The following is a 278,899-nucleotide window of genomic DNA, read 5'->3' as shown; positions in this document are numbered from 1 at the left end:
AGTAGCTGCCTTAGGGCTGGGTTGAAAATGATGTTCAGGTTTGGGGCAAGTGCATTTCAGGGAGCTCTTCAGCTAATGATCTCTGCTAAATGCATGGGATGGGAACTGTGCTGTATAGCTGCTACCCTAATATTAATGTCATATCAGAAATAAACGAGTAGCATTTCTCCTAAAAATAAGCATATCTATAACACAACGAAATTTAGAATAGGAAAAAAGCACGTATGGTTATATTTTGTTTGTTAGTAGCCATCGAGTCAATTCTGACTCATGGCGACCCCATGTGTACAGAGTAAAACTGCTCCATAGGGTTTTCAAGGCTCTGACCTTTCAGAAACAGATTGCTAGGCCTGTATCCTGAAGTGCCTCTGGGTGGGTTCGAACCTCCAACCTTTGAGCTAGTATTTGAGAACTGTTTGTGCCACAGATGCATAATTCTCTGATCCACTTAGATACTGCTATTGAGTAAGTAGTGAGAAGCATGTGAAGTGAGAAAAACATACCTCCACCCCTCCCTCCTACCACCACTCCTGGGTTTTACTTTAACATAAGGACATTAGGACCTTATTCTACTCCTTTCCCAAGTACAGAGGTTATTGTATAACTTCCAATAGCATGGCAAGAGCCAAAATTTGACCTGACCTCAAATGTAAAGGCAAACGTCTTTGTAGCTAAGGAAGGATGGGTAATTGGTGGCTATGGAATGGGCCCTAACATTTATGTACAATTAGCTCTGTGGCAAGAAAAAATGGAAAATGACACTGTCCTGTTTAAGAAATAAGCAGGAATATTGAGATAGGGAGTGGCAAAAGTGAAACTACAGGACAGAGTAAAGAGAGAGGCCAGACACTATACCAGGGACTTGAAGTCCTAAGATTAAAAAAACTGACAATACTAAGCATTGGCGAGGATGTGCATCAACAGGAATTCTCGTATCCAGCTGGAGTGGATGTAAAATGGTATGACCACTTTAGAACAGTTTGGTACTTTCTTAAATGAACATACATATACTATATGACCTGGCTTTTTAATTCCTAAGAGTATATCTGATAGAAAAAAAAAATACATGCCCACGCAAAGATTTGTACCTGAGTATTTGTAGCAACTTATTTGTAAAAACCTCAAAGTGGGACCAACCCAAAGGTTCATCAAAGGAGAGCGAATGGACAGATTGTTGTAGAGTCATGCAATGGTGTATTACTGAACTCAGCAATAATAAGAATAAAAAAAAAATTAGTAGACACAACCACGTGGGTGAATCTCAAAATCACCATGCTGATGAAAAAGAGCTGGGCAAAACAGAGTACACACTGTATGATTCCATTTAAATAAAATTCTAGAAATGAAAACTAATCTATAAGGACAGAGAGCAGGTTGCCTGGAGACATGGGTGGAAAGAAGGATGGATTACAAAGCACACACGGAAACTTTTGGAGGTGATGGAATGTTTTTCTTGTTTTTTTTAATGGTTTCACAGGCATATACAGTCAAAACTGATCAATTGTGATTTTAAGTAAGTGCAGTTTGTTGTTGTTGTTAGTTACTGTCGAGTCAGCTCCAACTCACGGCAACCTTATGTACAACAGAATGAAACGTTGCCTGGTCCTGAGCCATCTTCAAGATCTTCAGCATGCTCAAGACCATTATTGCAGCCACTGTGTATCTGAGTGCCTTCCAACCGAGGGGGCTCATCTTCCAGCACCGTATTGGACCATATTCTATCGTGATTTGTAGGGTTTTCATTGGCTAATTTTTGGAAGTAGATTGCCAGACCTTTCCTTCTGGCCTTTCTTAGAAAGCTCTGATGGACCCTGTCCACCATGACTGTCCCTGCTGGTATTTCAAACACCAGTGGCTTAGCTTCCAGCATCACAGCAACACATAAGCCACCACAGTGTGATGAGCTGACTGATAGGTGTTGGACTTGCAATTTATTGACCTTAATTATACCTAAATATAGCTATAAAATAAAAGAATATGAACGGGCATTTCCCTATAGTTCTACACCAAGCGTAAAGTAAATCCTATTTTCTCCTTCAAAATAGAACTTGATCCTAAAATATTAATTTGGCCTTTTTCCCCCTCATACAGGTATAGTAATGAGGTCTTAATGCTTATCTTATGAAAACATCTTTTATTGGAGTATGATAAAGGTGAGGGCAGATTATCCCACCTTTCCCCTTCAGGCTGTGCTAAAAATTGTTTAAGAGTGAAAATGCATAAAACATACATTAAAATGAAGAAAGAATAAAGAACTACTCATACCTATCAATAAAACAAAAACATATCTCTGCTGAGACCATTAAAATACTCTCAGAACATGAACTTATAAAAATCTTGCAGCTGAAACACACACACACATAAAAAAAACACATACACACCCCATTTTTATCTTTGCAATAAACGAAAAGGAGAATCATGAATTGGCGAGCCTTCACACTGTATTTAAAAGTAACCTACAATTAACTTTAGAATGAGTTACTTGATTGAGACTAACTGAGGAGTAAAAGCTTTGAAAGAACCCAGCTGTTCCAGTCAGTATTTCATGCATTTAAGTAATGCGACATGCTTAGAAATGTTCTATTTCCTGTCCTACCCCAAGAAAGCATGTGGTGTCCCGCTACCTGATGCTCCACTGCCAGCATATCTATTTACTAAATAAGAATTCCAGTTTAGGATCCCTTGGTCACTTGGAAATGTCTCTAAACTTTTTCACTGTTCTCCTTTGGCTGATTGTCTCTGAATATAGACTCCCGAATGAGCACTGTAACAGAGCAGTTTCCTCCTAATACTGATTCACAGTAGCTGACTCTATGGAGAATTTTTCCCTTTTGTTGGTTGATCTTTAACTCCTCTGTGTGGCAGTGGAGAGGTGGAAGCTATGAATTTATCTCAAAACAGAGGGTATTTGTATACAGTTTTATGGTACACAGTACATCAGTCATTTCAAATTCCAAAGTGTTGTTATCATTTTTAAATAATACATCACTGAAATTTAGTCTTAGTGTAAAACATTCCAGTCCTCCACAAACATTTATGGGCTCCATTTTTTTCCGCTTATTAAACAGCAATCTTCCTGGCACACATAGAGTACTGTGCGTCCTAGCCAAATAAAGCACTGTCAGAAGCAAATTAGTTAAATTTAATGGATATCTCATGCAATGCTGCAAACAAGTTTAATATGTACCTTCTATAAACAAGATCATTTGATGTTAGCATATAAAACTTTGGTCATCTTGAATTTTTCAGTCTCAGTAATTTAATCCGATGTAGATTTGTTAAGGTATTGTGCATCATGACTCCTGTTAGACCTAGTGATGTGATACACAGAGGCTATTTTGCAGCTGTGGAAAGGATTACCAATAGTTTTGCCTTGCCAGCAGTTAACTCTGAAAGAGCATGAAATAGTACAGTTCATTACTCTGTGTGAACACAATCATGTTATACTGAACAGCACTGTAAAGAACTATGATCTTTGAACTTTGTGAGCTGCTCAGGCTCTGCAGAAATGAAAGAGCAGTTAAGTGGGAAAGTTTTAAAATCAATATTATAAAATAATTTTGCTAAAATAATTATATTGAAAGAAAAAAAAAGGAAAGAGGGGCACCCTTCCCATTCCGTTCTCAGTCTCCTGAGACTCAATGAGATTACAAAATTAAAAACTTAATTTTTTCATCCAACTGTAAGCATCCATTTTGGAGTTATTAACAGAGCTCTTGCTGATATTTTCTATTTTTTCAGCATCCCTCATTCACATAGATAGTGTGGAAAAAGGCAAGTAACATGCTTGATTCTTGTGAATCTGCTGCCAAGCAGCTTCTGTGAAACTGAGCAGAGAACACTTCCCTCTGTAGAAATGGCTCCTAGGAGTCCATATCATCTCCCCAAAACACACCTTTATAAGTCAGTGGAGTCCCAACCCCACTGCTAAAATTCAGCCTAGTTATCAGACGAGATTCTGATCTGCCCATGTTCCCTCACTTGGAACACTCATAGACCACAAACATGGCAGGAATTTGTCAGTTAAATTGATCTCAGTTGGTCATAAAGAAATAGCTGTACTTATTCAATCAAGCAGTTTGGAACTATTTCATCTCACTCTTTACCCCACCCTTCTTCATATTCCTCTTTTTTCTATTCATTTATTTCATTTAAACACTACTGTGATTTTTTCTTCAAAATTGTTTTCATGATGAGCCACAAAGTAAAGGATGTTAGAGTTGAACAATCTTCTAATCCAATATTCTTACTTTACAGATTAAGAAGGGAGGATCTGAGACATAAGATAACTCAACTCTCACTGCTTCATAGTGTCATAGCCTAGGACTAGCTCTCTGAGTCTCCAACCTTCAGTTTAACGCTCTTTCTGTCACACCCCACTTGCTTTCAAGACACGCAACCTCTCTCTGTCTTTTGTTATTTGAGCTAGATCTTTACATAGGCAGCCTTACGTGGTATGATTTCAAGACATCAGTAATCCTGCTTGCAATGACATTTCTTAACTGCTAGTCAGGGTGCAGGGAATTTTCACTATTAGATCATGGAGAGAGAAGGTCTACTGTTACTTATGAATAGACGCTGGGTACAACACAAAGATCTGTCCTATTAAAATTCCTACAAGACTTTGGCACATGGATATTCTATCCCTTGATCCTAATCCTTTGGCATTCCTTAACCATCTCATCCAATATAAGTAAAATTGAGTCAGACTTTCTGAGGATATTGGCTATCAGTTAAGAATGTACAAATGAATTTATTATTTTATACTCCCTCAGTGTATAGATTGTACAGCAGTGTAAACAAAGAAATATTTATGGGGCACTGTATTAATGGTTTGGGGCAGTTCTGGTCTGTCCTATAGGGTCACTATGAGTAGGAATCAACTCGATGGCAATGGGTTTTTTTTTTTTTTGTATTAATGGTTTAGAAACAATTGTGAGGAAGGAAAGAAGGAAGAAAGGAAGGTGTCTTAGGCTGAGTTCTCTAGAGAAGCAAAACCAGTAAAGTGTATAAATACACATAGAGAGAGATTTATATCAAGGAAATCGTTCACATGGTTGTAAAGCCTGGAAAATCTCAAGTCCATGGGTCAGGATAAAGACTTCTCCTGATTTACATAGCCCCAGGGGCTGGCGAGCCCAAGATGGACAGGTTAGAGAGTGGGCTCTTGCTCATAGGCTATGAAGATGAAGGAATCCCAAGATCAGCAGGCAAGGCCACAGGTAAGCTGCTAGCTCAAGTCCCAAGAAATGGAGGTCAGACGAACAGAAGCCAGTTGTAGGATCCAGATTGAGGAAGAGACCGCGAGCTTTGCCAGAATGTCTGCCACACACTCAAGGAAAGTCACTTTCAACTGATTGGCTACTCACAGCAGGTCCCATCATGGAAGTGATCACAACATCATATGACTGCCAAACTACATCATAACTGCCAAACCACTGAGAACTATGGTCCAGCCAAGTTGACACACAACCTTAACCATCACAGAAGGAATGAAGAGTGGGAAAAAGAAAGGAAAGAAGGAAAAATAGGAAGGACGAAAAGACTGAAAGGAAAGAAGACAGAATATATAAACAAAAAGGAAGAGGGAGAAACCAAACCAGTAAAAGTCTAATTATCATAAATTTGTACAGGCTTACATTGTTCTTAAACTGGATATAAACAAAGTGACAAGATAGAGTCACCTGAGATTTGTCCAGACTAATAAAGGAGCTCAGAGCTGGAAGTTTCATTAAATCATTAAATGAGACTTTCTGCTGGGTCCACAGGGAGGATAGAGAAACTGGAATAAGACTTTTGCTAAAATAAGACTAACCTTAGAGAATGGATAGGCATGAGCTTTAAGAATTATGGGAAGGTGCCCACATCTGGTCCAGGAGGGTCTTTTGGTCAACAATAGGCTTATGATTCCTTATTGCTTCACCTCTTTAAGACAGGTGGAACAACAGGCATAGATTTCTTTTGGAGAAATGTTTATGTAGGATGAGGTCAGAGTAGGGATGGCTTTGCTAATGCAAATATTTTAAGACTGACTTCTACTCTCCCAAACTATACTGGGAGAGACTGCCTATTTGCTTTTGGGACTTTCATTTTTAAAATAATCTTCGTGGTTGATCAATCTTCCTTCAGTTTGGTGCATTATGCATAGGAAGGATAGAGAAAACAAATGATATCTTGCTGCATTATTGCTTGAGATAATTTAATATAGTATTTCTCCAAATTTAATATGCATTTGAATCACCTAGGGATCTTCTTAAGTCTGGGACGGAACCCCTGATTTTGCATTCCTAACGAGTGCGCAGTTCTGTCAGTGCAGCTGGTCCACAGACTACACTTAGAGTGCCAATAAGTTAACACATTTAATCAGGCTATCCTCACTTCTTATGGGCCTGGGATCTGGTTGGTATCTTTAGGGTAGGTGAAAATCTCACTTTATTTTGGGACTAAACGTAAAGTGAGGCTGATGTAGTTTCTCCCACGTAATTTCCCCCTGACACTCCTCATCACCACCAAAGATAAGGGCCAAGATGGTTAAAAAAAAAAATGTCATCAGTTATGACTGGAAACAGGCTCAATATCTACGGTGGATTTGCACCTGTCTGTTGTGGCAAAGTGGTTAAGCATTTGGCTATTAACCAAAAGGTTGGCAGTTCAAATCCACCAGTCACTCCTTGGAAACATTATGGGCCAGTTTTACTCTGGGTCACTGAGTTGGGATCGACTCGATGACAACGGGTTTTTTTTCTTGTGGACAACACCACCCATTTATCAGTTTGTTGTACTGTAGTAGCTTGGTTGTTGCTATGATGCTTGAAGCTATGCCACCTGCATTTCAAATACAAGTAGGGTCACCCATGGTGGACAGGTTTCACCAAAGCTTCCAGACTAAGTCAGACAATGAAGAAAGGCCTGTGATCTACTTCTGCAAATTAGTCAATGAAAACTCTATAGATCACAACAGAATATTGTTCAATATAGTGCTGAAAGATGAGCCCCCTAGGTTGGAAGGCACTCAAAATACACATTGGCTTCAAAAAATGGACTTGAGCATACCTATGATTGTAAAGATGGCACAGGACTGGGCAACATTTCATTCACTTCAGCACAACAGCAACCAGCAACAACAGCAGTGGGCAACAAAGGTTTTGTAAAATTGGAGAATTGAAAACTCTGTATCAGTGCTAATACGAGAAACATACCATGTACATTTAAAGTGTTGAAGAAGTAGATGACATGCAAAGAGACCATTCTGACAATGTAGAAAGTTCAATAGACAGAGAACCAAATCTGAGGACATTAATCACCTTTTTCTGTTTTCTCAAGACTATATGCTAATAGTAGGTCTAGAATTATATTGAATGTAGATAAATCTGATTTTAGACTTTAAAAAAGGAAATAAGCCTAAACCTTCTCATCTGTCCAGCACTCTTTATTCCCTTGGACTCTAGTATTCTTTTCTTGGCCTGAGAAGCTAGGAAAAGCTGAAAATCCATGGACCAAAGAACACTGATAGAACACATCTCTGGCTTAGAGTAAACAGAGCAGAAATATTTACTTTCGATCAGACCAATGTGATTTTATGACACAGCAAGTATCTTACCAAAAATCTGGACTCATGGGTATTAAAGTTAGCTAAACAAATGATATCTAAGATGATGAAACCCATATCAGATATATTGATTAAGTACACTGTATTTGATGAATTAGGTGATCAAGCAATTAAATATTTATTGAAAGTCCACTGTGAGTCTATATCCAATATAACTCTAGCATTATTCAAGCAGCCGTCCAGTCAGATGGACAGCTTTGAGCTCTAGATAGGACAAGGAATTAGAAGAACCAGAACTGATGAGACTAGGAGTGGTAAGGGAGGATGAGAAATTCAGGATCTCCACTTTTGGCCATAATAATTGGATAGATGGTGATGCTACTCACTGGTTGGAGTCACTGAAGGAAATGCACGTTAGGGGGGTGGTTTATTCAGATTTGGAGTTGTGAAATTGGACATGCGTGGAGATTTAGCAGGCAGTTGCATGTGTGGGTCTGGAGCTCAAGGGAAATCAGTATGCTATTAAATTAGTGCTAATGATTGTATTCAATAAACACCCTATAGGTTCATGCAGCATCATTATGAGCAACAACAAAAATAAAAGTTTTAAGGGCTAGACAGGGTGGGCCCAAGTTGTTTCCCACCTCAGACTGGTGACATGTGGCTGTTATCTTGACAGCCTTCACAACTTTTCTACAGCAGGTGCCAAAAAAGCACTCAGTCAAGATGAATATGGACCTCTGCATACCTGGCATTCTCCACCCTCTCTTCATATATTCCCCCGTGGTGCTTCTGTGTCTTCAAAAACTTAACAAATATATTTCAAGGACATATAGCACTTGTAAGGTCATGTTATTAGCCCGTATTTACTGACCAATGGTAGCAATCTAAAGTTAAAAGTAGTGATGGGACTTGACAGTGAAAATGAATTGTGTCATTTTTAGGCAGTGTTAACTGAGTGAGTTTTAGATCCATGTGGGGAGTTTATTTTGAATAATTCAAAGAAGATAATGGAAAATGTGGGAGAAGATACTGTAAGTAAATTAAAAGGGATAGGAATAAATGAAGATGGACTATGTTAGCCACAAACTATTGTTTGGTTGTATTCTGAGGGTTGGAACACATTTTATCTTTCTCATATTTTAGAAATCTTTTAAATATTATGTTTATGTTGCAGATTTAATGCAGTAGTAGATGGCAGGTCTTTACTACTGTGAAAGCATGCCAGCAAAACAGGATATTATTTTAAGATTAGAAAGAATTTTGTTAACTTAAATTTTACTTCTTCAATTGGGGAAGAATATGCTGTAGACCCTTACTTACTCCCATATATCGAGGATCATTGCCATGCCCAGAATTGTAGCCATTAACATCAGTTTGGAAGATCTTAGGACAGTTTCTAAGGTGCATTTAAAACTAGAGCAAGACGCATTCTCTCAAAGTGGAAGCAAAAGTTAGTAGCGTTCATGGAGAAACTCCAAGCTCCATATTTAATTAATCTAAAAAACAAGGCTCATTGCAGCTCTGTTTACAATAGCAAAAAGCTGGAAGCAACCAAGTTGTCCATCAACAGATCAATGGTTAAATAAATTGTGGTATATTCACACAATGGAATACTACACATCGAAAAAGAACAGTGACGAATCTGTGAAACATTTCATAACATGGAGGAACCTGGAAGGCATTATGCTGAGTGAAATTAGTCAGAGGCAAAAGGACAAATATTGTATAAGACCACTATTATAAGATCTTGAGAAATAGCATAAACTGAGAAGAACACATACTTTTGTGGTTACGGGGGGGCGGGGAGGGTGGGAGAGGGTTTTTTACTGATTAGTTAGTAGATAAGAACTGCTTTAGGTGAAGGGAAGGACAATACTCAATACATGGAAGGTTAGCTTAACTGGACTGGACCAAAAGCAAAGAAGTTTCTGGGATAAACTGAATGCTTCAAAGGTCAGCGGAGCAAGGGCGGGGTTTGGGGACCATGGTTTAAGGGGACTTCTAAGTCAATTGGCAAAATAATTCTATTATGAAAACGTTCTGCATCCCACTTTGAAATGTGGTGTCTGGGGTCTTAAATGCTAACAAGCGGCCATCTAAGATGCATCAATTGGTCTTAACCCACCTGGATCAAAGGAGAATGAAGAACACCAAGGTCACATGATAACTAAGAGCCCAAGAGACAGAAAGGGCCACATGAACCAGAGACCTACATCATCCTGAGACCAGAAGAACTAGTTGGTGCCCGGCCACAATCGATGACTGCCCTGACAAGGAGCACAACAGAGAACCCCTGAGGGAGCAGGAGATCAGTAGGATGCAGACCCCAAATTCTCACAAAAAGACCAGACTTAATGGTCTGACTGAGACTAGAGGAATCCCGGTGGTCATGGTCCCCAAACCTTCTGTTGGCCCAGGACAGGAACCATTCCTGAAGACAACTCATCAGACATGAAAGGGACTGGACAGTGGGTAGGAGAGAGATGCTGATGAAGAGTGAGCTATTTGTATCAGGTGAACACTTGAGACTGAGTTGGCATCTCCTGTCTGGAGAGGGGATGGGAGGATAGAGAGAGTTGGAAGCTGGCAAAATTGTCACGAGAGACTGGAAGGGCTGACTCAGTAGGGGGAGAGCAAGTGGGAGTACAGAGTAAGGTGTATATAAACTTATATGTGACAGTTTGACCTGATTTGTAAACGTTCACTTGAAGCTCAATAAAAATTAATAAAAAACAAAAACAAAAAACAAGGCTCAGATTAATTCTGGGGCAAAGATACCATAGTCAATTCACAAAATTTCTGTTAGTGCACAGCCCTTCACATTCTTTAGTAGTAGCATAAAACAAACAAGCAAACAACAAACCCATTGCCTTCGAGTTGGTTCCCACTCATAGAGACCCTATTGGACAGAGTAGAACTGTCCCACAGGGTTTCCAAGATTGTAAATCTTTACGGAAGCAGACTGCCACATCTCTCCCCCATGGAGTGGCCGGTGGGTTTGAACCGATGACCTTTTGGTTAGCTAAGCACTTTAACCACTGTGCCACCAGTGCTCCTTCAGGATTTGCATAGCCTGAAACTAAATGGAATTATTCATTCCATTTTCTCCTGTCCACACTTTGTCTGTGCCAGGGCAGTAAGCTCTGAGTACATGTACCTCAAGCAAAGACAAAAGACTGAGTGAAAAGAGAGGACACTTGTGCACAAGCGTCCTGTTTTAAAGTTTAGGGGTGTTATAACAGACACTGTTGCAGAAAACCTGTCACGGGACCCATGTGGACAGTGGACTCTGGACAACGTGGTGCTTTTTGTCAGCCCTGTCTTCCTTATAACATAGTCAGTGTGACACTTCTGACTGTCACATGTTTTAAGAAGCCAGAATAAGTTTTCATTTCATATCTCAGTGTACCTAGCATGACCAAAAGCTTTCATTTTAAATAAAATTTTCTTTTATTCTCAGAGTATTTGTCACCAAATAATTGTTATTAAAACTACTTGGTAGTTTCCTCAGTGCATGGTGGATCATTTTTACTGTTTCCATCAGATTTCATCAGAATGGATATTGTGTTGACATTACTATTTTCGGCACAATAATCGGTCTTACCTAAAATGGTTTAAATGGGTATATTTCCGTATTCAGAAAGAGCAAGTTTAGATCCAAAATAAGTAGTGGTTGTATTTTCAGTTTTTACCTTCAGGTACTTCAGTTTTGACTTTCAAAACTTTCTCACAGTAGTTTTGAAAATTAGGTGTATTTTTCTGCAGTTATATTGTTATAGGCTCTTTGGCTGAGGTCAGCTGACTCCTCCCTCTCCTGATGCAGCATCCAGAGCCCCTCTGTTAAACAGACAGCAGCTGTCCTGCAGTAAACTGGTGTGATTAGACTTCTGGGGATCCAGCCATTCCATGTTTCTGGGGAGGCACAATCTGGTGTATTAAAAAAAGTGTTTTAAATTTCAGGCAATAGTCTTGTAAAGGGAAGATCTCCTCTCTACGGTCCTGGGATAATGAGATGTGTCTAACATTATTTTCCAAAGCCCCTATATGTATCGATGAAGTGGACATCCTCAGTCACCCACAGCTTGAACTACTTTTCTATTATTTTATAATTCTGTTCCATTTTGCATAGTACAATTTGAAGTATCTTATAGACGTTTGGAAGATACAGAATTCACTGAGCAAATCTGTGAACAGAAGAACGACTTTAGGAATTGCTTGACTTTATAATCTAAAACATAGTCCTGATTTTTATTTAAAAAAATGAAAATCACTCTATAGTGACATGATGCATGCTTTCAAAATTCCTCCTAACAACATCCTTTTTGACTGTTATTGCAGGTGCAGATTGTTTTGATGGTGAATATACCTTTGTAAACTTTGTATGCACTTGGCAGCAAACAGTATCTCATATTTAGGGAGGTTTTAAATTTGTCATTATGTCTTCTCTGTGAAATAGAAAGGGACAGATAGATTTGTCATTTAATGAAAGAAAAAAATTGAAAGATAGCTGTTCATAGTCCAGGGGAAATCACATAGGAAAATCTGGGATTCACAATCTTTATGATTCTATCTTTGCATTGCCCTTCTACTCGTGGCAAACACAGTTAAACCTGTGAAAGCCAGAACCTGTGTAAGGCAGAAACCTCTTAGAGAAAGAAAACTCAAATATTTCCCACTAAAACGAGTGACAGAAAGGTGGTAAGACTCCACCATGTCAAAGGTAGAAAACTTGTGTGATCTACAAAAACAAGGCAGCCCCATCGAGTTCCAGCTTTCACAGGTTTCATAGTATCATCCACCTTCTGATCCATCATCCACCATGGTGTCTGAAGAAGGAACAAGCAAATGACTCTCTTCTTATCTCTTCCTAGCTCAAATGTCTTTTCACTTCCATATTAATATTCTGTCTATGTGCTCCATATTATGTTGTTGTTGTTGTTAGTGCCATCAGTTTAGTTCTGACTCATAGTGACCCTATGTACCACAGAACGAAACACTGCCCGGTCCTGCACCATCCTCACAATCGTTGCTATGCTTGAGCCCATTGTTGCAGCCACTGTGTCAATCTATCTCGTTGAGGGTCTTCCTCTTTTCCACTGATCCTGTACTTTACCAAGCATGATGTCCTCCAGGGATTGATCCTTCCTGACAACATGTCCAAAGTATGTAAGACTCAGTCTCTCCATCTTTGCTTCTAAGGAGTGTTCTGGTTGTACTTCTTCCAAGATAGATTTGCTCATTCTTTTGGCAGTCCATGGTATATTCAATATTCTTTGCCGACACTACAATTCAAAGGCATCAAATCTTCTTCCGTCTTGCTTACTCATTGTCCAGCTTTCACATGCATATGATGCAATTGAAAATACCACGGCTTGGGTCAGGCACACCTTAGCCTTCAAGGTGACATCTTTGCTTCTTAACACTTTGAAGAGGTTCTTTGCAGCAGATTTGCCCAACTCAATGCATCTTTTGATTTCTTGACTGCTGCTTCCACGGCCGTTGATTGTGGATCCAAGTAAAATGAAATCCTTGACAACTTCAATCTTTTCTCCATGTATCATGATGTTGCTCATTGGTCCATTTGTGAGGATTTTGTTTTCATTATGTTGAGGTGTAATCCATACTGAAGGCTGTGGTCTTTGATCTTCATCAGTAAATGCTTCAAGTCCTCTTCACTTTCAGCAAGCAAGGTTGTGTCATCTGCATAACGCAGGTTGTTAATGAGTCTTCCTCCAATTCTGATGCCCCATTCTTCTTCATATAGTCAAGCTTCTTGGATTATTTGCTCAGCATACAGGCTGAATAGGTATAGTGAAAGGATACAACCCTGACTCACACCTTTCCTGACTTTAAACCAATCAGTATCCCCTTGTTTTTGATCTATGTAAAGGTTTCTCGTGAGCACAATTAAGTGTTCCGGAATTCCCATTCTTCACAATGTTATCCATAATTTGTTATGATCTGCACAGTCAAATGCCTTTGCATAGTCAATAAAACACATGTAAACATCCTTCTGGTATTCTCTGCTTTCAGCCGGGATCCATCTGACATCAGCAATGATATCCCTAGTTCCATGTCCTTTTCTGAACCTGGCCTGAATTTCCAGCAGTTCCTGTCAATATATTTCTGCAGCCACTTTTGAATGATCTTCAGCAAAATTTTGCTTGCGTGTGATATTAATGATATTGTTCGATAATTTCCACATTCGGTTGGATCACCTTTCCTGGGAATAGGCATAAATATGGATTACTTCCAGTCAGTTTGCCAGATAGCTGTCTTCCAATTTTCTTGGCATAGATGAGTGAGCACTTCCAGTGCTGCATTCATTTGTTGAAATACCTCAACTGGTATTCCCTCAATTCCTGAAGCCTTGTTTTCTTCCAATGCCTTCAGTGGGCTTGGACTTCTTCCTTCAGTACCTGATCATATGCTACCTCTCCAAATTGTTGAATGTTGACAAATTCTTTTTGGTATAATGACTCTGTGTATTCCTTCCATCTTCTTTTGATGCCTCCTGTGTCATTTAATATTTTCCCCATAGTATCCTTCAGTATTGCAATTTGAGGTTTGAATTTTTTATTCAGTTCTTTCAGCTTGAGAAATGCTGAGAGTGTTCTCCCCTTTTGGTTTTCTATCTTCAGCTCTTTGCACATGTCATTATAATACTTTACTTTGTCATCTCGAGCCACCCTTTGAAACCTTCTGTTCAGTTCTTTTACTTCATCATTTCTTCCTTTTGTTCCATATTATATTTTAAAATGGATTTTGCCAAAATTGTGCTGCTTAATCTATAAAAAATAAGGAACAATAAAGCAATATATCAAATGTCTATAAGCATCTTGTTTTTTGCTACTTGTACCAAAAGCTAATTTAATAGCAAGAATCATTACCCATACATTTATGTTTATTGCAGTGTTATTCAGAACAGCAAAAAAAAAAAAAAAAAAAAAAAATGGAAACATCCATTCAGCAGATGAATGGATAAACAAATTATGGTACATAGACACAATGGAATACTGAACAATGATAAAGAACAATGATGAATCTGTGAAACATCTCACAACATGGATGAATCTGGAGGATATTATGCTGAATGAAATATGCCAATCACAAAAGGACAAATATTGTATGAGACCACAATTATAAACACCCAAGAAAAGGCTTACACACAAAAAGAAACAATCTTTGATGGTTGCTAGAGTGGAGAGAGGTGGGCAGAGAAAATCACTATGTAGTAGACAAGTTAACTTTGGTGAAGGCAAAGACAACACACAATACAGGGGAAGTCAGTACAACTTGACCAAGGCAAAGTCATAGGGGGTTCCTAGACACATACAAACACCTTGAGGAGCTGAGTTACTGGGGCTGAGGGCTGGGGACATGGTCTTGGCGGACATCTAGGTCAATTGCATTACATAGCTCATAAAGAAAATGTTCTACATCCTACTTTGGTAAGCAGCGTCTGGGGACTTAAAAGCTTGCAAGCAGCCATCTAAGATACATCTATTGGTCCCATCTTAACTGGAGCAAAGGAGAATGAAGAAAACAAAAGACACAAGGAAAATATTAGTTTAAAGGACTAATGGACCACATGAACCACAGCCTCCACCAGCCTGAGCTCAGGAAAACTAGATGGTGCCCAGCTACCACCACCAACCACTCTGACAGGGATCATAACAGAGGGTGCTGGACAGAGTGAGAGAAAAATATCAAACAAAATTTGAATTCACAAAAAGACCAAACTTACTAGTCTGACGGAGACTGAGGGAACCCCAAGAGTATGGCCCACAGACACTGCTAACACAGAACTAAAGCTATTCTCGAAGTCTACCTTTCACCCAAATATTAGACAGGCCTAGAAAAGGAACATTAACACGCTTGAGGGATGTGCCTCTTAGTTCAATCAAGTTTACAAGACCAAATGTGCAACACCTGGCCAAAAACAAAGGTAAGAAGGCAGGAAGGGACAGGAAAATTGAATGAATGGACACAGAGAACCCAGCATGGACAGAAAAGGGGGGGAGAGTGCTGACACATTGAGGGGATTGCAACCAATGTCACAAAACAATTTGTGCATAAATTCTTGAATTAAAAACCAATTGCACTCTAAATTTTCACCTAAAACACAATGAGATTAAAAAAATAAAAGAAACATTACCCAAATATGAAGCACTAAGAGGTCCAGTACGTTCTACAGTGTACATCAATTTGTACTCTCGTAGCAACACCAAATCCCTGCTCCTCACCAGATAGTATTAGTCACATTACCAGCATTTATAACTATTGAAAATTATCTCATGTACTTCTTGGTTTATTGTTTGTCTCCCATGATGAATATGTACTGTCCAGGAAAGCAAAGACCTTTGATGGTCTTGTCCACTGCAGTATCCCCAGGGGCTAGCATGCACCTGACATAGATAAGATACTCAGTAAATATTTGTCGAATGGATAAATAAATGAGTGAATGGAGGAATGGATGGGTGAAGGCTACTTCTCAGGACCTCAGCATCTGGGATCTTGAAGACAGTTATATTATACTAGCAACCATTTCATTTTACAGTTGAGAAGATGGAATTAAGCCAGGTAATAGAGTTTGCAGCAAGCTATGTGGGTTGTTAATGATACAGCTCAGGATAAAACGTGGTCTTTTAATTCCCAGTCCAATATGCTTTCAGATACAATTCAACTTGACTACGAATGGTAGAAATTTTTGAATTAGAGTTGGTAGAGATTCCTTCTTACCTAGATCATTGGGCCAACTAGAGAATACACTATAAAAAAAAAGTGACTAGAAATGACTGTGCATGAATATATGTATATGCAAAAATAGCAAATAAAAATACAAAACTGAATATATAGCCTAGTAACTATGTAAAACATACCCATGTCAATGAATAGTAGTCAATGGATATAAATGGTTATAAGTGGGAATATATTTGATTTTTTTCCCTAAAGTTAAAGTTAATAAAAGATAGTAATTCTTACTTTAACTCTTGGGAATTCTGACATTGAAGTTTTAAAAATTTGTTATTCCGCCTTCATTTCCTCTCTGATTTGGTGATATTCTGGAAAACCAATCTATTTCATGTTTGCATTCCCTCCAACAATGTTCTTCCTCTGTTTACAGAGTGTTCACTCCTGGGATTGTTTTAAATATTGCTTGGAATTATTTGTTATTTATTCAAAGACTGCATCACAATACAAACCTTCCCATACAAATCTGCTCTTACTAAAAACTTAAATCAGCCCCAGGATTTTTTTTGAAATCCCAAGTCTGTGACTTCATCCTTCTTACTCAGATGTTCGCTCCAAATAAATATATTGTTCTTATATATTCTTAAGTATTCATTTGTGTTTTTATAGGAATGGATCATTAAAACATTGTTTTGCTGATATTTTAGTGATTACCAATAGGTAATGACTCCCTGGGTGGTGTAAATGGTTAGTGCATTCGGCTGCTAATCTAGAGACTGGGGTTTCAAGTCCATCCAGAGGCTCCTCTGAAGAAAAGTCTTATGATCTATTTCTAAAAATCAGCCACTGAGGAGCCTTTGGAGCACAGTTCTACTCTGACACAAGTGGGGTCACCGTGAGTCAGAACTGGCAATTGTCATTTTGGACTGATAGGTAAGTAAGCTAGAAGGAAAAGAAACCTCAACTTTTATGTCCTCCACTAAATCTTTCCACAGTGTAATGACAGAGAAAACTTTAAAATGAAAACTAAAGGCTGTATTCTCTTCTGAGCTTACGCCTAGACTTGCATCAGTTAACTGCATTTCTTTACTTTGAACCTGTTATATCATCCGTTAGCAGACCTTTTTTTAAATATTCCAAATTGCTTGGAAACCTAGTAAAAACAATGTGATGCCCAGATTAAAATTCAAAGGGAAAATATTGCTCCTATATCGTTTTATTTGATCTTCACTTTTTGAATATTTAAACTAAATTGATATTTTAAAATAAATTCACGAGGGGACCAGTATTTACAGGACAAAATCCAGATTCTTCCATATGTCATACAAAGCCCTCTGTGCCCTGGTCCCTGGCTACCTTTCCAAATTTACTTGCTGTGTTTCTTGTTCCTCTGCGCCTCACAGTTTGGCCCTGCAGTACCACTTGGTCTTCCCAGGATGAACTATGGCCTTTCAGCTCTCCTTGCCATTTGTCATGCTTCTTTCTCTACTTAAAATCCTCTTCTACTATTTCTACCTGAACCACTACTTTTTATCTGTTGCTACCTAATTCAAATATCACCTCCTACCAGATTTTCTAACTTCCCTCTGCCACCCACAGAATATTCCTTCCATTCTTACCAGATAGCATTTTGTCTTTACCTCCTCTCTCATACTATAGTGATTAATAAAATGTATGTCTACCCCCGTGGTTGCGGTTGTTGTTGTGTGCCGTTGAGTCGATTCTTACTCATAGCAACCCTACAGGGCAGAGTGGATTTAATAAATCTATTAAAGTTAGAAACTGAGACTTATTTCTCATTCTTCAGGGCTTGGAACAACCCCTGTCATAAATAGGAGCTCAGTAGTTACTCTGTAAGTAGTGGGCACATGAGAGAATTCATTAGCAACATAAGTCAAATGATTTATTATTTGTCTTACTTTGCTAAATGAGAAAAGCATGATAAGTGCAATTGTTCCTTCCATTTGCTTCAAACAGCGTTACTACAGGGTCGCTATGAGTTGGAATCGACTTGAAGGCAACGGGTTTTGTTTTGTTTTTTTCTTGGGGAAACGATAACAAAAACTTGAGGGCTACGAAATACCAGGGAAAAAAATTAACATTGTTCCAAATTTGCACATTTAAGGACAATAAAAAAATTACACATGCTATGATTTAGCAGCTTAAAATAAGGTGAAAAATGAGACTGCATACAACCATCTGTTCTTAGGAGAAACCCCATAAAATTGTCAGAACTTGCTGTCCTCAAAAGTTTTAGGATTGTTTCATAGGTAGTAAGAATAAGTCAAGGTGGTTGATTCCTGAAGACTTGACATCATATAGACTATTCAAGTATACACAGTGGTAGGTTCAAATTGGAAAATAAGTGAAATTTTGCTATAGTTAATTTCACCGAATTGTTTCATTTCATTGAACTTTTCCTCACTCAATATTTCCCTCTTTCACTCCATTTCCCACTCCATATACAGATGGGTTTCTTTCTCTTTGACATCTGTGCACAATATGGAAACAGTAATTATTTTTTCCTGATATAAGTATCACAATATAAAGAATATGTATTAACACATGGAAACCCTGCTGGCGTAGTGGTTAAGTGCTATGGCTGCTAACCAAAAGGTTGGCAGTTTGAATCCACCAGGCTCTCCTTGGAAACCCTTTGGGGCAGTTCTACTCTGTCCTGTAGGGTCTCTGTGAGTCAGAATTGACTCAACAGCAATGGGTTTGGTTTAATTTTTGTGTTAATACACACATACATGTATAGATTTGTATACATACATGTCTGTAAAGTGAATATTATGGGCGACACATAATGATAACAGCTTCCATCTGTTGTTAGGTGCCCTCAAGTTGATTCTGACTCATAGCTACCCTACGTACAACAGACCCTATGACAGACGCATGGTAGAACTTCTATCTACTGAGTGCTTAATATATGCCAACTTTGTGCTAAGACAATATTATACCAAATCTCACTGATTTCTTATACAGTAAAAGCTATTAAAGCTGAAACTTTGTGTAAGGCAGAAACCTGTCAGAGAAGGAAAACATACAATTCTCACAAATAGAAAGCAACAGAGATAGTAAGCTGCACCCTGTCAAAGGCGGAAAACTTGTGAAAACCTGGAAGACCTGGAAAAACATGGCAGTTCTATGAAGTTCTGGCTCTCAAACAGGTTTCATTGTAATATCCTTCAAGGAAGGCATTATCCCTCTTTTACAAACTGAGACTCAGAGAAGTTAAATAACCTGTATGGGGGTTATTGAATGCCTGATGGAATATTTAACTTTTTTTTTTTTTAACCAGAGAAGAGTCCTTTAAAAGTTGCTGAGAGTTTTCTGGAGCCCTGGTGGCGCAGTGTTTAAGAGCTCAGGCTGCTAATCAAAAGGTTGGCAGTTTGAATCCACCAGCCACTCCTTGGAGACCCTATGGGGCAGTTCTACCCTGTTCTATAGGGTCACTATGAGTCAGGATCAACTTGATGGCAATGGGTTTGGTTTTTGTTTTTTGGGGAAGTTTTCTGTCTCTAAAGGTGGAGCAGACTTTGATCTGGTGGTGGAGGCTGTGGAAATCACCAAAAGCAGCCCTTCAGCTACACAGCGTAAGACAAATATCGACCTATTATTCTTGGTGGAAACCATGAAGCAGCCATGAACTTGAAAGCAAATACTTCTGAGACTATAGAGCTTCTACTTAGTAATAAATACATGATATAGTTTTAGCAGGGTCACTCCAAATTGGAGACAGAATTCCCTTCCCTCTCCCACTAAGTCTGGTTTTAAGCTGCCAAATACCTAAAAGCTTTGATTACTCTTGATACACGGGTGTGTGTGAGAGGGAGAAAGAGAGGCGGAGTGACAGAGACAGAGGTTTGCTTTTGCCCAAGTGTTGCTGTTAAGTGGTCATGATGCTAGACTACAGCGGGAAAAAAGCACAGACGAGGTTTCTTCATCTTACTATAGGGAAGACTAACAAAGGAACCAGTTTGCACTTAGCACAACACTGACTGACTTCACTTTGACATCCCACAAAGGGTGTTACTCACCACTAACTTAGGAGGCTTGGCTTTGGGAAATGTACTGGGTAGCCCACTGTTATTTCTTTCTCTGGCTATGGGGGCTGTGGGGGGAGTCAAACCATACTTGACAAAACAGGAGGGGGTTTTCTCCCTTGAAGGCATGTATATTCCCACTGTCAAATCCCATGGGGGTAAGGAGGTAGGCTTTGAGGGAGGGAGAGGCAAAGGCAGAGGCAGATATGAAAGCTGGGGTATGGAGACAGGAATTTGACATCTTCGTCCTTTCTTTGGAACAACTGGTGATGGAGCTAAGAACTGAAGGTGGGATTGAGCTTCCTATTGGTTGGGACAGGGAGTAAGTAAAAGGAGACCTGCTGGCAGTGACCACTTCTAGTGCTGTCATGCTTCTACTACTCCAGTGTATCAATCACTTCAGCTGAGTCTTAGCTGTGCCTATCCTTGAGTTAAAACAGGATGATGTGACATCCTGGCAAGCTAATTGGGAAGGCAAAGAAAAGTGCTTTGCAAAGCTCTGGACCATGGATAATCCTGAGTGAGCTGCAAACACAAACAAGTATTATTTAGCATGGTGGCTTTATACTGTGTCAATTCAGTGGATCTGAAATGATATTTCCCAGAATTCCCTTTTTCGTAGGGTTCCAGGTTAGGATTTACCACAGTGAAATGTATATGATATTTGGAAGGCATATGTGAAGTAGCAGTGATTATGCTCCAAAGTTTGGTGAAGGGTGCCAGGTGCTGCTGAAGATTGTTTACATTGTTACTGATCTGTTGGCTCAAATTTTTGGTGTAGGGCTGCAGCTCCCCCAATCTCTTCTTTCAGCTTGTCCAAGTCCTGGGCCAGGCAGGTGTGTAGTTTCATGGAGAAGTGCACCAGCTCCTTCTGCAGATAACCTGCATCTCAGGATTCAAGAAGGTGAGAGGCAGGTGTGGGTAGTAGTTGGTACTCATAGGTTCCAATTTGTCCTTGCTCATCCCAGTTCATGCCTAGCTTTTCTGACTGGCAATCCTGCTGACCTACGGTGCCTACAGACTCATCAGAGGCAGGGACTGTAATCTTCCACAAACTTCTTTATCAGCTCCCACAATTACATAAAGCCTAATCCTGAAGACTAGAGAGAGGCATCTGGGCTACATATGTATCCAGTAAAAATGCCTGGGAATATTGTGACAACCTGCTATTAGAAAGGATGATTAATAAATTTATGAATCATGATTCTATTTATTGTTCCCTTTGAAGGGTAATTGTTTATCATCTTAAGTAGGGCTATATATCATATGAGTCAATAACACACAAAAATAAACCAGGGGCATTCTGTGAGATGCAAATTCAAATGACGTTATAGCATAATTATCAAGTTCAAATTCACACATGTTATAATTGAACCCATCACTTCAACAAAAGATTTTAGTTCAAACTCATGGATGGTTAGTGTTCTGTTTTATTTAATCTTTTAAACACATTCTCTCTGCCAGGCACTGTCAGGGGCTAGGGACATAAAGGTAAATAAGACATAGCCTCTGCCCCTAGGATATTCACTACCTGGAGTTATCTGACTCCTCCCAACCTTTTAAAGTAGCCAGCATGGCCATTTGTTGCCATGATTGACAGCTAAACGTAAGACCCAGAGAGGGACATCTGTTGAGATCATTTTTACAGGCCTCTGCTCTCACTCTTGACTCCTAAGATTTCAAATCCTTGGCTCCACACTTTTGGATTCCAAACTTATTTCTACTCTTCCCTTCTTATCTAGGGACTTTTGATTTTCAGCGTATTGGATTTCAGCTTTTCATTGAGCTTTCTTCCTCCTTGCCTCTAGCATCTCCCGACAGTTTTCTAGTTCTAGCCTAAGGAATGAGTTAGCCCCGACTTTTTTTCTCTCCTGAGGTTTACCCTCCAACCAAAGATTAGAAAGGCGCATAAAACTAGACTACGGAACTATAATATAATGTGAAATACAGAACTGTAATATAATAAAACAAATGCTATACTGTTCATGTATGAGTGCTACACATTCATAGTGATGTAATTAAACATTGTAAAGTGTGCCCTCTATCAATTTCTTCCCCTTACAGCTATATATCTATACCCATACCCTGTTATTCTTCCATTCATCCTAAAAATATTTGTTGTGCAACCACTCTGTGCCACCCACTCATTGTTTGCCCTCCATCCCACAGATGTCTCTTCTGCTGTTTAAGGCTAACCACTCAGGCTTTTTTTTTTTTAGTTTTTTTAATTGTACTTTAGATGAAGGTTTACAGAACAAACTAGCTTCTCATTAAAAAATCAATATACATATTCTTTTGTAACATTGGTTGCAATCCCACAACATGTCAACACTCTCTTCTTCTCGACATTAGGTTGTGCGTTTCCAGTTTTTCTGGCCCTTCCTGCCTTCTAGTCCTTGCCCCTGAGGTGGTATGTCCATTTAGTCTTGTTTTATGGGCCTTTCTAATCTTTGGCTGAAGGGCAAACCTCAGAAGTGACTTCATTACTGAGCTAAAAGAGTGTACGGGGGCCATACTGTTGGGTTTTCTCCATTTTATACATTTTTTTCCAGCCCTGTCCAGGACCCTCTGCTATGGTCCCTATCAGAGCAGTTGGTGGTGGTAGCTGGGCACCGTCTGGTTGTGATGGACTCAGTCTGGTAGAGGCTCTGGTGGTTGTGGTCCATTAGTCTTTTGGACTAATCTTTCCATTGTGTCTTTGGTTTTCTTCGTCCTCCCTTGCTCCAGATGGGGTGAGACCAGTGGAGTATCTTAGATGGCTGCTCACAAGCTTTTAAGACCCCAGACGCTACTCACCAAAGTCAAATGTAGAACATTTTCTTTATAAACTATGTTATACCAATTGAGATAGATATTCCCTGCGACCATGGTCCCCACAGCCCTCAGCCCAGTGCCTTGGTCCTTAAGGGAGTTTGGATGTGTCTGTGGAGCTTCCATGACCTTGCCTTTAACCACCTAGACTTTCGAGGAAGCAATATAGACCAGTGATTGGGCATGTGGAGATAATCTGCTGGGTTCAAATCTTGACTCATATTGCTGCATGCCTTAGTTTCTTTATCCATAAAACAGGGATAATCATAGCACTTACCTACAAGATTGTTATTAATATTAATTCAAATAATGCATGTGAGGACTTAACCCCATACCTGGAACAGGATAAATTCTCAGTGTGTGTAACTATTATTATTACTAATATCCCTATCTTTTCATCTGCTTTAAGACCAGGTTTTCATTTTGCCATATATTACTAATCATTCTTTACTGGTTCCTTCTACCTCATAAAGTCTACAAATATATGTTCATGTCTCATATATCATTAAAAATCATCAATTCTATATATCCTTCTAGCTACTAGTCTACTCATTATCTTTTCCTTTACAATCAAAATGCTCAGAAGTATTGACACTCACTATTTTCATTTCCCTACACCTAATGTACCTTCCAGCCCTTTACAGTTATGTTGTTTCCCCTGACTAATAATCCTATTAATTTCCAAGTCCAAAGGTCATTTTGGTCCTTATTTGACTCACTTTAGCACTCCTGAGACTTTTTCTTCCATTGGCTTTGTTCTTCTCTCACATTTTCAACCATTTCTTTTCAGTCTCTTTTGTAGATTTCACCCATTCATATATAATTAATTGGTTACAGCGTTCTGCTATTTGTAAATTCTTAACATATCTTTTATCTTTCTACTCTGTTCACGCCACAGTCCCCTCTGCCCAGATTCTCATTATGTCTTACTTGAGTCATTGCAAGAGTCTTCAAATTGGTCACCCTGCTTAGTTTCTTGCCCCAACTCCATATTTCCTCTACAGTAGTGATCTTTCCAAAATACAAATGTAATATACACCATATATTTCCCAGCTCAAAGCAGTGTGGAGGTGAAAACTGGGCACAACCTCCACATCAAAATAGTATTTCTCCTCCACAAAATTATTAACCCCAGTCTAATCATGACAAAAACATCAAACAAATTCCAAAGAAGGGATTTTACAATATACCTGACCAGTACTCCAAATCATCAGGATCATCAAAAACAAGGAAAGTCTGAGAAAATATCACAGCCAAGAGGAGCCTAAACAGACATGACAGCTAGTTGTAACATGGTATCCTGGAATAGAAAAAGTATATTAGGTAAAAAACAAACAAACAAAAATCCAAAAAACTAACGAAACTTTAATAAACTATGAATTTTAGCTAATAATGTATCAATATTGGTCCATTAATTGTAACAAATGAGTCATGCTAATGTAAGAAGTTCAACAGGGCAAACCGTGTATGGGGTGTGGTGGTGTATAAGGGAGCTGTCCAACCTATCTGTTCAGTTTTTCTATAAATCTAAAACTGTTCTAAAAAAATAAAGGCTATTAATAAAAAACAGTATTTCTCTTTTTTACTCCTACCCTCTAGAGCTCTCAAATTCTTCTCCAAATATGAGAGCCTGGGGGCTAGTGATGTTTCATAAGTGCTCTGAAACAGTCTTTTTGTCGTCCCCTATTTTTCTTCTCTTTCTATCTCTCTGTGTCTCCCACAGACAGAAGAGAATAATGACTTCTGTTGAAAGATCTGGAGCCCTTGCCAGCGTACTGATGCCAATGGTTGTGTCCAAAGTTTAAGGTGCCAATGTTCTTGCAAAGCAGCCAGTACCTTGCTTCCTGCCAAAGCTACTGACTTTCCTAGTGCTGATTTGATGATATTGTCTTGGGATCTGAAATTCTCATGGGAATCTTGTGAAATAATCCTTTTAGTTTCCTTGCTTGTTATTGCAGTTCTTTCTTCTTGAAACACAGTCATCAATCCATAGGGACTTGGAAAAAGGATAATCAAAAGGCAGACACTGCGTTGCTGAACTTAGAACCACTATTCTTCTCTGTCACTGACTTATTGTCTTTGGAACTCTGGCTTTTTATAGACTGAGTTATTTCCCAAGAAGTTTCTTGACTACTCATGCGAATAGACTACTGAAGGTCTGGGCTACTAGCCTTCAAATCCTGTCCAGACATGTCTGAATCTGAGGGAGAAAACAGCTCACGCTCAAGTTACGCAAACACAATCATGTTATTATGCTGTTAAGAATTCTTCAATAACTCCTTACTGCCATTTAATGTGGCCTTATAAGGCACTCTCATATCCTGCATCAGTGTATCTCTGCAAGCTCAACACTCCTTGGACTCCATAGTCCAGCCATGTTGAATTATTTTAAGCACCTACATTTAATGAATTCACCAGGATTCTCATGTCTCCCTGCTTTACTCATGTTGTCCAAACTGGTTGGCCACCCATCCTCACCACCACCCCAAAACACTGTAATATCTTTGCATATTTTCATCATTTCAATATTCCATTGTATTAGTTACCTATTGCTGTAAAATGAATTACCCTAAAACTTAGTGGCTTAAAAAAATGAATATTTATTATATCACAGTTTCTGTGGGTCAAGAATCCAATCACAACTTAACTGGGTCCTTTGCCTCAGGGTCTCTTACAAGGCTACAACCAAGGTGTCAGCTGGTGCACTGGTCTCATATGAAGGTTCAACCAAGGAAGAATCTATTTCCAAGGTCACTCATATTGGCATGTAGTTGCTGTGATACGGAGATGAGCTAGAGTAAGGGTTTCTACTGGCAAAGGGTAGGAACTTTTCCACTCCCTGGGCTTTCTTATTGCCTTGCCTAATACAGGGCAAAAAGAAAAGGAGGTTAGGTTAGGCATGAAAGTTATCAGAGGTCAAACATAAAAAATGGAGTCAGACTATTTGTTACATACGGCCATTTTAGAGGCTATCTGCTTTACTCATTGTAATGTAATTGTTTATATACGTGTTTGTCTCTTTTACAGGGTAAATGTACTTTATTTATTTTTATGTCCTAGTGCAGTGCCTGGAATATCATGGTCACAAAATAAATGATTGTTAAACGAAAAACCAAATGACTGAATAATCTCTCCCTTCCGTCTTGATTATTCATCCATCTGTTGTATATTTATTGATCAAGATTCAGCTCAAGTATTATCTCCTCTGTGCTGCCTCTCTTGATCCATGCCCCCTGTTCCCTGGTAGAACTGGCCACCTCTTTCTTTGTGCCCAACTGCAGTAGGTACAGGCTTCTGTCAGGGAACTGAAATAACTCAGTAACATTTACTTTGTGACATCACTGTCTCCTATACTAGTCTGGAAGCTTTTGTTGGGCAAGACCTGAGTCTTATTCTCTTCGTAACCTCAGTATCTAATATATCACACATAGTAGATGTTTAGCTAATGTTGCATGCATGGGTCAGTTAATTCTACTATGGGGAAGGGAGCTAAGAAAATACACATATTTAATCTGGATCTTAAAGAATAAGCAAAAGTTTGTCAAGAAGACGTGGGGAGTCTTTGGAGAAAGAATAATTTAGACACAATAGGTAGCAGAAACAAATGCAAAGAATAGCAAAACTTGATGGTATATTCAAGTAATAGTAAGACTCAGCTGTTTGGAGATGGTTCTTAGTCAGGCTGTGAAGTCTTTGTAGTCTATGTTAAGCGGGGTGGACGTTCACTTTTAGGTAATGGGGAGTCATCAAAGATTCTTTTTTTTTTTTAACTTGGGAGCAGTTGTTGATCTGAGTATATCTGTTTTAGGAAAATAACTGATGGCAGAGTAGTATGGATTTGAATGGGGAGTGACCTGGAATCATTCAGGGATGGGAAGTGGGTGGTTTCACTGGGACAACATGGTCTTGGCTGGAAGAGATTAGAGTGTAGATGGAAGGAGAGCATCAGTATTCTGAAAGCTGCTAAGAAGGACCTGGGAGCTCTGAGATTTGGAGGCTGTGAGAAAATGAGCAGCCTCCACTGAAAGGATCGTGAGGATGTACGGACAATAAAGATAAAGACAACTGTATTATCCAAAGAAAGAAAGATTAGCTCTAATTATTTTGATAATTGGTCAATTGATCTCCCCAATAAAGAACTTTAGTCCACTTTAGGTTTTAAACACATACATTTGAGCATAAGACTAATAACAATAACAAATGTATTATGCCCAAAACATCAAAATAGATAAAGAAGATAGTTTTTTCCTAGACTCCCTGGGACTACCTCCATAGAATTATATTGTTTCCTTAGAACTTTTTTTTTTTTAATTCTTAAAGAATTATAACAAATTTCTCCTATAAAGTCTCAAGGCTACTTCCTAATATGGAATTTCATAGCGTAAACGTTGTGTTCAAAGGTCAATGTTACAGATCTTATAAGCTAGACTATCTTCAGTGGGTAACTTTGAGAAAGAGAAATAGTCAGTTTTGGAGATCTTTGATATTCCTAGTTTAAGCTTAAGTCTGAAGATATTACTTTTACTTGTTTATAAATCTGTCCCACTTAGCGACAGAGCAAATGGTTTAATTCTCAACTACCAGCTGAAAGGTTGGCAGTTTGAACCCATACAGAGGTGCCTCAGAAGACAGGCCTAGTGATCTGCTTCTGAAAGGTCACAGCCTTGAAAACACTATGGAGTAGTTCTACTTTCCCCATGCAGGGTTGCCATGAGTTGGAATCAACTGGATGGCAACTAATGACAACTTACACAGTAAAGGTCACCCTTAGCTAGTGGGGTAGAACACAGGTCTCAGGATAAAGAGATGTCATTAGCTACAGAGCAGCCTTAAAGTCTTGCATGGATTTTGTTTTCTAAGGGTTTTTGGAATTTTCCAAGGATTTTTGGAATTTTCCAAGGATATTTAACCTGGCAGTAACCTTGTATTTCACCAGACATTTTAGTGAGGCTCCCTTTTTAATGCCAAATTTTTCTCAGACCTCTCACATAATACCTGCTGTAATTTTAATATTGAATGATTAATGGAAATGCAAAGTAACAAAATGCTATTCTAAATTAAGTAAGCCTTTTAAATGAACTTATATTTTACAAATGACAATAGCATCTGCACACATTTGAAGATATTAGTATTACATGTACCTGTGTGATAATGGTGTTTGTTCATTTGTGCATCTGATTTATCTGACACTTTTCAATAACTCCATGGCCCTGAATGGCTTTTTCACCCACTGTTTAGGAACTGAACTGGTCCAACTTCCTTACATTACAGATAAGAAAACAAGTCACTTGGAACAGGTCATTTAAGGGCTCAAGACTACACAGAGCTCTAAAGCAATGAAGCTCCTAGAACCCTGATCTCTTGACCTTTAGACCAATTAATAGAATCCTGAAATTGCTAGAAGTATTAGTATCTACTAACACAAAGGGAAAATTAAACTATAATGCTTATGCTAAATGGTGTGTTGTTTCAATTCTATTCTTCAGAAGAAGGATTATGAACTATCTGGAATATTTGGGTTATCATATTAGGTCCTATAGTACTCTTGGAAGTTAAAAGTAGCTGCTTATCTATATTCCTAAGCACTTGGTGCCATGGTTCAGTTTCTTTTACATTAGTAGAAAAGACTGAATAAGGAAAGTAAAATGGCTTGGCATACAAGAAGAGGAACTAAGAAAGATCAGGAGCACAGATGTTTGGGATGCTGAACCTACGCGTGGATGGCTCTGTTTCATCGATCCAGCTGAAGGAGTGTATTTGAAATGGCATACTAATTAGGCTAAAATACTTGCCCTCAGTGTGCCCCTCAAAGAAAAAACTTGGGTTGAACCTTGGGGAAATTCATTTCAATGGTTTTTAGGTCTCTGTAGTATATAGCTGCAGATGAGAAACCTCAAGAGAACTGTTTTCCCACTTTGAGAGCTAATACTGCATATTTTCCAATTAATCAGAATGCTGGCAAAAGCAACTTCCCCTTACATTTCATATCAGTTATTTATTCTTTATGATTAAGCCACTATACTCAAGACTTCAGAATAGAATTATAACAAAGCCTATTTTTCTAAACTTACATATTTTTTAAAACCTTATTATAAGACATACATGTCTGTAGACTCAGGTACCAGAAATTTAAAGTTACATATAAACTTTAAGCTCTGTGAATTGTTTGTTTCATAGAGTGAGACCCAGGAAAATAATAATCATGTGGAAGAATTAAAATGAAGATAGTTATTGTTACTTCTTTCACTAAATACATCAATTTTTTCTCTTTTCTTGATTTGTGGACAAGTTCTGCTATTAACATAAATTTGATTTAAATAAAGGTATGGATGTTATTCTTTTAGAACAAAGTTAACATGTAATCTTATATATAACAGACACTCTGTATTGTCAATCAAAAAGACCTTAAATATTTTTTAAGGGAGATGGATTCAAACAAACAGCCACTTGCTGACACTTAAGATAAGCACTTTAGAAGTGTATGAGAGTGTAATGTTATGTTCTGGCACAGCGCCAGAATGTTTTATTTTCTTACCAGCGTTTTATTTCCCTGAACTCTAAAAGAAGTGACAGGTTATTTTGTCTGTAATGGTGGTTATTTTCAACTTCAAAAACTTTTCTGTGATCTTAAAACCTTATAATTTGTTCACAGTTACAAGTTAATACAAGCACTGGGCAGCATCTGTATGTAATTTTATCTAAGAGATGTAGTGGGAACTTTTAGTCCTTCTAAACTTACTTCATTAGACGTGCATTGTCTAGAACAAGTTTGCCATGAGTATAGTACTAAATCAGCTTATGTCCATCTATTGTTGGGAATGTGGAAATTTATGCCTTCTTTGGGATCCTAAAGGAGCTCTGGTGGTGCAGTGGATAAAGTGATCAACTACTAACCGAAAGGTGAGTGGTTCAAAACCACCAGCGGCTCCGCAGGAGAAAGATGTGGCAGTCTGCTCCTGTAAAGATTTACAGCCTTGGAAACCCTATGGGGTTGCTATGAGTCACAATTGACTTGATGGCAGTGAGTTTGGTTTTTGACTGATGTCTTAGAGATGTCCTTCATCGGTCTTGTTTTCTGTTATATGGGGAACTGTAAAGGAGGGAAGAATGGAAGGAAATATTCACACAAAGACTTGCTATGCTAGACCCTATGGTAGTGCCTTCCCATATGCCACATCTCTTAAGTCGGAAGAAAAACTCACCTCTCCTTTGACATAACAGCTCTGCGATGGTCCCTCTGCTGGGTGCTACCAGGACACTCCTGCTTTATGCCTGCCCTACTTGGGCAGTGACTGGCCCATTCAACTTCTCCTTTTCTTCTCACTTTTTTCAGGTATTTCTCGGTGGCTCCCTGGAGATGCAAGACTTAGTACAAAGTAGTCTAGGGAAAGAAACAAGAAGTATTATGAGCAGGGCTCCTCCTTTCCAAAATCCATTGATATTGAGTCAACAGAGAGTTGCCCCATAGGGTTTGCAAGGCGCAGCTGGTGGATTCAAACTGCTGACCTTTTTGGTTAGCAGCTGAGCTCTTAATCACTATACCACCAGGGTTTCTCCTTGATATAGACCAGACTCATTGTTGTTGATTTGATTCTGGCTCATAGTGACCCTATAGGACAGAGTAGAGCTGCCCCATAAGGTTTCCAAGGAGTGGCTGTTGGATTCGAACTGCCAACCTTTTTGGTTAGCAGCCATAGCATGCTGCAGCTCTCAACCACTGTGCTACCAGGGCTCCATCTTTGTTATATCAGTCTTTATACCTGCAATTGTACCTACCTGTAAAGAATAAGAGTAAAGCAAATCTCACCTGATACATTACTAGACAAATTATTAGGGGAAGATTTGGATGGAATAACTTTTTTTGTAGATATCTAAAGGTGCTGCTTTATCACTTAAAAATAAAACCAGGGACTCTGCTCATTATTTTTTATGCAAGGATCTTGCCAACCAGCAATAGGGATAGAGACTGGGGTGTTTTGTGGTGGCCGCAAAAGGCTGGCAGTGAAAAATATATAACAATGCCTCTGTTATCTGTTTCCAATTCTTGCAGCACAGAACTGGAATCCAGAAAATTTGCCGCCTTGAATAATTCAACTTTCAAATCAGTTGGTGGTTCAAGACAACTTTGATTTTCTTTTCCTCAGCATTATATTCTTTGCCTAGTTTTCATCCTGAGTTTTATTTCCCCCCCTCTGCCTTAAGTCTTTGGTTTTAAGAACCAGTGTGGTGATCTGCTTTTGAAATATTAAGCAAGACTATTTAGTCAGAAACAGGATATGCAAAGGGAGATATGTGAGGCAAATAAAAAACAACTTCTAAAATAAGGAAAAGCCGGCCTGATTTTTACAATTTTATGGTTTTATAATGACTCTCTTACCTCACTCAAATGTTCTAGGAGAGCCTTAAACCTCACATCTTGCCTGGAATCTCCTTTGTTGATAACAAATTTGACATGTTTTAAATATTTATAGTGGTACTCAGAGTGTTACAGAAAACAATGCAGCTTCTAGCATATGGACTATGAAGCTAGAATCTTCACTAGTGTCACACACGATGATAGAGTGGAAATAAACAGTCTAAAGCAGGCAAACACAGCAAGGCTGGATCAGCTAAAGGATGATAAACACTCACATGTGTTGTCCCAATATGTGTTCTATTGCACGTTTGTGTTTTCTTTTGATTTAAGAAAATAAGCTTTGTTTAAACCATATGAAAATGTCCATAAAGAAAATATAAACAGAATAACATTCACGTTACTACCTTCCAAATACAAACTTTATTTTCTTTCTCTCTGTCTCTCTTACACATGTACACACACATCTAAGCTTGTTTTTGCTTGTCTTCCTTCTCTCCTCCTTCAAACAGGTGCTCTCTACATGACAGAGAAGATGGCTGGTAGCTGCTTCAAGGTCGTAAGCACGATGGCTTCATGACTTTGAAAAAAGTCATGCTTCCATATGTGACAATTCTGTTGAACGATTCCGGTTAACCCAATTTGAGTCTTGTGCCCACATTTTCCACCAATCCCTGTTGCTAAAACAATCGGGCACTTTGAATGGGGAGGTTGGTTCATGTGCCCATTACTGGCAGCCTCACTAGTGTCCAATAGAGCAGGTGTTATGGGTTGAATTGTGTTCCCTAAAAATGTGTGTAAATTTGACTAAGCCATGATTCCCAGTATTCTGTGGTTGTCCACCATTTTGGGATCTGATGTGATTTTCCTGTGTGTTATAAATCCTAACCTCTATGATATTAATGAAACAAGATTGGAGGCAGTTATGTTAATAACAAAGGATTCAATCTACAAGATAAGGTTGTATCTTGAGTCAATCTCTTTTGAGGTATAAGAGGGAATCACACATACTACCAAGAAAGAAAGAAGCACTGGGAGTGGAGTGTCTTTCGGACTCAGGGTAGCTGTGCTAAGAAGCTCCTAGACCAGGAGAAGATTGATGACAAAGACTTTCCACTAGAACCAGCAGAGAGAGAAAGCATTCCCCGAGAGCAGGCACCCTGAATTCAGACTTCTGGCCAACTACACTGTGAGAGAATGAATTTCTGTTAAAGCCATCCACTTATGGTATTTCTGTTATAGCAGTACTAGATAACTAAAACAGAATTTGGTACCAGGAGAGTGGGGTTCTGCTCTAACAGATACCTTAAGTGTGGAAGCATTTTTGAAACTGTGAATGGATAGAGAGGCTGGAAGAGGTTTAAGATGCTTAAAAGTAAAAGCCTAGATTGCCTTGAAGAGACTGTTGGTGGAATTATAGATGTCAAAGACAATTCTGATGAGGACTCAGAAGAAAGTGAGAAGAGCTGTAACACCAAAGATAGCACAGATGGTGAGAAGCCTCAGCAGAGAAAGGGCAGCAGCAGAACCAGGAGACCAGTGTGAGATGGTGTGGGAGCCTACCAATGGAGCAAAAGAGCTGAAAGCCTTCAGGCAGGAGGCTTCCTGGCGGAGTGGGGTGCCTCTAAGCACTTATTAGTGAAGCTATGCTTGCCAACCCACACAGTGAGAGCTGAACACCTTCGGCTGAGGCTTATAGGCAGAATGGGGTGCCTCAGGGCATGTATTGGTAAAGCTAAAGAACCTTGTGTCTTCGGCTGGGTTCTCCAGAGGAAAAAAACAGTAAAGCATACACACACATACACATATAGAGAGAGACAGAGAGGGAGAAAGAGAGAGAGAGATTGAGATTTATATTAAGGAAATGGCTCACATGGCTGTAGAGGCTGGAACATCCCAAGTCTGTGGTCCAGGATAGAGGCTTCTCTTGATTCTGCAGGGGCTGGTGAACCCAAGATCAGCAGGTCAGAGAGAAGAGCTCTTGCTCACAGGCTGCGAAGATCAACAAATCCCAAAATCAGCAGACAAGGCCACAGGTAAGCTGCTAGATCAAGTCCCAAGAACCAGAGGTCAGACCACCAGGAGCCAGCTGCAGGATCCAGAGCGACCAAGATACCACGAGCCTTGCCAGTATGTCCACTTATATTTGATGCAGGCCACATGCTCAAGGAGACTCCCTTTCAACTGATTGGCTACTCACAGCAGATCCCTCATGGGGGTGATCACATACCAAATCTCAACAGGGAAGTGATCACATTATACTACTGCCAAAACACTGAGAATCATGGCCCAGCCAAGTTGACACACAATCTTAACCATCACATCTTGTAATACTTGCCCAAGTAGGGCAGAGGCCAGCCAGGCCTAAGAGGCCTGAGGGGCTGAAGGGCCTAAAGGCTGAGAGGCCAAGGAATCAGGAAGCAGAAGCTGAAGAGACAAGGAGCACAGGAAGCAGAGCTACCTCAGTCTCAAAGGGCCACAGCCTCTGGAGACTCAAAGGGCAGGGCCACGGCCTTATGGATTTCAAAAAGTCAGATCTTCACCTACTTGGTTCCAGAGTGTAAGGCTGTCTTTCACAAGTGCCAGCAGGATGGGGCCAGATCTGCTGCCCAAAACGGAGGTGACAGGGTTGCCATACCCAAGGGCAGATGAATGGGGCCTTCTGGTACCAAGGGGGTAGAGTCACCACTCAGATGGACTAGGAGAATGGGGCTGCCCAAATGTGAAGGAGCAGAGTGGCCATTCTAGTGGGCCTGGAAGTGGCAGCTGAAGCTGAGGGCCAAGGGCCTCAACCCAGAATCCAGACAGAGTGGCCAATTCCTAGAGTCTGGAGGGCAGGGCCGTTGCCTAAATGGTCTCAGAGAACACAGGATTATTTTAAGGTTTGAAAGCTAACGTAATGTGTTCTGCTGACTTGTTTGGTGTCTGTTATCCCTTCTTTCCCTCCAGTTTCTCCCATTTGTAATGGAAATGTCTATCTTGTACCTGTTCTTCCACTGGACTTTGGAAGCAGATAGCTTGTATTCTAGATTTCACAGATGAAGAGGAATTTTGCCTCAGGAGATTTTGGACTTACTGTTGATTTGAGACTTGCTATGAGATGATGGGGTGAATATGTTTTACATGTGGCAAGGACATGGATTTTGGGGGGCCAAAGGGTGGAATGTCATGGATTCAATTGTGTTCCCTAAAAATGTGTGTCAACCATGATTCCCAGTATTGTATGGTTGTCCACCATTTTGGGATCTGATGTGATTATTCTATGTGTTATAAATCATAACTTCTATGACGCTAATGAAGCAGGATTAGAGGCAGTTATATTAATGAGGCAGGACTCAATTTACAGGTTTAGGTTGTATGTTGAGTCAAATCTCTTTTGAAATATAAAAAAAAGAAGAGAGGAGGGGGACCTCTTACCACTAGGAAAGTAACACCAAGAGTGGAGTGCATCATTTGGGCCTGAGGTCCCTGTGCTGAGAAGCTCCTAGACCAGGGGAAGATTGATGACAGACCCTCCTTCAGAACGGACAGAGACAGAAAGCATTCCCTGGGAGCTGCACGCTGAATTCAGACTTCTAGCCTCCAAGGCTGAGAGAATAAATTTCTGTTTGTTAAAGCCATTCACTTGTGGCATTTCTGTTATAGGAACACTAAATAACCAAGACAGCAGGGAAGGACTATTTTCCCAAAAGATGGGAGCTGCACTTCCCAGAGGATGGGAGAAAGGGGCATGTTCAGCAGACAAAGATATAGATGTGTACTTGTGAAAAATTAAGGCTATAATAAGAATTGCCAGATATGCTGTTTTGGATAAAAACAGTGAGCACTAATGAGTTAATATATTTAAAGAGCTTAGATATTTCCTTGGCACATAGTAATATTTAGAGATTCAGCTGGTATTGTTTTACTGTTTTTAGTATTCTCCCAAATTCTTCCTATGATGGTCTTTGCTTCTTGCTCTTCTCATATTAAGATATTAAAGAATAGTGAAGAGTATTAAGAAAGAGAGAACCCATTTCTCCCAGGTATCTGAGTTAAAAATATATCCTCTACTTAAGTGATGAAGTAGAATCAATCCATTTTAGTTTGGTCAAGGTCACTTAAGCAGGAATGAATTTTGTTCATAAGTCAGCAAATCAGGCTTGGAATAGATTGCTGGGGAGGTTGAAGAGACCTGAGTTCAATTTATGGCCCTACGATTAACAGGGTGTGTGAATACAGACAAGTCATTTTATTCCTGAGGTCTCCGTTCCCACATTTGACAAATTAAGGGGTTGCACTGAATAGGAAGGTAGTGTAGTGGAGAGTGTAGACTCTGGTGACAGAGGGAACTGGGTTTGTATTAGCTCTGCGACTTACGAGGTCTGTGATCTTGAGTAAGTTATTTACTCTGAGTACCAGTTCCCTTACGTGCAAAAAAGAAGGTGATAGTAGTACCCATCTCACAGGGCTGTTGTGGAGATTAGAGAGTTCATCTAAGCACTGTGCCCAGAACATGACACATAATAAGCACCCCAAAATGTTATTTCTTATTATTACTACTACTATTTCTGGTTTTATGACTAAGTCCATAGACCATCAGTTAAGGCGGTGAAATTTGCATTTATACTGACTACACTTCCTTGGGTCAGCGCTCCCTCATTTTGCTATTACCTCCTTCTACTGCTCACTTGATACTTAAATGCAATGATCTCCTTCTAGTAAGTATACTTGGGTCTCTTTTAAACACATATTCTTGTGAAAAAATAACAAATTGAAAGTACATTTATATCTTTCTACATGCAATTTGTCAGTAAGTAGTCTCCTCTTACTTCAAACTAATTTCTTTTCGTCCTGGAGACAAGGGATCAGTGCTTTATTTTCACAGTGGATTGAAGAAATGCATCCATTTAGCACTGATTCAATAAGTGTTTACTAAAGTCCACTACGTGCTTGATCATGTTAGGTCCTTGGGCTAGAATGTCAAAAAGACATGATCTCTGGCCCCAATAAACTTACCATGATGTTATCTAGAAATATGAGAAATCTTGTGTGCTTTTGGGACGCTTCAGTATTCATGTATTTAAATTGGCCATAAAGGCTGGCAAAAGCTGTGCTGTTCTCATTAAGTGGTGTAATCTTAGGAATCCTCAGAAGAAAATACCTTTTATACTAAGATATTGGGCCCTACTGGAGAAAATGGCCTAAGCATGCATCTGGTAGCAATAAAAACCCACGTTCTCCAACCTTAGGTGACTTCTCAGTACCGCCTGGCAACCTTTTTCTTTCTCCAATAGCCTCCGTATTTCAAACCTTCTCGACTAGTCTGAAACTTCTTGCTCCACAGCCCTACTTTTCTTCTCAAATGGTTAACTTAGGGACTTACATCACAGAGAAAATAGAAGTCTGATCTTATTTTCTCTCTGCCACTTCCTGCCACTACGCTGACATCTTTATTTGAATTGAAACTCATCTTTTTACTGAGTGGATATCCATCTACCACTTTCCAGGATCCTGTCCTTGCTCTTTCCTCCCCCCTAAATCTTCAACTGCTCTCTCTCTCTCTTCCGGCTCCTTTACATCAACTTTTAAATAGGCTTGAGGCACTTTTGTCTTTAAAAATTTAGATAATTGTCATAGTCATCTAGTGTTGCTGTAACAGAAATACCACAAGTGGATAGCTTTAACAAAGAGAAATTTATTTCTTCACAGTAAAGTAAGCTAAAAGCCCAAATTCGGGGCATCAGATCCAGGGGAAGGCTTTCTATCTCTGTCATCCTTCCCATCAATCTTCCTCCAGACTAGGAGATTTTCCACACAGGGACCCTGGGTCCAAAGAACATGCTCTGCTTTCTTGGTGGTATGAGGTCCCCCAACTCTTTGTTTCTCTTTCCTTTTATCTTTTGTAGGATAAAAGGTGGTGCAGGCAACACCCCAAGGAAACTCCCTTTACATTGGATTAGGGACGTGTCCTGAGCAAGGGTGTTATGTCCCACCCTAATCTTCTTTAACCACAGGCAGAGATTATGATTTATAACACATAGGAAAATCACAAAATGGAGGACAACCACACAGCACTGGGGATCATGGTCTAACCAAGTTGACACATACTTTTGGGGGACACAATTCAATCCATTACAGTAACATGTACTTTCTTCAACCATATGTCTTCCAGAGACCACTTTCTCTTCATAACTAAGTTACTTGAGTCGTCTATGCTCCCTGTCTCCATTTCCTCATGTTCTGGTCCACTTTCATTGTAATCCTGTTTGGGTTCCATACCAATGGCTCCACCAAAGTCATCAATGATTTCCTTTTGTGAAATCCAGTAGATATTTTTCACTCCTCATTTTACCTCTCCTCCCTTATTCAATGACTACTCCTTTCTGTCTGGAAATATTCTAGCTCTTAAGTAATCTAATTTTGACTCAATTCGACATTCTGTCCTGATTGTTTAAGATTGAAATGAACCATTCTAACTGCTCTAACTAAACAACAAGCCGGAAAAAATGCCCCCCCCACCCCCGTTTTGACCAACCAATCCAAAGAGGTGGGCACAATCCCTATGAGATAGAGACCCTAGATAATAAAAGAAAAAAAATTTTTTTTTCTTTTATTATAGACATCCCCAATATGCTTCTAGAAATACGGGAACAAGTTTTGAGAGAGGTGGCTGGTACGGATCTGTATCTGTTGTTACAAAGCATGCAGGGCCTACTCAGGAAAAAACAAAATTTTGAGTAATGTATCAAATAATAATGGAGTCACAGCAAGAGGTAGGGCATGTAAAGAAGTTCACATGTGGGGCTTTGTAACAAAATAATTGCAGAATCATGCCTGACAGGTCTCACTGATTAGCCATGGATGTGGTCTCCTTGGTGATCACATACAGAGCTCGAGCTCCCTACCCTGCTTCTCCTATCTTCATCAGAGTTAACATTAAATGAAAAGACACACAAATAAGAATAATTAATAAATATTTCAGTGAACTGAGGTCTGATCCAGGCTTCTGGAGAATCATTGTAAAAAATAGATAATTCAGTCTACCACTCCTTATTTTGTATTTGTTCAAGAAAATGGGGATCTAGGCATTTTTCAAGGTTTCCAAGTCCATATGGTACAAGCTCAATGTGCATGTCAGAAAGTCTTTTTCTTCCAGAACAATGGAGAAAGAATGATGTTGAAAGACTGATAATTTCTGGTCTGCATTTCAGCAACATTTCAATTTTGGATACCTGTAGCCTTAGTATGTTCTCGGCATCATTTTAAAGAGCAGGGATAGTTGGAATAGTAATTTTTTTTTACTATATAAATCCATGCAAGTGAAGAAACACTATGTAAGACATTCCTTAGGCTGATGTATTATATTTTCAAACTAATTCATGAGAGGTCATTTAATTTAGCTATGTCAGACTGAGGATGGTTTTATCTTTTAATTATACCTTGAATACTTTTAAGTAAGGAGAATATATCATATATATAGAGTATGCTCATAGGTCCAATATGAGAATGTTTTCATATGTAATATTAATTCAACAAAATGACACATTTTATTTTTGCCGTATTATGTAATGGAGATCATGCTCTGGTCCCTGCCTCATAAACAGATAGTTACAATCTAAAATGCTAAGCTAAACCTGGATATAAATAGTACTACTGCCTTTAGCTGGGGAAGTACTGAGAGAATTCTAATGAAGAAATTTTACAAGACATAAATTGATACTTTGACAAACAGACCAAATGAATCCAAATGAACATCCTCCCCTTAAAGCAGTCATTCCAAAGACATTGCTTTTGCTTAAAACAAATTGAATATTTCTTTTAGAATTATTCTCAGAGTCACTAGCAAAAAAATTTAAATGTCCTTAATGGAGGCATTGAGGGTGTATTTGAATTCTGGATACATTTACTAGTCTACTGCAAGCAAGTCCAGTTAGTAAGTAGCAAGCTGGAAAAAAAAAAAAGCATATGTTAATAAAGGTATATGGCTCATAATTGGGCTCTGAAACGTATACTTTTCCTGCACTCACAAAATTAGGCAAAAATCATGCAATTAGAAAATAATACTGCATTACACTTATTTCATAAAATACCTCTCATTTAAATTTTTTATAAAAGGTATATACCTTTACGTAAAATACATTTTCAGTTATAGTTTGCATGTGTATGCATGTGTGAGAATACGCAGCAATGGAGACTCTATTAAAAGTCTCAAATGAAAAAACCAAACCCACTGCCATCGAGTCGATTCCGACCCATAGCAATACTGTACGGTTTTCAAGGCTGTAAATCTTTATGGAAGTAGATTGCCACATCTTTCTCCCATCCAGTGACTGGTGGGTTCAAGCTACCAACATCTGGGCTCTTTAACCACTGTGCCAGCAGGGTTCATTAAGAGTCCATTAAAATTCTTTTTTTTAACCACCCTCATAGTTAAGGAATTCTTCCTATGATTGTGTGTAGTATAAAAAGATGGAACTAAAGAAATCAGTGTGCATAAATTCTATTTCTAAAGAGCATCTCAAAATAAACCATATAATGCACACTTTTCTCTCTGATCTGTTCATTAAACTTGGTGGACTACATATAATTTATTTGAGCTCCACTGACCTCCTTTGGATGCCAAAGTATTGATTTCAGTTTCCACCCTATTTTGGTTCATTCAAGGAACAAGAAAGTTCTTCAAGCTCCTGTATTATATTCGAAAATCCAATACCTGTTTTTTGTTAACCTCCCTTATAATGAAGAGCCATTATTCATATCATCGTTCTTCAGACCCAGACACCTTCCATTCCCTGGTGATTTTGTGTATTTTATAATTTATTACAAATGATTATAGTGAAATAAAATGATAGGTTTTAAATGGTCCCAGAAGTTATCTAGTCCAATCTTCTCATTTAATAGGTAAGAAAACAAATTGAGACTCCAAATGGCTAAGGGACTTGACATAGCCATCCTTTGGGTGTGACAATGTCCTTGAGCAACATACTAACTACCCATAGTTTTATAAAATAAATGGTTGCCAGTTTTGAAAAGTGTGGTAATGTATAGTGGAATGAAAAGGCTTGTATGAATTTTTGCTTGGTGTCATGTTCTCCTGAGTGCAGACATTTACTTGGCTTTTTTCATACATACCACAAGAGTCTTATATTTAAACCATTCAATCATCATCATGTTAGCCTGATGGATTTCCAGGCACCTCCTCAGCTAGAAGAGTTGTATTATTAGCTCCTCCCATTGCTTCCAGAGTTCTGTAATTCAAGCTGGACAAGAGGAGAGAGCAGCTCCTTTCTTCTTACAGCCTTGGAATGATGCCATTCTTTCCTTCATTGGCTTGCTAAAGGCTTCTTGCCTTATTTTCACCCTGTCCTGGTGGTATTCCACCTTATTTGGCATTCAATCATGCCACTGGGGTAAAACTTCAAGACTTGCTTCTATGTTCTCTGATCTCCTGCCATTTTTTTTTTTCTGGCAAAAAACTCTACTGGTTAAATGCCACATAGTGTCCATTTTCGATTTAATACCTCCTGAGAAGAAAGCTGTTTTGCTTTTTCTAAATATAGTATATCTTTATCTTAGTGTAGAATTTAAAAAAATCTTAGTGGTAATAATTCCTTCGACTTTATCTCTAATGCTTTTCCTTCAGGGATTCCAAATGTGTGTATATGAATCTCCAGTGCACATCTCCTCTATTTATAATTGTCTAATTCTTTCTTTCTCTTTACTTCCATTTCAGTGCAGCTACCTTTCTCATCTTGCCCCTATTCCTTATTGTGTTTTTCATATTCTCTATTCTCCCTGTGCTGTTTTCAATTTCGCTGTTATTTTGTCAAGGTATTCCTTACTCCCCTCACATAACTTCTTTTCTGAGATCTACCAAATCATACTATATTTCTTCATGTGGCCCTTCTATGTCTTCTCTGAGTTCTTATATTTCTGTTTTGAGGTCTTCCTTTAAAAGTAATTACTTTGTTAATTTTTTTGAACCCATAACAAAATGTTTGGTCATAACTTCTATCTGCTCCATGGTAACATTTTTCTGGTGTCTTTTTAAAAAATCTATATGTAAGTTTTGATGTTCTTTCCCACATTTGTTTCTCATAGTGTATTTATATTGATTGTACACAATCCTTTAAAAACACTAAAGTCATCCTTGAATGCATTTGGGTTTCTTGGATCAGATATTTGTTGTGGCTGAGCGGTGCAGAGTAGCCTTCCAGCCTCTTGCCTTCTCTGCTGCCACAGAAACATACTGCTTCCTCAGGTTTTTCTCCTCTTTGTTATTATTTGCACAGCCATTTCCTCTTCTTCTTTGATCACGAGGGCTTCTGCTGGCATTCATGGTTACTTACTCAATCTCTGATGTTGCAAATAAAGAATACAGCTTTTGCAAAATCGGTGAGCACTCACTTTCAGAAAGTGTATTTTTTTGGTGTTATTTGATATCTTCCCCTGCTGAGTCTTTTTACTCCTCTATGAATATTTTATTTTTTTCCTCCACACAGCTACTACCTTTTCTCATTTGTTTTTGCTAACTCTTAAATGATCTTGGCATTATTATTTGATTCTGATAGCTTCACTTAAAATGGCTTTTGCTTTCCTCTCTTTCATTCCACTTGTTTTTAAAGCAATTTCCAGAAGAAGGTGGACTATCCTGATATAAAGGTGAACTATCCTGAGGTATGCAGCAATCTTCATCTTTTAAATGAATCAAACTATTACAGTCTTTAAAAATATTGCACACACATGTGATGAAACAATTGGAGCCTAGGGAAAGAACTACTCAAAAGGATTAGAAGTAATAGTGCCTAGCTCTTTCACAGGGCCAGGAATAGTGTGTGTTTCTATTAGCTAGACTGAAATACCTACTAATTCATGGGGCATTGAGTAAAGTATGCAGAAGGGTCTTGACTTAGTGCTGCAGAATAATTAACCCTAGACTGAGTAACACTTCACTCCTGCCTAACAAATCTTAAAAGAAAGACCAGAAAGGATCAAATTATTTCCAAGTGACCTATCTGCATCCCAGAACAAAGCTTAAGAAGATTTATAGGAATACAAAAAAGCCAGCACCAAAAGAGGTAAAATTCACAATCAGGCATTCAAAGAAGCAGGAAAGTATGACTGACAATAAGGAGAAAAATCAATTAATCAAAACTAACCCAGAACTGATCCAGATGTTAGAAGTGACATTAAAAGAGTTATTATAGCTGTATTTCATGTGTTTATAAGTGAATAGTGATATATAATATATAAAAAGATCCAAATCAAAGTTCTAGAAATAAAAACTACAATGTGTGACATGAAAGATACATTAGATAGGATTAATGGTAGATTAGACATTGCAGAAGAAAGGATTAGTAACTTGAAGACATAGCAATAGTAATTATCCAAAAAAAAAAACCAGAAAGAAAAGAGATTTTAAACAAACGAACAGAGCATCAGAGAGTTATTGGACAACTCATGTAGCCTAATATATGTATAACTGGTGTCCTTGAAGGAGAAGAGAGAGAGGGATAACAAAAACATATATTTGAAAAAATAATGCTAAAAAAGTTTCCAAACTTGCTGAAAACAATAAACCCATAGTCCCAAAAAGGTCATTGAACTTCATGCACAAGAAACATGAAGAAAATTACTTCAAGGCACACCATAATCAAATTGTACAAAACCAGTGATGAAGAGAAAACCTTAAGAGCAACCACTACAAAAAGATATTTTATGTACAGAAGAACAAAGATAAGGATGATGGCAGATTTCCCATTGAAAAAACTGTAAGCAAGAAAACAGTAGAGCAATATCTTTAACATACTGAGGAAAAAAAAAAATACAACTTTCAACCTAGAGTTATAAAAAAAAAAAAAATTATACCCCCCAAAATATGCTTCAAAAATGATGATGAAATAAAGACTTCTTAAGACATACAACGGCTGAAATAATTCATCACCAAGAGATCTGCAGTATAAAAAATGTTAAAGGAAGCTTTTCAGGCAAAAGGAAATGATACTAGATGGAAATATAGATTTATATAAAAGAATGAAAAGCAGCAGAAACAGTAACTATGTGGGCAAGTATATAAGGTCTTTTTCTTTGAAACAAAAATATTGTCAAGGTGCTGTGGGATTTATAACATATGCAAAAGTATGACAACAACAGTTAGGATGGAGGAAACTGAGTATGAATAATACACTTGAAAGCTGACAGTGATAAGTTAAAGATGTATACTATAAACCTTAAAGCAATCATTTAAATAACAAAAGAGAGCTAATAAGCCAACAAAGGAGATAAAATGGAATCCTGAAAATATTGTTATTCCAAAAGAAGGCAGAAAAAGAAGAAAAGGGGAACAAAGAATAGATAGGACAAACAGAAAACAAAGAGTAAGTTGACATACTTGAAAGCAACCATATACATTGAATAAAAATCTTTTAAATATCCCAACTAAAAGGCAGAGCTGATCAGATCGGCAGGTAATTCCCCTAATTATCTCTAGACTATATGTATTTCAATGTTAGTATTTATTCATTCCAACAACTATTTAATTTATTTCTATTCCACAGGGTGTGGGGACACAGCATTTGGTGCTGAGATACTGCTTCAAATGGTCTAGTTGTGGTCCCTGCTTACATGACCCTTACAATCTACTGTTGAATGCAGACTATTAATTAGTCTATTACAACAGAGTGTAATAAGTCCCTGGAGAGAGGAATTTGATTCTTCTCTGAATACCTGGGAACAACAAATGCTTAAGAACTGTTAACACAATGACTTTAAGTTGCATTGTTTTAATTACAATGATGGATAACATTTCACATCTGCTATCATACATAAAGAATTTCTACTAAGAAGTTGGCTATTTATAATTGAAGAATGTAGTATTATTTGCGGGGCCTGCTGCCAAACCCATTGCTGGGCAATGACCAGTGGTTCTAGCTGCAGGCAATTTTGCCTCCAGTGGACATTTGGTAATATCTAGAGACATTTTTGGTTGTCACAACAGGGGTGAGGTACTACTGGTATCTAAACGAGGCCAAGGATACTGCTAAACATCCTACAATGCTAAAGGGAAGCCTCCCATAACACAGAATTACCCAGCCGAAAAAGTCTAGGCTGAGAAGCCCTGTACTTGAGTGACCAACTCATTCTGGTTTGTCTAGGAATTCTTGTTTCAGCACTGAAAGTCCTGTATCCCCAGAAAATCCTAAGTCCCAGTAAAATCTGAAGGTTGATCAGTTTACTTCCTAACTACTAACATTAGAAAAATGACTGTCTTCAACTAGTTGTTCCTTTCAGTATGAACATCCTGTACCCCTATTATAATGTAATACAAATCACTATCAGAGTGAACATGCTTTAAGCACATATTTTTATTCAGCATTATGCCCAGTATGCTACCTACATTATCTCTTTTATTCATTGTAACAACTGTATGAGATTACTATTATTAATTCTACTTTACAGTTGAGGAAAAGTAGGTTTATAGGTTTCAACCTCACACAGCTAATAACAGTGGAATTAGGATTCTAAAATAAGGTCTCTATAACCCCTGAGTATCGCAATGGTTAAGGTGCTCTGCTGCTAATCAAAAGGTCAGCAGTTTGAATCTACCAGCCACTTCTTGGAAACCCTCTGGGGCATTTCTACTCTGTCCTATAGGGTCACTATGAGTAGAAACCATCTTGATGGTAATGGGAACCCCTGAGTATAGTGAGTATATTCCTGCTTTGCAGGATTGCAATTTTTTTTTCTCTACATTGTGCCAATTTCATAGCATGGCTTATATTTTTAATGGTGATTGTCTGAATTACAAATCAAATAAAAATGGTATTTGACACAACTATAGCTTTCATTTTCTGAGGTGTTGTTGGTTACAACTGTGTATCAAATTTGAGCTGGTCTGAAGAATATGTTTTTCTTTGAAAAAGTATAGAATTTGAAACCAAATTCTGGGTGGATCACTTAATTTCTCTGAGCCCCATGTGGGTAATATATAAATTAAATGAAGTAACCTTTCTAAAGTTCCTTGTAAGTGGCTGGTATGTCATAGCAATTCCATAAATGGGAGCTATAATGATCAAGATGAGAATATAGTTTGATTAAAATGGCATGTATATTTTCTACTACTGATATTTTCACTAGTAGGAAACGAGGAAGAGGGACAGATAAACAATCTGAATATTATAACATTTATAGCCGAGCATAATGAAAAGGCATTTGGAGTCAGGATTGGTAGAAATCCGGTTTACTTAGATGCCGTTTGAAAATGTAACATTTATTTCTTATAAAATGAGGAAAATAATACTCTTTAGCATACGTTATAAAGATTAAAATGACATAGAATATACATCCCACACACCTCATCTCTTTAAAAAAAGAATAAAATAGCCCATTCTTAACACTATATTTCCAAAAAAATCAGAGCAGGATGAAAACCAACTGCTCCATTGCAGGGTGCTTTGAGGACAAACATTCACTGAGGTATATGAAATAGCTGTTTCGCCTGCAGTCAGCAGTCAGATAGCTAATTAAACAGGTGCAGTTCTATTTTCTGTTATTTGTATGAGGGAAGGCATGGCTCCTGGTATAAAGACACATTCAGAACTGCAATGCAATTAAAATGACTCTTAACTATCATGTACTGAAGGTAACCACTAAACTCAAAGGTGTGGGTAGAGTCCATTTTTGTTTCTGTTTAGAGTAAGTAATAATATGCCTAACTTAGGGGAAAAACAAAAACAATAACAATAACCCAGGAGTCAAATTATCTGATGAATGAAATGACAATTGTGAGGAAGGGGTACAAAAGAAAGAGTGTGATTGTGGAAGAATTATCATCACCAAGCTGGGTAATTTCCTCGGGACATATAAGATTAAACTCTCCCTTGTTGAACAAGGTTGTTCCTCATAGCGAACAACAGATGGGCCAAGTGTATGATGTAAAAGTGAAGAAGCACGCCATTAGGAGTCAATTCAAAGAAAACAGAATATCCATTGTTGAAGGCTCACAGGAGGAAAGCCACCCAAGAGCTAAATTTAAAATGTATTCCTTCGTGTTTGTGAAGATTTACCCATACAATCCTTTACTTTTTCTCTCATATATATCCTCTTTGTTGGTTGCATTTCAAAGCAATCTGACCACTCCCTCTCCTTCTGTTTTCTTACTGGTTATTGAGAGAAGTAATTATGGACCCACCAAATCACACAGGTGGATTTGAGAAATGAGAAAACAGTATTGAAAAGTTAATTTCTGATGCTGCCAAAGTTTATCCAATTTAAAAGACACCAGGTGACACAACTGGCTCTCAGCTGCAATAATTATTGAGTAGGATAACTGTGGATACAGGGGTCATTTGGATTTTATGAAGGGAGAACATATGAATACTGTGAAACTATGAACAAAAAGTCTCATAAAAGTAATGTCCCACAGGCTGAGAAAGATTCAAGTTTTGTGGCTCTTGATGTTTATATAATTTTGGGGACCTTTTATACAAAATTAGGGAGTTCCTTGGTGGTGTGAAGGGTTAAGTGAGGCTACTAACTGAAAAGTTGGTGCTTAGAGCCTACCCGGAGGTGCCTCAGAAGGCCTGCTTTTGAAAGGTCACAGCTATGAAAATCCTATAGACACACAGGAGGCCGCCATGAATCGAAACCAACTCCAAGGCAACTGGTTTGGTTTCTGGTGTTCAAAATAAGTACAAAAACGTATATTTAGAAGGAGAAAATAAAACACAAAAAGTTACTGAAGCTTTTGGAGATTCAGGTCCTAGAAATCTTGAATTTGTTTAGGCATTGCCAGAAATGCTAATCCAGAAGTGCTTGCTTATTCCACCCTCAGCTCCCACTCCCCACTTAAAACACTAGTCCACTCCCAGCAACTCCCAGTACACACAGAGGCTCTTCCTCGCAACTGAGAGGCGTGGTGATTAGGCTTCATTAGCATCACGGTAAATATTCCTTTGCCACGAGAACCTCCCCTTGTCACTAATTTTATCTGCTCTGAAAAAAAAACCTTAAATTACCATGAAACTTAAATAACAACCTTTGGATCTGATGATTGTCATTGCATTGTAACCTCAAGCACCTCTCACCTACCTAGACCTCGGCATCGCAGCTGAATCAACCTTGGGTTTTATACGTACTGGGCTGGTGTTAAGACCAGCCTTAGGGATACACACAACTTGGCGCGCCCAGAGTAGCAACCCGCGGGGACCTCATTTCGCGTGCGGCGGGGGAGACTGCGCGCGGGGGGGCGAGTCCAGACCGCGTCTCCACCTGATTGGCCGGGCCGGCCCCTAGGGGCGGGCTCTCCCCAGCGCTCGCCCTGCCGGGGGTGGCTATATTGGCACTGTTCCTGCTGGGTCGGGTGGCTTTCTCGCGCTGAGCTGGACCAAGGAGAGGTTCTTGAGGGCGGTGCGGGCGCAGGAAGGGGAGCGAGGCTGCCGAGAACGAGCAAGGGGCTGCGGGGCTGCAGTGCGATGAAGCAGCGGCTCAGGGAGCAGAGACTGGTGGTGTGGCGAGACGGGCCGGCCCGGGGCCGGGGCTGCTGCTCCGGAGGCTGCTGAGGCGCCGCGGCGGCCGGCGCGGAGACCCGCGGGCGAGAAGGAGGAGAGGCTGCGGAGCGGGGGGGAAGCCGGCTGGGCGGCAGGCGGCTCCGGTTGGCCTCCCTGGTCGGGTGGAACCATGCGTGTGGCCAAGTGGCTGACGGGGCTGCTCTACCAGCTCTCGCTCTTCATCACCAGATCTTGGGAGGTTCACTTTCACCCAAGGCAAGGTAAGGTCATCACGGGGCGCCTTGAGCGGCGAGGTAGAGGCGCGGGGCGGGAGTGGAGATACGGAAGGAGGGTGTGAGCCGCTCAGTTCGTTGGGGGAACCTTATCGCTGCTTTCGAGACACCAGGATCAGCCAGCCCAAAGCATCTCGAGAGGTCACGGCTGCGCTGGGTTTCGAGGAATCCCGCGTGCGGAGGACGCATCTCACTGCCCCGGCCACGCGACGGGGACGCGTAGGGCAGGGTGGCGCGTGCGCCCGACGGCACGAATTGGCGGAGGCTGGGACTCGAAGAGGGACTAGGGAAAGTGGTGGGCTTCTCAAGACGGTGAGTGGCAGGGTCTTTGCAAGGGGGAAGCAAGATCGGGGTGTGGGAAAGCAGAACATGCACAGTCCGCGTGTGAGTGTGTGCGTGTGTATACGGACGCGCGCGTGCCAATCAGCATGTGTGCTTTCGTCGTGCCCTTGGGTACCGAAACCCAGGATGGCAAAGACGTTTGGTTGATGAAGTATGGCACTGGGGAGGTGGGAACGGTTGGGGGCTAAATGGCCCTATCACTGTGATTGCAGAAGCCTTGGTGAGGTCACTGGCCTCCTACGAAGTGGTGACCCCTGCTCGGGTCAATGAGTTCGGAGAAGTGTTCCCTCAGAGCCACCACTTCAGCCGGAGAAAGCGCAGCTCGGAGGCGCTAGAGCTCACGCCCTACAGGACCCACTACCGCATCAGCGCCTATGGGCAACTCTTCCAGCTGAACCTGAGCGCCGACGCGGCCTTCCTGGCCGGGGGCTACACGGTGGTGCACTTGGGAACCCCCGCGCGCGGGGCAGAGGAGCGCAGCGCGGCGCCCCCAGACCTGCGCCACTGCTTTTACCGCGGCCAGGTCAACTCGCAGCAGGATCACACGGCAGTCTTCAGCCTCTGTGGAGGCCTGGTAAGCTGCTTGGCTCCCTTGGCGACCCAGTCGGGCTGCGTGGATAGCGGGTTCCTTTGGTTTGTTGGTGACACAGGGATTCATGGTGGGCCACCAGAGGGACTTAAACCCAGGCATATCCAATCCAGAGGTCACTCTTTCCTGCAGCCAGGAGAGTGTTTAAAGTGAGGCTCATCAGCATGCCTTTGCCTGCTTGGCACTATCTACCCCTCAGTGCAAAGCTGAAAGAGAAATCTTTCTTGAAAGTCTCAGATGCTGGCCTGGTGAGTCAGGGAGGGCCTTTGGGGCCTCTGCTACAAGTGGAATGTGATTTCCACCAGGAAGGCAAAGTACTTCACTCTGACAGACCCATTCGTGACCTCCTATTGAAGGCAGACCCCTCTCAGCTCTGCACCATAATTCACTTAAATTTGTTCTTTGAATTTAGAGTGAGAGAAGAAAAATAGAACAAATACAAATAAAGTGCAAAAGTGAAAAGGGCCCTCCGCTGGAAGAAAAGGTTTGATAAACAAAAGAAATGTTTCTTTTGTTATAGTATGGGGATGGCCATTAATCTCTGAATTAGGGAAGAGGTTGAACCTGCCTGTTTAAAATGCCTTGCACTTAAAAATGTAAAGTCTATCTACAGAGACCTGGATTCCAGGAAATGAAAAATAATCATTAGAGTAACAAGAGTAAGAGATTTTGTGGAAAGTTCACTGAGGAGAGAGAGGAAAGGAAATAAAATTTTGAGCTCTCTGTGTGTGTTTCAAGGAAACCCTGGTGGCGCAGTGGTTAAGTGCTATGGCTGCTAACCAAGAGGTCCACAGTTCGAATCCGCCAGGCGCTTCTTGGAAACTGTGGGGGCAGTTCTACTCTGTCCTATAAGGTCGCTATGAGTCAGAACCTACTCAAGGGCAGTGGGTTTGGGTGTTTTTTTCTTGGTATGTGTTTCATTTGTTTCTCTAAAGCAGTCTTAACCATTTCTTTGCCATGAACTTCTTCAGTATTTTGGTGAAACCCAGGACCTCTTCTAAGCATAATAATTTTAAATGTGTAAAGTAACTATAAAGGAAACCAATTAAATAAAACCAGTAATCGAAATATTATAAAACCCAACTTGTGATATAATACTCTCACAAATTAATTCATTAAATAATAAACGCATTAAATAATAAGATCTACTGACCAGTCCATCTATGACCATACTTTTGTAGGGGTGATTATGGGGACGATGAGTATAAACAGTCCAGATAGCTACATCAACTCTGGTGTGTTATGAAAATATTCTCTTATGGATAACAAAGTCACAATGTCTGCGGTTTCGCTTGCGTTCACAATTGAAAGCAATGATAAATATCAGTTGGAGGTTAGTGAAACTGAAGATGTAACTCTTCCCCATCCACATTCCTGGAACCCCAGATTAGGAACATTGGTTTTAAACAACCAGATATTAGCTTGCTTAATCAGAAACTCCTGATAAATGTATCTTCAATAAGAAACAAGGACTAGAAGTTTGGTTACAGGTTTCCCGCATTCTTCCCAAGTGTTGTAAATTTTGTTGTGCAAATAATAATAATAATAAAGTACCTTTAAGAATGTTCAGAGATATTTTCAAAACATTATCACTATTCTTTTATTAAGTAAAAAGTTGATTAACAGTTCTCTCCTGGCCAAATGTAATACATCCTCTTAGGTTATTTGATTTAAGAAGTCTTCCTGGGTGTGAGTAGTGGAAACTCTCTTTGCTCTTTTTCATGCTGTTATCTTTAGCTGTATTTACATGAAATGCCTGAACAATTTCCTTCCTTTCTGCTGTGGATAAATGAAAATGCAACGTCAGAATGGCAGAAGCACACTCTAATATTTACACAGTCACCTATGCATCAAAGGAAAAAAAATTCTAGACCCTTTTAAAATAGTGTTTAGTTTGTCTAGCAAATCCCAGATTTACTACCACAAATTTGTCATGGTCAGTATGTATTCTTGATTTAGTATTTAGTATTTTATGGCATGAAAAAACATTCCAGATGGGAAGCATTATTAGAGTGACGTTTCTGCTTATGTCGATTTATAATGTCGTCGTTCAAATTCAGTACTTTTAGAATTCAGAAAACCGTTGAAGGTGTTTTTGAATCATAATGGAAGTTCATCTTTTTCTGTCACAATCAACTTCAGTACAGTTGCATAAGTTATCACCATGTATTATCATTTATTTATGTACTTTGCTTTTGATAGACTTACTAATATTATCAGAATTTATTCATTTGATTTAAGAATTAAAAATTAATTTTCATACCTATGTAACTCAGTTTTATCTTACTTGTTCTCATGGTTGAGGACATCAATCATTGTAGAAATGGAAATTTTCTGGCAATATAGCAAATAACTAAAAGAGCTAAATTTTTTTTTCTGTAGTGCCGTCGTGACCTATTGTAAATCAAAATTACTAATGAGGTTAGTGACACTTCCTTGATTTTTAAATTTGATGTTAGCTCAAAAACAAACATATGAGCTGCATATTTATTATGGCATATTTTATTTCTATCCCTGACTCTAACATTAGCTTTCTTTAGATCAATTGTTTTATCAAATAGCAAAACCTCTGGTAGGTTTTAGAATCCATTTGTCATTAGCTCAGATTCTTCTTTTTATTCTCAGATCAGCCTATAGTCTTTAAATCTAGATAAAATTGTGGTAGCCAGAGCCTGGGCCATCTGAGTTATTCGCAGATCAACACTGACTCAAAGTCAATGATGCCAGTCTTCTAGCTCGGCTCCTACCTGCCTGCAGACTTATCTTTGTAACCTTGTGTATGTGACTGTGGTGATCTGACTTTGACATCTGTCAGTACATTAAACACCAAGGTTGATGTTTACGGAAGGTTATTTGGAGTCAGCGTTGAGAGAAGTTTCCTTCTATTTCTAGTAGTTTTTTTTTTTTCTCCTTTTTTAAGACTTTTTTTTTTCATTTTCCCAGCTTAGTTCTTCTAGTAGATTTTTGTTTTGCTTTAGTTTTGCTGTTAATCATGAATTAATGTTATATTTTATCAAATGCTTTTCCTGAATATATTGAAAGACTCTTATGATTTCCTGCTGTTCTCCTCCATGTATGGTCTCAGACATTTCTGAATTCAGGCACACATTGACCATTGATAAAAGTTGACCATGTAAAGGGTCATAAATTGTTCTGAGTTTTTTGTATTATTGGAAGAGGGTAAGGAAATTGTACTTTCCCCCATCTTTTCTAGGCTCTGGTGATGTTCTTTGTGCCAGAGTCTGTTTACACCTTTACCAAACCAGCAACTGAATTCTGGGCTTGATAACTTTTGGTCTTCCTTCTCCTTGCTCAGTCAGGGCTTATTGGTCCTACGTGTTGACTCATCCCCTCTTGGGATCTCACTGGTACTGCATATCCTTGAATTCTTGCTGTAACACCATTTGGTTTCTTATCTAGCTGATGCACTGTATAGACCTTGGATACAGGGTCACTTTGCTTCTGCGGCAACACCCCCGCCCCCCCCATAAATGGTGTGGTGGTACTATTGGGAATCTTCCGGACACCTCTAAGGACTTGAAACTTGCCATGACATTTGGGAGACAAGGAGGATTCGGTTCCTCTTTGCCAAACCCTGCCACACCTCTAATTTTGGAGTATGGGGGGAAACCTTTTAGTGAATCCTGTCTGAGAGTCCCATATAGGCAGCAGGCTAAGGCACTTCTCTTGACAGTCCCCATACACAATGTAATATGCTTTCTCTTCCCAGGATTTTAATCCCAGTAGAGAAGTTAGTGCATACACGTCTTACCATCTGCTTGCCTTGCCTCCATCTCCCTTTTCTCTCCGGGGTCCACTGAGTTTCCCTTTCACATCTCATTTAGTTGGTCTGTTCCTCTCCCATCTTCCCACTTCAGGTAGCATTTACCCTTTCACTCTTTGGTGGATAGTGGGGAATGTGACTTTTAAAGGAAAGGAATGAAAAACAAATCAGATTAATATATATTTTTTTAATTCTGTATTATCACTGTGCAACCATTTGTTAAAACTGACACCCCAGCGTATTTATGAGTTTCATTTAGATTAACCCAAAGCATGTGAACCAATATTTTCTTTTCATTTCTAATGTTAGTTTTTTCTACTTTTAGAAGTCTTGGTCTTTACATGTTTTTCGCCTCCACTAAATCACTGAACCATGACTAGTATTGTTTAGTTTTCTTCCAAATTGTTTTGAGCTGAAGAACCAGAAGGGTCTAAGAGTGCTGCCAGAAATTTTCTTTGTTTAACATGTTTATGAATCTTGCTTTTCTAATTTTTTTCCCCATAGGTATAAGTATTTATGTATCACACGATTCAAACATTTGTCAGTATTTACTTATACGTTTCCAAAATCTATAGTAGATGTGAAAATGGAGCTGAATCATGAAATTAACTATAAATAATGGCTAATCAAACTCTTTTTTTAATCCATTGATGAGCTGCCACAGAATTTATATTTATCAGCCATAATATCTCTATGTTCAAGTCTAAACTTCTTTTTTTGCATTCATATTATCTTCTCATAATGTTGATAACCCCCACGAGTCTGTCAGTTTGTTGTACTGCGGGTCTTGCATGTTGCTGTGATGCTGGAAGCTCTGCCACTGGTATTCAAATATCAGCAGGATCATCATGGTAGACAGGTTTCACCTGAGCTTCTAGACTAAGACATAGGAGGAAGAAGGCACCTAACAACGATGTTGATAAATACTCTTGTCAAAGGAGAGATCAGTATATAGTAAGTTGGAAAATCATTGGCGTATAGTTGTCAGGATGGTGTGTATAAATTTTAAATAGGCTGTTCTTTACAACCCACTGTACCTCTCGGAACCCTCTTCTCAGGTTACCGGGTGGGTTCCCTTCTTCCAAAGACCCTCAGGGACTAATCCAACCTCCCAGATAGTTGCCTTAACTATTTTTTGGTGGGATTTGAGGCAATGCATTCTTTTTGGTTGAAGGAAACAGTTTCCAGTTGTCATAAAACCAGACGTTGCATCTGGCTTATCTAGTATTCTCAAGCAGTAGCATGCAGTAGCCATGAAGTTTCTCGTATGAACCATTCTGCAGCATGTCAGGCACTAATGCTCTCTGGCGACTGATTATTAGGTTGCTGTAGTAACTTCTTGTTCAGACAGGAAATAAAAGTATGGAAAATGTCGTTAGTGTCTTTACTGGTTTTTCTTTATCCTAATAAATTTTTAGTTTTACTATTTTCTAAATTGCCCGTGTTCCCAGAACTAATATATATCCCAGATCATTACATATGATATTCTGTATTAGCTTCCTGAGGCTGCTGTAACAAAGTACCACAAACTGGGCAACATCTAAGAACAGAAATTTAGTGTCTCGCAGTTCTGACGACCAGGAGTCCAAAATCAGAGTGTTGGCTATGTATATTCCTTCTGAGGCTTGAGGGAAAATCTGGACATGGCTGGTGATCCTTGCCTTGCAGCTCTAGTATCTGCCTCCATGGTCACATGACTGTCTTTCCTCTGTGTATCTCTTGTGTTTCTTTTATAAGGACACCACTTATATTGGATTAGGATCCACCCTCTTCTATCATGACCTTTTGTTAACTGCCAATATCCTCAAAGACCTATATCCAAACAAGGTTACATTCTAAATAGGTTCCAGGGGTTAGGACTTCAAAATATTTATGGTGGACACAATTCAATCAATAACACATTTCTGTAGGCATTTTTTTTGTTGAAAAGCTCATAAGATCCTCTTTTAGTTATCCATGTACTCATTCAAGTTCTCAATCAAACAACATTATGTTGAATTTCCTATGCTTCTATTTTTAACATTCTAATGTATGTAGTGTTAAAGATGGGATTAAATATGCAAGGATTTCATTAGGGGAATTGCCTGTGTTAGAGAAAATAGAGAGCTGGGAGAGTGATATAAGTCTAAAACAGGTGAAGGAGAGAGGAAGAGAATGTTGAGTGGAAACATCCTAGGCTGCTGGGCAGTCTAAGCAAGGTTCAGCCAAATCCTCCCAGCTAACTTGGCTGGGAGAAGAGCCCTGTGCCTCCTAAAAATGGGCCTGTCCTCATATTCTACCACACCCAGTTACTGACTTTAGGGTATGGCATAAACACTGTGATGGATTTCAAAGTGCAGCAGCTGGGATTCTCGGCCAGTTATGCTCTCATTCTCCAGGCCACCACATAACAACGCCAGGCACACAAACATTTAATAAAGATACAATTTGATGAGTGCTGTCAAGAGAGGTGTATACAAAGTGATGTGTGAACTTTAAGGTTATGAGACCTGTGCTGGTCCCAGCTGGACTTTGAGGGATGAATAAACATATATGGGTATTAAAGAGTTTCTTTTGGGTCTGTGCAGCTGCAAAGTAGGGTAAATTGGGAGATAAGCCTTTGAAACGCCTGAGGTCACGGCCATACGTTTTGATACTGAGGCAGCTTGGCTTCTTGTGTACCTTGTCTCTTTAGCTTCTGCTTCCTGGTTTCTTGGCTTCTCAGTTCTCAGGCCTCACGCCCACATCTGCCCTCCTGGGGCAAGAGTTCCAAAGCTCTGTAGCTCCACCAATATGTGCCTGGAGGCACCCCATTCCGCCAGGAAGCCTCCTGTGCACAGGCACTCAGCTCTCTTGCTCCATGGGTCGGCAAGCCTAGCTCCACTGCTAAGTGCCCGGGAGGCACCCCACTCCGCCAGGAAGCTGCCTGCACACTCAGCTCTGTCCTAGCGCTGTCTGACACAGGTTTCCTGGTTCTGCTGCTGCTGGTTTGCTGCTGCTACCTCTGGTCCTCTGCTGCTGTTTCTTACCATCTAAGCCTTCTTTGGTGTTAACAGTTCTCCTCACTTCTTTCTGAGTCTTCTATCCACTCACCGTTTCAAAACCACTTCCTCATTTTAGGTATCTGTTAAAGCAGTACCCCCACACTCTCGGTACCAAATCCTATCTTGCTCATCTAATGCTGCTGTAACAGAAACACCACCAATAGATGGCTTTAACAAAGAGAGGTTTATTTCCTCACAGTAAAGTAGGCTAAAAGTCCAAATTCAGGGCTTCAGCTCCAGGGGAAGGCTTTTCTCTCTCTGTCGGCCTTCTCATCAATCTTCTCCCAGACTAGGAGCTTCTCTGTGCAGGAACCCTGGGTTCAAATGATGCACTCTGCTCCTGGTGCTTCTTTCTTGGTGGTATGAGGTCCCTCTGTCTCTCTGCTGCTTCTCTTTTATATTTTCAGAGATTGCCTCAAAATGAAATCCAATCTTGCAGATTGAGTCCTGCCTCACTAACTGCCGCCCATCCTCCCTCATTAACATCATAGAGGCAGGATTTACAACATACAGGAAAATCACACAATACCAGGAATCATGGCCCAGCCCAATTGATACACACATTTTTGGGGGGACATAATTCAATCCATGACACAGAGAAAGAGATTGTTCTTTAAAAAAAAAAAAAAAAAATACAACTAATCAACTATTTAAGGAGTCCTGGTAGCAGGGTGATTAAGTGCCTTGCTGCTAATCGAAAGATTGGCAGTTTGAACTCAGCAGCTGTTCTGCGGGAGAAAAGCCCTGACAGTCTGCTTTTGTAAAGATTACAGCAGATCTACTCTGCGGAAACCCTATGGGGCATTTCTACTCTGTCCTATAGGGTCGCTATGAGTCGGAATCGACTCGACATACGACAGCAATAACATCAGTCATTATGTACCACCTACTGTTAGGTATTGAAGATACAGTAATGTCCTCACTATTGGGACAGTTTTGTTTTTATTAATTATAAAATATGTCCATGAACTAGATCAATTATTTATTACCATAGCCACAGCATGGAGAAGGCATCTTGGTTCTTGACCACCTCAGTGGTAACACAGACCACTTCTGTGTACACTCTCATCTATTGATGAGAACTAGTTGCATGGCCCTACCTAGATGCAAAACAAAAAAAAAACCCACTTTTGTCAAGTCTGTTTTGACTCATAGCAACCCTATGGGACAGAGAACTGCCCCATTGAGTTTCCAAGGAGTGCCTGGTAGTTTCAAATTGCTGACCTTTTTGGTTAGCAGCCATAGCCCTTTACCAGTACGCCACCAGGGTTTCCTGGATGCAAAAGGGCTCAGAAAGAAGGGGCAGTGATATGCCCAAGAGGAGGAGAGGAACATAAATATCCATGGTCACCAACAGTCTTCACCACAGGCTGCCCTTCTGTTCACCAAATATCCCTTTGTTCCCTCTTCTGACACATCAAACATACTCATCTTGCCTGCAGGGGGATGACCTGAAGTCCCTGCTAGGCACCACGCCGTCTTGAAGCCAGGATCTCTGGGTTGTGCACAGTTTTCTCCATAAAGTCCAGATATGGCTCTTTGTGGTTTGGAAACTTATGAATTAAAAAGACAAATTATCCACTCCACTCCCAGCTCATATACAGTAAAACCAGCATGACTGCAACCCTAACCTAAACTACAATTTAAAAAAATTCCTACAGAAAGAAGAGGACACGTTGTAGTCACTGATTTATAGCAGTTTGGGGGAAGAATTGGAAACCCGGGTGGCGTAGTGGTTAAAAGCTACGGCTGGTAACCAGAAGGTTGGCAGTTCAAATCCACCAGGCGCTCCTTGGAAACCCTATGTGGCAATTCTCTATTGTATAGGTTGCTATGAGTTGGATCGACTCAACTGCAGTGGGTTTTTTTTGGGGTGGGGTGGGGAGGAATTGTGGGAACCCACTGCCCTGACAGGAGGGAAGTTCCTTGATCACCTCCCTTCTGGAAGGGGCCTCCGTTCTGGGAGGGACTCTTTGGTCCATCGGTCCCCAAGGCCCCTGGTCCTACTCTCTAGGAAAATTTTGTTCACCTTTCTCCATGGCCACATCTAAAATGGATTCTGGGAAGGATGCTTTCTGTGGAGCTTAGGAATCTTAGGGTAGCTCTGGGGTGGGGGGTCTATAGATTGTTTTACAGCAAAGGCAGTCATAGGCTTTTTTAAGTCCAGGCTCGTGGTTTCTTTGGCAATATAAAATCCCTCAGAAACTTAGTTGGCTTCTGATGGCAGATCAAGTTTTGATAATTGCTTAAAGTCAGTTTCTGGTGAAAGTTACCAGAGGCTAAAAGGCATTTATGTTAAATCTGTGAATGCCAAGAATCTACTAAAAGGAAAACAAAATGATGGATTTTCACTTTACTGATAAGCCAAATAAAATTTAAGCCGTATTAAAGAAATAGAAGAAAATTAGTATATATTGTAATCCCTACCTAACTCATTGCCATCGAGTCGATTCTGACTCATAGCGACCCCACAGGACAGAGTAGAACCACCCCGTAGGGTTTCCAAGGAGCAGCTGGTGGAGTTGAATGCTTAACAACGGGTCACGAGGGCTCCATTGTAATCCCTAGGTAGGGAAAAATAAAGGGTGACATAACAAATGAAAAAATTGATAGGTATGCCTAACTACTAATTGAAGAATATCATATGTTCAAATAATTGTAAACAAATTAAAAAATAAACTAGGAAAACATTTGCTGCAGATATGACAGATGGTTTGGCAGATGTATGGCATGTGTCACTCTAGATATTATATGTATTTCTTTTGTCTTTGTTTTTAAATAATATTGCTTAATAATATTTTGGCAGTATACCATGAACATAGTCTCATTCTACACCTACAAGATAATTTTTTTTTTAACTTTTATTGAGCTTCAAGTAAACGTTTACAAATCAAGGCAGACTGTCACATATAAGTTTGTATACACCTTACTCCATACTCCCACTTGCTTTCCCCCTAATGAGTCAGCCCTTCCAGTCTCTCCTTTCGTGACAATTTTGCCAGCTTCCAACTTTCACTATCCTCCCATCCCCCCTCCAGACAGGAGATGCCAACACAGTCTCAAGTGTCCACCTGATACAAATAGCTCACTCTTCATCAGCATCTCTCTCCTACCCACTGTCCAGTCCCTTCCATGTACAAGATAATTTTTTAATGATTTCTTACTGTTTTAAATTTTTCATTGTTAGAGCCCTGGTGGCATAGTGGTAAAGAGCTCGGCTGTTTGCCAGAATGTCAGCAGTTCGAATCTACCAGCTGTTCATTGGAAACTGTATGGGGAAGTTCTGCACTGTCCTGTAGGGTCTCTATGAGTTGGAATCTACTCGAAGGCAATGGGTTTGGTTTTTGATTTTTTATAATGACTAGGCTTTATGTCTTTACAGATATTTTAGTGAAAGGTTGGGAGTGACTCTTCTGTGACCCTCTATCCAAACCCCACAAGAGTGAAGCCATTTCTTTAGCAGTTCTCACAACTTTTAGTGGGTTTATACCATTTCAAAAACACCTCAGTGACTACAAGACAGAGAAATATTACAGAATTTGCTCTTTGTCATTGATGTTTCTATGACACACTATTTGAACCTGAGACTTTTGGCTACATAAACCTTGGGCAGATGAGTCCAGAGTTCTAGTTTTATTTTCTGATAAGAGATCAATCTCTTGTTAGGTGCAGTATCAGCATCTTATTTCTTCTTTACTGTCTCTTCTCACATTTATACTGGAGATGTGGGATCGTCCTGTAGAATGGGGAAGGTAAAGAATGTGTCTAGAGGAGAGAAGAAAGGCTCATCTTTTAAAAATCTTACAATGAATTTTCTGCTTTATGCTTCTAGAGTCACTTCTCGTATGTTCTTCGTATCATATACCATTCATTCATTCATTCAGTGTGTGTTTATGTAAAGTGTACTATTTTCTAGGTGTAGTGGTTTAAGTGCTACAGCTGCTGACCAAGAGGTTGGCAGTTCGAATCTGCCAGGCACTCCCTGGAAACTCCGTCGCGCAGTTCTACTCGACGCTATGAGTTGGAATCGACTCAAATGCAGTGGGTTTTGGTTTTTGGGTTTTGGATGAGTGATGTTATAATGAGGAACTGTTAGGCAGAGATGCCGTTTTGCGCTGAACAGAGTATCCTAAAAAAAGTTAATTTCAGAGTAAATCTTTGTGGTCTTTTATTATGTAGCATTTATACTCTGCCTATTGTAGAAAAGTGTGGTTCTAACATCTGTGTTTTTAGGGGAGAATTTTTCATCCTATTTTAAAATATATTCAATATCTAACACAATTATTGAGCTCCTACTTAGAACATTTTTATTACACATTACCTTTCTCAGGAAATTAGGTAAGTTGAATTGTTTCTATTTTGTTTTACCGATGATGAAATGGAGGGTCAGAGATATGAGGTAACTTATCCAAGGTTCCATGAACTTATTACACATATCATCCTACTGCTTCTAGTGTGGTTTATAAATAAAGATTGAAAAACCAAACCTAGAACTTATTACACATATCATCCTACTGCTTCTAGTGTGGTTTATAAATAAAGATTGAAAAACCAAATATTTCAGTCTTTATGGTAGTGACTAAGAGTGATCTAGTCCTTAAATGAAAATCCAATTTTATTAGTAGTTGGGAGCATTACTGATTGTAGCAACATGTGAATGCCATGTATTTAGGGAAAATATATGAATGGATTCCACAACACTGAAATAAGAATGCTTTCGAAAAACAGTTGTATGAAAGTCCTCTAAACATATCAGAATTTTGACCTAGGAGAATAAATTGGAAACAAATGTATAAACACTCACTGCCTTTCAAAACAGTTGGGCACATAGAAGATCATTGCTTCAATTAGGAAACCCCCACTCAAGTGAAAACTAGTTTTGCTGCTTTTAATGTCATCAAAAGAAAGTGTTTGGAATTTGATTGGCATTTCTGGTGAATCAAATTGCAGTGCCCATCTGCAGATATGCAGATTGCTAAAAATACGGCATGATCTAAATAAAATTCTATGAGCCACCTGTTTTAAGTTCTCCAATTCCTTACCAGGTTCCTTTTGCAAGTTAAAAAAAAAAAAGTTGAAGTGCTTGTTAGAAGCCCTTAGGCAAAAAGTCCTAATATTTTTATTATTTGAACAGAAACTTCTGGCAGTGAGGTAGATTATAGAAAACTTGATGGAAGTAAAATACTTTAAATCCTTTATTGATAAACACAGGGAAATCACTCTGAGGATAAATGATTTGCCATTTATTCTTGATTTAGTATTTGGAAACATGAAAAATTTTGTTTAACAAAAGGCCTTTCGAATCTAAAGGCAGTATTCTTAGCAGGCTAGAAAAGGAGGTGTGGATGGATTCGTGGTACTGTATTAGCTCCTTATCTGGAAGAACAGGTAGGGTCCATGTGTAATTTTATTGGAACATTACAATCCAGGTACTTCAGATTTTGAGCCAAAAGGAGTGTAAAAAAATTCCAGAGGTATAAATATCCTTAATATTGTTCGGGATAAATGTGACATTATTCAAAATGGTTTTGCGAGTGCAGGTAGTTAACTATTAATTCACAGGCAGGCTCATGTCTGTTTGTATCCCTTTCACCAAGATACTATCACATTTCCCTTCTTCAGCATGCTTTTTTTAAAAAACAGAAAAGGATTTTCCAGGATCCATTTACTCACGTTGCAAAAGCTATCATTGTTACTTCTTACATGTATAGTTGAATCTAGTTTTCTGGGAATGCACACTGGCAGAATTAACAAAATATGCCACTATATGTGTAAAACCCCCAAAACCCAACCCATTGCCATCGAGTTGATTCTGATTCATAGTGACCCTTTAGAACAGGGTAGAACTACCCCATAGGGCTTCTGAGGCTGTAAATCTTTACAGAAGCAGACTGCCACATCTTTTTCCTGCAGAGCAGCTGGTGGGTTCGAACTACCAACCTTTTGGCTAGCAGCTGAGCAGTTAACAACTGCACTACCAATGTTCCACTATATATATACACCAAAAAACCAAACCAAACCAAACCCATTACCGTCAAATGGATTCCTATGTATAGGCCACTAGGTAACTATCTAAGAAATAGATGAATTTTTACTATTTATAGCTTTGCTTTTTATTGTATCGACTATAATCTCAATGCTTTGTAATCGGTATATCTGATGGCATTTCATTAATTTTTAAACCAATTAAAAATGTGTAATCCTAACATATTGGCACACTATGTGATCAAGAGTGCCTAAATATTTTTTTTTTTTGGCATTGAAAAGAGACTAATATGTAAATGTATCTCAATTAAGTCCCCAAACCACCATAACTTATAAGAATGTTAGTGGGAAAAAAAAAAAAGAATAATTAAAGGGAGTGTGGGAAAAAAACAAAAACAAGGTAACAACAACAACAAAAAACCTAGATATTTCACTCTGTTCATTTCTACTGGTACGTATTAAGTGCCTGCTGTGTGTCAGGTAATGTTATTGGTGTTGGAATTGTAAAAGCGGTAAAGGCATTTTTATGTTTAAGGAGATTTTGTTTTAGTAATTATTGAGTGTACAGAGAACTTTATAACAACAATTGCCATAGCAATTTAAATAGCTTTAGGTGATTATTCAGTTAAAACAGTTCTTTAACCTGTATGTTATTTACAATCACATTTAAAACGGAAATTTCAAAGTTATTGTCTCTAATGTTAAGATATTTGTAATTAAGAAATGGAAATGAAGTCTTATTCACTAAAATTATGCTTATCATAGTAGTGGTAATTCGTTTCTGAGTTGGTTCTTCACCTTTTCAAGGTGAGAAATTGCCAAGTGTTATATGTAGATAAATGTATATTTTTGTATTCTAAGATGTGATGATTGCTTTTCAGTGCCAAGCATAATTGGTCCAATTGGCCCCTGTGTATCTGACCTGTCTTCTTCTGCATTTCTCCTTGTTGGCACAGCTCCAGCCTCACTGTTGTCTCTGTCACTTGAAATTAACAAGTTTGTTCCTGTCACAACGCCTTTCAATCACTGCTCCTTCCTTTTGGAATGCCATTCCCCCAGAATTTTCCATGGCTGCCTTCTCATAATTCTTGCCATACCCACCCTCACATTCTCTGTCATTTCCTGTCCCCTCGCCCTACTTTATTTTATTCATAGCATTTATTATTACCTGACATATTACATTTTTATTTATTGTCTGTCTATTCCCATGGAAGTTTAAATTATTTGAAGGTAGGGATTTTGTCATCATGTTCATCTCTGTATCTCTAGCACCCAGAACTGTGCCTGGCACATAGTAGATGCTCATTAAACATTTATTGGCCATTTTATAGAGTATACCAAAATTAGTATATGATAGATGGTTAAGTGCTATGGCTGCTAACCAAAGGGTCAGCAGTTCGAATCCACCAGGCACTCTTTGGAAACTCTATGGAACAGTTCTGCTCTGTCCTTTAGGGTCTCTCTGAGTTGGAATCGACTCAATGGTACTGGGTTTGGTTTTTTTTTTTGTTGTTGTTGTTAGTACAGTGTAATGATTTAAGGCACAAATTGTAGAGTAGGCTATTTGGGCTCTCATCTTGGTCTTGTCACTAGGTATCAGACTTGGGCAAAAGTTATTTAACCTCCTTTGTCTCATCTGTAAAGTGGAGATAATAATATTACTTACTCAAAGAGTTATTGTTAGGTTGAAATGAGTTATATGTAAGAATGTTGCCTGATGTATAGATCCAAGTAAGATATTAATATTATAAATGCTTTGATGATTTTTCCTCACCTGCCTACAGGTAGGAAACCCTGGTGGCATAGTGGTTAAGTGCTACGGCTGCTAACCAAAAGGTCAGCAGTTCAAATCCACCAGGCGCTCCTTGGAAACTCTAGGGGGCAGCTCTACTCTGTCCTGTAGGGTCGCTATGAGTCGGAATCGACTCGATGGCAGTGGGTTTGGTTTTGGGTTTGGCCTACAGGTAACCACCTGAAGACTTCTCTCCCTTCTTATTTCGTACTTTCATGGCTAAAACCATCTCCTTACAGATCTCTGCAGCTAGTCTTCTCTTAGCTGTACAATGACATTGTTTAATCTTTCACAGGTAATTGCTTTGACTATCCTCCCTCTTCTGCTTCTGCTCCAACCCTTTAATGATTCACCAGTGGATATCTCCTCAGAATAATGTTTTAAAATCTCTAAAGTAAAATGCAAAAGTAAACAAATTATATTAAATAAAATTATCAAAATATTAAAAATAATTACATGTATGTTTCTTTATCATTCCGTTAAATAATAAAATCTAAGGACAGGTCTAATAACTACCATAATTTTGTGTGTTGATGAGCATGAACAATATTTTGGAACATCTCAAACATCATTATGTGATGAAAATATCTGTCATTGCCTTTGGTAATATACCGGGATTTGTTGCCTATGTTTGCAAAGGAAGGAAATGCCAAATTTTAGTTAGAGGTTAGCGATAATAAGGGTGTAATTTTTTTTCTCTTCCAAGTGTGTGGATTCCCCTGATTAAACATTTCTGCATGTAAGAGTCTCCATATGCTAGCTCCAGCCTATGCTTCCAAACTTAAATTTGACCTCTGCTTAACATAAGCTGAGCTTACAAAGGGTAGGAAATGTTAAGCTTTCATGGTTCAACAAATATTTACTGTGTCCCATGCTTGTGATGTCTCAGATACTGTATTAGGAAATGGAAATCCAGGGGTAGGTCTCCACCTTTATGAAGCTTCCTGTCTAGTAGGGGAGGATATTTATAAATAGTAAACAAATATATAACATATGATAAATGCTCTTAAGAAATCAAACAAGTGTAATGTATTTTGAGGAGTTGGGGTTGGGATGTGATTACATAGGTATCTGATCAAGGAAGAACTTTCTGGGTAGTTGCTACTTAAGCTGAAACTTGAAGGATGAGATGGCATCAGTCAGCCAGAGAGTGATGAGTCAGGGATATGAGGTGAGGATTGGAGTTTGGGGGAACATTTTAGGCAGACCAAAAAAGCCAAACCCTTTGCTTTCAAGTCCGTCTCATAGCAACGATGTAGGACAGAGTAGAACTGCCCCATAGAGTTTCCAGGGAGTGGCTGGTGGATTCGAACTGCCGACCTTTTGGTTAGCAGCCAGAGGTCTTAACCGCTGCGTAACCAGAGCTCCATTTTAGGCAGAGGGAACAGTGTGTATGATGTGCCTGAGATAAGAAGGATGCCATAATCAGTCCTTCCTCCATCCACCCCGTTTTTCTCACCTCCGCCTGCACTATTTCTAATAAATCCTTCTAGAGTCTCTTTAGTAGCAACCAAGCAAATATAAATATTTATTTTTGCTTTTCTCTCATTATTACACAAATGGTAGTGAACTATACACCCTGTTTTAAACTTTTATATTTTGGTTTAATAATGTATTGGAAATCTTTCTGTATCTATACATAGAACGTTTCCTTAGTCTCTTTTTGTTGATCCATGATACTCCATTTTATGTCTGTACCATGGTTTATTTAAGAAGATCCTATCCATGGACTTTTGAATCTATTCTAATATTTTACTATTAAAAACAATGCTATAATTAATAACTTTGTATGTGTGTTATTTCACACATGTGCAAATGGATAGTATCTGTAGGATAAATTCTTGGATGGGAAATTGCTAGTCAAAGGGAAAATGTGTATTTATGTGTTAGATATTGTCAAATTGCTTTGCATTTATCTTCCCAAAAGCAATTCATGAGAGTACTTGTGTTTTCACAGACACACATTTGGAGTGTGTTATAAAACTTTTAGACTTTTGTCAATCTCATAGGTCACATTTGAAGAATAGTAAAGAATGCCAGAAGTGAGCTGTAGAGTGAGCCAAGGGATGTTGGAAAGGGGTGGGCAGATTGCCTAGAATATTGCATACCAATATAAAGAAAAGACTTTGGATTTTACCTTTAGTGCTATGGAAAGCCATTGTAGTTTTTTTTTTTTTTTTTTTCAGAGAAGTAACATGATTCAGACTTCTTTTAAAGTAATTATCCTGACTCCTTTATGGAGACTGTAGAGGGCTATCACTTTGGTTCGGAAAAGAGAGAATGTTAGATTAGATCATGGATGTAGTGGTGAAAGTTTGATTGTACTTTGAAGGTTGAGCCATCAAGATTTGCAGATGTGGGATGTGAGAGAAAGAGCTATCCTTGATTTCTCTTTAAGAATTTTTTGGCCTGAGCAACCCGAATGATACTTTGCCATTTATTAAAATAGAGAGTGTCGCAGAAACAGCAAACTTTGGGAGGGAAATCAAGGGTTTGGCTTTGGACATGTTAAGGATGAGAATTGGAGATGTCAAGTAGCTCTAGTTCAGAAGACAGGTCTTTGTTAACAATTCTCCAGAGAGCCACTGCTAAGTAAATAAATTCTAAATTGCTAGCATGGCATTCAGGGTCTTTTTTACCTGACCCCAGCCTACATTTTAAGCCTTGTCTCACACTGCTACCTTACATAGACTAAACGAAATGGGCATTATTATGAATGTGCTAGGCTTTTTTTTTGTTTTGATCTTTTGCCTAGGCTATTCTTTTTACCTGGAATGTCTGTCATCTCAATTCTACCTATGGGAATACTATCCAGTCTTCATGACTTTATGCATGAGAGTGGAGAGGAAAAAAGCAAGCTGTAGAAAGAAAAAAGTATGTTTAGTTGATGACATTTAATGAAAGACAGCCGGCTGTTGTGTTTCTGTGTGCTCATTTTAACCAGTGGCACAAATTGCCATTTCTTCTTAGTGACTGTTCTTAAAAAAGTTAATTTCTATTTTCCTTATTTTCAGATGGGAACATTTAAAGCACACGATGGTGAATATTTCCTAGAACCTATAATGAAGGCAGATGGGAGTGAACATGAAGACGATCACAACAAGCCACATCTGATATACAGGCAGGAATTAAAGAGGAGCCGTTTTCTGCAGTCTCACAGTCCTTGTGAGGTTTCAGGTACCTTCTGTAAAACAAAACTTTTCTCAATTAAATTATTCTATCTGAATATTTTTATAGATAAACTTACAATTTATATATTTTCTTAAATAAGTATAACGATATTTTAAAACTAATTTTTTTTGACCTGTAAGGACCCATTAGAAATTATCTAGTATCTGCAGGCAATTTTGTTGTAGTTGACTAAATTTAAATAGAAAATAGAATTCAGTGTGTGAAAATTCATTAACAAATCGCCATAGAACATTTTCACTTTATCCTTTTACTCACACTAGTATAATTTGCTTTTTCTCAGCAGAGTTTTAGATAATGATAAAAAAACTGAACCTAGACATTTGGTAATAAGTGTATTAGATACTTCAAAATATTTTAACAAAGAAGTAATAGTTTTAATTTGTTTTGAGGAATATAAGTATTTAAAATAATCCTTTTGATCAATTAATGTATTTACATACATAAGTGTGACATAAAGAATAATATAAAATGAACCCTAATGTGTTCAAAACCCAGGTTAAGAAATTGAACATAGTTATTAAGACTCAAACAGTAACCTTGAGCCCTCTTTGTGTCTCTGCCTGGTCCTAGCGTCTTGAAGTTTTGTGTTTTCCTTCTCATTTTTTCGCTTTTTAAAATGATTTTACTAATTTAAGTATCTTGAAGGTGCGTGTTATGTGTGCATATACCTAAGTAATAATATCCATCCGTAAATAACAATAACAAAATGCTCAATTTTGCATGCTTTTAACTTTATATAAATGGACACGTATTGTATGTGTTTTTCTGGGACTTGCCCTTTTCTGTCCGTGTTATTTCTGAGATTCATCTGTGTTGGCGCGTGTAGCGGCAGTGCTTTCATTGTCATTGCTGCGCTGTATTCCGTTGTCTGAGCATATCACAGTTCACAGAGCTGTTACCCTGTGGATGAGCTTTTGAGGGCTTTGAGGTTTTTCACTGTTGTAAACAATGCTGCTGTGAATGTCCTTGTCCCAGACTCCTGGTGTCTGTGTGTGAGAGTTACACAGTGGCTTTTATCAATTTATACTTCCAACGGTATATGAGAGAAGTGTATTTTCCTCATCCTGTTTTTCTTATAACATTCAGACTGCTGAAGATTTATAGTAGGTGAGAATCTAGAAATCGTAGATTTCTATAAAGTCTATAAATCTGTTGCCGGTAAAATAATTTACTTGTATATTGAATAAAAGTTGTGTTTGTTAAGAGTAGTGTCCGTGTAGGTGCACGCACCTTCACTGTTTGTGATGACATACGACGACATGGTGGAGAAAAGGCACCTGTGGTTACCATCAAAGTACAAAGCCTAGACAAGAGTGGGATTAGAAAGGATTTATTTGAGATTGTAGGTGTCCATAAACTATGGTTCCAAACACTGTGATGCCATCTGTTTTGGGATATAATGATATGTAGGCCTTTGAAGGTTCCGCCTGGGAATGCACTTCTTAACCTTTGCTATTATAAGAGTGCCATTTTGGAGTGGTTCTCACTGTGTCTAAGGCCGTGTTTTAAATCTATTGACATAATAGATGCCTTTCTTATGCTTTTAATATGAGCATAAGGGTTTCATTTTTATGGCTTCAAAGAAAACACAAATGGGTACAGCTCCACAATAGAGTTTCTACAGAAGGCAGCTTATGCTTGCTCTGATGTACCATTCAGAAGCAGCTTGTTTAATGAACTGTTTAGCTTCTTTAAGAAGAAAACCACCAACTAGACATTCTGAATGCAGAAATGCTTCAGATAATGATATGCAGGGTTTTGCATTCACAATCAGTGTTCATTATCAGCAAGAAAATGGTTCAAGAAAAAATGGGCTCTTTTGTTTAAAAAAAAAAACTAAAAGATTTATTATAAAAACTACAAATAAAAAGCAAATAGAAAGCTATGGGGTGTAATTTTCTTTAAATCTCAATAAGCTTTCTTTCTACAACATTTATCCACTAAAATGTTTATCCACCCTTCTTTTCAATCTTAAATTACCTCCATTTTTAGGTATGATTAACATACACATTTTTAATCAATGATAAAGGCTATCAATTAATGACCAAAATAATTAGCTGTTAATTCATTGTTTTGTTAGTAAAAGTGGGGAGTTATGAATGTAATTAGTAAAGAGATATCTAAAGCTTTCTCTCTCAATTATCACATTGTTCGGAAATACTTAAAAAATTCATATTTTATGTACTAAAGGATGAACCTGCAAGGTAACCCTCTATATAGATGGGCCTAAAGATTAACACATGAACCAGAATTATTAAATGGAAAAGGAGAAGTGATTTTCCCCCCAATATGTTTATTGATGGTTTTAATTCATTATGACCCTAAAATGTTGCACTTCATAATGAATTAAATTATTTGTGAAGTGAGCTTTTACCCTGTGCTTCGGGGGCCATACAAATTAAATTTGGTAGCTAAACCTAGCAGTTGTGAATGCCAGGATCTCAGATAGATACCAGTTATCTTCTTAGTAAAATCCAGTGGAAATGGCTAAACAAGGGAACAAAAAGTCCACAAAATGAGCAGGCACCAAACAACCCACCCACACCACCACCAAAACGAAACAAAATGAAACCCAAGGGAAGAAAAACCATGAAAAGATTCAAGAATGAAAAACATCCCTGACTTCTGTTAAGTGTAGCTCTGCTGTTGGTTTTATTCCAAGGCAGATGACAACTGGTCTGCATTCCTCGGGAGACTGGTGAGCCTGCTCCGTTTCTTCCATTGCTCACCTGCCCCTCTCATCTCAGTGTCATGGGGCAGGAGCATAGGACGTTAGCAGAACAATAAAACGGGATTTGATGCGAGTGAAAATAAACTGTCTTTGAAAACATTTTAGGATGATGTTGGCCAGCTTTAACATTTCTGTACTTTTCCTAATTTTTTAGAGCTTTTTTCAGTCTTAAATTCTTTGAGTCCCTAGAGAGTGTATAGGATTGTATTAGGTAAGCTTTGAGTCTGTTTGTTTAGGTTTTCAAAGCCCAATGGATGTAAAAGAACATGAAAACAGAAACACAAAACTGAGCAGAGAGTACTCTAACACTATTAGGAGCAGTGTGGTATGCAGCTTAAGGGCCAGAGCAACAGACTGTCTTCCTGGCTTCACCAGGGAGGTGGCATTTAAATCATCTAACCTCCCTTATGAAGAGTATGTACACATCTTCAAGGTGGGGGGAGGGCGGGGATAAAGGCCTATAGACAGAAGGGAGTAGTATTTGTAGTCACAAAGTTTTGATGTGTGTTGTGCAATGGATCACTTTTATATGGTCCTTCTAGCTGTGGTCTTGTAACTCTCACAAAATGATTGGCTGGGGCTATGCAAACTGAGTAACTTATGGTCTACAAGGGGATTGATTAGTTTATGGTCCTGCTGAGAGGGCCATGCCTTGAAATTGACAAGAAGCTGGCTTATATAAGAGCCAACCCCACAGAAGTTGAGGGGACCTCACTACCACCAAGAAGAGTCTGGAGTGGAGCATATCTCTTGGACCAAGGACCAGAGGTCCCTGTGCTGAGAACCGCCTAGACCAAGAAGAAAGAGATGTAACACTAAAGAGGGCTCGACACGGCGAGAGACAGTGGCGATGGGTTTGCCAACCCACAGAGCAAACAGCTGAGGCCTTTGGACAAAGTCTTGCCAGTGGAGCTAAAAGAGCTGTAATGCTTGTGCAGGGCAAGAGAGGCCTGAGTGTGCCTGTGCAGGGATTGCATGCCTCCCTGTCCTGGACAGTGGGGGCCTGGGTAGCAAGGTGGCAAGAGAGTCCCGCAGTCCCAGGTACTGTGGTAGGTGCCAGAGGCAAAAGCTTAGAAGGGCCCAGTGACAGAGGCTTGGGAGTTGCTGTGCAAGGCAAGGCCCGGTGAGGCCCAGTGGCAGAGCAGAAGCCTCGGGCAGCATGGTGGTAGCTGGAGGCAGCAGTGACATGAACACAGCATCAGACCTGAACCATGGCATACCTGCCTACTGACCTGAGAGCGGACATGGATAATTTGGGGAATGTTAAGTGCTGTTGTTATTATCTATTGTTTTTTAAATACAATTAATACAGTAAAACCTATAAATGCTGGAACCTGTGTAAGGCAGAAACCTGTCAGAGAAGGAAAACGCAAATATTTTCCATGAACAGAGAGTGGTAGATAAGTGGTAAGATTGCACCCTATCAAAAGTGGAAAACTTGCAAGACCTGGAAAAAAAAGGCAGTGCTGTTGAGTTCCATCTCTCACAGGTTTTGCTGTAATAATGGCTTTCACTTTGCGAGCACTGTGTAAGTATCTCATGTGTCTGACTGGATCATGGACGAACATAATTCCATAGAATGATGGGTGCAAGTGGGCATGTATGTCTCATTCCTAGCTGTCTTATGGCTGCCTGGAAGTTTGAGGCACAGCCTGTCTGCATGTGCAGTGCAGATGGACAGAGCAATACATGTGTGTAGAAGAGTAACCTGTTCACTATGGGAGGAGAGTAAGGTGCAGGTGTGTGGGAAGTAGGTGGGAGATGAGGCTGGGAAGGTACTCAGGGCTGGATCTGAAAGGACTTTGTATCCTAAGCTAAAGATTTTGTAGGTTATCCCATAGGCATTGGGAAGCTTTAAAGCAGAGACTTCATGTGATATGCTTTTTTTTTTTTTTTTTATCACTTAGCTGGCATAGCAGCTTTTTTTTAAGTTTTCGATTTTGAATGAGAAGAGACTGAAGGCAGGGAGACTGAATCAAAGATAAAGCTATCTTGTCAAGAAAGAATTTAAATGTCAAACAAGAGTACACAAAGAAGTAAATTGAAGATAATTTCCTTAAACTTTTTTTGAAAGGTCGAAGAGATATTAAAGACTTTGTTTTCTGAGTAATCCATTTGAATAATGTATCTGTGAATGTATGAGAGCTGCCTTTTAAATAAAATTATATTCATTTACAGATTGTTTCTCTTTCCTTTAATGATAATATTTTAATCAGCATCTGCCCGAGGAAAGCCAGATGTTTTTAGTGTCAGCAGAGGCCACAGTTAGTGAGCTGGGAGTCAGGGATTGGAGGGAGTTCTATCCTGGCGCTGACTCTGAGACCTTACCCTCTCTGGGTAGGTAATGAATGGTTAATGAATTTAATGTGTTTCCTGTTTACATTACTGTGTTGGTTAAATGTAGGGGTTTCTGACGTAGATACCTACAGCCACAGGGACCAGGCAGTTAAAAGAAATGAGTGAAATGAGGTGTCACTGGGAGACTGAGGTGTCTGTAGGGCACTGTAATGTAAATTCTTGCTAAAGGAGCAGCAGGAATATGGGGCCAGTATTGCCAGATCTTTCGCATCTTTTAAGAAGCTCAAAATCTAGATTCTTTTTTTTAAGTAAAAAAATATTCTAAACATGAGGGCTGAATTTCGCCTCCTAGTCACCAGTTTGCAATCTCTTAATGATTTCTAAGTTCTCTGCCATTTATAACATTTTGTTTACATATGGGCAGAGAAGGAGGTGCTATTAATTAATTCAGGGACCAAAATCAAAAAACCAAACCTGTTGCCCTCGAGTTGATTCTGACTCATAGCAACCCTACAGAATAGAGTAGAGCTGCCCCATAGGGTTTCCAAGGAGGGACTGGTAGATGGACTAAAAAAAGATGGACAGAGGGTGTTAAATATGGCTATGGTCATGGCAAATATTTTGGTGAAATAATACGTTGTTAATGGTATTTTCAGGAGTCAATTCAAGCTTCCAACTATGTATAGAGATGAGTATAAAGATCTCACTCTCCTGCCCACCCTTTTACTGGAACTACTCTCTAAAAGCTCACCTATGGCTATCTACTTGCCAAAAGCAATAATCGTTTCTCAGCCTTACTTTTACTTCATTCATTGGGGAAACGTTTGACACCATTGATCAACCTCTCCTCATTGTATTCCACCTCCCCTCCTTCTTTTGACTTTTCTGGCACATTTTGCTTCCAACTTTCTCATCCTCCTGTTTCTCTTCCTGGTTGTTATTACTTCCCCATCTTTTACGTTAAGAATTTTTTTTTTTAAAGTACTTTTCTTGCCCACTTTTTTTTTCTAATTGTGGTGAAAATATAAATAACAAAACATACGCCATCCCAACAATTTCACATGTACAATTCTGTGACACTGATTGCATTCTAAAGTTGTACAGCCATTCTTGCTACCCTTTTACAAATTGTTCTACCTCCATTAGCATAAACTGAATGCCCCCTAAGCAAAAATTCCTCCTTTCCCCCTCATTCCTACCCTTGGTAACTATTAATAATCTTTGGTTTCTATATATTTGCTTACTTCATATAAATTATATCATACAGTATTTGTCCTTTTGCATCTGACTTATTTCTCTCAGCATGGTGTTTTCAAGGCTCATCCATGTACTGACATGCATCAGGATTTCCTTTCTCTTTATGGCTGAGTAGTATTTCACTGTATGTATGTAACACATTTTGTTTATCCATTCATCTTTTGATGGATGGTTTGGTTTTTCCCACATTTTGGCTGTTGTGAAAAGCGCTGCAATGAACATTGGTATACAGCTTTCTGCCTATGGTCCTGCCTTCACTTCTGAGTATATACCTAGGGTTGGAATTGCTGGGTCATGTAGTAGTTCTATTTTCAACTTTTTGAGGAACTGCCATACTATTTTGCACAGTGGTTGTACTATTTTAAATTCCCACCAGCAATGGTTGAGGGTTCAGTTTCTCCACAACCTCACCAACACCTGTTCTTTTCCATTTTTTTGATCACTGCAATTTTAATAGAGGTGAGGTGGGTATCTCATTGTAGTTTTGATTTGCATCTCTCTAATGGCTTTAATGGCTAATCATGTTGAGAATCTAATGTGTTTGTTGGCCATTTGACTATCCTCTTTAGTGAAATATCTGTTCCAGTCCTTTGCCCATTTTTTAAGTTTTTTTTTTATCTTTCTGTTGTTAATTGTAGGTCTGTTTTTTAAAAAATATAATTTGGATATTAGACCCTTGTGGAATATATGGTTCCTCTAAATTTTCTCCCAATCAGTAGGTTGTCTTTTCACTTTTTTGTTAAGGTCTTTCAATGAACTTGGCCACTGTTTTAAAACATTTTCCATATACTGTACATTGTATTTTCCACTTTTCTAATTTTAACTACCAATTCAAATGATATACAATTAAAAAAAAAATTTAACTTCAGCTCCTATTTTTAGATTAAATCCCAGGTCTACAACTGCCTGATGCTCATGTTTTCTTGGATGTCCACGTGGCATTGTAGCTAAATCTGAAGCCCTTCACTCTCCTCCCTTCCCTTTCTGAGCTCCTTCCTTATCACCCTTCCCCCCTCAAAAAAGGCCTTTTTTCATTTGGCTTCCAAATTTCTGCCTAAATTATGTATACACACTGTAGTGGTTAAGAGCTTGGCTGCTAACCAAACGGTTGGCAATTCGAATCCACCAGTCACTCCTTGGAATCCCAGTGGGGCAGTTCTGCCGTGTCCTATAGGTTGGAATCAACTCAATGGCAATGGTTTTTTTTTTTTTTTATTCTTTAGTCTTATTGTAATAGTCATATTCTTAAGTCAAATTTTGTCCTAAACAAACAAAAAAATCCTAAATTTTGAAATCTGACCTAATAAAGCTTTATGATTGTGAACCCCATGAAATTAAACTACCCTGTAAGCATATAAAGCTCTGCACTTTTCACAGCGCTCTCATTGCCATTATCATTGATCCTTAGAGTAATGCTGTGAGACGTAATCATCCCCCGCTTAGATACGTGGATCACAGATGTTTTCTCTCATGGGAAAAACATAGTGGTGTTGTAACTGTTGTATGTTCCATGCATATGTTGTTGTTGTTGTTAGGTGCCGTCGAGTCGGTTTCGACTCATAGCAACCCTGTGCACAACAGAACGAAACACTGCCTGGTCCTGTGCCATCCTTACAGTTGTTGTTATGCTTGAGCTCATTGTTGCAGCCACTGTGTCAATCTACCTCATTGAGGGTCTTCCTCTTTTCCACTGACCCTGTACTTTGCCAAGCATGATGTCCTTCTCCAGGGACTGATCCCGTGCATATGGGGTTATCTTATTAGCATCCCTGTTCTGCCATTTGTGTTCTCTGCTTGCCATAGTAGTGAAAAGTACATTTACTTAATAATGCATCCCAAAAAGAAAAGTCAATCTGACATATTTGGTGCTCATTTTATGCCATCATTGTAATGTCTGTGGCAGTGTCCCAGAGCTTTGAAGTTATATTTACTTATGAAGCCTTAAGCAATTGTATTATCTACTTTTGTTTCTAATGAGGTAGACGACTCCCACACTGAGTGAACTATGTGAAATGGGCAAATGAAGAAGAGAACCAGTACACTTGGAACCAAGGGTATGTTTATATAATGAGCCAGGTGCATTTTGAAAATAATGTAACATGGAAGGTAACTATAATCCTCTTTACACTTAGTACCTTCAGTATCCCTTCCCAGGAAGGGCAACCTGGGTGCTGTTAGCAATAAATTGGATCATTAAATTGGAGAAGGTTTTGCTGTTAGAAATAATGATTCATTATTTTCCAGTTTTGAAGGTAGTTTTCTTTTCTTGATGTTATTTCTGTGCTAGCCTGGTAATGGATAGGAGAGGATTATGAATCTTGAGGTATAAGAGAAGCTATCAAATTTTTAACCCCTAATTGAAGAGTAAGCTCTACCATGTCTTGCATATAATGGTGTCAGACCACTTTTCATGTATCTGTTAAGATTTAATTACCTCCCTCTGGATTGTAAAATGAAAGCTTCGTGTTTGCTGCTGGGATTTCTGATGTCTTTTTTGGCCTGTGTCAACTCATTCTGGTTCATCAAATCTGCTGTTGAGGAGATGAGACTAGTGACCCATCTTTGAAATACCTTGTGATCTTTTTTCCTGGTCTACCTCCATTAAGAACATTTCTGTCTTTGCTTTAGATAGGCCCACTTCTCATTTTGGAATTTCTATGTAAGATGTTTAGTCACTTTGCAACTTGGTAAAGACGCCAGAATTTCTTACTTGGCAGTAGTGTAAACCTCAACCATTAGAATTTAAATGCGTCTCCATTACCTTTCCTTACAACAGCGCCCATCAAGGATCTGTCTGCCACCTTGTATTTTACTCTTGTTTTATGCTCTTAGTCACTTATAGAAATTTCTCCATCAAATCTTTTCCTTCCTTAGTGAGACATTATGTCTCTTCAAATTAAAAAAAGTTCCTTTGGTCTAAATATGCATTTATTTAAATACTTAGGGTGTTCTTCATTTATATCTCATTTAAAAATGTGAATAGAGTTGTTAATTTTCAGGTCTTTTACTAATTGTGCCTCATTACAGACTCTTGCTTTACTGAAAATTGCTATTCAATTATTTTATGATTAGCATCTTATTCATTACGCTTTGGTTAATGTGCCTGCCATGATTTTACTAGATTACAAGTGTGGGCTTTGGGATCTCTGCCCATGGATTCTCTCACAATTTAGGGGCTGTACTATTTATTCTGCACATAATTACAACTATCTTGCATTGTTTCTAAAAACTTCATGCACCTCTATTGTCTCGCTTATCAGATTTAAGATTTTGTTTTCATGCTCTGTAAAGTAAAAGGTACGTTTCATTTTATTTTTCACATTCTTCATAGCACCTAGCACTATGTTTTACATATACGTGTTGTGTAAATAGTTGAGGAATTGTTAGCACCACAGTAAACTTTTTTTTGCTCACAGGTGTGTAAGATGAGATTCATTCAGAAGATGATGTGGAACCTCATAGGAGAAGCACCTAGCTCAGATCTGAGGCCAGAGAAGACACTCTTGAGAAAATGACTTATGATCTGAGACCCAAAAGATGAATGCATTAGCTGGAGAAAGGCAGAGGGTGAGAAGTATCCCAGAGAAAAGCAGCAGGGCATGCATACACCCGGAGATGTCAGTGGTCCATCCACTTAGGGAACAAAAAGTAGTTGATTAAGGTAAAGGTTGGCGTGCAAAGTGATGGCCAGGTGATGCTGAGAGGTAAGCAGGAGCAAACACATGAAAGTCTTCGTATACTTGTTAAGGGATTTGGACTTTATTTCAGTATAAATCCAGTGGGTAAATAAAGAGTCCGCTCCCCCAGTGGTTCAAACAGAGGTCCTGGTATAGGGTCTTTATGTTCTTTTGGCCTGAAATGGCCTGAACCAATTGTTATTATTGGAGGCAGTGCTTTAATCGGCCAGGCCTCGGTCCCATGCCACTCTGCAGGTATGGGTCATGTCAGTGCAACTGGAACTACATGGACCAAGAGTAGACAGGGATGCATACCCAGAGAGAAAAGAGGGCTGTTGTAAGTAGTTAGATGAGTGGATACTAGGTAGCTAAAAGCAAAATATGCACAACGTAGGGTGGAAGGTCATGAGATTGGTGCTTGAAAAATTGCGTTTGATGTGCCTTTGAGACATTCAAAAGGAGATGTCAATAATAGATACAAAGTACAGAACAAAAGGGATATTTTTGACATTAATAGATCAAGACCTAAACTGTATTTGTGCTTAGAGAGAAGTAGTATATGTAAGGGAATGAGACGTTAGTAAATAAAATACAGGCTGTGGTAAAAGAAAGAGGAGAGAGCAAGTAATATGCTTAGTGCAAAAGTGTCCAGAGTTTTCAGTTACCATTTTTCCACTGGCAGAGTCTTCAGTAGTTTCATAAATTCTAGCGAACTGACATCGTCTGATGACCACCCCTCAAGTTTTATTTTTTAGGGGTGTGTGTGTGCCAGAGAGAAGAGTACAAATAGAAAGGTCAAAGTTATGTTCAGATTTTGGCTTTCACAATCTGTGCAGCAAGAAAATGGAAGAATTTTATGAATTCTTTCTCCCTCTCTTTACTCTATCCATTCCTAAGTCTAGAGGACTCAGTTCCTAGCATTCAGCTAATGTAGGGTCAATACATGAAAATCCTATCCTTTCTGTTTCTCACTATGGGGTGAGGGTGGGTTGGGAGAAGGAAAGCCAGCTGAGGGAAGTGTAAGACATGTGCAAGCTTTCCATGCTCCACATTCTGGAGTGGGTTTGGGCATTGTATAAGTGAAGAAAAATGCTGACTGCTGAGAGGAGACTCATGTTATTATTCCACATTAAGAACTCAGGAGGATAAAGCCTCAACCCTGCCCCAACATGGGTTTGTTTGTTCATTCATTCATTTAATTATAAAATATTTCTTGAGTACCTCTTGTGTGCCATGCCCTGTTCTAACTGCTTCAGATACAGCAGAGAATAGAACAAAAGCCTTCATGGATCCCACAGACAATAAGCAATAATAAAACAATAATAAATAAAAACAACTAATAAATAAATGTGGTACTTACCGCTTAATAGCAAGTACTGTAGAAAACAAAGTAGAGTAAGGATTAAGGGGCATGACTTCATACTATTTTTTTTCATGACTTTTTTATATAGAATGATAAGGGTTGGCCTTATCGATATAGTAACATTGGGAAGCAGTCTTACGAAAGAAGAAAAAAGCCTTAACTGAAACTGCAAACATCTTAGGACTTGCCTGGCATGTCCCAGGACCAACCTTTAGATGTACAAGTGCAGGGAGGGAGGGAGGGAGAGGATAATACAAGATGAACTCAAAGAGGTAGAGGGAGGCTAGATCATGTTGTTAACGTGAAGCCCGAAATTTATACAATTTGGGAGACCTTCTTTAAGAGAAATAATACAGAGTTATGAATGCAAAATTTCTAGGTTCCTTTTGAGGCCTTGTAAGGGAACTTGTAAGTGAGACAAGTTTAAGCTTAAGTTCATGGTAAGTCCGCCACTACATGTAGGACATTGTAAGTCACGGTAGTGACTTTGGCTATAACTCTGATATTGGAAGCCACTGGAGGATTTTGAGTAGAGGTGAGTCATGATAAGCTTACATTTTAAGGGATCACCCAGGTTATTATATGGAGAAAAAACTAGCAGAACAAGAGCAGAAGCCCAGAGACCAATTAGGATGATACTGTAGTGTTGAAGAAATGATTGGGTCTTGATTTGGGTGGTAGCCATGAAGATAATGAAAAGTGGTTAGATATTGTATATATTTTGACTGGTAACTGGGGTGGAGTTGAGAGTAAGGATTATTTTAAGGTTCTTGGTCTGAGCAGATGGAAGTGGCAGTTCAAATGCACCAGTGGCTCCTTGGAAACCCTATGGAGCAGTCCTATCCTGTTGTATAGGGTCGCTATGAGTCAAAATCGACTCCATGGCTACGAGTTTGGGTGTTTTGGGTTTTTTATTAGACATCCATAGGGAGAAGTTAAGATATTTGAATATATGAAGGAAAAGGTCAATAGAGGGATCTGGAGTAGAGATAATACTTTGGGAGTCAGAAGATAGATGATACTGGAAGTTATAAGGCTATATGAGATTGCCTGGGGAGTAGTACTAGATACAGAACAGGTCCAAGGACTGAGCTATGGAACACGTCCACATTTAGAAGTTGGAAAGATGGAGAGAAATCCACTAGGAAGACTGAAAAGTAGATGCCAAGGAGATAGTAAGAGTGTTGTGTGCCCCAAATCCAAGGTAAGGGAGATTTTCAAAATGGCTAAATGATGTGAGAATTCTAAGAACATGAAGATTTTGAACTGCTCATTGCATTTTGCAAAGTAGAGGTCATTGTTGACCTTAACAAGTGCTATGCTAATTGGAATGGATTCAAGAATATATGCATGAATAAAACTACAAAACTAAGACACTGTAAAGGAGAGTTAGATGAACTATCTTTAGGCCTTCCTTATTGGACACTAATCCTGTTGGGGTGAAAACCTTCATTAAAAAAAATGGTTATTTATTAAATGTTGGGGTATAGGATTAAATAAAATGAAATAATGTATCTGCTTGCAAGTAAGAGCTCAAACTATCAATAATTTCAAATTTTGATTATTCCTTTTATCAAAATCCAAAAATAGTGGACTTAAAACTATGAAAAGCAATGTGAATAAAACCTCATTTTTTGATAGAAGTTAATTAGCATATTTCATAGGAATTAAACAATTTTAGCATATATAACATTTATTCAGAAAAGTGTCCATATATGTGAATTTGTTTTTGGACATTGTATTCTCTTCCATTTTTCTGTCCCTCTGCCAATATCACACTCTCTTAAATACTATAACTCTATTATAAATCTTGATATTTGACAGAGGGAGCCTTTAACTTTGTTCATCTTAAAGATTTTCTTGGCTGTTCTTGACACTGTGCATTTACATATAAACTTTAGAATCACTGTGTTGATTTCTACAAAAAGAAAAAAGTGATTTTGATTGGATTTCATTTAATCACTAGCTCAATTTGGTGTAGAATTAACATCTAATATTGTGCCTTTTGACCCATCAATATGGTATAATCTCCATTTATTCTTCTTAAATTCCCTCAGAATATTTTATGGTTTTCTTTAAAGAGGTCTTCCATGTTTTTAGTAGTTTTCTTCCCTTTTTTTTTTTAATACTATGGTAAATGGTATCATTTTAAAAATTCCCTTTTCTAATTATTTATTGATTGAACACAAAAGTAAGGCATTTTTTTATGACCTTGCATTTAGCAACCTTGCCAAATTCACATAGTCTAATAAATAGCTCATATGTTGATTCTTTTGGATTTTGTACATGAACAATCATGTAGACAGTTTTATTTCTTCTTTTACAATCCTTCAACCTTTTATTTCTTTTTCTGCCTTATTATACGAGCTAACATTTCCAGAACAACACTGAATAGAAATGACGATAATAAAAACCCTTGCCTTATTACTAATTTTAGAAGGAAAACTGTCAACCTTTTCCAATATGGCAATGTTTATTGTAGGTTTTTCTTAGGTACCCTTTATCTGATTAAGGAAGTTCCCCTAAATTTCTGGTTTATTAAAAATTTTCATTATGAGTGGATGTTGTATATTATCAAAGCTTCCTCCCCTGCATGAACCAAGGTGATCATATTCTTTTTTTTTTCTTTATTCTATTAATCTGATTGACACAATGGCTGCAACAATTGGCTCAAGCATAGCAGTGATTTTGAGGATGGCACAGGACTGGGCAGTGTTTCCTTATGAGTCAGAACTGACTCGGTGATACCTAACAGCATAACAACAACAGTTCTGTTAATGTGGTGAATTAGACTGATTAGTTCTCAAATGTCAAGTCTACTTTGTGTTCCTGCCAGACTAGATTTGGTAATATTTGCTTTAGAATTTTTGCATCTATGTTCATGGGTGAATTTGGTTTATAATTTTTCCTCTTGTGTAGGAAAAGAGCAAGGAAGATGGGGTTCTATGGAAGGGAATGATTAACATGACGGACCATGGAATGCGAGCTGTGTAAGGACATCATAATTGCTGTTTTCTACATTTACTCTTCATTTAGATATATACTTGCTAGACGTAGGAGAGAAGTGAAAATAATAGATTTTTGGGGGGCAAAAAATAAAACATTTTCTGTCTAAAATATTAGATCACTAATCAGCCATGTAGCTCATTTCACAATTTTCCGTTGGTTGGTCTACCAAACAAATAATTGCAAATGCTTAGAGAAGTCAGTTTGAATCTTTGGCTCTCTACTGTTTAGACACAGGATTCCTTCCTCATGAAGAGGAAGCAAAGATTCCAATTGTTTGCAATTAGAATCAGATTCAGAGTTGCACTATTCTGAAGCAGCCTATTTAAAGACACTGAGACATGAAACTGTGCTGCTCTCACAGTTAGCGTAAATGCAGTGTGAAACTGCACATGGAAGATGGCTTGTCATCTTGGCTGGCCCCAGCCTGTGTCCCACACTTTCTGAAGATCATTACTGCTCCAGTGAGGGTTGGGCCCATCGCCAGGTCACGCAACAGATATACTGTTTTCATGTGGAGAGCATCCCAGACCTCTGGACCTACCCCAAGGAGGCCTTCTTCCTTGGGCTGTTCTCCCTTGGAGGAGAGCCAGAAAACTGGAGAACAAAAAACTTCCTCCCCACTGTGACCTGTCAGTTTATAGCTTCTTTTGCACATTTGGTAGATTAATTTCCTAGTGTTCAATAAGATTGATAAATACATTCATTTTTAAAAAATTCATTAAATTCTGGAACGTAGCATAAAATAACAAAATACCTGTTTGAAAAGAAGAGCTCAATAATTTCAAAGTTTGATTTTTTTCCCCACTTTTGTCAAAATCCAAAAATATTGGATTTAAGGGCCATCAAAAGCAATCTGAATAAAATGTAGTTCTATAATAAAGATATTAAGTGCTATTAAGATAAAAAAAATAGCACATGGAATTTTAATTTTTAACATTTTATATTCATTTAGTATCTGTCTTTTAATTAAACCTCCAAGTTTTTCAATGTTAAACTTACTTTGAAAATATATTTAGTATTTCTTATATTTAAAACTCCTTCAAACAAATTTTAAAGGTTTGGTGAACATTTCACATGAGAATTCTTTTGTTTTCGATCAATAGCTGTTTCAGGAATTATGGAGTCAGGAAGAGTAGATATATTTAAGAAATAAATTATAATGGCCAGAGTAGCATTTAGAATGAACTAAAGTTTAAGTTTAGATTATATTTTAATGTTTTATGAGTTATAATTGTTGTTTTCCAAAAGTATTCAGAACAGAAATTACAGAATTAATAATATAATAGGAAATTCTTATACTAATACTTCCTTAGGAGCCCTGGTGGTACAGTGGTTAAGAGCTCAGCTGCTAACCAAAAGATTGGCAGTTCAAATCCACCAGCCTCTCCAAGTTATTTAATAATAGTGTTGAAAAAGTGGTATTAGGCCAATACTTGAGTAAAACCAAAAAACCAAACCATTGCAGTCCAGTCCAGTTGATTCTAACTCACAGAGCAAATAGAGAGGTTATAGTACTTGTAAATGCCTGCTTTGAACTCTGCATATTCGGAAGTATCTTACAATGCTTAGTACCTAAAATTACCTCAAGGCATTCCTGGAGAGATTCCACATACATGTGCAGATTGTAAGAAAAAAAGGGGGGGTTCTAGCTTAGCAACCCATGTAAAAGTTTTTACCATGTAAAAGTATTACCCAGAAACCCAGTGTTGTCAAGTTGATTCCGACTCATAGTGACCCTATAATAAAAATCTACCATTAAATCATAGTAGGTGAATATGGTTTGGAAATGGATTGCCAAGAAGGAACATCAGAAAATAGGAAGATAAGATTGATAAGGTAGAATTCTGTCTTGTCAGTTTTAATAGCGTTGTTGTTAGTTGCCATTGAGTTGATTCTGACGCGTGGAGAGCCTACGTGTGCAGGGTGGAACTCCTCCACAGGGTTTACAGTGCTGTGACCTTTCAGAAGCGGATTGCTAGACCTGTCTTCTGAGGCGCCTCTGGGTAGATTTGGGGTGGCTTTGAACTGCCCATCTTTCTGCTAGCAGTCAAGGGACTTTTAATAGTATTATGACATTCTGATTTCAACAGGCACACCAATTTGCAAAATAAATTCGCTAGATATCGGTGTTAAGTGTGAATTCTAATTGAGCTTTCTTTAAGGAATGAGATGCTATGTTCCATTACATGTTAAGATAGATGCTAGATTAAAATTGTGTTTCATATATAAAAGATTTTCAAACAATCTTTTTGAGAAGTAAAATAATGGAAGTTTGAAATATCACATTGATATACTGTATAATTGACCATCTAAATTTTTTTGACAGTTGTGTCAGTTGGTTAGTTTGGCTTAGTCTCACATTTTTGCTTAGATTTTCTGATAAGGGATTCAGTTTCAAGATGTGGAAAAGCATTTTGTAAAATGCAAAAGGCTACACAAGTGTTCCTTTTCTTTCATATCCTTCAGTTGTAGAGATTAGGATAATAAAGGCTGGAAAGAGACAGTAGGTACATGTTCCTTTACACAAAATGCATGTATATCTTAAAGTCTATGAATTTGTGAATGAATGTGTGACTGTTTTTAACTCCTGATCTAGGTAAGAATCTCTGGATTTGTCACAAGCCTTTATCCCAAAGGGAGCCAGCTGCCTTTATATCCAAATCTTGGCTCGGCTTTTTGGTTCTGTAATGCAAGCAGGACTAGACCTATATTTTCATGGATATGACCAGCTAGTTCCTCTTTTAGTTTTCTAGGAAGCAGCATTTTCCACTATGACTCTGGTTACTAAATTCTTAACACTCTGACCTTTAGACGAGTTATGTGATGTGGAAATCAGATGTAATAACTGATATTCAGGAAATCTGGATTCATCTCATTGTTATGCCCTTTATTCAGTTGGTAGCTGGTGAAATTTCGCTTAACCTGTGTCACATGTCTTTGTGTTTTAACATGTGCACAGTAATAGTAACTGATTCAGGGATACAATGAGGAATAATGATGTAATGTTTCATTTGTGTCTCCAGTGTCAGCAGGCCACAGACAAGTCCACAGTCTTCTGCGTATTTATTACTAGTAGGTGTATTAACTTGGGAAACTCTTTGAAATACCGAAAATCTAAACCTGTTGCCGTCGAGAAGATTCCAACTCATAGAGACCCTACAGAACAGAGTAGAACTGCCCCATAGAGTTTTTAAGGAGTGTCTAGTGGATTCGAACTGCCAATCTTTTGATTAGCAGCCATAGCTCTTAACCACTGCACCACCAGCATTTCCCTTTGAAATAAAGCACTATAAAATATTTTATAAACTAATGCCATAGTTCTGTAACAAATAGTGATTACGATTTCTTAATAATACTGATAAATCAGAGGATTGTGGATTTTCATACACTTTTATGTTATGGAATACTACGGTTTTAAAAAATAAATATGTTCCAGAATTGCATTTGATTAGCTGTGTTACTCTGGGCAGTTTATTTAGCCATCCTGTTCCTCAGTTTATTCATAATATAAAATGAGGGTAATTATAGTTTCTACCTTACAGAGTTGCTGTTAATTAAAAAAAAAAAAAAAAACCTGTTGCCATTGAGTCAATTCCAACTCATAGCAACCCCAAGTGTTACAGAGTAGAACTATGTAGTAGAACTAAAATCCATAGGAGATTTTTGGCCGTAATCTTTATGGAAGCAGATTTCCAGATCTTTGTTCTGTGGTACCACTGAGTGGGTTCGAACCACCAACCTTTAGGTTAGTAGTTGATTGTAAACCACTTGTTCCCCTCAGGGACCTTATTAATAATAAAGGGGATAACATGTAAAGTATACTAATACCTGGGTCATAACAGGCACTCAATAAATATTGTTTATTGTTAATAATAGTATTAATTAAAAAACTCAACAGTGGCAACACAGGGCATATAATGGACCAGAAAACAGCTTAAATCATGAGAAAATATGTTAAATTTCACAGTCAATCTGATATGATCACTGTTTATTTCAGTGCACACTGAATTCTTTTTGAATTGGGAGCTCTGGGGGCATTCAACAAATGGTAGGAAATGGTAATGGTTCTAAAATAAGCTTCATTTGATTTTTCACCCTCATTTTAAAAATGAATGGTTATGTGCTATAAAATGTGTTTCTTCATCTGGTCAAATACAGAACGTTAGTATCAATCCTAGTCTGTTATGCGTGATATTGGAAAAGTCAGAGGAAACCTGTCCATCTTAGAATTGCTGCTGTTGTAGATCACAATTATAACCCTTAGCCTGAAGCTATGGGGGGTTCAACCTTTCATCCTGTTCTCAATATGTTCCTTTCTTCCATCTCCTCTCCTCCCTCTGCCTTCCTTCTTTTCTTCCATTTCCTAACTTTCCATCATTTTTTTCTTTCTTCCTCCTAAGCCTTTTTTCTCCTTTCCATGAACATTTATGGAGCACTTACGAAGAGCAGAACACATTGCCTAACAGTGTTTTCATTCTTCAGACAATTCATAGCTTGGTGCCAGCGGCTGCGGTGGCAGCTGTGGTTAGTGGTAGGCTGGTGGGGAAGGCTTGGACTTTATCGTATGGGCAATAAGGATTCATGGTAGTTTCCTGGTTAAAGATGAGATAAAGGACTGTTCCTAAAAAATTTATCTCTTTGAACATAAGTGAAGGACGAATATGAGAGATAAGAGATTGAAGATGACATGACCATTTGGGAGACTTTTTATAACTAATTTTGCACTTACAATTCTAATAATGCTCTTCCAAGGTGAGAATGACCTGAATGAGTTTACAGGTGAGGACATCATTGAGAATAGGGGTAATATAAGGACATTTTGAAGGAGAAATGGAGAAACTTGATGACTACAAAGAGTGAAGGAAGGCTGGGATGAGCCCAGCGGTGGTGTCAAATTTGACTGTAAGTTATAGGTTTTGGGATGCTGTTGCTTACATTGATAGAAATGGGGAAACTAGAATGAGGAAAGAAAACTATAAATTCAGTTTTGTGTATTTTGAATATGAGGTGCCAGTAGGCAATTGAAGTGGAAAAAACCAAACCCATTGCCACTGAGTCGATTCTGACTCATAGCAAACCTATGGGACAGAGTTGAACTGCCCCATAGAGCTTCCAAGGAGCGCCTGGTGGATTCAAACTGCCGACCTTTTGGTTAGCAGCTATAGCACTTAGCCACTACGCCACCAGGGTTTCCCAAGTGGAAATATAGGCTTCTAATTACCTTATTGTTTAATTGAATTCTCTCAGTAGTTTATATTCTTATGAATTATTATTAATGTTTAACATTTCCTTCTAGAATGCACTAGGCTGTTAGAAGTATTATATTCACTGACGTAATTTGGAATATTTTATGCTCTAGTGGGCAAATTATCTTTGTTGCATGATGTGCGTGATCTGATGGTTTGTTTTGGTCTAAATTAGTTTTGGGTCATAATATACTTGTTATTAATAAAGGACAAGACATCATTTTAACATTTGACTCAGTGGAACATAAATAGAAAGAGAAGCGTTGCATAGAAATGATGTAATCGAGTTGGTATGTGAGTGTTGAATAATGGCCATTTATGTAGGGTATTTGGAAATATCACTTTGGTTCTTATGTAGAAATATAAAAAAAAAAGGTAACGGGATTAAAATTTTATCTTGTAAAATAGTTATAGATGATACTTCATAAAAGTAATATTTTTTTAAATGATGATAATAAAACAAGATCATTATAATGATTTAAAGAGCACTGAGGTGTTAAATAAAGCATTCTATTGCTAACTGACAGGTCAGTGGTTCTAAGCCACCAGCGACTCTGTGGGAGAAAGATGTGGCAGTCTACCTCTGTAGAGATTTACAGCCTTGAAAACCTTTTGGGGTCGCTATGAGTCAGAACCCGATAGCAGTGGATTTGGGTTTGGTTTGGGGGATGTTAATGCCAACGTTTAATGGGTTTGCTGTCCCCTCTCCAGTTACGCCTCTCCCATCAGGCAGTGTTAAAAGTTTGGAGCGTTAATTTCCTTACCTTTGTGGCTGATTGTTTACATTTTTATAAATATGTATTTGTGTATTTTGAAAAAGAATTTGTATTTTACCAAATGGGGTAATAGTATACATATTACTCTGCCACTCACAGTTTTTACTTAAAATGCATCATGTACATCCTCCCACATCAAAATATAGACTCAATTCATTCTTTTAACAGCTGCATAACATTCCTTTATTCAGTTCTTCTTCTGTTGAGAATTGTTAGTTGAAGTAGTTTTTCATTGAGTCTTTTGGGTTTTCTAGTTGTAAAATCCAGTCATCTGCCAAAAAACACAAACTTTTCTTCTTAATATTCATGCCGTGTATTTCATTTTATTGTCTTATTGCTTTAGCTAGCATTACCAAAATCATAATGTGATAAGGATGAGAGCTAGCGTCTGTTACGTTTTTAATGACAGTTGCTTTAGTGGAGGCCTGGTGGTACAGTGGTTAAGAGCTCAGGCTGCTGACCAAAAGGTCAGCAGTTCAAATCCACCAGCCATTCCTTGGAAACCCTATGGGGCAGTTCTACTCTGTCCTATAAGGTTGCTATGAGTCAGAATCAACGTGACCAGCAACAGGTTTGCTTTTTGCTTTTAGTGTATTCCTATTTGCCAAGACTTTGTTAATTTAATACATATCCATGAGTACATGCACCAAAACAAAGCATAGGACTTAGACGACAACCCATGTGCAGCCACATAATTCCCTCCTCACTCTTTTACCCACCTGCCTTCCCTCACCTGAGGCAACCATCAGTCTAAATCCCATGTTCGTCACCTCCTTAACTTTCTTTTTATGTAGTCTTATTGCATCCATATGTATTTGTAAAAGAATTTCTTTTTAGTTTTCAATTACATAAAAAAAATTATGTATGTAATTTTTGTCACTTTTTTCATTTGACTGTTGACAAGATTCATGCATACTGTTGTGTGTTGATGAAGTATGAAATTATATACTTCTAAATTGTTTAATCATTTTGCAATAGAGCTGTGTGTAATACTCTTTTACAATTATTTCAGTTGCTATAGAGATTAAACTATTGAGATCTGTTGTGGTAAAACTGTATTTGTAGTTAAATTATTGTCCTCTTGCTTTTTTTTCCTTTATTCTTGTCAAGCTCTTTATTTCTTTAGTGGTTAAAAAGAGTAACTCTTGAGCCAAATCCCCAGTATTTGAATCCCAGCCATGCTTCTTTTTAGTTAACATACGGCCATATTTTTTATATTAACCCAATTCTTTAAAAGCTTTTGTTTTTGATAGGCAATTTTAACCCATTCACTTTTATTTTGATAAATGATCTATTTAGTTTTGTTCCTTTTATTGCAGTCTATTTCCAGCTTCATAACTCAATAACTGTGTGTATGTGAGTTCTTTAACTATGTTGTAGATTCCTCATCTTTAAAATGGAATTAACAATAGTACCTATCTCAAATAGTTTTTGTGAGGATCAAATGAGTTAATATGGGTAAAGTTACCTATTACCGGCTTTTAGTAAGTGATGTATGTGTGTGTAGTTATCATTTGTATTTTGTATTAATGGTACTATGATATTGCTTCTCTTCTCCCCATTTTCTTATATTTTCTGGAATTAAAAAAAACAAAACACTTATTTCCCTCCAATAAGTTGGAAATAATTCTAGGCATCTCTGTTTTTCTTTGGTAATGTACCTATTTTAACAGTTATAAATACACCTATAATTATTGATATATTAAAAGTAAACCGTAACTGTCTCTTTTCCACTAAGATATGTGACTTATCATAGTTACCCCCTCACCCACTGAAAGTTTACAGAGTAGTTGTGCCGATTTTTACTACCATCATCAGTTAATGAGAGGTCCAGATGCTCCACATAATCGCCATGCCTTGCTATTGTCAGTCTTTTTCATTTTGGCCATTTGGGTTTCATTGTATTTTAATTTGTATTTCCGATTACTAAAAATTTTTGGACACTTTTTCATGTATTTACTGACTTGACTTGGTGTTTGTCTTTTTATTATGTTGTCTGCCTTTTTTCTTACTCATCTGGAATAATAAATTGCAGTCTTTATATAAGCCCTTTGTTGATGATATATATTGCAAATACCTTTTCCTACCCACTTAATGGTAAACAGAAGTCTTAATTTTGTCAAAAGAATAGTCAAGTGAATAGTCTTTATGGTTAATGTTTTTTGTGTACTTTTAAAGAAGTCTTTCTTGTGCCAAGATCATAAAGATATTTTACTATGTGATTTTTTAAAAAAGCTTCCCGAAACAAGTTTGAGATTGTTTTCGTTTTCTAATTCTTTGAAGAGTATTTGTAAGATTGGTACTGTTTCTTCTGTAAATATTTGATGGTGTTTACTGATGAAGCCCTTTGAGATTGGATTTTTGGAAAGATTAGAATTCAATTTTTTAAAAAGTTACAGCGATATTCTAATTCTGTGTGGGTCAGTTTTGATGTTGCATTTTTCTAGAAATGTGTCTGTCGATTTCTTCTAAATTCATTTGTATCAAGTTGTTTATAATATATTCTTGTTATCTTATTAATATTTGTAGGGTTCTGATATTGGTTATTTTTTTCTTCTCTTAATTTTTCTTGATTAATCCCTCCAGGATTGAGCCTTTAAATTCAAAATATTTTTTGTTCTAGAAAATTTTTTTGTGTGTGTGCTCTAGTATTACCTTCCTCAGTGTTTTCATTACAGCTAAATTAGAGGTCTTGTCTGTCTCTTTCCTTATTTTTGTCTGCCCAAGAATCATCTATTCTAAATTAGTCTCTGCCAGTCTGACTCCTGCAAGCCACAGTATTTCCTTAATTGGATTGTGTTCTTTTTTAAATTATATTGTTAGCCAGTGAGACACAGGCTGGTCAGACTTTGAGAGATTTTCAGGCGGCAGAATATTGGATAGGCAGTAGAAGACAAGGTGGGATTTGTTTTTCTCTGAGGACCAGCGGCGAATAGTTTGACAGGTGGATAGTTTTCTTTTGAGGAGTGTGGAAGAAGGCATTTTTCTTTTCAGGCGAGTGGCTGCCTGTAGCCCATGCTGCAGACAACGTCCAGTGGTACCACCTCAGCCAGTACAGCCAGCTTCTCTCCGAGCAGGATGCTGCATGTGGGCAGGGAAAGCATCTCTTCATGCAGCTTGGTGTTCAGTTCTTCCTTGCATTCCCTTGTGGATTGGACATGTGGATTATTTCTAGGTTTTGGCTATTACAAATAAAACTGCTGCAGATATTCTCTTACAAGTCTTTTTGTAGACATGTGATTTTATTTCTCATGGGTATATATCTGGTGTGGCATTGCAGGGTCATAGAGTAGATGCATGTTTAACTTTATTAGAAATTACCAGATAGTTTTTCAGTGTGATTTACCACTTGACATTCCCACCAGCAGTGTATGAAAGTTCCAGATGTTCCACATCCTTGTCAACACTTCATATTATCAGTCTTTGTAATTTAGCATTTCCGATAGGTTGAGTCACTTTTGTGTGTGTGTGTGTGTGTGTGTGTTTCCTGGATAAACTTTTATTGAAGTATTTTAAGTTACTTGACATTTTATTCTTAAATATGTATTCATTTATTATTTTGTCTCTTCGCACTAGAATGTAAGCTTTATGAGATGCTGTTTGCTCCTCAGTTTCTAATATTTCCTGACATATAATAGGTGCCACTTTTATTTGGAATGAATGATATGCATGAACAAATAATAAATCAATGCATGAATATTATCTTCTTCCTGATAACTATGGGATTAAAAAAAAAAAAACTATGGGATATATCCTGATAACTATCAGATATATCTGGGGTCTTCTCTAGGGTCCAATAAGTGATTATCGTTACTTAAGTTGTTGACTTGCCCTGGAAGTAACATGGTAGGAAAAAGTTGAAGACTATATACTTAGTTTGCCAAGTTTGCAAAATCCTCCACTGAGATAAATTTTAAATTCTAAGAGCATACTAATATTAAAAGCTAGAGTGGTTTTAAGAATTAGAAAAAGTCCGTCTGTGGAAACCTAATATTTAAGGGCTTTTCTTCCTTTCTTACAACTATAAGATGGCTGCTTATTTAAAAAGAAATGAATTATTTTCTCAGGAAATGTAATTTTCCACTAGCACAAATAAGGATTCAGAAATTGTTTCTATAAATACATAACAAAAAAAAACAAACCTGTTGTTGAGTTGATTCCGACTCATAGTGACCGTATAGGACAGAGTAGAACTGCTCCCATAGGGTTTCAAAGGAGTGGTCGGTGGATTCGAACTGCTGACCTTTTGGTTAACAGCCAAGCATCCCAGGGCTCCCCTATAAATACATAGGAGTTAAAAATAGTTGCTGTAATAATTTCTAATGTTCAATAATTTTTAAAGAGTTATTGATATATATGCAAGTATAAAAACCCAGAAGGACAATATGCAAGTATAATAAAAGTAATTAGGCATTTTATATACTCAATATTATAAAATTATGTCAGTATCTTGGTTTTCTGGGTTTGGCAAGTCACATATTATGACATGAATTAATTTTCTGTTAGTCTTCATGCTTTTTATGTGTTGCTTAACAACAGTTTGTTATATGAAGTTCCACACCACAAAATGCCATTGCTCTTTAATGAGATTAAATGCCACCAGTGGCTTGAAGGCTTAATTTATATACTGAAAAGAGCATAGGGACTCCATGATTCATTTTTGTTTTCTACTCAATGCTTAATGAATGGTTTTGAGTAGTTGTACTTATTAACATAAGACTTAGATATGGTTTTGTTAGTGCAAACTGTGAAAATGTGAACATTTTGCAAACTTTTCATTGCCGTGAGTAATAATGCTTATGACAATGCTGTACTACACTGTTTTAAATAATAATTTCTTTTTATCCTTCTATTGTTTCACATTGGAAGAAGATGTGTAAGTATTACATATTTTTGACTATTCAATTTTGGGTGGTATTTTTAGTCACATCCAATTTAATGGCTGTACATTATTTTCTTATTTTTCCCCCAGAGAGTCAAATAAAGAAAACCACTTCACCCTTTCATAACTATAGCAGCATGAATGAACATCTTAACATCAAGGAGGAAATAATTTTACAGTACCCTTCAAAAAACGTATCACTGGAAGATGAAAGAAGTCAGTTACATTCCAGGAAAAAACGTTTTTTATCATATCCCAGATATGTGGAAGTTATGGTTACAGCTGATGCTAAAATGGTTCGCCATCATGGACAGAATTTACAGCACTACATACTAACTCTAATGTCAATTGTAAGTAAGCTTAATGTGGCTTTTCTATTTTCTAAAATGTTTAAATTAATTTTTTCATATTTAATTTTTAAAAAATGGTTTTTTTTCCAAAATCTAGATGTAAGCAAATTGTATCTATCTAGGTTTAAGATAAAATAATATTCTACTGACATTTAGTTTAGATAAATGTACAGTAAGTGTCCTATTCTGTTACTTGGACAACTTTCTCACACAATTTAAAAACTACGAAACCACTATCAGAACGTGAATTATCCTTCACTTCACCACATGAATGGCTTCTGCCCCCTAGTGACAAGGAAGAAGATACTAGTCACATTGATTTTTTGCTGTTTGAATCTGAACTTTAAATTTTACCCTATTTTCGTAGCAGGGTATAAATTTTTTTTTTTTTTTTTACTGTTTTCCAAATCAGAAATTGAGACACATGATCTTTTAAGTTGTAATTACATTTGTGGAGATAAAGTGATAGGATGTTACTAATCGAGTCTCTTGGCAAATTTGGGATGAAAGCTCACAGGAGCTCTAAGAGTCTTTGCCCTGATCTTAATATCTCTGTCAAACAGTCATGGTGCTGGTATCCATGGAACTGAATTCTAATGCTAGTGAAGAACTCGGGTTTAGTCTGTTGTTTGTAATTTCTGAAAGCACTCCATTTTACCCTCAGAAATATTCTGGTTTAGTTGACGAATTACGTGGTCATCTATTTATACAAATTCTTGTTATTTGGAAAATATCTCATGGCTGGAAGTACCTCCAGTTCACATATTGGGAATTCAGGCCTGCTTGGTTAAAAAAGTTGGCCAGGACACATCTAAAGGCCTTTGTCAATTTCCCTTAGCTAGAAATTCCCAGTTAAGTTCGTTGTGACTTGGAGATCCTACAGCCTTGTCATTTTCTGTATGTATGATGCATGCCTTTAATTTTTATGATTATAAGTTCTAAGAATACATGGTCCATGTTGCCTGAACACTGTACCTGGCATGGAGTGGGCACTCAGCAAATGTTTATTGAAAGAATTGATGGTTAGATGGATGGATGGATGGTTAAAGTAAAAGGAATAGTTTTTTCACAAGGCATGACATCGTGATAGACAAAAAACAGAGAGAATCCAAAAAGATTGTCTGAAATTTGTATAATATAGGCACTTATTTTGTTTTCTAAATTGAATTTTTAAAATGACCCAGAGCTATGGATACAAATTCATTGTAATAAGGTTTTTTTTTTTTTTTTTTTTAAGTTTTCTTTACTTCTCCTGAATTTGAAGGAGGAATGATGCAATTATCTAGTTGTGTCTTGTTCATTAGGAAGGGGTTCTAATGAGAACATTGAAGTGGAGGATGTCAATCTGGGGTGGTAGGAAATTGTATTAGTTATATGGAACACTGTGTAGTAAACTTTACTATTAAAAATGGCTAAAGAAGGTAACATTTATTAAAAAAATTTGGGAGACACTAAAGGAAAATACTAGGTTTTATAAATGTAATAGGTTTTTGAAGCTTGGTAAATGACAGATAACTCAGATATTGGTGCTTTGGAAATACTAGAACTAAAGGAACACAGGGTATTTGGGAATAACTACAATTTTGTTGACATCTCCACCCTCAGAAACATTTTATAATCTGTACTTTAAATAGTATCATCACTGGAGGGTATTATGACATACCTTGAGGTGGAACTTAAGTTGTCCATGGGAGCTTTAAAGCCAGAGTTAATGATTAAGTTCAACGAGGGCAAAGCAGACCTTTTGACTTCACGGAAAGCAAACTTGCTTCTGAGAGTACTTGAAAGAATACACCAATGCATGTTCATATCATTTCCCAGATGTTTAGTCCCACTAGAAGGAGAGTAAATTTTAGTTGAAGAAGACACTCGGTAGATGCAGTCAGCTGATTTGTATTAAGCTTCCATTCACAGGGAGATGGATACTCCAGCAGTTGAGGAAGAGGGGAGCATTCCAAATAATAGACAGGGCAGGAGGAAAAATTTAGAAGAGGAGTCTCTCCTTTTGGGGAGTTTTGGCCTTTGTATACGCTATCTTTCATCCTCAGAGGTCAAACTTTAGATAACTTCTAAATTACCTGGGTTTAGTGTTCTTCATCCTGTTTTTCTCATTCATAGAAAGAATGTTCAGATGAGGATAGAGGTTGAGTCAGCAGACCAAACAGTGATCACAGATGAATATAAAAAATGCTAAAAAGTGAAAGGAAACTCAGAGATAGAGTGACAAACTCTCCCTGGCTTATCCTCTTCCTTGTCTTACTGTTGAAGTTCCTGGAAACCCCTCAGCCCTGGGCAAACTGAGAGGGTTGGTCATACTGCTTAGCGAGCATCAAATGTAGTACAACAGGTTTCATCTCCACTTGTAAAGACCATTTCCAAAATTACTCTAACAAGGTTAAGAGGAATGCTATCTCCCGGTAAGTGTCCCCAGATGTTTCTAGTTGATGAGAAGTGGAAGGAGCCATTCAGGTTTTGTGTTTTTTTTTCCTGATTTTTTAGTAGGCATTAACTGCATTTATTAAAACACAGACACTTAAAATATTGATAATGTTCTTGGATAATATTAATAATGTCCTTGGTCATAGTGATATAGGAAAAAGTCAAGAAAATGTGATTTAGACTTGAATATGGTTGAAGAGTGTTTTTGTATGTTGAGCTCTGGATATGATGGGGAAAATAGCTAAATGCTTTCAGCAGTGAGCAAAATGGATTATAGACACAACTGGGAGAGAGGATTATCTAGCGTTACCTCTCTGCACATAGCAAACACTTGTGCTGTTTTCTCAAGATATTTCATTGTTGTCAATAGTTTAATACAGTAGCTGAGTGCACTGATAACAGCAATAATATGTATGACTTAGTTCTTTTTTAGAGAACTGTAATAATGTAAAAATAGCTTGAAGATGTCTATTTTTTCTAAGATTGCTGGAATTAATCTTAAGATCAGTGAAGAAAAGCACCACAATGGTAGTGGGTGTAGTGTATATAATGAAGTGTGTCAAATGAGCAGAGATGTTCAGTTATCTGCTATTCTATAGTTTTCATCCTTAGAGAATTCGGGTGACAGCATCAGGTTAAAATGGCATTTCCGTATAATCAAAACTACCAAAATATGTAAAAACAAGAGCAGTTATTTTATTCTGCATGTTTATTTTGCTACTTAGTGATTTATAGTTGTAATTTAACGTTGAAAATATTTACTATATACCAGAGACCTCCATGCTCTGTTGTGTTTACAAAGGCTTGACTTGATTAAATTTGTAGCAAATAATGTGAATATTATAATGTCAATTTAAGGGACATCATGTGATCCTGAAGAATTAGTCCTGTTTGTTAAAACATAATTATTATTATTAGGGGCACTTTATGATCTGAAAACCCCTCCTTGCTTTACATTAAATTTATATAATTGCCTCCAGTTTTTTGAGTTGCTGTTACTGATTTTAATTGGCACCTGATGTTATTCAGGATGGGGAAAACTTTTCAGGCACACAAAAATAAAAAACTAATCAGGCTCTCATACTTTAAGATAATCATTTCTGTTACTCTTTCTTTTGCTCAGTGCTCTGTTCTTAATTCTTTGCACGTATTTATATTGCACATATGTCAAACATTATTTTCTTACTTAAAAGCAAAAAAGATTTTTTTGAACAAATAATGAGTACTGATCTTTGTGAACAAAATATCTTGTTTGTTAAACCATTTTTTTTTTGTACAGATGACTTTGTACTTCTTAATAAAGATGCCCTCTAAACATGTCTGTGTCTGTCAGTTTGTCATACTGTGGGGGCTTGCGTGTTGCTGTGATGCTGGAAGCTATGCCACCAGTATTCAGATACCAGCAGGGTCACCCATGGAGGACAGGTTTCAGCTGAGCTTCCAGACTAAGACAGACTAGGAAGAAGGACCCAGCAGTCTGCTTCTGAAAAGTGAAAACCTTTTGAATAGCAGTGGAACACTGTCTGATACAGTGCCTGAAGATGAGCCTCCCCAGGCTGGAAGGCACTCAAAAGACGGCTGGGGAAGAGCTGTCTCCTCAAAGTAGAGTCCACCTTAATGAAGTGGATGGTGTAAAGCTTTCGGGACCTTCGTTTGCTGATGTGGCATGACTCAAAATGAAAAGAAACACCTGCAAACATCCAGTAATAATCGGAACCTGGATGTATGAAGTATGAATCTAGAAAAATTGGAAGTCATCAAAAATGAAATGGAATGCATAAACATCGATATCCTATGCATTTAGTGAGCTGAAATGGGCTGGTATTGGCCATTGTGAATTGGACAGTCATATAGCCTACTGTGCTGGGAATGACAACTTGAAGAGGAACAGTGTTGCATTCATTGTCAAAAAGTACATTTCAGGATCTATCCTGAAGTACAGTGTTGTCAGTGATAGGATACTATCCATACACCTACAAGGAAAACCAGTTAATATGACTATTATTCAAATTTACGCAGCAACCACTAAGGCCAAAGATGAAGAATAGAAGATTTTTATCAGCTACTACAGTCTGAAATTGATCAAACATGCAATCAGGATGCATTGATAATTACTGCTGATTGGAATGCGAAAGTTGGGATCAAAGAAGAAGGATTGGTAGTTGGCAAATATGGCCTTGGTGACAGAAACAGTGCCGGGGATCGAATGACAGAGTATCGCAAGACCAACGACTTCTTCGTTGCAAATACCTTCTTTCACCAACATAAACTGTGACTATATGCATGGACCTCGCCAGATGGAGCACACAGAAATCAAATTGACTACATCTGTGGAAAGAAGGGATGGTAAAGCTCAATATCATCAGTCAGGACAAGGCCAGAGGCTGACTGTGGAACAGACCATCAATTGCTCATATGCACGTTCAAGCTGAAATTGAAGAAAATCAGAGCAAGTCCACAAGAGCCAAAATAGGACCTTGAGTATATCCCACCTGAATTTAGAGACAATCTCAAGAATAGACGCATTGAACACTTGTAACTGAAGACCAGATGAGTTGTGGAATGACATCAAGGACATCATACGTGAAGAAAGCAAGAGGTCGTTGAAAAGACAGGAAAGAAAGGAAGGACCAAAATGGATGCCAGAGGAGACTCCAAAACTTGCTCATGAACGTTGAGCTGCTAAAGCAAAAGGAAGAATTGATGAAGTAAAAGAACAGAAGATTTCAAAGGGTGGCTCAAGAGGACAAGGTATTATAATGACATGTGCAAAGAGCTGGAGATACAAAACCAAAAGGGTAGAACACGCTCAGCATTTCTCAGGCTGAAAGAACTGAAGGAAAAAATCAAGCCTCGAGTTGCAATAGTGAAGGATTCCACGGGGAAAATATTAAATGACTCAGGAAGCATCAAAAGAAGATGGAAGGGATACACAGAGTCATTATACCAAAAAGAATTAGTCGATGTTCAACCATTTCAAGAGGTAGCATATGATCAGGAACCAGTGGTACTGAAGGAAGAAGTCCAAGCTGCTCTGAAGGGATTGGTGAAAGACAAGGCTCCAGGAATTGTCGGAATATCAATAGAGATGTTTCAACAAACAGATGCAGCACTGGAGGTGCTCGCTGGTCTATGCCAAGAACTATGGAAGACAGCTTCCTGGCCAACTGACTGGAAGAGATCCATATTTATGCCTATTCCCAAGAAAGGTGATCCAACCGAATGTGGAAATTATAGAACAATATCATTAATATCACACGCAAGCAAAATTTTGCTGAAGATCATTAAAAACGGCTGCAGCAGCATATCGACAGGGAACTGCCAGAAATTCAGGCCCGTCAGAGGAGGACGTGGAACCAGGGATATCATTGCTGATGTTAGGTGGATCCTGGCTGAAAGCAGAGAGTACCAGAAGGATATTTACCTGTGTTTTATTGACTATGCAAAAGCGTTCGACTGTGTGGATTATAACAAATTATGGATAACATTGCGAAGAGTGGGAATTCCAGAACACTTAATTGTGCTCCTGAGGAATCTTTACATAGATCGAGAGGCAGTTGTTCGGACAGAACAAGGGGATACTGATTGGTTTAAAATCAGGAAAGGTATACATCAGGGTTGTATCCCTTCACCATACGTATTTAACATGTATGCTGAGCAAATAATCCGAGAAGCTGGACTGCGGGAAGAAGAACGGGGCATCAGGATTGGAGGAAGACTCATTAACAACCTGTGTCATGCAGATGACACAACCTTGCTTGCTGAAAGTGAAAAGGACTTGAAGTACCTACTAATGAAAATCAAAGACCACAGCCTTCAGTATGGATTGCATCTGAAGGTAAAGAAAGCAAATATCCTCACAACTGGGCCAATAAGCTACATCATGATAAATGGAGAAACGGCTGACGTTTTCAAGGATTTCATTTTACTTGGATCCACAGTCAACAGCCATGGAAGCAGCAGTCAAGAAATCAAAAGATGCATTGCATTGGGTAAATCTGTTGTAAAGGACCTCTTTAAAGTGTTGAAAAGCAAAGATGTCACCTTGAAGACTAAGGTGTGCCTGACCCAAGCCAGGTGTTTTGAATTGCTTTATATGCATGTGAAAGCTGGACAATGACTAATGAAGACTGAAGAAGAACTGAAGCCTTTGAGTTGTGGTGTTGGCAAAGAATGTTGAATATACCATGGACTGTCAAAAGAATGAACAAATCTGTCTTAGAAGAAGTACAGCTGGAATGCTCCTTAGAAGCAAGGATTGTGAACCTGTGTCTTATGTACTTTGGACATGTTGTCAGGAGGGATCAGTCCCTGGAGAAGGACATCATGCTTGGCAAAGTACAGGGTCTGCGGAAAAGAGAAAGACCCTTAAGGAGGTGGATTGACACAGTGGCTGCAACAATGAGCTCAAGCATAACAACGATTGTGAGGATGGCACAGGACTGGGCAGTGTTTCGTTCTGTTGTGCGCGGGGTCACTGTGAGTTGGAACTGACTTGAGGGCACCCAACAACAACTAAACATGCCGTATATGTTTGCACTAGTTTTATATAGAAATTATTTTGACAAAATGGTTGGTAAGTTAATAGTGATAGTAATTTGTTTCATACTTTGAAGAAAGTATAATTTTCCTAGTATATTTCTTAAATAAAACCCAGCTCTATAGAGACATGATTTAAACAGTATGATTCATATCACTTCTTTACTTTTTGTGAAATATCCATGAAGCAATGTTTACTATTTATGAGACCTGTATAAAGGGTATGTCTGAAAAACAAGCATTTATGGAATAAAGGCTAAATAAATTTTAATCAGATCAATAAAAATTCTAATACATAGCACTCCAAAATATAGTGGTTACAGTAAAATATAAAAATAGGCCATTATAGAATAGGAAGTTTAGAAATCTGACCTAGCAATTTCCTAAGATATATTCTGTGGAATGGAATACTAGTTCAGAGACATGTGTCAAGGGGAAAAAAGAGATGACTGTGTCCGAATAATTACCTAAAATGCTGCATAGAATACCTCTTTCTCATAGGTTTTAATATATATAGTGAAATCTGTTAAGGCCAGAACTTGACGTGACTGACTTGTTTTCTCAGGTCTTGCAAGTTTTCTGCCTTTGACAGGGTGCAGTCCTACCCTTTTTCTGTCACTCATTTTAGTGGAAAATATTTGAGTTTTCATTCTCTGACAGGTTTCCACCTTACATAGGTTCCAGCTTTTGCAGATTTTACTGTGAGCCTATTCAAGCCTCCATGAGCATACCTGTTTAAATCTTTTTAATTCAATATTCCCTAAACTGGGAACAGAATTTTTGTTCTTTATAACCAATAACCTCCTCATCCCGCTGTTAAAAAAAGCATGTAGTTGGAGTCCTGGTGGCGTAGTGGTTAGGAGCTATGGCCACTAACCAAAAGGTTGGCAGTTCAAATCCACCAGGCACTCCTTGGAAACCCTATGGGGGCAGTTCTACTCTGTCGTATAGGGTTGCTGTGAGTCAAAATCTGTTTGAGAGCAATGGGTTTTTTTAGTTAATACCAATTCAGTGCATGAGGACACTGTGATCAAGGGTTCTGAGTGCCCTAATGCAGTTACAGACATTGAGACTAAGAGTAGATAAATTCGTATTCCAGGGTTAATCAGCTGGCTTGTAACTAGTAATAGGGCTAGAACTAAAGTCTGGGTTTCCTGACTACTTAGGATTTCTTGAAGGCTATGGTCAAGTGACCACTGCAAGGCAACATCAAGGGGTTAGAGGATGAACTGTAGCAGGGTTTTGAAATAATTTTTGTACAGATTGCTAAATGGAAGGGACTTAAGGCAGAATGACTGAAATTCCATAAGGTCAGATAAAGTAATTAGAGCTCTGAAGCCAAACTGCCTGGGCTGGAAATTGTGATCTGCTGCCTACCAGCCGTCTAACCTTCAGTGTGTTACTTACTTTCTCTGTACCTTAGTTTTCTTATCTGTAAAATGGATGTAATACTGATTCATATCTTGTAAGATTTATTATGAAGATTAAATGAATTAATGTGTTTAAACTTAGAAAAAAACCTAGAACACAATAAACGTTCAACAAATATTTTTTGAGTTAGGAAGAAGTAGCAAACACAGTACCCTACATCTTGGCAGTCTGATATGGGGTAGAATATTAGCGATGAGAGAAACACATAGTACATGGTGATTAGAAAAACCTTTGAGTATCTAGTTGGGCTTGTGACTTCATCTGCCTGAATCACAGTTTAGCTTTATTGAATAAAATTATTTAGTAACATCACTATTAAACATCTGAATGTAGTAAAAAGCATACATATTGTATATAAGCCCATAGAATATAATGACCAATAAATAAAACAGGAGGAGGTGCTTACAGTTAGAAAAATTAGAAGACATTCTTTTTGACTTAATGAAATACATCATTTTATTATAAAAACTAAATACCAACCTGAGTTGTTCGTTCTGTTTTGGAGAGTGTAGACTTATTTAAGTTGAACTCTCTGTTTTTGTGTCTTTTACTTGCAGGAGACTGAGTTTTATGAGGGTAGAGGTGATGGTTTACTGATCTCTGTATATCTAGTAAGCAACAGTGTCTCACAGGTAGTCAATATTCAATAAATATTAAAAAAAATGAAACAGTGATGTTCTTGGATTCTTTGCTTTTAATTTGGACATACTCTGATAAACAATTTGAAGCACATGTAATAGAACTGGAATTATATGTAACATATTCCTTTTCTTTGGAAGAAAGTTGTATAAGCCGTAATAATAATAGCTGCTGTGATTGATTTAAGTATCCCTGGTGGCACAGTGGTTATGTGCTGGGCTGCTAACCAAAAGGTTGATGGTTCGAACATACCAGCAGCTCTTTAGGAGAAAGATGTGGCGATCTGCTTCCATAAAGATTCACAGCCGTGGAAACCCTATGGGGCAGCTCTACTCTGTCCTATGTGGTCTCTGTGAGTCAAAATCCACTCAAAGGCGATGGGTTTGATTGGTCTCTATGACCTAGGCCCTGTTCTAAATGTTTTCTGTACACTGTTTAATCCCTATAGGAGCCAGATTAAAAAAAAACTCATTGCTGTCGAGTCAACTCTGACTCATAGCGACCCAGTAGGATAGGGTAGAACTGTCCATTGGGTTTTCAAGGCTATAATCTTTACAGAAGCAGACTGCCACATCTTTCTCCCGTACAGCAGCTGGTGGGTTTGAGCCGCCGACCCTCCAGTTGACAGCAGAGAGCTTTAGGCGCTGCATCACTAGGGCTCCTTAGGAGCCAAATAAGTATTGTTATCAAAAAGTGACAGAATTTGAACCTAGGTCTGTTTAATTTAAAGGTCTATGCTTTATACAGTAAAACCTGCAAAAGCTAGAGCCTTTATAAGGTAGAAACCTGTCAGAGAAGGAAAACTCAAATATTTTCCACTGAAACTAGTGATGGAAAAGTGGTAAGACTGCACTATATCAAAGGCAGAAAACTTGTGACACACAAAAGAAACAAGGCAGGTCAGCTGAATTCCAGCTCTCACAGGTTTCACTGTCATGACATTCCACCCTACCTAACAATTATTTTAACTAACTTTTCCCTAAAATTACCTTTTAAAGAAACTTTGGTGGAATAATGTATTTTAAAATATACTTTCAAACACTGGTAATATGTTTCCAAATTCCAGCTAGAGATCACTTTTCAATAAAACTGTAACATCTGTTTCCTTTTGATGCTCTAAATATTTTCGTGGTTTTGAGTGTTTGTGGTTATGTATTTTATAGCTAATAACACCCAGGTTGTCATTGTGTAGTCAGTATCTTTGGGATGTGAGTATGGTTATTAGCCATTTAGACACCTCATAATGTTTAAGCTGTTTTCTCTGTGGAGTACTGGGAATGCATGTTCTCCATCACACAAGTGCTCACAACTGTTTTTCATTTTTAGGGGAAAAGAGCCTTTGTTCCATACATTAGTGCTGCATTAATTGCTCCACCTTGTAATTTGACTTAGAAAAGCATCTACATTTAAACTCATAGGATTAAAGGGTAGCTCTGAAGTCACAAGTATGAGTATACTTTGTTTTCTAAAGTGGACATTTTTTAAAAAGCTGCATGTAAAATGAATATTTATAAACTGAAGTATAAATTTTCATGGTTTCCACTTTAAAGTGGATGGTACTGCAGTGCAAACAGACCTACTTGGAATTGCCAGTCATCCGACTGTCCCTGTCTTAACTGACGTTATGTTCATCCCACTGGGGCTACCACCACTCTTGCCAAAAACGCTACCAGCAGAGTGAACGGCATTACTGCAGGTAGAGATGACAAGTCTGTAAGCATTTGTGGCTCTGCAGCTAAAACAGTGGTAAAAGTGCTACAATTTGTATTTCTGTCCATGCCAACCCTGCACTGTCCGTAGCTTCAGAGATGCCTTTGGCACAGGTTCTGGTGGTACTCTGTTTGGTACAAAAGAAAGGCACTGGCCACAATCATGTTAGACTTTGTGTAGACATTGGCCGATGAAGTGGTGGCTTTGCTACTGGTCTCTGCAGCAAATCGTAAGCTTTATATGTGCACTAATGTGCATTCAGATCACTTGGGGATCTTGTTAAAATGCAGATCCTGATTCACTAGGTCCAGGTGGGGCCTGAGATTCTGCATTGCTAACCAGATCCAGGTGATACAGATGTTGCTGGTCCACAGACAAGTCTTTGAGTAGTAAGATCTAGGATACTTGTTCTCACACTTGGCTTTCCACTGGAATCATTAAAAAATACTGAAGTATTTTAAAAAATACTGATGCCTATGTTCTGACTCCAGGGGTTCTGATTTAATTGTAAGGGAAGTGGCCTGAGCATTAGGATTTTGTAAAATTACTTGGCAGATTCCAGTGTGCAGCTAAATTGGGGAATTGATGCTCTAGGACCGATTTCAAAGAACTTTTGAAAAGAAATACTCGTTTTAGGCATCTAAGCCTACATTTGTTTCTCCTGCAGGTTGCAGCAATCTACAAGGACTCAAGTATTGGAAATCTTATAAATATAGTAATTGTAAAATTAGTTATAATCCACAATGAGCAGGTAAGAAACAGGTCTAAAATTAGTGGGAATGTATTTAGATCACAAAGCTCTTATTAGAAAGAGATACATTTTTAAAATTTACTTTAAAAAACTTGATTTGAAAAGGAGCAAGATTACCTTTTTCTGTTATGTTGGAATTAAATGGAAGTAAGTATATAAATGGACAACCACAAAGAGTTTAACTGAGCAGAGGAGGTAACAAAAATTAATCATCCATGGTTAAAAACATTCCGATATTTTAGTTTTATAATCCTAATGTTGAAGGATTTAACTATGGTAATTTTTAATAAAAGTTTGTTAATCCTAAATATTGGATGGTTACACAGAGAAGATCTAATTAGAGGTCAGTTTTGATCATAATGTTTTAGGTATGGCTAAAATATGTTTGAGTAGTAAATATATGAGAGGTAGATGATGCCACTTCTTCATTTGTTGATAAATATGCTGCTTGATAAATTCTATTGATGTTGATAAATCTGGGAGGAAAAGAGGGTGTGGGCGTTTTGACATAATATCGAATCGCTTGTTTTTTGTGTAGGAAGGACCAGTCATCAGTTTCAATGCAGCTACCACTTTACGCAACTTTTGTTTATGGCAGCAAACTCAGAATGTTCTTGATGATGCCCACCCTTCCCACCATGACACTGCTGTTCTCATCACTAGGTATAGTTTTAGAAATTATCCTTCCAACTGTAGTTGTTTGCCTTTCCTTCCCTGCATGGTCACTGATACTTCTTGTTATCTTAAAAACTATGGATAATACATGGAAATACTCTGTATGAGTACTTTAATTACGTAATAAACTGTTGAGTGAAAGTATTCTTCTCTTCTTTCAGATCAGAGTACTAATTGGTTCCTTAGGAAATTAGCAATGTCAGGTTGCAAGGCAGTGAATTGACCTAAACAAAATAATCTCTTTTTCTTTTTACCATGTTAGTGACACAATGAGAGAAATCAAGAATAATACTTGAAAATGAACATGATTATGGAACCAAGAGCGGGTTTTATTCATTTCTTACTTTATCTTTCAGTGGCTTGGGAAGAAGAGCTTTTGTATTTCTTTGGTTGCCCATGTTTTTGGATTCCTTCTACTTTTTAAACTGTTCCTTGTTTTCATGGTCAATGTATATCTTAATTTCCAGGCTGCTTTTTTGAGGGTTGTTCTCAACCCTAGTTAATCATATGAAAACAGCTTCTCCTATTGTAAAATTAATATCCATTTTACAAGCACTGCTATACATTGTTAATTCAAACCTTTGTATCAGCATCACGGATGCTACCGGAATATTTAGATTATAAAAACCCATAGTTTGTTGCTTATTTATTTACTTTTTGCTTGATCAAAGTAAAGACATCCTTCATTTAGAGGTCAGACTTGGAGAAATCTCGGGTTTCCAGAGCCTGAAAGTCTTTATCCATGTAAAATAGCTGACATGTAGTTCATGTATTTTCTCTTTTCCAAACTAAAGCAGAGTTGACTTAATTTTATAGACAGGACTGCATTGTCAGTCTTTGGTTTTGCCCTGGGTTTTAGTTAGAGTCCAAGCAACAAAGATTGAATATAACGGGTTAAAGATAGGAGAAAAAAGGGCTATGAGAGGAAACCATAAGGAAAAAGAAGAGAGCTGCAGAATTGAATGGTCAGGGGATAATTAATGCAGAAGCAAAAAAAAAAAAAAAATTGAAGAACTTCGTAAAGTTCGAGAGCATTATTTTTTAGAGAGAATAATGGGTTAAGTTTATACTAACATTGAATCATTAAGAAAAGAGTAATTATATTACATATATTGTATAATGAAAACTAGAGAAATGCACAATACACTTAGAAGGCTTTTTATTAAACTTGGTTTATGTTTTAACTGTTTACAACAATGACTTCTATATAACATTGTTTATTGATATGCACAAATGGTGCATTATTCTAGCTTAACCTTGCTGAGCATTTGATAAGAACTGGAGTTTGGAAGCTGGCTTGTGATAATAGTCATGGCATAGTTAAAGCTTTTTTTAATCTTTGACATATTATGAAAATATTTTCTAAAAATGCTTCAAAATAAACCTTTTGTTTCAAGGGAAGACATTTGTGGAACCAGAGAGAAATGTGACACATTAGGTAAGTTATTTTGTAAATTAAATTTAGCTTTTAGCATTACTTACTGAATTATTTAAAATAATGTTCTGAAGGTGGTTTTCCTTTTGTTTAAATTTTAATAATTTCGATTGGTTTTCTTGATTACAGTTGTTACTGTTTGAGTCTGCTTCTTTGAATTTTACAGAATAAGAATATTTGCTGAATATCAAATATCAGGTGTTGTTCAAAGTTTGATATATTTTAAGTGTTTTATTATATAATATTTTATTATAAATTATACAAGTTACATATATATTTTTTGATCCACACAAAAAATATGTATGTAACTTGTATAATTTATAATAAAATTATAAAGCAAAACGCTAAAATGGACAGCCATGAATCCACCACCAGATTTAAGAGCTAAAGCTTTGTTCAATATTATTGTGTAATCTGTGCTCACAGTCTTTATTTCATTTCTGTGCTTTCACCAAGAAGTAGCCAGTACCCTGAATTTTGTATTTGCCGGTTCTTTTCATCTTCTTTAAAGAAATAGTTATATATATGTATATGTTCCTAAACAAGACATTGTTTGGTTTTGCTTCTTTTTGATTTTGTAAAAAATGGTTTCAGTTAAAACTCAACCACAAAAAGACAAACAACACAATCAAAAAGTGGGCAAAGGATATGAACTCGCACTTCACTAAAGAAGATATTCAGGCAGCTAACAGATAAATGAGAAAATGCTCTCGATCATTAGCCATTAGAGAAATGCAAATTAAAACCATGATGAGATTTCATCTCACTCCAACAAGGCTGGCATTAATCCAAAAAACACAAAATAATAAATGTTGGAGAGGCTGCAGAGAGATTGGAACTCTTATACACTGCTGGTGGGAATGTAAAATGGTACAACCACTTTGGAAATCTATCTCCCACTACTCGGAATATACCCTAGAGAAATAAGAGCCTTTACACAAACAGATATATGCACACCCATGTTTATTGCAGCTCTGTTTACAATAGCAAAAAGCTGGAAGCAACCAAGGTGTCCATCAACGGATGAACGGTTAAATAAATTATGGTATATTCACACAATGGAATACTACGCATCGATAAAGAACAGTGACGAATCTGTGAAACATTTCATAACATGGAGGAATCTGGAAGGCATTATGCTGAGTGAAATTAGTCAGAGGCAAAAGGACAAATATTGTATAAGACCACTATTATAAGATGTTGAGAAATAGTGTAAACTGAGAAGAACACATACTTTTGTGGTTATGAGGAAGGGAGGGAGGGAGGGTAGGAGAGGGTTATTTTACTGATTAATTAGTAGATAAGAACTACATTAGGTGAAGGGAAGGACAACACTCAATACATGGAAGGTCAGCTCAACTGGACTGGACCAAAAGCAAAGAAGTTTCCGGAATAAACTGAATGCTTCAAAGGTCAGCAGAGCGAGGGCAGGGGTTTGGGGACCATGGTTTAAGGGGACTTCTAAGTCAATTGGCAAAATAATTCTATTATGAAAACATTCTGCATCCCACTTTGAAATGTGGCGTCTGGGGTCTTAAATGCTAACAAGCAGCCATCTAAGATGCATCAATTGGTCTCAACTCACCTGGATCAAAGGAGAATGAAGAACACCAAGGTCACACGATAACTAAGAGCCCAAGAGACAGAAAGTGCCGCATGAACCAGAGACTCACATCATTCTGAGACCAGAAGAAGTAGTTGGTGCCCGGCCACAACTGATGACTGTCCTGACAGGGAGCACAACAGAGAACCCCTGAGGGAGCAGGAGAACAGTAGGATGCAGACCCCAAATTCTCATAAAAAGACTATACTTAATGGTCTGACTGAGACTAGAGGAATCCCGGCGGTCATGGTCCCCAAACCTTCCGTTGGCCCAGGACAGGAACCATTCCCGAAGACAACTCATCAGACATGGAAGGGACTGGACAATGGGTTGGAGAGAGGTGCTAACGAAGAGTGAGCTAATGATATCAGGTGGACACTTGAGACTGTGTTGGCATCTCCTCTCTGGAGGGGAGATAGAAGCGTAGAGCGGGTTAGAAACTGGCAAAATTATCACGAAAGGAGAGACTGGAAGGAGGGAGTGGGCTGACTCATTAAGGGGAGAGTAAGTGGGAGTATGGAGTAAGGTGTATATAAGCTTATATGTGACAGACTGACTTGATTTGTAAACTTTCACTTAAAGCACAATAAAAATTATTTAAAAAAATGGTTTCATATTGTATATTAGTCTGTCATGATTTATTTCACTCAATGTTGTATTTCTAAGATTCTTCTGTTTTTGCTTGTAGTTGTAGTGCGTACATTTTCACTGCTGTGTGATAGTCCAGTGGGTTAATACTGCAGTTTGTATCTTTATATCCTATAAGCAGGCATTTAAGGAGCCCAGGTGGTACAATGGTTAATGGCTCGGCTGCTAATTGAAAGATTGGCAGTTTGAACCCACCAGCTGCTGTGCGGGAGAAAAGACCTGGAGATCTGCTCCCTTGAAGATTACAGCCTAGAAAACCCTGTGGGGCAGTTCTACTCTGTCATATGGGGTTGCTGTGAGTGGGAATTGAGTTGACGGCACCTAACAACAATAGCATGTGGATATTTGGGCTAATTCTGTTTTTGTTATTTTTTTCCTGTGAACTTTGTTGTGGGAGCTAGGGTATATTCCTGGGAATACAATTGTTATGTCATTAAGTGTGCTAATGTTCAACTTTGCAAGATGCACCAAATTATTTTCTAAAGTAGTTGTACCAATTTATACGTCTATTGATAGTGTATAAGCGTTCCTACTGACTGTATCCCTATTAACACAAGGTATCTTCAGATTTCTCATTTTTGACAATCTGATAGATTTAATATATTTCACTATAGACAATTTTTAGTTTCTTGATTACTAATAAGTTTGAATATGTTTTCATGCATTTACTCACCATTTGTATTACCTTTTCTGTGGGGAAAGAAAGCATTGCCCCTTTTACTAATGTGTTGTTTGTATTCTTATTATATTTAGCTCTTAATAACTTCTTGATACTCAAACCTTCCTTGGTATATATGTGTTAAAAATATCTTTTACTAATTTTTCTTTTTTGGTAAAACATATAACGCCGCAAAATTTATAAATCTCTTCTTTTAGAGATAACACTTTTATTTCAAGAAATCCTTCCGTAGCTCAAGGTGCAAGCATATTACCGTGTTTTCTTGAGGATGTTTTAAAATTTGTTCTTTCACATTTAAATTTGTAATCCATTTGGAATAAACTTTTTGATATGATATCATTTAGGGATCCAGTTTTGTTTCTTTTGGAGCCCTGGTGGTGCAGTGGTTAAATACTCAGCTGCTAATTGAAAGGTCAGTGATTTGAACCCACCAGCTGCTCCTCAGGAGAAAGATGTGACAGTCTGCTACCGTAAGGACTTACAGAGCCTTGAAACCACCTGTGGGGCAGTTCTACTCTGTTCTTACAGAGCTGGAATTGACGCAATGGAAATGGGTTTTGGGGGGGTTTTGGTTTGTTCCTTTTTCATTAGGAAAACCAATTGCCCTTGACCTATGCATTGAACAGCTTCTCTCATTTCCTCAAAATCTTCCATGTCAGATATAAAACTTATATATGCATATAAGTCCGAATGTAGTCCCTCTATTCCCTTGGTCAGTCAGCCCTTTTTTTTCTATCCTTGCTCCAATTCCACATTTATGCTTCTCCATAAAAAGTTTAGAACCAGCAGGTGAAGTCTTCGTAAAACATTTACCTCTCCATTTATGTAGGTCTTTTAAACTGTCTTTCAGTAATATGTATTATTTCCTTTCAAATTAGTCACGCACAACTTTTATTAGAATGTACTTTCACTTAAGGCACGACAAAAACATTGATGCCGGTGGGTAGAAATGCAGTTGATTTTGTTTGGATTATTGTTTTTAGATCTAGCCACCTGACCCATTGCTCTAATTAATGCTCATAATTCACCTGTAGATTCTTTTTGGTTTTTATGTAGATAATTATATAATTTGTGAATTATGGCAGTTATGTTTCTGCTACTTTAATCATTATAATTCTCATTTACTTTTCTCTTATTGCAAGATAAGTCTTTTATAGACTGTTGAGTAGAAGTGATGACAGTAGTCCTTGTTGCCTTTTTTCTGAATTTTAAGGGGAATACTTGTATAGTTTTATGTTAAGAATAATATTTGCTGTAGGCTCTTGGCAGATAAGCTTATCGTCCTAGTTTTCTGTGAGTCCATTTTTAATGATCTATATGATATTGAAGGCACTGGAATGGGTTTGGGTATGATATTTACTCAGATACTTTTCTGCGTATATAGAGATGAATATATTTCATCTTATTCTGGTGAATTAATTTTTATAAATTTTCTAATACTAAGCCAACCTTGATCAAGGTTTTTCTTTTCTTTCTTTCTTTTTAAACACACTGCTGTTAAAAATTGTATGCATGCATTTTCATAGTGAAAGTGGCCCATAGTCCTGTAATTTTCCTTTCTCTTACTGTCTGTTTGATTTTGGTATCAAGGTATTATTGACCTTATGGAATAAAATAGGGTATATTACCTCTTTTCCCATTCTCTGGAAGATTTTGTGTAATACTTGAGTAATCTGTGTCTTGAAAGTTAGGTAGATCCCATCTGGAAAACCATCTGGGTCTCATGTTTCTTTGTGGAAAGAGTTTCTAACTCTTTATTGAATTTCTCCAATGGTAATAGGACTATTTTGGTTTTTATGTCTTAGTTGGATTTATTTAAAAGGCTAGATTTTTTCTAAATATTGACCATTTCTCTTAGTAGCTCAATTTATTAGGCTAAATTATTTTCACAGTGTTTTCTTATCTTTTTAAGTGCTGCCCTGTCTATAGTTGTGCCCCATTTTATTTCTATTATTTATGCCTTCTCTCTTCTTTTTAATAGATCTCTTACACCTGGATATTGCCTATTGTATGTGTTTACAAAGAACCAACTACTGACTTTTTGTATCTCTTCTGGGCTTTTCCTATCTCCTTTGTTTTTATTTCATTAGTTTCTACTCCTCTTTTCTTCCAACAGTCCTAGAAAATTACCATCCATTATCTAATCAAACTTTGCATTTAGATCTTTTCTCTCCCGTGAGATCCTAATTACATTTGTATTAGATCTTCTTGTTCTGTTTTCCATGCTTTATTTCTTTTTCTCTGTGCTTCATTCAAGCAGCTCCTTTTTCCATTTTGCAATTTCTCACTTTGGCAGTTTCTAATCTTATATTTCATTCGCCTCTGAATTTCGTTTTGAAATATATTGTTTTCAATTTAAAAAATTCTACTTGGTTCTCTTCAAAATCTACCAGTTTATTTTGTTTAAACCTGTTGCCATCAAGTTGATTCCAACTCATAGCAACCCAATAAGACAGAGTAGAACTGCCCCATAGAGTTTCCAAGCAGCGCTTAGTGGATTTGAACTGCCAACCTTTTGGTTAACAGCTGTAGCTCTTAACCACTATGACACCAGAGTTCCCAAACACTCTTTTTATAATTGCCCATATTTGTAATTGCATTTCATGTTTCCTTAAACATTTTGATATGTAATAATTTTATATTCTGTCTCTGACAGTTTCCTCTTCTGAAATACTTGGTAGCCAAGTAGTATGTTTCTGCTAACTCTGTCTTATGTTGGGTTGTTTCTTTCTATGTTTGGTGATCTTTGATTGCAAACTCATATTTACTTACTATTACTTCATGGATTTGTGAGGTGGGGGTGACAGTTCAAATAGCATGTGCTTTCCTACAGAGAAGATTTTCATTTGTTTCTACTAGAAAACAAAGTGTGTTGCTAACCAGGGCTCCTGGCTTAATGCAGAACACCCAGGATCAGATCTACTTTGAAGGTTCTGCTAGCAAGCTTAGTCTCTATACCACAGGGCTGTTATCAGTATTTGCCCTTAGAGCAGCTTCTTTCCTTGCTATTCATTGCTTGCTGATTAGATTTGAGCTCAGAATATGAATGTGTGTGTCTGGTGTGAGTGTGTGTATGTGTTTGAGAGAGAGATAGTTAATTAGTTTTCGAGGTGCAGCCTTGACAGACTCGATAGTTCTTATAAATCATGTGAGTTCAGTATTCATTAAAAAGTAGTTTTTATTAAAGTCTTAGTTTCTTTTTGTTAAGAGGACTCTTTAGAAACTCTAATCTTCCATGCTTATGGAAATAAACATCTGCTGATGTAGTTTTTCCAACAGATCCCCTTCTCCTCTGCAAATTATTTTCTGGCTTTTTAGGTATATTTTATGAGTCAGTAATTTATATTCTGTTGAACATCTTTGTATTACTAAAAGCCAAGAAATAGAAACTTCGGCTGAATTAGGCCTGCCATGTCTTAATATTTTTTAAATCATCCAGTCATATACATATTCTGGACATTTACATAAAAGTAGATGGTTTCCTAGCCCCCATTCATGTTTTGTAGTTTTCAGTCACACCTGTGCACATAAATCTTAGTGACATTTAGAAACAGAGACTATGAAAATGAAAGCATTATTATTAGTATTTAAATCAAGGGGTATGATGACAATAAGGATGCTAACATTTCTGATGGTAGATACTGTGTGTGGTACTTTGTATCATACTGTATTAAAGTTGTACATGATTTAACTTATGTAATCTTCGAAACAAGCTTATGAGTTAAATACAACTATTATTGCAGTTTTATAGATGGGGATAAATAGTTCGCCCAAGGCTACAGAGCTTGTATTAACAAATTTTGGTATTTAATTTTCTCACTTAAAATATGTAGAAAAATAGCAAGTGAAGGTCGGTTTTTAATGACAGACACAAAATGTTAACAATTCCTAGGTTTCCTGCTATGTCTCCTTTTGCAGGTATTGTGTCTCAGTCTGTGAGCCAAAAAATACACAGTGTATTGAAAAATGGCTTTCATTCTTCAAGATGGCTATTTTGGTGACTTTATGCAGTTTGTTATACTTTCAGACACAGGGAATAGTATCACATTTGGGCCCATGCTGCTTTATTCTACTTCTGGCTTTTAAAGAACCTAGTATTAGCTTAGGTGAATCTATATTTAAACCATTAATTAGTGTTTGTTACTCAAATTCACTTGAGTTTTTTGGTGTTGCCTGTTATGGGGATATTTCAGCCTGGCCTCTAATCATATACAATGCATGTCTTTACAAATATTAGTCTGTACTAAATATTTCAGGTTAGAATGCATACACCTTCAAGTATGAAGCTAATTTGGATGGGAATCAAGTCAATATTGTATCCCAAATATCTAAACAGCCCTGAAAATAAATGTATTGGAATCGAGCCCCTTGGCAGATTGAAAATATGAATGAAGGCATGGAAGCAGCAGGATATCCATGAAGAAAATGTGTCCAGTTTTAACTTATTCTGTCAGAGGAAAAACATGAAATAAGATGGAAATTGACTAGAAATTCCACATGTAAGCGTTAATTTTAGAATCTTGAGGAAAACAGAAATTCTCTCAGGTCTTCTACAGAGGGCTGTTAAAGAATTTCTTTTTTGTCTTGATTCTAACTAAGAAAAACCTTTTTTTTAGCAGAGGGCGGGGGTTTTGGGGGGGAGGGACAGGGCTTTGCCTAAGCAAGGCGTTTTGGCACTGGGCTCAAAAAGAAGGCAAATCTTTTTTGTTTTGTTTATTAGAAAAGTATTGGCAAATGAACTTGTTGGTGTTTGAATGTTTTCCAGCCTTTTTAGATTCCTCAGTTTAACTTCCATTTTTCCTAAGGTACAACAAAAACATTCTGATAAATCTACCTTAACTTCTAGAAAACTATCCATGCTTTAAGCTTTAATAATACAGGATTATACTGAGGGAGTAGGCTAAAGCACAGTAGCTAATACAGGTGGATTTATTTTATATTAAGCGATTCCTGAATGTAAAAACTTTAAAGGAATTAATTATTCCATATACAAAAAGAATGCTCTTTTATGGAAAGAGTCTTTACAGGGAGCAGATGAATTTACAACCAACTGTTGAAGGATAACAACAGCAAAAACCATGGCATTATGTTAAATTAAAAAAAAAAAAGGAAATTCTGACTTGCTTAAAATGGAATATAGATTGTTTTAATGAGTATTCATTTTGAATTTCTTATTCTATATTATTTTTATGAGACTCTATAAACTGTAATTATTGCTGTCTTTGGTGTCTAGGCAGTTCATACTACCCCCATCTTTAGGCAAAACATTTGTACTTTGTGTTACTGTTTCTGTTAAAGTGAATAGATCATGATATGTGATACGTTCCCTATTGCTGACAGAGTGACAAATTTTTGAGTGCTCACAATAATTCTTACATTATAATCATGTTATATTTTATTTAACATATGCAGTTTGTTAAATATCAGGCACTATGCACTTGACCTATATTACTGATTTAATTATCGTTGTAGTTGAGTATGCGTATACTCCTTCAAAGCCTTATGAGCCCTGGTGGTGTAGTGGTTAAGAGCTCGGCTGCTAACCAAAAGATTGGCAGTTTGAATCCACCAGCTACTCCTTGGAAACACTATGGGGCAGTTCTACTCTGTCCTATAGGATTGCAATGAGTCACAATCGACTCAATGACAATGGGTCTGGTTTTGGTTTGGTCAGAGTCTTAAAATTTGTTTTTAAAAACCATAGATTTGTAGCCCTCTTATTTTCTTCTCTTATTAGTTTCTCTCTTACCAATTTAAATATTTGTGGCCTTTCCTACTGTTCATGCTAATGTAGCCTAAACGTGTCATCCTTCTTGTAATAAATATACTTTTGCTTTTTCCACCTTTTCTTAACTTGTTTGCACATTGAATAATTTTGGATTATTTTCTTGAGTAAAAGAGTCCAAGAATTTGCTAAAAAGGTTGAACTGCAGACAAACCATTCCATTCCTTTTTCTCTCTTCTTATTAAATGTGCTTTCAATATTCAGGACCAACCCGGCTCTCATTACTAAATAATGATGACAATGATAAATGCTTAAGAACTTAGTTCTTACTTTATGAATTTGGTATTATTTCCCATTTTGATCAAATACAAACGTGAAATTTTTCAGGTTTAGCAGAATTAGGTACCCTGTGTGATCCTTTACGGAGCTGCTCTATTAGTGAGGAAAATGGACTCAGTGCCGCCTTTACCATAGCTCACGAGCTTGGGCACGTGTAAGTATCTCCGTCACCTCAGTGCTGCACCTGCTTTATGTCATCGCACAGAATGCCTAAGATTCCATCTTCAATTGAGTAATACGCATCTTTGTTTATTTATAAAAATAAATATTAGTATAATTTTCATCCCTGAAATGCTAACTCTGGCTCTTTTGTGATCTATGTTAGGTCAGACAGGCTGCACAGATCAACAGACTAAGCAAAGAACTAGAACTTGGGAATTCTTTTATTTCATTTACTGTACTGGATTACATGACAAGCACTTCTGGCCTCTATCCCTTGTTATCCTATACATGACCAGGTACTGTCCTCTACCATCTTATGGGAGGGCCTACAGGGGCTACTGGCTCTGGGAACTCCCAACTATTTGTAATTCCAACACATTTCTTGCTCTTATAGCCTAGAGCCTCAGCAGAGGATGTGGTCCATGGGGATTCCGTGTTCATTGAAATATTTTCTTAAGTTTTGTCCCTTCCACTCCATAGATTCTTATGAAAAATTTGGGATTCTCTTACCTATTCCTACATAGGAAAAATTCTGCTGGGGTTCTATGCTGTAAGAATGGAGGCCATGATTTCCCGTGATACCCTTGGAGCTCCCATGGAAAGTCAGAAACCCGCTGCAAACTCATTCTTTGAAAAATGATTCCAAATGTACCCCCAGGACTCTTGGGGTTTCTTTCTTATCTGGGAATAAGGAATTGAGGCTAGAGTTGCCTCTCTTAGTTTTATTCCATTTTCTTTTCCTGGTCATGCCTTGAGGCACAATTAGAACATATAGGTAGAATAATTTGAAGTGGAGGTCATTTTTAGTAAATTAGTGCCTGTTAGGTCTGTTGTGGCACACAGGTATCCCAGAATCATCAGCAAGCTGCATACTCAATTTTATAAAATTGTTTATTGAAGTGAGGGAATAGGATCAGGAGAATACCTGAGGGCTATTAAAGCATTGCAACAGTATCTAGGAAGCACTATTGCTGGTTTCTAAGCCTGTTAACTAGTAGAAGACTGCTCTTGCATACAGTACCATCTTAGACATTTATTTACATTTTTTATTTACTTCCTGAGAAGCTCTTTAGATGTCTCTAGGATATGGGTAAGTAGTTTAATTAAAAGACTGACTTAAATACACATTTCAGTGGGCAAGGATCTGAATTAGGTGGTTGCAAGGTACCTTCTAAACTTAAATTTATACTTAGATCCTCAAAAGAATGCATGGGGTCTGTTGTTGACCAGCTAATTATTTAATATCCCTTCTCTTCTTTTGAAGATTTGGTGTCAGTGGTCTAGAATTTACTGTGATATCTCCTTTACCTAATCTGTATCCACACACAAGAATATGCATGTTGAAACTGACAGTATTTTTAGGTGAAAGTTATGTCCATATTGTGATGAGGTGAGCCAGAATCCAAATAGTTTGATTGTTTACACTCAGAAGCCACATCAACCAAATGTATTAGTGATTCAGAGTTATGATCTAGAGTTCTTAGAAGCCATGTGCCCCTAAACATGATGGTAATCCTGTTTCTATAATGCTTTATGGAGAAAGCAAGAGTCCAAATTCCAATGTAACAGAGTTTATCTTTACTTTCGTCATAATGTTATATAAATATAAAATATCTGTTACTAATTTTGTATACTCTGAAATAATGTTTTAATATTCTTTTTTAAGTGTTTATTTTTATCTTTAGATTTAACGTTCCACATGATGATAGTTTTAAATGTAAGGAGGCTGGAATTAAACATCAGTATCATGTAATGGCCCCAAGTTTAAATTACCACACGAGTCCGTGGACCTGGTCAAAATGTAGTCAGAAGTATATCACTGAATTCCTAGAGTAAGTCTGAATATAAGTTACTTTAGTTGAATAATTGAAAAAATTTTAAATTATAAAATACGAAATTTGTGTTCTCTTTTAAAGTGTTTGTTTATGTTTAGTTTTTGATTTGCTTAAATTTCAGCTTGCTTTCACTCTAAAAATGGGTGCTTAAAAACAAGAAAAGAATTGGGTATACATATTTAACTCCTACAAAATAAAAAAGTTTTCTTTCAACAGTTCAGACCTGTTGCATTTTTACTTGAATCCCTTATTGTAATGAAAACCCCTTTTCAGGGGAGGCTGAATGGAAATCATCGCTTCCATGTGTTTTTGAAAATTTCAGAAGCATTTTTTTATTACTAGGTAATATTTTGGCAGAAGTTTGAGTGCCTCAAGTTTGAGGTGTCTCTAAATGACAGATAAAGTCATAAGATTGGGGAGTCTTTAGGTTTCTATATACTTTTGGAGACTTTGCAGCTCTGACGAGAGAGTCTGATCCACGTTTTTCTTGCCTTGTCACTCTTTTTTTTTTTTGTCACTCTACCTCCTGCAAGATTTCTCAACTCTCCAGCCCCTTTTATCCAAACGGTGTTTCTGTCTTAGTCATTAAAACTTGTCAAAGAGGCAAGCCCAAGCCCTTTCCAGGTAATCTTTTTATATAAATGGCAATATTGTATCATTTCTTTGACCACATATTCTAATCACCATTTTACCAATAATAGAAGTTTCTAGGTACTTCTCTTTATGAGCACTACAGAAAGAAATAAAACCATGCTTTGGAATATATGTTCATAAATGTATACTATAGTTATAATCAGCAGTGGTTATTTATCCTTCTATGGGAGTGTAATTTAAACACACAATGCACAGTAGCTGTTCTGTACATAATTTCGTTACAGCTTTCTTCAGTGGTTAAGTGAGAAATTGAAAAATACCGGTAGGTGTGCTTTTTTTTTTTTTTTTTGGGAGGGGGACCGAATTATCTTTCATAGAAATTTTAAAAGTTATATGTTCATTTTATTGACAAAAATTGATAGGTTTTTTTGCCAGTAAAAGTTTCCAAAAAATATCTTTTAATCATTTCATTGCAACAAATTGTTGCTTTTAAACCAGTTGGAATGGTTGAACATTTTCACAGTTTTCTATAGATTGGATATTACCTGATAAAGTAGGAGAAAGATATATACGTAAACCATTTATATTATTTATCATGTATTTTAGTAGCAAGTTACAAGACAGGTATTACCATTCTACCAGACTTAGGCTGAGGAAGGTTAAATAACTTGTGCAGTGTCACACAGTGTAGGCAATGGTACAACCACAGACAAGCTCCCAAAGCCAGGGCTCTTAACTCAGTGCTACACTTTGAGGTGGAGACAGCATAAAACCTAAGATTACTTTTTTGTTGTTTTTGTTTAGGACAAGACAAGTACTTTCTGAAATTATTTGAAAACTTAATTTTTGTATTTTAGACAATTTGCACATTGGATAGCAGAGTAGAGCAGTAGTGTAGTGTGATAAACATATGAATGTATGTTTTGTAAATTGTATTCTGATAAATTTGTTTACTTGTTGTTATTTAAAAAAAAAAAGTGTAACCTTTAAGGTGGTTGTGGGGGTCAAGTGAAGTCAAGTCCATAAAAAGTCTTTTGTAAACTCTGAGGATGTCATTATGTAAAAGAACATTACTGATTTTGATGAGTTAGTTTTTAACTTATGCAAAAAATATTGATATTCTCTCTGAAAGTGTAGGACTATAGAAAATGTAATAAAAATCTTGTGTTGAAATGCTTCCATATATATTCACAATGTTTTTTTCTTCACATTTGTACAGTACTGGTCATGGAGAATGCCTCCTTGACAAACCAAATGGAAGAATATATGATCTGTCTTCACAACTTCCTGGATTGATGTATGATGTAAACCAGCAGTGTGAACTTATGTTTGGTCCTGGATCACAAGTGTGTCCCTATTTGGTAAGAAAAATTTTATCCTTTTGTTTGAAAACTGCCGTAACTTATAGCTATGATATATTTCAAAATATATATTTTCTTTTAAGGAAGGTAAACTAAATATATCTTAATTAAAAAAAAAAATTTACTGTGCTTTTAGTGAAAGTTTACAAATCAAGTCAGTCTCTCACACAAAAATTTACATGCACCTTGCTACGTACTCCCAATTACTCTCCTTCTGATGAGACAGCCCGCTCCCACCCTCCACTCTCTCTTTTCGTGTCCATTTCGCCAGCTTCTAACAACCTCAACCCTCTCATCTCCCCTCCAGACAGGAGATGCCAACATAGTCTCAAGTGTCTACGTGATCCAAGAAGCAAACTCCTCACCAGCATCCCTCTCCATCCCATTGTCCAGTCCAGTCCCTGTCTGAAGAGCTGGCTTTGGGAATGGTTCCTGTCCTGGGCCAACAAAAGGTCGGGGGGCCATGACCACTGGGGTCCTTCTAGTCTCAGTCAGACCATTAAGACTGGTCTTTTTACAAGAATTTGGGGTCTGAATCCCACTGCTCTCCTGCTCCCTTCGGGGTTCTCTGTTGTGTTCCCTGTAAGGGCAGTCATTGGTTGTAGCTGGGCACCATCTAGTTCTTCTGGTCTCAAGCTGATATAGTTAGTCTCTGGTTTATGTGGCCTTTCCTGTCTCTTGGGCTCCTAATTACCTTGTGTCCTTGGTGTTCTTCATTCTCCTTTGCTCCAGGTGGGTTGAGACCAATTGATGCACCTTAGATGGCCACTTGCCAACATTTAATACCTCAGATGCCACTCTCCAAAGTGGGATGCAGAATGTTTTCTTTGTAGATTTTATTATGCCAGTTGACTTAGATGTCCCCTGAAACCACGGTCCCCAAACCCCCACCCCTGCTACACTGGCCTTCGAAGCATTCAGTTTATTCAAGAAACTTCTTTACTTTTGCTTTAGTCCAGTTGTGGTGACCTTGCCTGTATTGTGTGTTGTCTTTCCCTTCACCTAAAGTAGTTCTTATCTCCTATCTAATTCGTGAGTACCCCTCTCTCTCCCTTCCTCCCTCTCCCTCTCATAACCATCAACGAATATTTTCTTCTCTGTTGAAACTGTTTCTCGAGTTTTTATAATAGGGGTCTTATACAATATTTGTCCTTTTGCAGCTGACTAGTTTCACTCAGCATAATGCCTTCCAGATTTCTCCATGTTATGAAATGTTTCACAGATTCATCAGTGTTCTTTATCGATGCATAGTATTCCATTGTGTGAATATACCATAATTTATTTATCCATTCATCCTTTGATGGGCACCTTGGTTGCTTCCATCTTTTTTGCTATTGTAAACCGTGCTGCAGTGAACACGGGTGTGCATATATATGTGTTCATGTAAAGGCTCTTATATCTCTAGGGTATATGCCAAGGGGAAACCCTGGTGGCATAGTGATTAAGTGCTATGGCTGCTAACCAAAGGGTCAGGAGTTCGAATCTGCCAGGCGCTCCTTGGAAACTCTGTGGGGCAGTTCTACTCTGTCCTGTAGGGTCGCTATGAGTTGGAATTGACTCGACGGCACTGGGTTTGGATTTTTTTGGTTATATTCCAAGGAGTGGGATTGCTGGATTGTATGGTAGTTCTATTTCTAGCTTTTTAAGGAAGCACCAAATCAATTTTCAAAGTGGTTTTACCATTTTATATCCCCATCAGCAGTGCATAAGTGTTCCAGCCTCTCCAGCATTTATTATTTTATGTTTTTTGGATTAATGCCAGCCTTGTTGGAGTGAGATGGAATCTCATTGTAGTTTTTAATTGCATTCTTCTTAATGGCTAATGATCGTGAGCATTTCTTCATGTATCTTTTAGCTACCTAAATGTCTTCTTTAGTGACGTGTCTATTCATATCTTTTGCCCATTTTTTAATTGGGTTATTTGTGGTTGAGTTTTTGCAGTATCATGTAGATTTTAGAGATCAGGCACTGATTGGAGATGTCATAGCTAAAAACTTTTTCCCAGCCTGTAGGTAATCTTTTTACCCTTTGGTGAACTCTTTGGATGAGCATAAAGTGTTTGATTTTTAGGAGCTCCCAGTTATCTGGTTTTTTTTCTGCATTGTTAGTAATGTTTTGTATACTGTTTATGCCATGTATTAGGGCTCCTAACGTTGTCCCTATTTTTTCTTCCATGATCTTTATTGGGAAACCCTGATGGCATAGTGGTTAAGTGCTACAGCTGCTAACCAAAAGGTCGCAGTTCAGATCTACCAGGTGCTCCTTGGAAACTCTGTAGGGCAGTTCTACTCTGTCCTATAGGGTCACTATGTGCTGGAATCAACTTGATGGCACTGGGTTTGGTTTTTGGTTTCGATCTTTATCATTTTAGATTTTATATTTAGGTCTTTGATCCATTTTGAGCTTGTTTTTGTGCATGATGTGAGGTATGGGTCTTGTTTCATCTTTTTGCAGATGGATATCCAGTTATGCCAACACCATTTGTTAAAAAGACTGTCAAATACCACCTGCTCGTATGTGGATGGATTTATGTCTGGATTCCCAATTCTGTCCCATTGATCTATGTATCTGTTGTTGTACCAGTACCAGGCTGTTTTGACTACTGTGGCGGTATAATAGGTTCTAAAATCAGGTAGAGTGAGGCCTCCCACTTTGTTCTTCTTTTTCAGTAATGCTTTACTTATATGGGGCCTCTTTCCCTTCCATGTGAAGTTGGTGATTTGTTTCTCCATCTCATTAAAAAATGTTGTTGGAATTTGGATTGGAATTGCATTAAATCTATAGATCACTTTTTGTAGAATAGAGATTTTTATAATGTTAAGTCTTCCTATCCATGTTTTTCCACTTATGTAGGTCTCTTTTGGTTTCTTGCAGAAGTGTTTTTTCCTTTTCTTTGTATAAGTCTTTTACATCTCTGGTAAGATTTATTCCTAAGTATTTTATCTTCTTGGGGGCTACTGTAAATGGTATTGATTTGGTGGTTTCCTCTTTAATGTTCTTTTTGTTGGTGTAGAGGAATCCAACTGAGTTTTGTGTGTTTATCTTGTATCCTGATACTCTGCTGAACTCTTCTATTAGTTTCAGTAGTTTTCTGGAGGATTCCTTAGGGTTTTCTGTATATAAGATCATGTCATCTGCAAATAGAGATACTTTTACTTCTTCCTTGCCAATCTGGATGCCCTTTATTTCGTTATCTAGACTAATTTCTCTGGCTAGGACCTCCAGCACAATGTTGAATAAGAGTGGTGATAAAGGGCATCCTTGTTTGGTTTCCGATCTCAAGGGGAATGCTTTCAGGCTCTCTCCATTTAGGATGATGTTGGCTGTTGGCTTTGTTTAAATGCCCTTTATATGTTGAGGAATTTTCCTTCTATTCCTCTGTTGCTGAGAATTTTTATCATGAATGAGTGTTGAACTTTGTCAAATGCCTTTTCTGCATCGATTGATAAAATCATGTGATTCTTGTCTTTTGCTTTAATTATGTGATGGATTACATTAATTGTTTTTCTAATGTTGAACCATCCCTGCATACCTCGTATGAATCCCACTTGGTAATGGTGAATTATTTTTTGATATGTTGTTGAATTCTGTTGGCCAGAATTTTGCTGAGGATTTTTGCATCTAAGTTCATGAGGGATATTCGTCTGTAATTTTCTTTTTTTGTGGTGTCTTTACCTGGTTTTGGTATCAGGGATATGGTGGCTTCATAGAATGATTTTGGGAGTATTCCATCCTTTTCTGTGCTCTGAAATACCTTTAGTAGTAGTGGTGTTAACTGTTCCCTGAAAGTTTGGTAGAACTCTACAGTGAAGCCATCCAGGCCGGGGCATTTTTTTGATGGGAGTTTTTTGATTACCTTTTCAATCTCTTCTTTTGTTATGGCTCTATTTAGTTGTTCTACTTCTGTTTGTGTTAGTTTAGGTAGGTAGTGTGTTTCTAGGAATTTCTTCTAGGTTTTCAAATTTGTCAGAGTACAATTTTTCATAGTAATCTGATATGATTCTTTTAATTTTAGTTGGGTCTGTTGTAATACCGCCAATCTCATTTCTTATTCGTGTTATTTGCTTCCTCTCCTGTTTTTCTTTTGTCAGTTTGGCCAATGGTTTATCAATTTTGTTGATTTTTTTCAGAGAAGCAGCTTTTGGTCTTGTTAATTCTTTCAGTTGTTTTTCTATTTCATTTAGTTCTGCTCTAATTTTTATTATTTGCTTTCTTCTGGTGCCTGAGGGTTTCTTTTGCTGCTCTCTTTCTATTTGTTCAAGTTGTAAGGATAATTTTTTTATTTTGGCCCTTTCTTCTTTTTGTATGTGTGCATTTAGTGATATAAATTGACCTCTGAGCACTGATTTTGCTGTGTTCCAAAGGTTGTGATAGGAAGTGTTTTCATTCTCATTGGATTCTATGAATTTCTTTATTCCATCCTTAATGTTTTCTATAATCCAGCCTTTTCTGAGCAGGATATTGTTCAGTTTCCAAATGTTTGATTTCTTTTCCCTGTGTTTCCTGTTATTCATTTCTACTTTTGTGGCCTTATGGTCAGAGAAGATGCTTTGTAATATTTCAATGTTTTGGATTCTGCTAAGGCTAGCTTTATGACCTAATATGTGGTCTATCGTAGAGAATGTTCCAAGTACACTAGAAAAGAAAAGTATACTTGGCTGCTGTTGGGTGGAGTGTTCTGTATATGCCTATGAGGTCAAGTTGGTTGATTGTGGTATTTAGATCTTCCATGTCTTTATTGAGCTTCTTTCTGGATGTCCTGTCCTTCACTGGAAGTGGTGTGTTGGAAGTGTCCTATTATTGTGGAGCTATCTCACTTTTCAATGCTGATAGAGTTTTTTTTTTTTTTATTATCTTGCAGTCCTGTCATTGGGTGCATAAATACTTAATATGGTTGTATCTTCCTCGTATATTGTCCCTTTAATCATTATACAGTGTCCTTCCTTATCCTTTATGATGCATTTAATTTTAAGGTCTATTCTGTCAGAAGTTAATATTGCCACTCCTACTCTTTTTTGATTGTTGTTTGCTTGATATATTTTTTCTGTCCTTTGAGTTTTAGTTTATTTTTGTCTCTAAGTCTAAGGTGTGTCTCTTGTAAGCATCATATAGACGGATCACGTTCTTTAATGCATTCTGCCACTTTCTGTCTCTTTACTCGTGCATTTAGTCCATTTACATTCAGGGTAATTATGGATAGGTATGAATTTAGTGCTATCATTTTGATGTCTTTTTTTCTGTGTTGTTGACAGTTTCTTTTTCCCACTTAATTTTATGTGATGAGTAGATTATCTTTATATATTGTCCTTTCCTCATATTCGTTGTTGTTGACTTTGTTTCTGCTGAGTCTCTATTTTTTTCTTTTGATTTGTAGGATAGTTTGTCTCCTTTGTGGTTACCTTATTATTTACCCATATTTTTCTAAATTTAAACCTAACTTTTATTTCTTTGTATCTCCTTGTCTTCCTCTCCTCATGTAAAATCTATGCCTACATTTCCTAGTCCCTCTTTATTTTTTTTTAATATTGTCTTGTTTTACAGAATAACAACGCTGTTTCCCTGTTTTGAGTGTTTTTTTATCTTGATTTGTTTTTGTGATTTCCTTGTTTCAGTTGACTTCTGATCACTCTGCCCAGTGTTCTAGTTTTGGATTGACACCTGATATTATTGATTTTCTTACCAAAGAACTCCCTTTAGTATTTCTTGTAGTTTTGGTTTGGTTTTTACGAATTCCCTAAACTTGTCTTTGTCTGGAAATGTCCTAATTTCACGTTCATATTAGTTTTAGTTTTTTTTTTTATTTGAGAGACAGTTTTGCTGGATATATGATTGTCGACTGGCAGTTTTTTCCTTCAGTTTTTATATAGGTCATCCCATTGCCTTCTTTCCTGCATGGTTCCTGCTGAGTATTCCAAGCTTATTCTTATTGACTCTCCTTTGTAGGTGACTTTTTGTTTTTTCCTGGCTGGTCTCAAAATTCTCTCTTCAGCTTTGGTTTTGGCAAGTTTTATTATAACATGTCTTGGTGACTTTCTTTTAAAATCTACCTTGTATGGAGTTTGATGAGCATTTTAGATAGATATCTTGTCATCTTTCAGAGTATCAGGGAAGTTTTCTGCCAACAAATCTTCAACAATTCTCTCTGCATTTTCTGTTATCCCTCCCTGTTCCTGTACTTCAATCACTCGTAGGTTATTTCTCTTGATAGAGTCCCACATGATTCTTAAGGTTTCTTCATTTTTTAGAATTCTTTTATCTGATTTTTCTTCAAATATATTGGTGCCAAGTGCTTCATCTTCAAGTTCAGAAATTCTGCTTTCCAGCTGCTCAATTCTGCTCCTCTGAGTTTCTATTGAGCTGTCTACTTTTGTAATTTTATTGTTAATCTTCTGAATTTCTGATTGTTGTCTGTCTGTGGATTTTTCCAGCTTATTAAATTTTTCGTTATGTTCCTAAATAATCTTTTTAATTTCTTCAGTTGCTTTATCTGTGTGTTCTTTAGCTTGTTCTGGGTATTGCCTCATTTCCTTCCTCATGTCTTAAAGGGTTCTTTGTGTATTAATCTTTTGTATTCTGCCTGTGCTAATTCCAGGAATGCACTTTCATCTAGAAGATCTCTTGATTCTTTGTTCTGAGAGCTCGTTGAGACGATCATGGCCTGTTTCTTTATGTGGCTTGATATTGACTGTTGGCTCCAAGCCGTCTATAAGTTATTGTATTAGTTTGTTTTATGTTTGCTTACTCTGTCATAGTTTTTTGTTTTGTTTTGTTTTAATATGCCCAAATGGGTTGCTTGAGTGAGCTACCTTGATTATTTTTGCCTTTGGAGCTCAGACGTCCTTTCTCCAGATGGCTAGAGCTGTTATCAGGTATATCAGTCTAGGAGTCCATTCACTTTTCTTGTATGAATTCAGCTCAGATGTCCAGGTAGCTGATCATCAAGTGTGTGGTACAGGCTCTGTCCTACAGTCTTAGAGAGGCAGGAGTGATTGGTGTAGGTACCGGTATCTGTTTGCAGCAGGGGCTGAGAATCTCAACAAGACAGGGCGCTGAGAATCGTCCCCCACGTGTCTCTGAGAAAAGCGTGTCCCTGTTCTCTAGAGCATACAGGTGGGTGAGTTCTGCAGATGTACCATGGGTACCCAGTGTTTTGGGTTGTAAGGACTGGGAGGTACCAGTTTTCCTTGGACCCCTGTCATGGGTGGCTGAGTGACGTGAGTGGAGCCACCAGTCCTTTGGCCCGTGATGTGGTTAGGTAAGGACCCTATTTAATAGACAAGGCAATGTCAAGCATCAAATACCCACCTCTCCACCACACAGCTGAAATAGTTATAGTCTGCCAAGAAGGGCCTATCCTGAAATAGCCCCACACAGGTCCATGCAGAGGGGAAAGGTACTCAAAGTCCATGGACCATTTATGCCTGGACAGGAGCTGCTTCTGTCCTGGGCTCCCCTGTTTAGTGGAGCTGGCAAATTATCTTTTCCCCCAATTGCAAATTTTTTCCTTCTCCAAGGCCAGGAATGGCTCTAGGCACTCACCAGGGCCTATGTCAGGCCCAGGGAATTCAGCCGCTGAAGCCGGCTTGCGAGTGGTGGGGTGGGGGGGGCACAGTAAAATATACACAAGTACTTGGCTTTTGCCAAGAGCGCTGTTCTTCTCTGGTTCTGGAGGTGTGAGTAGGCTGTGTGGCTGGCTGCTTCTCCCTGAGGAAACTGCGGCTGAACACTGGTAGCAGCCCACCGCCGCTGCTTCCGGGAACGATGCCTGAGGTCTCCCCGCCATTCAGGTCTGGTAACTCTTCTCTGCTTCTGAACCATCTCTTCCTCCCCCTGCCCCTCAGTTCTTTTTCTAAGCTTGCCTTTGGTGTTCAGTGCTCCTAGCTTGTCATAAATATACTTGTTTCATTTGTGTTTTCGGGTCTTTGTTGTAAGAGGGCTTGCCGGAAGCGTCTGTATATTCCGCCATCTTGGCTCTGCCTCCTTAACATTTTTATTGTTAGAAAAAATCAGTGTTTGGCAGAAAGGGGTTTAAAGAAAAAAGGGAAGCTAATTTGTTTTGAATACTTATTATATGCGAGGCTCTGTTAGGCACTTCAGAAATTATGTTTGTTAACTCTCACAAAAATCCTATGAAAGCTTTCTCGTTTAGTAAACAGGGGCTAGGAGATGTTATGTAACGTGAAAATTAACTATAATTATTTAATTATATATATTTCAAATGTTATTACTTGGAGGGTAAGGGGAAGAAATGCTGGTGTTTTGATATTAAGTTGTTTTAAAGGGTCAGGGAATCTGATAGACAACATTTTCTGTCACATAAACTTTAACCCAAGGGAATGGAATTTGGTGTAGATTGCTTAGTTTTCATTAAGCTGTTACTGCACAAATTATTTTGAGAATTTTTTCATAGATTAGATACTTTTAATAAGTATAAGATGATCTTCTACTTTGACTGGGTCTCTATTATTTTGGTGTAAATTTAAGATTTGTTTCAGACTGAATGTCACTGCTTTGGCGAAATCTTGCTTTACTTTCTGAGCAGAGTAGTCGCTCTATTTTCTTCATTCTTGTAACACTCAGTACATATATCTGTAGGTACCTCACTTAACACATTAGTAAATTGTGATAACTGGGACCAAAATGCAACCTTATTCATTCATTTAAATAAAGATATATCTGCAGTGCCTACTATAGTATCTTCCATGTAGTAGATGTCCCAAAATAAATATTTGTTGAATGAATGAAAGTTACTTAGCAGTCAGAACAGAGATATGGAGTGAATACATAGTGAATATTTTTCCCCAAACCTTATATTTATAATCACAAATCTTACCAAGCCTTTAAACATCCACTTTGGGAGAACCCTGGTAGCATACTGGTTAAGTACAACAGCTGTTAACCAAAAGGTCTGCAGTTTGAATCCACTAGGCACCCCTTGGAAACTTTATGGGCAGTTCTACTGTGTCCTGTGGGGTTGCTATGAGTCTGAATTGACTTGATGGCAATGTTTTTTTGTTTTAACGGGGAGAAAATATTTACTTTGATTTTTCATTTTAAAATATGTATTTCTTTTCTGCCTGATTTGGACACTAAATTGGACACTGAATTTAAATTCAGAAAAAGAAAGAAATTTTCTTGGTTTTAGCTCCTCTGAGCCTCTACATGGATTTTTACTTTGTTGTGAAAACTTCAGGCCCCTTTGTTCAAAAACTGAAAGTATGCATTATATTCATAAAATAAGAAACTTCAGTATATATTATACAGTATTTCTATGCACATTATTCATACATTCCACTCTTGGATCAAAACAGGCCTTTGGAAACTCCCTGTGAATAACATTTAAAAACAAGAGGTCCTTTAGAAAAATATCCTGTAAAGAGAGAAAAATGTGTTACATAATCTTAAATACTTCCACTCCAATTCATCTCTCCCATTTTTCAATGTATGAATAAAAATCTAAAAATTAAAAAAAAAAATCTGTTGCCATTTTATGCAGTTAGATGAAAACTGATGGCAAGAGTTTACTTATTTAGTAAGGATTTTTGCTAATTATTTCTAGCAATGACCATGAAACCAGGAAATATTTAATATCTATTTATAAACTGATACATTAAACTGAATTGATCAGGGGGGCTGCAGTTTTATTTTTACTCTTGCTTGTTGGCTTTGTTATTTTGCAGAAACAGTGCAGGCGTCTCTGGTGCACAAGTGCAGAAGGAGTTCACAAGGGCTGTCGGACTCAACACATGCCACTGGCAGATGGAACAAACTGTGGTCCTGGGATGGTAGGTTTTCTTCAAGGGTGAGTCTTGTATCAAGAGATTATCCAAGGATATGATTTATTCTCATTTCAGATTCTGTTCATTTTTTGTTTTTAACTTTTGCTCTGCTAGGTGAATTTGTTTCATTGTCATGTTTGATGTAGTACATTGTTAAGTGAAGTACCTTGAGTTTTATTCTTTTTTGTCAAGATGTAGCAGATCAATATTAAAGTTGCAAATAGATTATTATAGAAATAATTACATAAGTATATGGTTATCTAAGTGTGTGTTAGCCTTGTCATTACTAATGAGTACAGACATAAAGATCCTAATATTTTGGCAGATCCCCCAAATTTATGGACACAACCATTGCAAACATTTTCTCCCATAAAATTCACTTAAGAATAAGTTGAAATTTTAAGTGGCTTCTCTAGATTTTTATCAGTTCTAATTGTATTAAAATAAATTTTGCCCCTAAAATAAACTGTTTACCGTATTACACCATTACCATTCTAGCACTGATCATGAACTTACCTAAATCTGCCACGTTGTGGTCCAGGATGAAGTCAGGTTCTTTTGACCTTGATGGCCAATGTTGTCTGCACTGAATAAGTTTGTCAGCCTCTTCTGAGCCCCCACTATGCAGAAGGAGCAGTTCCTTGGCGGTGCAGTTGGCTCTCACTGCTTCTCTTGTTAACTTTGCAATGTGTAAAAGTAAACCCTTCTTAAAACTGAGGTCGGTACATTAGGTGAACTTGTGTCTTTACCACCTGTAGTTTCATTAAAATGTTTGTACTAGTTACTGCCGTTCTGTCAAATCACTTTTCCATCAATGGTCATGAGTTTTCTATGCATATCACTCACATCATAAATTAATTGATTACTAAAGTTTTGTTTTGAACTTCAGCAATTTTTGCAGTAGCAGAAGTACCCATTGAAATAGTCTAACACTAGTGGACTTTTTCAGTTCATAGTTGTAAGCTAGTACTAAATTTAAAATTTTGATCTTTATCTAAAATTTTCATATTTTGAAGATAAGAATTATCAAAAGTACTTTTTTTTTACTTCCTGTAACCAGTAGTAGTAATTAACTTTTATCCTTTTAAGTGAAAGTTACTATCTTGGGGTAAACAGAGAAATACAAAGTCTCTTTGACGTGTGAATGCTACGCTGTTCATTTTAGTCTATTAGCGTGAAGACTTGCTCCAAAGATGCTCACCTGACTCAAATCTAGGATTGGGCCTTGCTCAATGCCTTAGCAAATTTTCAAGTTAATATATGTCATGGACCTTCAAGGTGGACTGCATGTGGCTAACATATTGGTTGAAAACATTTGCAAATATCAAGAGGTATACTATTTAAAAACTAATTTATTGAGCAGCCTAAATCCAGTTGGGGTATAAACATGATTTTTTAAATTGAAGTATGTAAGTAAAATAACAGATGTCAAATGTCCAGTTTTCACAGGTTTTTAACAGTGTATATCCAAACGTGTATGTGTGTATATCCACAGTGTATGCCCCCCATGTGTCTGTCAGTTTGTTGTACTGTGGGGGCTTCTGTGTTGCTGTGATGCTGGAAGCTATGCCACCGGTATTCAGGTACCAGCAGGGTTAACCATGGAGGACAGGTTTCAGCTGAGCTTCCAGACTAAGACAGACTAGGAAGAAGGACCTGGCACTCTACTTCTGAAAAGCATTAGCCAGTGAAAACCTTATGAATAGCCCAGAACATTGTCTGATATAGTGCTGGAAGATGAGCCCCCCAGGTTGGAAGGCACTCAAAAGATGACTGGGGAAGAGCTGCCTCCTCAAAGTAGAGTCCACCTTAATGACGTGGGTGGAGTAAAGCTTTCAGGACCTTCATTTGCTGATGTGGCACGACTCAAAATGAGAACAAACAACTGCAAACATCCATTAATAATCGGAACCTGGAATGTACAAAGTATGAATCTAGGAAAATTGGAAATCATCAAAAATGAAATGGAATGCATAAACATTGATATCTTAGGCATTAGTGAGCTGAAATGGACTGGTATTGGCCACTTTGAATCGGACAATCATATTGTCTACTATGCTGGGAATGACAACTCGAAGAAGAATGGTGTTGCATTCGTCGTCAAAAAGAACATCTCAAGATTTCTCGTGAAGTACAACGTTGTCAGTGATAGGATAATATCCATACACCTACAAGGAAGACAAGTTAATACGACTATTATTCAAATTTACGCACCAACCACTAGGGCCAAAGATGAAGAAATAGAAGATTTTTATCACCTGCTGCAGTCTGAAATTGATCGAACATACAATCAAGATGCATTGATAATTACTGGTGATTGGAATACGAAAGTTGGAAACAAAGAAGAAGGATCAGTAGTTGGAAAATAAGGCCTTGGTGATAGAAACAATGCCAGAGATTGAATGATAGAATTTTGCAAGACCAACGACTTCTTCATTGCAAATACCTTCTTTCACCAACATCAATGGCGACTATACACATGGACCTCGCCAGAAGGAACACACAGAAATCAAATTGACTACATCTGTGGAAAGAGACGATGGTAAAGCTCAATATCATCAGTCAGAACAAGGCTAGGGGCCGACTGTGGAACAGACCATCAATTGCTCACATGCAAGTTCAAGCTGAAACTGAAGAAAATCAGAGCAAGTCCACGAGAGCCAAAATAGGACCTTGAGTATATCCCACCTGAATTTAGAGCCCATCTCAAGAATAGATTTAACACATTGAACACTAGTGACCAAAGACCAGACAAGTTGTGAAGTGACATCAAGGACATCATCCATGAAGAAAGCAAGAGGTCACTGAAAAGACAGGAAAGAAAGGAAGGACCAAGATGGATGTCAGAGGAGACTCTGAAACTTGCTCTTGAGCGTCGAGCAGCTAAAGCAAAGGAAGAATTGATGAAGTAAAAGAACTGAACAGAAGATTTCAAAGGGCCTCTCGAGAAGACAAAGTAAAGTATTATAATGACATGTGCAAAGAGCTGGAGATGGAAAACCAAAAGGGAAGAACATGGTCAGCATTTCTCAAGCTGAAAGAACTGAAGAAAACATTCAAGCCTCGAGTTGCAATAGTGAAGGATTCTATGGCGGAAATATTAAACGACGCCAGAAGCATCAAAAGAAGGTGGAAGGGATACAAAGAGTCATTATACCAAGAAGAATTAGTTGATATTCAACCATTTCAAAAGGCGGTGTATGATCAGGAACCAGTGGTACTGAAGGAAGAAGTCCAAGATGCTCTGAAGGGATTGATGAAAAACAAGGCTCCAGGAATTGATGGAATGTCAATTGAGATGTTTCAACACACAGGTGCAGTGCTGGAGGTGCTCACTTGTCTATGCCAAGAAATATGGAAGACAGCTTCCTGGCCAACTGACTGAAAGAGATCCATATTTATGCCTATTCCCAAGAAGGGTGATCCAACTGAATGTGGAAATTATAGAACAATATCATTAATACCACACGCAAGCAAAATTTTGCTGAAGATCATTCAAAAACGGCTGCAGCAGTATATGGACAGGAAACTGCCAGAAATTCAGGCTGCTTTCAGAAGAGGATGTGGAACCAGGGATACCTTTGCTGATGTCAGATGGATCCTGGCTGAAAGCAGAGAATACCAGAAGGATGTTTACCTGTGTTTTATTGTCTATGCAAAGGCATTCGACTGTGTGGATCATAACAAACTATGGGTAACACTGTGAAGTATGGGAATTCCAGAACACTTAATTGTGCTTATGAGGAACATTTACATAGATGAAGAGGCAGTTTTTCGGACAGAACAAGGGGATACTGATTAGTTTAAAGTCAGGAAAGGTGTGGGTCAGGGTTGTATTCTTTCACCATACCTATTTAATCTGTATGCTGAACAAATAATCTGAGAAGCTGGACTATATGAAGAAGAACGGGGCATCAGGATTGGAGGAAGACTCATTAACAACCTGGGCTATGCAGATGACACAACCTTGCTTGCTGAAAGTGAAAAGGACTTGAAGTACTTACTAATGAAAATCAAAGACCACAGCCTTCAGTATGGATTGCATCTCAAGATAAAGAAAGCAAATATCCGCACAACTGGGCCAATAAGCCACATCATGATAAACGGAGAAACGGCTGACGTTTTCAAGGATTTCATTTTACTTGGATCCACAGTCAACAGCCATGGAAGCAGCAGTCAAGAAATCAAAAGATGCGTTGCATTGGGTAAATCTGTTGTAAAGGACCTCTTTAAAGTGTTGAAAGCAAAGATGTCACCTTGAAGACTAAGGTGTGCCTGACCCAAGCCAGGAGTTTTGAATCACTTTATATACACGTGAAAGCTGGACAATGACTAATGAAGACTGAAGAAGAACTGAAGCCTTTGAGTTGTGGTGTTGGCGAAGAATGTTGAATATACCATGGACTGCCAAAAGAACAAACAAATCTGTCTTGGAAGAAGTGCGGCCAGAATGCTCCTTAGAGGCAAGGATGGCGAGACCGCATCTTACATACCTTGGACATGTCAGGAGGGATTAGTCCCTGGAGAAGGACATCATGCTTGGCAGAGTACACGGTCAGCGGAAAAGAGGAAGACCCTCAACAAGGTGGATTGACACAGTGGCTGCAACGATGAGCTCAAGCATGACAATGATTGTAAGGATGGCACAGGACCAGGCAGTGTTTCATTCTATTGTGTATAGGGTCTCTATGAGTTGGAATCGACTGGATGGCACCTAACAACAACAGCAACATCCACATGTAGCCAAAATTTATGCATTCTTTTACTGAGGGGCATTTGGGTCATTTTAAGTTTTAAGCTGTTATGAATAAAGTTGCTATGAATATTCTTGTAAAAAGTCTTCTTGTGGAAATATATTTACATTGTCTTGAGTAGATACCTAGGAATGGAATTGCCGAGTCATAGGATAGGTGTATGTTTAGTTTTGTAAGAAAGTGCCAAGCAATTTTTCAAAGTATTTCTACCATTTTAAACTCCCTTCAGTGATATGTGAAAGTTGCATTTGTTCTGCATTCTTTGTCAACCTTTGATGTCGTTAGTCTTAAAAAAAAAAAAAAGAAAAAATTAACCAGTCTATTTTTTTTTTTTATTGGATATAAAATGGAATCTCATTGTGGCTTTAATTTGCATTTCCTTGATTATTATCAATCTTATGAGCATCATTTTACATGCTAAGTAGCCATCTGAATATTTCCCCAATGACATGATATGGTGGGAGTGGATTTGCTGAGATTCAAAGTAAGTTACATGATGCAGAAAGCATCAGAAGAAAATGGAATACACAGAGTCACTGTACCAAAAAGAATTGGTTGATGTTCAGCCATTTTAGGAGGTAATGTATGATGTAGAACTGCTGGTAAACCAAAAAAAAGAAAACCCAAACCCAGTGCCGTCAAGTCGATTGCAACTCATAGCAACCTTTTAGGACAGAGTAGAACTGCCCCATAGAGTTTCCAAGGATCGCCTGGTGGATTTGTACTGCCGACTCTGAAGGGAAAAGTACAAGCCACACCGAAGTCAGTGGTGAAAAACAAGGCTGTAGGAATTGATGGAATACCATTTGAGATGCTTCAACAAATAGATACAACCCTGGAAGCTCTTACTTATCTGTGTCAAGAGATTTGGAAAAAAGCTACCTGGCCAACCTACTGGAAGAAATCCATATTCATGCCCATTCCAAAGAAAGGTGTCTTAGGTTGGGTTCTCTAAAGAAGCAAAACCAGTTAAGTGTATAAATAAAATATATATAGAGAGAGAAATTTATATGAAGGAAATGGCTTATGTGATTGTAGAAGCTGGAATGTCCCAAGTCCGTGGGTCAGGATAGACACTTTTCCTGGTTCATGTAGTTGCAGGGGCTGGCGAACCCAAGATCGGTAGATCAGAGAGCAGGGCTCTTGCTCTTAGGCGGCGAAGATTGATGAATCCCATGATTGGTAGGCAAGATCGCGTGTAACCTGCTAGCTCAAGTCCCAAGTATGGAGGCTAGTCGAACAGGAGCCAGCTTCAGGATCCAGAGTGAGCAAAAAGCCCCCAAGACTTGCCAGAATATCCATTTATATTCAATGCAGGCCACACACTCAAGGAAACTCCCTTTCAACTGATTGGCTGCTCAGAGTAGCTTCCAGCATGGAGATGATCACAGTGTCATATGACTGCCAAGCCACTGAGAATCATGGCCCAACCAAGTTGACATACAACCTTAACCATCACAAAAGGCAATCAAACAAATCAGAAATTACCAAACAATATCATTAATACCACGTGCTAGCAAAATTTTGCTGAAGGTAATTAAAAAATGGCTGCAGTCATACATCAACAGGGAACTACGACAAGTTCAAGCTGAATTTAGAAGAGGACATGGAACGAGGTGTATCAATGCAGATGTCAAATGAATCTTGGCTGAAAGTAGAAAATACCAGAAAGATGTTTACCTATGTTTAATCAACTCCGCAAAGGCATTTGACTGTGTGGGTCATAACAAATTATGGATGACATTGTGAAGAATGGGAATTACAGAACACTTAACTGTGCTCATGTGGAATCTGTACATAGATCAAGAGACAGTCATTAGAACAGAACAAAGGGCTACTGCATTGTTTAAAATTGTAAAAGGCATGCGGCAGGGTTGTATTCTTTCACCGTGCTTTTTCACTGTATGTACTGAACAAATAATCTGAGAAGCTGGGCTATGTAAGGAAGAATGTGACATCAGAATTGGAGGAAGACTCATTAACAGCCTGAGCTATGCAGATGATACAACAACCTTGCTTACCAAAAACGAAGACAACTTGAAGTACTTACTTATGAAGGTCAAAAACTATAGCCTTCAGTATGGATTACACCTGAATATAAAGAAAATGAAAATCTTTACAACTGAACCAATAAACAACATTATGATAAATGGCAAAGAAATTGAAGTTGAAATGATACAAAAATTTCATTCTTCTTGGATCAGCAATCAATGCCTATGGAAGTAACAGTCAAGAAATCAAACAGTGTATTGCATTGGGCCAATCTGCTACAAAAGACTCCTTAAAGTGTTAAAAAAACAAAGATGTCACTTGGATGACTGAAGTGCACCTAACCCAAGTTGTGGTCTTTTCAATTGCCTCATATGCATGTCAAAACTGGACAGTGAAAAAGGAAGACCAAAAAAGAATTTATGCATTTGAATTGTGGTGTTGGGAAAGAATATTGAATATACTGTGGACTACCAGAAGAATGAACAAATCTGTCCTGGAGGAATTATAGCCAGAATGTTCCTTAGAAGTGAGGATGGTGAGTCTTTGTATAGCTTACTTTGGGCATGTCATCAGGAGACAGCAATTGCTGAAGAAAGATACTATACTTGGTAGAGGGTCAGCAAAAAAGAGGGAGACCCTCAGTGAGATGTACTGACACAGTTGCTGCAGCAGTGGGCTCAAACATAGCAATGATTATGAGGATGCCATGCATATGAGACAATTGAAAAGACCATGACTTGGCACACCGTAGTCATCAAAGTGACATCTTTTTTTTTTTTTGAACACTTTAAAGTGGTCTTTTGCAGCAGATTTGCCCAATGCAATACGATGTTTTATTTCTTCACTGCTGCTTCTGTAGGCATTGATTGTTGATCCAAGAAGAATGAAATTCTTGGATCACTTTAACTTCAATTTCTTCACCATTTATAATGATGTTGTTTATTGGTCCAGTGTAAGGATTTTCATTTTATGTTCAGGTGTAATCCATACTGAAGGCTGTAGTCTTTGATCTTCATCAGTAAGTACTTCAACTTGTCTTCATGTCACTAGGAGCCAGAGCCGACTCGGCAGTATCTAACAACTGCTTAGACGGGGGAGACTTCAGTAGGAACAGATTTTGAGAGGGAAGGGTAGAAGTTTGATTTTGGGCTGATTAAGTTTGAAATGTCAGTTACACATTAAGTGGAGATGAGTAAGCAGCTGTAAATATGAGGCAAGATGTGGAGAGAGAGAAATTTGCTAGTCGTTGGGAGATGGGTGTGATGAGATGGATGAGGCCACCAAGGAAGTGAGTGTTGATAGAGAAGAATAAAGGACCAAGATCTGACCTGAAGACATTCTAACATTAAGAGACCGTAAAGAAGAAAAAGAACCAGTAAAAGGAAGCTAAGAACAATTATTAAGGATAAAAGAAAACCAAGAATGTGTAGAGGCCGGAAGCCAACATAAGAGAATATATCAAAGAGAAAGAGTGACCGGCTGTGTCACATGCTGCTGATAAGGCAGGGAAGACAGGGACTGAGGACCAGCCATTGGTTATAGCATTGTGAGACCTTCAGTGACCACCACAAGAACAGATTCAGGGAGGGATGGCAGGGGGCTGTAAAAGCCTGATTGGGGTGGGTTTAGGAGAGAATAGGCAGAGAGAGTTAGGCAGTGAGCATAGACAGCCCTTTCTAGGTTAAACAGGGCAATAGCAACCAGTGAGGGTAGTTTTTTATAGATGAGAGAAATAACAGTGTTTCTATATTAATGGGAATGATCTAATGAAGTACTTCTCAGGTGATCTGTCTTCAAGGACCTGTTTTCTCTATTTTTATTTCCAGTAATTTACAAACTGATACTTTTGTACAAAATAATAAAAATGATTGACTAGGTAAATGACATGTAAAAGATGACCTTCAAAATATAGCCATGTTTTTAGTTATTGTGCTTAATGGACATAAAATTACTCTGTCACATTCCTGTAAAAGTTTCTAAATGCTTATTCTCAATTTCTATACTTACCGCCTCACAGACTGGTAACAAGTAGTTCAGACAGGTATCAATGCACGGACCACACTTTGAGTAGCAGTCACGCAGTGGAGAATTAAACAATGATGATATGGGAGAGGAGAGAACTGATGGATGTAGTGAGAAGGGATGGAATCAGTACACCAGTGGAGGGATTTGGTGTGGACAGGATCGCGGAGTTTTCATAATAGGCAGGAAGGCTGAGTTCATGGGGGGAGATGATGTTAGGTGGGCAGAAGAAGTGGTGGGAGATTGTGGGTGTATCTTTCTATAAGATTCCATTTTCTTGATGAAGTAAGAAACAAGGTCCTAATTTGAGCCTTGGGATGAGGTGGACTAGAAAATTATCTAAGAGTGGGAGAGTAAATGGATATCTTTTAGTTAAAATTAGAAGCATGGATATATACAATATTAACTTAGTATTTGCTTCTTTGTTAAAAATACTATTTTTTATTTTAGTGTCTAATTTTTCCCCATATGCATAGGTCTTCCTTCCACAACAAGACTCTAAATCCCAAAGGCAAAGGAAACATTGTATTCTTTTTGCATTCCACAAATCTTCTTACAGTTACTCTGTAGATACCCAGGAAATATTCATAAAGTGGTGTCAAATGTAATCACATTTCTGAATTAACATTTTTGCTTTGAGTTGTATGCATTTTGTTCCTATATTGACCTTTATGTTGCTACTATAATTAATGTGATGTTCTAATCACATATACATGAATCATTTCTTCTAATCTTTCTTTGTTTATTATTTTATAGCATTGCCACCATGGACTATGTGTAAACAAAGAAATGGAAACACGTCCTGTAGATGGTGAATGGGGACCATGGGGACCGTATAGTTCTTGTTCAAGAACTTGTGGAGGCGGAATCAAAAGCACAACCAGGCTCTGTAATCGCCCTGAGTATGTCTTTTTTATGTCACTGTAAATTAAGATTTATCTCAAGGCACCAGAAAGTAAACATCAGTTTCATTTACTTCTAAAACTGGAGGTCAGTCTGTAAGTTTTTGAGATTCAGAAAACTTCTGGAATACTTTAAGCCACATTATGTCTTGGTAGATCCTGATCTTGAAAAAAGTAAATATTTTAGATTAAAATAATTTTTAGAATCTCAATTGAGACAGATACCTTTTTCTTCATATCTTTTTTGTTTTCTGATTTAGTTCAAATTTGAGAAAAACTAGTCAATATGGATGACAGTAATATTTTCACATTTTCTGTGTTTCTATTGAAAGATCTTTTCACCAATTTTAGCTGTCCTGGACAAAATATGTATAGACAGTATTCTCTTTAATTTGGTTATAATGCTTTTATCCATTTCTTACTGTTTTGGGTAATTTCACATGTTGTATTTTCTTTCTCTGCTTCTCATGCTATAGATGCATCATTCTCTTTAGCTGAATAACTACGGAAGCATATCTCCCCCTCATCAAACTATTTAAAATAATTTTGAGATTCCACAAAGTTTTTAAAATAGAGTTCCTGTTATGTAAAATAATATGTAAGTTGGTAAGCAGTATGACACTTTCAGTACTTAAAATCTTATTTACAAACATTTTTGATAGAGAAACAAGGCGTACCGGGATAAAATCTGACTTAGTTCATATGAATTTGAGAATAAATTTTTTTTGTTTTGTTTTTTAAATTGTGCTAGACATCTTTGTATTCCATAAATTTTGTTAAGAAGAGTTTTTATTTTCCAGCATAAATTGAAACAAAGAGATGAGTATAGATGGATATTCTGAAATTCCATAAACGGAGTGAAGCAGGATATATGCAACAAAGATGCACATATATGTTTTTTCTTTTTATTTAAAATGATTCTGTCTTCCTTTGTTATCTTTTCTTCCTACACATCTTACATGTCTTTTTTTTCCCCAGAAAATGAACAAAACCCTTTTTTGAAGTTTTAAAATGAATCCTCATGTTTAGTTAGTTACTTGTTAGTTAATCTTATCAAGAATGAGATATCATTTCTGCCCTCCAGGGTGTGTTGTCCATCCTAAGGTGGATATTTTTAGTTTATTAGACATAGAACTGTTTACAAATTTTGTTACATGCTTCTGTTAAAAACAAACGAAAAAAAAAGTCAGTAGGATTTCAGTGGTTTTCCAGATCCTGTAAAAGAGTGGAACGGCTTTAGAAGTAAATGGCAGAAATAATATTGTACTGATGTGCTTTAAAATGTAATGAATTTGACTAGGCCAAGAAACGGAGGAAGGTACTGTGTGGGCCGCAGGATGAAATTTCGCTCATGTAATACTGATTCATGTCCAAAAGGCAAGCAAGACTTTCGAGGGAAGCAGTGCTCTGATTTTGATGGTAAACATTTCAACATCAATGGTCTTTCCCCCAATGTGAGGTGGCTTCCAAAGTATAGTGGGAGTAAGTAGATATAATATTTCTTTGTTATAAATTTTTTTTTGAGATATAGGAACCTTTAGCTTTATTATAGTAAACCAAAAATTCGATTTATTTTACAGTTGCCATAAAAGATCGCTGTAAACTCTATTGTCGGGTTGCTGGAACCACTAACTTCTACCAGTTGAAGGATAGGGTTGCTGATGGTACTCCTTGTGGAACTGAAACTAATGACATCTGTGTTCAAGGCATATGTCGGGTAAGTAAACTATAAGTTTCTGTTATATTTACAGTGACTTAATATTTTATTATTCTATTTCTCTGACCAAATATTACTTCAGTTCTTGTGAATTCTAATAGAGCAACCTTTGGTGGTATCATGCTATCACTAGAAGCATGGCAGGAGACCATCTGTCATCAAGAGTGACTCACAAAGCATTAATATCAGCTGATGATTTTTTTTTGTGGTGGTTCTGATACTCAGAATCAAGAGCGGTCAGCTTTCTAAAAGAATAGAAATAATAGAAAACACAGATTGTAGATTTTTATTTTTGCTACTTCAGATGTGACCTGGTGTGGTAACTTTTTTACCTGTTTTTAAAGTACTTATATCCTTCCTTCCTCCTTCCCTTTCTCCATCTCTGTCTCTCTCCCTTCCTTCTTATATACATTCAGCAAACATTTATTGAGTACCTGCGAGATGCCGCATACTGTGTAGTTACCAAGGATAAAAGCATGGAAGAGCGCCCCTACTTCCAAGACGCTATAGAATCATAGGCGAGATAGGCATATAAACAATTAGAATTCAGTGCTCTGGGTTTTTCTGCAAGGTGGTGTGGGGGTGTTGAGGAAGGAGCGTCATGTTTTATGGATAGATAGGTAAAGGATTTGGAGAATGCTTCATGGAGGGCGTGAGACTTGAGCTAAGTATTGAGGATAACTAGTTTTAGAAAGGAGAGGAAGTAAAGGAAAAGGGTTGTAGGTAAGGACTAGCTGAGGGTTGTTGCGTACTAAGGCACGCGCTGTTTTTGCTGGAGTTCTCAGAGATCCATAAAAGGGTTTAGAAGTTGAGCAAGAGATGTGATTTGATTTGCATGCTAGAACTTTCCGAATGTACTAGGTTAGGAGATTGGACGTAGGTGAGTCATTTGGCAGGATTATAGGTGAGAGCTGATGAGACCCAGAGTTATAAGGCGCAAACATTGCTGCTGGCAATCTTAAAAATGGATGGTGAGTTTGAGAACTAGGATAGTGAATGCAGTCTAAAAAACATAAGTGTAATCTTTTGAGTTCTTTTCTTTGGTTAATTTGGAACTCCATAAGATCAGTTTCCTCTCCATATAATCAAATATTTACCAGTTACCTAGGTAAGAAAGGCCTTGTACCCAAAAAGCTCTTCAGATATTCATGAAGAATTAAAAAAAAGTTGTACATTGGAAATAGCTTAAAAACTAGAGAAATGTTACTTAATGGCCTATAAAACTTATATGTTATTGGCAGCAGATAGCCACATGAAAATAAAAAAACTGATAAAGATTAGCTGAACGTATAGATGCATAATACTTCCGGAAAATATCTGGTTGAAAACAACCTTTTCATTTTATACACAAGGCAAATATTTCACATCATTTACCTTGTGTATGAAAGATTTGATGAGACTTATGCAGTTTCCTTACTTTTCTGATCATATTAAATTTAGAGAAATACTCTTAAGAATTGAAAGAGTTAATGCACCCTATACAAAGGCTGCCTCGTGCATTGAGGGGCTACACTTGTTCTTTGAACTACTGGAACTGGTGGCTCTCTTTCACTTTTATTCATTTGTTCTTTCTTTCAAGAAGCACTGCTAATTATGCTGGATATTAATTATGGAGCAATAGATTGTTTCTTTCAAAAGTACTTAGTTTATTCTTAGGGTTTTGAAGTCATGAGTTAATAAATGAATCATGAGAGACATCTTTTTGGGGTTAATTACTCTGATTTGTTACTTAGGTAATCATACTGTTTGTCCCTTTGAATTAAGCTGCTTTGAAGAGTTGTTTTCAGAGGATGGTGGGTATAGGAATCACTGTCAGCATTTGTTATAATGCAGAGCACTAGATTTCATCTCCAAGGAATTTCAGGCGGAAAACCTAAGACTCTGCCTTTTTAAATGCCACTCCATGTGATTCTGATGCCAGAGGTATGCGTATGACCCTTTGAAAAACACCACTCTTTAGATCATGTGAACAGATGTGTGGAAATATTGATATACAATGAAATACAGTAGATAACCATTCTTTTTTAAAAACCCTGTAGAATGGAAACTGCTGTTAATTGAGAGTATTTGTGAAAACAACTTTGTAAATTTTAAAGCACTGTCGTTACAATTGGTCAGTTTTATAATTTTGGTTATCATTACTGTGTTTTTGAAGCAAGCTGGCTGTGATCACGTGTTAAACTCCAAGGCCAGGAGAGACAAATGTGGAGTGTGTGGTGGAGATAACTCTTCCTGCAGGACCATGGCTGGTGTCTTCAATAGTGCTCATTATGGTAAGCTGTGAAGGCCCTTCAAGTTTTCCCTTTATTGGATATAATAATGAAGTATATAATAGCAATGGTTTGTTACCGTTTTGTCTACCCTATACTCTCAGTCAAAATGATTGTTAAAGTTTTCCTTGTGCAACATGATTAATATAATTGGTGTCACTAAACTGTACACACATTTTATGAGACCAAATTTCAGCAAACATTGTATTATATATATTCATAACAATTAAAATATTTTTTAAAAAGAAAGTTTTCTAAATATAAAAAAATTAAATCTTCTATCAGATATTCCAACGGATTCTTGATTCACCTGCCCAAGGTGAATCAGATTCCTAAAAATTATTAGATGCTTACAGTGAATTGAGTGCCATTTGACGATGTGTGAATAGTTCTCCTAATTAATGAAGGGCTTTTACTGATGTTCCTGTAATCTGAAATATACATATTTATGAATTTTCCAGGAAACTTGCTTGGAATTATTTTTTCATCATTTAAACCACACTTTCTGTGTGACCTGACCTATCTTTGTGTTTCTTATTATTAATGATATATTTAAAATGTTACTTGAAAGTGAAGGATGAAACCATTAACATAAATGTTGATTGGGAATTATCATTAAATTGTCTAGGTAGTATCTGGATCACAAGGAGCCCTGGTGGCACAGTGGTTAAACTCTCAGCTGCTAACTGAAAGGTTGGCTGTTCAAACGCACCAGTGGCTCAGCAAGAGAAAGGTGTGGTAGTCTGCTTCCATGAAGATTACAGCCTTAGATACCCTCTGGGGAAGTTCTACTCTGTTCTTTAGGGTTGCTGTGAGTTCCAATTGACTCAACTGGATCACAGTTATAAGGGATATTTGGCCATAGGTTCCCCCCCCCCCAAAAAAATTGTTCTGAGAAAATAACACGTCAGATATTTGCCATTCTAAAATTTCCTGGGTAAACTTTTTTTTTTTTTTTTTAAATCTTCATGGTAATTAAAGCAGAATTTTTTGGCAAAGCTAAAATGTATTTTTTTTTTTACAGTCTTACACAGCTTTTAATTGTGTTCACATGTGTTTGAAGAGTTGTTTAAGCTAGCATTAATTGCTTCACTTAAAGCAGTATAATTTAAAATACAAAATTTATTTTTTTATATTAAGAACATAGTATACTTCATACCATGATGTTGCTTATGATTCTTAGTTACTAGATGATTTGACCTATTATTTTGCTAATGGTTATGATTCATTGTTTTACGAGAGCCACACACATTCAGTCTAAGACCAATGGCACACATTTATCAAAGTCTGGTCTGAATTCATTGAAAAAATTTTTTTTTCTGTAAAAAAACCACATATTCCAATTAGGAACAAATATTTAACCTTGCTAAAATTGCATTATGATTTACCAATGTGCAGATAGAAAAAGGTGTTAAATTCATTTGCAAGGTTTGAATAGCATTTGTTACACTTCTGCCCCCTGGTGGTAGCCTTCATCTTGTTACCTTTGCAAGGCCTTAGGCTTGCTTTCTTGAAACGATACAGCAAGGGTATGAACAGTGGAAGTAGTGAGAATATTTTATAGTGAAAAAATTGGGGAGTTAAAATTATTATTATATATTGATAACCTAAAACCAATAGTATGCGTGTAGGTCATACCATTTATCACCTTATATTTAAATTGCACGACCTTGAAGTGATATAAATAAAGGCTATTCTAAAAACACACAAGATAATCTCTTATGAGGGCTGCCGATCTAAACTTCTAAAAATTCCTCTTCTTAAGATCATTACATATTTATCAAAATTAGTGTACAAGAAAAATTACAATGTGTTTTATTCATGTACTGAATAGAAGAGGAAATCCTAAAGAATAGGGAAATGAGAAACTTAGAATAATATTGCTATAGCATAATTAATTATTGACTTAAAACCTGCAAGTATTTGGACCACTATTGTTTTTCGTGTTGGGAAAAGATCCTTTCTTAATATTGTTGGGTATAGTGTTTTCTCACTTTGAGCAATGCCAGTGTTGCCAAATTTGGTCTCAAAAAATATAAATGCTGTGTTCATTCATCTTGAGTCAACTGCTTTTCTCTGACAAGTTTGTTAGTAAAAAAAAGTTAGTAGGTTCTTTAAAATAATGTAAACTTTGGGGACAGCTATAGGGATTCCTGCTTATACTACAAATCAAAGCTTAAGAAAAATGTTTCTCATTAACTTTCAGTCTTTTGCCGTTTACTGAGTTTCTGGGTACACATTCAGAGCCATGACCAATTATTTTGTTTTATACCGAATTTGTGAATAGTTTGTAATCCTGTGTTTTTTCCCCGTTAGAAATCATGGAATGTAAAAGGTATTAGTCAAATTAAAAAATTAGTGTATATACTAAGTATCTCAGGAGCTGAAATACTAGATTCATTTCTACTCTATGTTAAGAATTTTATAAGTAAGAAAAATTAGGAAAGGTTGTACTCAAGAATTCCCATCACAGTATGTTTTTAAACAACCATTTTTTCTCAATCCTTAATAATTTATATAACTGCATTGACTCAAAAAGAATAAGCACTATGATTTTTTAAAATATAAAATGAAATTAAGTCTGACCATGCTATTCAAATTTTTCAATCATTTAGTGGTAATAGCTTCTTCGCCAACTGCTTTTTATGAAATTTAACATGTATAAAATTATATTGCAGGTTATAACACTGTAGTAAAGATTCCCGCTGGAGCAACAAACATTGACATTCTTCAGCACAGCTATTCTGGAAAACCAGAAGATGACAACTACCTTGGTAAACATTTCTAATAAACAGCAGCCAATATGTGGTTCATGTGCAATTTCATGGAGGTCTGCCGATGATGTAAATTCTTGGAAGTCAAGAAGAGCCCCTTGAGTGAATATGCAATTTCAGTTCCTACTGAGTTCAGGCTATCTGACTGTATACGCATGTTCTTGTTGCGCTATACAAAATATAGCGTATTTAAAAAAAAAAAAAAAAAACAGCTGAGCTAAATTCTGAAACATAAATTGTTTTCAGTTTTTCCCAGAAGAATGTTTTAGATAAGCAAAGATTCTATTCAGTTAAGGTTGCATGTGTTTTTAGAACAAAATCCTCTTCTTTTTATTTAAAATGAATGATAGGCCTATTGGGTTTAAATCTCCTTAGAAAGTTTTCTTTAACTGAGTTTAAAATGTAGCAAAGTATTTAATTTTTACATTAAAGAAAGGCAGAAAGAAGAGTGCGGTTTGATATTTTTAGATGTTAATATAATCAACAGTATATTATCCTTTAGCTATTTCTAGAATATAGACTTCGTTTTTACTTTTTATTATTAAATGTTGACTTTCAGATTAGAAGGATTAACCGTAAAATAATGTTTTATAAGCCCTTTCCTACTTTATAAGAAATACTTTAATATCTACTTATCTGTCATCCACCAGCATGAAGTGGTGATGTAGTATTGATGTTGAGAAAGTCCCTGCTTCACAACATTAACAGCACTAATAATACTTGCCTATGTGAAATATTGGCTCAGCTCATCAGTGCTTGCTTATAACTGGGAATTTGAATCTATAATAAACAGTGTGTCTCAGGAATTACATTTGACAGTCTAAAATCAAATACAAATGCTTTGATTTGTTATCCATTTACATTTAATTGCAATTCTTCCTCTTTTTTAAAAATATTAATGTACCTACATCCATGTATGTACATATATGCTACGATATTATAGATAAATTAAAAATGTAGATATTTATATCTTCCTGGAATGGCCAACTGGTTCTGCTCACATTTAAAAATTAGAAATATTGACCAATAAAGTATCAGTATACTTTGTAAGAGAACTACAAATGGAAATATGAAAGTCTAACTTGACATGAGCAAAATAAACAACATATAAAATTTTTAGAACGGATTCATGAAATATATTTTTGAACTTTGCTTTGGTAACTGTAAAAGCAGTTACTCAGTTATATGATTTTTCACAGTAAGATTTTATTTCCCTTTGTTTGACTGTAACCAACAGTCCCTGCAGAAGCCTATCCACTCAAATTGATAATATGCAGATTTTACATACAGGAATTTCTATTTTATAAGGTAATTATACAATTGTATTGTTTCTTCATTAAATTCAGGGTAATGACAGTCGCAACATAGTTCACACATAAATAGAAACACTAAATTTACTTTGCAGTAATCCTTTCAACGTTGCTTTTTTGTTGTTGTTGTCTAAAGTATGTGAGACGTAGTCTCGCCATCCTTGCTTCTAAGGAGCATTCTGGTGGTACTTCTTCCAACACAGATTTGTTTGTTCTTTCAGCAGTCCGTGGTATATTCAACATTCTTCACCAACACCACAATTCAAAGGCGTCAATTCTTCTTCGGTCTTCCTTATTCACTGTCCAGCTTTTACATTTTTATGAAGCAATTGAAAACACCATGGCTTGGGTCAGATGCACCTTAGTGTTGAAGGTGATATCTCTGCTTTTCAACACTTTAAAGAGGTCTTTTGCAGCAGATTTGCCCCATGTAACGCATCTTTTGATTTCTTGACTGCTGCTTCCATGGGCACTGATTGTTCATCCAAGTACAATGAAATCCTTAACAACTTCGATCTTTTCTCCGTTTATCATGATGTGGCTTATTGGTCCAGTTGTGAAGATTTTTGTTTTCTTTATGTTGAGATACAATCCATACGGAAGACTGTGGTCTTTGATCTTTAAGTAAGTGCTTCAAGTCCTCTTCACTTTCAGCAAGCAAGGTTGTGTCATCTGCATAACACAGGTTTTAACGAGTCTTCCTTCAATCCTGATGCCCATTCTTCTTCATATAGTCCACCTTCTTGGATTATCTGTTCAGCGTACGGATTGAATAAATATGATGTGGAGACAACCCTGATACACACCTTTCCTGACTTTAAACCACACACCATGCAGCATCTTCTTGTTCTTTTTGAATGACTGCCTCTTGATCCATGTACAGGTTCCTCATGAGCACAATTAAGTGTTCTAAAATTCCCATTCTTCCCAGTGTTATCCATAACTTGTTATGATCCACATAGTCGAATGAGTTTGCATAATCAATAAAACACAGGTAGACATCTTTCTGGTATTCTTTGCTTTCAGCCAAGATCCATCTGACATCAGCAATGATATCCCTTGTTCCATGCCCTCTTCTGAATCCATCTTGAATTTCTGAAAGTTCCCAGTCGATATACTGCTGCAGCCACTTTTGAATGATCTTCAGCAAAATTTTACTTGCCTGTGATATTAATGATATTGTTCAGTAATCGCCACATTCAGTTGGATCACCTTTCTTAGGAATAGGCATAAATATGGATCTCTTCCAGTCAGTTGGCCAGGTAGCTATCTTCCAAATTTCTTGGCATAGGTAAAGTGTGCACTTCCAGTGCCACATGCATTTGTTGAAACATCTCAATTGGTATTCTGTCAATTTCTGGAGCCGTGTTATTTGCCAATGCCTTTAGTGCAGCTTGGACTTCTTACTTCAGTACCATCGGTTCCTGATCATATGCTGCCTCCTGAAAAGGTTGAATGTCAACCAGTTCTTTTTGGTACAGTGACTCTGTATATTCCTTCCATCTTCTTTTGATGTTTCTTCCGTCATTTAATACTTTCTTTGTAGAATCCTTCAGTATTGCAACTCGAGGCTTGAATTTTCTCTTCAGTTCTTTCAGCTTGAGAAATGCCAAGCGTGTTCTTCCCGTTTGGCTTTCTATCCCCAGGTCTTTGCACATGTCATTATAATACTTTAGTTTGTTTTCTTGAGCCACCCTTTGAAATCTGTTCATCTCTTTTACTTCGTCATTTCTTCCTTTTGCTTTAGCTACCCTATGTTCAAGAGCAAGTTTCAGAGTCCTTTTCTGACATTGATTTTGGTCTTTTCTCTCTTTCCTATCTTTTTAATGACCTCTTGCTTTCTTCATGTATGATGTCCTTGATGTCATATCACAACTCATCTAGTCTTCAGTCATTAGTGTTCAACTCATCAGATGTATTCTTGAGATGGACCTTAAATTCATTTTGCTTTTTTAAATTTGCCTTTTTTGGAGGGGTGTAGTATTTATTACGAAGTTTAGCTATATGTAACTTGTGTGCTTTGTGTGGGGTTACTTGGAATGTCAAACAAATGTTTTTCACAAATGTCATCATCTCACTGAAAAAGTATGATGTAAGCAGAGCAAATAAAAAAGTATTTGATTAATATCAGGTTTTTATAAGTGTGAAATTTAAAATATTACCCTCATTCACTTGAAAATTAAATACCTCAGTGCTTTACAATTTATACACTTTACATTTTTCGCATTTGATCCTGATGTAAAGCCTGTGAGGTAGAAATTTTTATTATTTCTATTATTCATTTTAACAAACTGAGCATGAGACTTGTCCAAGATTATATAGTAGTTAATTGGAACAAAGTGAATTTAAACCCATTGTTCTAACACCAAATCCAGTTGTTTTTTTTTTTTTTACTACCACAGTACTGTGCTACTGTGGGCACCATGCAATTTTGTATTTGAAAAGGAACAAATTATGAATAAAAACTACATTATCATATGTAATATGAGTCCTTGGGTGGTACAAATGGTTAAAACTCTGCTGCTAACCAAAAGATTGGTGGTTCAGATCCACTCAGAGGCACCTCAGAAGAAAGGCCTGGTAATCTACTTCTGAAAGATCACAGCTAGTAAAAGCCTTATGGAGTACAGTTCTACTCTGAAACACATGGGGTTGCCATGAGTCAAAATCTACTCAACAGCAGTATGTGCGCTATTCAATATATACACAAGGGTAAGTCAAAAAGTATTGCCACTAGGGTTCCAGTTCATACATGAATGTTATTCCAAACAAGATGTGTTTAAACATGTCTCTGTGATCAGTAGATGGCTACAGACAAGTTCTCTCAGTAATATAATTGTCAGTCTCGTTAGAGTGCCTTTGAAAAAAAGCATACTTTTTGTGCCATGGAAAAAAACAATTTTGAAGTCAGGGCGAAAATGACATTTTTAACAAAACTCAAGTGGACGCCTTCCCAAATCATCGATTTGCAACAAGTATATGGGAATGTTGCCCCACATAAAAAAACGTTTTTTAGGTGAATCAAGCTTTTAAGGAAGTTTAGGAAGAGCTCAAAGATAAGCCAAGGGAAGGAAGACAGCTTAGAAGGTTATGGTGACTGGGGTAATGTTGATAGACTTTCTCGAAGGACACAGGTACTTATTTAATCTTGATAGACTTTCTCAAAGGGCTAAGGTACTTATTTAATCTTGATAGACTTTCTCGAAGGACACAGGTACTTATTATGAAGTTTTAAGAAGATTGAAAACTGGATTAGTGAGAAAAATGCCAGGAAAGTTGTGCCGAGGAATTTTTTTTCCATCACGTCAGTGTCCCTGCTCATTCTCTGAGGGTGGCAAGGGCTGTCCTGTGACAATTTTGCTAAGGAACCTTACCCCATTCACCCTACAGCCCTGATCTTACCACTTCAGACTTCTTTTTGTTCCCAAAACTTAAAGAACATTTCAGAGGAACACGGTTTGGGTCCTTTGAGGGTGCCAAAACTGCTGCTTTGATGTGGTGTAAATTGAAGAGCGCAGAATTCTTCAGGGAAGGTTTAGAGATGGAAACACCTCCTTTGAAATTGTATAGACCTAGATGGAGGGCATGTTGAGAAACAATAACTTCACATTTTAATATTTTTGTTTAACAAAAGTTTTTATGATTTTGTAGCAATACTTTTCGACTTACCCTTGTGTATCAAATCAAACCTGTTGTTGAGTCGATTCTGACTCATAGTGCCTGTATAGGACAGAGCAGAACTGTCCCATAGGGTTTCCAAGGAACAGCTGGTGGATTTCCCCCTGCCAACCTTTTTTGGTTAGCAGTCAAGCTCTTAACCACTGTGCCACCAGGGTTCATATATATATGTGTGTATATATATGACACAAATGAATATACACACACATATATGTTTTATAGACATATATTAATAACTAAAGGAGCCCTGGTGACACAGTGGTTAAGCATTCAGCTGCTAACCAACAGGTCCGTGACTCAGACCTACCAGTGGCTCTACAGGAGAAAGATGTGGCAGTCTGCCTTCGTAGAAATTACAGCCTTGGAAACCCTATGGGGCAGTTCTACTCTGTCACATGGGTTCACTATGAGTTGGAATCGTCTCGATGGCACACAACAACAGCAACATATTAATAACTGCCAATGGGAAAGAGTGGACAAGAAGGGGACCTGAATAGAAGGAAATAGAGACGAGTAGTCTGGAAGGCAGTTATATGCATATGTGTCAACAGTGACAGAGTGTGCCCCGGTGAAAAAGACCCAGACATTCATGTAGATACCAGTATATTACAATAGCTTTTTAGAATATTGACCACCATGTTTTAAAGCTGTACAGATTTTCTCAAAGGGAAGTATGAATGAAACAGCTGCTCTTTCTTTTCTTGCCAATGATGACCAGGATCGATTTAGCTAATACATGTGGGTGCCATGAGTCGGAATCAAGTCCATGGCAACAGATGGTGGTGGTAGATTTCTGGGTCCATGACTTCTGCTTTACAACTTTCTGTATGTCCCTCCTGAAGCTGCATGTCTCCTGGAAGAAGATGAACTTCCCAGATAGAAAAGTATAGTGTGAATTTATTTTAGTATCTTTGGCTGATATGCTGAAATTTCCCTTCTTATGCCTTAGATACCACATAACAGTAAAATAAAGTTTATTTCCTTACATATTAATATACATTGACATTATTTCATTTCAAAAGATTTGAATTTAAAAAAGTTACATAGGGATTTTTCTGTACTCTTGACTGGTTTTAGATTTCAAGTGTAATATTTTATCTTACAGCACTATCTGACACTCAAGGGAATTTTCTTTTGAATGGAAATTTTGTCGTAAGTATGTCAAAAAAAGAAATCAACATACAAGGAGCTATTTTTGAATACAGTGGTTCAAACAACTCAATTGAGAGAATTAACAGTACTGATCGACTTGAAGAAGAACTTGTTTTGCAGGTAAATACTCAGTAGCCATTGATAAGTTTTAGCTTGAATCGTATTCGTAAACTGTGTTGGTGAAGTGTTTAGCATTTATTATTAGATATAAAACTGATGTCTTTCAAAATATGTCTTTTGTGTATTAATTGTATGCCCCTTTGTATTTCTATTCAGGTTTTGTGTGTAGGTAATTTATACAACCCAGATGTACATTACTCCTTCAATATCCCTATGGAAGAGAGGAGTGAACTCTTTACATGGGATCCATATGGAGCATGGCAAGACTGTACCAAAATGTGTCAAGGTACAGTGGTATTGAATAAAAGAGACAGAAGTTTGTGCATTTTAATTTGTGTAATTTTAGGTGTTTTGAGTCTGGCTGCCTATGGAATCCTCTCTGCTGTCCACGTACACACAGGCATACAAACATTTCCTGTCTTTTTCTCCTTACTTTTCCCTCCACTCTACCTTTGTGTTTCTTATACTTACCAGCTTCATTTATCTCTGTCCTTTTCAACATTCTCCATTACTGCTCCTTCCCTGTCACATTCATTTCCTCCTCACAGTCACAGACGTTCCTCTAACTTGTGTACTGTTTCCCAGTGAAATACTGTCTCTTATCCACTCCCCTCCACACACTCTATGTTGAGGTATCAAACATTCTTTCATTCTTTTATTTCCTTTCCTGACCACAAGGAATTATATTTGTACTGATGATATGAACAACTAGAAAGAGCGTAGTGGGAAATGGAAAACTAAGGAGATTTACGGTAGAGAAAGGAAATGGAAAGACTGAAGTTTTATGTAATCTGTAATCAGATACTTAATTGTGTCATCATATGTATGTCCAACTCAGTAAGCATTGCTGAGGGATTTCTTTGTTTTAGATTATTTAAAAAATACCAATTCTGCTTTGAGTTTTGAAGCCCAGTGAATGAAGCAGAGGCATGAGTAGATTATCTTAATTTAAAATAGGAAGTGCAACAGGTATGTGCAGAGAAGACCACAGAAAAGGCTGAAGGATCAGTTTGTGAGGAGATTAAAGCTGAAGTTATACAGAATTTTCTTTAGAATGGAAAAAGAGTTTCCATGGGGAATAGTGGAAAGGTATGGGAATTAGATCAGCTGTGCTCAGAGAAGCTCAGAACCCTGTGGAGATGAGCTTATGAGAGAAGGTAGGTGGCCAGAGGCAGAGACCACACGTGATGAATGTGTGGAACAGTGTAGCTGACCTCAGGGTTCGAAAGGAACTGTGGTGTCCCGTGCAGGAAAAGGCACAGACTTGGGTCCATGTGTTGGAGTGGTAGCACCCAGGATGGTTACGTAGGAGCAGGTGCTCCTGTTACTGTTTTAGCACTCTCTCAGTGGAGGGAGACTATAGTAGATGATGTAAGGAAGACTGGGAAAAACTCTTAAGGTAGGAAAAATGAACTGTGGTAATACCGAAGAAGGAGGGGAAGCTAAGAGAATAGAAAGCAAATGAGTGAGTGAATGAAGAAACAATAAAGAAGTAAAGAATAATAAGACCAAAGTGGAAGTTTGGAAAAGACAGGGTGAGATGGCCAGGAAAGGTTTCTTAAACAATCATGTGCAGGGAAATGAGAACTATTATATTAATTCTGTTGCCATGAAACCAAAAACCAAACCTGCTGCCATCAAGTTGATTCCAACTCATAGTGACCCTATAGGACAGAGTAGAACTGCCCCATAAGATTTCCAACGAGCAGCTGGTGGATTCGAATTGCCAACCTTTTGATTAACAGCTGGGCTCTTAACCACTGTATCACCAGGGCTCCACCATATAGTATACTATGATTATATTCCCTTTCATGTAGAATTTTTGTTTTCTCTAAAATTAAATTCCTTCAGTTTTGTTTACTTGTTTTTCTGGGTATCTAAAGATTTTGTCTTCAAATTTTTTGTCAGAACTCTATATTTTAATATTTTCAAGCACATTATTTAATCTATCAATTTCACTTTTTCTTGGAAACATTGCTACTATAGTCCTCTTCTCTTACTCCAATTTGTTCATGTTGCTGTCTGGGCCTGTTACACAGTTTCATCTTGAGATTTCCCTTCATTATCATCCTAGGAATTCTCTCTGCCTTTCTTCTACATTCTATACTCTGTTTTCTAAACTCCATGAATTTCTCTTTATGATTTACTCCTCCGCTGGCTGAAACACGTGCTTCAGGGCTTTCCTCAGAAAGGAAGGTAGTTTTTTGAAATATTTCATATCTGGAAAATGGCATTACATTCTCATATGTGGCTGATAGTGTAGCTGCTATGAAATTCTAAACTAGAATTTTGAAAGCTTGTTTTCTGGCTTGTAGAATATTCTGATTTCCTGTGCTTGCATGTGACATTTTCTTTCTGGAAGTTTTTTGGATCTTCTCTTTAATTTGCTGGCCTGAAATGTCTAGTGTGAGTTTTTTGTTTTTTTTCCCCATCTATTTTCCAAGGTACTCTGAATGCCATTCCAATTTGGAAACATAGATTCTTTGTTTTGAGAAGTTTTATTGCATTACTTCTTTAATTTAATTTCCTCACATTAAATTTTCTGTTCTATCTTTCTGAAACTTACATTATTTGGATGTTTGGCCTCTTGGACTAATCACATATTCTAATTTCTTCTATTACATTGTCCTCTGAATGTCCCTTTTCATTATATCTTGCTTTTATGTCGTAGATGCAGTATTTCCTATTATGCCTGTGAGGATATTACTCATAGCCTTTAAGTTTTCTTCTGCTCTCTAAATTATATCTGTTTCATCTGAGTTGTATTTTGTTTTTGTTTATTGGTCTTTTTTGTGTTAGAGGCTTTCCTAAAATGTCTGCTGATCCTTTGCTGTTTGCTCATATTTATCAAGCACTAAAATACTGATTGAAAGTCCTGTTTGGGGCAGGCAAGTCAACGAAGGGCTTCGTTATAGAGTAATTGAGGCATTAAGTAGACCTTTCACATGTCATTGGGAAGGACTCCCCAAATGTCATTGTAATTTGATATTTTTTCTTGGGCTGAACAGTCCCTCAGGAAAGGAATCTTCCCATCTTCTGATGGGCAGTGAAAGGACAGGGGCACAATATAAGCTGACTTGGAGCTAGGGAGAGCTGGAGAGCTGAGTGGAAGGGGGTCTCATCACTTACTATAAAGACTTTCATTTTATCACCCAGTTATCAGTCATGCTTCCCCAGCTTTCCTCAGCTATGTCATGTGCTCTCACATTGAACTTCGGTGCTGTGCTGTCCAGTATGGTAGCCACTAGCCACATGTACCTAGTCCATTGAAATAAGCTGTATGAAGTACACACTGAATTTTCAAGACTTCATATTAAAAAAGAATGCAAAATATATCATTAATAATTTTTATATTGATGTCATGTTGAAATGATCATTGATATTTAAGGCTAAATAGAAATGTTAACATTAATTTCACCTGTATCTTTCTACTTTTTTCACCTGGCTACTAGTGAATTTAAAATTATCTATGTGACTCACATTCTATTTTTATTGGACAGTGCTCCTCTTGACTAGAAGGTAGGGGTCTAACTGCTCTTCATAAATACTTTTCAACCAATTCTCCATTTTTTCAGGTCTATCCCTCACACATTCACCCCTTCAGAGGAACCTGGTGTTTTCGATTCCTGGGCTTTTCTGGGATACTATGGCATGAATGGTTTGTTTCTTATTTACTTTCTTCCTCTACAGGCTTATGTTTCAGCTTCCTTGGCTCTGTCTAGCAGTTGCTTCCATTTACTTTTCATATTCCAAATTTTCTTTTTTTGTGTACTGTTTCCTTTCTTATTCTCTTTGTTCTTTAGGTTTATGCCTTTTTTAAAATTCCTTACAGTTACTTCCAAAAGCATTTAGGAAGGAGTAGAGGTAAACATGTATGTTCATGTTTAGGTAACTGGAAGTACAAAGTTGAACTTCAATAAAACAGACATTGGATTATATAACTGACTGCTTCAGCTCTTTCCTGTCTCCCTGTTGCTGAAAATGTAAAGTTCAAACTACTCTGGGTCTCTTAGTTTGCTTTTCTTTGGTCATGCTACAAAACAACCGCCAAATCTCAATGGCTTAGAACAACAAAGTTTTACTTCTCATTCGTACCATGTTTTGGCTCCTCATGGGCTGTGCCTCTACTCTAGCTTGGGATCTGTATCCCTGGCTTTTTCATTCGTGGTTCCAGGTGGAAAGTTCATCCCCAATCAGAACAATGTTGTTCTGGTGGCAGAGTGACAAGGGAAGGGGAGGTGGTAGAAGCATGTAATGGCTTTTAGAGCTTCTCGTTGGTACTGGTTTCGGTGCATCCCCTTTTAGTCAGTTGTTGTAAGCCTGTCACATGAAAAAGGCTGATGTCAATGGGCAAAGGAGTATATTCCTCCAACAGGAAGTTACTGTAACATTGTAGCAGGTAGGGATGTATAATTCTCTTACAGGGAAAGGAGAAACAAATAATAAGGAACAATAATACCAAGTAAAATATAGCATCAGCATCATCCCTGGCCACTCTCTTATCCACCAATAACCACTCCATCCAGCTAGAATGAATTTCCTTTTACTCCACTTTTGTCCCACCTTCCTTACGCCTCTTCACTGAGCAAACGCCTCAGTCTTTCAGAGTTCGACTCAGACTTTTAACTTTATAGAAAGTCATTCCTGACTAGGTTCATATGCTAGTATGTTTTGTATGCTGTGTTGGAATTTTTTTTTTTTTTGCTTGCTTAGCTGAATTCTTTAGGCTGCTAGCAGAATTAAATAATTATGGAACATCTACTTATATGAATTTTTCTTTTCCTTTTTTATTTTCAATTGACTTTGGCCAAGGTCTTCATAGAAGAAAAATCACCTGCATACGTAAGAGTGATCATATGGTAGTGTCTGATCAAAGATGTGAACACTTACCTCTTCCTTTGTTTGTGACTGAAAAGTGCAATACAGATTGTGAACTAAGGTAAAAGAGAAGTAGTACACAATGTAACCCGTGTATAATGTCATCATATTATAATCAGTATGTGAGATACCATGTAAAACATCTTGCACTGTGCCTGTATTCATGCCTCAACATTTTGTGTAGGAAATGGAAGAAATTCTTTCTGTAAAATAAATAGACGTAAACTCTAATCTGAAAACTCATAGTTTTAAACCACAATCTGAATCAATACATTTTCTAGAATGATTCTGTAATTCCCGTTGAAGTCATGAACCGATGAATTTCTAAAGTATAAGGATTGTAAGATCAATAGGTTGATATCCCTGATAGCTTATCAGTTTTTTTGTCCATTAAACATTAAGGAACATGATACCAGATCATGGCAGGAAAGTGTCCACTTTTAACCTAAATTTCTTGTCATTTATTTGTTTATTTTTTTATGATTGGTCTTGGAGTGAAGATAAGGACAACACCCGATATTTCATTTTTTTGCATTGCAGTAAGTGACATTTGTCATTCAGAGACTTCCAGAACCTCGTTCACTCAGCAAGAATGAGAATTTCTGTGTATTTGTTAATGTTGTTTGGGGACATTGGGACATACAGCGAAAGCCTAGCTGCCTTATAAGTCACATCCACCGCATTGCAATGGAATGAAGTGTGATAAAATCCTTGAGATTCTATTGGGAGTGGAAATGAACTCCTTGAACTCCATGCTTTGTTATACTGGTGCCCTCTCCTTGTCTGATTGGTTGCTAGACTGCAGCTGGGTTAATTTGGCTAAAATGTTTTCCCTGGAAACATGTCTAAATTTAGATTATATATAGTAGTGAGAAAGTGTGATTTATTTTATGAAAACTGATTTACCAACTTTTAAATACTTTATTGATGTAGTCGGATTCCCAGACATTCTCTGATCATAAATCAAAGTATAATGGAGGCGTCGTATAGAGAAAGACTACCTGATTGGGAGTCAGACATACTCGGTTCTAAATCTGCCTCTGTGTATTTGGGTAATATTCATTTAAAGCAATTGTTTTCAAAGGTTTTTGGGTAAGCTGGGGTTTCCTTGGACATACTCCAAAGCTGCCACCAAATGCCAGGGTGAGGCAGATAGGTATGATGCTGACTCACTATCTCCAATTCTACCAGACTGTGTCTACTTTTGTATATTCTGGGAGCAAGTAAGATTTTATTTGGAGAAAAAAGTGAGATTTCTGATGGGGGGATAAAAAAGTCAAGTTTGTATACCACTGGAGTAGACAACTTCTCTGGGCCTCATTTTCTTATCTATAAAATGAACAAAAGCTTGGGGCTATATGATTTCTAAGAACTTTTTATTTCTCATTCAATGACGTAGCAAATGTTTGCAGGTGGCTTGTCCATTACTGTTACTTGAGCTAACTGACACACCTTCTAATGTTTTATATTTTTCTAGGTGGCACATCATTGGCAAAAGTGAATGTTCATCCCGTTGTGGCCAAGGATATAGGTCCTTGGATGTCCACTGCATGAAGTATTCCATTCACGAGGGGCAGACTGTTCCAGTAGATGACCACTACTGTGGTGACCAACTGAAGCCTCCTACCCGAGAACACTGCCGTGGTGTCTGTGTCTTAACAAGGTGGCATTATTCAGAATGGTCCCAGGTAAAAATTAAAATTATTGTTTAGGAAAATTGCCCATTTTTTCTAATTAAATAGTTATGTTATCTAAAGTATATTTTTGCTAAGAATGTGGCATTTTTTTCCATTTGCTGTTTTCATGTTACCACTTTTTCCTCTTTCTTTTAAATTAGTGTTCCAGAAGTTGTGGAGGAGGTGAAAGGTCTCGAGAATCTTACTGTATAAATAACTTTGGCAATCGTCTTACTGATAGAGAATGCCGAGAGCTTCCCCGAGTGACAATAGAGAATTGCAATGAATTTTCCTGTCCCAGTTGGGCTACGAGTGAGTGGAGTGAGGTAACATTAAACACATGAGGCTTAGCACTGCTATAATATTTGTGTAGCAAGGCTTTGTGGTACTGTAGGCTTTATATAATTTAAAAATATTTAAATTTATATTATCATGTAAATAATTTTATTGTCAAGGCAGTAAAAAATTGAAAATTGTTTATACTTAAACTACAGTATTTGACTAACACTGACATTAACTGCTGTGTAATCTGTAATCAGTTTCATAAGAAAGTCCCAATGTCTGCAGCAACCAGAGATATATGCTTATTCTTAGTTTTACTACACCCTCTTTTCTAGGCAAATGGATGTTGCCCTGGGCGATGGGAAGCAGAACTTTGGGGTAGCTGATTTTACCTGGTGAATATTTCTGGAAGAATGAGGGAAAATGTACTTAGGAATGGCCTCTTAACTGTATTTTGATATGCTCATTATCATTGTATCATTTTGTAAGGCGTTTGTGTTGATTAATACTAAAATAATGATCTGTTGCATTCTTCTAGTGCCTGGTAACATGCGGACAAGGAACAAAGCAGCGGCAGGTATGGTGTCAACTGCATGAAGATCACTTGAGTGATGGCTTCTGTAATCCAAATATCAAACCTGAATCTGTGATACCCTGTGAGCTCCGTAAATGTGCTTCCTGGCAAGTAGGACCATGGGGTTCTGTGAGTATATGTGATCTTAAACTTTTTTGACTTAACATATGTTCAGAATAGCACAAAAGTTGAGAGATATTTAGTCCCTTCTTAGTAGATACAGCTAACTTTGGGTTGGTTTATTGGGAAAATATCCTTGACATGTGTCTTGGTTATCTACTGATGCTATAACAGAAATACCACAAGTGAATGGCTTCAACAAACAGAAATTTGTCTTCTCACAGTTTAGGAAGCTGGAAGTCTGAATTCAGGGCGTCGGCTCTAGGAAAGGGCTTTCTTTGTTTGAAGGTCCTTGTCTCTTCAGCTTCTCCTTCCCGATTCCTTGGAGATCTCCATTTATCTTGGCATCTTTTTTAGCCCATCACATCTCTGCTGTACCACATCTCGTCTCTGCTGTGTTGCTTATTTAATCTCTTTTTTATCTCTAAAGAGATTGACTCAAAACACATCGGTACACTAATCCTGCCTTATTAACATAACAAAGACAACCCATTCCCAAATGGGATTATAACCACAGGCATAGAGGTCAGGATTTACAACACATATTTTGGGGGACATAATGCAATCCATAAGAAAATGTACACCCTTATTTATAAAGATGTTTCAGGGCTGCTAATTTTGCTGAGAAATATTTCAGATTTGCTTTTTAAATTAGTTTTGTTAACCAAAATGCTACAAATTTTATATTTTTATCAGCCTTGTTTAAACTACAGACGTTTTCATGTTGCACATCTAAATTGATATTGTCACTGTATTTGGAGTGGGCATTGTTTACAAGTTTTGCCAAAGAAGGCAGCTTGGAGACTACAAGGTGGACATTGGTCAAGCTAGTTGAGGGTGGATAGTTTATTATCCTATGGAGGTTGCCACAGTTGATGGAGAACTTTCTCTCATCTGCCTTGAACTTCATCTTACGCTCTTGTTTCTTTTTTTAGTATTCAGTAAACAATGGTGGCATAGTGGTTAAGAGCTCACCTCTTTTTTTTTTTTTCTAATTTTTATTGTGCTTTAAGTGAAACTTTACAAATCAAGTCAGTCTCTCACACAAAAACTTGTATATATCTTGCTACATACTCCCAACTGCTGTCCCGCTAATGAGACAACCCACTGTCTCCCTCCACTCTCACTTTTCATGTCCATTTCGCCAGCTTCTAACAACCTCTACCCTCTCATCTCCTCTCCAGGGAGGAGATGCCAACATAGTCTCAAGTGTCCACCTGATCCAAGAAGCTCACTCCTCACCAGCATCCCTCTCCAACCCATTGTCCACTCCAATCCCTGTCTGAAGAGATGGGTTTGGGAATGGTTCCTGTCCTGAGCCAACAGAAGGTCTGGGGGCCATGACCACTGGGGTCCTTCTAGTCTCAGTCAGACCATTAAGTCTGGTCTTTTTATGAGAATTTAGGGTCTGCATCCCACTGCTCTCCTGCTCCCTCAGGGGTTCTCTGTTGTGTTCCCTGTCAGGGCAGTCATCAGTTGTAGCCAGGCACCATCTAGCTCTTCTGGTCTCAGGCTGATGTAGTCTCTGGTTTATGTGGCCTTTTCTGACTCTTGGGCTCCTAATTACCTTGTGTCCTAGGTGTTCTTCATTCTTCTTTGATCCAAGTGGGTTGAGACCAACTGATGCATCTCAGATGGCTGCTTGCTAGTATTTAAGACCCCAGACGCCTCTCTCCAAGGTGGGATGCAGAATGTTTTCTTAATAGATTTTATTATGCCAGTTGACTTAGATGTCCCCTGAAACTGTAGTCCCCAAACCCCCGCCCCTGCTACACTGGCCTTCGAAGCATTCAGTTTATTCTGGAAACTTCTTTGCTTTTGGTTTAGTCCAGTTTTGCTGACCTCGCTTGTATTGTGTGTTGTCTTTCTCGTGACCTAAGGTAGTTCTTATCTACTGTCTAATTAGTGAATGCCCCTCTCCCACCCTCCTTCCCTCCCCCCTCTCGTAGCCATCAAAGAATGTTTTCTTATTCTGTTTAAACTATTTCTTGAGTTCTTATAAATAGTGGACTTATACAATATTTGTCCTTTTGCAACTGACTAATTTCACTCAACATAATGCCTTCCAGATTCCTCCATGTTATGAAATGTTTCACAGATTCATCACTGTTCTTTATTGATGTGTAGTATTCCATTGTGTGAATATACCATAATTCATTTATCTATTTACCCGTTGGTGGGCACCTTGGTTGCTTCCATCTTTTTGCTGTTGTAAACAGTGCTGCAGTGAACATGGGTGTGCATATATCTGTTTGCCTAAGGGCTCTTACTTCACTAGGATATATTTCAAGGAGTGGGATTGCTGGATCTTATGGTAGTTCTATTTCTAGCTTTTTAAGGAAGCACCAAATCGATTTCCAAAGTGGTTGTACCGTTTTACATTCCCACCAGCACTGTGTAAGTTTTCCAGTCTCTCCACAACCTCTCCAACATTTATTATTTTGTGTTTTTTGGATTAATGCCATCCTTGTTGGAGTGAGTTGGAATCTCATTGTAGTTTTGATTTGCATTTCTCTAATGCTAATGATCGTGAGCATTTCCTCATGTATCGTTAGCTATCTGAATGTCTTCTTTAGTGAGGTGTCTGTTCATATCCTTTGCCCATTTTTTAAATTGGGTTATTTGTCTTTTTGTGGTTGGGCTTTGCAGTATCATGTAGATTTTAGAGATCAGACGTGGATCAGAAAAGTCATAGCTAAAAACATCTTCCCAGTCTGTAGGTAATCTTTTTACTCTTTTGGTGAAGTCTTTGGATGAGCATAGGTGTTTGATTTTTAGGAGCTCCCAGTTATCTAGTTTCTCTTCTGCATTGTTAGTAATGCTTTGTATACTGTTTATGCCATGTGTTCAGGCTCCTAGTATCATCCCTATTTTTTCTTCCATGATCCTTTACCGTTTTAGATTTTATGTTTAGGTCTTTGATCCATTTTGAGTTAGTTTTTGTGCATGGTCTGAGGTATGGGTCTTGTTTCATTTTTTTGCCAATCAATATCCACTTATGCAAGCACCATTTGTTAAAGAGACTGTCTTTTCCCCAGTTAACTGACTTTGGGCCTTTGTCAAATATTCTTTGCTCGTATGTGGATGGATTTATGTCTGGATTCTCAATTCTGTTCCATTGGTCTATGTATCTGTTGTTGTACCAGTACCAGGCTGTTTTGACTACTGTGGCGGTATAATAGGGTCTAAAATCAGGTAGAGTGAGGCTTCCCACTTTGTTCTTCTTTTTCATTAATGGTTTACTTATCTGGGGCCTCTTTCCCTTTGATATGAAGTTGGTGATTTGTGTCTCCATCTCATTAAAGAATGTCGTTGGAATTTGGATCGGAATTGCTTTAAATGTATAGATCACTTTCGGTAGGATAGGTATTTTTATAATGTTAAGTCTCCTATCCATGAGCAAGGTATGTCTTTCCACTTAATGTAGGTCTCTTTTGGTTTCTTGCAGAAGTGTATTGTAATTTTCTTTGTATAAGTCTTTTACATCTCTGGTAAGATTTATACCTAAATCTTTTATCTTCTTGAGAGCTACTGTAAATGGTATTGATTTGGTGGTTTCCTCTTTGATGTTCTTTTTGTTGGTGTAGAGGAATCCAACTGATTTTTGTGTGTTTATCTTGTATCCCGATATTCTGCTGAACTCTTCTATTAGTTTCAGTAGTTTTCTGGAGGATTCCTTAGGGTTTTCTGTATATAAGATCATGTCATCTGCAAATACAGTTAATTTTACTTCTTCCTTGCCAATCTGGATGCCCTTTATTTCTGTGTCTAGCCTAATTGCTCTGGCTAGGACCTCCAGCACAATGTTGAATAAGAGTGGTGATAAAGGGCATACTTGTCTGGTTTCCAGTCTCAAGGGGAATGCTTTCAGGCTCTCTCCATTTAGGATGATGTTGGCTGTTGGCTTTGTATAAATGCCCTTTATATGTTGAGGAATTTTCCTTCTATTCTTCTGTTGCTGAGAGTTTTTATCATGAATGGGTGTTGAACTTTGTCAAATGCCTTTTCTGCATCGATTGATAAAATCATGTGATTCTTGTCTTTTGTTTTATTTATGTGATGGATTACATTAATTTTTTTTCTAATGTTGAACCATCCCTGCATACCTGGTATGAATCCCATTTGGTCATGGTGAATTATTTTTTTGATACGTTGTTGAATTCTGTTGGCCAGAATTTTGTTGAGGATTTTCACATCTAAGTTCATGAGGGATATTTGTCTGTAATTTTCTTTTCTTGTGGTCTCTTTACCTGGTTTTGGTATCAGGGATATGGTGGCTTCATAGAATGATTTTGGGAGTATTCTATCCTTTGCTATGCTCTGAAATACCTTTAGTAGTAGTGGTGTTAACTGTTCTCTGAAAGTTTGGTAGAACTCTGCAGTGAAGCAGTCCAGGGCAGGGCTTTTTTTTCTTGTTGTTGGGAGTTTTTTGATTGTCTTTTGAATCTCTGCTTTTGTTATGGGTCTATTTAGCTGTTCTACTTCTGTTTGTGTTAGTTTAGGTAGGTATTGTGTTTCTAGGAAATCATCCATTTCTTCTAGCTTTTCAAATTTGTTAGAGTACAATTTTTCATAGTAATCTCATATGATGCCTTTAATATCAGTTGGGTCTGTTGTAGTATCGCCCATCTTGTTTCTTATTCAGGTTATTCGCTTCCACTCCTGTTTTTTCTTTTGTCAGTTTGGCCAATGGTTTATCAATTTTGTTGATTTTTTCAAAGAACCAGCTTTTGGTCTTGTTAATTCTTTCAATTGTTCTTCTTTTTTCTGTTTCATTAAGTTCTGCTCTAATTTTTATTATTTGTTTCTTCTGGTGCCTGAGGGTTTCTTTTGTTGCTTTCTTTCTATTTGCTCAAGTTGTAGGGATAATTTTTTGATTTTGGCCCTTCTTTTTGTATGTGTGCATTTATTGATATAAATTGACCTGTGAGCACTGCTTTTGCTGTGTCCCATAGGTTCTGATAGGAAGTGTTTTTATTTTCATTGGATTCTATGAATTTCTTTATTCCATCCTTAATGTCTTCTATAACTCAGTCTTTTTTGTGCAGAGTATTGTTCAGTTTCGAAGTGTTTTATTTCTTTTCCCTGCTTTTTCTGTTACTGATTTCCACTTTTATGGCCTTATGGTCAGAAAAGATGCTTTGTAATATTTCAGTGTTTTGGATTCTGGTAAGGCTTGCTTTATGACTTAATATGTGGTCTATTCTAGAGAATGTTCCATGTGCACTAGAAAAGAAAGTATATTTGGTTGCTGTTGGGTGGAGTGTTCTGTATATGCCTATGAGGTCAGGTTGGTTGATTGTGGCATTTAGACCTTCCGTGTCTTTATTGAGCTTCTTTCTGGATGTCCTGTCCTTTACCAAAAGGGGTATGTTGAAGTCTCCTAGTATTACTGGGGAGCTGACTATCTCACTTTTCACAGCTGGTAGAGTTTGTTTTATGTATCTTGCAGCCCTGTCATTGGGTGCATAAATATTTAATATGGTTGTATCCTCCTGGTATATCGTTCCTTTAATCATTATGTAGTGTCCATCCTTATCTTTTATGATGGATTTAACTTTAAAGTCTATTTTCTCAGAAATTAATATTGTCACTCCTGCTCTTTTTTGATTGTTGTTTGCTTGATATATTTTTTCCATCCTTTGAGTTTTAGTTTGTATGTGTTTCTAAGTCTAAGGTGTGTCTCTTGTAGGCAGCGTGTAGACAGATCATGTTTTTTAATCTGTTCTGCCACTCTCTGTCTCTTTATCGGTGCATTTGGTCCATTTACATTCAGCGTAATTATGGATAAGTATGGATTTAGCACTATCATTTGATGTCTTTTTTTGGGTGTTGTTGACAGTTCCTTTTTCCCACTTAATTTTGTGTGCTGAGTAGATTATATATCATCCTTTCCTCATTTTCGTTGTTGTTGATTTTGTTTCTGCTGATTCTCTTTTTTTCTTGTATTTTATTTTGATGAGTAGGATAGTTTGTCTCCTTTGTGGTTACCTCATTATTTACTCCTGTTTTTCTAAATTTAAACCTAACTTTTATTCTTTGTATCACCGTATCTTCCTCTCCATGTGGAAAGTGTATGATTACATTTCTTAGTCCATCTTTAGTGTTTTAATGTTGTCTTCTTTGATATAATAACTTCGCTGTTACCCTGCTTTGAGCTTTTTTTTTTTTTTTTTTAAATCTTGCTTGTTTTTTTTCGTTTCCCTGTCTGGGTTGATTTCTGCCCAGTGTTCTAGTCTTGGGTCGATACCTGATATTATTGATTTTCTAACCAAAGAACTCCCTTTAGTATTTCTTGTAGTTTTGGTTTGGTTTTTACGAATTCCCTGAACTTCTGTTTATCTGGAAATATCCTAATTTCATCTTCATATTTAAGAGACAGTTTTGCTGGATATATAATTCTCGGGTAGCAATTTTTTTCCTTCATTTTTTAAAATAAGTCATCCCATTGCCTTCTTGCCTGCATGGTTTCTGCTGAGTAGTCTGAGCTTATTCTTATTGGCTGTCCTTTGTAGGTGACTTTTTGTTTATCCCTTGCTGCTTTTATAATTCTCTCTTTATCTTTGGTTTTGGCAAGTTTGATTATAATATGTCTTGATGACTTTCTTTTAAAATCTACCTCACGTGGAGTTCGATGAGCATCTTCGATAGATATCTTCTCATCTTTCACAATATCAGGGAAGTTTTCTGCTAACAAATTTTCAACAATTCTGTCTGTATTTTCTGTTATCCCTCCCTGTTCTGGTACTTCAATCACTCTTAGGTTATTTCTCTTGATAGACTCCCGCATGATTCTTAAGGTTTCTTCATTTTTTAAATTCTTTTATCTGATTTTTCTTCAAATATATTAGTGCCAAGTGATTTATCTTCAAGTTCAGAAATTCTGGCTTCTACTTGCTCAATTCTGCTCCTCTGACTTTCTATTGAGTTGTCTACTTCTGTAATTTTATTGTTAATCTTCTGACTTTGATTGCTGTCTATCTGTGGATTTTTCCAGCTTATTAAATTTTTCATTATGTTCTTGAATAATCTTTCTAATTTCTTCAATTGCTTTATCTGTGTGTTCCTTGGCTTGTTCTGCATATTGCCTCATTTCCTTCCTGATGTCTTGAAGGGTCCTGTATATTAATCTTTTGTATCCTGGCTCTGGTAATTGCAGGAATGCACTTTCATCTGGAAGATCCCTGGGTCCTTTGTTTTGAGAGCCTGTTGAGGTGATCATGATCTGTTTATGTGACTTGATACTGACTGTTGTCTCTGAGCCATCTATAAGTTATTCCCTTAGTTTATGTTTGCTTACTGTGTCGTAGCTTCTTGCTTTGTTTTGTTTTGATATGCCCAGATGGGTTGCTTGAGTGAGCTAGCTTGATTATTTTCACCTTTGGATCTCTGACATCCTGTCCCCAGATGGCTAGAGCTGTTATCAGGCATATCAGTCTAGGAGTCCATTCAGTTTTCTTGTATGAATTCAGCTCAGATGTCCAGGTAGCTGATCATCAAGTATGTGGTACAGGCTCTGTCCTAGAGTCCTAGAGGGGTAGGGGTGATTGGTGTAGGTACCGGTATCTGGTTGCCGCAGGGGGTCACGCTCTGAATAAGGTAGGGTGTTGAGAACCGACCCCCGAGTGTTTCTGAGGAAAGTGCATCTCTGTTCCCTAGAGCCTGCAGGTGGGTGGGTTCTGCAGAGAGACCATGTGCACCCGATGTTTTTGGTTGTAAGGACTGGGAGGTACTAGTTATCCTTGGACCCCTGTCATAGGTGGCTGGGTGACCTGAGTGGAGCTACCAGTCCTTAGGCCCCTGATGTGGGTAGGTGAGGACCCTGTTTAATAGGTAATGCAAGGTCAAACATCAAACACCCACCTCTCCACCGCACAGCTGAAATGGTTGGCGTCTGCCAACAAGGGTCTATTCTCATGAAATAGGCCCACACAGGTCCATGCAGAGGGGAAAGGTGCTCAAAGACCACAGAGCGTTTATGCCTGGACAGGAGCTGCTTCTGTCCTGAGCTCCTCCACTTAGTGGAGCTGGCAAATTATCTTTTCCCCCAAATGCAAATTTTTTCCTTCTCCAAGGCCAGGAGGATGGCTCTAGGCACTCAACAGTGCCTATCTCAGGCCCAGGGAATTCAGCCACTGAAGCTGGCTTCGGGGTGGGGGGTGGGCGCAGTAAAATATATGCAGGTACTTAGCTTTTGCCGAGAGCACCATTCGTCTCTGGCTCTGGAGGTATGAGTAGGCCGTGTGGCTGGCTGCTTCTCCCTGAGGAAACTGCGGCCGAATGCTAGTACCAGCCTGCCAACACCACTCGTGGAATGGTGCCTGAGGGCTCCCCGTGATTCAGGTCTGGTAACTCTCTCTGCTTCTGAACCGTCTCTTCCTCCCTGTGCCCCTCTGTTCGTTTTTGAAGCTTGCCTTCGATGCTCAGGGCTCCTAGCTTGTCATAAATATACTCGTTTCAGTTGTTTTTTTGGGCCTTTGTTGTAAAGAGGGCTCGCCAGAAGATTCTGTCTATTCCGCCACCTTGGTTCCGCCTCCCACTCTTCTTTATCTTTTTGAAATTTATTTAGCATATTGAATGAAATACATGATAAACCAGGTATAGTTTCAAGAAGTATTTAGTTTCTCTGAATCCTATAGACTCTGCTTCCCATGTGTCAGTGCCTTTAGGGATATATTCACATGATAACTTTTTTAAAGATACAATCAAAGCTAAACGAAACCCATTGCCATCAAGTGGATTCTGACTCATGGCAACCCAATGGCAGGGTAGACCTGCCCCATAGGGTTTCCAAAGCTGTAGTCTTTACTGTAGCAGACTGCCGCATCTTTTCTCCCACAGAGCAGCTGGTGGGCTTGAACTGCCGACCTTTTGTTTAGTAGTTGAGTGCTCAACCAGTGTGCCACCAGCACCCCTTAAGATAAACAATATCATATATTTTGTTACCTTTAATATTTTATTAATATCTTAGTAATAAATCTGAATAAATATGTGTATTGATAGAATTTGCTGATTAGAGGTTTTGACTCTAGTATAAAGGACTTGTAAAAAGATTTATCGAATGTATATTATTAGCTAGGTATTCATTAGATAAATGAACTTTATGTAATTTTTGAAAAGATAATGGTTTTTGGTACCTATTTATAATCTTGCAGTGCACAGCCATATGTGGACGTGGGTATCAGATGCGTGCTGTTAAATGTGTCAGTGAGCTCTTCAGTGTGGTGTTAGATGACAGTGAGTGCAGTGAAGCTAGTCGCCCAAGTGACAGGCAGGTAAGGCAGCCTCCTCATGGATTATAAACACGAGGGAGAGTTATGATACAGGAAAATTAAAGATGCGGTAAAATGATTTCCATATGCATTTTTTCCACTTAAACTTGTAGACTTTAAAAATGTGTTTGTGTGTGTGTGTGAGAGAGAAAGAGAGAGAGAGTTTATCATTTTTGATTTTGTCAGGTTTCTAGCTTTATTAATGACATTTTTTACTGTTTACTACTATTGGGTCACTCATTTAACCTGTATGTTTCCATCTTTTGAACTGTAGAAAGTTAACATCTGTTATTGCGAATATCATGAACTTCTAAAGTATGTTACACTTTTTACGGTACTGTTCTGTGTTTATTTAAAATGTTTCTGCTTTTAGTGATATTTTGAAGGACTTGCTCATTTTCAGCTATCATACAGAATGATCTATGCTTTAGGATTCAGATTTCTGGTGTCCACTACTAGCACTGGACAGCACTTTGTGCTTATGGAAAGTAAAAACCTTTACATAATTCAGTATGCCACTATTCTTGAGTTAGGCATATGGGAGAAGCAATGAAATATAGGATTTAATATAAAACAGTGATTAATTAATTGATGTTTTACATGATCTGTTCTCTTTTGAACAGGACTGTATAGTTACGTCATGCCCAATTATCCCTAAAATTGGAGCCACTTCATCACCTGCTCTTACTGTGGAAAAGATAGCACAATGGCGACACGGTTCTTGGACCCCAGTAAGTAAATTCCTTTAAAAGATGCAGTGTTTCTATTATGAAGTTTTTTTAGAGATCAGCAAAATGGTTGCTACAGGTTTTCAAAATTAATGTATGCATTTATCTTCAGGTAATTTGATGGTTTGGAAGGAAGATGGGGTTTAGAATCAGGTTAATTAATTGCTAAATCCTGCTCTGCCTTTCAAGAGCTCTGTGACTCTGGAATTTTAAGTTTTCTGGGTCTATTTTCTAATCTGCAAAATGGGGATAATAGTAATACCTATGTCACAAGTTGCTGTGAAAAGCAGACCCAGTATTAAACTTTTATTGACTTTTGTTTAAACTTCTATATTAGTTTCCTAGGGGTATGGTAACAAAACACCACAAGCTAAGTGGCTTGTAAGAACAGAATTGTACTGTTTCACAGTTTTGGACTTATTGATTCCTTCTGGAGGCTCTGAGAGAGTAACTGCTGCATGCCTCCCTCCTAGCTTCTGGTAGCTCCAGATGTTCCTTGGCTTGCAACCGCAGTGTCATGTGGTATCCTCCCCCGTCTCTCTGGCTCTGTGTATCTTCTCCTCTTTTATAAGGACACCAGTCATGTAGGATTAGGCTAACCCTCCTCCAGTATGACCTCATGTTAACCTAACTGCTAACATCTTCAAAGACCCTATTTCCAAACAGGGTCACATTCACAAGTATAGGGGTTAGGTCTTCAGCATATTTTTGGAGGGAGACACTATTCAATCCGTAACAGCTACTGGCATTTTCAGTTTGTTTTTCTAAACTGACAGCTTTAATGTATTGGTGTATATATTTTGCTTTAATCTTATGTGGAACATATATTTCAAGCTTCATGTAGTCTCTAAATATTTTAATTATGGGATCATATTTACTATATCTGTTAGATCTTTCAATGGTATTTTTTAACCATATCTTGAGATATTTTATAAAATGTTTTTCAGTATCTTTAATTTTAGCAAATAACTAATTATCATTTTAAGAACTTGAGTGTGTTGTCCTTATTATCCCAAATATCTAATTTGGGAAATGTGTGATCTAAATTGATTGGAGTATTCACTGCCCCTGTCTTTGAGTCAGATGTCATGCCAGGTGATATTATTTATAATTTAAGATTCTCAAGAAACCTGATATTCTAGAAATTTGAGAAATAGCTGTGGAATAGGGAAGTGGAAGAAATACTCTATAATGTCTTGGCATAATGATTTTCTCTGTAAGTGCTCCGTGTCTTGTGGAAGAGGCAGTCAAGCTCGCTATGTAAGCTGTCGGGATGTTCATGATGGAATAGCAGATGAATCGTATTGTACCCATTCACCCCGACCTCCTGACGTATCTGTCTGTTTTAGCCCTTGTGGAGAATGGCAAGCAGGGAATTGGTCACCTGTAAGTATTCTTATAAGAAAAGGGAATGAAATTTTTAAATACAATATTTAAAAAATAATCATGTAGTATATCACATTATAAATATTGGATAAACTTTTGCTCAGTGTTCAGCATCCTGTGGCAATGGAAAAACAACTCGACAAGTTTTATGCATCAACTACCATCAGGCGATTAATGAGGATTACTGTGACCCCGAAGTTCGTCCTTTGACAGAACAAGAATGTAACCTGGCAGCCTGCCCGCCCATGTACAGCCACTTCCCTAGTTCCTCTGAGCAGCCAAGCCATTCTCCAGGCAGGGATTTTCCATTAACTCACAAACCAGAAGATAATCAAAATCAGGGGGTCCATCCATCAATTGGAGGAAACCAGTGGAGAACAGGACCGTGGGGATCAGTAAGCCATTTTATTGAGTTATATTAATTCTGTAATTTGGTTATATTATAGCCATATAACAGATCTGTACTTAATGACGTCAGACTCTTTTAATGCTAAATTTATCAGAAGATCATTAGTTTAAATTCTAAAAGTATTAAGCGATACTTGATGCAGATTACAAATTCCTATCATTCTTGTTGAGTTATACAATAATGTGACACTGTGCCTGCAAAGTGATGTACTTAAAAATGATCTGATTAGAGTCCATTATAATACAAAGGACAACCTTTTAAGAGAGAAAACTGCAAATGTTTATGAACAAAAAATCAAAACAAAAAATTAGTAATACAGTAATGCAGTGAGTGGGTGTAAAATTATGATGAACTGTAAAAGACACAATTGTAGTCCATATTTAGCATCAGATTGATGGCACAAAATAAAAGCACCAATGTAAAAGTTAAGTAACTGAATGCTATCTTTTGTTTTCTATTCCTTCCTTGTGAGACCTTAAAACTTGAATTCCTTTTCCCTAAACACTTAGGACGAGGGTGAAAAATTATTTTGTCAACAAATTCTAATGAAGCTGTCAGTAACACTCAGGTGTTTTGACAGACTTTTTTGATTCAACCTGTGATTTCAGTTGGGAAGATTTTAACACAGAGTTTGATTTTTGATTCAGTTAAAGTACTGAATTTTTCCTCCATGTTATTTCATGATCTGGAAGCTGCAGTTTATGTGTATGTCTGTGCTTCGTCCTTGTCAGTGCTCCAGTAGTTGTGCTGGAGGTCTTCAGCATAGAGTTGTGGTCTGCCAGGATGAAAATGGACAAAGTGCCAATTACTGTGCTGCAGCCTCCAAGCCCCCAGAGTCAAAGCTCTGTGATTCAGGACCTTGCCCACGGTGGAACTACGGCAGCTGGGGAGAGGTAAGTCATAAGATTTTCTAAACTTGTAAAGATTATGACTTCTCTGAAGTATAAAAGTTAAACACTTCATGCAATTAAAACCCATTGCCGTCAAGTCACTTCTGACTCATAGCGACCCTATTGGACAGAGTAGAACTGCCCGGTAGATTTTCCAAGGAGCGCCTGGTAGATTCGAACTGCCAACCTCTTGGTTAGCAGCCGTACCACTTAACCACTACACCACCAGGGTTTCCTTCATGCCATTAAATAATCTTATTTCACTATACTCTAAAGAATGAATTTTTCTTTTTTTTAATTCAGTGATTAAAACCACGTGGCTTTAATGGATATTCTTCACCTTATAAGTCACTCATTCATATTGTTGGAACCATATAGTGTGCAGCTTTATCACACTGGCTTCTTTCACTTGGGAAACTCTGGTGGTGTCGCGGTTAAATGCTACGGCTGCTAACCAAAGGGTCTGCAGTTTGAATCTACCAGGCATTCCTCGGAAACTACATGGGGCAGTTCTACCCTGTCCTATAGGGTCACTATGAGTTGGAATCGTCTCAATGGCAATGGTTTTTTGTTGTTGTTGTTCTTTCACTTAGCAAAATACTTCGTTGTATGGATGTACCACAGTTTGTTCACCTATTGGAGGACATTTTGGTTACCTCCAGTTTGGGGGCAATTGTGAATAAAGATGCTATAAACGTTCTTGTGCAGGTTTTTATGTGTGCATACATTTTTCATTTCCTTTTCGTAAATACCTAGGAGCATGATTGCTGGATCGTATGGTAAGGTTAGCTTTGTGAGAAACTGCCAGGGTGTCTTCCAAAGTGGCTGTATCATTTTTCATTTCTACCAGCAATGAATGAGAGTTCCTGTTGCTCCACATCCTCACCAACATTTGGTGTTGTCAGTGTTTGGATTTTAGCCATTTTAATAGGTATAAAATGGCATCTCATTGTTTTAATTTGCAGTTCCCTAATCACGGGTGATGTTGAACATTCTTGGTTTATTTGTTACCTAACAAAAAACAAGCAACAACAACAACAAAAAAAAAACACATTGCTGGGAGTCGATTCCAACTCAGTGACCCTAGGGGACAGAGTAGAACTGCCCCATAGGGTTTCCAAGGAGCAGCTGGTGGATTCGAACTGCCAAGCTTTTCATTAGCAGCCGAGCTTTTTACCAGTATGCAGCTAGGGCTCCACTTGTTACCTAGAGAGGAATATTAAGAATTGGACAAAAATGATACAATTTAAACTTTAGTTTAAGCAACAGAATTTTTTCTTTAAAGCCACGTAATGTTGAATTTTCTCATTCTCGTTTTTAGTGTACACAAACTTGTGGAGGAGGAATAAAATCAAGATTCGTAATATGTCAATTTCCCAATGGCCAAATGTCAGAAGAGCAAAACTGTGAAATCTTAAACAAGCCACCTAGTGTGACACAATGTCATGTGCATGCTTGCCCTGATGATGTTTCATGGCATCGGGGACCATGGAAATCGGTACGATAGTATTCTTACTCTTTTTGTTGTTTTACTCTGTCCCTTTTACTTTAAATCCTCTTTATAAATTGTGAAACGCATATGCTATACTTCCTCTGATTTATTTTTAAGAAAACCATTGGCCATCTTGGCTTGTGCTGTTAAATTTGATAGTTTAGAAGCAGAATCCTTCTAACTTCAAGTACTGTTTTATATATATATATATATATATATATATATATACACACACATACACACACATATATATATAATTTTATATGTATTTATATTTTTATATGTGAATTTTGAACCATAGCACTACTATTCTAATGGAACCGTTTTTCTCCATTGCATCTTTGACTTACCCTCTAATCAATCAGAAATGTTTTATTATTTACATTTGTATATAATGTTAATAGTGTGTGTATAACAATGGCAAATTAAGGCTGTGTCTTGTTTGATCCTATAACTTCATGTGGCTTTTGTCTGTCAGTGTTTTAACAGCTGATCCAAAACCAAATAATGTTGTTTAAACCTTTGTTTTTATCATTGTTAAACTCAGTGTTTTGTCTGGAATGTGAAAAGATTATATTAAAGAAAAGATAGAGAAATTTACTTACATAAAGTAAATTAATTGTTTACAGTTTGTCAGATACATCATTGAAGAGTATGCCTTTTATAATAATTTATATTATATTCATTTTTTCAACTGTGTGGAGTTACTGTTTTTCGGGCATATTTTGATTTTTGTTTTGTTATTTGGAGCCATAGACAATATTCATAAATGTTGTTCATTAATGGTTTATTATCTCCAGCATTCTCTAAACATCCAGGTTTTGAGGAATAATTAATACATAAATCGAATGAAATTTGCAATATGGTCACCTTTAAACTTCTGAATCATAAAGAACCAAGTTCACTTCTTACAGATGAAAAATTGGTTTGAGTCTAAAATTTATGTATAACTAAATTTATAAACAGTTCATTATTTGGAAAATAATTATACCTTCAGTTTTATAACCAGCCCTTGTTGTCTGCACTTATATTATTTTTGCCCAAATCATACCTTTACCCATGAGACTTGGGTTTACATATTGTGGTAAAGATTTGATTTGGGCAAAAGTAGGTCAAGTTCAGGTTCAGGCTGAAATTCATCTGTGACTGATGATATAAAGAAACGAAACATTTTTATTTTAAAGAAAATCTTAGAGTAAAATTGCCGCTTGAGAGGACCATCACTTTCTGGGAAATAACAAAAACATTTTGCCATAAAAAGCAGTCATATATTTTGCTTAACGAATGTTTCTTGAGCATCTTCTATACCCTAGGCACAGTGCTACAGAAATAATTAAGACATATTTCTTACTCCCATGGAGTTTACAGTCTAGTTGAGGAGATTTGAAATGCTGTAGGACTCCACCATAAAAGCACATTATTTTTTGTTAGCTGTCACGGATTGGAAATTCACTTGCTCCTTACATGTTCGGTCATTTCGTTGGCTTTAGTTTGCAAGCCTGATTCTTAGTGAGGTTATGGATTGCCTTCTTGGAATTTTGCCCCAGTTAGAAAAGTAGAGTTCTAATATCTAGAGACTGAATTGTACTTGCATTTGTGTCTGAGCACGAAGGTTGTGTTTCCCCCTACTCATTCATGACATGATTAATTCACTAAGAATTAAATATTTACCATGTCTCCTGCTTTGTGCTAAGAATCGAAGTACCTAGAATGAAATTTTTTTGAGTTAGATGTTCTGTTCCAGGCATCAGCAAACTATGGCTTGTGAACCAAATCTGGCCCGCTGTCTACTTTTGTAGATCAGTTTTATTGGAACACAACCAGGCTCATTTGTTTACATGCTGTCTATGGCTGCTTTTGCACTACAGTGGCAGAGTCGAATAGTTGCAATAGAGACTGTGTAACTTGTAAAGCCTGAAATATTTACTACCTGGCCCTTTGCAGGAAAAGTTTGCAATCCGTGGTCTATTTAATAAACATTATAATGCTTTTAAAATTCAACATAAAAATTTACATCAAGTTTTTTTAATGGGTTTTTTTTATGGAACATTAAGATCGCAAATATTCCTTTTGGATTGGTATTAGATGTTTTTGATCCTTTGTTTTGTATTTTAAAACATCTTAAGGTTACCAGCCTTCTCTACGTATTCACTATGGAATTCTCATGGTGCTTGTATATTTAGTTGGAATGTATCTAATACCACATTCCAATATATTTGTGTCATGATTTTTTTTTATGTAAATGATGTTTTAAGTGAAAAAACACGAATGTTCATTAGAGTCCTGTGCAAAACTTCTTAAGTCTTGCAGAAACAAATGATCAAGAAAACATTAATAACCACAAATTATAAAATAGTAAGACAAAAGTACAGAATTCTTTATTGTTTAATACATGTCTATTCCAAAAGAAGTTGAGTGAAGAGTTTAATCTTTGCACTAGTGGAAGAACTGTAATTTTTAAAATCACAATAAGATTTTATATCAGAATTTTTACAAACCTATTTATTTACTTTTTACATGTGTAAAGTACATATGTATTATTAGATGTCTTGATTTCTTTTATTATATGAAGAATATTTATTCCTTAAATTACCCTTTTATATTAAAAGGCTTTAAGGGATCTAAGTTTTGTTGGCAAAACCAGATACAACTTTTTACCTCTTTCAGTGTTGCTTCCTGTTAGCCAAACTTCAGAATACCTCTTATTAATATATCAGGTTAGTACTCTTTCATGGACAACCTTAATGTCAACAGATCCTGTCACTAAGTAAGGAAGTTAAAAACATGTATACATATATATAAATGACATGAAATCTCAGAAACTATGTTTTTCATTTTAAAGCAAAATTAAAATATGCAGTGCTAAATCATTTTATAATATTAGGAAGAAAGTTGTAAGCGTGCATTTAAATTTGCTAAGTGTTTTTGGGAAATCTTGTCCTGTAATAACTAATAAGCATGATTAAAGAAAGGAATAAATAAATATTAATCTGTGTTAATTTAATGACTATATTTTTGTGCTTAGTCAATGTGAAATAATTGTATTTTAACTCTTGCTTATTTGACATGTGTTGTGGTTTTGTGCTTTGCTTAAATTCATATGTATGTTTTATTTTTACTCCTTGGATCAGTACCTAAGATGTTTTAAGTCACTGAACAGATACTGTATTGTAACGAATGCCTCCTGTCTTTTGCTGGTATTTTTCTTATATAACAAATTGTTACATTCTCTTATTAAACATTTGATTATTGAATAGTGTATGTTTTCATACTTTTACTTACTGTATGTATAAGTTACTGCTATTTTTCAGGTTATATTTCTGTCTGTTAGAAAGAAACTAACAGTGGGATTTAAAGAATAAAATTTATTGCTTAGCTCTCAATTTTAAATACTAGAAACTTTTACATTTTTATATATAATGAACAATAAATAAAAATTTATGATGTAAACAAATTTCTTAAATTAAAAATAGATGTGCTTATGATGAAGGTAGTCTTTAAAAGGTAAGTGAAAGTTTTATTTTTCTATTTTCTTGTATGTATTAAAGGAGATTACATTAACACAATAGAACTCTTAGAGCAAATAAATCTATATTAATCTATATGTAATTTCCTATCAAGTCTCATTTAAAAAGTGATTCATCCTTTTAGAATGTTTTTTATTTCCTACATAGAATAAAATCATATTTGGTAAGAAAATGAATTTTATACCAGTGCGTTATGGGTTTTGTTACGGAAGTAATGAAGATTCAGCTTAAGAAAAAAGACTGTATTTTTTTCTTTTTAGCTTTAAGATTTTTTTTCCTCACAAAGTTTTTTTTTTTTTTTAATGAAAGCTTGCCAGTTACACCCTCTTGATTCTAGCTCTTTTCCTGAGTTTCTTTTAAAAAATAAAATGCTCTCCTATAGCATTGTGAGGAAAAATACATATTGTTCTAAATCTCTAATATGATAGAATGGAATGCAACAAACAGCAGCCCTTTCAGAAATCAGCCTATGGCAGCAGCAGCAGCAGCACACACCCAGTCAATCTGAAGTTTGTTGCCAACAGCTTTGCATAGGCAAAGAACACTGAGAATCTGAATAGAGGGGTTGGAATGGTCCTACTATAGCTCCCATTCAGGGTGAAATTCATTCAAGGGGAAACTTTTTATTTTACTCCTAAGGCCAGCAGAAGCTAGAACAAGGTAATTGTGGGGAAATGGTTTCAGGACACTGTCAATTCCATATTTAGACTTTGTAAGGTAAAGTGTTCCATAAAAACATTTATAATAATTAGTTATTTAAATAAATTTGAAAAAAAAAACACATATAAGCATATTGATAGGATGGAAATCTATTTTATTCTAAACTTATAGACATATTTAATTATTAATAAGTATTTCAAAAGAGTATTTTGACTTATTATAGAGTATTTCCACTTATTATGTTTGTTACCATATCCTGCTAAGGGTCATTCATTGATTCTCCCCAAAATCATGAACCTCTGTTATGTGTCAGCTACTCTGCTAGTCACTAGAGGTAAACCATGCACAACCAACCCCTGTGTACAAGAAGTTGGTAGTTAAGTGATTAATGTACTAAATAAACATGATTAGAATGCAGGGTAGAATTCCTATTGCATTTTGGTAACAACCATGTGTTTTATAATATTAAATACTCATATTATTTGGGACCTAATAGGTTAGAAAAATGCAAGAATTAGTAATGAGGATTGTACAGGACAACAAAATAATTCTGCCAGAAGATTCTTATAGAAAGCCTAAACTAGTCCGATACATTCCATTGTAACCTGAAAAGAGATAAATGGTGTCGTCCTAAGTCTCCGCCATAGGAGAATAGTCTTTGCATAACTGTAGCCTCCTCTTCTCTGCACCCATGTCTTTCATGCCTCACCAAAAGGGAGAATGAGGACGGATGTATAGTTTGCCCTAGATGTGATGCTCTGAAAATAATCTTGGAGATACACATGGGCCTTGCAGGTTTGATATGTATGATCTAGCAAAAATTTAAGTATATTCTCTAATAATGTTTTGATCATAAAAGGAGGCTCTGTGTGTGTGTGTGCATGCCGTTGAATGAAGTTAGAATGTGCAGTTTAAAATAACTAAAAAAATCTCAACTTCAGTGTTATGTCATATTTTACATTGTATTTCCATATTAAAGGAAGTGAAAATGCCCATATTTCTATGAAAATTTCCTTGTATTTTCAGGCATAATGCTTCAGAATGTTTAAGAATCTCTGGAAATAGATTTTGTTGCTTTAGAAGCATTTGTTTTCAGTGATGCACAATATTTATGTGTTATATAATGAGACCATTTAAGGAAGATAGACATTATTAATACTAGTGCACTTAAGATACCCCAAAATTTTTTAGAGATTTTATGTGTCAACTTTCAGTAGCCGGCAGTTCGAATCCACCAGGTACTCCTTGGAAACCATATGGGGCAGCTCTACTCTGTCCTTTAGGGTCTCTGTAAGTTGGAATCGACAGTGGTGGGTTTTTTCTTTTTTTTTTTTTGGTTTATACCCTTCTTAGTAAAAAGTTTTGAGCATATATCCTATATCTCTTATTATATGTTATATGGCAAATATAAGCTAATATATAAATATATTATTGTATATGATTAATTGACTATAAAAACATTAATATAAAAGGATAATGGAAACCCTGGTGGCATAGTGGTTAAGAGCTACAGCTGCTGACCAAAAGGTTGGCAGTTCGAATCCACCAGGTGCTCCTTGGAAACTCTCTGGGGCAGTTCTACTCTGTCCTGTAGGGTTGCTATGAGTTGGAATGGACTTGCCAGCAATAAATTTTTATGGGTAAAAAGATAACAGATGTTAAATATTAAGTATGATTTTTATTTTCATTTTATGTCTTACTGAACTGTCCCTGTTCATCACACACAAAAAGTGACAGAATATGCTTCATTAGCCTTGAAAACCTTGGTTCAAAACTATGTTATAGCAATTCAAAAACGTTCTAAATGTAGTTTATTTCAGTATGAAACCAAAACCAAACCCAGTACTGTCGAGTCGATTCCGACTCATAGCAACCCTATAGGACAGAGTAGAACTGCCCCACAGAGTTTCCAAGGAGCACCTGGTGGATTCGAACTGCTGACCCACTACGCCACCAGGGTTTCCTTATTTCAGTATATATTATACCTCAAAATAGCAAAGTTTATCATTGAATGCGCCTGGTTTATACAGTAATCAATTTTAAATTCAATACAATTATTCAAAAATTTTTTATTGAAATTTGTCTTCCAAACTTCTATTTTCCATGATGTCATTTAATTCTCGAAACTACTAGAAGGAGTTATATTTTAGCAAACAGGTTTTAAACAATGAAACTTTAGACGATTTGGAAGATACTTAAATAGATTAGAAGATTTTGTTTCAGAGTTTTAAAAATATACACTTGTAAGAGTTTTTTATAGTTGGCATATTGCTTCTGGCAACAAAATCACATAACACTAGAAACATTTCCAAATATTTCAAAATGTTCGCCCCTTTACCCAGACCTAGAAGCTATTTCCAAAAACAGCTACTTCCTCTAAAAAAAAAAAAATGTCTCCTTTGCCTTAAAGGGGTAAATTATGAGGGTTTTTGTGTGTGTGTGTGTGCCTATCAGGTAACACACATTTATCATTATTAGAAAAAAATCAGCAAATATGAAAAAAGCATATTATTGTAATAGAAAAATTAATAATTCTTTGTAGCCTGACAGTCCATTTGGTAGTCTGAAGGTAATTAGCAAACTTGCTATGTTTATAACTAAAACAAGAACAAACCAGCAGCATATATACATACATATATACACATACATATACATATATATAAACGTATACATATTTACATATACATACATATACACACATATATATGTGTATATATAATGTGTTTTCCTAAGTGGTCATGTGTAAACTGCAGTGGGCACACTGAAAGTAAATGACAAAGTGATGATTGCTCTTCCGTCAAGACACATAATTTATGTGTTATATGTTATTGACATATAGTCCCATATGGTAAAGCTGACTTTCTTATATAAGTAGATGTCCTAAAAAATTTTTTGGCACTCCAGTGAATCATTTTGTCACTTTTGAGATGTGCTTTTGAAAAACTGTGCCTTAGATAATCAAATGTGGGAATGTATCTCTAAAGCCTTTCAAGTCATTTACAGGATCTGGACTGGAATTATATAATTTTCTTTTGTAGACTCCATCCTCTGTTTCCTGGTTGTCCTCCTCCATCCCCAATATCATACTTAAACTCACACACCAATTAATTCCTCAACTTTGTAGGGCATATCTAGGAAGGTACTTTATTTATTTTCACATTGTATTATAATATGACTTTTGATACACTAAAACTCTTATTTTCCCTTGGGTGTTAGAACAATGATATTACTAAATGAATATATTCAGTTTTGAATATAAATTTAGAAAAGACAACCTATAGAATGCAGCATTGAGACTATATGAAAGACTAATTGAAAAAGGCAAAATAGTGTTTTGTTTTAAATTATAGAGCCATAAATAGCAGAGCAATTCTACCAAATGGATGAAATATTGTCTCCACTAACCTGGAGGTACTGAAGTTCAAGTTTATTAATAAATATTAATGACTGGTTCAATTATTGGCATCAAATTAAGAATGACTGTACAAGATTAGATTCAGAAATCAGGAAAGAGAAGGATAGAGGGTTTGCCTTCCACCAATTTCTAACTATTCAAAAGTCTGGTTCTAAGTTCTCAGTTATTTGAACTTCCACTGGAAGAAGAGATTCACTGGGTGTACCTACTAAAGTATAATGTTCATTTTTAATTATAGTTGGGCAAATGTTTAAACTCTTTGTCTCAGGTTTTTCATGTATAAAGCAATGTATTAAAATAAAAGTACCTATATCATACATTTGTGAGAATTAAATGAAACAATGCAAAGTTTTTGGTGGATGGCTTAGTAGATCACATAATAAGTGCTTTATTTAATATTTATGAATTTGATACCAGTTGTTAACTGAGCTTGAAAGTAATCCTTTAAGACAGCTCTGAACTACTTTCAATCTGTCTGGGCTTATGATATTTTGCACTTGTGACCCGGGGAAACTTGGAAGCTTTGAAAGTAACAATGGCCACTAAGCTGCCAAAAACTCATTCCTCCATGCCTGCATGTGTCCCCAGATTAATCCTTTCAAGATTATTGAGAACCCCGTATGTATCAAGCACTTAGCTAAGTATTGTAGAAAACCAAAGATGAATAAGAAAGGCATACTTTCCTCAAAGGACTCATGGTCCAGAGGAAGTTAAGCATATAGATAGCTGTAACACAATGCAGAAAAGGAATAATGTCATAGAAAGTGAGAAAATGTGCATTCAATTGGAGAAATGGGTCAGGCTGTATGAATGAGAAAGCACTGGCTTAAGCTTTGGTGAATAGATAGGATTTGAGAGGGAAAGGAAGTACCAGGTAGGAGACTATCCTGAAATTCACAGAGACCAGAAAGAGCAGTTCAGTTTGACTGGTATAGACGGTTTGTGAGAGTCAAGGTAGGGGTGTAAGTTTAGAAGTAGCACGGTAAAACCTGCAAAAGCCAAAACCTGTGTAAGGCAGAAATCTGTCAGAGAAGGAAAGCTAAAATATATTCCACTAATGAGTGATAGAAAAGTAGTAAGAACGCATCCTGTCAAAGGTGGAAAACTTGCAAAACCTGGGAAAACATGGCAGACCCATCAAGTTCCTGCTCTCACAGGTTTCACTGAATAAGTGAGCACTGATGAGTACTATGCTTAAGAGATTTTAAAAATTCTATAGGTATAGGAAAACCACTGATTTTTTTGGAGTGGAATTAGAGCTCTGTTTCAGGTAGATTAATAGATAATTGTTATCATGAAATATAAGCAAATTGATACTGTGAGAGACTAGAGATGGGAAGTTGAATAGGAGGCTCTTCTAAAAGTCTAGGGGGATGAACTAGAGACCACTCATTCAGTTATTCATCAGGCATTACCCACAACACTCAAGTGTTTGTAGGTGGAGGAGAGGTTGGTGAGACTATTCTTGGTCAAAAGGTGGGATGGCATCTGTAGATGGGAGGAAAAGTACAGATTTTTTTTTTTTTAGTGTCAAGAGAATAAAGTTAAGAGAAGTCATGGTGGATAATTTTGAGATCAGGGAAGTTTGGGCTTGAAGAGAGTAAAACTTGGGCAAGAAGTCAATTTGAGAACACTGGAATTATAAAGGAAACCCTGGTAGCATAGTGATTAAGAGATATGGCTGCTAACCAAAAGGTCAGCAGTTCAAATCCACCAGCTGCTCTTTGGAAACTCTATGGGACAGTTCTACTCTGTCCTATACGGTCACTATGAGTTGGAATTGACTCAACGGCAACAAATTTTTTTTTTTTTTTTTTTAAGGATTATAAACTAGTGTCAGGAGTCCATTTGAGCATCCATAACATGACTTTGCATTAGATTGTCTCACATAAGGGAATATAAATTTGACTTCAAGAGAAATATAAACCTGCATTTACCAAAAGAATACGTGTTAGATTGTCTCGTATAATGGAATATAATCTTGACTTCACCAAGAGAAATATAAAACTACATTTACCAAAAGAATTTGAAAAGATATTATTATTCTTAACCCTAGTAAGATGTTAAATATTAAATCTATCCTAGATCTTGTAGGGGAAGAATAAAAGCTGTGGTGCTGGATTGCCTAGGTTTGAGTTGAGACTGCTGTTATTTAGAGTAATGACCTTCAGCTAGTTACTTAACATCTTTAAGACTTCGTTTACTTAGAGTAAAATATAAAGCTACCTTAAAAGAGTAGTAGTATTATTAATTATTATTATTACTTAGAATTAAATGGAACGATCGGGAAAAGTGTCTGGCATAAGACCTAGTATGTAAAGGCTGGATGTATTTCGCTTACCATTATTATTTACCCAAAGATATATACATATCCCCTTCCTCAAAGACCTGAAAATCCAAACACATCAAACAATCTGAAAAAAAGATCCAGTTAAGCGAGTTATATTCTAGTATGGGAAAAATCAATTTAGGCTGGCATTTAGATTTTTTTTAAACTAATCTTTTAAGTAAAGATAACAATTATTCAGAGAAATGCCAAATCATAAAGGTACTGTTCAGTGAAGTTTCCAAAGAGGCCCCACCTATGTAGCCAGCATCTAGACCAAGCACATCAGTACCTTGGAATTGCCTCACATGCTCCCTTACAATTATTATTCCCCCCATATGTTAACTATTCTGACACCAAATACCATAGATCAATTTGCATGCTTTTGAACTGTACATAAATGCATTTTACATAATTTACATATTTATGTTTGTGAAAGCCACAATGATGTTTGTGAGATTCATTCTATATATTGTGTGTAATTGTAGTTCTTCTTTGCAATCTAGAATTAATTATATAAATATATCACGATTTATCTGTCCTAGTGCAAATGGTTAAGTGCTCGACTACTAGCTGAAAGGCTGGCAGTTCGAACCCATCCAGAGATGCCTCGAAAGACAGGCATGGTGACCTTCCAGAAGGTCACAGCCTTGAAAACCCTGTGAGCCGTCTACTCTGCATACACGGATTCGCCTGAGTCAGAGTTGACTAGATGGCAACTAACATCAACAATAGTTGACAAGCATTTGGGATTGTTTCCGATTTGAGAATTACAAACAATGCTGTTGTAAACTTCCTCACATGTGTCTTTTGGTGAACATGTGTGTGCATATTTGTTGGGTATGTAACCAGGAGTTGAATTGCAGGATCTTAGTGTATGCTTATGTTCAGTTTCAGTGAACACCCTAGGACAGTTTTCTAAAGTGGTTGTATGAGAATTCTGATTGCTTCACATCCCTGCCAACAATTAATTTATCGAACTTTTATATTTTGGTCATTCTAGTGGGTGCGTAGTGGTATTTCTTTGTGGTTTTAATTTACATTTTTCTGATGACTAATGAAGTTGAGTGCCTTTTCATATGTTTAGTCCTATGGTATATCCTCTTTTCTGAAATACCTATTGAAGTCCTTTGTCCATGTTTCTATTGGATTTTCTGCTTTTCCTTACCAATTTGTAGGAGTTATCTTTTTGTTCTCGGTATGAGTACCTCACTGGATACATGTATTGAAGAATATCATTTTATTTCAGTGTTTTACTCTCATTCACTCTCAGCCATACTACTGAGAGGCAGCAACAGTAAAGGCATTATCACTTCTTCCCATTCAGTGTGTAGACGTGCGAGTCTGGGAGGAATAAAATGAACAAATGTGAGGCAACAGCAAAACTGATGGCTGGTGTGTATAAATTTATTTTTAAATGATTTAAAAGAGAATTATAATCTTCAGGAATTTCCACTGAGTTTATTTATTCAGCAGGTACTTATATAGCAGTTATATACCTGTGTGTCAGGTACCATTAAGTGTGGAGAATAAAAATAACTAATGGATGACATAGAAGAGTTTATATTACAGCTACAAAAAAAAAGCTAAAAGAATATACATATGTTTGTATATATACACACATACGTATGATTTTACATGCACACACAATTGTGTGAGTACAGAGGAATGAATTTGTGATAGTGGTGGGGTGTGGGATGGGAAAGTTTCCTCAGGGGTTGAAAAGAAGAAATGTCGTCTAACCAGCATATGAAGGTACCTAAAGTTTTACTCCATCTTTTTAGATGAATTTTCTTCTGCTTGAGAGTTCGGTTTTATCATTACTAACTTTTTCAGAGAGGTTAAATATCAATTTGATATTTCAGTAAAGAATTCTACTTTTGGAAGTTAGAACGCATTCAAAAGCAATATAATCTCTCAAATTAGATTTGCAGAAAAAAATTTGTAAAACCAATTTGTGATGTTTAATTATAAATTGTAGACTATAAAATAGCTATCTAAACAGAGGACTATCAATTTAATTTTTTTAAACAATTTTTATTGTGCTTTAAGTAAAAGTTTACAAATCAAGTCAGTCCCTCACACAAAAACCCATATACACCTTGCTACGCACTCCCAATTACTCTCCCCCTAATGAGACAGTCTGCTCTCTCCCTCCACTCTCTCTTTTCATGTCCTTTTCACCAGCTTCTAATCCCCTCCACCCTCTCACTCCCCTCCATACAGGAGATGTCAACATAGTCTCAAGTGTCCACCCGATTCAAGAAGCTCGCTTCTCACCAGCATCCCTCTCCAACCCAATGTCCAGTCCAATCTATGTCTGAAGAGTTGGCTTTGGGAATGGTTCCTGTCCTGGGGCAACAGAAGGTCTGGGGGCCTTGACCACCAGGGTCCTTCCAGTCTCAGTCAGACCATTAAGTCCGGTCTTATGAGAATTTGGGGTCTGCATCCCACTGCTCTTCTGCTCCCTCAGGGTTCTCTGTTGTGTTCCCTGTCAGGGCAGTCATCGGTTGTAGCCAGGCACCATCTAGTTCCTCTGGTCTCAGAATGATGTAGTCACTGGTTCCTGTGGCCCTTTCTGTCTCTTGGGCTCGTAATCACCTTGTGTCCTTGGTGTTCTTCATTCTCCTTTGATCCAGGTGGGTTGAGACCAACTGATGCATCTTAGATGGCTGCTTGCTAGCGTTTAAGACCCCAGACGCCACTCTTCAAAGTGGGATGCAGAATGTTAATAGATTTTATTATGCCAGTTGACTTAGATGTCCCCTGAAACCATGGTCCCCAGACCCCTGCCCCTGCTACACTGGCCTTCGAAGCATTCAGTTTATTCTGGAAACTTCTTTCCTTTTGGTTTAGTCCAATTGTGCTGACCTCTCCTGTACTGTGTGTTGTCTTTCCCTTCACCTGAAGTAGTTCTTATCTACTATCTAATTAGTGAATACCCCTCTGCCACCCTCCCTCCCTCCCCTCTCTCGTAAACACAAAAGGATGTTTTCTTCTCAGTGTAAACTATTTCTCAAGTTCTTATAATAATGGTCTTATACAATATTTGTCCTTTTCCAACTGACTAATTTCACTTAGCATAATGCCTTCCAGGTTCCTCCATGTTATGAAATGTTTCACAGGTTCCTCACTGTTCTTTATCGATGCATAGTATTCTGTTGTGTGAATATACCATAATTTATCCATTCATCCGTTGATGGGCACCTTGGTTGCTTCCGTCTTTTTGCTGTTGTAAACAGTGTTGCAGTAAACATGGGTGTGCATATATCTGTTTGTGTGAAGGCTCTTATTTCTCTAGGATATATTCCAAGGAGTGGGATTGCTGGATCATATGGAAGCTCCATTTTTAGCTTTTTAAGGAAGTGCCAAATCGATTTCCAAAGTGGTTGTACCATTTGACATTCCCACCAGCAGTGTAGAAGTGTTCCAATCTCTCCACAGCCTCTCCAACATTTATTATTTTGTGTTTTTTGGATTAATGCCAGCCTTGTTGGAGTGAGATGAAATCTCATTGTAGTTTTGATCTGCATTTCTATAATGGCTAATGATCGTGAAGATTTCCTCATATATCTGTTAGCTACCTGAATGTCTTCTTTAGTGAAGTGTCTATTCATATCTTTTGCCCATTTTTTAATTGGGTTATTTGTCTTTTTGCAGTTGAGTTTTTGCAGTATCCGTTGATTTTAGAGATCAGGCACTGATCAGAAATGTCATAGCTAAAAGCTTTTTCCCAGTCTGTAGGTAGTCTTTTTACTCTTTTGGTGAAGTCCTTGGATGAGCATAGGTGTTTGATTTTTAGGAGTTCCCAGTTATCTATTTTTCTTCTATATTCTTTATAATGTTTTCTATACTGTTTATGCCATGTATTAGGGCTCCTAACGTTGTCCCTATTTTTTCTTCCATGATCTTTATTATTTTAGATTTTACATTTAGGTCTTTGACCCATTTTGAGTTAGTTTTTGTGCATGGAGTGAGGTGTGGGTCTTGTTTCATTTTTTTGCAGATGGATATCCAGTTATGCCAGCACCATTTATCAAATTAATTTTGAGACAAATTTTACATAGGATATTTATTAATTATTAATAGGAAGAAATACAACTCTAAAATAAACTAGTTCCAAAATGTAAATCACGACATGAAAATACTATAGTAAGGGGTCAGATTTCTGGTGAAAAGAACTTTGGCATAATCATTAAAGTTGTAAAAAAATGACTTGCCCATGGTAGAACCATTTTTATTTGTAGCCTTTTTCTCCCAGGAAAACTATTCAGGATCTTCATTTCTTCTATTATGGTAGCTTTTACCCATTATAAACAACTCAAATATAATAATATTCTATATGTAGAATCAGTAAGCATTTTGTGTGATTAATCATTCTGTTTGGGATTTCATTAAATATAACCAAAATCCAAACCCATTGCTGACAGGTCATTCCAACTCATAGTGACCCTGTGGGAAAGAGTATAATTGCACCATAGGGTTTCCAAGGTGGTAGGTATTTACAGAAGCAGACTACCACATCTTTCTCCTATGGAGCCGCTAGTGGGTTCAAAAGGCTGACCTTTTGGTTGGCAGCTGATCCCTTTAACTACTGTGTCACCAGGGCTCCTATCATTAAATATAGGGTGATAATTATAATGTTTAAGTTATATTGTGTAAATGATAATGTATAAACTATGCAGATATGTTCTTTTCAGGAGATTGAAGAATAGAAGGAAATTATACTGCCAGAATAATAAAAATGACTCCCTAGCCTACCAACCAGAGAGAGTTCACATCCTTCCGTTAGAGGATTCTTCATGGGCCTTGATAGAATGTTAACATTTAAGAATAGAGAAGACAACCAGGCATGGCTCCTCTCTCACTCTTGGTTTTAGGGAACAAGATCATGACTGGTAGCTCATATGAGATCCTATTTCCATGTCATTTCCCTGTTAAAATTGGCAAGGTCTCAATTTTAGATATAACCAGGACTAGGCCTTTCTTATCACTGCACATCCACAGGGCACCCCATAGAGTCAGAACGACAAAAACAAAAAGAAGGAGATCTATTACATGCTGCTTTCCTTTCCGTGTTATTTTTGTAGGATGAAAGATCATTCAACTCTGCCCAGTTCATACAAAATGGATTGTATATTTAAAAGGCCTTTGTTGTATGTATACATTTCAACTTTGTAAAGAAAAAAATGCACCTTTTAAACAAAAATGCTAAAGCAATTCAAATGCCTCTCTACGGAATAAACTAAAACTCACGGCCGTCAAGTCAGACTCATAGCGACCCTATAGGACAGAGTGGAACTGGCCCATAGAGTTTCCAAGGAGCAGCTGGTGGATTCAAACTGTCAACCTTTTGGTTAAAAGCTGACTTCTTAACCACTGTGTTACTATGGCTCCTTAAGTTGGCTCTTGTTGTTTGTTGTTAGGTACCCTTGAGTTGGTTCCCATTCATGGCAACCCTATATACAACAGAATGAAACACTGCTCGATCCTGCACCATCCTCACAATCGTTATGCTTGAGCCTATTGTTGTAGCCACTGTGTCGATCCATCTCGTTGAGTGTCTTCATCTTTTTCTCTGACCCTCCACATTACCAAGCATGATGTCTTTCCCCAGGGACTGATCCCTCCTGATAACATGTCCAAAGTATGTGAGACATAGTCTTGCCATCCTTGCTTCTAAGAAGTATTCTGCTTGTACTTCTTCCAAGACAAGTTTGTTCATTCTTTTAGCAGTCCATGGTATATTCAATATTCTTTGCCAACACCACAATTCAAAGATGTCAGTTCTTCTTCAGTCTTCCTTATTCATCGTCCAGCTTTCACATGTATATGAAAACACCATGGCTTGGGTTAGGCCCACATCAGTCTTCAAGGTGACATCTTTGCTTTCCAACACTTTAAAGAAGTCAGCTGATTTGCCCAGTGTAATGGGTCTTTTGATTTCCTGACTGCTGTTCCCATGGGTGTTGATTGTGGATCCAAATAAAATGAAATCCTTAAAAACTTCAGTCTTTTCTCCATTTATCATGATGTTGCTTATTAGTGCAGTTGTGAGGATTTTTGTTTTCTTCATGTTGAAGTGTAATCCATACCTCAGCATGTGGTCTATGATCTTCATCAGTAATTGCTTCAAGTCCTCTTCACTTTCAGCAAGAAAGGTTGTGTCATCAGCGTAACTCAGGTTGTTAATGTCTTTCTCCAATCTTGATGCCCTGTTCTTCTTCACAGAGTCCAGCTTCTTGAGTTACTTGCTCAGCATACAGATTGAGTAGGTATGGGGAAAGGATACAAAACTGACACACAACTTCCCTGACTTTAAACTATGCAGTATCCCCTTGTTTTTTTTTTTTTTTTTGAAAGACTGCCTCTTGATCTATGTACAGGTTCTGCATGAGCACAATTAAGTGTTCTGGAATTCCCATTCTTCGTAATCGTATCCATAATTTGTTATGATCCACACAGTTAATAGTCAATAAAACATAGGTAAACATTTCTGGTATTCTCTGCATTCAGCCAGGATCCATCTGACATCAGCTATATCCCTGGTTCCATGTCCTCTTCTGAATCCAGCTTGAATTTCTCACAGTTCCCTGTTGATGTACTGCTGCAGCCAGTTTTGAATGATCTTCAGCAAAATTTTACTTTTGTGTGATATTAATGATATTGTTCAATAATTTTCACATTTGGTTGAATCACCTTTCTTGGGAATAGGCATAAGTATGGATCTCTTTCAGTTGGTTGGCCAGGAAGCTGTCTTCCAAATTTCTTGGTATAGATGAGTGAGCAGTTCTAGCACTGCATCCCTTTGGTGAAACATCTCAATTGGTATTCTATCAATTCCTGGAGCCTTGTTTTTTGCCAGTGCCTTTTCAGTGCAGCTTGGACGTCTTCCTTCAGTACCATCGATTTCTGATCACATGTTAGCTCCTGGTATGGTTGGACATCTACCAATTCTTTTTGGTATAGTGACTCTGTGTATTCCTTGCACCTTCTTTTGATGTTTTCTGCATCATTTAATATTTTCCCTGTAGAACCCTTCATTATTGCAACTCGAGAATTGAATTTTTTCTTCAATTCTTTCAGCTTGGGAATTGCTGAACATGTTCTTCCCTTTTGGTTTTCTCTCTCCAGCTCTCTTTGCACATGCCATTATAATACTTTACTTTGTCTTTTTGAGCTGCACTTTTAAATCTCCAGTTCTTTTACTTCATCATTTCTTCCTTTTGCTTTAGCTACTCGATGTTGGCTCTTACATGGTATTTATTCATTCATTCAGTAAACATTTATAGATGCAGTTTATGCCCTTATTGAGTTTAGATTCTCATTAATAATTATTTCAACTTTGATAGATAGTCTATATTTTTGCTGATACATAGCTTATACATGAAAATCATCCAAATATCCAGATTTCCAACAGTTTTCCATTTCTGTGACTCTGGTACACCATTGAAGATTATCATCTGTGTTAAAGAGAGATCATCAAAGGTGTTTTTTTGTGATTTATTAAATTAAACCTTGTCTCCAAATTTTTGTTTTGTGTCACCCTCTGTGAGGAAATTTTGATAGTTACTTTTAAAGTCAGAACATGGGGAAACTGTTATCAGTAAAATTCATTTTCATATAGATTGGGAAAATGCTCCCCTATGTATATTTTTTTAATGTTTAGAAAAATTCTAGAAAATTTTTAAAAGAGAAATTAGTTGGAAAGTTTTCAGTTCCAGGGTCATGATAATGAAAAGCACGTTCTTTCTTTGAACCTATTTTGTCAGAAGCTGGGAACAACTTTAGGATTTTGTTCACATACCTAATGGCATAGTAAAAAAGGGAATATAAAAGTGTGAGACTTATTTGGTAATTTTAGGAACTATTAAGGATGGCGAATTCTCTTCTGCCAAAGATGCCTCAAAATTCAGGTGTGCAGATTTTATATTTTTTCTCATTAGAATAATTGATGATACAATATATTTTTATAAATCCATAAATGTTTGTAAATCTAAAAAGTTAAAGTATTGTTATTTTTGAAATATTCTAAAAAATTGTTTCATCTTCATTTTTCTTTGGTATCATGTCTTTAAAATTGGGAGAGACTTCTAATCTCTTCTTTCTTGTCCTTCTACACAAAACAGGTACAAGTTTTTCTTGCTTCACAGTGGTCTTTTCCATTCCTATCTTTGTATCTTTCAACGTTATTTTGAAATCTGTTTTATTCACTTTGACTTTGTGGGTTGAAAAAATTTGGGAAGAAAGAGAAGATAAATACATGTAATTGCTCCACTACTTTTAACTGAAACAGGTTGTTTTTTTTAATCAGATATTTATTTGCCCTCTAGTTTTATGATCTACTCTATTTTCTCTATCTTATCCCCACTCTGAAAATAATTTGAAGTTTTTCTGATGTGTTTTTCAGTATTTAGATAAACAGAGTTTTGTTGTGTGGGGAACAAGATGAGTTTACTTGAATTCCATTGGGCTGATATCCCTCCGTATCTTACCATTGAGTTGTTTCTAAATATAGGAGCCTTGAATAATGCCCGTATCCCATCCTTTTGTTGAGTAAAAATATTATGTCATAGATTACATTTTCAGTATCGATTTTCCATTTCCTCCGAATTTAGGAAAGGAAAAAAAAGAAAAGGGAATGAGAGTTTAATATGCACTTCAAAGACTGTGCCAAGCACTCTTTTCAATTCATTCATACATTATCTCCTTTGATCTCTCAACCACCCTGAGTTGTAAGTGTTATTATTGCCATTTATGATGAAAAAAATTGAGGATCAGCAAGGTTGAACATCCAGGCTAAGGCTGCCTAGTGAGAGCTGAGATTCAAATATAGATCTCTAGCTCCAACTCTCAGGACTTTTTTTTTTTTTTTTTATTGCAGCCACTACTCCCCAATAGTGAAAATTATGAAACCCCACCTTAAATTTTAACATAAATAATTTATTTTTATCTGGTTAGTAGTAATTCTAAAATTAGTTTAAGTTAAGCTCTAAAATCTCTGAAACATTTTTGCCTCGCAACTTTTATTTTATATGGTAAGACACATAAATATGTGCAGTGGGTGTTGTTCTTTTAATCTCAGACTTTTCACTTTTCAAAGCATTCATGCAGCTCATTTTTTATTTTTAATGTGAGAGTTTTCTGTATGTATTCCTTTTTGGACTTTTGTAACCCTACTTGAAAGCAAACTTCTTGGCCTTATTTCTCTTAACTCCCACATTCAGCATACAAGATGTTTGTAGAAGTTTGGAAATGGTAAATTCTGCTTTTTTGTTAGCACTTGAATTTCAGAATTTTGTAAATGTTAGCATAGTAAGTAATGTCTTAGAAGACAGTTTCTCTTTTCTTTTTTTAAAGGTATGCTTGTGTTATTTTTTTCTGATCTCTTTACTTTTTTATTGTCTACCACACTAAATAGTTTTTTCCTTTGTTCTATCCAGGAAAGCAGATGCTCATGATTGTGGCTGTAGGCTCCCAGGGGAAAAGACAGGAGTGGGGTTTTCATGACGGAATGTGCCATATATTCTTGCAAAGGCAATGTTCCAGGTTGTTACGATGTATATAAAAACATCAGCAAAAAGTAAATTCACAATATTGGCCCCAAAAGAACTGTCAAAATTGGACAAGCTTCACATTATTCTCATACTGACCATAATATATTTTGCCTGTCACTATATAATTGTAAAGATTCAGGTTACTTGATAAATCAATGAAAACTCCAAACAAGAACTCTTTAGATGAGTCCCACTTGCTAAGCAGATTTTATAGAGAAACCTAAAATGTTCATTACTCCTTTGTAGTCCACACAAACAATACTATTAGACAGAAAGTTAAAAGAATTAATTTCAACCTTAAAACAAATGGCAGTTCTTGAGTAGTTTTTTCTACAAATGGCAATTATATTCTGCATTAGAGTTACAATTACTACTGGTTGTCATCTAGCAAATTGAACCTGAATAAAATAGCTCATCTTTATGGGGATGAAATGATTCTTCATCAAATCTTACTATTGAAGAAAAGTAAGTCAATAAGTCTTTTAGTTACTAGTAACTGGGTAATTTCTCATTCTGATTTTCTAATATTTATTTCATGTGTGGGAAGTATTATATACGAGAGAAGTGAAAATTTCTACATATGATAGTTGCATGAGTTATTGCAAGTTTGCTTCAGGTTTTGTATTTGAAAGTGAAATAATCACAGAACTTTTCCAAGTTGTAATTTAGAAAATAGTTACAATTATACTTTATCATAATCATATTATTTTATCATAATGTTTAAAGATACTTTAAATATGTATCTTTAAATATTACTTCCAATTGAATTAGCCAAACGAATTACATCTGAGATTACTCATACTACATAGATTAGCTCAGAACTATAAATCCATTGCATGTGTATATGTGTATACTCAAAATTTTAGAACATGAAATTGAAGGGAAAAAGTTATTACAAACGATAAGGATGTAATGAGAACTTATTGGATATGTTTGCTAGTAAGCATATGTTTCTTTGTCTTTTAAATTGGAATTCAAACATTTTTGCAAATTAATAAAACTTTACAAATTTCAAATGTTGGCAGTTGCAATTTTTAAATGATTAGATAAAACTCAATGGAATTAATTATTTAGTGGTAAATTTTTAAAAACTCAAATGTTGTCTTGGTTTATTAAAGTTGCACAGTGAAAGGACATCTGTAACAGGTTATAAAAGAAATCTTCAAACTCCATTAAGCTTTAAAACTGTAAGTATAATCTTTCAGGAAATACTCTGAATGAGGCCCCTGTTGGTGAATTCAGTAGCTTTCTCCTTAGTGCACACATGCATTGAATGAGAAGAACAGTAGTGGTACTATTTTAGAGTTGACATTCTACTCTCAGTGTGCATATTTTTTGTGATATTTTGTTTTTGTTTTAAAAAGAGGAACATCCTAATTCACTATAACTGCTTTAACTGCTCTCACTACTTTTATGTTTTTCTCCTCTAATAATTAAAAAGCTTAATTTAAAAATGTTTTTTCACCATTATAAGGAATGCTCTTCATTATAAAGTAGTTGTATAAAACTCATAACTAAGATTTTACTGTAGTGAAGCTTTTCTCTTAGGTACATAGTTTTTGTTGGCTTCCTAAGATTTCAAATAACACGCTGTTCTAGGGTTTAGGTATACCTTCTTTATTTTATCTAGAGGATGTTATAACGGGTTTCTTAAAAAAAGAAAACACAGGTACGCGTGGATGGTCATTCACAGATTAATCCTTTGTTTCACAATAATGTTCTAGAAACATTTAACATGATCACACAAATGTCATATACAAAAGTTCTCTTGCAAAGTATAATCGAAACTTTTCATTGTAATTTTTATTTTAACTTTGCTATTCCCAGTTCTGCTGCCAGCGAGCCAATTCTGACTCACAGCAATCCCAGAGTACAATTGCCCCATAGGGTTTCCCAAGAGTGGCTGGTGAAATCAAATTGCCAACTTTTTAGTTAGCACCTAAGCTCTTAACCACTGTGCCAGCAGGGCTCCAACTTTGCTATAAAACAAACAGAAAAACAAAGTATTTCAGTTTTGAAAAAGATCAAAGCAAAGATAAGTGATGCATATTTCAATATAGAGACGTTTATTGATGCTTTTGGAATTGCCACTTAAGACTAAGGAAGACACAACGAATCCTCTGGAATTATTCTAAGAGAGACACTGCAACACCTAATTATATTTTAGCTGTTACGGTATGTTTAAATCAAGCCATTCTATTTTATACATCATAAATTAATGCTTCTTATTCAGTTGCACTTGTCTTGATGGAAATGGTTTCTGCTTTGCAATGAAAAGTGATATTTGGATTTGGACGTGTAATAATTAAATTCCTGTGAACTTACCAAAGCAAAAACCAAACTCACTGCCATCTAGTCGATAAGACAGAGTAGAACAAGTGGCATAGTGGTTAAGCACTACAGCTGCTAACCAAAAGGTCAGCAGTTCAAACCTACCAGATACTTCTTGGAAACCCTGTGGGACAGTTCTCCTCTGTCCTATAGGGTCGCTATGAGTCAGAATGGACTTGACAACAACAGGTTTGGTTTTGGGTTTAGTCTTTATGGCAGCAGACTGCCACATCTTTCTCCCGTGGTGGCTCGTGTATTCAAACAGCCCACCTTTCAGTTAGCAGACAAGTGCTTAACCACTGTGCCACCAGGGCTCCTCTGTGAGCATAGCTCTCCTTAAACAAAAAAGTTTTATGAACTGTTTTGTCATTGTATTAGGTTTCCTTGGTTGTCTGGAGAAAGTAGCTAATTCTTGCCATATAATGGGCAATAGGATAGATGTGATATCCAGCCCCATGGTTGTAGCTTGTACGTTTTTAACAGATGAACTTATGGACTTTGTTGTGAGGAACAGCGAGGTTATGTGATATATAGCATTGGTGGTTCAGTGGTAGAATTCACACAGGACACTCCTTCCATGTGGGAGAACTGAGTTGGATTCCCAGCCAACGCACCTTATGTGCAACTACCAGCTGTCTGTCAGTGGAGGCTTTTGTGTTGCTATGATGCTGAACAGGTTTCTGCAGAGCTTCCAGACTAAGACAATCTACTTCCAAAAATCAGCCACTGAAACCCTTTGGAGCACAGTTGTACTCTGACACACATGGGGTCACCATGAGCCAGGCTGACTTGGTGGGAGTGAACAACATGACCAGAATATCCTATGGATTGATATATATATATATATATATATATATATATATATATATATATATATATATATATATATAACATTTGAAACCATAAATTAGAATACTGGACTTTGAAAAATATTTTATCTCAGATAATCTGTCCCAAAATCTTGACAATTATTATTATATATATGCTTATTGCATTTTTTCCCTGAAAACAAAAATAACAAATGTTATTCTTGGAAAATACAGAAAATCTTGAAAAGAAAAATAGATATGAATTAATTTTAATACCCCGAAATAGCTATGGCTAACATTTTGGTTTTTATTCACTCAGCATTTTTTAAACAAATATTTGCATGTATATACCCATATATATATATATTTTTAAAAAACCTAATTAGGAACATACTATATTAACTATTTTCTAATTAACTTCTGAATATCAGAGAATTAGCATGTTTTCTGTGCTCTGTTTATTGATAGAGCTTTTTGGCTTTTGTCTTGTCTTGCTATTCCTCTTCATTCCTAGATCAAATTTTCCCCTATGTTTTATTCTCATTCTTTTCATCTATTTATTTTTTAAAAAAAATATCTTAAAGTCCATTTTAAACAAAGGTTGCTCTCTTAAGTGGTCAGTAAAGAGGCTGGGACTGATGGTGAAGAGTTGGTTGTGATTTTAAATAAAGTGATTAGATAAGGCATTTCTGATAAAGTGACATTTAATCAAAGCCTGAGGCAAGAGGAGAGATGACCTAGTCATGTTGGTAGCAGGGAAAGAGAGTTAAGTGTAGAGGAACAAGTGCAAAACCTCTGTATGCGTGCACATGCCCAACTTTGCACGTGCCCAACTTGTTCAAGGAACAGTAAAGAAGCAGTGTGACTGCAGCAGAGTGATTGAGGGAGAGAATAGCAGGTGTTCCTGTCAATAGCGGTAAGGAAGGGTTGGAATGTAGTTTTCTGGAAGCCAAGTGAAGAAAGTGTTTCAAGGAGAAGGGAGTGATCAAAAGTGAATGACAGGCCAAATAAGATGAAGACTGAGATTTGGTCATTGGATTTAGGGTAGAGTTCACTGATGAACTTGATAAGACCAGTATTGATGGAGTGGTCAAGGCTAAAGTCTAATTGCAGTGGGTCCAAGAGAAAACTGGAGGAAAGAAATAGGACATAAAACCCAGCACCCAAGGACATAAGAAGTATTTAAAAAAAAAAAAAATTAGGTATCTTGCAGCAAGAGGACATAGAAAAAGGGCAGAAACTGAATGGAGTAGAGGTAAATGCAAGTTTTTATAGATGGGAAAATAAAACAAGCTGATAGAAATGGTCCAAGGGGAGGGAAAAAAATGACATTAGAGGAAGGCAGAATTACTGAAGCAATGCTCTTGAGTACGTGAGACAAGATGGGTTCAAGCGTAGCAGTTGAGGCTTTGATTTTAGATAGGCTTATAAATAGCCTGTCTCAGAAGGAAGGGAGGAAGGACGGATGGAAGGGAGGAAGGAAGGAAGGAAAAAAGGAAATTGGTAGCTGGCTAGCCGTATATTTTTTCTTTTTAGGCAGTCTATTTTTTTCTACCTGGTTGTATATATATATTTTTTATTTATGAAATTAAAAATTCCAGGCTGTATTCAGACGTGGATCTCCTTTCATTTTCAATCCTTGGATTCAGTTCTTACACAAATTCAGAAGACTTTGTTTTTATTATATTTTTGTTATTGCAATGTTCTGATCTATTTACATTTATTTATTAAAAATGGAAATTATCAAACAATATCATTAATATCACATGCAAGCAAAATTTTGCTGAAGATCATTCAAAAGCAGCTACAGCAGTATATTGAAAGGAAACTGCCAGAAATTCAGGCCAGATTCAGAAGAGAACATGGAACCAGGGATATCATTGTTGACATCAGATGGATCTTGGCTGAAAGCAGAGAATACCAGAAGGATGTTTACCTGTTGGTTTATTGACTATGCTAAGGCATTCGACTGTGTGGATCATAACAAATTATGGATAACATTATGAAGAACAGGAATTCCAGAACACTTAATTGTTCTCATGTAGAACCTGTACGTAGATCAAGACGCAGTTGTTCAGACAGAATAAAGGGGATTCTGAGTGGTTTAAAGTCAGGAAGGGTGTGCATCAGGGTTGTATCCTTTTGCCATACCTATTCAATCTTTATGGTGAGCAAATGATCTGAGAAACTGGACCATATGAAAAAGAATGGGGCATCTGGATTGGTGGAAGACTCATTAACAACCTGCGTTATGCAGATGACACATGCTTGCTGAAAGTGAAGAGGACTTGGAGCACTTACTTATGAAGGTCAAAGACCACAGCCTTCAGTATGGATTACACCTCAAAGTAAAGAAAACAAAAATCCTCAAAACTGGACCAGTAAGCAACATCATGATAAATGGGAAAAAGATTGACATTGTCAGGGATTTCATTTTACTTGCATCCACAATCAACACCCATGGAAGCAGCAGTCAAGAACTCAAAAGATGCATTGCATTGCACAAATCTGCTGCAAAGGATCTCTCTTTAAAGTATTGAAAAGGAAAGATGTCACCTTGAAGACTAAAGTGCTCCTGACCCAAGTCGTGGTGTTTTCAGTTGCCTAATATGCTTGCAAAAGTTGGACAATGAATATGGAAGACCGAAGGAGAATTGATGCCTTTGAATTGTGGTGTTGGCAAAGAATATTGAATCCATGGACTGTCAAAAGAATGAACAAACCTGTCTTGGAGGAAGTACAACCAGAGTGCTCCTTAGAAGCAAGGGTGGCGAGACTGTGTCTTACATACTTTGGACAGGTTGTCAGGAGGGATCAGTCCCTGTAGAAGGACATCATGCTTGGTAAAGTACAGGGTCAGCAGAAAACAGGAAGACCCTGGACAAGATGGATTGACACAGTGGCTGCAACAATGGGCTCAAGCATAACAAGTATTGTGAGCATGGCGCAGGACTGGGCAGTGTTTTGTTCTGTGGTACATGGGTCACTATGAGTCAGAACCAACTCGACGGCACCTAACAACAACATTCAAAAATATTTATTAAGCCCCTCCTCTAATCAGGAGTAAGACAGACATAGTCCTTGTCCTCATAGAGTTTGTAGTCTGGTTGGGGAAACAGTCATCAAACAGGTAATTACAGGTATATTGAGTATAGCAAAGAAGCTCAGGGTGCTAAAAATATTTATGAGTCATATCTAATCTTGCCTGGGCTGGACAGGGAAGGAGGTTTTGCTGAGGAAATGAGATTTAAAATTAGACTAAAAAAAATATGTGGAAATGAAATGAGTGAAGTATGAGGTGGAAGGAAATCATATGTACAAAGGCCCTGAGGTGGGAATGAGCAGAGTATTTTCCAGGAAACCAGATTCACACAGGACTCTCCATTCACTCTTCTCTGTGTTCTCTTCCATGTTCTTTTACATTTGGGAAGACATTTTTCAAGCTTGTCCTTTATATACTTAATGTGATTTTCAGCAGTATCCTCTTTGTTCTTTATGGATTTTAATAGTATTTTACATTTTGCTGTCCTAGCATTGTTAATCTCTTTAGAGCTTTCTTGGTTTGGCCACTTCTCTATTTTTAAATTCCTTTCCTCCTTACCTCTGCATAGAGTTCTGTATGAAGTAGGTATTAATTTTACCATCATTACTTAAGAAAAATGGAGGTTTAATGAGATTACAGAACTTACCCATGGTTACCTAACTTGTCTCCAAAAGGCACAGTGTGTCCATGACTAAGGTGTGGTGTAATAGTTAACTTTCAGCTAGTATTTTACACAAAAATTCTCCCAGTATCTTTCCTACTACTATGAGAGAGAATTAAGAGTCAGGTCAACGCAATTGTTTATGAAAGCCTAAAATAACTCCAAGACTTTCTGTTTCCTAGACCTGGAGCTAAAGTAAACTTAATTTCCTTATTTTATTTTGTTTAGCAATTTAAGTTTCTAAAACTAAGTTAATCAACCAGACTCTTATGCACAAATTAAGTCAACGTGCTTCTGTAGTATCCTTACCATATAAACAAACAAAAATGTAAACCACACCTCAAATATCAGAAGTAATCTTATTCTATATACAACTTTACTCTGAAAACAAGAATAGACTTGTTCCAAAGTTAACTGTATTAAAAAAAAAACTGGACTAATTAATTCCAGTTTTCACTCTTGGAATTGAAGGTACCAGCCAACCTGAGCAACTCTAGTTATTCTATTACATTTTTAGGGCTAAAGTATTCTAGATTTATGCTAGCCCTAAAAATGTAATGGAAACCCTGGTAGCATAGTGGTTAAGTGCTACGGCTGCTAACGAAAAGGGTTGGCAGTCTGAATTCGCCAGGCGCTCCTTGGAATCTCTGTGGGGCAGTTCTACTCTGTCCTGTAGGGTTGCTATGAGTTGCAATCGACTCGACGGCACTGGGTTTGTTTTCTTTAATGTAATAGAATAACCACCCCCCAAAAAAAGAAACAACAAAAAACCCAGTGCCGTCGAGTCCATACCGACTCATAGCGACCCTATAGGACAGAGTAGAACTGCCCCATAGAGTTAATCACGACGCCACCAGGGTTTCCGTAGAATAACCAGGTGGTAAGAATTCTTCTAACCATCTAATTTATAAGATTTGTTAATTCAGGTTATTCGTATGTTTACTTAATTTTGCCACTTCTGAAGCAAGTTGTGTCCTGCATCTTCTACAAGATTTATTTCAGAAATGGCAAAATTAAGTAAACATACAACTAACCTGAGTAGATATTATCTGCGTAAGAATCAGGGAACACTCTCAGCAACAGACTAAGGCTAAGTAAACTAAGGGCCATAGAGGTCATTTTTAGTGAATAATTCTTTTGACAGGAATGCTGGAAATGAACTATACACCATTAGTAAAACCTCTAGAGAATAGGATAATATAAGGAATATAAAACTGAGTAATAAAAAGATTGCTAGGGATGAGAAGAAAGAACTGCCATGTCTGAGTACTCCTGCCAAATAAGCAATTTTGTGGGATTTTTGCAACTTGGAATCTACTGTGGTTTGAGGGAAGGAGGCTAGCATTTCACTAGTTGTTTATGACCTGTCTCATTCCAACTAAAACATAATTCTTTGCATAACATGTTCTTTTTTTATTTTGGAGAAATTCCCACATGGAATTCATCAGATATGACAAAATAATGTACTTATTTCTGTTCAGATCTTGGAGAAAGAGAAAGTCTACTTTAAAAGTGTAACCAAAGCATAATTTATTTTGCAGTTCTATGATACTATATTTTTTTCTGTCTTTCCTAGAGGAATTTGGGTTTATTAATATATTCTAGGAATGAAAAATTTTTATTAAGTTGTTTTAGAGTTTAAGAAAGCAAAAAAATAAATTGCTTACATCAAGGTTCAACGTCAATGATCAGCTGATATTTATTGCACCTGCAAGTTTGTGGGTGATGTAAGAAATCCAAAAGTGTCTTGACCTCTAGGAGGTGGATAGATATATCACATGACACAAAGGGAAATAAAGAAGTGCTAAAAATGGAGTGGGATTCAGGAGAGTTCAGGGAAGTGAAAAATTGATAACGATTTACCCAAGAAAAGGAGATTGACTTATAAAGAAAAGTAAGATTTAAAAAGCATTCGAGGAAGTAAATTGACTAGGTAAAAGGAATCATATGACTTAGGCTATGGTGTTTAGTGAATATGTCACATTAAAGAAATAGGAATTATATTATGCCCTAAACCCTGGTGGCATAGTGGTGAAGTGCTATATGGGTGCTGGCCAAAAGGTCAGCGGTTCAAATCCACCAGATGCTCCTTGGAAATTCTAGTGGACAGTTCTACTCTATCCTATCAATAGACAACAATGGGTGTTTTTTTTTTAAGTATGGCAAAAGCTGCATACTGGAAAGTAACAGAAACTGAGTGTGGAAAGGTATGTTGACTGAAATTTGATGGATCAAGAAGTAAGGAAGAGTATAAGTTTTGATTTGCTATTAAAGGCAATAGACAGCCATTGTCAGTTCTTGAACACAGACAGAAACAATATGTTTAAAAATATGGTTAATAATAGTCTTGGTTAGAGATTAGAATAATGAAGAGAAAGGATCAAAGATGACCTACAGTTTTAAGTAGAGTAGGAGGTACTATTCAGTTTGTAAAATATGATCTCAAGTTTGACAATTAACTATGTGTCTGAGTATACATTCCATTCATAGGTACTGCTTGTAGAGGAATACGATATTGCTGAATTCTGGAGTAAAATCTTGAATTTAATCTATTTTCTCTTACTCAGTTTTAAAATTGGTCTTAGCAGAAATATCACCCATTTTGCTGCATATTTACTTAATGATTCTTGGATTCTTGACACTTAAAAAAGTGCTGGGGATTTTTAAAACAGAGACACATGGGCAAAGTCTAGATAAGGATTATCAAACAAACATATAAGGTCATTCATCTTTTTCCATCAACAAACTTACTTCTTCAACACCAAGTTTAAATACCACCTTCTCCTTAAGCACTTATCAGACATCCCAGAAAGAAATGGCTACTTTTCATGAATTCCTTAATACCATCATAACTTTCTTATTGTATCATTTTAATGGCCATTAGTGTTTTATAGTATTTTTCATTTTTATTGGGTTTTATATTATTTAAATTTAAATATGCTATTTTTCATTTCATAGACAGTATGTGTCATTTAGATTATAAGCACTTTGAGAATAAATCAAGGGCAAAAGCAAGAGATGTTGTTTAATGAGTCTGTATTTATTCATGATTCTTGGTACATGGTAAGCACTCAATACTATTCCTAAAATGAATAAAATGTAAATATTTTCTCATCTTCCTTAAGTGTTACTGAGATTGTATCATGGTAATTCACAATTACAACTTCTTAAAATGGGTTAAGAGGGAGAGTAACGAATGCTTTCTTTGTTCAAAATGTCACAATTTAAAATAAAATAAAAAAAAAATGGACCTGGAGAGAAAAACATTCTTCCATGAATGACAGTGAATGTGTGCAAAGTAGTTAGAATACTCCCTGATATATTCTTGATACTAAATAATATTTGGTGTTTTTCAGTATAAAATACATTATGCCCTTTGAAAAATAAACAAAGAAAAGAAACAGGCAGTGCCCAAGATAAGTGGCCAGAAGAGTAGAGCAAGTAGGTGGATTTTAAAGATTAAAAAAAAAAAAAGGCCAGTAAAAAAGAGATCAGTAGGATCAGTAGGAGGAAAGGATATATACTTAATACAGTATATGAAGATCCATTAGAGATTTTTACAGAATTGAGTGTTTTGTACCTGGCGTGAAAAGACTATAAGTGTTAATGAGAGAAGAAAAAAATCTCAGGTGTAAAAACAATCAGTCTTAATAATCAAGGCACTGAGCTAAATTAATCATTCACACAAGTAGACTATAGTATTGCAGGTAATATAAAAAAAAAAATCCTCAAATCATTTTTTTTAAGTTTAAAGTATTTCAAGCATCTAATAGTCTGTATTAGTCTGATAGTTTGTGAACTTGTAATATACATAAAATACATAATATATTACCTAATGTTTCAGAACACAGTATATATTTCTGAGCAAAACCACATGTCAACAGCTGTCTCAGAGGAATAAAAATAGTTGTCTGGAATCCATGTCTTCTGCTTTTCTTAACTTTTCCCTGGTACATATATCATGCTGAAAATTGTCAACATCCTCTCTGAGGCTACACAAGGAAAAAGATAGAAGAGGAAACTATTATTTACTGAGCACCCACCATGTGAAACAGGGCTAGATTAAGCATTTCATGTTCTTTATCTCATGTTAATCTTCATAAGAAACCTGTAAGATAGGTGTTATTATCCTAATTTTGTTGATGAAGAAACTGAGGCCCCGACAGATGATGAAATGTGCCTAAGACCCTAGCTAGTAAATGGCATAGCTCGTATTCTATGCTAGAGCCCAAGCTCTTTCCACCACATTGTGCAGCCTCACTCGTAAAATGGCAGCTAGTTGAAAAATTCAGTCAAATGGTTTTACCTATATTTTGAGAGATTGCAGTTATTTCATTTCTTACTAAATGTATTGAAGGGTTGATAGTGGAGAGATACATCTTCCAAAATTGATGCAAAAAACCTTAACTAAATTGCACTTTTTTAAGAAATTAATTTTCTGCATTCCAGATCACACTTTTCTGTATTGGGAGATGATTGTTTTTTTTTTTTTTAACATCAAAAAAATGCTTTCCAGTGTGAAAAAATATGGAATATAAACAGAATAGGTAGTAAGTCTCTATACAAAATTGAAAAGCATGATAACAGGAGTTAGTGGAGGATAGTCCTTAACCCTAAAAGAGCTAAAGGCAACCAGTCTACCTCATGTGGCATTTATGTGCCAGAAGAGTGCTTGGTATATTGTAGGCAATCAATATTTTTTGGTTGAATGAATGAATACCCTCATGATGCCAACATCAATTTGTGGTCAAGACCATTTTGGCAAATTTCAGATTCTCTCTAATTAGAAATACCAGAGTCTATATAAATGAAAATGCTAAATAAATGCTTTTTTTAAATTACCATACTCACAACACATACAATATTACATGTATACTTCAGTGACATTGATCGCATTCTTCAAGTTGTGCAACCATTTTAGCTCTATTTTTCCAAGTTATTCCACTACAATTAACCTGTCTTCAATGCACTCTATAGAAACAAAAACTCTCTCTTTCATCCCCTTCCTGCCCCTGATAAACACTAATTACTTTTGGTTTCTATATAAAGAGCAATGATGTTTTGATTGTTTAATTTTATACTTGTTAAAGATAAGTTCATCAAGATAAAATGAATCAAACATGTTCATATTTCTTTTCTAGTGCTCAGCTTCTTGTGGTAAAGGTATAAAGTACCGTGAGGTATTTTGCATTGACCAATTCCAAGGAAAATTAGAAGAAAAGTATTGCAGTCACCTACAGAGACCTCGAACTCACCAAGTCTGTAGATCCGGCAGATGTCCTTCATGGAAAGCCAATAGATGGAAGGAGGTATGTGATGTATTTTATAATTACATATGTATCTTTGAATTGAAGCAAAATCTAAATTCATCCTGTATGCTTTCAATAACCTTGAAAAAATTTACTTTCTTAAAATGTGCTTTACTCTGTTACATACTTTTTGCTTGATGCTCTGAATCAGCACTGTATTGTGCTAACATGTTTGTTAAGTCTACAGTTAAATGGCAACCCCACGTGTGTCAGAGTAGAACTGTGCTTCACTGTGTTTTCAATCACTGATTTTTTGGGAGTAGATCTCCAAATCCTTCTTCTAAGGATCCTCTAACCTTTAAGTTAGCAGCTGAGCACATTAACCGTTTGCACACAGGGCGTCGCCATTTAACTGTAGACTTAATAAATATGTTAGCACTATGCTGAGCAAATAATCCAAGAAGCTGAACTACATGAAGAAGAACCCATAGTCAGGATTGGAGGAAGACTCATTAACAACGCAGGATATTCAGACGATACAACCTTGCTTGTTGAAAGTGAAGGGGACTTGAAGCACTCACTGATGAAGATCAAAGACCACAGCCATCAGTATGGATTACATCTAAACATAAAGAAAACAAAAATCCCCATAACTGGACCAATAAGCAACAACATGATAAATGGAGAAAAGATTCACGTTGCCAAGGATTTCATTTTACTTGGATCCACAATCAACACTCATGGAAGCAGCAGTCAAGACATCAAATGACCTATTGAATTCAGCGAATCTGCTGCAGAAGACCTCTTTAAAGTGTTAAAAAGCAAAGATGTCACTTACAGGACTAAGGTGTGCCTGACCCAAACCATGGTGTTTTCAATCACCTCACATGGATGTGAAAGTTGGGGAATGAATAAGGAAGACCAAAGAAGAATTGACAACATTGAATTATGGTGTTGGCCAAGAATATTGAATTTACCATGGACTGCCAAAAGAATGAACAAATCTGTCTTGAAGGAAATACAGCTAGAATGCTCCTTAGAAGCCAGGATGGTTAGACTTTGTTTTGTTCACAATGGTGATTCTCAAATATTTCATTATGGAACCCTGTAACTTCTTGATTTCATGAAGATAATACAATAGAGACATGGACCTTGTGCTCCTCAGGGAATCAGGGGTGTCAGATATTCATTTTTGAAGGAGTTAGTGTTTGCCACAGGCTAGTGATACTTACTAGACCTAAAACATATACTGAATCTGAGGGACACTGACGCACATATGTGCTCTCCCAGAAACTAAATTCTCCTGCACACCTACATATGGAAATGCAAAGTGACCTACTTCCCACATAAACTGCATCAACTGAAAGAAACTTCCCTCTCTGCTTTTCTGGCCTGCTTGGCAGAATATAACAAGGGAATATTGCTGAATTAAACTTTGTATTAAAACAAAAAACTAGGAGCAAACATTTCTATTTTTCATCTGACAAAAATGTATTCTTAAGCATTTCCTTCTACAATGAGTTTTGGTCAAATGTTTTTGTTAGGTGCCATTGAGTCAGTTCTGACTCATAGTGACCCTATATACAACAGAATGAAACACTGCCTGGTCCTGTGCCATTCTCACAATCGTTATGTTTAAGCCCATCATTGCAGCCACTATGTCAATACATCTCATTGAGGGTCTTCCTTTTCTTTGCTTATCCTCTAACTTTACCAAGCATGATGTCCTTCTCCAGGGACTGATCACTCCTGACAACATGTCCAAAGTATGTAAGACACAGTCTCCCCATCCTTGCTTCTCAGGAGCACTCTGGTTGTACTTTCTCCAAGACAGATTTGCTCATTCTTTTGGTAGTCCATGGCATATTCAATATTCTTTGCCAACACCGCAATTCAAAGGCATCAATTCTTCTTCAGTCTTCCTTATTCATTGTCCAGTTTTTACATGCATATAAGGCAGTTGAAAACACCATGGCTTGGGTCAGGTACACCTTAGTCTTAAAATTGACATCTTTGTTTTTCAACACTTTGAAGAGGTCTTTTGCAGCAGATTTGCCCAATGCAATGCATCTTTGGATTTATTGGCTGCTGCTTCCATTTGTGTTGATTGTGGATCCAAGTAAAATGAAATCCTTGACAACTTCAATCTTTTCTCCATTTATCATGATGTGGCTTATTGGTCCAGTTGTGAGGATTTTTGTTTTCTTCATGTTGAGGCGTAATCCATCAATAAGTGCTTCAAGTCCTCTTCACTTTCAGCAAGTAAGGTTTTGTGATCTGCATAATGCAGGTTGTTAATGAGTCTTCCTCCAATCCTGATGCCAAGTTCTTCTTCATATAGTTCAGCTTCTTGGATTATTTGCTCAGCATACAGATTGAATAGATTTGGTGAAAGAATACAACCCCGATGCACACCTCTCCTGACTTTAAACCACACAGTATTCCCTTGTTCTGTTTGAACGACTGTCTCCGGATCCATGTACAGATTTCTCATGAGCACAATAAAGTGTTCTGGAATTCCCATTCTTCAAAATGTTATCCATAATTTGTTATCATCCACACAATTGAATGCTTTAGCATAGTCAATAAAACACAGGTAAACATCTTTCTGGTATTCTCTGCTTTCAGCCAGGATCCATCTGACATCAGCAATGATATCCATGGTTCTGCATCGTCTTCTGAATCTGGCTTGAATTTCTGGTAGTTCCTTGTCGATATATTGCTGATGCTGCTTTTGAATCTTTAGCAGAATTTTACTTGCATGTGACATTAATAATACTGTTCTATAGTTTCCACATTCTGCAGGATCACTTTTCATGGGAATAGGCATAAATATAGATCTTTTCCAGTAGGTTGGCCAGGTAGCTGTCCTCTAAATTTCTTGGCATAGATGAGTGAGTACTTCCAGCGCTGCATATATTTGTTGAAACATCTTATTCCATCAATTCCTGGAGGCTTGTTTTTTGCCGATGCCTTCAGTGCGGCTTGGACTTCTCCCTTCAGTACCATTGGTTCCTGCTCATATAGTACCTCTTGAAATTGTTGAACACGGACCACTTCTTTTTGGTATAAAAAATATATATATATAGTACCTGTGTATTCCCTCCAACTTCTTTTGATGCTTCCTGAATTGTTTAATATTTTACCCCTAGAATCCTTCAATATTGCAACTCGAGGCTCGAATTTTTTCTTCAATTCTTTCAGCTTGAGAAATGCATAGAGTGTTCTTCCTTTTTAGTTTTTCATCTCCAGATCTTTGTACATGTCATTATAATACTTTACTTTGTCCTCTGGAGCCACCCTTTGAAAACTTCTGTTCACCTCTTTATTTCATCATTTCTTCCTTTTGCTTTAGCTACTCTACATTCAAAAGCAAGTTTCAGAGTCTCTTCTGACATCCATTTTGGTCTTTTCTTTCTTTCCTGTCTTTTTAATGACCTCTTGATTTCTTTTTTTTGATGTCATTCTACAACTCGTCTTGTCTTTGGTCATTAGTGTTCAGTGCATCAAATCTGTTCTTGCGATGGTTGAATAAACTATTTTTAAATTGTTTAGCAGAGCCCAAAATTAAAAAAAAACCAACATTAACCTATTTTATTTAGTGAACATTCTTACTAACTACTAAGTTGTTCAAGAAAGAAGCACTGTATCCATCCTTGTCTCTTTCTCCCTTGCCCTGACAGTTAGTCACTCAACAGGTTCTCTCGATTCCCCTAGCAAAGTCAGTCCCGAATCTCCATTGCAACCATCTCAGTCTAGTTCATCATCCTTGTTCCTGGCCTATGATGGTGTCCTTACATATACTCTAGCCATTATTATTTTTTGCATATAGCGTGAGCTTAGAAGAACTCAGATATGATTGTGTCACTTAATATTTTCCTTCCATGACTTTCTATTATCTTTAGGGGTTAAGTCTGGAAAGTAGCCTATACCTACTCCTTCAGCCTTATCTCAAGCCACAGTCTTTTTCTCATTTAGAGACAATAGATGTCTTTTTCACTAACCACCTAGTTTAGTATCTGGGTTAATACTTCTTACTTTGAATATTGTGATTTCATTTGCAGAAGGACTCACCATCTCTTAAAAGCTAGTTGCCCTCAAGTTGGCTCTGATTCATGGTGACCCCATGTGTGTGAGAGTAGAATTGCACTCTGTAGGGTTTTCAGTGGCTGATTTTTCAGAAGTAGATCACTAGGCCTTCTTCTGAGGTGCCTTTGGGTGGATTTGAACCTCCACCATTTCACTTAGTAGCCACGCATGTCCACCATTTGTACCACCTAAGGACTCTACCATCTCTTAATTTATACTTATTATTTGTATTTATCACACTGTGGCTTTAATTAATGTGGAGTTTACCCTACATTATCTTGACCCAGATATGGTGAAATAACAGCAAAGTAGCTTTCTCCAAGAGGGCACCCACTGTAAAGACTTTGGACATAAAAGACACAGATCCACCCAGTATGCAGCTAATAACCCCCAATGCTGACATCAGGCTGGAGCTACAGGGGGATGACAGTGGAAGTGGGACAGGCTTTTTGTTTCTTGGCCATCAGCATTCCTGTTGATCTGGAGGAGTCTTTTGCAGCTGCAGCTGTTGTGGTTGGTATGCATGAGGAACACTTTCTGACCCTTGACTCCCAACCCCACAACAGTGAATCAATCATTGGTGCTAACAAATTGGCCTTGGCTCACCACCAAATATGAAATTATATAAGATGCACGAGCGGGACGTATTTCAGGGGTTTCTAAGATACAGATATGAGTATTCACAGGCTATACAAACAGAGATGCTTTTGTACAGAGTGTGCTTTCTTCTCTTTGAATTAGGTTTCCTTGTCATAGAAATTAGCTTCATACACCCACACAGCCCCCAAGTCTCGCGCAGAAACAAATGACCACTTGTGAAGTTATTGGCTTTTGATTTTTTTCTATAAAAAGTGCTCACATGAAGTTAACAATTGCAGGCTGTCTTTGCACTGCATATAATAACATATTCAACAGAAGTGTAATTTCAGAAGTAGTTATGACATAATCACTGGTTACTGCTTTATTCTGATTGTATAAATTGTAACATTGCTTTAATATAAGCACTCAGTGTAAAACAACTTCATTTTATTACTATCTACATTTTGCCTCAAATGAAAAGACTAATTTGGATAAACTGTGACCACAGATATGCTGAAATAAATTTTGAGGGAACTCTCTTCATTTGGTATTTGTTATCTTGTTTTTTAAAGAAAGGACTTGGTAGTGCATTTTAATGAATGCTGCTAAACAGGAACAAACACTGCTGTGCAGGAGCTTTTGTCCTCTGTGTCCAGATGTATATATTTAGAGGTAAATCGAATACTTGAATCATTAAAAAAGAAAAAAGTAAAGAAAGATTCCTCACCTCTGGAACCAAGGGAATTTTTTTCCCTATTTAATTTAATTTTATCTACATAGGGAAACACCTTCACTTATTTTTTATTTTTTTATTTATTGTGTCTTAAGTGACAGTTTACAATTCAAGTTAGCCTCTCTTACAAAAACTCATACACACCTTGCTATGTAACCCTAGCTGCTATCCCCCTAATGTGACAGCACATTCCTCCTCTGCACTCTGTATTCCCCGTGTCCATTCAACCAGCTCCTGTCCCCTTCTGCCTTCTCATCTCACCTCCAGTCAGGAGCTGCCCACATAGTCCCATGTGTCTACTTGAGCCAAGAAGCTCACACCCCACCAGTATCATTTTCTGTCTTATAGTCCAGTCCAATCCTTGTCTGAAGAGTTGGCTTTGGGAATGATTTCAGCCTTAGGCTAACAGAAGGTCTGGGGGCCATGACCTATGGGGTCCCTCCAGTCTCAGTCAGACCATTAAGTCTGGTCTTTTTACGAGAATTTGAGGTCTGCCTCCCATGGTTCTCCTCTTCCATCAGGGATTCTCTGTTGTGTTCTGTGTCAGGGCAGTAATCGGTGGTAGCACGGCACCATCTAGTTCTTCTGGACTCAGACCGATGGAGTCCCTGATTTATGTGGCCCTTTCTGTGTCGTGGGCTCATATTTACCTTATGTCTTTGGTGCTCTTCGTTCTCCTTTTCTCCAGGTGGGTTGAGACCAATTGATGCATCTTAGATGGCCACTTGCTAGTTTTTAAGACCCCAGACACCACTCACCAAAGTGGGATGCAGAATGTTTTCTTAATACATTCTGTTATGCCAATTGACCTAGATATCCTCTGAAACCATGGTCCTTAGACTCCCATCCCTGCTACTCTGGCCTTTGTAGCATTTGGTTGTATTCAGGAAACTTCTCAGCTTTTGGTTTAGTTCAGTTGTGCTGACCTCTCTTGTATGGAAACACCTTCACTTTTCAGTTTGAGTTTTTAAGGCCAGCATGGTGCTAGAATCCTCATTGTCTCATGCCCCATCTACTTAGTTCAGTGTCACTCAACTCCACAATCTTTATGCTTAAGAAAAAAAGTCTTGAATTCTTACCTCCCCTGATTATGGAAAACCTACTGGATAACTTAGAAAGAAAACTAAAGAACCTCATTAAACCTATTGAATGTAGAGCCAGGTGAAATTAGCCACCTGTCTGGTCCCACTTCTCTCAAACCCGTCATTGTCTGTCTAGAATTTTATGATCAGAGCTGAGACCAAAGGTGGTACAAATTTCAAAATCCTACAAATGTACTTGTCAGCATCTCCTCAAAGTCCCTAATTTGGAAAAAAAAAAAAAAAAAAACTGAAATTATATGCTAAATGTTAGCATGCTGCACTGATTTTATATTATGTAATTCCATAGTTTCTGAATTTCTAAAATTTCCATGCTTTAAAAAATTCTTATAACATATGTACATGTACACACACACATACACACATGTATATTATTGTTAATTGTCATCAAGTCAACTCTGATTCATGGCTACCCTATGTGTATATATGTATGTATGTGTGTGTGTATGTATATACACATCTATATATGTATACACATATACTATAATTAGAAAAAAAATAATAAATCTCATTTTTTCAAGTTCCTGAAGCCCCAAACCAAGAACCCAGGGTCTGTTCATCTCTATCTCAGGGTATCAGGTGATGCTTGTATCAGTTAAGAGGGTTAATAGTCACCATGGCATTTTAAAATCAGCACTGGGACTAATGGTGATACAAGTTTCAAAATCTCACAGATATACTTGCCAGCATCTCCCTAAAGCCCTGAATTTGAAATCAACAACAACAATCTGAAATTATATGCTAAATGTTAGCTGGGACCCAGGGACAGTGAAGATGCCTTTCTCCTCTGGGGCTGGTTGGACTCTAATTCTCAATCTTTTCTATCTCATATAGTAATTTTATTTTTTACATTTCTACAATGACTATTATTAAACCTCCTCCCCTGTCATCATTCTTGATACTTACGATGGCCTTCCTTTGAGTAGGCTGAGGTTACTAACACTCTTTGATTTGAGACATGTTTCAAGAATTTTTTTAAGGCAGAAATAATTGTATGTCTGTAAGAAAAGTGAAAAACTTCAGGAGGAAGAGATCAGACAGAGACAGTCATTTCCTGATACTGTATGAGAGCCTTCTTTATTCCTCACAACAGTAGGTATTATTACATTCATCACAGAGATGAAGAAACAGCAACTTAGAGAGGTTAAGTAACTTGTGCAGATCACAGGCCAGGAAGTGGTAGGGGGCAGGGATTTGGACACAAGTCCGTTTGAGCTTTTCCTACTGTGCTTCTATCCTGATTATTTCATTATACGTTAGCTCATCCTCATATTTCCTTAGCAACATATCGCTCCTCTGGCCAAGAAGGGCACGTGAAGTTAACAATTATAGCATATCACTGCATTACATACAATAATGCATTCAGCACAAGTTGTGCTGAATCCATTGCAGGCTTATTTGTGTAAAAAAAAAAAACAAAGTCTGTTCCAAGACTATAAGATACCTATGAATTTTATAGGTCATGTAGAAATAATGGAAGGTATAATTGACCACGTATTAACTATGATGTATTTGCTTAAATCACTAGCAACGTATTAGGCTACGATAATAGATGCATAGTATTCAAATTTTTGACCCGAATAGATCCTGGTCAGGTATTTGGAGAAGTGTGCATGCTGGGAGACACACTATAATAAAACTCTTGGCAAATTACCAAAGCTCCAGAGAAGCAAAATCAAGTGGTAACAACTATTTTGTGTCAGTTCTGGTGTGCTCTGTTGCAAGTAGCAAAAAGCCATTGATTATTAATAATGATTTAAAACACAAAAACATTTATTGTTTATATAACAAAACCTGGAGGCCAATGATTCTTAGTTTGATTCTGCAGTTCCGTGATTCTGTTGGTCAACTGCCAATGGTCATAAAGTGGCTGCTGCAGTTCCGGGCCTCACACCTTCATACTTTCTCATATGGTATTAGGTATATATTTGGTTTTTGTTGATAAGGAGGGTAAATTCTTGGACAGCGGGTAAAGGTTAAAGGAAGAATGCTTTAGCTCAATCAAGGAGAATATCTGTTAACATTAGAGATATCCAAAAATGGGGTAGTTGCATTCAGGATATGGTGAACATACCCAGAATGGGGTTATATAAGCATGGGTAGTTTTGATGGTTAACAATTCACTATTGCTATAGAAGGGATTTCAGAATGGAGGAGATGTTAGAATAACCTAGAATTTCTTCTAATTCAAAACACTACCATTGCTACTTTATTGATTCACTTAAAATAAATCATAGTTGCAAATAACTAACTATAAACCTGTTGCCATGCAGTCAATTCCAATTCACAGTGACCCTATAAGACAGAGTAGAACTGCTCCATAGGGTTTCCAAGGAGTGCCTGGTCCATTCAAATGGCCGACATTTTGGTTAACAGCTGAAATCTTAACCACTATGCTAATCCGTAATAAGAAATTATAAATAATACATCAAGAGAGAAGACTTCATTAATTGCATTTTAAATTATCATTTTATTACATAGCAAAGTGAGTCAGCCTTGATGAACCTATTTTTGCAAAATGATTCATTTTCTAACATTTTTTTTATCTCTGCCCCAGTGATAGCTAAGACTACAGTACCTGTGGATTTCCCAAGATTCGCCTTCCACTGTCAAGTTTTTGAAGCATCAGTTTATGCGGTGTTATAGTATAAGTACATATAAATAAGTACATATAAATAGTATAAGTACATATAAATAGGATACTTGGCTGGTTTTTCTATTTGAATTTAGTTATGCAGTGTTGGTGAGTTATCATATCCTAATAGATTATTTGTGTTTTATGTGTAGCTATTTTTTTTTTATAGCCTCACAATGTCTTCACGTTAGTTGTCCAGATTTTTTTAAAAAGGGTAAAATTTAACATGCTTATAAATATGAGCTTTACAAAGTTGTTAAAATATTTGAGGCAAGTATTTGAGAGCTGTAAGTGTATCCTGACAATCGGTTCTAGTGGGTCGCTTAACAATGGGTGATAGCATATTCACTGTGTCTGCGACCATAGGAGGAAGAACTGGCTCTGGGCAAAGGTAACTCGTTCATCTTCGGAAATGCTGAATTTGAGGAGCCTTTTAAGTACAGATGGGATTATTGTAAATACGTTAAAATATAAATGTGGAACTCAGAATTTTGTTGTAGACTGGAGATAACAGATTTACAAAGTATTGGTGCATAGAAGAAATTGCTCAGAGAAAGCTTAGAGGGTGAAAAAAGAAGGAAGCTATAAACTGAACTGAACCCTGGGAAACGCTGGTGTTTGAAGAACGAACAGAGAAAATGGAGTCAGTTAAGGAGCCTGAGAAGGAGCAATGTAAGACGTAAGAGAAGATCCCCTACAACCGGAAGGGGTTTCTGTCATAAATCAGAATGACTCAAGGAGAATGTGATCAATGGTGCCAAATGTGGCAGTGCGGTTAACTGAGAAAAATTCTGAAAACTTTCTATTGGATTTGGTAATTGGGAGTTATTGATGACATCAGGTTAGGGAATATCTAAGTAATAAGCTCTATTCTTTGTATTTTAAAATTGTATCAGTTTACTTCTTTATTTATTTATTTCTTTACTTTTATCTGTAAAAAACTGAAAAACAAAGTTCATATTTTTTTCCCCATGTGAATTCCATTTTTCTTTCCTTGTAGGGAAGTGGTCCACAATAAAAATATAGTTGCTGCCTATGGTCTCAATTTGATGGTCTCAATGGATTTTTTTCTTGTCACCATCAAAGGACCAATAAACCACATCGGTTTATCATAGAAAATTATATTTGTCTGGTAGAACTTCTTGATAAGCTGATAATTTTTTCCAGGATTTTTTTTTTCCTAGGTTTAGAGGCAGGGTGTTTTCCATATATAGTTTATGTTTCTGAAATTATCACTGGAAAATGTTTGCAGGAGTCTTATTTTGTAGGCTAAACATTTTTACAAAAGATTTAGACAAACTGAACTGCATCCAGGCATTTTAGCCGTCTGCATAATGCAGGTTGTTAATGAGCCTTCCTCCAATCCTGATGAAGACCAGAGCCTTCAATATGGATTACACCTCAACATAAAGAAAACAAAAATCCTCACAACTGGACCAATAAGCCACATCATGATAAATGGAGAAAAGATTGAAGTTGTCAAGGGTTTCATTTTACTTGGATCCACAATCAACAGCCATGGAAGCAGCAGTCAAGAAATCAAAAGGCACATTGCACTGGGCAAATCTGCTGCAAAGGACCTCTTTAAAGTGTTGGAAACAAAGATGTCACCTTGAAGACTAAGGTGTGCCTGACCCAAGCCATGGTATTTTCAATCGCATCATATGCATGTGAAAGCTGAACAATGACTAAGGAAGACCAGAGAAGAATTGGTGCCTTTGAATTGCGGTGTTGGCGAAGAATATTGAATATACTCTGGACTGCCAAAAGAATGAACAACTCTGTCTTGGAAGAATTACAACCAGAATGCTCCTCAGAAGCAAGAATGGCGAGACCGTGTATTATATACTTTAGACACGTTGTCAGGAGTGATCAGTCCCTGGAGAAGGACATCATGCTTGGTAAAGCAGAGGGTCAGTCAAAAAGAGGAAGACCCTCAATGAGATGAATTGACACAGTGGCTGCAACGGTGGGCTCAAGCATAACAAGGATTATAAGGATGGGTAGGACCAAGCAGTGTTTTGTTCTGTGGACATAGGGTTGCTATGATTCAGAACCGACTCCATGGCACCTAACAACGACAGCAACAACAACACTACCATGCGTGCCAAAAGCACATATTAAATTATTATTGGCTCCGTACAAAGGGTTTTATGTTTTTTGTGAAAACATTTGATGAGTTGGCAAAATGCTACTGCTTTATGGAGATTAATTCTAGAAATCAAACGCTCACAAACTTTTTTGTTGTTGTTGTCTTTTCTCCCTGAGCATAAAATGAATGGCAATATAAGCAATGTAGACATGTATAATATTCTTCATAGGCAATAAAAAAAAAAAAAGGCAATACAGTATAAAAATTCTGTTTGAAGTCCATGGTTGCTGCTTACACACACATGTAAAAATCTGAATTTTAAAGTCTCTTTTTTTTTTTTTTTTGAGTAAATATGTTGCAACTGCTTATAAGTAGAATTTGAATCTACAAAGTAAACCAACTTCTTAGCTTTTGTGGGATTTAAATTGTTTTCATTCATGGTAAATCCATATTTTCCAGATATATATTTACTGTTGTGAAAAAGGAAATTAGTTACTCTAGGACTCCTGCGGAAACCCTGGTGGCATAGTGGTTTAGCTCTACAGCTGCTAACCAAAAGGACTCCTGCAGACTTAGAGAATTTGGTGAAGAACCTGTTTTATAAATTTACACTATTAAACTTCGGAACACTGATTGAGCTTCAAACATTCCTCAGTTCCAGCTCCAATCCTTCCTAGTATAACAAGGAATATAAACAACCAAGCTCACAAACTGAATAAATATCCCTGGAAGCACTCTATCCTATTAACATTGACATCACAATTCCTGGATGTAGTCAAGCTCTGTTGCTATATGGTTTTATTATTTGGTTTTGAGACATCTGGCATTCTAGAGCTGAGAGAGCCCTGCGAGACTGTCTAGTCCTTTTCCTTCCCTGGGAGGAATCACAATGGTAGCTCAAATTCTGGAGTCAGAAAAGACCTGCACTTCAACTCAGCTTTATCACTAGTTAGTGGTGGCGCCCTAGGCAAGTGACATAACCTCTCCTCTGAGTCTCAGAATTCTCAGGAGTGATACCTCTTTTACAGGGCTGTTGTCAGGATTAAATGTCCGGAAAGTGTTGTATGAATTTTTACAAATAACAGAATATCTTCTTTGTACAGATAAGAACAGTGAGGCCCAGAGATATTAAGACAGGTAGCCTGTCCTATAGGGTTGCTATGAGTCAGAATCGACTTGACGGCACTAGGTAGTCTAAGTTTACATAACCAGCTCCCCAAAACTCTTGTCCATTGAAATATAACCATGAATCCAGATATTTGTAAATATGTGGGTCATCAAGAGGAGCAAACTAGAGTAGGTACTGCAGGTATAAAGAGAAATATAACACAACCTCGAGCTAATATTCTTTAAGGAAGATGATTATACACTCTAAGAATTTAAATGGCATTTAAAGCAATGTAGTAGAATAGTGTATGATCAATTATGTGATGATTTTTATAGACATTCAAAACAAAAAAGCCAAACCAGTTGCCATCAAGTAGATTCTGACTCATGGCAACCCTATGTGCGTCAGAGTAGAACTCTGCTCCATAGTGTTCTCAATGGCCACATTTTCAAAAGTAGATTGTCAAGCCTTTCTTGAAAGGTGCCTCTGGGTAGATTTGAACTGCCAAACTTTCTATGAGTACCCTAGTGCTTAACTGTCTGCACCATGCAGAAACTCTTATAGACATTAAGCGCATTAAAGTCAGAAGAGAGAGTTTTCTACTGGGATGAAGTGTCTAGAATAAAATGATTAACCAGTCATAGTCTTTGTAAGGCTTGAATGGGTCTTAGGTATCATTGCAAAATAAAGTCTATTTACATACTTATATAGAAGCTCCAAACTAGAGAATGGAAAAAAAAATACTGCAAGTGTTTTCTGCTTAATGCACAATATATCAGACTAGTTTGAAAAGAAACAAGAAAATACATTATAGTTTTATTTGCTGTGTTAATAGAATGTCATATTTGTTACTTAACCATTTGGGGCCCTTCTGCAGTGCTCTGTGACCTGCGGCCCTGGAGTCCAGCAAAGGGATGTGTACTGCAGACTGAGAGGCACTGGTCGGGTGGCTGAAGAAGCGTGTGACCCATCCACCCGGCCTCACTTTCAGAGACAGTGTTGGCATCAGGACTGTGTGCAGTACCGGTGGATTGCAGGAGACTGGCAGGATGTAAGTATTCATGAATGAACTTTTAAAGATACCACCTATTATTAATTATTAATTTTGTAATTGCCTTTCTAGTGTTTGGCATCATGTAAGAGAAAAGAGACGCATCGGGAAGTGAAGTGCATCGATGCACAAAATGTTCCAGCGAATGAAAGTTTCTGTGATCCTTCAACCAGACCTGTTTCAATCAAAAAGTGCGGGAATCCTCCCTGCACGTATATTGTGGTGACAGGAGACTCCTCACAGGTAAGACAAAAAGAGGGAGCTGAGAATTTTTGCTCCTGAATTAAAAAAAAAAAAAAAATGAAGCTGGGTTGAAAATTTGAATATAGGGGTAGGTGATGGAATGCATATCAATCGAAGGAGTAAAACCACTGACAAGCTGGATGGTATGAATGGAGTAGTAGTGACACATATGTTAACAAACTCTGGTGCCATTCTAAGTGTCATTTAATGCCAACTATGACAGCATCCATCAGGAGCGTTTTGGCAAGCTGGCCCTGCAGAGTTGCCTCCTTTTTAAAAACATCTTTGATGAGGTATAACTGACATCAAATAAGAGGCACGTGCTTAAAGTGTACAGTCTGATAAGCTTAAAAATATGCATCTACTTGTGAAACCAATACCATAATCAAAATAAAGAGCATCTCCATCACCCCAAAAAGTTTTCTCATGCTCTTTGTTAATCCCTCTCCCCTCCTCCTCAGGCAACCTGATCTGCTTTTTGTAGCTATAGATTAGTTTGCATAGAGTTTTGTATAGAGGAAAATAATGTACTCTGTTTTGTCTGACTCAGCATAAGTATTCTGAGATTCAGTCGTGTTGTGGTAGGTATCAATAGTTTCATCCTTTTTATTGTTGAATAGTATTTGATTATATGGATGTCTTCAGGTTCACTATTTATTCTGTGATGTCTAATCTGCCAGCAATCCCAATTCAGTCTTTTTCATCGCAGGTGTTATAATCTTCATCTTTAGAAGTTTGATTTCAGTCTTTGTTTTATATCTTTCAGGTCTCTAACTTTTAGAACATGTGGAATATAGCAGTTATTAATAATTATTAGTAATGTCTTCTGCTAATTCTAACATCTGTGTCAGTCTGGGTTTTTTTTTTTTTTTTTGCAATCTAATAATTTTTAGTATACTCACAAATTGGTGAAGCCATCACTACTATTTAATGCCAGAGGATTTTATCATCCCAAAAGAAATCCCATACCCATTAGTAGTTATTGACCATTCTCCCACGCACTAATTATTTGTCTTTTAGATGAATTATTCTAAACCCGTTGCCATCAAGTCGATTCTGACTCATAGCAACCCTATAGGACAGAGTACAACTACCCCATAGGGTTTCCAAGGAGCAGCTGGTGGATTTGAACTGCCCACCTTTTGATTAGCAGCCTGAGCTCTTAACCACTGCTAGTAGGTGTGAAATTATATCTCATTGTGGATTTGATTTGCATTTCTCTAATGACTAATGACATAGAGAATTTTTCATGCGATTTTTAGCCACTTGCATGTCTTTTTTTGAAAACTGTTTATTTAAATCTTTTGCCCACATTTTATTCAATGATTTGTCTTTTTATTGTTGAGTTTTAAGTACTTTTTATATATTCTAGATACTAGCCTTTATCAGATATATGCATATATTTTCTCCCATTCTGTGACTTGTATTTTCACTTTCTTGATAGTCTTTTGATGTACAGTTCTTTTTTTTTAATTTTCATGAAGAACAATTTATTTTATTGGTGCTTTTCACTTTAGGTGTCATAACAAGGAAACTACTAAATAATCTAAGGTCACAAAGGTTTATATCTATGTTCTCTTCTAAGAGTTTTATAGTTTTAACTCTTACATTTAGCTCTTTGATCCATTTTGAGTTATCACATTTTTATACAAATAACACATACCTTCTATGTTTGTTCGCCAGTCACTCCCTACCCACCCCCCCTGAGGTATTTCCATAAGTGCTTCCAATTTTTTTTACATGTTGCTGTAAGAAATTAGCATAGCAGGCTTACAAAAATACTTTGCGGGGGGAGGGAACAATTGATAAACAAACGTGGAAGGCACGTGTTACTTGCATAAAAATACAGTAATTTTTGTATGTGAGGTAGTAGTCCAACTTCACTCTTTTGGATATGAATATCCAGTTGTCATAGCACGATTTGTGAAAAAGACTATTCTTTTCCCACATTATCTTTGCACCTTTGTTGTAAATCAATTGATCATAACTGTATGGGTTTATTTCTGAACTCTCAATTCTATTCTCTTGATATACATGTCTGTTCTCTTTTTTTTTTTTTTTCTCATGCTGGATCCCATAGTCTTGATCACTGTACCTTTATAGTAAGTTTTGATATGGAGAAGTGTGAGAGAACTAATTTTGTTCTTTCTTTTCAAAATTGCTTTGGCTATTCTGAGCCCCATGTATTTCCATATGAATTTTAGGATCAGCTTGTCAAATTCGGCTGGTATTTTATTAGGGATTGCGTTGAATCAATAGATCAGTATGGGGAGCATCACAGTCTTAATAATATCAAGTGTTTCAGTCCATGAATACAGATGTCTTTCCATTAATTTATACATTCTTTAATTTATTTCAACAATGTTTTGTAGTTTTCACTGCACAAGTTTTGTATTTATTTGTTAAATTTATTCCTAAGTATTTTATTCTTTTTGATACTATAGAATTGATAATTTTTATACAAAGGAATTGTTTTCTTCATTTCATTTTCCTATTGTCTATTGTTATTGTATAGAAATACTATTGATTTTGTATATTGAACTTGTTTATTAGCTATTTTTGTGGATTCCTTACCGTTTTCTATATATAAAATTAAGTCATCTGTGAATATAGTTTTAGATCTTCCTTTGAATCTGGATACTTTTTATTTCCTTTTCTTGACTAATTGTCCTGGCTAGAAACTCTAGAACAATATTAAATACAAATGGCAAAAACAGGCACCCTGATCTCGTTTTGACTCTCAGAGAGTAAGCTTTCAGTTTTCACAATTAAGTATCATGTTAGCTATGAAATTTTTGTAGATTCCCTTTATCAGGTTGAGAAAGTTTTTATTTTGTACCTCGTTTGTTTGGTGTTTATATCATGAAAAGGTGTTGGATTTTGTCAAATGCTTTTTTTGTGTCTATTGAGATGATCCTATGAGTCAGAATCGACTTGATGGCAATGGGTTTTTTGTGTTGAGCTGATCAGGAGCCTTGGTGGTACAAAGGCCTGTGGTTTGAACATACCCGGTAAGAGATCTGCTCCTGTAAAGATTACCCATGCCGTTGAGTCATTTCTGACTCACAGTGACCCTATAAAACAGAGTAGAACTGCCCGATAGGGTTTCCAAGGCTGTAAATCTTTACAGAAGCAGACTGCCACATCTTCCTCCCGTGGAAAGACAGGTTGGTTCAAACCACTGACCTTTCAGTTGGCAGCTGAGTGCTTAACCACTTGCGCCACTAGGGTTCTTCCCATAAAAAATTTAAAACGAAGAAACAAACCCACTGCTGTAGAGTCAATTTCAACTCATAGCACCCTGGGAAACTTGATGAGACAGTTTTACTTTGTCCTATAGGATCGTTATGAATTGGAATCAACTCAACGGCACACAACATAGAGATGACCAAGTGATTTTTGTCCATTATGTTATTAATATGGTGTATTATATTGATTGATTTTCATATGTTGAAGCAACCTTGCATTCTTGGAATAAATCTCACTTAGTCATGGTGTGTAGTAGCCTTTGTTATTAGATTCAGTGTGCTAGTATTTTGTTGGGGGAGTATTTCCATCTATGTTCACAGAGAATCTGTGGGTTTCTTTTCTTGTGATTTTTTGTTTGGCTTTGGTACCGGAGAAATACCGGTCTCACAGAAACAATTGGGAAGTGTTTCTTTCTCTTCTATTTTATGTAAGTTTGTGGGATGGATTGGGATAATTCTTTGAACATTTGGTAGAAAGCACCATCGAAGCCTCTGGTCTTGGGTTTTCTTGTGGGAAATTCTTTTGATTATTGATTCAATCTCTTTATTTCTTATAGGTCTATTTAAATTTTCTAGTTCTTCTTGAGTCAGCTTTTTTTCTTAAATTTCATTGTGTTTTAGGTGAAAGTTTAAAGTGCAAATTAGTTTTTCACTCAAAAATATATACACAAACTGCTTTGTGTCATTGGTTGCAATCCCCACAATGTGTCACCACACTCCCCTTTTCCTTTACATCCTGGGTTCCCTGTGTCCATTTGTCCAGTTTTCCTCTTCCTTCCTTCCTTCTCATCTTTGGTTTTGGGCAGCTGTTGCCCATTTGGCCTCATATACTTGATTGAACTAAGGAGCATATTCCTCATATGTGTTCTTGTTTGTTTTATAGGCCTGTCTAATCTTTGGTTGAAAGGTGGATTTGGGGAGTGGCTTCAGTTCTGAGTTAACAGGTATCTGGGGGCCTTAGTCTCAGGGGTTCGTCCAGTCTCTGTCAGACCAGTAATCCTGGTCTTTTTTTGTGAATTTTAATTTTGTTCTGCGTTTTTCTCCTGTTCTGCCCAGGACCCTCTATTGTGATCCCTGTCACAGCAGTTGGTGGTGGTAGCTGGGCACCATCTAGCTCTTCTGGGCTCAGGCTGGTGGAGGCTGTTGTTCGTGTGGTCCATCAGTCCTCTGAACTAATATTTTCCTTGTGTCTTTGGTTTTCTTCATTTTTCTTTGCTCCAGATGGGATGGGGCCAACAGATGTATCTTAGAAGGCCTCTTGCAAGCTTTTAAGACCTCAGACACTACTCATCAAAGTAGGATGTAGAACATTTTCTTTATGAACTATGTTATGCCAAATGACCTAGATGTCCCTTGAGACCATGGTCCCCAGTCTTCATCCCAAGTAACTTGGCTCCTTAAGGAGTTTGGATGTGCCTATGAAGCTTCTGGAAACCCTGGTGGTGTAGTGGTTAAGTGCTACCGCTGCTAACCAAGAGGTCGGCAGTTCAAATGCTCCGGGCGCTCCTTGGAAACTCTATGGGGCAGTTCTACTCTATCCCATAGGGTTTCTATGAGTCGGAATCGACCTGACAGCAGTGTGTTTGGTTTTGGGTTTATGAAGCTTCTATGACTTTCTTTTCGTCAAGTTATGCTGACTTCTCCTGTATTGTGTGCTGTCTTTGCCTTCACCAAAGTTAACACTTGTCTACTACCTAGTTAGTGATTTTCCCTCCCCACCACACCCCTCCATCATAACCATCAAAGATTTTTTTTTTTCTGGGTGTAAATCTTTTGTTGGATTTTCATAATAGTGGTCTCATACAATATTTGTCGTCTTGTGATTGACTTATTTCACTCACCATAATGCCTTCCAGATTCATTCATGTTGTGAGACATTTCTCAGATCCATCATTGTTTATCACTGTGTAGTATTCCATTGTGTGTATGTACTGTACTTTGTTTATCCATTCATCTGTTGAAGGGCACTTAGTTTCTTCCATCTTTTTGTTATTGTGAATAATGATACAGTGAACATAGGTGGGCATATGTTTATTTCTGCGATGACTCTTATTTCTCTAGAATATATTCCTAGGAGTGGTATTTCTATTTCTAGCTTTTAAGGAGGTGCCATATCATTTTCCATAAGAGTTATACCATTTTCTATTTCCACCAGCAGTGTATGAGAATTCCAATCTCCCTGCAACCTCTCCAACATTTGTTATTTCTGTATGTTGGAGTGAGATGTTATCTCATTGTAGTTTTAATTTGCAATTCTCTAATGGCTAATGATCAGGAGCATTTCCTTGTGTGTCAGCTACCTGAATGTCTTCTTTGGTGAAGTGTCTGTTCATATCCTTTGCCCATTTTTAAAATAATTGATCAATTAATTTTTTATTTTTGTACTTTTGATGAAGGTTTACAGAACAAACTAGCTTCTCATTAAACAATTAGTATACATATTGTTTTGTGACATTGGTTACCAACACAACAACATGTCAATACTGTCCCTTCTTGACCTGGGGTTCCCTATTACCAGCTTTCCTGTCTCCTCCTGCCTTCTAGTCCTTGCCCCTGGGCTGATATGCCCGTTTAGTCTCATTTTGTTTAATCTTTGGCTGTCTAGTCTTTGGCTGAAGGATGAATTTCAGGAGTGACTTCATTACTGAGCTAAAAGTGTGTTTTGGGGCCATACTGTCAGGGTTTCTCCAGTCTCTGTCAGACCAGTAAGTCTGGTCTTTTTCTGTGAGTTAGAATTTTGTTCTATATTTTTCTCCACCTCTGTTCAGGACCTCTATTGTGATCCCTGTCAGAGCAGTCAGTAGCTGTAGCCAGCACCATCTAGTTGGACTGGGCTCAGTCTGGTGGAGACTGTGTACTTGTGGTCCATTAGTCCTTTGGGCTAATCTTTCGCTTGTGTCTTTGGTTTTCTTCATTCTCCCTTGCTCCCGAAGGTTTGAGACCAGTGGAGTATCTTAAATGGCTGCTCACAAGCTTTTAAGACCCCAGACGCTACTATGTAGAATATTTTCTTTATAAACCGTATTATGTCAATTGAGGTAGATGTTCCCTGAGACCATGGTCCCCACAGCCCTCAGCTCAGTAATTTGGTCCCTCAGGGAGTTTGGATGTGTCTATGGAGCTTCCATGACCTTGCATTGGTCAAGTTATGCTGACTTCCCCAGTATTGTGTGCCGTCTTACCCTTCACCAAAGTTACCACTTATCTATTGTCTAGTTAGTGTTTTTCCCTTCTCACCCCTCCCCTCCCTCATAACCATCAAAGTTGTTTCTTTTTGTGTGTAAACCTTTTCATGAGCGTTTATAGTAGTGGTCTCATAAAATATTTGTCCTTTTGTGGTTGACTTATTTCACTCAGCATAATGTCCTCCAGATTCATCCATGCTGTGAGATACTTCACAGATTCATCAGCGTTCTTTATCATTTTGTAGTACTCCATCATGTGTATATACCATAGTTTGTTTATCCATTCATCTGTTGACGGGCATCTAGTTGTTTCCATCTTTTTGCTATTGTGAACAATGCTGCAATGAATGTGGGTGTGCATATGTCTATTTGTGTGACGACTCTTATTTCTCTAGGATATATTCCTAGGAGTGGGATTGCTGGATCATATGATATTTCTATTTCTAGCTTTCTAAGGAAGTGCCATATCTTTTTCCAAAATGGTTGTACCATTTTGTATTCCCACCAGTAGTGCATAAGAGTTCCAATCTCCCCTCAGCCTCTCCAACATTTGTTATTTTTCTTTTTTTATTCAGGTGAGTAATGCTGGGGTGAGATGGCATCTCATTGTAGTTTTGATTTGCGTTTCTCTAATGGCTAGAGATCTTGAGCATTTTCTCAAGTGTCTGTTAGCTGCTTGAATTTCTTCATTGGTGAAGTATCTGTTCATTTTCTTTACCCATTTTTAATTGGATCATTTGTCTTTTAGTTGTAGAGGTGTTGAATTTTCCTGTAGATTTTAGAGATTAGATCTTTGTTGGATTTGCCATAGCCAAATTTTTTTCCCAGTCTGTAGATTCTCCTTTTACTCTTGATCAGCATAAGTGTTTAATTTTTAGAAGATCCTGCTTATCTAGCTTATCTTCTGGAGTTTGTGTGTTATTAGTTATGGTTTGTATCCTGTTAGTGGTGTGCATTACGGCCTCTAGCATTGGTCATATTTGTTCCTCTATGATTCTTATAGTTTTTGGTTTAACATCTAGGTCTTTGATCCATTTTGAATTATTTTTTGTGTATGGTGTAAGGTATGGGCCCTGTTTAATTTTTTTTTGCAGGTGGACATTCAGTTTTGCCAACACCATTTATTAAAAAGACTGTCTTTTCCCCAGTTGATGGACTTTGGGCTCTTGTCAAAGATCATGTGACCATAGGTGGATGGATTTTCATCTGGGTTCTCAATTCTGTTCCATTGGTCAATGTATTTGTCATTGTGCCAGTACCAGGCTGTTTTGACTATTGCAGCTGTATAGTAGGTTCTGAGGTCAGGTAATGTGAGTCCTCCTACTTTATTCGTCTTCTTCAATAGTGCTTTACTTATCCAGGGCCTCTTCCCTTTCCATATAAAGTTAATGATTAATTTTTCCATCTCTTTAAAGAATGCTGTTGTTATTTGGATACAAATTGCATTGTATTTGTAGATTGCTTTGGGTAGAATTGACATTTTTTCACAATGTTGAGTCCACCTATCAATGAACATAGTATGTTTTTCCATTTATGTAGGTCTATTTTGGTTTCTTGCAGTAGGGTTTTGTAGTTTTCTTTGTCTAGGTCTTTTATACCCTTGGTTAGATTTTTTCCTAAATATTTTATTTTTTTTAAGGGCTGTATTGTATTGTATAGTATTGTATAGTATTGTTTTCCCAATTTCCTTTTTGTCATTTTTCTTATTGGTGTATAGGAATCCAACTGATTTTTGTATGTTTATCTTATATCCTGCTAGTCTGCTGAATCTTTCTACCAGTTCCAATAGTTTTCTAGTGGAGTCTTTTGGGTTTTCTATGTATAGTATCATATCATCTGCAAATAGGAAAAGTTTTACTTCTTCCTTACCAGTTCAAATGCCCTTTATTTCTTTTTCTTGCCTTATTGCCCTAGCTAGCACTTCTAGCACAATGTTAAACAGGAGTGGTGATAAAGGGCGTCCTTGTCTGGTTCCTGTTCTCAAGGGGAATGATTTCAGCCTTTTCCCATTAAGAATGATGTTGGCTGTTGCTTTCATATTGATGCCCTTTATTATGTTGAGGAATTTCTCTTCTATACCTATTTTATTGATAGTCTTTATCAGGAATGGGTGTTGGACTTTGCTGAGTGCCTTTTCTGCATCCATTGAGATGATCATGTGATTCTTTTCTTTCCTTTTATTTATGTGGTAGTTTATGTTGATGGATTTTCTAATGTTGGAACCATCCTTGCATACCTAGTATGAATCCCACTTGGTCGTGGTGTTTTTGTTTTTTTTTTTTGATATGATGCTGAATTCTATTGACTCGAATTTTGTTGAGAATTTTTGCATCTATATTCATGAAAGATTTTGGTCTGTAATTTTCTTTTTGCGGTGTCTTTGCCTGTTTTGGTATTGGGGTTATGCTGGCTTCATAGAATGAATTCGGAAGTATCACTTCCTTCTCTACATTCTGAAATAGTTTACTTAGTGTTGGTGTAAACTTTTCTCTGAATGTTTGGTAGAATTCTTCAGTGAAGCCAGCTGGGCCAGGGCTTTTTTTGTTGTTGTTGAAAATTTTTTACATTACCTTTTCGATCTCTTCTCTTCTTATGAATCTGTTCAGATTTTCAATATCAGTTTGTGTTAGTTTGGTAGTTGGTGTGTTTCTAGAAATGTGTCCATTTCCTCTGGGTTTTCAAACTTGTTGGAGCATAGTTTTTCATAATACTCTGTTATGATCCTTTTTAGTTCAGTTGGATCTGTTGTAACGTCTCCCATTTCATTTCTTATTTGGGTTATTTGCATCCTCTCCTGTTTTTCTTTTGTCAATTTGGCCAGTGGTTTGTTGATTTTGTTGATGCTTTCAAAGAACCAACTTTTGGTTTTGATTCTTTTTATTGTTTTTCTCTTCTCTATTCCATTTATTTCTACTCTGACCTTTATTATTTCCTTTCTTCTGGTGGCTGTGGGCTTCTTTTGCAATTCTCTTTCTATTTGTTTGAATTGTGTAGCTAAGCTTAGATTTTGTCCCCTTCTTCTTTTTTGACATGTTCATCTTTTGTTATAAATTGACCTCTGAGCACTGCCTTTGCTGTGTCCCAAAGGTTTTGGTATGATGTGTTTTTATTCTTGTTTGATTCTAGGTATTTTTTTATTCTATCTTTGATTTCTTCTATTACCCAGTGGTTTTTAAGCAGGGTATTATTCAATTTCCATGTAATTGATTGTTTTTTCCATGTTCATCCTGTTGTTAATTTCTACTTTGATGGTTCTTTGCCAATTTTTTAATTGTACTATTTGTCTTTTTGTTGTTGCTGTATTCTATAGATTTTAGAGGTGAGACCCTTGTCAGATATATCATATCCCCAATTTTTTTCCCCAGTCTGTAGGTTACCTTTTTACTCTTTTGGTGAAGTCTTTTGATGAGGGTTAAGTGTTTAATTTTTAGGAGCTCCCAGTTATCTAGCTTTGAGTCAGTTTTGGTAGTTTTGTCTTTCTAGGAATTTGTCAATTTAATCTAGGTTATCTAAAGTGTTGGAATACAATTGTTCATAACATTCCCTTATAATCATTTATTTTTGTAAAGTTGGCAATGATATCTCTTCTTTCATTTCTGATTTGATAATTAGTTTCTCTCTCTCTCTCTCTTTTAATCAGTCTACATAAAGGTTTGTGAATTTTTTTGACCTTTTCAAAACCAACTTTTGTTTAGTTTATTTTCTCTATTTGTTTTCTATTTCATTTATTTCTGCTTTAATCTTAATAATTAATTTTCTTCTGTTCACTTTGCTTTACTTTTTATTATTTCTTAAAGTAGAAGTTTAGATTATTTATTTGAGATGGTTCTTTTTTTTTAATCCAGTCATTTGAAGCTATAAATTTTCCTCTAAGCACTACTTTTGCTGCTTTCCATAAGTTTTTGTATATTTTATGTTGGTTTTCATTCATCCCAAAGTATTTTCTAATATCACTTGTGATATTTCCTTTGACCCATTGGTTATTTAGTAGCACGTTGTTTAATTTCCACATGTTTATGAATTTATAAAATTTTCTTTTGTTATTGATTTAGACTTTTATTCCATTGTGGTTGGAAAGCATACTTTGTCTGATTTCCATCTTTTTAAATTTATTGAGGTTTGTTCAGTGGCACAGCATATAGTCTATCCTGGAAAATTTTATTGCTATTTGTTTGCTGTTTTCTTAAATATTTCTATAAAGCCTGACATGTGGTCATCAAAGTCTCTGCTCAGTTAGTTTAGTGATCAGCTAATGATTGAAGAGTCATTTATTTTCGTACAGAACTTAAGATCAGGTAGAACTGAGAGTATAGGTGTTTCTTACGTATTTCCTGAGCTTGCATACAGCCCTGGGGATGCCCGTATTCCTGTGCATGTACATGGCCTTCTAGATACCCAAGAATATATCAAAGTTTTTCAAAGCTCCTGTGGGCATCTCATTCCCCAGCTTTTCCTTTTAAGCTTTTTGGCTAGCCTGTTATTTGCTCCACCAGTTACCCATTACCTGAGACAGCCTCTAAATTAAACAGTTGCACGTAGTTGTGTTTGAAAAACGCCCTTAGGAAAATGATTGTTTGCACTGAGTGAGATCAGAATCAGTTCAAATAAAGACAACCTTGAAAATGGGATCTTCCAGAAATCCACCAGACATGTAAAATAATGGCAATCTCTGGGAACTAGGCTTTGATGCAATTGTGACTGCATTGAGTCCCCCTCAGTGGTTATCACTCTGCTGGTTTTCACTGATTGCATGCTATTGGATTTCAAGCAGAGCTGGAGGGAGGAATGGGAATTGGACAAGTTAAAATGCCACAAAGCTCATTGTTCTTATGGAAATTGAGCTGTGTTTCTTGAATAAATTCTTCCTGGATCATTGCAAGCCTTTGGTTAATTCTCAGAGTCTGGAAAAGTTGATTTTATTTTTTTTTGACAATTTTTAAAATTCTTTTGTGAAGGAGAGTATTTTTAGAGATCTTACCTCTGCTATTTGCATTGATGTCATCCTTCTGGCGTCAGTTTTAATTGATTAATTTTTCTCTTCATGATAGTATTTTTCTGCTTCTTTGCATGCCAGGTAATTTTCTATTGCATGCCAGACATTATGAATTTTACCTTTTTGGTTACTGGATATTTTTGTTTTCCTGTAGGGTCACTATGAGTTGGAATCAACTCGATGCCAGTGGGTTTTTATATACGTGTTTTGAGTTTTTCTGGGATATTATTGGGAAGCAGTTTGGTCCTTTCTTGTCTTACTTTTAAGATTTGTGAAGTGAGACCAGTTCATTGCTTAGTCTAGAGTTAATTATTCCCCTGTATTGTGGCAAGGCTCTTCTGAGTACTCCACTCATTGCCCTGTGTATATAAGGTTTCCAGTCTAGCTGGAAGAAATGGGCACTATACTTGGCCCTGTGTGAACATTGACACAGTAACTTCTAACCCTTTTTGTTGCTTTTTTCCCTGACCTCAGATGATAGCCTCACATGTGTGCATTGGTCAAGACTTTACTGAGCACCAAAAGGGGTCTGGGAACTCTTGGAAATTCTCTGGCCTTCTCTTTCTGCAGCAATCTCCTCTTTGGTATCCTGTCCTGAAAACTGTAGATTCCTTAGTCTTCTGAGACTCTTGACTTTGTCTGTTTAGGTTGGGGTATCCACTGGGCTCCTCTGGGTTCCCTTTCCTTGTGCCGTGACTTGGAAACTCTCTCTCAAGGCAGTAAACTGAAGCAACTATGGCCTCACTTTGTTTGCTCCCAGTCTCTCAGTGATCACCGTGCTTTGTTGCCTGGTGTCCAGTGCCTTAAAAGCTGTTGTTTTACTTATTTTGTCTGGTTGTTTTGGTTGTCTCAGATGGGAAGATAAAATCTATTTCTTGTTACTCCATTTTTGGTGGAAGCAGAAGTCTATTTGTCCATTTTTTTGGCTGGGATTTAATTTATATATAAATCACTTACTTATTTTAGTCAGATCATGTTAGATGTCCCATTATATATAGTAAAATGAATGCATCCCAAATTATACTTAGTTGCTAGACTATAGTTAAAGCTAATAAACGTTCTTTATTTAAAAAAAAAAAAATCCCTAATAAGCTTCATTTTTCCAAAGTTGTGCCTATTGAAAGATAAAGTTTTATTCAATCAAGATATTCTTGGTAGTGTAATGGGAAAAAGCACAGGCACTACAGATAGAGAATCTGGGTCCTTCCATTTATTGTTAACAACTCTGGGAAAGTTGCCTAATGTCTCCAAACCCTTGTTTTTGTCTATAAAGTGAGAGTAATAAAAATGGGATTATTCTGGGGATGGCATTACATACAATATAATAAGCACCTGGTAGATATTTAGGCCAGATGACTGAATTTAAGGATATGTTCTTCTCCTTGTGAATTTGTATTTTTTAGTGTGCAGATAACTGTGGATTTAGTCACCAACAAAGGATTACATATTGCATTGGGATCCGGCCTACTAAGAAAAATAAACTCCATCAGCTTCGGCCTATAGGCTATCGAGAATGCCCTGTGCTGCCTTCCCCTCAGGTTTACAAATGCAATTTTAGAAGCTGTTTGCACATGGTCACTTGGAAAGTTGGAAAATGGAGCAAGGTCAGTGAATTTAAAACCTCATTGAGTCTTTCTAGCTGTAGGATACCTGGTCATCTGCGTGTCTAACTAGATCCTCATGGTTGTCTCATACCCCTGTTGTCTAAAAACTACTTTCTCAGTTGTTTGTATATCTTATCTTCCTTTCTATGCTTGCTGTATCCTTCTTGTAAAAAGAGGCCACAACTGATACTTATTTCTATTCCTCAGAGAGCCTTACACAGTGGCTTGCACTTTGAATAAATGTCTAAGAAATATTTATTGTCTAAGTGAACAAGTAAATGAAGCTAATATATGAGTAACAAAAATTATTTGGAATTGTATTTCATTCCCAATTTACTTGATGAAAACCAAATAAATATTGGCCTGCAATATTACCATATAAATCAATAAGAACAAACTCTCAGTTTTCTTAATATCCATCATCAATTAAGGTTTATTAAGTATTTACAATGTACGGTTGATATAACTGCACAAAATAAATAAAAGGAAGCCAGTAATTGAGAAATAGTAGAGTCAGGCTTATGCCTAAGGATTTCCTCCACCTGTGACTGTCCAGCCTCCAGAGTATTTTAACATCTACATTCTGTCCATTGACCACCATTTTGTTCAAAAAGGGCCTAGTCTGAGAGGAAGAAGCATGGGTTTACTGGCCTTATTATCCAGGATCTAGTTTACCTTCACTATTTATTCTGCTCACAGTGCTCAGTGACTTGTGGAGTTGGGATAATGGACAGAAGAGTGGAATGCATGGCTGAAAATGGTTGGTCCAGTGACTTATGCTTAACACATTTAAAACCAAATGCTCAAAAGAAATGTTATGTCGATGACTGTAAGTATTAGATTTCAAAAATCTACCTACCACCTGAGCGTTCCTAAAGCATTTTAGTTTAAATTTAAAAAGTAAATATTTGTAGTAGTTGTATACTCTGTGAAGCAAAGTATACAGATTTTCAGAAGGTAGCAATATTTTTATCATCGAGGCAAGTTCATTCTGTGTTTTTAGTTTGTTTGGTGCTGATAAGTTGTATTCACTTGTCGTTGAAGGCAAAACATTTACCAGCTGCAAAGAAATCCAAGTGAGAAACAACATTACGAAGGATGGTGAATATTACCTTAACATTAAGGGAAGAATAATAAAGGTATTATGAAAATAGTTTCTACTTGATTTTAACATTGACCATTGCCTTTTGAAGAAGCTGTTCTAGATGTTTGCATTTTTCTTTTAGATTCATTGTGCAGGTATGCAGTTGGAGAATCCCAAGGAATATGTATCATTGGTCAAAGGTGAAGAAGACAACTTTTCTGAAGTATATGGCTTTAGGTATAAGTTGTTTTTTGGACTATCTGCACATTTTTTATAATGTCCCTGGGTGATGTAAACGGTTTGCACTGGGCTACTAGTCTAAAGTTGGTGGTTCAAACCCACCTAGTATGCACCATAGAAGAAAGCCCTAGCAATCTGTTTCTATAATCATTAAAAAAAAAAAAAAAACAGGTGCCATCGAGTGGATTCTGACCCATAGTGACCCTACAGGACAGAATAGAACTGCCCCATAAAGTCTCTAAGGAGCACCTGGTAGATTTGAACTGCTGAGCTTTTGGTTAGCAGCCATAGCTCTTAACCACTATGCCACCAGAGTTTCTGTAAACAATACAACCAAGAAACTCAGGTGAAGCACTTTTATTCTGTCACATATGGGATTGCCATGAGTTAGAACTGAATCAATGGTAGTGGGTTTTTGGGTTTTGGTGCATTTTATGGTCCTTAAAAGAACTAGAAATTCCAGCCTTTGGAGTAATTATTGAATAGCTCACATGGGGACAAGTAATTCAGAAGCAGGTGAAAATATTAGGACCTAAGCCAGACGTTGTTCATACATAATAAAGAGATGAGTGTTAACATGTGCTCACAGAGTGATTGTGTGTATTTTCAGAAATTAAATTAATTCCAGTAGCAAGAGCTAGGAGGATTATAACTGAATTATTTTTCCACAAACTATTCCTGAATTTCAGATTGAGAGTTTTATATGCCAATCTTGAGTGATTTTTAGTCCTTTCCCATTTAACTTACTGACACTGTAATATTAAAGAGCAGAAGTGTGTCTTTTACCTCGCGACTTCTAAAATCTACTTTATGGCCTAAGAACCACATCAAAAATATAAAAATATTCTGATATTAATACAGATTACAAAATCCATATGAATGCCCTTTCAATGGGAGTAGGAGGCAAGACTGTGATTGTAAAAATGACTACCTGGCAGCTGGATATACTGTCTTCAGCAAAATAAGAATTGACCTCACTTCTATGCAAATTAAAAGTAAGTGCATACTTTCTGTTTGTGAAATGAAAAGCCTCCATTTGTTATGAAAGCCTAGCAAGGTACCAGTGTATGTGATAGTGTATATAAATATAGAAACACCTAAAAAAAAAAACCAGTGCCGTTGAGTCGATTCCGACTATAGGTCCCTATAGAGGGACCTAACATTGTGCAATAATTATTTAAAAAATATTTTTAAGTCATTAGCTATATATTTCACATGCAATGACATGGATCATGGGAACCCTTAATATAATGCAATGGTAATGACATGGATAAGATCCTACTCTACTAAGACAAAACACTCTACCTTAAAAATCCCAACGAAATTAAGGATAAGGAAGTTACCATACCCAACATACTTGTGTAAGTTTTTTAGGGAATTTAAAGTAATAATTAACATTAATTTCATATTACAATTGACTAAGTATTTTAATATACATTTGAAACTCCCTATATACATTTTCAACTCTATCTCTCTTTTCCTTCCTCAAACTTGTATTGCAAAAACTTGGCATTGGTTAAATTAAACCTTTCACACACTCTGCTCCTGCAACATGGAGTGGAATGTGGCAAATAATACACAGCCATGCTGACTGACATAAATTTAAATGCATGACTACTAAATACTTAAATGGGCCATTAATGCTGCTGAGTAACTCTTCCACTTCTCTAGTGCCTTGCCACTCACCTAAATGTCTAACTCATACCTTCTTCTCTAGCCTCAGATTTCTAAAATTTCTAACACTTGTACTTTAATAACTCATTGCTGATGATCTTATTTCCAATTTCATGGAGAAAAAAAAAAAAAACTCAAAAAGGAATTTCCACAAGCTTCCACAATCACATTTATCCAACTACCTAAATCTTTATAAATCTTTACTCATACACTTTGCTTTTCTCCTATTCCTGTGGATGAATTGTCCACACTTCCACATCAGGAAAACCCCTCCTTCTGCTGTGCTCTAGACTCATTGCCTTTACCTCACTCAAGAACATAATTTCAGCAAATTCTTCTTTCTCTTTTACATCATCAATTTTTCTTCTCCTATGAATCATTTACATCCTGCCTAGAGAAACAGGCTTTATTGTTTTTTTAATCTTAATTAAAAAGAAATCCTCTTGAGCCCCTTGCCTCTGGCCACTGTTCAATTTCTGTTTCCCTTCACAATAAAATTTCTTAAATTATATATTACTCCCAGTCTCCAATTTCTCTTCTCTTATGCTTACCTGAACTCATTTTAATCTGTCTCTCATTCATATCACTCACAGGAAACAGTCCTTATCAAAATCATCAATAACCCCGATTTTCCTAAATTCAATGCTAAATTCTTGGTTTTTGTCTTACTTGACCCATCAGAAGTATTTGGTTTCCAGGACACCACACTATTCTGGTTTTGTGCCTGTCGTGGCTACTCTGTCTCTTGTCTTTCTCAACTTTGCTGGTTCTTCTTCATCTTCCACAACACTAGATGTTGAAGAGTTTCATGACTCTCACTCCATTGGAGATTTCATTTAACTTGTAGGCTTCAAATACCATATATTAAATGACAGTTCCAAACGTATAGCTCCATCTTAGACTGCTATCCTGAACTCCAAAATCCAACTGTCTACTCAGCATATCCATGCGGATGTCTAATGTTGTTGTTGTTGTGTGCCATTGAGTCGATTCTGACTCATAGTGCCCTATAGGCATTTCGAGCTCAATGTATCCAAAACTGAACTTTCAAGATTTCCTGCTAAACTTGTTTCTTCTACCCCAAATTTTCCTCATTTGTAAATACCAACTAAATTCCTTCCACTTACTCTGGTTAAAATTTCATGTCACCCTAATTCCTCCTTTTTTATCACCAGCACCTGAATCTATCATCAAATCCTGTCAAGTTAATCTTCAAAATACATACCAAATCTCACAGTTTCCCACTAAATCATTTGTTACAACCTTGATCCAAGTCCACATCATTTTTCACTTGGGTTATTATCACCCAACTGATATTCCTGCTTTAATATTGCACCACCCTTGCCTCTCCCAACCCAGAGTCTCTTCTCAACAGAGAAGCTAAAGTAATCCTGTAAAACATAAGCCATATCATGTCTTCTGAGCACTCGTCTGCTCAAAACTCTCCAATTGTTTCCCATTCAGAGAATCTTAGAGTCTTTTCAATGGTCAGCAAAGCTTAACATCATCATCCTACCCCCATTATTATCTCTGACCTCATCACCTACCACTCCCTGTCTTGCACACTCTGCTTCAAACACAATGGCCTCTTTGTTGTTTCTTGAACACACCAAGCATGACGCAGCCTTAAAGTCTTTGAACTTAACTCTTCCAGCTGTCTGAAAATATTTTCACACAATTATTTCTATAGTTTACCCATTCATTTCCTTTGGGTCTATGCTCAAATTTACCTTCCTAATGAGGACATCCTGGACTACTCTCCACCCCTAAACTCCTTCTTCCAATCTTCATCCTTGCTTTATTTTCCCCCATAAATATCATCACTTCTACTACAGTATTTACTATATTACTTGTGTCTTCCTGGTAGAACTCGGGTTCTATCAGTCCCTGTTGCATGCACCATTGTGTTCCTAATACATGTAATGATGCCCAGTACATTATCAATTTAAGTAAATATTTGTTGAATAAAAAGTCTTAATTTTCTTTAAGAAGCTTATAGGAAAAACTTTCTGAAGAACAATCTAGAAGATAAATTGGAGATAACCAAAAAATGAGGAAAGTGAAGTTTTAAAAAATTCTGTTGTTGTTTTTTAAAATGTACACATCAAGACATACACCAATTCAACAGATTCTATATGTACAATTCAGTGACATTGATTATATTCTTTAAGTCGTACAACAATTCTCAGCCTCCGTTTCTGAATTATTCCTCCACCGTTAACATGAACTCTTTGTCCCCTAAGTTTCTTCTCTAAATTTTGGAGTTGCTGTTTTCAATTTAATCCCATACAGATAGGCAGATACTCTTTACTAATTAAGCTAAACTATTGTTTAAAGACCCCCCATGCATTGGTCATTTTGTCGTACAGTGGGGGCTTCTATGCTGCTATGATGCTGGAAGCTATGCTGCTGGTATTCAAACACCAGCAGGGTCACCGATGGCAGACAGGTTTCAGCTGAGCTTCTAGACTAAGACAGACTAGGAAGAAGGGCTCAGCGGTCTCCTTCTGAAAAAAGTTAGCCAGTGAAAACCTTATGAATCACAGCGGAACATTGTCTGATATAGTGCCAGAGGATGAGCCCCTCATGTTGGAAGGGGCTCAAAAGATGACTGGGGAATAGCTGCCTCTTCAAAGTAGAGTCAACCTTAATGATGTAGATGGAGTCAAGCTTTTGGGACCTTCATTTGCTGATGCAGCATGACTCAAAATGTGAAGAAACAGCTGCAAACATTCATTAATAATCAGAACCTGGAATGTACGAAAGAATTTAGAAATATTGGAAATCGTCAAAAATGAATTGGAAAGCATAAACATCGATATCCTAGGCATTAGTGAGCCGAAGTGGACAGGTATTGGTCCTTTTGAATTGTACAATCATACAGTCTACTGTGCAGGGAATGACAACTTGAAGTGGAATGGCATTGCATTCACCATCAAAAAGAACAATTCAAGATCTATCCTGAAGTACACTGCTGTCAGTGATAGGATAATATCCATACTCCTACAAGGGAGACCAGTTAATACTACTATTACTCAAATTTACCCACCAACCACTAAGGCCAAAGATGAAGAAACTGAAGATTTTTACCAACTTCTGCAGTCTGAAATTGATCTAACACATAATCAGGATACACTGATAATTACTGGTGATTGGAATGCAAAAGTTGGAAACTAAGAAGAAGGATCGGTAGTTGGAAAATATATGGCCTTGGTGATAGAAACAATGCCAAAGATCACATGATTGAATTTTGCAAGACCAATGACTTCATTACAAATACCTTTTTCCCCCAACATAAACAGTGATTGTATACACGTGGGGCTTGTCAGATGGAATACACAGGAATCAAATAGACTACATCTGTCTGTGAGGAATCTGCACATGTATCAAGAGGCAGTCATTTGAACAGAACAAAGGGATACTGCATGTTTTAAAATCAGGAAAGTTGTGCATCAGGGTTGTATCCTTTCACCATATATATTCAGTCTGTATGCCGACCAAATAATCCAAGAAGCTGGACTATATAAAGACCAGATCATCAGGACTGGAGGAAAACTCATTAAAAACATGCGTTATAAAGATGACACAGCCTTGCTGGCTGAAAGTGAAGAGGACTTGAAGCACTTACTGATGAAGGTCAAAGACTACAGCCTTCAGTATGAATTACACCTCAACATAAAGTAAACAAAAATTTTCACAATTGGACCAATAAGCAACATCATGATAAATGGAGAAAAGATTGAAGTTGTCAAGGATTTCATTTCACTTGGATTCACAATCAACACTCATGGAAGCAGCAGTCAAGAAATCAAAAGGTGCATTGTATTGGGCAAATCACCTTCAAAAGACCTCTTTAAAGCATTGAAAAGCAAAGGTGTCACCTTGAGGACTAAGGTGTGCTTGACCCAAGCCCTGGTGTTTTTAATCACCTCGTATGCATGTGAAAGCTGGACAATGAATAAGGAAGACCAAAGAAGAATTGACACCTTTGAATTGTGGTGTTGGCGAAGAATATTGACTATACCATGGACTGCCAAAAGAACGAACGAATCAGTCTTGGAATAAGTACAACCAGAATGCTCCTTAGAAGCAAGGATGGCGAGACTATGTGTCACATACTTTGGACATACTCTCGGGAGAGATCAATCAGTCCCTGGAGAAGGACATCATGCTTCATAAAGTAGAAGGTCATCGAAAAAGAGGAAGACCCTCAACGAGATGGATTGACACAGTGGCTGCAACAATGGGCTCAAGCATAGCAACAATTGTGAGGAATGTTTCGTTCTGTTGTGCACAGGGTCATTATGAGTCAGAATTGACTCGATGGTACCTAACAACAACATTCTTTAAAGAAGATTTCAGGAGGTATTTTTGGTTTGAGGTTTAAAGATTATCACAGGACAATAGTTTTGGGATTTCATCCAGCCTTGATGGCTCCAAAAAGCCTGGATTCCAGGAAAATTTGAAATTCTGTTCATCAGGGAAAATGAATTTTGGCAAGAGGGAGCAGCATGAACAAAATAATGAAAGAGTAAAGCATCTTAGTGCCATCAAAGGATAAAAATTAATTCAGTTTAGTCTAAACATAAGTGGGGTTTGAGGATGTTATCTGGAGAAGGACATCATGCTTGGTAAAGTAGAAGGTCTCAGAAAAAAGGAAGACCCTTAACAAGATGGATTGACACAATGGATGCACCAATGAGCTCAAACATAGCAATGATTGTGAGGATAGCACTAGAACCAGGCAACGTTTTGTTCTGTTATACACAGGGTCACTATGAGTTGGAACCAACTTGACAGCACTTAACAACAACAACATCTTGTGAAAGAAGTTCCCAAGAATCAGATAATGAAGGGAAATGTATACAAAACAAAGAAATTGAATTTTATCTTGTAAGTTACTGGAGCCATTGGGTAAAAGTATAAGCAGAAGAGAGAAAAGATTTGGTAAAGGGAAAACAAATTGTGTCCATGAAGCTGATTAGGAAGTTAATGTAATAATTCAGGTAGAGAGTTATGAGGGCCTGAATTAAGGACATGGTCATGACAGAGAGATTTGAAAAATTCGAAGAGGTATATTCTATACGATTTGCTAACTGATGTGATGTGGAATATTTGAAAATATTTCCAAAGTAACCGGGTGGATAGAGAGTGGTATTATTCAATGAGATAAAAAATACAGAATGGAAACAAGTTTGGAGAAAATGATAATACATTTAGCTTTGAAATGCTAAATTAGAGGAATCTGTGAGTCATTCAGGTTGTTATGTCCAATAGGTGTTTGATATATGTTCTGGAACTCATCAGAATCAGCTGGACTGGATATATACTTGAGAGTCATAATTGCATAATTGATTCTTGGAAGTAAGGGTGTTGACTGGTATGTGCTTTCAGGGGAGATAGTCAGAAAGGATGATTTGAAATTTATGCCTCTGCTTTGCCCCAGATCAACACTTAAGTGTTATCCATAAACAGTGGGGTATGAATAAATGTTTAACAACCAGCTCTCTAGAAAAAAAAAGTCTGATTTGTAGTATTTCCCATTTCCATGGTGCACATATCCCTACCATAGATGGTTTCAAGCTACCAACATGGCCTCACTGTACAAGGAGTTGGGAAGGGATTCACAGAATCGACTCTTAAGAACTGATACAGGTTGGCTCCAGCACACCACTGAAGGCTTCCTGCTTTTGGAAACTGCCCCTGGATATATGATAGATCCCTCCCAAAAAGTTATGTATGGAGATTGCCTCCAGGGGACTGGCATCATCATGGGGCATGCAGCAATCTTTCAATCTTCTCGGAAAGTAAAGCAATTGGAAACAATGGCACTTAATTGTGATATTATTTAAATGATTCAGCCATGAAGAAGCTATTGGATCTGTTCATTTTTAGGGGTCTTTTTGACCTGTTCTTGAGTCATTGATTCTATTTTTGATCCTTTATATTGATTCTCCAGTACAACAGCCAATCGGGAGATTTTGCTTGCACACACTCTTGCCACATTCTTATGTTGTTTCCATGGTTGCCAGTAGACTATGCTTCCTAGAAGAAAATTTGTCTCATTTTTAGCAAGGAATTTTACAAGGTCCATGAGAACATGTTTCTGACAAGATGGAAAAATGTAAGCTAGATAAGTGATAGCATACTTAGATTTATAGCTCATTAAAAAGTCATGTCCAAGAGATACTTAATAACATTGATAAAAATAAGAGATGTAGCTGATGGTTTGCCACAAGTTAGCAAAAGTAAAATGGAAAATAATAACAATAATAATGATATGAGAAACAAAAGAAATGAACATGCTTTTTAGCTCTATGTTTTTGAGTATCCTATACGGATTGATATATATGCTGTATAGGGTCGCTATGAGTTGGAATCGACTTGATGGTAGTGGGTTCTTTGTTTTGGAGCCCTGGTGGCACTGTGGTTAAGAACTTGGCTGCTAATCAAAAGGCCGGCAGTTTGAATCCACCAGCTTCTTCTTGGAAACCCTATGCAACAATTTTACTCTGTCATTTAGGGTTGCTATGAGTCAGAATCCACTCGATGGCAATGGTTTTTTTTTTTTTTTTTTGGTACTTATGTATTACTTTCATATAATTTTTTAAATCTTTAAATAATTTTTTTCTTCAGTGGTTTTCCTTCTGACCCTACTTCATTTATTTTCTTTGATATAAAGTAATTATTTAGTTTTGAAATCTTCTAATTACAGCTATACCTGTCATTTCTTATGGAAATTTATGAGATGAATGTTTTAGTACTAAAGAAAATTTATGTATTGACAGCCTGTGCTAAATACTGTAATTATGAAACAATTTTTATTTAAAAATTTGAATGAAAAATATATTTAAGAAAAGATGAAAACTGCAAGTTTTTCAGTGAAGATTGCAATACAGCCCTAATGCTAAAGAGTTTCAATTATTATTTTCTAGCTACAGACCTTCTTTTTTCCCAGACCATATTTGGAAAAGCAGTTCCATTTGCCACAGCTGGAGATTGCTATAGTGCTGCCAGATGTCCACAGGTATTTGTTTGATTTTTCCCTCACTATAAAAAAATAATCAATGCTGTTTCTTTTCATGCATTTTCTTGGCCAGAACGTTGCAAAAAAAAAAAAAAAAAAGTAAATGAAAAGCTGTCTATACGCATTTTACTTGGAAAGGTTATAGATAAACTTTGGAGAAAACGCATCTTTGCCAAGTTCACATTTGTTTGAGAGGGTGTGCAACAAAAATTTTAATTTATTCAGGCCCTATTTTTCCTCCCATGGTGCATTATCATTTTAATCTTTCCACCTAAAAACCAAAAAAACCCAGTGCCATCGAGTCGATTCCGACTCATCCATGGAAACGAATAGACATGCATTACCAGGTAAAGCAACGGATCAAAAGCCTGTGACTTTCATATGCTGCTGCTAACTTGGTTTGTATTGGCTTTCTGGGTTTGTAACATTCCCAGCTAATTTTCCAGCACCTGTGAAATAGTACATTTCCATTTCTTTATTCTTGTTTATGTTCTTTATTTTCAGAGTTCTCTTGCCACACTTTTATGTCATTTCAATGGTTGCCAGTAGACTATGCTTCCTAGGAGAAAGTTTGTCTTATTTTTGACAAGGAATTTTACAAAGTCCATGAGAACAACATGTTTCCGATATGATGGAAAAATGTAAGCTAGATGAGTGATAGCATACTTAGATAGATTTATAACTTACTAAAAAGTCATGCCGAAGAGATACTTAATAACATACTGATAAAAATTTGAAGAGATGTAGCTGATGGTTTGCCACAAATCACTCTTTTGGGAATTTCCCATTGACAATTTTCATCATATGACATAGAAGGATGCTTATAGTAGGTATAGAGAGTATTTGCTATATTAGAAAAGGATAATTAAAAGACATTCTCAAGAAACACTAGAACTATATGCTAAAGCCAGTAAGGAAAAAAAAAAAAAACTAACAAGAATAAGTATGTTGTTAGTTGTTAGGTACTGTTGAGTCTGTTCTGACTCTACTGGCCCTATGTACAGCAGAACAAAAAACTGCCCAGTCCTGCACCTCGCTCACAATCATTGCTATATACTATAGAGTACATAGTATAGAATAAGTATAGAGCTCTTAATTTAGGCCCAGAATCTCAAACATAATCTGGCAATGTCATATGAAAAAGTCCTAGACATTTTAGTCAACTGCCATGAGTTCAGTATGAGCCATGCACAGCATGGAGTGATTCCTAAATAACCTAATAGAATCGTAAGGGGCATTTACAAAAGCAGAGTGTTGAAATCAGGACATTCATTTGTACTTGACACTGGACTATTATACTCAATTTTGAGTTTTTATCTTTAAAAGATAAATTTTAATCTATCTAGGAGTAGGAGGAGGCAATCGGGGAAAAAAGGAGTTTTGAAATCATGTCACATAAGGAAAATAAAGAAGGTACCCAGGATTAGAGTAATAGGTTAGGAAAACTGTTTTAAAGGACTGCCATGAAGGAGGACTAAAATCATTCTGTGTTACTGTAAAAAACCCATTGCCATCAAGTCAACTGTGACTCTTGTGACCCTATAGGACATAGTAGGACTGTCCCATAGAGTTTCCAAGGCTGTAATCTTTAAGGAAGCAGCCACATCTTTTGCCCCTGGAGCAGCTGGTGCATTCGAACCACTGACCTTTCAGTTTGCAGCTGAGCTCTTAACCACTGCACCACCAGGGTGTTTGTGTTACTGTAGGAGGCCTTAAGAGGGCGACAGGGTCCATGTAGCTCCTCAAGTTGCCATTCCAGAAGCACTTTCTCTCTTGCCTATACTTTTAAAGGCAGGTAACTTTGCAGAGGATGTGTGTATTCTGACTGAAACTTTGATGCTGATTGGCTCTATCCATGTCCATCTTTCTACTTCCCAATTCCTTACTTCACTCATACTCGAGATCAATAACTACCTCTCAGGTGGAGAGTCTCTGATCGACTATCTTCCATTCAGTTCCATTCCCAGGACTGTTCTTCCCTGGCTGAGCTCCCCCTTCTGAAGGCTTGCACTGAGTATCTGTTTCTTCAGCTATAAAACAGGATTATCCAGTTTACTTGCTCAAGATATTGTAAAAAAAAGAAATTGAGTTACGCTGAAATTGGAGAAAGGAAGTTAAGTACAAATGGAAATAACTATTCCATCATTTAAAAACCTGACTATGCTGACACCTCTGATTCTGATTTCATGCTTACCAAGAAATATTCTATTTATAATAGTTGGCATTTTGTTAGGATATTTCCTGTGATGAGAAGGTCCTGGAGAAAGTCAGAGGCAGGACCAGCAATAAAATGCTACTCTCTGCCTGTGAGGGTGAAATGCTTTCCTCACATGGTTCTTTAGGCATTTCTGGAATGCAGAGCTCTGTTTCCAAAATTAGATGTTATCTGGCATAGGTATATTCTGCCTATGTATATATATACTCATCTATATGCAGTCTGTATTCATCTGCCAGCATTTACTATTACCAAAAATACAAACTGCCCAAGTATTTGTGGAGACGCTGTGTCAAATACATAAACCAGATTTTGTGTCAAGTTACACATTTGCATGAATACTCTCCAGATGTTTAATGTCACAGAAAGAACATATTCTTTTGTCTGAGATTCATCAAAACCCCATTCTCAGTGTTTGCATATGACAAGGCACCCTGGGACATGAATGCTAAAAAAGGAATGGACACATATGGTGATCCTTAGGGAAAATAAACTTTGCCACATTGTAATATATTAAAGTTAAGGAGTGTGATATGACTTTAGAATACATATGTCAAAAGTGAAGTAAAGTAAAATGCTTTGTACTTTTCACAGAGCTACAAAAATTAAAAACAAACTGAATCTCTCTTGCTAATTTGTAATTAATATTTGATTACTTGACTTAATGGATTCAATTGTGTCCCCCCAAAATATGTATCAACTTGGTTAGGCTATGTGTGGTTGACCTCCATTTTGTGATTTCCCTATGTGTTATAGGTCATAATCTCTGCCTGTGGTTAAAAAGGATTACAGTGGTATCTTAGTTATCCAGTGCTGCTATAACAGAAATACCACAAGTGGATGGCTTTAAGAAAGAGAAGTTTATTTTCCCACAGTAAAATACCCTAAAAGTCCAAATTCAGGGTGTCAGCTTCAGGGGAAGGCTTTCTCTCTTTGTTGGCTCTGGAGAAAGGTCCTTGTCCTCAATCTTCCACTGGTTGAGGAGCTTCTCAGATGCAGGGACCCCAGGTCCAAAGGACACAGTCTGCTCCTGGCGCTGCTTTCTTGGTGGTATGAGGCCCCCAACTCTCTGGTTGCTTCCCTTTCCTTTTATCTCTTGAGAGATAAAAGGTGGTACCGGCCGCACCCCAGGGAAACTCCCTTTACATTGGATCAGGGAGGTGAACTGAGTAAGGGTGGTGTTACAATCCCACCCTAATCCTCTGAACATAAAACCACAATCACAAAATGGAGGAGAACCACACAACACTGGGAATCACGGCCCAACCAAGTTTTTGGGGGAGGACAGAATTCAATCCATGACAGGTGGGATGTAACACTCTTGCTCAGGTCATGCCCCTGATCCAATATAAGGGGAGTTTCCCTGAGGTGTGGCCTGCACCACCTTTTATCTCTCAAGAGATAAAAGGAAAGGGAAGCAAGCAGAAAGTTGGGGGACTTCATACCACAAAGAAAGAAACACTGGGAGCAGAGCATACCCTTTGGACCTGAGGTTCCTGCTCTGAGATGCTGCCAGACCAAGGGAAGACTGATGCATCACAACTACCTTCCTCCAGAGCCGACAAAGAGAGAAAGCCTTCCCCTGGAGTTGATGCCCTGAGTTTGGACCTGTAGTCTACTCGACTGTGGGAGAGTAAACTTCTCTTTGTTAAAGTCATCCAGTTGTGGTATTTCTGTTAAAGCAGCACTAGATGACTAAGACAGTGCCAGAGAAATAATCATATTCAGCTGATGCCAGTGGTTCATGGCCAGAGTCCATTCTGAGTGTTCAGAGCAAGTTGTTAAATATTTTGAATCTGTATTTTTTATTATCAGGTGTAGTGTTATATCTCCACCTCTGTATCTGTCTATCATCATCATCTATCAGATATGCCCTCTTGATTATGTTGTCTACCCACTGCCGTTGAATCTATTCTGACTCATAACGACCCCATAGGACAGAGTAGAACTGCCCCATAGAGTTTTCTTTTTCCTTAATTGCTTTTGTCAATTTTCTCTTATTAAATAAGATAAACTAAATATGCTTTTGATGTACAGTTCTATGAATTTTAATATATGTACAGATTCATGTTTTCGACACCACAATCAGAATACAGAACAGTTATATCACCTTCCAAAAAACTTCCTCACACTCCCTATTTGTAATCAATTCCTCTCTCTCAATTCTGGCAAACTCTGTTTGCTATAGTTTTGCCTTTTCTAGGATGCCATATAAATGGAATCATATAGTGTATAATACTTTGAAATTGGATTCTTTCACACGACATAATGCTTTTGAGATTCATCTCCATGTTGTTTCATATATTTTTATTCTTTTTTATTGCTGAGTAGTAGTCCATCTTATGGATGTCTTTCATTTGTTCTACAGTTTGTCCCTCCATTGAAGGTTAATGAGTTTTTTCAGCTTTTGGAGACTCCTGGAGTTTTTATTGCAACTGCATTAAATTTACAGATAACATAAATAATAAACTATGTACAACACATTTTGAAATTGTAAAACATCATAATATAATGTGCACACATAAACCAATCACTCAACCCAAGAAGTGGATCATTATAACTTATATCTTCCTATATGATTCTCCTCTATTTTATATTCTTACCTACAACTGGTAGAGCCCTGGTGGCACAGTGGTTAAGAGCTCAGGCTGTTAACCGAAAGATCAGTAGTTGGAATCCACAAGCCGCTCCCTGGAAACGTATGGTGCAGTTCTACTCTGTCCTATAGGGTTGCTATGAGTTGATATTGACTTGACAGCAACGAGTTATAAGCAGAGGAAGCCACACACTAAATTTTGTCTTTATCATGCATTTGCTTTATTATTTTTGTTTGTTTTATTACTTTCCAGATGTATGTTTGGGAAGCTCTGGTGGCACAGCAGTTAAGAGCTCGGCTGCTTACCGAAATGTCCGCTGTTCGAATCCACCAGCTGCTCCTTGGAAACCCTATGGGGCAGTTTTACTCTGCCCTATAGGGTCACTATGGGGCAGCTCTACTCTGTCGTATAGGGTCGCTATGAGTCGGAATCAACTCGACGGCACTGGGTTTCTGGGATAAGGTTGCTATGAGTCGGAATCGACTCAATGGCAATGGGTTTGGTTTTTTTGGCTATATGCATGTTTACATAATATATTTTTTATTTTTGCCATTAAAAATTATATAATGTATACTATAATATGTGACTTCTCTCCCAGGACCTTTTTCCCAGGATTTTGTTTGTAGCAATTTCTCTGTGTCGTTGAATTTAATTGCCATTTTTTTTCGTTTCAACGGTATGACTTCCATTGTGTGACTATAACACAATTTATCTGTTTTCCTATTGGTAGACATTTGGATGTTTTCAGTTTCTTGTTCTATAGGAATTTTATATGAAATATAATACTGACCTATTTTCCTGACTCTGTAAATAACAGCTGAAATTACTTGAGCTTTACGATGCTTTAATATGTTGTAGGGCATGCGCCCTTCATGTGTTCAATTTTTGCTTGCTTATTCTTGGGCCATTTTTAGTCCAAATGAGTTCTAGCTTGTCAAATTTCATGAAAAATTCTGTTTTTTTTTTTTTTAAATCAAAATTAAAGTTTTGGGGACTACTTCTAGGTCTTTCAATAAACATTATTGCTTGCTATATACTTCCTCTGTTTTACTTACCTGAAAAATCTTTGTTATGCCCACATGATTGTTAGTTTTCTCACAGTACTTTGAAGATATTGCCCCACTGTCTTGTGTTTTCCATTGCTTAAAAAGTCTTTTATAAATCTAATTGTAATTCCTTTGTAAATTACCCAATTTTTTTCTCTATGAATGCTTTGAATTCTTTGTCTTTGTCAGTCTGTAATTTCACTCTGTCATTAACTTCTTTTAATTTATCAATCTTGAGATTCTGTTTGACTCTGTAATAGGAGGAAACATGTTTTTACCAGTTCTGCAAAATTCTCAGCTATTTTTTTTTTTTTTTTTAAGCTGTCTTGCTCCCCCATTCACTCAATTTTCTCCTTCTGGAACTTTGTTTAGAAGCCAATTAGAGCTATTCACTAAATGTTACTTCATCTCTCTTATTATTTTTATTTTGTTATCTGTACTGCAATTTGGATGAATTTATTTGATCTGGATGATATTTATTGATCTATTTTCCAGTTCAATAATTCTGTCTTTATCTAATAGGTAATCTGTTGTTTAACATATTTTTCTTTTAATTTCAAATTTATATTTTTCATTTAGATAGTTTCTATTTGGATTTTTAATAATCTCCCTGATTTTTTTTATAGTGTCTTACTACTTGCCCCTATTTTCATTCTCTCTTTTATTTCTTTAAACACATAAGGATGCTTTTTTTGAAACACTGTATTTGTTAATTCTATTATATAAAGACTATCAGTATCTAACTTTTTTTAAAATGGGGGTCTCATATTCCTAGGGAATTTTTCTGAAAGAACTCCTTGAGACTATGTTTGGGGTTATGTTTCTTCAGGGAGATTTGGACTTGCTTATTCTAGACATCTCCAACAAACTTTCATGGGATATTTTTTTTCTAGCTTATGCTTTTAGAAATATTCTAATCCTTTATGGGCCCTGGATTTATCCTGTTTCCCTTACACTTAGTGTTGAGGTAATGTTCTGTCTGCTGTACTTGAGGGACTATTAAAACCCAAGGATTTGAAATAAGGATTTTTGTACTTGACTTAGCAAAGTCAAAGGTAGCTTATTTCTATTTTTTTCCAAACAATACAGTTCCTTAAAACCCGTTGCCGTCGAGTCGATTCCCACTCATAGCAACCCTATATGACAAAGTAGAACTGCCCCATAGGGTTTCCAAGGAGTGCTTGGTGAATTTGAACTGCCAGCCTTTTGGTTAGCAGCTGTAGCTCTTAACCACTACACCACCAGGGTTTTCTACAAGGTTCTTAGACTGCCTTAATTCTTATCGTCCCTTCATCTTATATAACTTTTGTCTAGTATTTTAATTTCATATTGTTTTATATCCTTTCCAAATTGTTGTTGGGTTGTTAGGTGCTGTTAAGTTGGCTCCAACTAAAAGTGACACTATGTACAACAGAATGAAACACTGCCAGGTTCTATGCCATCTGCATAATCATTGCTATTTTTATAGAGCCCATTGTTGCAGCCACTGTGTCAATCCATTTTATTGATGGTTTCCTTCTTTTTCTCTGACTGTCTACTTTACCAAACATGATGTCCTTCTCCAGGGACTCATCCATCCTGATAACATGTCTAAAGTAATTGAGACGAAGGGAAGTCTTCTTATTTTAGTCATCTAGTGCTACTATAAGAGAAATACCACAAGTGGATGCCTTTGACAAAGAGAAATTTATTCTCTCACTGTCTAGTAGGCTAAAAGTCTGAATTCAGGGTGATAGCTCCAGGTAAGGCTTTCTCTCTCTGCTGGCTCTGGAGGGAAGTCCTTGTCATCAATCTTCCCTTGGTCTAGGAGCTTCTTCTCCATACAGCAACTCCAGGCCCAAAAGACACAATTTATTCCCAGCGCTGCTTTCTTACTGGTATGAGGTCCCCAACTCTCTGCTCGCTTCTCTCTTTTATATCTCAAAAGAGATTGGCTTAAAACACAATCTAATCCTGTAGATTGAGTTGTGCCTCATCAACACAACTGCCACTAATCCCATCTCATTTACATCATAGAGATAGGATTTACAACACACAGGACAATCACATCAGATAATAAAATGGTGGACAGTCACACAACACTGGGAATCATGGCCTAGCCAAATTGGTACACATATTTTTGAGGGACACAATTCCATCCATGTCACTCCTCATCCTTGCTTACAAGGAGCACTCTGGTTGTACTTCTTCCAGACAGATTTGTTCATTCTTCTAGCAGTCCATAGTATCTTCAAGATTCTTCACCAACACCATAATTCAAAGGAATCAAGTTCTTCTTCGGTCTTCCTTATTCATTGTCCACCTTTCACATGCATATGAGGCAATTGAAAATACCATGTCTTGGGCCAGGTGTACCTTACTCCTCAAAGGGACATATTTGCTTTTTAACACTTTAAAGAAGTCTTTTACAGCAAATTTGCCCAATGCAATATGTCAATTGATTTCTTGACTGCTGCTTCCATGGCCATTGATTGTGGATCCAAGTAAAATGAAATCCTTGATAATGTCAATCTTTTCTCCATTTATCATGATGTTGCTTATTGATTCTGTTGTGAAGATTTGTTTTTTTTTTATGTTGAGGCGTAATCCATACTAAAGTCTGTCATCTTTGATCCTCTTTATTAATGCTTGAAGTCCTTTTCACCTTCAGCAAGCAAGGTTGTGTCATCTGCATATCTCAGGTTGTTAATGAGTCTTCCTCCAATCCTGATGCCACATTCTTCTTCATATAGTCCAGTTTTCAGATTATTTTCTCAGTATACAGATTGAATAAGTATGATGAAAGGATACAACCCTGATGCAAACCTTTCCTCACTTTAAACCACAAAGTATCTCCTTGTTCTGTTTGAATGATTGCCTCTTACTGTGTGTACAGGTTCCTCATGATCACAATAAGTGTTCTGGAATTCACATTCTTCACAATGTTATCCATAATTTATTATGATCCACACATTCAAATGCCTTTGCATAATCAATAAAACACAGGTAAACATCTTTTTGGTATTCTCTGCTTTCAGCCATGATCCATCTGACATCAGCAATGATATACCTCATTCCACGTCCTCTTCTGAATCGGCTTGAACTTCTGGCAGTCCTCTGTTGATGTACTGCCACAATTGCTTTTGAATGATCTTCAGCAAAATTTCACTTGTGTATGATAATAATGATATTTTTCCATAATCTCTGCATTCTGTTGGATCAACTTTCTTTGGAATGGGCACAAATATGGATCACTTCCAGCCGGTTGGCCAGGAGGCTGTCTTCCAAATTTCTGATATAGATAATTGAGCACCTCCAGAGCTGCATCCGTGTGTTGAAACTGCTCAGTTGGTACTCTGTTAGTTCCTGGAGCCTTGTTTATCACCATTCCCTTCAGCTCAGCTTGAACTTCTTCCTTCAGTATCATCAGTTGTTGATCATATGCTATCTTCTGAAATGGCTGAATGTCAACCAGTTCTTTTTGGTACAGTGAGTCTGTGTATTCCTTCCATCTTCTTTTGATGCTTCCTGTGTCATTTAATATTTTCCCCGTAGAATCCTTCAGTATTGCAACTCAAGGCTTGAATTTTTCCTTCAGTTCTTTCAGCTTGAGAAATACTGAGCACATTCTTCCCTTTTGGATTTCTGACTCCAGGTCTTTTCATATTTCATAATAATACTTTACTTTGTCTTCTTGAGCTGCCTTTTAAAATCTTCTCTTCAGCTATTTTACTTCATCATTTCTTCCTTTCGTTTTAGCTACTCTATGTTCAAGAGCAAGTATCAGACTCTCTTCTAACAACCATTTTGGTCTTTCCTTTCTTTTAATTTTTTTATTTATTATTGTACTTTAGATGAAGGTTTACAGAGAAAACTAGTTTCTTATTAATCTTTCCTGTCTTTTTAATGGCCTCTTTCTTTCTTCATGTATGATGTCCTTGGTGTCATTCCACAACTTGTCTGTTTCTCAGTCATTAGCGTTCAGTTCTCCAAATCTATCCTTGAGATGGTCTCTAAATTCAGGTGGGATATGTTCAAGGTCGTACCTTGGCTGTCCTGGACTTGTTCTAATTTTCTTCAACTTCAACTTCAACTTAACAATATGAGCAATTAATGGTCTGTTCTGCAATCAGCCCCTGGCCTTGTTCTGACTGATAATAACTAGCTTCTCCATTAGCTCTTTCCACAGATGTAGTCAATTTGATTCCTGTGTTTTCCACCCAGTGAGGTCCACGTGTATAATCACCATCTATGTTGTTGAAAAAAAGTATTTGCCGTGAAGAAGATGTTGGTCTTGCAAAATTCTGTCATGTGGTCTCTGGCATCATTTCTATCCCCAAGGCCATATTTTCCAACTGCCAATCCCTCTTCTTTGTTTCCAGCTCTCACATTTTAATCACCAGTAATTATCAATGCATCTTGATTGCATATTTGATCAATTTCAGACTGCAGACTTTGCTAAAAATATTCAGTTTCTTCACCTTTGGCCTCAGTGGTAGGTGCTTAAATTTGAATAATAGTTGTATTAACTGGTCTTCTTTGCGGGGATAAGGATATTAACCTATCACTGACAGAGTTGTACTTCAGGACAGATCTTGAAATGTTCTTTTTGACGACGAGTGCGATGCCATTTCTTTTCAATTTGTCATTTCTGACATAGTAGACCATATAATAGACCAATACAAAATGGCCAATACTAGTCCATTTCAGCTCACTAATGCCTAGGATATCGACCTTTATGTAGTCCATTTCATCTTTGACGACTTCAATTTTCGTACTTCGTACATTCCATGTTTCAATTATTAATGGATGTTTGCAGCTGTTTCTTCTCATTTTGTGTCATGCCACCTCAGCAAATGAAGGTCCCAAAAGCTTTAATCTGTCCATGTCAATAAAGTTGATTCTATTTTGAGGAAGCAGCTTGTAGATCGCCAGGTCCTTTTTACTAGTGTGTTTTAGTCTGGAAGCTCTGCTGAAACCTGTCCACCATGGGTGACCCTGCTGGCATTTGAAATACTGGTGGAAGAGCTTCCAGCATTACAACAGACAAACTACCACAGTTCGACCAACTGACTTATTTGGAGAGTGTTTTTTTTTTTAAACCCTTCAAATTAGTCGTTCTTATTATTTTATACTGTCATCAGTTCTTATTTTGGTCTGCAGATATTTAGCTGAGTGTAGAATTCTATGTTGAAAGTTATTATCTCTCAAAACAATACAGATATTGTTCCTTTTGTCATCTTACATCTGTTTCATAAATGAGGTAATTGGTGTTTTCTCTCTGCTCTTTTTAAGATCTTTGTATCTTTGGTGTTCTGCAGTTCCATTACTGGGTGCTAAGTTCCCATTGTTTTTAGTAACAGAAACAACTTTGTACTTTATTTAAGTGTAAGTCTGGCCTTGCTCTCAAGCATATCATAAGCTTCTTTTGGACCTTTAACTCTCTTAACTCCATAGGCAAATTAGAGATCTGTTAATTTATTCTTTGATGCAGAGAATTACTCAAGGGCAGACATTCCAGTTGTTTAATTCCCAGGTCTTTTCAATCACCTTACCTTTCATTTCTGATTTGGTTACTGAAATTTTACTTCTTATAATGGCCTCTTCCAAAAAATTTCCAGAGAATAGAAGAGGAGGCAAACTTTGAAAAAAAAATTTTTTTTTTCCAGCAGCTCTTATGTTGACTTGGTTTTTCAAGTTAAAGATTAGGTTTAAGAAAGTTTAAATATTAATCTTAAGTGAAATATTGGAATTAATGCATTTATAAACTTATTTAATACTTCCAAATTTCAATAGGAATTTATCATCACCTTCCTTACAGTACCTGTAATTCTCTACATTGCATTATGGTTATTTATGTACATATGTTATTTTATATACCAGTTTTAGAGTGGGATCTATTCCTGAACTTCCGCGGTACTTGGTACCATGTTTGCCACTCAATTAGTTTTGAACAGATGAATGAAATGTATTTTTACCTCTATCAACATTATTCCAATTTTAAAATGAATTTTTTAATCATTTTCTGAGACTGTATTTTATAGTTTTTTAAACAAAGGCTAAGAACCAAAGTAAAAGTCATGAAAATTAATCCAGAAAAATGGAGCAATAGGTATTTCTAGACCCTACTGATTGTGCCAGTTACCACCTAAGTGTCTCAGTGGCTTGATATTTTCTTTCACTTCCATTATGTATACATTTGAATGCTTCCAAGCCACATTGAGCAGAGAGTTGGAGAATGAATGGAACAGTAGGACAACAGAATAATGTGAAAACACAACATTGCCCAACCTGGACATTCAGTAAGTGGTCAGTCACAGAAAACCTCCTTCCAATAGTATATTTCCATTTTAAAGGAATTTTATTTGATGAGAAGTCTATTTGTGAGGGAATGTGGGCTAGAGGTATCCAGAGCAAAACCTGTATCAGATTAACTAAGTATTAAGTAGTAGAAAGTTAGGTGCTGTTGGGTCATCTCCAACTCATCGTGACCCTGTGTATAACAGAACAAAATGTGTCCCAGTCCTATGCCATCCTCACAACAGTAGGCATGTTCGAGCCCATTGTTGCAGTCAAGCCATGTCGTTGAGGGTCTTCTGCTTTTTCGCTGACCCTCTACTTTAGCGAGCTCGATGTCCTTCAGAGATTGGTCCCTCCTGATAACATGTCCAAAGCAAGTGAGACAAAGTCTCTCCATCCTCGCTTCTAAGGAGCATTCTGACTGTACTTCCTTCAAGACAGATTTGTGGGTTCTTCTGGCAGTCCATAGTATATTCATTATTCTTCTCCAACGCTATAATTCAAATACATCAATTCTTCTATCTTCCTTTTTCATTGTCCAGCTTTCACATGCATATGAGGCAATTGAAAAACCATGGCTTGGATCAGGTGAACCTTAGTCATCAAAGTGATGTCTTTGCTTTTTAAGATTTTAAAGAAGTCTTTTGCAGCAGATTTGCCCAATGCAATACATCATTCGATTTCTGGACTGTTGCTTCCATGGACATCATCGATTGTTGATCCAAGTGAAATGAAATTCTTCCCAAGAATTAGTTCTTTTCATTCAAGTATTTGCCAAAATAAAGTACACGTGTGGGTAGGTTAATGTCATTCATTATCGTGGAGTCTGAAAAGTTTTGTGTGTTTAATTTTATAATGCTATACTTTAAAATTTATAATGTGCTTAATTCATCCATTCAAAAACACTTATTGAGTAATTAGGTCCTACTCTGGCTCTGGGAATACAGCAATGAAGCAAACATGCAGGTCATATTCTAAACAAGTGATGCTGGATGTAATAAGAAATTTTCTTGGAAATTTATCTAAAACTAATTATATTTGCTATGGAAAATCCTCCATATATTGTCATTTATTATAAATGTGATTGAATCCTTATTTTGTTTTTAAATGAGATATATGTAAGTATAAGATTGTTAAGAAGTCGATGTTAATAAACTAAACTGATATCTTGTTTTTTAGCAATAGTAATAATTCATATTATAAATATATATATATTTTTAGCCTTTGCTTTCATGGCAAAGTAATATTTTAATTCACATCATATAACCCTCAGTTTCATCATAGCCTTGTTGAAGACTCATGCGTCGTCGACCATTTGGGTATTGTGATGATATCTAAGCATGCCTAGACATTGCTCTGAGTTTGTATACGTATTGAGCATTGTCCGTAGGCTAAATAAGCATGCATTTCTACTTTTTTAACATGTTATTGTGCTTTTATTGTGAAAGTTTACATGGTGAATTAGTTTCCATTTCAATAATTCATACACAAATTGTTCCGTGGCATTGACTACAATCCCTACAATGTGTCAGCGCTCTCCCCATTTCCATCCTGGGTTCCCCGTTTCCTTTCATCTGGTTTTCCTGCCCCTTCCTGCCTTCTTATCTTTGTTTTTGGGCACATGTTGCCCTTTTGGTCTCATATAGTTGATTGTTGTAAGGAGCACGTTCCTCACAGGTGTTGTTTTTCTTTTAGGTCTGTCTATTATTATTATTATTTTCTTTTTTTTTAATTATTTTGCTGAAAGGTGACTTCTGGGAGTGGCTTCAGTTGCAAGTTAGAAGAGTATCTTAGGGCTATACTCTCGGGGCTTCCTCCGGTCTCTATCAGATCACTAAGTTTGATCTTATTTATGAATTTGAATTTTGTTCTACATTTTTCTCCACTGTAGCTGGGACCTCCTGTTGTGTTCCTGATCAGAGCCGAGTTGGTAGTGAAAGCTGGGCACCATCTAGTTCTTCTGGTCTCAGGCTAGAGGAGATTGTGGTTCCTGTGGGCCGTTAGTCCTTTGGACTAATTGCTTCCTTGAGTCTTTGGTTTTCTTCACTCTCTTTTGCTTCAGACAGGAAGAGACCAATGGTTTTATCTTAGACGGTGGCTCTCCTTTTCAGTGTGTAATTTTTCCTGCAAGATAAGTTCAAAATGATACAGATTTTACCCATTTTAGTTACCCATTTTTTCAGTCAATGGGTATTTAAAGTTTAGTTATTTACAAAGATAGTCTGAAATATTTTGACACAAAAAGGTCCATGTACTTGAAAATAATTAGATCATAAAGCCACTAGGGGGCCCGCAAACCATAACATGTGTAAACCGCGTGGCATTACATGTCCCTGTACACTTCTGTCTACTTAAAAAGGACATAATAACCAGTGCAGTACCACTACATTCGGTAGTTTTGTATGGTGACTTAGGAATTAATATCACAAAAGGGGCCTCAATAAGAGAAGATTCTTGAAAATACATTTAACAGTGTGCAAATTCTCAGGAATTTACCAATGAGGGGCCCAAAATTGTCACTCGGTAAATGATAGTCTGCTAGTCCCTATCAACACCCCTTCTGTCAGGACTTTTTATAGGTATAGGACCATTAGCTCTATTGTCGAGTGTTAGTATCTGAGGGTTGGACAGAGTCAGTTTTGCAAAAATAACATTGTGTGGTATTAATTCAGTTGTCTCTTGTAACTGAGAAAACATATTTGTAACCAATTTTAAAAAATTTAGCTGGTTCATTTTCTTTAGGGTAAGGTTGTATCAACATTCTTTCATCTTATAAAGGAAGACCCTTGAAAATAACTGAGCCGTTCTTATGTAAGTCACACTCAGATGTTTCCAGCCAAACGCATTCTTAAATATTTTATGAATTCCATCTAATTTTGTTTCATTTTGTTTACAATCCAGGGACAGTTCAGTATTAATTTGGCAGAAACTGGGATGAAGATATCCAGCACAGCGAAATGGCTTGCTCAAGGGAGTTATGCCTCTGTTGTCATTCACAGATCACAAGTAAGTCCTGCTGGGCCACAAAGTCAGCTTGAAATACTTCTGTGCTTTGAAATAGCATTCAAGGTCCTCTGCCTTAGATTTATATCAATAATTTAATGACTAAAGAATTGAGGCATAGCATTAATTAATATGAAATTGTGAAATCTTTTTTTTTAATTAATATGTATATATGTAGGTTTTACACACACAAATTTGTGTGCAGACTACAGATATCTAAACATGAAATACCAAATGCCAGGGAATATAAATATTTCCTAGCTCAAGTTAGGACTAGTGACTGGAGATGCAGCCACTTCAGAAGGAAGGAGTGTTTTTATTTGCACTTTATTACTAAAGGTTTATAGGTCTTAGTCTTCAAGTACCAGTTGCCATCGAGTCCATTCTGACTTATGGCGACCACATGTCTGTCAGAGAAGAACTCTATAGGGAGTTCTCCATAGGGTTTTTAATGGCTGATTTTTCAAAAGTAGATTGCCAGGCCTTTCCTCTGACAGCATTTCAAAGCAAGGCATGAATTTTTTTAATTGAAATGTAGATGAAGGTTTACAGAACAAGCTAGCTTCTCGTTAATCAGTTAGTACACATATTGTTTTATGACATTGGTTAACAACCCCACGACATGTCAACACTCTCCCTTCTCGACCTTGGGTTCCCTATTACCAGCTTTTCTGTCCCCTCCTGCCTTCTAGTCCTTGCCCCTGGGCTGGTGTGCCTCTTTAATCTTGTTTTGTTTTATGGGCCTGTTTGATCTTTGGCTGAAGAGTGAATCTCAGGAGTGAATTCATTACTGAATTTAGAGGGAGTCTGGGAGCCACGCTCTCAGGATTTCTCCAGTCTCTGTCGGGTCAGTAAGTCTGGTCTTTTTTTTTTGTGATTTAGAATTTTGTTCTACATTTTTCCCCATCTCTGTCTGGGACTCTCTATTGTGATTCCTGTCAGAGCAGTCAGTAGCTGTAGCTGGGCACCATCTAGTTGTGCTGGACTCAATCTGGTGGAGGCCGTGGTAGTTGTGGTCCATTAGTCCTTTGTACTAATCTTTTCCTTGCATCTTTAGTTTTCTTCATTCTTCCCTTGCTCCCAAAGGGGTGAGACCAGTGGAGTATCTTAGATGGCTGTTCATAGACTTTTAAGACCCCAGACACTACTCATCAAAGTAGAATGTAGAACATTTTCTTTATAAACTATGTTCCTGAGGCATGAATTTTTCCTAGAGAGTCGCTGTAAGTTAGAATCGACTCAACAGCAATGGGTTTGGTTTGGTTTGTTTTTTTTTTTCTGCTTCTGCTTGGTGATGAGGGTGGGCCCAGGAGCCATTTGTCATTTAACAATATCCTTCCAAGTTTCTTCAAGAATTAGGACTACTTACTTATGGCTGTACTCATATTTTCCTTTGTCTATCTTTAGATAACATTGTTATTTGGATCGTAACTGTACCACACACATTTTCCACAGTACCAAAACTACTGCTGTAGAGTAGTTTCCTGCTCCTAGTGACCCTACAGGACAGAGTAGAACTGTCCCATGGGGTTTCCAAGGCTGTCAATCTTTATGGAAGCAGACTGCCACATCTTTCTCCTACGGAGCCACTGGTGGTTTTGAACAACCGACCTTTTGGTTAGCAGTGGAACACTTTAACCACTGCTTCACTAGGGCTTGCTGCTGTTGTGGTGCACTGTAATGTGCACTTTATGAGAGAATGTCTACTACTTTCAGTTATTGCATCTTGGAGAACATGGCTCTGCCTGGAGTAAATTTGGATCTAGGTTATCAGTGTTCTCACCTATATGGCAAAAGTGCCTGTCTAATGTTTTGTATGTCCTTTTCTTTTGATAAAAATATGTTATACCCCATTTATGTAGTCTTTATTTGTAAATGAAATTCAACATTCTAACGTTCATAGCCTTGGAAACATTCTATTTCTAAGGACTATGAATTTGTGCTTTAAGTAATAATTAAAGAACTTCAAATTTTATTATTTCACTTATGTAAGTAAGCTAAGTAGGCTTTCAGAAAGAATGATTATTTCTAAGTATTTATTTAGCATATGTGGAACTAAATGTTTTTGGAAGAAGAATGGGAATAAATTGATTAGTTAAATGTGTTCTGGGCGGGTATAAATGTAAAACTAAATGAAATTAAAAAAAAACTGTTGCCATCGAGTTGATTCTGACTCATAGAGACCCTATAGGACAGAGTAGAACTGCTCCATAGGGTTTCCAAGGAGCAGCTGGTGGATTCAAACTGCTGACCTTCTGGTTAGCAACTGAGCTCTTAACTGCTGTGCCACCAGGGCTACAAATGAAATATACTGACCTTTTTAATCCAACTTTTAGGTATTTTTTCCTTAAATGTAAAGACTGAACTCTGGCTGTGGTCACTAGTCAATATGAACATTTAGTAAAGTCATTTATTTTCCTTCTATTTAATTCCTATTCTAAAGATTATTTATTTATTTAATTAGCTAAAAACTATAATTCACAATAAAAAATGTGACTTGTGAATGTGACACATTCTTTGAACTCTGCTGCCTGGTATGAAACTGAGATCTGTGAAACCCAAGTATGTTTATGGAAATGCAGCATATTTTATTTACCAGTAAATTTAATCAAGATTAAGTATTTACTTAAACAATCAGCTTTGAGAACAGCAAAGTATATAAAGTTTAATTTTTACAGCTATTCCCTTCTTCATTGTTTACCCAAATTCTCTAGCATTAAAAGCACCTCTGGGTGCGGGGCGGGGGGCTGGGAGGTGGGGAAATGCGGGGAAGATAACTCTAAAAGTCCTTGGTCTCAAAATCTTCCATCTCAAAATGTCCCAGGAACCAAGGCCTCCTTCTCTACCCTTCTTCCTCAGATTAAAAAAAAAAAAAAAAAAAAAACCAAACTCAACCCATTGCCATTGAGTCCATTTTGACTCATCGTGACCCTATTGAAGAGAGTAGAACTACCTCATAGAGTTTCCAAGGACAGGCTGGTGGATTCGAACTGCTGACCTTTTGGTTGGCAGTTATGGCTCTAACCACCGTGCCCCCAGGATATATAACCTTCTCCAATAACTGTGGGAGTTCTGCCTATTTTTGACTCATCCTATCAAAATGTCTTCACGATCTTTTGATCATGGGATCTAAAGATAGAGGGAAGTCTGGAAAGAACATCAGCATGTCCTGACTACCCCTTTTACCCCATTTCTGCTCTTCTGTTCATCAATGAACTGCTCTGCTTAGGGAAGATTCTTCCTTTTTAGTCCTTTCCTAATTATGATTACTGCTTTCAGCTCTTTTTAATCATATCCCCCATTTTACCATCTTCTTCTATACTTTTCTTCAGGGTATGTTTTTAATGTTTTCATGAGGCATTTGAGGTACATAAGATAGAATATGGGTTGTATACAGTTTAGGTTAAGTTTGTGTAACATCCTTCATTTAACAGAATTTTACATGAAGTAAGGTAAATATTAGACAGCAAATTGGGAGAGGTTTTAATAAACGCACTGAAGCAAATAAATAAATTGATTAAAAATATATGGATTCAGATAAATTTTCTAGATGTAGTGTAGTTTATAATCATCAAGTTTATAATCATCAAGTAGCTATTACAAATCTCAGATCATCTAATTACCTTTCAACTTCTCCATGACCGCAAATTTGAACTAATCCTAAAATGGTGTGATCTTTGACCTCAAATGCAATTATTATAGGAAACATAAGTTAATGACTTCAGCCATATGATTCAAGACATGTGCTTTTTCTGCCTTATGCATGCAGACACCAGCTTGTTTAGGATTCTCCTATATTTCCACCTCTTCCTATTTTCAGGATGGAACCAAAGTCTATGGCAGATGTGGAGGGTTCTGTGGAAAGTGTGTTCCTCACATGACTACTGGTCTTCCAGTTCAAGTAATATGAACATTCAGTACTGGGAAGTATGCCCCAAAGAGGAGATATTCTCTGGAACATGCAGATAACCGGTGCTCTTTTCGTCTTCACTCCTTCTTACTGAGATTTCCACGTCCAAAATGCCTCTGCCTTTTTCTCAAGGTGCTTATCAGGGATTCAAATCACTGTTTAATTTTTTCAAAGCCTTCAAAATAAACTTAACAGATGTATGACTCCAATTAGAACCTCTTTCAGAGGACATAATAATTTATGGTAGAGAATACAAAGGTGTTTAAATGAATTATACCAAGATAATATTGCTGTTAACAGCTTGGACTGGACCATAATTATATTATGCCTATAACCACACATGTAAATCTCTGCTTAGTATCCTAGTGTACAATGAAACCTATTGCGTACTTCATGTTAAAATGGGGAAAGTACAAATTAGGAAAATAAACTTATTCAGAACAAACATAAGCATTATTGAACTCCCAGGTGAATCAGTATTCCCATCAAAAAAGTACATAGCCATTATACTTCCTACTGATACAGTTTAGTTACCTTGTTTTATTTTTTCTTTACTTTTTTTTATATTGAATTGTGGTGCTTTGATTAAAATAGTGGTTCTGAAAAATTTGGTGTAAATTTTATATTAAAAATCCATGTTTGGTTAAATACTAAATACAAAATTTTGTGGGCATAGTCCAAGAGAAGATAGGATATATTGGAATTTGATTTTAAAAACCTACCTCTAATTTGATTGTACCTATTATACAAGCAGTGCATTGTTTTTATAATGTTTATGTGCTATTATACATTTATAATTCTTGTATGTATATGTATCTATTCTTAAAATTTTTATTTTCTCAAAGTTATATACTGCATTTTATATTTTATTAATCAAATAGACAAGTGAGAATTTCTTGAAATTTTGAAGCTTCTGTTTTGATAAACATAAAATTATGTTTACATATGCAAAACCTTTATTTGAGATGTTCAAGTGATGAGGATTCTCATACCCAGACCATAAAAAAGCAGTGTAAAATTAACTATTGATGGGCAAATTATCAGGTATTAAGGTTTTTTTTTTTTTAGGCAGATAATTTAATTGTGTGTTGCATAATAATATGATTTAAAAAGACAGGTATACAAATAATATTTTTCTATGGCAACCATCTCTGCAAACCAAAAAAACTGAATCTACTAACAGATTTTTGCCAGCAAATAGTGTATTAGTTTTGCCAACAAAGGTTTGTTTGTTTTTTTTCTCCCAAACATTTATTAGGGATATATTGTATCATATAAGGTACTAAAGCAAATTTGTGCCAATGTGGTTAGAGAAACACTTGGGGATCTCTGTATCAGAAAAGAAGTATTTTGCACTATGTGCCTTAAACCAGTTGTAAACATTAATATGAAATGTATAACATTTTCTAGCAATTTTTCATCCATAAGTAAAATCTTATGATTTATAAACATTTAAATAATAAACATGTTTGTGTGATAGATTAGTATTTTGTTTTCATTTTCCTTCGCCAAAAACATTTGTAAGTCTAAAATCGCTTCAGAAATTCTAAGCATTTTTTATATTGAAATTGTTGCAGTTGTTCTCATTAACTTAGTGAAAAAAAAATGTTAAGATCTGATATCAGTGGACTGATATACACTAATCAGTGGACTTATGCTGCATAACAAACAACTTCGAACTTTCAGTTGCTTACGCCAACAAGTGTTTGTTTCTTGCCCAGACTTCACACTGGCGGTTGAGGGATGGTTGCTGCAGCCAATACCTCAGATAGAAAGAGCTCCCTTCTCACAGGCGAGAAATATGCTCAGAAGGTTTGACCAAAACTTGCAAAGCTTCTAACAGCTTCTGTACATACAGGGGGATCCATGTCTACTCATATTCCATTGGCCAAACCAAATCACATGATCAAGCCCAAGTCAATAGGACAGGGAAATATATATCACATAGAGAGCAGAATGGTTGTTGTGTTGTTGTTGTTAGATGCCGTCAAGTCAGTTCCGACTCATAGCGACCCTATTCACAACAGAAGAAAACACTGCCCAGTCCTGAGCCATCCTTACAATCGTTGTTATGCTTGAGCTCACTGTTGCAGCCACTGTGTGAATCCACCTCGCTGAGGGACTTCCTCTTTTCCACTGACCCTGTACTCTGCCAAGCATGATGTCCTTCTCCGGGGACTGATACCGCCTGACAATATGTCCAAATTATGTAAGACACAGTCTTGCTGTCCTTGCTTCTAAGGAGCATTCTAGTTGTACTTCTTCTAAGACAGATCTGTTCATTCTTTTGGCAGTCCATGGTATGTTCAATATTCTTCGCCAACACCACAATTCGAAGGCGTCAATTCTTCTCTGGTCTTATTCATTGTTCAGCTTTCACATGCATGTGATGTGATTGAAAATACCATGGCTTGGGTCAGGCACACCTTAGTCTTCAAGGTGACATCTTTGCTCTTCAACACTTTAAAGAGGTCCTTTGCAGCAGATTTACCCAATGCAATGAGTCTTTTGATTTCTTGACTGCTGCTCCCATGGGCGTTGATTGTGGATCCAAGTAAAATGAAATCCTTGAAAACTCCAATCTTTTCTCCATTTATCATGATGTTGCTCATTGGTCCAGTTGTGAAGATTTTTTCTTTACATTAAGATGCAATCCATACTGAAGACTGTGGTCTCTGATCTTCATTAGTAAGTGCTTCAAGTCCTCTTCACTTTCAGCAAGCAAGGTTGTATCATCTGCATAATGCAGGTTGTTAATGAGACTTCCTCCAATCCTGATGCCCCGTTCTTCTTCATATAGTCCAGCTTCTTGATTATTTGCTCAGCATACAGATTGAATAGGTATGGTGAAAGGATAAAACCCTGGCGCACACCTTCCCTGACTTTAAACCAATCAGTATCCCCTTGTTCTGTCTGAACAACTGCCTTTTGATCTATGTAAGGTTTCCTCATAAGCACAATTAAGTGTTCTGGAATTCCCATTCTTCCCAATGTTATCCATAATTTGTTATGATCCACACAGTTGAATGCCTTTGCATAGTCAATAAAACACAGGTAAACATCCTTCTGGCATTCTCTGCTTTCAGCCAGGATCCATCTGACATCAGCAATGATATCCCTGGTTCCACATCCTCTTCTGTAACCGACCTGAATTTCTGGCAGTTCCGGGTCGATATACTGCTGCAGCCATTTTTGAATGATCTTCAGCAAAATTTTGCTTGCGTGTGATATTAATGATATTGTTCTATAATTTCCACATTCGTTTGGATCACCTTTCTTGGGAATAGGCATAAATATGGATCTCTTCCAGTCAGTTGGCCAGGAAGCTGTCTTCCATATTTCTTGGCATAGACAAGTGAGTACCTCCAGCACTGCACCTGTTTGTTGAAACATCTCAATTGATATTCCATCGATTCCTGGAGCCTTGTTTTTCGCCAATGCGTTCAGAGCAGCTTGGACTTCTTCCTTCAGTACCATTGATTCCTGATCATATACTACCTCTCGAAATGTTTGACCATCGACTAATTCTTTTTGGTATAATGACTCTGTGTATTCCTTCCATCTTCTTTTGATGCTTCCTGCATTGTTTAATATTTTCCCCCATAGAATCCTTCACTATTGTAACTTGAGGCTTGAATTTTTTCTTCAGTTCTCTCAGCTTGAGAAACACCAAGTGTGATCTTCCCTTTTGGTTTTCCATTTCCAGCTCTTTGCACATGTCATTATAATATTTTACTTTGCCTTCTCGAGCCACCCTTTGAAATCTTTGGTTCAGTTCTTTTACTTCATCAAGTCTTCCTTTTGCTTTAGCTGCTCAACATTCAAGAGAAAATTTCAGAGTCTCCTCCAACATCCATCTTGGTCTTTTCTTTCTTTCCTGTCTTTTCAGTGACCTCTTGCTTTCTTCATGGATGATGTCCTTGATGTCATTCCACAACTCGTCTGGTCTTCGGTCACTAGTGTTCAAGGCGTCAAATTTTCATCACTCAATTTCTGTTTTTTTTTTCCTAAAGGTTTTATAATTTTGCATTTTTCACTTAAATCCCTGGTAGATTTTGAGTTAATTTTTTAATAAGGTATGAGGTTTAGGTCAAGGTTCATTACTTTTTGCCTATGGATGTCCACTTGCTCCTATACCTATTGTTGAAAGATTATACTTCCTTTGATTATTTTTTTGAATCTTTGTCAAAAATAAGTTATCCTTTTTTTGTGTGTGTCTATTTATAAATTCTCTATATCTTTTCCATTATTCTATGGTTCTATCCACCCACCAAAGTCACACAGTCTTGATTGTTGTAGCTATGTAATAAATTTTGAAATCTAGAATGATTCTTTCATTTTATTCTTTTTTAAAAAATTGTTTTATCTATTTTAGTTCCATTGGCTTTCCACATAAATTTAATAATAATCTTTATAACTATAAAAATTCTTGGAGGGGTTTTGATAGAATTTCATTAAACCCGTATATCAATTTGAGGAGACTGAGATCTTTAGTATATTGAGTCTTCCAATCCATGAACATGATTTATCTTCATTTAACCACTGAAATTCTGAACAATATTGGGAACAGGTAGCATAGTGATGGGAGTGAGTGCCATGTTTTCTTGATTCTTCTTCTCTCATACCCCACTCTCGCCTCCTGAAATACACTTATCCCACAAGTATTTTAAATGCTTTATATTCTATTAAGCATTTGCTCAATGCCACCTTTTCTATAAACTCTTCTCCAGCCATTCTATTTGGAACCTCTTGTTTGCAATTTCTCATAATTTTATTGCTCTCTTATGTCACTTATTGTTTTGTACTTTGTACGTTAATAGGGTTTTTGACTATTCATCTTAACTGCTCTCCAATACTATAAACTATTTGAACTAAAATTAGCATTGGTTCAGTTACTATGTGCCACGTATTGAGAAGAGGCACTTTGTGTCCATATGTCATCTCATTGAATTGTTACAACAACCATATGAGGGATCACCGTTTTACAGATCAGTGTATGTAATGATAGAAATTTTTTAGCTTAGTACAGATCCATCCAGATACAGAGTCTTCCTTTCTATTCTACTCTGTGCTTTATTTAAGGACAGAAACTATGTTCGTTCTTTTCTGAATTCCTCACAGCACCATCAGAGTGCTACCATGCAGCATAAGTTTACTATTTTATTGGGAATAAATCAAAATAGTCTGGAATTCTGCTCCACAAGAATATGTATGAAAAGAACACTAATTTGGAGATATTTTGAGAAATTAATGATTAAACTAAAAGATGCAGAGGCATCCCAGGAATATGTCAGAAACATACAGGTGTTCCTGGAGAGTTTGATTATGCTTATTAGCACAACTGTGGAATTTGTGAGTCCAGTTAGGAAAAGACAATAGCCGCTATGCATTTTTTTTTTTAACAAGGAATCAGTTAAAGTCAGATTTAATCGGTATGTTTTAAATTATTTTTTTAAAAAAGACTTAAGACCTACATACATTTAAGGAAATGGAAGTTAGTAATTGACTTAACAACAAATTGCAATAACAAATCAATCCCAGTTGAGTATAGATTTGAGAAAGGCATAATTGTTTTATGTTGCCCCGATAATACCAACAAAAAAGGAAAAGGATTTATTTTCTTTTATCCTTCCTTGATGTTACTCGTCAAGACAGAATACACCTTGATTGTTGAATACGTATAGCTGTCAGTCAACATTGATCACTGCATCAACTTCTAATTTTTTTAAAAATGGATTTTATTTTCCAATTTAAAATATTTACTGTTTTCTCTGTTAATTTTTTTCTGATAAATTTAGTTCATGTCTTTTAGTTAACAGGTGTCTAATCAAATGTTTTGTTAAAAGGTAAATAATAAGGTCCAATGATGTATTACTTTTTTACTTTTTAAAAAAGATAACAGGATTGCTTTTGTTATGTTTTACTTACTCCCATTGTTCTCTGTGATGATACATCTTTATTTGAAACTTGAAAACATGTTTACAACTGACAACAGTGGCATCTGCTGGCGACTCATAATGATTCCTCAGTAGGATGAAGAGAAACTGTGAAACTAATTTTCCTCTGGAGGTTTCTGGAGAGTTTGAGGCACACCTGCTTGCAATGCATTAGGCAAATGACTTTGACTCATTCTTAACCCAGTTAAAAATTGATATCTATACCCATATCATATCTATATCCAAGCTATATATGTTTTCATATCCCTATCATATCCATATCCATACTCATATCTCTGTATATGCTCATACATATATTCCTATCCATATCTGTATCATACATACATACACACATGTGTTCTTTTTACTACTTCAATCTGAGAACATTACTAACACAATAAAATCTTCCTTGACCTCTGGGAGCAAATAAAGACGTTGTTTATCATGTAAATTTTTTTTTATAAATCTTTGTGCTGTAAACAGGGGAAACTTAGAATGTGGGCAGGAGCTTGGGGAGAACCCCACCTTTCTAGACCAGGCTCTAATTTTAATAAATAGTGCAGTATTAAATAAGTCAGTCACTTTGGATTTGTTTCCTTAGTTGTAAAATATGAGGAATTTGAAATAAATGCCCTCTAAGGCATTTTTATCTCTAAAAGTTGATATGTATAATTTGTGTCTGGTGCTTTAGATCAGTTACTATTTGTTAAATGAATACATTTATTTAGTATTCAATGTGAAGAAAAATCAGTTCTGGGATAGGGCAGATCACCGTTCGACTCTTTCTCTGTTTACTGTACATAACGCCGTTCAATTTGTAAATGGCAAAGCCCAGCCAAACAATGTTTCATAGTAAGAACACCTGCGTTGTAGGTCTGTTTTGTCAACTTCCAACTCTGTAGTCTCATAGCAAAACTTTTACACAACCTGAACCTCAAAGTTCTCAGCTGTAAAAAGGATAGAGCAAAAATTGCCCTGCTTCCCTTCCTATCATAAAATTCATGAAATTAAATAAACTATTGGTTTGCCTTGAATTATTGAAAATGTGCAATAAGCTACATTTCTTTATTTTACATACAGAAAACAATTTTGAAAAAACCGTAGTCAGTAGAGTGCAGACTCTGGGTCTAAAGTCTAGCTCGACTGCTGGCATAAGCTCTGTGACCTTGGGAAAGTCACTTAACCTTTCTGAGATTCATGTTTTCAACTGTAAATATGCGATATTCTCTGTACCGATCTCATTTCATTGCTGCAAATATTCTTCTGTAAAGTGTTGGTACTACATTGGGCATATATTTTCATAAAACACTAGCTATTATTACCATTGTCATAATGGGCCTGAGGATCATCATGGATAATACTTTCATAAACTAGTCTTAAAGTATACAAACATCGTGCGTGTGTGTATGTGTGTGTGTGAGAGTGTGTGTGTGTGTGTGTGTGTGTATGTGTGTGAAATTGCTGTTTGAAACCCAGTATCCCAGGGACAGTGGAGAAGATTTCTGCCTTTTCCCACATTGTTTCCAGTTGGATCACCTTGGGCAATCTGACCTAAATCAGATGCTGTCACCATCTCTACCCAACACCACTGTTGTGTTCCTGACCTGTTCTGAACCAGGAATCACGCCTTACCTTAGAAAGAATTAGCCACAACCCAGTTTGTGGATTGGATCTCTCAATATTAGTCTTGTTTATGTCTTGCCATTTCTGCCTCCTTCTACTCCTTCTCAATCTGATCTTCTAAATTTGTGCTCTTTTCTCTTGGTTTATTTATCTTCCCTTGCAACATCCCACATCGTGAATGCTATAGGATGATGTATCATAAGCCCATCCTGGAAGCTAATGTTGAGTGATTTCTAAGTGGCTTCATCAGATGTCTAATCCAGATGGTTGGAAAGGTGAGCTCAGTGTAATGTGTCTGTTAATGAGCCCACCAAGCCAGAGTGTAGCCGAGATTGGGTGTATTAGCATTAGGGCTCTTATAGGAGGACACTTATTATTCCATGACCTAGTATTGGTTCTTCCTTTTGGTTCAGTCTTACCATCATTTTGCAAAACAGGTCTTTTGGAGAAACGCTGTTTTGCTTAGATCAAACTAAAAAATAATAATAATAATTTCCCTATATCTGTATCAGAGATGGCAGATGATACTCAGGCAATGTGCCAATACTCTTCCATTTGGCAGTCAGAGGAGCCATCAATCAGACAGGACATTCCCAACTGACATAAAAGATATGTATAAAGAAAACCACAAAACACTACTCTAGGAAACCAAAAGAGACCTACATAAATAGAAAAACATATCATGCTCATGGATAGGTAGACTCAACATTGCGAAAATGTCAGTTCTACCCAAAGCAATCTACCAATGGAATGCATTCCAGATCCGGATACCTACAGCATTCTTTAACAAGATGGAAAAACTAATCATTAACTTTATATGGAAAGGAAAGAGGCCCTGAATAAGCAAAGTACTATTAAAGAAGAAGAACAAAGTAGGAGGCTTCTCACTACCTGACCTCAGAGACTACTACACAGCTACAGCAGTCAAAACAGGCTGGTATTACTAATAACAATGACAGACACGTTGCTTAGTGGAACAGAATCGAGAACCCTGATGTAAATCCATCTACCTATGGTCACCTGATCTTTGATAAAGGCCCGAAGTCCATTAAATAGGGAAAAGACAGTCTTTTTAACTAATGGTGCTGGCAAAACTGGATGTCCATCTGTAAAAAAATGAAACAGGACTCATACCTCATGCCATATGCAAAAACTAATTCAAAATAGGTCAAAGACCTAAATATAAAACCCAAAACTGTGAAGATCATGGAAGAAAAAATAGGGTCAATTCCAGAGGCTATAATAGATGACATAAATAGGATACAAACCATAACTAGCAATACACAAACACCAGATGATAAGCTAGATAACTGAGATTTTCTAAAAAGTAAACACTTAGGCTCATCAAAAGACTTCACCAAAAGAGTAAAAAGAGAACCTACAGACTGGGAAAAATTTTCTGGCTGTGACATACCTGACAAAGTTCTAATCTCTGAAATCTATAGGAAAATCCAACACCTCTACAACAAAAAGATAAATAATCCAATTAAAAAAATAGGCAAAGGATATGAACAGACACTTCACCAAAGAAGTTGTTCAGGCAGCTAACAGACACATGAGGAAACGCTCTTGATCACTAACCATTACAGAAATGCAAATCAAAACTACATGAGATACCATCTCACCCCAACAATACTGGCACTAGTCAAAAAAACAGAAAATAACAAATGCTGGAGAGGCGGAGGGGAGATTGGAACTCTTAAGCACTGTTGGTGAGAATGAAAAATGGTACAACCATTTTGGAACAAGGTATGGCACTTCCTTAAAAAGCTAGAAATAGAAATACCATATGATCCAGCAATCCCACTCCTAGGAATATATCCTAGAGAAAAAAGATTCATGACAAAAACAGACATATGCACACCCATGTTCATTGCAGGATTATTAACAGTAGCAAAAAGATGGAAACAACCTAAGTGCCCATCAGCAGATGAATGGATTAAAAAACCATGGTATAGAATTGGGAGCCAAGATGGCGGACTAGGCAGACGCTACCTCGGATCCCTCTTACAACAAAGACACGGAAAAACAAGTGAATCGATCACATACATAACAATCTACGAACCCTGAACAACAAACACAGATTTAGAGACGGAGAACGAACTAATACGGGGAAGCAGCGATTGTTTCCAGAGCCTGGAGCCAGCATACCAGTCAGGTACGGCACAAGCACAGAGACCTGCTCCACCCCCCTGAACTAACCCCGGGAGGGGGACTAGCCTGTTCCACGGGCGGCGTGGGACGCAGCCGTTAGGAGAAGTCCCCGGGAGGCAGTGACTGATCTTGGAGCAGAAAGAGCAGCATCCGAGCCGGGGAACCATCCCACAGGGATTTGGACTGCACGCAGGCGGCTTCATTAACATCTGAATAGCCTGAGCCAGAGGGAGAACTCTGATAGGGATCTGACTGCAGTTTTTTTTTAGCGGATTTTCTGGAAAAACTAGTTTCCCAGTGATGGCTCGGAGACAACAATCCATATCAAACCACTTAAAGAAGCAGACCGTGACAGCTTCTCCAACTCCCCAAACAAAAGAATCAAAATCTTTCCCAAATGAAGATACAATTTTGGAACTATCAGATACAGAATATAAAAAACTAATTTACAGAATGCTTAATGATATCACAAATGAAATTAGGATATCTGCAGAAAAAGCCAAGGAACACACTGATAAAACTGTTGAAGAACTCAAAAAGATTATTCAAGAACATACTGGAAAAATTAATAAGTTGCAAGAATCCATAGAGAGACAACATGTAGAAATCCAAAAGATTAACAATAAAATAACAGAATTAGACAACACACTAGGAAGTCAGAGGAGCAGACTCGAGCAATTAGAATGCAGACTGGGACATCTGGAGGACCAGGGAATCAACACCAACATAGCTGAAAAAAAATCAGATAAAAGAATTAAAAAAAATGAAGAAACCCTAAGAATTATGTGGGACTCTATCAAGAAGGATAACCTGCGGGTGATTGGAGTTCCAGAACAGGGAGGGGGGACAGAAAACACAGAGAAAATAGTTGAAGAACTTCTGACAGAAAACTTCCCTGACATCATGAAAGACGAAAGGATATCTATCCAAGATGCTCATCGAACCCCATTTAAGATTGATCCAAAAAGAAAAACACCAAGACATATTATCATCAAACTCACCAAAACCAAAGATAAACAGAAAATTTTAAAAGCAGCCAGGGAGAAAAGAAAGGTTTCCTTCAAGGGAGAATCAATAAGAATATGTTCTGACTACTCAGCAGAAACCATGCAGGCAAGAAGGGAATGGGACGACATATACAGAACACTGAAGGAGAAAAACTGCCAACCAAGGATCATATATCCAGCAAAACTCTCTCTGAAATATGAAGGCGAAATTAAGATATTTACAGACAAACACAAGTTTAGAGAATTTGCAAAAACCAAACCAAAGCTACAAGAAATACTAAAGGATATTGTTTGGTCAGAGAACCAATAATATCAGATATCAGCACAACACAAGGTCACAAAACAGAACGTCCTGATATCAACTCAAATAGGGAAATCACAAAAACAAACAAATTAAGATTAATTAAAAAAAAATACACATAATAGGGAATCATGGAAGTCAATAGGTAAAAGATCACAATAATCAAAAAGAGGGACTAAATACAGGAGGCATTGAACTGCCATATGGAGAGTGATACAAGGCGATATAGAACAATACAAGTTAGGTTTTTACTTAGAAAAATAGGGGTATATAATGAGGTAACCACAAAAAGGTATAACAACTCTATAACTCAAGACAAAAACCAAGAAAAACGTAACGACTCAACTAACATAAAGCCAAACACTATGAAAGTGAGGATCTCACAATTTACTAAGAAAAACGCCTCAGCACAAAAAAGTATGTGGAAAAATGAAATTGTCAACAACACACATAAAAAGGCATCAAAATGACAGCACTAAAAACTTATTTATCTATAATTACCCTGAATGTAAATGGACTAAATGCACCAATAAAGAGACAGAGAGTCACAGACTGGATAAAGAAACACGATCCATCTATATGCTGCCTACAAGAGACACACCTTAGACTTAGAGACACAAACAAACTAAAACTCAAAGGATGGAAAAAAGTATATCAAGCAAACAATAAGCAAAAAAGAAGAGGAGTAGCAATATTAATTTCTGACAAAATAGACTTTAGACTTAAATCCACCACAAAGGATAAAGAAGGACACTATATAATGATAAAAGGGACAATTGATCAGGAAGACATAACCATATTAAATATTTACGCACCCAATGACAGGGCTGCAAGATATATAAATCAAATTTTAACAGAACTGAAAAGCGAGATAGATACCTCCACAATTATAGTAGGAGACTTCAACACACCCCTTTCGGAGAAGGACAGGACATCCAGTAAGAAGCTCAACAGAGACACGGAAGATCTAATTACAACAATCAACCAACTTGACCTCATTGACTTATACAGAACTCTCCACCCAACTGCTGCAAAATATACTTTTTTTTCTAGCGCACATGGAACATTCTCTAGAATAGACCACATATTAGGTCATAAAACAAACCTTTGCAGAGTCCAAAACATCGAAATATTACAAAGCATCTTCTCAGACCACAAGGCAATAAAACTAGAGATCAATAACAGAAGAACGAGGGAAAAGAAATCAAATACTTGGAAAATGAACAATACCCTCCTGAAAAAAGACTGGGTTATAGAAGACATCAAGGAGGGAATAAGGAAATTCATAGAAAGCAACGAGAATGAAAATACTTCCTATCAAAACCTCTGGGACACAGCAAAAGCAGTGCTCAGAGGTCAATTTATATCAATAAATGCACACATACAAAAAGAAGAAAGAGCCAAAATCAGAGAACTGTCCCTACAACTTGAACAAATAGAAAGTGAGCAACAAAAGAATCCATCAGGCACCAGAAGAAAACAAATAATAAAAATTAGAGCTGAACTAAATGAATTAGAAAACAGAAAAACAATTGAAAGAATTAACAAAGCCAAAAGCTGGTTCTTTGAAAAAATTAACAAAATTGATAAACCATTGGCTAGACTGACTAAAGAAATACAGGAAAGGAAACAAATAACCCGAATAAGAAATGAGAAGGACCACATCACAACAGAACCAAATGAAATTAAAAGAATCATTTCAGATTATTATGAAAAATTGTACTCTAACAAATTTGAAAACCTAGAAGAAATGGATGAATTCCTTGAAAAACACTACCTACCTAAACTAACACATTCAGAACCAGAACAACTAAATAGACCCATAACAAAAAAAGAGATTGAAACGGTAATCAAAAAACTCCCAACAAAAAAAAGTCCTGGCCCGGACGGCTTCACTGCAGAGTTCTACCAAATTTTCAGAGAAGAGTTAACACCACTACTACTAAAGGTATTCCAAAGCATAGAAAATGACGGAATACTACCCAACTCATTCTATGAAGCCACCATCTCCCTGATACCAAAACCAGGTAAAGACATTACAAAAAAAGAAAATTATAGACCTATATCCCTCATGAACATTGATGCAAAAATCCTCAACAAAATTCTAGCCAATAGAATCCAACAACACATCAAAAAAATAATTCACCCTGATCAAGTGGGATTTATACCAGGTATGCAAGGCTGGTTTAATATCAGAAAAACCATTAATGTAATCCATCACATAAATAAAACAAAAGACAAAAACCACATGATCTTATCAATTGATGCAGAAAAGGCATTTGACAAAGTCCAACACCCATTTATGATAAAAACTCTTACCAAAATAGGAATTGAAGGAAAATTCCTCAACGTAATAAAGGGCATCTATGCAAAGCCAACAGCCAATATCACTCTAAATGGAGAGAACCTGAAAGCATTTCCCTTGAGAACGGGAACCAGACAAGGATGCCCTTTATCACCGCTCTTATTCAACATCGTGTTGGAAGTCTTAGCCAGGGCAATCAGGCTAGACAAAGAAATAAAAGGTATCCGGATTGGCAAGGAAGAAGTAAAGTTATCACTATTTGCAGATGACATGATTATATACACAGAAAACCCTAAGGAATCCTCCAGAAAACTACTGAAACTAATCGAAGAGTTTGGCAGAGTCTCAGGTTATAAAATAAACATACAAAAATCACTTGGATTCCTCTACATCAACAAAAAGAACACCGAAGAGGAAATAACCAAATCAATACCATTCACGGTAGCCCCCAAGAAGATAAGATACTTAGGAATAAATCTTACCAAGGATGTAAAAGACCTATACAAAGAAAACTACAAAGCTCTACTACAAGAAATTCAAAAGGACATACTTAAGTGGAAAAACATACCTTGCTCATGGATAGGAAGACTTAACATAGTAAAAATGTCTATTCTACCAAAAGCCATCTATACATTTAACGCACTTCCGATCCAAATTCCAATGTCATATTTTAAGGGGATAGAGAAACAAATCACCAATTTCATATGGAAGGGAAAGAAGCCCCGGATAAGCAAAGCACTACTGAAAAAGAAGAAGAAAGTGGGAGGCCTCACCTTACCTGACTTCAGAACCTATTATACAGCCACAGTAGTCAAAACAGCCTGGTATTGGTACAACAACAGACACATAGACCAATGGAACAGAATTGAGAACCCAGACATAGATCCATCCACGTATGAGCAGCTGATATTTGACAAAGGACCAGTGTCAATTAACTGGGGAAAAGACAGCCTTTTTAACAAATGGTGCTGGCATAACTGGATATCCATTTGCAAAAAAATGAAACAGGACCCATACCTCACACCATGCACAAAAACTAACTCCAAGTGGATCAAAGACCTAAACATAAAGACTAAAACGATAAAGATCATGGAAGAAAAAATTGGGACAACCCTAGGAGCCCTAATACAAGGTATAAACAGAATACAAAACATTACCAAAAATGATGAAGAGAAACCCGATAACTGGGAGCTCCTAAAAATCAAACACCTATGCTCATCTAAAGACTTCACCAAAAGAGTAAAAAGACCACCTACAGATTGGGAAAGAATTTTCAGCTATGACATCTCCGACCAGCGCCTGATCTCTAAAATCTACATGATTCTGTCAAAACTCAACCACAAAAAGACAAACAACCCAATCAAGAAGTGGGCAAAGGATATGAACACACATTTCTCTAAAGAAGATATTCAGGCAGCCAACAGATACATGAGAAAATGCTCTCGATCATTAGCCATTAGAGAAATGCAAATTAAAACTACGATGAGATTCCATCTCACACCAGCAAGGCTGGCATTAATCCAAAAAACACAAAATAATAAATGTTGGAGAGGCTGCGGAGAGATTGGAACTCTCATACACTGCTGGTGGGAATGTAAAATGGTACAACCACTTTGGAAATCTATCTGGCGTTATCTTAAACAGTTAGAAATAGAACTACCATACAACCCAGAAATCCCACTCCTCGGAATATACCCTAGAGATACAAGAGCCTTCATACAAACAGATATATGCACACCCATGTTTATTGCAGCTCTGTTTACAATAGCAAAAAGCTGGAAGCAACCAAGGTGTCCATCAACGGATGAATGGGTAAATAAATTGTGGTATATTCACACAATGGAATACTACGCATCGATAAAGAACAGTGACGAATCTCTGAAACATTTCATAACATGGAGGAACCTGGAAGGCATTATGCTGAGCGAAATGAGTCAGAGGCAAAAGGACAAATATTGTATAAGACCACTATTATAAGATCTTGAGAAATAGTAAACCTGAGAAGAACACATACTTTTGTGGTTACGAGGGGGGGAGGGAGGGAGGGTGGGAGAGGGTTTTTTTATTGATTAATCAGTAGATAAGAACTGCTTTAGGTGAAGGGAAAGACAACACTCAATACATGGAAGGTCAGCTCAATTGGACTGGACCAAAAGCAAAGAAGTTTCCGGGATAAAATGAATGATTCAAAGCTCAGCGGAGCAAGCGCGGGGGTCTGGGGAACATGGTTTGCGGGGACTTCTAAGTCAATTGGCAAAATAATTCTATTATGAAATCATTCTGCATCCCACTTTGAAATGTGGCGTCTGGGGTCTTAAATGCTAACAAGCAGCCATCTAAGATGCAGCAATTGGTCTCAACCCACCTGGAGCAAAGGAAAATGAAGAACACCAAGCCCACATGACAACTAAGAGCCCAAGAGACAGAAAGGGCCACATGAACCAGAGACCTACATCATCCTGAGACCAGAAGAACTAGTTGGTGCCCGGCCACAATCGATGACTGCCCTGACAGGGAGCTCAGCAGAGGACCCCTGAGGGAGCAGGAGAGCAGTGGGATGCAGACCCCAAATTCTCATAAGAAGACCAAACTTAATGGTCTGACTGAGACTGGAGGAATCCCGGCGGTCATGCTCTCCAGACCTTCTGTTGACACAGGACAGGAACCATCCCTGAAGACAACTCATCAGACATGAAAGGGACTGGTCAGCGGGTGGGAGAGAGACGCTGATGAAGAGTGAGCTAATTATATCAGGTGTACACTTGAGATTGTGTTGGCAACTCTTGTCTGGAGGGGGGATGGGAGGATAGAGAGAGAGGGAAGCCGGCAAAATTGTCAAGAAAGGAGAGACTGAAAGGGCTGACTCAAGACGGGGAGAGTAAGTGGGAGTAGGGAGTGAGATGTATGTAAACTTATATGTGACAGACTGATTGGATTTGTAAACGTTCACTTGAAGCTTAATAAAAGTTATTATAAAAAAAAAAAAAAAAAAAACCATGGTATACAGACACAATGGAATACTATGAAACGATAAAGAACACTGATGAATCTGCGAAGCATCTCACAACATGGATGAATCTGGAGGGCATTATACTGAGTGAAATAAGTCAATCACAAAAGGACAAATACTGTATGAGACCACCAGTATAAAAACTCATGAAAAGATTTACACATAGAAAGAAACGCAATCTTTGATGGTTATGAGGTAGGGGAGGGGTGAGGAGGGAAAAACACTAACTAGACAATAGGTGAGTTGTAACTTTGGTGAAGGGTAAGACAGTAAACGATACTGGGAAGCCAGCATAACTTGTCAGAGGCAAAGTCATGAAAGCTTCATGGGCACATTCAGGCTCCCACAGGGATTGAGTTACTGGGCTGACAAGTAAATTTCTCAGAACCTAGCCTAGTGGTAGTAGGTAGGGAAGGATGAGGTTTTTGTTTTTTTTAGCCATTTAACATTTATTTACTGAAGCTTACTCTGGCCGAGGTAATATGCTAAGAACAGATGAAAAAATAAATAAGAAACAGTCCCTGCCACTGCAGAGTATGTCATCTGGTACCGAGTTTTCAGAACCTTCTCGGGTGGCAAGTAGTGGAGCTTTCTGTTTGTTTTTTTGTGTGTATTTTTAAATCTAGGACCAGCCACAAAACAACATGAGGATTGTGTCTTTGGAGTACAGGCAGGGAAATTCCAGGATGGGGAGGCGGGAACAGTGTGAAAGAACGTAACTGAAGATGAAAGTTGTACAGAATCTAGAGCAAAAAAAAAAAAAAAAAAGCAAAGATACTTTAAAATCCTGCTGGAGACAGACTCTGGAGGACATTTACCGTTTATTTTAGTGTCCAACATCTAAAGGCCCCTTCTTATGCTTCACGAATATCCCAGCTTATAAGGTAGACCATGTTTGCCAGTGAAGAGCCTGAAAATTGAAATCAGATACTTTCTTTTCTGACCTCCCTTGCAGCTAGGGCACAGGCACATAACCTTGACTCCATTAATGAGAAGCATCATCTTCGGATTTTAGTTGGAAATTTGTAACTCCAAGCAGTAAAGGCAGTACAGAATCCAGTGTAGTGACGGATGGTGACAATGGCAATGGCTATATCCAGGGCCCAGAGGCTACAGTGGCAGAGGTTCTCATGGCAGCATCCTGTGTCAGTAGAGAAAGCTGAAGAGACATGCACAACTGCTTGTCAGTGAACCTTCAATGCACCGGCTATGTGGAGTGGTCTTGGTCTTTTCTCCTGGTTGCAGCTGGATATCCTTTAATAATTTGTTTTGCCATTAATTAACTTGAATTAAAAAAAAAAAAAGGAAAGCATACTACTCGGTCCTTACACAGTATCTGTTGCATTCAATGTTACTAGAAGCAGTTCTTTCTATAATGTGGAGATGAAAGTGGTTTCTAATTCTAATCATAGACCGAAGCATAAACTCCCTAAGATAGTTAATTTTCTTTTCCAGGCCAGTGTGGTTTCCTTAAAATTTTAGGACTATTTTCCTAAATTTCAGGATAAAGACACAAATTTCACATCCATGGAAAATTCAAAGCCTGGATCTCTAATGGCTTTAACAAACTCAGAAACATGGTGTCCTTGTTAGAAAATAAAACACAATATCTTACTGTCTATTCTCCTGGGACATAGCTGCTGACAGCCTTGTCAGTTCGAAGGATAGCTGTTCTACAACTACATTTGAGGATTTCATATCAAATGCAAACTATATGTTTCTCATAAAGTGGTACAATGTTACTATTCATATTATTATTACATTGAAGCTTCCGAGTAAGTTCTCTTTATTGGATTAAATATATATGTCCTTGACAGAAACTCCATTTTATTGAGATTTTACTCTACCCACTTTCATAACGAAGTCTGAAAAATACCTGAACTGTCAACTGAATTTCAGAAGTAAGTCTAAGATTTCCTACTCTGAAAATATTCCATTTATCCATTCATTCTCTCATTCAGGAAACATTGCTTCCGTATGTACTATGCTCT

The 278,899-nt window shown here is 37.1% G+C and overlaps 1 protein-coding gene across 1 annotated transcript; it reads left to right on the top strand.

Annotated features, from left to right (window-relative positions):
- Positions 1-47,828: 47,828 nt before the first annotated feature.
- Positions 47,829-260,572, top strand: ADAMTS20 (ADAM metallopeptidase with thrombospondin type 1 motif 20). Its single transcript, XM_049882873.1, has 39 exons — positions 47,829-48,209; positions 48,776-49,137; positions 66,751-66,913; positions 92,258-92,517; positions 103,943-104,026; positions 104,565-104,689; positions 106,099-106,139; positions 115,179-115,284; positions 116,978-117,124; positions 118,941-119,082; positions 128,763-128,867; positions 138,386-138,531; positions 139,832-140,013; positions 140,112-140,248; positions 142,404-142,521; positions 145,197-145,292; positions 151,386-151,552; positions 151,709-151,838; positions 156,365-156,491; positions 157,908-158,118; positions 158,268-158,432; positions 158,927-159,091; positions 168,238-168,357; positions 168,978-169,085; positions 170,304-170,468; positions 170,573-170,863; positions 171,609-171,770; positions 173,089-173,265; positions 204,730-204,897; positions 218,051-218,224; positions 218,297-218,467; positions 231,297-231,497; positions 232,197-232,326; positions 232,542-232,636; positions 232,724-232,818; positions 233,683-233,816; positions 241,431-241,522; positions 256,561-256,665; positions 260,483-260,572. Exons 1-39 carry the CDS (start codon positions 48,119-48,121, stop codon positions 260,570-260,572), a joined length of 5,748 nt encoding a protein of 1,915 aa, XP_049738830.1. The 5' UTR covers positions 47,829-48,118.
- The last annotated feature ends 18,327 nt before the right edge of the window (positions 260,573-278,899 follow it).

Source organism: Elephas maximus, chromosome 4, assembly GCF_024166365.1.
Source record: "Elephas maximus indicus isolate mEleMax1 chromosome 4, mEleMax1 primary haplotype, whole genome shotgun sequence".
Classification (NCBI taxonomy): Eukaryota; Metazoa; Chordata; class Mammalia; order Proboscidea; family Elephantidae; genus Elephas; species Elephas maximus.
The sequence above is the reverse complement of the archived record's forward strand: the minus strand, read 5'-3'. Positions and strand labels throughout refer to the sequence as shown.

Coding starts and splice junctions, on each gene's coding strand:
- ADAMTS20 (XM_049882873.1), top strand. CDS start 48,119: ATGCGTGTGGCCAAGTGGCTGACGGGGCTGCTCTACCAGCTCTCGCTC. Junction 104,027..104,564: donor TTATAATCCACAATGAGCAG/GTAAGAAACAGG, acceptor TTTTTTGTGTAG/GAAGGACCAGTCATCAGTTT. Junction 232,819..233,682: donor TCTGAAGTATATGGCTTTAG/GTATAAGTTGTT, acceptor ATATTAATACAG/ATTACAAAATCCATATGAAT.